This window comes from Gopherus flavomarginatus, chromosome 3, assembly GCF_025201925.1.
Source record: "Gopherus flavomarginatus isolate rGopFla2 chromosome 3, rGopFla2.mat.asm, whole genome shotgun sequence".
Taxonomy (NCBI): Eukaryota; Metazoa; Chordata; order Testudines; family Testudinidae; genus Gopherus; species Gopherus flavomarginatus.
The window spans coordinates 154,366,107-154,653,054 of record NC_066619.1 but is presented as its reverse complement, the minus strand read 5'-3'; the positions used below and the strand labels follow the sequence as shown (position 1 = coordinate 154,653,054).

General features: G+C 42.9%; 9 protein-coding genes across 18 annotated transcripts; 5 read left to right on the top strand and 4 right to left on the bottom strand.

The window, feature by feature from the left end:
- Positions 1-7,350: 7,350 nt before the first annotated feature.
- Positions 7,351-10,149, bottom strand: LOC127047921 (C-X-C motif chemokine 10-like). Its single transcript, XM_050946840.1, has 4 exons — positions 10,089-10,149; positions 9,188-9,314; positions 8,354-8,443; positions 7,351-7,606 (listed from the first exon to the last, which is right to left on the bottom strand). The coding sequence occupies exons 1-4, from the start codon at positions 10,147-10,149 to the stop codon at positions 7,570-7,572; spliced, it is 315 nt and encodes a 104-aa protein (XP_050802797.1). The 3' UTR covers positions 7,351-7,569.
- A 23,753-nt stretch (positions 10,150-33,902) lies between these two features.
- Positions 33,903-37,313, bottom strand: LOC127046233 (C-X-C motif chemokine 11-like). Its single transcript, XM_050942930.1, has 4 exons — positions 37,213-37,313; positions 36,145-36,271; positions 35,979-36,051; positions 33,903-34,351 (listed from the first exon to the last, which is right to left on the bottom strand). The coding sequence occupies exons 1-4, from the start codon at positions 37,268-37,270 to the stop codon at positions 34,328-34,330; spliced, it is 282 nt and encodes a 93-aa protein (XP_050798887.1). The 5' UTR covers positions 37,271-37,313; the 3' UTR covers positions 33,903-34,327.
- Positions 37,314-47,630: 10,317 nt separating this feature from the next.
- LOC127046231 (protein FAM47B-like) lies at positions 47,631-61,120 on the top strand. Of its 2 annotated transcripts, none has more exons than XM_050942928.1 (8): positions 47,631-47,847; positions 49,778-50,156; positions 51,577-51,734; positions 53,527-53,680; positions 54,275-54,481; positions 55,657-55,809; positions 57,447-57,524; positions 58,346-61,120. In XM_050942928.1, exons 2-8 carry the CDS (start codon positions 49,791-49,793, stop codon positions 58,475-58,477), a joined length of 1,248 nt encoding a protein of 415 aa, XP_050798885.1. In that variant the 5' UTR covers positions 47,631-47,847; positions 49,778-49,790; the 3' UTR covers positions 58,478-61,120. The 2 variants fall into 2 exon arrangements, with proteins under 2 accessions (XP_050798885.1, XP_050798884.1); XM_050942927.1 differs by having other exon boundaries at positions 53,524-53,680.
- Positions 61,121-61,826: 706 nt separating this feature from the next.
- On the bottom strand, positions 61,827-69,926 carry JCHAIN (joining chain of multimeric IgA and IgM). Its single transcript, XM_050942929.1, has 4 exons — positions 69,784-69,926; positions 64,898-65,030; positions 63,719-63,799; positions 61,827-62,750 (listed from the first exon to the last, which is right to left on the bottom strand). The coding sequence occupies exons 1-4, from the start codon at positions 69,845-69,847 to the stop codon at positions 62,549-62,551; spliced, it is 480 nt and encodes a 159-aa protein (XP_050798886.1). The 5' UTR covers positions 69,848-69,926; the 3' UTR covers positions 61,827-62,548.
- Positions 69,927-79,651: 9,725 nt separating this feature from the next.
- Positions 79,652-81,249, top strand: UTP3 (UTP3 small subunit processome component). Its single transcript, XM_050942926.1, has one exon. The coding sequence runs from the start codon at positions 79,744-79,746 to the stop codon at positions 81,181-81,183; it is 1,440 nt and encodes a 479-aa protein (XP_050798883.1). The 5' UTR covers positions 79,652-79,743; the 3' UTR covers positions 81,184-81,249.
- A 10,712-nt stretch (positions 81,250-91,961) lies between these two features.
- RUFY3 (RUN and FYVE domain containing 3) lies at positions 91,962-169,884 on the top strand. 7 transcript variants are annotated; one of them, XM_050945000.1, is made up of 19 exons: positions 91,962-92,214; positions 118,335-118,388; positions 131,747-131,920; positions 133,947-134,064; positions 136,589-136,690; positions 138,554-138,677; positions 139,656-139,717; positions 141,381-141,446; positions 141,548-141,617; positions 144,553-144,645; positions 145,082-145,165; positions 145,850-146,017; positions 147,600-147,697; positions 151,636-151,755; positions 154,440-154,563; positions 156,451-156,530; positions 160,837-160,864; positions 162,864-162,938; positions 167,080-169,884. In XM_050945000.1, the coding sequence occupies exons 1-19, from the start codon at positions 91,977-91,979 to the stop codon at positions 167,221-167,223; spliced, it is 2,022 nt and encodes a 673-aa protein (XP_050800957.1). In that variant the 5' UTR covers positions 91,962-91,976; the 3' UTR covers positions 167,224-169,884. The 7 variants fall into 7 exon arrangements, with proteins under 7 accessions (XP_050800957.1, XP_050800958.1, XP_050800961.1 ...); XM_050945002.1 differs by lacking the exon at positions 91,962-92,214 and adding an exon at positions 104,773-105,425; XM_050945001.1 differs by lacking the exon at positions 118,335-118,388.
- Positions 169,885-171,444: 1,560 nt separating this feature from the next.
- Positions 171,445-188,744, bottom strand: GRSF1 (G-rich RNA sequence binding factor 1). 2 transcript variants are annotated; one of them, XM_050945028.1, is made up of 10 exons: positions 188,436-188,744; positions 185,824-185,977; positions 183,398-183,553; positions 181,823-181,969; positions 179,419-179,554; positions 176,115-176,299; positions 175,866-175,993; positions 173,903-174,038; positions 173,453-173,536; positions 171,445-171,602 (listed from the first exon to the last, which is right to left on the bottom strand). In XM_050945028.1, exons 1-9 carry the CDS (start codon positions 188,727-188,729, stop codon positions 173,478-173,480), a joined length of 1,395 nt encoding a protein of 464 aa, XP_050800985.1. In that variant the 5' UTR covers positions 188,730-188,744; the 3' UTR covers positions 171,445-171,602; positions 173,453-173,477. The 2 variants fall into 2 exon arrangements, with proteins under 2 accessions (XP_050800985.1, XP_050800986.1); XM_050945029.1 differs by lacking the exon at positions 181,823-181,969.
- A 14,106-nt stretch (positions 188,745-202,850) lies between these two features.
- On the top strand, positions 202,851-274,976 carry MOB1B (MOB kinase activator 1B). 2 transcript variants are annotated; one of them, XM_050945078.1, is made up of 6 exons: positions 202,851-202,929; positions 247,214-247,380; positions 258,100-258,193; positions 271,420-271,553; positions 273,379-273,542; positions 274,278-274,976. In XM_050945078.1, the coding sequence occupies exons 1-6, from the start codon at positions 202,916-202,918 to the stop codon at positions 274,353-274,355; spliced, it is 651 nt and encodes a 216-aa protein (XP_050801035.1). In that variant the 5' UTR covers positions 202,851-202,915; the 3' UTR covers positions 274,356-274,976. The 2 variants fall into 2 exon arrangements, with proteins under 2 accessions (XP_050801035.1, XP_050801036.1); XM_050945079.1 differs by lacking the exon at positions 202,851-202,929 and adding an exon at positions 219,733-219,820.
- On the top strand, positions 250,841-253,576 carry LOC127047109 (uncharacterized). Its single transcript, XM_050945065.1, has 2 exons — positions 250,841-251,748; positions 252,923-253,576. The coding sequence occupies exons 1-2, from the start codon at positions 251,517-251,519 to the stop codon at positions 253,450-253,452; spliced, it is 762 nt and encodes a 253-aa protein (XP_050801022.1). The 5' UTR covers positions 250,841-251,516; the 3' UTR covers positions 253,453-253,576.
- Positions 274,977-286,948: the final 11,972 nt, after the last annotated feature.

The window sequence follows — 286,948 nt, the reverse complement described above, 5'->3', positions numbered from 1 at the left end:
TGGACCAAAATGTTCACTACAAATTCTATGCAAGTGTGAAGGCCATACTAATAGAAAACAAGTGCAGTATTTCTATTAATATTTAAAAACCCCAAAGCTGAGTCAACTCACATTTAGGATTAAGGGACTGGGTTTGAAATAATCTGACTCTGTTTTCTCTGTCCCACCCCTGATATATTTTGGGGGGCTTTAACTTTAAGAAATCCCCATGAGTTAGTTTCTCTTGTGAGATCTCCCAGACAGCTCCCTGCACACATCCCAGGTGCGGGCTGATCATTTCCTAAGAGTCACAGAAAGTGAAACCTACCTAGTGTCCCCATGAGAAAAGAGGTGTTTAAATGAAAAAAGGAACAGTCGGCAAAGACAAAAATCCCACAGGACTATTGGCTTTTGTGACTTCTCCACCTAGACTGTATACTCTCTACTTAGTTTAATTTACAAGGCAATATTTTCAGTGATACTGCACAAGGAGTGTGGTGCTTTGTAGTGTGAGTACGGGCCCTGGATTCTAGTCTTTAGCAATTGTTGTGTCTTCTGCTTTTTCACAAAATATAAATATGAAGGAACGACACAGGTTCAGTGAGGTCCAAATTGTGGTATATTAAAACTGTGTTTAAAATTGTAGGTTATAACTTTAAATTTCAGGGAGGGGGTGGTTCCCCTGGTCCTACTTCCAGGCTAGAGGGTTCTGTAATGTAGTGTGTGAACTGGGCCTAACACTTGCAGCAGTGAGTTTGCAGTCAGAAAGGCCTGTAGTAAGATAGGGTGAATTGTTCCTCGCTGCTTTAGGGAGCAGCCTGCTTTGTCTCCTTCTGTTTTGGAGTTCTTGTGTGTTATAGTTCTGAACTCTAAGATATAAAGAAGTGTTACATTTTAAGGGACCTGGCTGGAGGGCCACATCACTGGAAGAGGCACACTCCCACACAGGCGGCACAGCCACCAGCAGGAGACACACACACACCCAGTGAAGAGAGAGCTGCTACACCACACCTGGCTATAAGGAGACACCAGCTGACCCTTTCACAGGCCCCTACTCAGGAACACACTGTGAGCACATATCTAAGTCTTATTTGCATCAGTGGGAAACCAACTGATGTGATACAGCATATCTGGGGATTTCTACTCTAACTAAAATAAACGAAGAATTCCGTATTAGAGTGGCACGCCAAATAGATAACAAGCAATTAGGAAACTGAAAGGGCAGTAGAGCTTCCTGCCATTAATACAAAAGAACTGTGGTGTAAAAAAAGACATTGTGCTAGAAAATAATGACCTAAAATGGAAGAATCCTTTAGCCTCGAATGATATTCTGCATGTTGAAGGACTGAGTATTTCTTGTGTGAGAAGAGTCATCGATTCCAAGGCCAAAAGGGTCCATCTAGGCCACATCTCCGATATGGGATTATAGCAGCATAGCTACAGTGCTGTAGCTACACTGCAATAACCCCATAGTATAGATGCAGGTCACCATGACATCACTGTAGGAGCTCCACCTCTCCAAGCAGGCTGTAGCTAGGTCAACAGAAGCATTCTTCTGTCAGCCTAGCTGCACCTACACGGGGGGATAAGTCAACATAGCCATATGACTCAGATATGTGAAAAATCCGCCTCCCTGAGCAATGTAGCCATGCCGACCTAAACTTTAAGTGTAGACCAGGCCCTAGTCTGACTTTTATCATGCAGTCCATAGAACTTCCTCAAAGTAATTCCTTTTGGGCTAGAACAACTAGGAGTCCTTCTGGCACCTTAGGGACTAACAAATTTATTTAGGCATAAGCTTTCGTGAGCAAAAACTCACTTCATCAGATGCATGGAGTGGAAAATATAGGAGCAGGTATAAATACATGAAAGGATGGGAGTTGCCTTACCAAGTGTGAGGTCAGTCTAATGAGATAATTCACTTAACAGCAGAATACCAAGGGAGGAAATATAACTTTTGAAGTAGTAATGAGAGTGGCCCCTTTCAGACCATTGACAAGAATGTGTGAGTAACAGTAGGGGGAAATTAGTATTGGGGAAATTAGGTTTATGTTTTGTAATGACCCAACCACTCCCAGTCTTTATTCAGGCCTAATCTGATGGTGTGCAGTTTGCAAATTAATTCCAGTTCTGCAGTTTCACATTGAAGTCTGTTTTTGAAGTGTTTTTGTTGAAGAATTACCACTTTTCGGTGTGTTATTGAGTGCCCAGGGAGATTGAAGTGCTCTCCTACTGGTTTTTGAATGTTATGATTCCTGATGTCTGATTTGTGTCCATTTATTCTTTTGCATAGAGACTGTCCAGTTTGGCCAATGTACATGGCAGAGGGGCATTGCTGGCACATGATGGCATATATCACATTGCTAGATGTGCAGGTGAATGAGCCCCAGATGCTGTGGCTGATGTGGTTAGGTCCTATGATGGTGTTCCTTGAATAGATATGTGGACAGAGTTGGCACCGGGGTTTGTTCCAGGGTTTGGTTCCTGGGTTAATGTTTTTGTTGTGTGGTGTGTAGTTGCTGGTGAGTATTTGCTTCAGGTTGGGGGGCTGTCTGTAAGCAAGGTCTGGCCTGTCTCCCAACGTCTGTGAGAGTGAGGGATCGTCCTTCAGGAGAGGTTGTAGATCCTTGTTGATGAGCTGGAGAGGTTTTAGTTGGGGGCTGTAGGCAGTGGTGAGCTGGAACCAGTTCCCACCGGTTCGCAAGAACTGGTGGTTAAATTTAGAAGCCGGTGTAGAACTGGCTGTTAAAGGGGTGGGCAAACAACTCCGGTCCACGGGCCCATTCTGTCCCCGGCCTAAGCTCCCAGCTGGGGAGGCTCCCCTGGCCTCTCCCCCACTTCCCCTCTCCTCGCAGAGCCACAGCGTGCCGAACCACCGGCGCCAGCGCTCTGGGCAGCTCTGCGGTTCCTGCCGCTTTGAGGAGCAAAGTAAAGTGGGGGCTGCGAGCTCCAGCGGCCCGCGCCATATCCTTACACGCTGCCCTGAGCAGCATGGTAAGGGGGCCGGGCTGGGGCTGGGAGGAGGGGTTGGATAAGGCAGGGGCCAGGCAAGGAGCAGTTGGAGGGGACGGAGGTTCTGGGAGGGAGGTCAGGGGATGGGAAACGAAGGGGGTTCGGGTACGCATGAGTTCCGTGGGTCTGTCGGGGTGGTAGTGGATGGGGTCAGGGGAGTCAGGGGACAGGGAGCGGGGTGAATTAGGTAGGAGGTGGGGAGGAGTTCTGGGGCAGTTAGGGTGGGGGGTCTCAGGACGCGGTGGTCAGGGGACAAGGAGCGGGGGAGATAATGGGTTGCTTGCGGCCCTTGCAGGTTCTGAGGAAGGCAGTGGAGGGCAGGACATGAGTGGGGGTCGGATGGAGGGGTCAGACTGTTTTGGGAGGCACAGCCTTCCCTACCCGGCCCCCAGTACAATTTTGCAACCCCGATGTGCAGGGCCAGTTTTAGGAAGAGCAGGGCCCGATTCAAACAGTTTTGACAGAGGCCCGGCAGGGATTACTGAAAAAAACCACTTAATAAAACATGTGGGGCCTGTACTCACTGGGCGGCGCTCCGAGTCTTTGGCGGCACTTTGGCGGCGGGTCCTTCACTCGCTCCGGGTCTTCAGCAGCACTGAAGGAGCCGCTGCCGAAGTGCCACTGAAGACCCTGTGGGGAACCAGTTGTTAAGGTTTTGGCAGCTCATCACTGGCTGTAGGTGACGGCTAGTGGCATTCTGTTACTTTCTTTGTTGGTCCTGTCTTGTAGCAGGTGACTTCTGGGTACCCTTCTGGCTCTGTCAATCTGTTTCTTCACTTCACCGGGGGGTATTGTAGTTTTAAGAACACTTGATAGAGATCCTGTAAGTGTTTGTCTCTGTCTGAGGGATCGGAGCAAATGTGGTTGTATCTTAGAGCTTGGCTGTAGACAATGGATTGTGTGATGTGATCTGGATGAAAGCTGGAGGCATGTAGGTAAGTATAGCAGTCAGTCGGTGTCCCGTATAGGGTGGTGTTTATGTGACCATAGCTTATTAGCACTGTAACAAGAACAGAACCTAGTGAAAATGTCCCTGTAATGGTGACTGTCAGAGAGCATTTTCTAGAATGTATTGACATTGATGATACTACAGGAGCTGGTATGACAAATGTACTTCTTAAAAAGCTGGAAGATACGGGAATTGCAATAGCTGACATGAGAGATCAGGGCTACGATAATGGTGCCAACACGAGAGGAAAGAACAGAGGAGTGCAGACACAGATCTGAGAGTTAAACCCTCGAGTTTTTTTTTGTCCTATGCAGTTCTCATTCATTGAACTTGGTGGTCAGTGATGCAGCATCAGTTTCTAGTGAGGCTGCTGAATTTTTTAATGTAATTCAAAGCATCTATGCATTTTTCTCTGCATCAACTCATCGATGGCAAATTTTGAAGCAACATCTGGGAACATCCTCTCTGACACTGACCACTGAGTGCCACACAATGGAAAGTCAAGTGTAGGTGATAAAGCCTATCAAACACCAAATTGGGAAGATAGATGGTGCCATAGTTGCCATTATGGAGGATAATGCTATGACAGAAACTGTTCATGGGAGAACGGCAGAGGGAAATGGAATCACCAGAAACATATATACCTTCAAATTTCTGTGTGGCTTAGTGTTGTGGCATGACAAACTGTTTGAAATAAAGGTTGTAAGCAAGAGACTCCAAGGTGTTGACCTTGATATATCTGGAGCAATGGAACAACTGGACAAAGCAAAGTCATACCTACAGTCTTACAGGTCAGATGAGGGATTTCAAAACATTCTGAAGAGTGCACAGAAGTTGGCAAAGGAACTTCACATTGAAGCTATTTTCCCGCCCATTCAAGAATACAAGAGTCACCGAAGAAGACATTTTGATTACGAGGCACGGGATAATCCCATAAGAGACTCCAAACACCAATTCAAAGTTGAATTCTTTAACCAGGTGCTAGATTGTGCAATACAGTCGGTTGAAGAATGTTTCATGCAGCTCAAGGAACACATCAGTATATTTGGGATGTTGTATGATAATCCAAAATTCCTCACTATACCTGAAGAAGACCTACACCAGCAATGCAGGGCACTAGAGACAGTGTTGATACATGATGACATGCACAGTAGTGATGCGGGTGATTTAGGTGATGAACTGAAAGCCCTTTCAAGATACATTTCAGCAGGATCAACTCCAAAGGCTGTTCTGGAATATATGTGCACAAATAAGATGACCACCCTCTTCCCAAATGCTTTTGTTGCTCTGCACATACTTCTAACACTTCCTGTAACAGTTGCCAGTGGAGAACGCAGCTTCTCCAAGCTGAAGTTAATAAAAACATTTCTGCACTCCACAATGACGCAAGAGAGGCTGGTTGGCCTTGCAATCATCTCAATAGAGCATGAGCTGGCCGAGACTGTGGACCTTCAGCAGGCAGCAGTTCAAATCTTTGCAAGCAAAAAGGCACGGAAAGCACCACTTTGATTATTCAAACAGATACAAATGTCAGTGTTTACTATGCAGACAAGAAAATTTACATTTGCTGTTCAGGCATTTGAAAGTTAAGTGTTACTTAAAATTTTTGAACAAGGCATTTTAAGTTGTTAGTTCTCCTTTATTGGGTAGGTAGAAAAGCAGTACTATGAGAGGAGTAGAACAGGAAGAAGGCAGAATTGAGACCTTTCAAAGTTTTGGTCCAAGCGAGGGGCCATGGGGGCGGCATTTGAGCTCCCCGCCTCAGGTGCCAAAATGTTGTGGGCCCAGCCTGAAGAGCGTGCACACTACAATGAGACTTTTGCTGGGAAAAATGTCCAGTTTTGGCTAGAAAAAACTTCCAAACCTACAAGAGACTTCTTTTTTTTCCCCTCCCTTTATTGTCGACAAAGAGCCAGTGTAGACACTGCTGATCGTTTTGTCGACAGAACTGGCTTCCGCCAGTATCCCACAAGCCTGCCCTGATTGCTCTGCTCAGTGTTTTAATCTCTGCTGCCCTGCAGACATGCACCATCCCCTTTCAAAGCTCTGGGAAGTATCTGTGTGCTGCTGAGGGTGCTGGGCAGCAAGGCCAGCACTACAGATGGGGCTATTTGGGGCAGGCACAGTGATAGGTGCAGAATGCTTCATTAAAGTGTTCCCAGTTAATAGGAATTCATTGTATTAAAGGGAAAGAGCTGTCCCTGGCCAGCGGAGGGGGGATTCCAGCTGGGACTGGCAGGCCCAGTTCCCCTAAGGTGTTGGACACACACCTAGTTCCCGCTGGAATCAGTAGGAATTAGGTACCTACATACTCGGGAGGGTCTGGGCCCCTGTGCTGCTCTTCTGGAACCAGCTCCTTTCTGTCAGACCAGGGACGCACATCTCAGCCCCTTCGTGCTGCCACACCAAGGCAAAGAGCTGCCATGTAAATGGGAATCAGGCCCAGAGTCTCTTCAGGGAGGTGCCCTCCAGTGTGGAACTGGCTTTCCCACCCCACTTTGCCAAAGACCAGATATGTTGACTTGACCTTCAGGAGAAGCTGCAATGCTTATTTATTCTTCCAGGGTTTTCTTTGGGGTGACATGGAAAGGTAAGTAGATGAGTGGGGATGGGATGCAGTTCTGGTGTTAGAGGTGTAGGAGGAGGACTTGAGAAAGTGCTATTGGTTGCATATTGGTTCACTGTAGTGTGAATTAATGTACACAAGCATTGAGCTGTCTATACGTGTATTTTTATCAGATTAATATGGTAGGATATTAGCATTTATTCTCAGATGGAGTTACTCAACTGTAAATACACCTAGCACTATGAATGACATTTAAGCTGATGAATGATTATATAGTACAAACTCCTAGGCAGCTGTTACAATTTTCAGTGTCTTTTATTCACTTTAATTGGTTTATCTTTAAAAGAAGAAGTCTAACACAAGGAATGTTTGTGAATATTATATTAGTCATTTGTTATATTATGGTTTATAACGATCAGATGCATTTAAGCTATGTAATAAATGTTTATACATCAATTAAACACAGAGTGTGGTTTGCTTTAGATTATAATCCTTCAATTTTATTTATAAAGCCTACAGGCAAATGTTTCACATACCCTAGAACAACAATCATATGTGATATTATATAAACTAACATGGTACATGTACATCTAAGAATTACATTAATTTCAAACCTGCTAGAAAAAAATAACTTGGAATTCTTAGTATGTGTTACCTGAGAATATTTTTATCTCTGAGTTATGATTATAATAATATAATTACCCGTCCATGTGGCTCAAAGAATTATTTGCTAATTAGATAAGCAGAATAAATCTATTATCACTTATAGCCACCCGGAGACCCCAAAGACAAACTGGGCCTTTACTGTCACTGGTTTGCCAGTAGGATTACTGAGATTACAGAGGCCTCACTACATGTCCTGCCGTGACAGGCTGATGTTCCATCACAGTGCTGAGATGATGTCATACCCAGATGTTACCTTAATGGATGCAACGACTTTGTGTTGGGAACAACTTGCCTCAGCTGCAGCATTTGTGTTTTAAAAGCTGTAGAGCCAGGTGGAGGAAACAGACAAGTTCATTGCTCATTGGAGAGGGAGACTGAAGCGCTGTTGAAGTGATCTTTAGCTCTTCTCCTTTCCGTGAGTGCTTTGTGAAGACCTGTCAAAATAAACACAGTGGGAACTTTATCCTTTCATTAGAATGTTTCTTTCTGGATTTCACATCAGAAGAGCTTGATTTTCCTCTCACACTAGCTTTACGCTGTGCCACTCCACTGGACTTACTCTGATTTACACCAGTTTAAGTCACATCAGTATCAGGACCATCGAGTACTTGGTAGAACAGTAGGTTAAATTTAAAGGACCAGATTCTGCCACTGTTAAGCTGATTGGCACCTTACACTGTGAAAAGCTCCTTTGCTTTCTACAGGATTACTTGTGGAGTAAGGTGTTACTCGGTGAGGGTAAATGTGGCACAATCTGGTCCTAAGGGATTATGTGATTTCTCAATAGGATAGACATTCTTCCCAGCTCTTGAAATCCACCCATGGGTGAAGAGCCCCAAAATTCAGCACAAGTGAGTGTAGTGCTGAGTCTGAGACACATAGGCCATTTAAACGAACTTGTTTTTCCCTTTGAAACAATGCAGTGAATTTGACCTGCTCTTCTGCGTGAAGCAGGGGCTATTGCTGCAAGGGGGGTTCTGTATGCCCCAGATAGCTTATACTGTCTCCCAAGAAATCTGCCATTTTCTGGGGTTGCAGTGCAGGTTCATGAGGACACTGTGAGCAGTGGTTCAGGCACAGGCTGTGAGACTGCAGTGACCATCAGTTGAGCCCAAAGTTGGATCTCACTGAGACATAAGAATAAAGTGAGCTCTTAAGCCCATGACTGATAGGAAACCTACCTGTTCTTGATGAGGGCTGTCACCATCTTCTGTACCCATTTGGAATTAGGATTCAAACATATTTGCTCTCCAGTGGGATTCATTGTCGCACTGAAATGAACAAAGCAAAACAGTTATAGGGTGACCAGATGTACTGATTTTATAGGGACAGTCCTGATTTTTGGAGCTTTTTCTTAACAGGCACCTATTACCCCCGCCCCCCATCCTGATTCTTCACATTTGCTCTCTGGTCACCCCAAAGACAGAATATATTTCCACACTATGGAAAGGTCACCATTGTCTTTATTATCTGAGATCAGGGTCTGAATAGCAGGAGTCTGGCCCTCGGTGAGCTGAGTGATACGCTACATTGTCGCCATGAACTGGGAGCAAATATACAATCAAAAGACCTCAAATCAGCTAAAACATTAGAAGGATCTACCTGATGTATTTCTATGCACCCAGCAAGTGGGATCTAGGTTCCCATCTAGCCTCAGGGCCTGATTCCCTACAACCTGTGTAGTCATTGACCCCTGTGCCAAGGGAGTGCAGAAAATGCTCCTCCTCAGATCTGGGGTCAATGACTAAACAAGGCAGTGAGCCCTGGAGAATCCCACCCTCCAGGCTAGTCCTCAGTTGGTGTATTTCCATGGAAGTCTATGAACCTGTGTTGATCACACCAGCTGATGATCTGGGCATTCGTCTCTAGCCTCATTGCACTTCGCTTTACTTGTAATACGGAGATGGACATCAGAACGTGGGGTTACATTAAAGGGGGGGGAATCCCATATTTCCTGCTGTTGCAACAACAGCCCCACTGAGTGATGATAGCTGAGTGGTTAAGTCATTACTCACATGATCTCAACATGATCACAGGAAGAGCTCTTGGGAATCACTTCCATTTTTCCTAAGGCTTTTCGCTGAATGAAATCAGAACCTTTCCCTGTGCAGATGCAACGTCCTTTTCCAAAGGTCAACTGCCCTAAAAGAAATGGGTCCAGGGGAGTGACAGATTAGAACGATATTAGATACCTGAGATATCTTCAGTAAAATGTATGTAAGTTGGTAGAGGAGAGGTTGAAAACACTCTATTTCATCCTCAGGGCTGCAGAGTAATTTGTCCTGCAATGTTTCCGTGTGCATATTTACATTAGAACAATGTCACAAAATGTGCTACACTCTTTTGCCTTGATCTCATTAGTTTTGAAGTCAGAGGGCCTGATTCTGCTCTCACACGAGTCAGTGGAAAACAGGAGTCACCCTGGTGTAAAAGTGATGGGAGTGAATGAGCAGTTGAAAATAAAATCATTGTTGCTCACAAAGTGTCTGATCCAACACCCATTGAAATCCGTGGGAAAGTTCCCACTGACCTGAATGTGCTTTGGGTCAGGCCCAAACTATCTTCCTCTGGTGATTAAAACAAGACAAAATATTACAGACTGAGGCTGATTTCACACCCTTATGAACTAGGGGACAATCTGGGCACAAATTCAAGCCTGCCGAAAACTCTCATATTCATTTCCCTGCTAAATACAAGCTGATCAGTCCGAGTCCTGTGTGGACAACACACACCTTCTAGACACAAGCAGAGAGGACAGATGTTTGCGCGCTACAGCAGAACACAAACCCTGAACTGAGATCACTTTTTTCCCACAAAAGTAATTTCCAAGCATTTATACTACACAGCTTTCCAGTGACTCACGCCTCTGGCTTTCTCACTGTATTACATGTCTTTCGTGATATTGCTGCCTCTTACCTTGAATTTCAGCTGCAATCAAGAGCAGCGAACAAAGGACAACAGCCCAGGTTCCCTTCATGGTGATGAGAGTGAAGGTTCTTCTGTATTATTCTTGGATGTCTGGGAGAGATGGAGGAGTGCCTAAGAGAAAGTGTTTCCCCGTGTACATTTATAGACTAAGCCTTTTCCCTCCTTCATGCTGATTGGTCTTTATTATTGCCAAGACAGCTAAAATATCTAGAGATTATTCAAGCTGTATGGGAAAGTCCCAGCAGGTGACAGAATTGTTTTGCTTTGCCAGCTGTTCCCTTTTTAATTTAAATTCCTGATTTCTCATAAGGACTCAAACTAGGTTTCACTTTCAGTGAGTCTTAGGCCTGGTCTACACTATGTGTTTATACCGATTTTAGCAGCGTTAAACCAATTTAACGCTGCACCCGTCCACACAATGAGGCCCTTTATATTGATATAAAGAGCTCTTTAAACCGGTTTCTGTACTCCTCCCTGATGAGAGGAGTAGCACTGAAATTGGTGTTACCATATCAGATTAGGGTTACTGTGGCCGCAAATTGACGGTATTGGCCTCCGGATGGTATCCCACCGTGCACCATTGTGACCGCTCTGAACAGCAATCTGAACTCGGATGCACTGGCCAGGTAGACAGGAAAAGCCGTGCGAACTTTTGAATTTCATTTCCTGTTTGTCCAACGTGGAGCTCTGATCAGCACGGGTGGCGATGCAGTCCCAAATCCAAAAAGAGCTCCAGCATGGACCATACGGGAGATACTGGATTTGATCGCTGTATGGGGAGGCAAATCTGTTCTATCAGAGCTCTGTTCCAGAAGACGAAATGCCAAAGCATTTGAAAAAATCTCCAGACAGAGGCCACAGCAGGGACTCAGCATAGTGCTGCGTGACAAGCATAACAGAAAGCCAAAGAATCAAATGAACGCTCATGGAGGGAGGGAGGTGGTACTGAGGACTCCAGCTATCCCACAGTCCCCGCAGTCTCCGAAAAGCATTTGCATTATTGGCTGAGCTCCAAATGCCTGTAGGGTCAAACACGTTGTCCGGTGTGGTTCAGGGTATAGCTCGTCAACGGTAGCCCAGGAGAGTTGGGGGAGCAGGGAAGCAACGGGTGGGGTTGTTGCAGGGGCACTCCTAGAATGGCATGCAGCTCATCATTGCTGCGGGATCTGACACGGAGCGGCTGTGCTCTCTGGTACACTGGTTCTCTAGCACACTTGCCCCATATTCTAGGCAGGACTGCCTCTATTTTTAGATACAACATAAAGGAGGGAATGACCTCGGGGGCACTCATGACAGCAGCAGACGGTACAGAATGACAGATAACTGTCATCTCATCGCTAATTTACAATGGCATGGCAGACGGTACAGAACAACTGATAACCATCTCTGCTATCTTGCAAAGGCAAACGAATGCTGCTGTGTAGCGGAGCAGTACCGCCTCTGTCAGCAGCATCCAGTACACATATGGTGACAGTGACAAAAGGCAAAACGGGCTCCATGGTTGCCATGCTATGGCATCTGCCAGGGCAATCCAGGGAGAAAGGGCACGAAATGATTGTCTGCCGTTGCTTTCACGGAGGAAGGAATGAGTGACGACATTTACCCAGAATCACCCGCGACACTATTTTTGCACCATCATGCATTGGGATCTCAACCCAGAATTCCAAGGGGCGGGGGAGACTGCGGGAACTGTGGGATAGCTACGGGATAGCTCCCACAGTGCAACGCTCCAGAAATCAACGCTAGCGTCGGACCATGAACACACCGCCGAATTAATGTGCTTAGTGTGGCGGCGTGCACTCAACTTTATACAATCTGTTTTACAAAATCGGTTTATGTAAAATCGGAATAATCCCGTAGTGTAGACGTACCCTTGGGGAGTGATCGACAGATGCCTCTACGTGTGCAGAGAGTGGCACTGCCTTTTTGCTCTCCTAAGCAAAAATAACACAGCTGTAATTCTTGAAGTGAAAGCCACAAATAAACATTGTGTTGGGTGAGGAGTCAGGGGAAGGGAGTCAAGTTATCTCAGCTCCTGTCCCCTCATTAAGGGTGCCCTGTTTTCTCATATCTCCTAGGAATCTTGCTCGGAAACATGGTCTGAAGTTTTCACTACAAATTCCATGCAAGTGTGAAGGACTTACTAACAGGAAAAAATTGCAGTATTTCTGTTAATATTTAAAGCCCAAAGCTGAGTCAACCCACATTTGGTATTAAGGGACTGGAGTTGAGATAATCTGACTCTGTTTTCTCCGTCCCACCCCTGATATATTTTGGGGGGCTTTAACTTTAAGAAATCCCCATGGGTTAGTTTCTCCTGTGAGATCTCCCAGACAGCTCCCTGCACACATCCCAGGTGCGGGCTGATCATTTCCTAAGAGTCACAGAAAGTGAAACCTACCTAGTGTCCCCATGAGAAAAGAGGTGTTTAAATGAAAAAGGGAACAGTCGGCAAAGACAAAAATCCTACAGGACTATTGGCTTTTGTGACTTCTCCACCTAGACTATATACTCTCTACTTAGTTTAATTTACAAGGCAATATTTTCAGTGATACTGCACAAGGAGTGTGGTGCTTTGTAGTGTGAGTACGGGCCCTGGATTCTAGTCTTTAGCAATTGTTCTGTCTTCTGCTCTTTCACAACATATAAATATGAAGGAACGACACAGGTTCAGTGAGGTCCAAATTGTGGTATATTAAAACTGTGTTAAAATTGTAGGTTATAATTTTAAATTTTGGGGAGGGGGTGGTCCCCCTGGTTGTGCTTGCGGGCTAGAGCGCTCTGCAGTGAAGTGTGTGAGCTGGGCCAAACACTAGCAGCAGTGAGTTTGCAGTCAGAAAGGCCTGTGGTAAGATAGGGTGAGTTGTTCCTCCCTGCTCTCAGGAGCAGCCTGCTTTGTCTCCTTCTGTTCTGGGATTCCTGTGTATTACAGTTCTGATCTCTAAGACATAAAGAAGTGTTACATTTGAAGGGACCTGGCTGGAGGGCCACATCACTGGAAGAGGCAGACTACCACACAGGCAGAACAGCCACCAGAAGAGGCACCAGTTGACCATTTCACAGGCCCCTAATCAGGAAAACACTTTAAGCACATACCTAAGTCTTATTTGCATCAGTGAGAAACCAACTGATGTGATACAGAATATCTGGGGATTTCTACTCTAACTAAAATAAATTAAGAATTTCCGTATTAGAGTGGCATGCCAAACAGATAACAAACAATTGGGAGACTGAAAGGACAATGGAGCTTCCTGACATTAATACAAAACAACTGTGGCGTAAAAAAAGACATTGTGCTAGAAAATAATGAACTAAAATGGAAGAATCCTTTAGCCTCGAACGATATTCTGTGCGTTGAAGGGCTGAGTATTTCTTGTGTGAGAAGAGTCATCGATTCCAAGGCCAAAAGGAACCATTGTGATGATCTTGGCCATGTCTCCAATATGGGTCTATAGCAGCATAGCTACAGTGCTATAACTATACTACAATAACCCCATAGTATAGATCGGGGTCTCATACTCAAATGACCACGAGGGCCACATGAGGACTAGTGCATTGAACTGAGGGCCACATCACTGACACATCCCTCTCGCTGCCTCTGGCCCTGCCCTCAGATGTGCCACAGGGGGTTCAGGGCAGGGTGTTGAAGTGTGAGATGTGGCAGGGGGCTCAGGGCAGGGGTTGGGGTGCAGGAGGGGTGTGGGATGTGGCAGGGGGATCAGGAAAGGAGGATGGGATGCAGGAGGGGTGTGGGATGTGGCAGGGGGATCTGGGAAGGGAGATGGGGTGCAGGAGGGGTGTGGGATGTGGCAGGGGGATCAGGGAAGGGGGTTGGGGTGCAGGAGGGGTGTAGAATGTGACAGAGAGCTCATGGCAGGGGTTGGGGTACAAGAGGGGTGTGGGATGTGGCAGGGGGATCAGGGAAGGGGGTTGGGGTACAGGAGGGGTGTGGGATGTGGCAGGGGCTCAAGGCAGGGGTTGGGGTGCAGGAGGTGTGTGGGATGTGGCAGGGGGATCAGGGAAGGGAGATGGGGTGCAGGAGGGGTGTGGGATGTGGCAGGGGGCTCAGGGCAGGGGGTTGGGGTGTGGGATGTGGCAGGGGGCTCAGGGAAGGGAGTTGGGGTGTGGGATGTGGCAGGGGGCTCAGGGCAGGGGTTGGGGTGCAGGAGGGGTGTGGGATGTGGCGGGGGAACAGGGAAGGGGGTTGGGGTGCAGGAGGGGTGTAGGATGTGGCAGGGGGTTCAGGGAAGGGGGTTGGGATGCAGGAGGGATGTGGGATGTGGCAGGGGCTCAAGGCAGGGGTTGGGGTGCAGGAGGTGTGTGGGATGTGGCAGGGGGATCAGGGAAGGGAGATGGGGTACAGGAGGGGTGTGGGATGTGGCAGGGGGCTCAGGGCAGGGGGTTGGAGTGTGGGATGTGGCAGGGGGCTCAGGGCAGGGGGTAGGGGTGTGGGATGTGGCAGGGGGCTCAGGGCAGGGGGTTGGGGTGTGGGATGTGGCAGGGGGCTCAGGGAAGGGGTTTGGGGTGTGGGATGTGGCAGGGGGCTCAGAGCAGGGGGTTGGGGTGCAGGAGGGGTGTGGGATGTGGCAGGGGGATCAGGGAAGGGAGATGGGGTGCAGGAGGGGTGTGGGATGTGGCAGGGGGCTCAGGGCAGGGGGTTGGGGTGTGGGATGTGGCAGCGGGATCAGGGAAGGGGGTTGGGGTGTGGGATGTGGCAGGGGGCTCAGGGAAGGGAGTTGGGGTGTGGGATGTGGCAGGGGGCTCAGGGCAGGGGTTGGGGTGCAGGAGGGGTGTGGGATGTGGCAGGGGCTCAAGGCAGGGGTTGGGGTGCAGGAGGTGTGTGGGATGTGGCAGGGGGATCAGGGAAGGGAGATGGGGTGCAGGAGGGGTGTGGGATGTGGCAGGAGGATCTGGGAAGGGTGTTGGGGTGTGGGATGTGGCAGGGGGCTCAGGGAAGGGAGTTGGGGTGTGGGATGTGGCAGGGGGCTCAGGGCAGGGGTTGGGGTGCAGGAGGGGTGTGGGATGTGGCAGGGGGATCAGGGAAGGGGTTTGGGGTGCAGGAGGGGTGTGGGATGTGGCAGCAGGATCAGGGAAGGGGGTTGGGGTGTGGAATGTGGCAGCAGGATCAGGGAAGGGGGTTGGGGTGTGGGATGTGGCAGGGGGCTCAGGGAAGGGAGTTGGGGTGTGGGATGTGGCAGGGGGCTCAGGGCAGGGGTTGGGGTGCAGGAGGGGTGTGGGATGTGGCAGGGGGATCAGGGAAGGGGGTTGGGGTGCAGGAGGGGTGTGGGATGTGGCAGGGGGATCAGGGAAGGGGGTTGGGGTGCAGGAGGGGTGTGGGATGTGGCAGGGGCTCAAGGCAGGGGTTGGGGTGCAGGAGGTGTGTGGGATGTGGCAGGGGGATCAGGGAAGGGAGATGGGGTGCAGGAGGGGTGTGGGATGTGGCAGGGGGATCTGGGAAGGGAGATGGGGTGCAGGAGGGGTGTGGGATGTGGCAGGGGGATCAGGGAAGGGGGTTGGGGTGCAGGAGGGGTGTAGAATGTGACAGAGAGCTCATGGCAGGGGTTGGGGTACAAGAGGGGTGTGGGATGTGGCAGGGGGCTCAGGGAAGGGAGTTGGGGTGTGGGATGTGGCAGGGGGCTCAGGGCAGGGGTTGGGGTGCAGGAGGAGTGTGGGATGTGGCAGGGGGATCAGGGAAGGGGGTTGGGGTGCAGGAGGGGTGTGGGATGTGGCAGGGGGATCAGGGAAGGGGGTTGGGGTGCAGGAGGTGTGTGGAATGTGGCAGGGGGATCAGGGAAGGGAGATGGGGTGCAGGAGGGGTGTGGGATGTGGCAGGGGGATCTGGGAAGGGAGAAGGGGTGCAGGAGGGGTGTGGGATGTGGCAGGGGGATCAGGGAAGGGGGTTGGGGTGCAGGAGGGGTGTAGAATGTGACAGAGAGCTCATGGCAGGGGTTGGGGTACAAGAGGGGTGTGGGATGTGGCAGGGGGATCAGGGAAGGGGGTTGGGGTACAGGAGGGGTGTGGGATGTGGCAGGGGCTCAAGGCAGGGGTTGGGGTGCAGGAGGTGTGTGGGATGTGGCAGGGGGATCAGGGAAGGGAGATGGGGTGCAGGAGGGGTGTGGGATGTGGCAGGGGGCTCAGGGCAGGGGGTTGGGGTGTGGGATGTGGCAGGGGGCTCAGGGAAGGGAGTTGGGGTGTGGGATGTGGCAGGGGGCTCAGGGCAGGGGTTGGGGTGCAGGAGGGGTGTGGGATGTGGCGGGGGAACAGGGAAGGGGGTTGGGGTGCAGGAGGGGTGTAGGATGTGGCAGGGGGATCAGGGAAGGGGGTTGGGATGCAGGAGGGATGTGGGATGTGGCAGGGGCTCAAGGCAGGGGTTGGGGTGCAGGAGGTGTGTGGGATGTGGCAGGGGGATCAGGGAAGGGAGATGGGGTACAGGAGGGGTGTGGGATGTGGCAGGGGGCTCAGGGCAGGGGGTTGGAGTGTGGGATGTGGCAGGGGGCTCAGGGCAGGGGGTAGGGGTGTGGGATGTGGCAGGGGGCTCAGGGCAGGGGGTTGGGGTGTGGGATGTGGCAGGGGGCTCAGGGAAGGGGTTTGGGGTGTGGGATGTGGCAGGGGGCTCAGAGCAGGGGGTTGGGGTGCAGGAGGGGTGTGGGATGTGGCAGGGGGATCAGGGAAGGGAGATGGGGTGCAGGAGGGGTGTGGGATGTGGCAGGGGGCTCAGGGCAGGGGGTTGGGGTGTGGGATGTGGCAGGGGGCTCAGGGAAGGGAGTTGGGGTGTGGGATGTGGCAGGGGGCTCAGGGCAGGGGGTTGGGGTGTGGGATGTGGCAGGGGGATCAGGGAAGGGGGTTGGGGTGTGGGATATGGCAGGGGGCTCAGGGAAGGGAGTTGGGTGTGGGATGTGGCAGGGGGCTCAGGGCAGGGGGTTGGGGTGCAGGAGGGGTGTAGAATGTGACAGAGAGCTCATGGCAGGGGTTGGGGTACAAGAGGGGTGTGGGATGTGGCAGGGGGATCAGGGACGAGAGTTGGGGTGCAGGCAGGGGTTGGGCTCCAGCCCGGGGCTGCTTACCTAGAGCAGCTCCGGAGTGGCAGCGGCGTGCACCGGGGCCAGAGCAGGCTCCCTGCCTGCCTGCCCTGGCTCCCGGCCCTGCGCTGCTCCGTTCCAAGAAGCAGCTGGAACCGTGTCCCTGCAGCCCCTCGGGGAGCGGGAGGGGGCTCAGGGTTCTGTGCCTGTGCAGCTCTTGCTGCTCTTTCAAGTACCTCCCATGAAGCTCCCACTGGCCGCAGTTCCCTGTTCCCTCTGCCTCCTTCCCCCTCCCCCCCCGGACCGAAGGGGCGTGTTGCCAGCTGCTTCAGACAGAGGCGCGGGGCTCACAACGCCACAGGGGGCAATCCCACGGGTAGGTAGAGGGGTGGGGGGTGCAGGGAGCTTGGCAGGCCACACACAAGAGCCCCGTGGGCCACCACGTGTTTGAGACCCCTGGTATAGATGCAGGGTACCGTGACTTCACTGTAGGATCTCCATCTCTCCAAGCAGGCGGTAGCTAGGTCAACAGAAGCATTCTTCTGTCAGCCTAGCTGCACCTACACGGGGGGTTCAGTCAACATAGCTACATCACTCAAGTATGTGAGAAATCCACCCCCCTGAGCAATGTAGCCATGCCGACCTAAACTTTAAGTGTAGACCAGGCCCTAGTCTGACTTGTATCACACAGGCCATAGAACTTCCCCAAAATAATTCCTTTGGGGCTAGAGTATCTCTTTCAGAGAAACATCCCATCTTGATCTAAAAATTGACAGTAATGGAGAATCCACCACAGCCTTTGGTAAATTGTTTCCAGGCCCAGATTTAAAGCAGGCAACCCAGTCGACAGTCTGGGGTGCGGGAGTTGGGGGCGCTGGGCTTGGGGTGCTGTTTTTATTGTACAGATCCTAGCATGCAAATTTATCGTCTTATATGCCAGGAATAAATCACACATCAAAGTCGTGAAATGAGCTAGAAATGGAATAAAAAATAAAGGTATTTGAAATGTTAACAAATGTGCAGGTGGGGGCACTGAAGATGCTCCTCGCCTGGGTTGCCATTTGGTGTAGGGCCAGCTGGATTGATTCCATGGTTAATTACCTTCACTGTTAAAAAAAATATACTTTATTTCCAGTCTGAATTTGTCTCTCTTCAGTTTACAGCCACTGGATCGTGTTATACCCCAGCACTAAGCTTGGTATAAAGATCTGTATGAAACCCACATGTTTAGAAGACGTGAGTATGGGCTTATCTATGTGGGGAATTTAGTGGCATAATTATATTAGGATATTTATAATGCCGTAGTTGTACTGGTATAAATCCCTGTGTAGACACACTAATCCCAGAATAAGACTGCCTTTTTCCAATTTAGTTTATCCGTTTAGAAACAACTATTTTTATCAATGGCCTGGAAGAGAACATAAAATTACCACAGATAGTTTGCAAGTGACACAAAGATTGTGGGGGGGGGTGAATAATGAAGAGAACAGATCACTAATACAGAGCAAGCTGGATAACTTGATAAACATAGACAAGTAAACAATAAGCACTTCAGGATGGTCAAATGTAAAGTTAGACACCTAGGAGCAAATAATATAGGCCATACTTGCAGGATGGGGGACTCTGTTCTGGGAAGCAGTGATTCTGAAGAAGACTTTGGGCTTGTGATGGATAATTAGCTGAACATGAGCTCCGTGTACAATGCTGTGGTCAAAAGGCTAATGCAATCCTGGGATGTATAAACAGAGTAGAAGTAAGGAGGTTGTGTTACCTCTGTATTTGGCACTGGTGCGGTTGCTACTGGAATTTGTGTCCAGTTCTGGTGTCCACACATCAAGAAAGATGTTGAAAAATTGTAGAGGGTTCAGAGAAAAGTCACAAGAATGATTAAAGGATTAGAAAACATGCCTTATGGTGAGACACAAGGAGCTAAAACTATTTAACTTATCAAAGAGAAGGTTAAGCAGTGACTTGATCATAATCTATAAGCACCTACATGGGAACGGGAATTTGATAATGAGCTCTTCATTCTAGCTTATAAAGATGCAATAAGAACCAATGTCTGAAAGCTGAAGCTAAACAAATCAGGCTAGAAATAAGGTGCAAATTGTTAACAGCGAGGTTAATTAACTGCTGGGACAATTTACCAAGGGTTGTGGTGGATACTCCGTTACTGCTCTAATTCAGTCACAGCTATTGGACTTGAAGCAGGGGAGGTTTATGGCCTGTGTTATGCAAGAGGTCAGACTAGATGATCACAATGTTCCCTTCTGGCCTTGGAATATACTCATCAAATACTTGAGTCAGATGAGTCATTGTCGTGCGGTGAGTCGGTCCTTAAAGGGGATTTGGAGCTCAGCAGCACATGTGTCAGGCTTAGCTCGCCTCACAAGGTGAAGGGAATTATAGAAATGGAGGGCTGGAAAGGCTGGAAAGATCATCAGGTCCAGCTCCCTATGTTGTTTCAGGAACAGATAAACCTAGATCATCCCTGACAGGTGTTTGTCCACCTTGTTTCTAAAAGCCTCCGGTGATGGGGATTCTATAACCTTCTTCTATTCCAGGATCTGTGGCTCTAGGACAGACTGCCCTGATTGGGAACCCCTGCACTTGAAGACATCCTGGCCAGCTGGCCTCCTCCAAGCAAGCAAACATGAGAGCCAGCTAGCTTGAAAGTGGAAGCTTTAGGGTCCCTAGCAGTCTGAGTGGACCAAACTGGACAAAAACAAAACACTGAACTTTCCCACAGAGCAGAGATCCCAAGCTTTGACCCATCCTAGTGCGGGCTGAGCAGTCCTGAGTGAGGAACTCGAGTTGAAGCCAACCTGGGAAAAGCCATGAACTGATCTTTGTGATCTTATTGTTATTAAAGCCAAATTTCAGGGAAGGGGTGAGTTTGGATTTGATAGAACACGTGATGTTTTCTTATAGAGCAGGCTGGGAAGATCCGTGCTGACAACTCACACCAGAACAGCATAAGAATTTCCCTCTTTACAGATAAGATGAACAGGATGTATATCTAATACATGCACAAATAAAGCCAAGATCTTGTATTTACCTAGGCAGCTGGCCATAAACCTTTGCACACACTTTACGCAAACACTTATTTGTTTTTCCTCCAAGTTAGGGTCAAAGTGCTACCTTTCCTCAGTGGTGCCTGGGTGCATAGGCACTGACTTCATGGGCGCACCCACTGGCAGTCAGCTCCCCTGCTCCCACTCTGTGCCTCCCATCTGCCTGTGGCCCCGCTGATCAATTCCTCCCCCTCCCACATGGTGCCTCCCACCCGCCACGATCAGCTGTTTTGCAGTGAGCAGGAGGCACTGGAAAGGAGTGAGGATGGGGCACGCTCAAAGGAGGGGGCAGAACTGCGTGTGAAGAGACGGCGTGGGGGCAGAACAGGGCAATTATTGAGTGACCCATCCTGTGTCATCCAGTCCCAGCTTCTGCTAGTCAGAGGTTTGGGGACACCCAGAGCATGGGGTTGCTTCCCTGGTCATTTTGGCTAATAGCCATTGATGGACCTATCATCCATGAACCTAACCTAATTCTGTTTTGATACCAGTTATATTTTTGGCCTTCACAACATCCTCTGGCAATGAGTTCCACAGGTTGACTGTGTGTTGTGTGAAGTAGTACTTCCTTTTGTGTGTTTTAAACCTGCTGACTATTCATTTCACTGGGTTCTTATGTTATGTGAAGGGATAAATGACACTTCCTTATTCACTTTCTTGACACCACTCATGATTTTATAGATCTCTATCATATCCCCTCTTAGTTGTCTCTTTTCTCAGCTGAATAGTTCCAGTCTTTTTAATCTTGTCTCATACATGTAATCCTTTTTGTTGACCTTCTTTGTACTTCAAATTCTAATATATCTTTTTTGAGATAGGTTGACCAGAAAAGCAGGCAGTATCCACAGTTTGGACGTACCATGGATGTAGATAGTGACATTATATTTTTGGTCTGATTCTCTATCCCTTTCCTAATGGTTCCTAACATCCTGTTAGCTTTTTTTTTTCTTTTTTTTTTTTTTTTGACTGCTGCTACACATTGAGCAGATGTTTTCAGGGAACTTTCCACAGTTACTTCAAATCTCTTTCTTGAGTGGTAACAGCTACTTTTATATGTATAGTTGGGATTATGTTTTCCGATGTGCATTATTTTGCATTTACGAACATTGAATTTAATCTGCCATTTTTTTGCCCAGTCTTCCAGTTTGGTGAGATCTCTTTGTAACTCTTCATAGTCCGCTTTGGACTTAACTTCTTGAGTCATTTTGTATAGTCTGCAAACTGTGCCACCTCCTTGTTTACCCCTTTTTCCAGATCACTTCTCAATATGTTGAATGACACTGGTCCTACTGCAGATCCTTGAGGGACGCCGCTATTTACCTCTCTCCATTCTGAAAACTGACCCTTTATTCCTAACCTTTGTTTCCTAACTTTAACCTGTTACTGATCCATGAGAGAACCTCCCCTCTTCTCCCATGGCTGTTCACTTTGCTTAAGAGCCTTTGGTGCAGGGCCTTGTCAAAGGCTTTCTGAAAGTCCAGTGCATCACAGTGTCATGTCTTCCAGTGTTTCCCACCTTGCCTAAAATAGAAGTGTGTATCTGGAGTGTTTATAGACTGCTCCTTGCTGCGCACTGTGCCCAGACTGGCAGGTCCTAAGGCCTGTTGTGCTCTGGTGGAAGTGTGAATGGAAGTGGCATGTTAGAACAAGAAGGGTTAAGGACTAGGAGTAAAATCCTGGCCCCACTGAAGATAATAAGCCTACCAATGACATCCGTGGGGCTGTGATTTCACCTGGTGTTGCTCTCTGCGTTGAGTAGTGGTGGTGGTGTCCTTCAGCACCTCACTTGAAAAGTGCAGGCTAAAGAAAGGGTGGCTGGGAATGGCTTTATCTGAGGAGACACAGGCTTCCGTGCGACTCTCCTCATGAAAATGAGGCTGCACATCACCCTCTTTGGTCTCATTCCTGCTGCTACCGGGGAACAGCCCTCTGTCTGGGGAGGAAGAGCTAGGCGTCTTCCAAAGCTGAATTTTCAAACATGACCACTATTATTGAGGGCCTCCATTTTTGGATGCTCATCTTGAGACCATTTAATGGGGCTGCTTGCCTTTCAGAGGTAGTGAATGCACACACTGCCTCTTGCTTTCCGTTGGAGCTGCAGCCACTCAGCACCAGTGAACATCGAGGCTAGGTGTGAGCTGGGGAACCTAGCAAACAAGGCACCCAAAATCAATGGTCACTTGAAAATGTTGGCCTTAGTTTCTGGACACTGGTTCTCCTCATGAATTTTTTTTATTTAAACAGAGAGTGCATGCATCCAGAGCATTGGATGGGTGCACTGTAACTAACAACATTTAATACAAACTAAGCCCAGAGTATATATATTGACCTGTCCTACCATGCTGTAAAACCATGTTTGTTTTCTCCTGGGTCTCTCAATAGCTGGCCCATACTGCCTCAGCTGATGGTGCTGATGACAGAAGATTGTGGGTGTCTTTCACATGGTGCAGTGTATTTTGGGATGCCCTCCTGCATAGAGCTCTGGAAAGGAGGAAGGATAGACAACCTGGTTGCACAGGCCTTAGGTGCAGAAGGAGAGGGGAGTCTAGAGGCAGCTCACTGGATGGTAGCATAATAGAGGCTTGAGGCTGGATGAGGGCCATGGCCCTGATCCAAAGTTCTTAAAATCAGTGCGAGTCTCCCACTGCCTTCAATAAGCTTAAGACCAGGAACCAAGAGGATACAATGGAGGCAAAAGGCAAATGGAGAGGGGGCACAAGGGAAGACGTATGGATAGAAAGAGAATGAAATCAAGAATACTGAAGAGAAAGTGTTGGCAAACCACAGGAAAATGGCGTGGCAAAGAGCAAAAACACTCGAGCCTTTTGCTATGTCAGTGTATTCCCCAAATGGCCTGTCTAATTTGGTTCTTCCTATGTGAATGACCAAATTGAGAGCCTGATCCTGACAGATGCGAAGGGCCATCCAACGGCATTGACCTCAAGAACGTGAGGCTTCCAAGGGGTAACAGAAGCTCCCAAGTGTTTTCTGGGTCTGAGTGTGGTCACTGTGCTACATGAAGATACATCTCCTACATGTCTAGCCTAACAAATTCAACACTTCTAAAACCAATTCCCCCAAAATACCCTCCTGGGCTTCTATTTTCTTTTTCACTTATACTAATTGGGGTGTTTTTCTGGAAAAGAAAAAAGTAGTAAATCCCCCTAAGTTTGATGTTCTTTGCCAAACCACAGTCTGCGGCTTAAGCAGATGTTGAAGTAATAGCTGTGCCCAGGCAGCCCGAAATGATTACCAACAGAAAGAAGTCTCCTAAATCCTTTTTACTCAGGAATCGTCTCTGCTTTGCAGAGCTACTAGGAAGCAGCAAGAAAAGGCTGTTGCTCACTAATCCCAACCAGCTGCCTTGCTGGAAAAATGGTATAACGTATACATCTGTTAACAAGACTTCACTTTAATTTTCTAGGCTTCCATTTAATTTTCTAACCTTAAATCAACTGCTCTCTTCTGTATTGCAGGTCTCCATCGAGTAGTTGAGTAGTGGTGGTGGTGTCCTTCAGCACCTCACTTGAAAAGTGCAGGCTAAAGAAAGGGTGGCTGGGAATGGCTTTATCTGAGGAGACACAGGCTTCCGTGCGACTCTCCTCATGAAAATGAGGCTGCACATCACCCTCTTTGGTCTCATTCCTGCTGCTACCGGGGAACAGCCCTCTGTCTGGGGAGGAAGAGCTAGGCGTCTTCCAAAGCTGAATTTTCAAACATGACCACTATTATTGAGGGCCTCCATTTTTGGATGCTCATCTTGAGACCATTTAATGGGGCTGCTTGCCTTTCAGAGGTAGTGAATGCACACACTGCCTCTTGCTTTCCGTTGGAGCTGCAGCCACTCAGCACCAGTGAACATCGAGGCTAGGTGTGAGCTGGGGAACCTAGCAAACAAGGCACCCAAAATCAATGGTCACTTGAAAATGTTGGCCTTAGTTTCTGGACACTGGTTCTCCTCATGAATTTTTTTTATTTAAACAGAGAGTGCATGCATCCAGAGCATTGGATGGGTGCACTGTAACTAACAACATTTAATACAAACTAAGCCCAGAGTATATATATTGACCTGTCCTACCATGCTGTAAAACCATGTTTGTTTTCTCCTGGGTCTCTCAATAGCTGGCCCATACTGCCTCAGCTGATGGTGCTGATGACAGAAGATTGTGGGTGTCTTTCACATGGTGCAGTGTATTTTGGAATGCCCTCCTGCATAGAGCTCTGGAAAGGAGGAAGGATAGACAACCTGGTTGCACAGGCCTTAGGTGCAGAAGGAGAGGGGAGTCTAGAGGCAGCTCACTGGATGGTAGCATAATAGAGGCTTGAGGCTGGATGAGGGCCATGGCCCTGATCCAAAGTTCTTAAAATCAGTGTGAGTCTCCCACTGCCTTCAATAAGCTTAAGACCAGGAACCAAGAGGATACAATGGAGGCAAAAGGCAAATGGAGAGGGGGCACAAGGGAAGACGTATGGATAGAAAGAGAATGAAAACAAGAATACTGAAGAGAAAGTGTTGGCAAACCACAGGAAAATGGCGTGGCAAAGAGCAAAAACACTCGAGCCTTTTGCTATGTCAGTGTATTCCCCAAATGGCCTGTCTAATTTGGTTCTTCCTATGTGAATGACCAAATTGAGAGCCTGATCCTGACAGATGCGAAGGGCCATCCAACGGCATTGACCTCAAGAACGTGAGGCTTCCCAGGGGCTCCCAAGTGTTTTCTGGGTCTGAGTGTGGTCACTGTGCTACATGAATATACATCTCCTACATGTCTAGCCTAACAAATTCAACACTTCTAAAACCAATTCCCCCAAAATACCCTCCTGGGCTTCTATTTTCTTTTTCACTTATACTAATTGGGGTGTTTTTCTGGAAAAGAAAAAAGTAGTAAATCCCCCTAAGTTTGATGTTCTTTGCCAAACCACAGTCTGCGGCTTAAGCAGATGTTGAAGTAACAGCTGTGCCCAGGCAGCCCGAAATGATTACCAACAGAAAGAAGTCTCCTAAATCCTTTTTACTCAGGAATCGTCTCTGCTTTGCAGAGCTACTAGGAAGCAGCAAGAAAAGGCTGTTGCTCACGAATCCCAACCAGCTGCCTTGCTGGAAAAATGGTATAACGTATACATCTGTTAACAAGACTTCACTTTAATTTTCTAGGCTTCCATTTAATTTTCTAACTTTAAATCAACTGCTCTCTTCCGTATTGCAGGTCTCCATCCTCCAGTAGCGCTGTACATTGCATGAAATATTTGTCTACAGAGGTTAGAACAATTACACTGTGACACACTGGAAGCAAAACGGCACTAAAACATGGCTTTCGGCCTGATTCACCACTGTCTTGCAGCTTGTGTGGCCACTCACAATTGTTCCAACTCTGCTATCCCCTCATTTTGCACAGGTGTAGTGACTATGCAGGAAGCAAGTGTAAGCAAGCCACTGTTGGCAGGGCTGGTTCTACAGTTTTCGCAGCCCCAAGCAGCGCACTGAATTGCCGCCACAGACAGCGGGGACAGTCCGTGCGCCCTTAAGGTGGCAGGCGCCTTTCCACGGTGGCGGCAATTTGGTGGCAGCTTCTATGTTTAGCTGAAGCCGCAGCGGACAGCTAAACATAGAAGCTGCTGCCGAATTGCTGCCATCGCGGAAACGCATCTGCCACCCTAACGGCACACGGACTGCCCCCGCTGTCTGCGGCGGCAATTCGGCTGGCTGCTTGGGGCCAAAACAAAAGGGACTGCCGCCCCTTGCAGGTTGCTGCCCCAAGCACCACTGGTGCCTGGAGTTGGCCCTGACTGTTGGGTGTGTTGGGTACACCAGTGGTCCCCAGCCTTTTTCATCCAGTGGGTGCCAGATGACGAGCCATGGAGGACCATGGCGGTGGACGAGCATCTGCCAAAATGCCACCAATAAGTGGCAACATCAATAGGTGTTGCTGCCAAAATGCCACCGAGAAGCAGTGTCACCCAGAGGCGCCGCTGCCAAAATTCTGCTGAAAATCGGCAACATTTTGGCAGCGACACCCCTGGATGCTGCTGCTTGTTGGCAGCATTTTGGCAGATGCTCATCCACCGGCCAGTACATGGGTGCACTTAGACACCCCGGCAGGCGCCATGGGCCCACAGGCACCAGGTTGGGGACCCGTGGGGTACACCCTCTGCCTCATCCAGAGAATTAGTGTACTACAGCTGCCTTCTGGGTGACTTAGCCATCTGGGGTTGAATTCCCCCTGGAGTTCCTTACATAAAGGCTTTTCTTGGTAATCAGGCCCTGTGTTAGGATAGTTGTAAGATGGATAATTTATCAAACGGCCTTTGTTTAATCTTGATGTGAAAGTGACAGATTTGCTGTGTATATATATTTAGGCATCAAATGGCTGATGATTAACCAGGGCAATGCACTGGCCCCCTGCTTTGCTTTTGTTTTCTTTATATTGAAATAATATCTTCATTCTAACTACAGGAGACCCCCACCTCCCCAGTTCCTCTTTCAGTCTGAATCTTGCGGACACTCCGCTAGCTGCATAACTAAGACAGAAAGGAGATTTTCCATTTTATAAATTTGAGTCATAACCCAGTTCTAGGTGATCACTTCCTAGATCTTCTTGGGCTCAATCCTACAAGGTGCTGACCACGATCTCTGATCCAGCAAGGACTTCAGTGGACCTACTCCATGCTTTAGGTTAAGCATGTGGCTAACCAGGGAACATCATGACACCCAGGGGAAAGGGGAAGTGTGAGGGAAGATAGAGATCAGAAACCTTGATCCAATGACTGGGACCGCCTGTAAGAGGAGGATGGTGGAGTAAAATGAGATTACAGAATTTCTTTGATAAGAAAACAACAGTTTGTTTTGATTAAAAACATGTGCACTGAGAAGGCCATGGGCCAACAGGACTGAGCACTCTGGTCTCAAGCCAGCAAAACCCTGGTGACTGAGAAATAAACAGGACTTATACACATCATGGAAGGACATTGCCATTTTGAAATCCAAAAGTCCTAGCATGTCTGCAACCAGCCGAAATGTTATTCTGTCCAAGACAAGCATTGTTCACTTGGGTACCAACCATTTAAGAACATAAGAATGGCCAGACTGGGTCAGACCAATGGTCCATCTAGCCCAGTATCCTGTCTTCCAACAATGGCCAATGCCAGGTGCTTCAGAGGGAATGAACAGAACAGGTAATCATCAAGCGACCCATCCCCCGTCACCCATTCATAGCCCAGTGAAGTCAATGGAAAGAATCCTATTCACTTCACTGGGCTTTGGATTAGTATCTATATAATAGAAGGGAAAGAACTGTAAAAAAAAATATTCTGTAAATATTTGGTTGCTTACAAAAACTAACTTGGATTTGACCATATTTGCAACCATTTTGCACTGGCTCCTTATGAACGGCTGAGCTTCATTAATACAAAGATGCTGAACCTGAATATTCACTAAAAGCAAATTTCACATTGTAGATGATCGTGATATTCAGAATTTGAAATCTGCACTGTTTGATTGCATAAATCATCCAACTGAAGTATAAGCAATGCTATGACTTAGATAATCCTCACAGTGTAAATTCCAGAAACTGAATGCTAAATTTTGACAACAAACTGTTTAAAAACTGTTGTCTTAAAAAAACTGTTTTTTGAAAAAAGGAGTCTTGCTATATGTCTTTGACATTCCAAGGTGCAATGCAGATCAGCGAGGGGTTGTGACATCCGTCGTCTGCAACCTGGAGCACCTCACAATGCTTTGCTGCTGTAGCTCCCACAAACAGCCTGAAGGTCACGCTCTGAGTGTCTGTGTATAGCTGCAGCCTGCCAGCCCCAATCTGGCTTCCACTTGCAGGGTGACCCCAACACACTCTCAGTCCCAAATGTTCCCCCAAAATGTGTGTTCTGCACTGGCCAGCCTCTTCCTGGACAATTTGAATATTTTAGGTCCAGTTGCCCCGTAAGGGAACAGTATCCAACAGTTTGCTGCTTTAAAAGGAGTGACCCAAACAATTCAGCTTGAATGCAGCACCGGATTGGTTTCATTAAAGAATAAAACGAGTTTATTTAACTACAAAGAGAGATTTTAAGTGAGTAGAAGTACAAGGCATTGAAGTCAGAAATGGTTACAAGACAAATAAAGGTAAAATGATTTCTAGTAGCTAAAACTTAACCAACTAGACTAGGTTCAAGAGCAAATCCTTACCATATGCTCCCAGCAACAGGGCTCCTTGTGGATTTGTCTACACCTATGCAAAGTGGATGTAAAACACCACCAAATCAGCATGGCATCATTTCACGCGCAATTTGCACTCAGCTTGCACAGCTGTAAATGGCTACATATGGTGCAGAACAAAGGCGAATTGGGCCTTACGTCTCACTGGGTTGTTTTCAGCTCTCATTGACTTTCACTGGAGCTATAGGTATGCAGCATTTCTGGAACTCAGACTCTAGGAACGTAATCCAAGCCTTGATGCTCCAACCACATTCATCCTTAACTCGCCTCACACAAGTATGGGGCCTGATGGGCTTGTTTGTGTGCTTAAACTTAAGGACATGGCTATGGATGCATGTGCAGGATCAAAGCCTGAGTTTATTCTAGTGTCTGTGCTTGGCTCAGGGGAGGAAGGTTGAATGTGGCTATGCCATAACTTTTTTTCTTCTGACTGCTACCAGCTAAAGAAAGGGGAAGACTTCGGGGGCAGAGAGGAGGTACAGTGCTGAGTGAGAGGGTTGCCATGTGTTCCATTTTTTGTCACTTCAATTATTGACTGCAATGCAATATTGAATAACGTCCCTTTCTGGTATCTGAGACTTATCATGACACAGGGATGGCAAAATGGGATGATCTGAGACTGCAAATGCAGAGAGCAGGCATGATTTACAAGAAATAAAAATCTTTTATAACATAATCTAAACCAGTTGAGGGATTTTCCTACAGAGACTGTGGCATATTGTAAAATATAGTCCATGGCATTTTGTGACTCTGGATGCTGCTTTGAAAGTCAACAGACGTGATTTCTGGGAAGTCACTCTCTGCTTGCTGGCATTTATCCAAAACTTCAACAATCCAGCCTTCAAATCATTTAATTAAATTCCTCCCGTGCCCTTTATGAATAGTAACTATTACTCCAAAAGTCATTCTATATTGAATAGTATAACAGATAGCTGAGCCACAGAAAGCTAGTGTGTTTCCCACAGCAATGAGTTTAATCATCAGTAAGTGTAAAAGCACTCTTCCAAGGAGAAATTTTAATGTCAGCGTAATTTAGGGCAAAATTGTGCACCTCTTACTTGAATTGATGAGGAGTTACTTGCCAAACAATCCCAGACAAGTCAATGGGACTAGTCATGTAATTGCTCACCAGTGTGAGTAAATGGTCTGTCTCAACAATAGCAGGTTAGCTTTTTATATCCATTCTCCCATGGAGTAGTTTATTCTGTAATCAGTGTTGCCAACTCTCATTATTTTTACGGGGAGGCTTGTGATATTTCTTGTCTTAAAGTCTTAGCTTCTGCAGTCCTGTGATTCAATGAAAATCTCAGGCTTTGTTTAAAATGTGTCTGGCCCTTATGGATGAAGAGGAAAACCTGAAAACATGACCTGAATGTACCCTGAAGACTCAGAAACCAGAATGAAAACAAAAACCCAATGGCTCTTAAATCTCCTGATTTGCAAGTCAATCCTGTGCTGTTTTTTGAGGCTTGACTTGCAGTTTCTGAACACTTGAGGATGGCAATGCTGAAATGGTAGCTGTTGCTTTCTCCCCACCCAAAAAAAGAAAAAAATCTGTCTGCTCCTGAGGGAAAGAAGAGAGCTCTACATGCGTTCTGCTACCCTGAAAGCATGGGTCAGTGCCACTCTTCTCTGTCTACATCACCAGGCCTGAGCCAGAGGGGGTATGTAAACAGTTCTGGGAAGGGCCACAACGTGTGAGGGGATGTGAAGAATCTCCACAGCTGCAGAAGGAGCAGAAGTGTATTGGGGACAAGGAGCAGACGGACACTGGGGTTATGCGTAAAAAGTGAACATGCGTTTGGTCACGGGGACAGATACGAGAGTTGGGGGCACAAAACTAATTGATTTGCGGCTGGGCGTGCAATGGGCTAGAAAGGAACCAAAGACAAACGCAAGGTCGTCAGGAGGCTGCAACATGCCTCTGTTAAAATGTCCAAAAAAAGGCAAGTTAACAACTCTGAAAATAAAACAAGCACCTATCAATGGAAACAAAATAGCTGTAATCAAAACCAGCATCAAATAACTCCCTAAAAAACTTAATTTAAGAAAAAAAACAATTTAAAAAAACAAGCAGTCATCAAACAACAATTATTACAGCATATCGATGCAAAACTCCTTGGCCCAATAAAAAAAAAATCACTATGTAAACAGGGTGTCTTGCCATAAAACTTTGGGTTCCTCGTGCCAAGACTTCCCCGGAGCACCGTGTCGCGACGATGGAACCCGGCTTCTCCCTAGCTGGCCACTAGATTGATCCGGACTCTAAACTGGTAACTATAACATCGACTGGTGTGTGTGTGTGTGTGTGTGTGTGTGTGTGGTAATTAAAATGCATATGCTAATTGTTGTATCTTCAATAAACACAGCATTTTACCTTTTCACTTGAAAAAAATCCCATGTGCTTCTTATAAGCATAACACTTGGTCAATGAAAGAACTGGGGACCCAAAAATGAAAGTTACTTAGTAATAACAGAAATTCTTGGTGATGAATCCAGCAGGTGGAGCTGAGGGGCGCAGAATTGACTGCCATTTTGGGGTCTGAGGAGAATCTGAGAGCCCTCTGCACCCTCAGGCAGCACTTCATACAAATTTGTGACGGTTGATACAAGTCTGTGTAATTTGATTGACATTAAAGATCTACTGGCTTTGTGTCACAAGATGTTGTTAGGTCTGGGTTCTGGAGAAACAAAGTGGGCCAGAATTCGTGTGACAAGGACTTAGCTCACTCACGGCTGCTCAACATCACTACCCCTTTGGTTGATGGAGTTCAAAAATCAGAAGACAGATCAAACATAACTAATCTTTTTGGCCACGGTTGTGAGGCCCTAAGGCATTGTTCTGTCTCCAATTCAATAACTTTTGAAATCTGCATCCAATCAATTACAAAATTTCTGAGAATGTTCTAAGCATCAAAGGGGAGTAAACTGCTTTTGGTGAAAACTGGAAGGGGAAAATGGGGAACATGTGAAACCCCTGATATCTGGTTAGCAGTCTCATCAGCTTCAAACACCTCTAATTGTCTATATATTACTTAACAGCAGAAATTAACACCTTCCAGCATAATGCCGCCATCTCAATTTAGAATGTTGACATTCTGAATTGCCTATTACCAAGACTATGGACATTTCTGTGATAATATTATGAAGAGATGCATGACTCATTTTCCCCCACTCACGTCATATGCTGCCCACTGGTTGTGAAGGAGTTCCTTTTCCCCTGTGACAGGGAAATAAGGGTGTTGGTGGTAATTCACACCAACCCACCCATGTCTATTTAACTGTCAAGGTATCAAAGGAGTTGCCTCAGAGGTATAATGAAATACCAACAACTAGATAACACCTGGAGCCAAGGAAAGCTGAACATGTGAACACAGCATGAATGCAATTTGAAAGAAAGGCCTACATGTGGGCAGATGGCAATATAAGGTTGTTGCTGCTGCTGTCCAGGGCAGAGAGACAGATGAAATCCAGGGGGCTTTGGAAAAAAAGGGCAGGCAATTTTGCAAACATGGGCTTTCAATTAAGTTTTGCTTTGCCATGGTAACTTGAGGACCCTTAAATATTGTATTCCAGTTGACTGACAGATTCTGGCTTGTTTTGAAGGGCTGTCCTGCTGGCTGTGTCACTCCCCAAAGGGATGAAGTCTCTCCCAGGAGTCTGAACTCACTTGGACTGGCGGAAGAGCCATGTTTAGAAGCCAGAGGTCCCAGTGATGGCGTAGTAGAGGTATAGGGCTCACCAGTGTGAAAAGTGAAGGTCTAGGGCCTAGAACAAAGGTGATTCTCCCAGAAAGACTGTATGAAAGCTGGAGACAGAGCACACGCACACCCTGTGAATTGTGACACCTGTCTGATAGAAATAAAAGACTAGGGTACACAGACCCTGGTAGGTGGCCACCTAGAACCTGCAGCATGGGGAGAAAAGAGTGGGGACACAGAACCACTGTTATGTAGGAGGAATGGGGAGCATACAAAGTCTGGGGAGGGGGTGGGGCTGTGATAGAGCTTAACCCCCACCACTTGCAAGAGTAGCACAGGTACCCAATTAGTCCTGCCCTGCAGCTGAGGAGGTGTCAGTGCCTGGGTCCTGGCCAGAGGGAGCAGAGCTAAGCTGTAATAAGTAGACTGAAGTTGGTTGGTTTGGGCAGAGGTGGTAGGTTTCTCCAGCTGAGAGGTGTTCAGGGTCAGGATACAGAGACAACAGGGGATATGAAGGTGGTGGTGCAGGCTCCTGCAAGGGAAGCTCTGAGATACAGCTTGTAAATAGAGAAAAAAGGACTTTGGTAGCCCAGAGGGGTAGGAGACCTGTTCAGTTCTGTTGGGGCTTGTTTGTGATATCTTGGAAAAGGTCTGACCATAAGTGATGTGCCCAAAGGGCTGAGCCACAGAAGACTTGGGCCCAGAGGCAGACAGCTGGCAGGATGTGCTGGAGCCGAAGGTAGCAGCAACATCCTGCACTGATGCAAGGGTTGCTCTCCGGATGCAGGAAAACAGACTCCCTGGCACAGGATGGAAGCTAATTACAGTGAGTCCTTGAAGTGGAGGAAGAGGGGAGGATGGTACACATGGTGCTTGTGGGTGAAAATGAAGGGACAAGGAGCCAATGGTGTGCACAAAGAGTTCAGTTTACTGAAGTAACAAAGTGTGCGACTTGCTCCCCTACCTTAAAATATATCATGTTTTTTAACCCATTTTTTGTGGGGGGGCATTTTAACCCATTTTTTGGGAGTGGGGGGATCCTAACTCAGGATTTTTAAACTTTGGGGTTGGTAATATTGCTCCCATGAAAACGGTGAGCCCCTGAAGGGCAAGGGTAAATTGCAGCATGCTACTGTAGACATGCTTTGAGAATGAAATGGCAAGGCAGGGCAGGGAGAGAGGGAGAATTATTGACTGAATTCTTTGTTATACCAGATGAGTCCCCCAGCCAATGCAAACACTGGTTCATTGAAATCAGTGGTGCTAAGCTGACTTATCTCTGCTGAGGGTCTGTGCCAAAATGTGTCCAGTAATATTATTCATAGTGTGTTTGGGGGAGATATGTATATTTTTTTCTTAGAAGAAAAAAAAAGCAATGCTTGTATCCAACAAATCTATTTATTTACAAAACACTTGTACAAATTCAAGATATTAGTTCAATGTTTAAAAAAACAAATCTACAGTCTCAGAGAAAAAACAAAATGTACCTTTATGTATTTCAAAGTATGTCTTTTGAAATGTTTGTACATCTATATTTACTATTCATGACAAATTATGTCTCAATGTTACAGCCAGTATGATACAAACCAATGGAACATAAAAATCCAAAACAGAGGGTGACAATTCCTCTTAAACTCTCTTATGAAACTCATAAACCAGTACTTTGAGTTAAAGATAGGGTTAAAACTCTGACCTTGATGTTGCTGGCTTTTGTTAGTTTGCATTAAGCATATTTTTATCTAAACAGGGGTTTCCCTGGCATATTTTTTTTAAAAAGAGAATGCTCTCCCTGAATATTCATAGAATATGAATGATTAACCCAGAAGACTCAACTGGGTTTCTTTGGGATAGAGTTCTACAGTGTCTCTAAGGTAAATGCATAGTTAAGCATATCAGAGAGGATCTACTTTTTGTAATGTTTTAGCAAATCTGCTCTAGCTAAGGTCAAGTCCCTGATGACAAAAGTCCTGACAAGGCTAAACAATAGCAGATGAAATAACCAGTGTGAAGAATGACGACAGATGTTGACGCACAGGAAAATAGTTGCAAATATTTTATCTGCTGTGGGGCTGATCACACATTGTGATGTACTTGCATGGCTAGAAGCACTCCAGGGACGAGTCAGGCTGGCCGGGTGCTCGCCTCGTTGTGAGCAGGTAAATGGCGTGAGCAGTTATGTCCACTAGTAGTTTTGCACAGTCTTCCTTTCGGGTCGCTGCTATTAGTTACTTCTCTTCAAGAATTTCTGGAAGGGGGAAAAATACTATCAGTTTTCTGGTCTGGCCTCCTTCAAGGACAGTGGAAGCATGCTCCATTATTGCATCTCCATGATAGCAAAGTGCATTACAAAGGTGGGAAAATATCAATGCCTCCACTTTACAGGTGGGGAAACTGAGGCACAGAGGTTGAGCACCTTACGCTATGCCACACAGGACCAGATTCTGATACCCTTACTTATGCTGACTAGCCCCTTATTCCATGAATAGTCTGTTGAAGTTAACAGAACTACTTCTGGATTAGAGTAATACTTGCTGGGTGTAAATGTGTCAGAATATGGTTTACAGTGACTAGGTACCGGCACTGGGAATAGAACCAAGCAGTCTTGACTCTCAGGACCCCATTGTAACTAACAGAGGACACTGTTTCACGTGAAAACTTTGCTTCAGTGAACGGGAAGCAGAGTGCACCACAAAACCCACAAATGCTTGCAAGAGCAAACAGCAGACAGGCAATGCCAAACCAGAAACACACACAACTGCACGTGGGCCACAGTCATGATCAGATTTCCCTTCCCAGTCAGAAAACTTTCAAGTGCCCAGGACTGAAAGCCTCATATCTCCTATTCGGACTCCATTACAGGAGTCTGGTATACATGGTTACTGTGTTAGCCATTTGTTTCCAAAGGCCTGGCTGTCCTATAAAGGACAATTTTAGTTGAGCTATGCAGTGTCCATCTATTCATTTAACAATTCTAGGTGATCAGGTCAACTTCCTATTGGAGTTTACGGTCAGGTGCACTGGAGTTTGTTTCTGAACAGCTGTCCTGCTTTCTCAGGTGCCCTTTGGAAAGGGCCATCATTGTGTTTCTGCAGGTGCTCTAGCTTAGAGCATGCAATTATTATATAAACAAGCTTATTCCACTGCCCCATGCTGTATTGCTGTGTTTGGGCTTCACCATATCACGAAGGATTAGTTTCCTACTAGAGTATTCCTACTACTACTTATCCATCCATTTTTTTCTCCTTCTATACTTCTGTGCATAATGGAAATAATTACAGTGTATTTTGCAAAGGGTTATATTGTGCACTTGTTCTACATCAACATTATAGGTCTCTGCTAAGGGGTGACATTAAAATCCAGGCCCTTATCTTGCTGCCTCTCATGTCAAGGATAATACTTCATACAGAGAATCAGCTTCCTCATTGCATCTAATATGTAAATGAAATGCATGCAAGTTAGGCCTTTTTAAAGTTGAGTTCATAAGATCTTGTCCAGAATGAGCATCTTGATTTATTTGACTTAAAGACTCAGTACAAAGCCACAAAATGATGATTCAGTGATTTAAGAAAAGGGGTTTAAACCCAGTGTTTTCAGGACTCCTGTACACTGTGCTAAAAGGGGATGGTCTCATCCAACAGTATCTCCCAATACCAAAATGTCAGTGCTGTCAATCCCAGGATTTTGAGATCCAGGAAACTCAGCTGTTAAAGATATGTAATAGTCTGATAACAAGCGCTGAGATTTGTCTAGCAGACTAAAGGAAAAGTTTCCCTCAAATCCCAAAGTTGAATTCCCTGCAACTTACATCAAAAAAGCTGAAAGTGGAGCATTCTAGGAAAAACCAGGACAGAGGCGGCATACTTATGGCTTACCTGTATCAGGCGTGATGCTTGCTTGGATTTGCTGTTCAGACATTTTCTTTGCTTGCTCTCTTTCAGTGTGACACTGTCAGGATTAAAAATGACTTAGCATGAAATGGGAAGTGACTGAATAAATACTAAAATAACATGCGCTGCACGGTATTAATTATGCACTTACATCACTTCGATTTTCTGACAACTGCTGCTTTGCCCATATATTTCAACCTTTGCAATATGTTTTGGGTGGATTGAAGGTGCACCAGCTGTTATACAAAGACAGCGTCCTCTGCTGGATGTTGGCATTCCTACGATGACATAAAGAATACAGATATATAAATACATTGAACACAACGTTGTTTATTATGATAAAACTACTAGGTCAAATTCTCCTTTCTCTTATGCTGGTGTAACTCCACCAAAATCAGTGTAGGTTTAGCAGATGTGAGAGATGAAATAAAATAAGAGATTGGGGGGGGGAGGGAGGGGCTATTGCCTATGTCTGAATTGTATTCTGACACTCAGAGCAGAGAGAGACAGTTCTTCAAATGTATTCAGGAAATCGAATAATTGAAATCAGTGGCAATTAGGAACCTAAATACCTTTTGAGAAGCTGGGCCAGAATCAGTTGTTAAGCACTATTTAACCCTTTCATTTCCAGCAGAGGTGGCTCCAAATAACATTTCAATCACTGCCTCAGTAAATGAATAAAAGTTGGGCATGATCATGCCCGTGTGGGAGACATTTGCACAACAGCACCTGCATGGAGCTGCTGGCCTTAATCCTATACTTTCCCCTTCTATGATCATATATCATAAAATTATATCTCTGTAATGAAAAGCATCTATTTTACCATAAAATGAGTATTAATTTATACTTTGCTTGACAAATCAGATTTTTTCTGCTGGGAGAGACCACTTTCCAGAAGGGGAGGGGAGAAACCACAAAATAAGATTGTACAAAATGAGTGAATTTTCCTGCTTGTAGCTTGCTTTGCACATTGTCAGTTACACAAAGCCAACAGCTGCCTCTTATTTACTGTGTTAAGTATTTCCTGATATTGTGTCTGTGCAGCTCTTATCAGGTTTGTTCTCTCACATAACACTTGTAAGAGACTGCAAAGCGTTTAACCCAGGTTTGAGACCAGTGGTCGTTTTGAGACACATTACAGGAAAGAGGAGTGAAGAGCAATGAAAGTTTGCAGGAAAAATATAAACCTCAGGCTGTGCCACGGAAAGTGCTACTGTACCTTGCGCCAGAACTGCAGCCAGAAGAAGCAGGAGTGAGAGACGAAGAAGAAACTTCATGTTCAGCTCTGTGTAGCTGCAGCTGCTCCTCTTCCACTTGCTGCTCAGTAGGAGGCAAGTAGATGTGGTGTGGGGTTCAGAGGGAGCTTCTGGACTGCTATTTGTAGGGCATTTTCACTTAGTCTGGAAGTGTGTAGGTGGGAATTCCCACATCAGAAAACCCCAATCTATCTTTGAAGAGCTGGGTTTCCTTCCCCATAGATAAGCAAGTTTCATTTTCCCGGTTAGAAAAAATCCTTACCTATTCCTCTCAATCCAAGGACCTGATCCTTTATGATTTTATTATTTAGTTAGTTTTATATTGGCAGGCCCTGGCTCTAGGTGCCGGCTGATTTTAGGCATGCTAGTTTCCATCCAAAAAACTCTTTCCACCCCTGCCACCCTGCCCCCAGATTTACCATTTGATATGTGGTAAGAATTGCTCCTCAGCGTTAGAAATTAAAGTATATCATCGCTGGGGCTAAATGGGTGCAGACGATCATAAGAATTGCAAGACTGGGTCAGACCCATCGTCCATCTAGGCCAGTATCTTGTCTTTGACAGTGGCTGGCTCCAGATGCTTCAGAGGACAAGAAGGTGTAAGAACCCCCCAGTAGGCAGACGTGAAAAATCTTCTCCCCACACACACATACACCCCCTAGTAGGTCTCATCCTGGGATCTAATATTTGGAGAAGGGCTTAAACCCTCAAACCCAAGTTTAATATTGCTTCAGCAACATTTTTGTTGGCATTGATTATGACTCTGGATATTCTTGATATCGATATAAATGGCCAATCCCTTTCTGAACCTTGTTAAGTTCTTGGCCTCAGTGAATTTCATAGTCTAATTACTGAAGTATTTCCTCTTCTTGACTTTTAATTTCCTACCTTTTAACTTCAACTGAACCCTTGTTCTTGTGTTAGGAGACAGGGAGGATTTTTGTGTATATGTGACTCCCTCACATCTCCTATTCTCTTTCCATTTACCTTCATATCACCACCACTTCCATTGATCGCTGGAACCCCTCATGGCAGAGGATAGCTGGATGTGGCTACTGCCAGAGTTACATCTGATAAAGTGGGTTCTAGCCCATGAAAGCTGATGCCCAAATATATGTGTTAGTCTCTAAGGTGCCACAAGAACTACTGGTTGTTTTTGCTGATACAGACTAACACGGCTACTCCTCTAAAACCAGTTAGAATACTGTTAGCCAGCGGGAATTGCCCAGTGCCCTATGTTTCCTTTTATGGGACTATTAGTCACTTGGAACCCACATTAAACAAAGTATTAAAATTGTGACTAGTGTTATCAAAAGGCAGATTTCTTCCTACTGGACAAAGCCCAAACGAATTAACATTCAGTAAAGCCTAAGACCGAGGATTCAGGTTTTCCCCCATGTAATAAACTAAATTATACTTCTTTTGCTAGCTGTTAAAAACAGCTCGCAATAGAACACTCTGCAATTCTGTGGTTCATATTATGTTGTAGTGAAAGGCAGATGACAGGTCACTTTTTCCATTTAGTTAGCAGTGTTCATTGTCAGTTGCAGACACAAAACCTAGACAAACGTTTCAATGCCGTATTTAAGTAAGATGTTAAACTTTTAAGTTACTGAATGGTTTGTTCTTCTTTTCTCTTTTAGGCTACGGGAGCTTTCAGATTAGTTTTTTCATTTTAAAGGCTTCTTAGCTGGATATTATGATAGAAAGTCCTAGCTATTACTCCACCTAGGCTTTTAATATTAAGTCTCTAGGCCCAGGTACAAGGTAAGACACCTGGTTGGACATACAAGCTTCCATTTAAGTCTGGCTTGATTTTCTTACCGAAATATCGGGTCTGCCTAGCTGAGAGCCAATAACAGCCTGACAGGGGTAAGGAAACAATGCTTTATTCTGCAGAAGAAAGGAGAGACTTGTACCTTGGTACAAAAAACTCTGCCTCATACAAATTTTACAAACTTTTTATACACTTTCAGACAAAGACCCTTGTGTGTTAACACTTGATTGGTAGGTGTCAAACACCACAGTTCTGTTATCTGGTTAGGAAAAACTGGTTTGAAGCAAGTTTTCTCTGCTTTAAGGCAGAAGCAGAAAAGATAGTTCAAAATTTCAGGGTAATGTGTCCATGATGTTTCTGCTTCCCCCTACTGGCTGCTTGTAAGCTGTTAAGGGGGGCCACCAGTAACTTGCACAATTTGGTTCATCTTCTACTGATTTGGGTTCTCAAAACTTGGCTTTCCCCCTCCGGATTTGGTCCTTGAGTCTGCAGGAACAGAAGTACCCTTAAATGTTCTAAATACTTCTCTTAAAGTACGGAGATGCCTTTCTCTGACTTTAGTGAGAAACAAAGTTACCCTTTATTACTGAGTTGTCATTCTTCAGCTTCTGCTGAACAAAATCTTAAGAACCTTTAACTTCTAGTCTAGATTTTAATCCTGAATGTGCTTTTGCATCTGCTGCCTAGTTCTCTTGGCACGTGCTTGAACCTCTGAGTTTCGGCTTCAAACTCTGGGCTAGTCTACACTGGGGCCTTGTCTGTGGCATGTCTGGTAAAGACGCTCTATACCAGGGGTCGGCAACCTTTCAGAAGTGGTGTGCCGAGTCTTCATTTATTCACTCTAATTTAAGGTGTAATGTGCCAGTCATACATTTTAACATTTTTAGAAGGTCTCTTTCTATAAGTCTATAATATATAACTAAACTATTGTTGTATGTAAAGTAAATAAGGATTTTAAAATGTTTAAGAAGCTTCATTTAAAATTAAATTAAAATGCAGAGCCCCCTGGACCGGTGGCCAGGACTTAGGCAGTGTGAGTGCCACTGAAAATCACCTCGCGTGCTGCCTTCAGCACCCATGCCATAGGTTGCCTACCCCTGCTCTATACCAATGGGAGAGAGCTCTCCCGTCAGCATCATAACTCCACCTCTGTGAGAGGTGGTAACTACATTGGCGGGAGAAGCTCTCCTGCCAACAAAGGGCTGTCCACACCAATGCTTAGGTCAATGTAACTTATGTCACTCAAGGGGGATGGATTATTCACACACCTGAGTGACATAAATTATGCTGAAGTAAGTGGTAATGTAGACAATGGTTCACTTGCACTCTGCTTCTCTCTCTTTCCCCCTGCAGAAATCCCCTGCCTTCATCCTCTTGGCACTAGTTCATTTCTACTTCCCACAAAACAATTCTTATTCAGAAGTGAAAAGGGTCTTTGAACAAGACTTCTTTGCGTAAGTGGGTGAGTGGGTGGGCTTCTCTTTTTGTGGGTAGAAAAAAGGCAAACTGAAATGTGTTTTATTTATAATTGCCTAGAATGTTCTGGTTTTTTTGGATTTCAATTGCAGCACAATCTCATACTCTTTGCCTTTTGTTAAAACTAGTTCAGACAAAACTTTGGGTCACCCCAGTAGTTTCAGTTAATGCTGCTAAAAATCACAGAACATGTAAAATCAAGTAGCTTCTTGCAGAGACTGGGGAGCATGGAATGGAAAATGCCCACCTAAGCTTTTTTGAGCTGTCTGCTTTTAAAAGAAATATTACCGTCGCTTGATGGAAGAAGCACAGAATGTGAATAAAGTTAATGGTGATTCCTAGGTGAATGTACAGCTAATACAGCAGTATTATGGTTAAAGGGATTTGAAAGGCCAAAATCTGTCTTCAGATATGTGCCCAGGAAGTTAATGGAAACTACACCCATTAATCTAAGGGCAGAATTTGGCCCGTAAGTATGTCAGAGTTATCTTCTTTACTTCCATGACATGTTTATTCCAGATCACCTTTCAAAATGTGCCTTGGAAAGTTGCTTAAGGCATGTGGGTTGTTTTGGTTTTTTCCAGAGGTGCTGAGTACCCAAAGCTTCCATTTGAAGTCAGTGGGAGCTGCAGGTGCTGAGTAATTAGGCCTTCACATCCTTTTTTGAATCTCACCATCTGTGAAATAAGAGTACTTAATTAGGCCATGATCAATATCCCACTGAAGTCGCTGTGAGCCTTTCCACTGCCTTTGGATCAGGTCCATAGCTGCATCACAAGGGTGTTTGTTCAAACACTGATTGGTGAGAGTGAAGCATTTCTACAGTATGCCACCTGGGAACTTAATAACTCAGGCCCACGTGATACAAAAACATGACTCGTGTTCTGAAATGGGTCTTGCAGCACTGTAAATATTTCAATATTCATTCCTTCAAAAATATGTTTCTTAGATCAGTATTAAAATAAAATAACAGGTCACAGGGCTGTTCTTAGAAGATGTCCCCTTCACTCCTGATGCAAGCTTGCCTTTTGAAGCTCATGTCATCCACCTGCTCTGAATGACTAATAACTGCTCCGGTGTTAGGCGACCGGACTGTAAGGGAGAGTCTGGCAAAGATGTGTCAAAGTTTGTAGGTGGAACTAGGCATCATTTAGCCATAATCCATCCCTCAATGAGGTTGTTGCAATCTGTCCAAGGTAAATTCACTATCTCCATTTAGCATCTTCTTCATGAGCATAGACTTAGAACTCATGAACTGCTCGGCAAAAACACATGGAAGGGCCTTTTATGGCCCATCAATTTAGCATAAAGGGGGGAGGGATGGCTCAGTGGTTTGAGCATTGCTCTGCTAAACCTAGAGTTGTGAGTTCAATCCTTGAGGGGGCCATTTGGGGATTGGTCCTGCTTTGAGTAGGGAGTTGGACTAGATGATCTCTTGAGGTCCCTTCCAACCCTAATAATCCATGAATTTTGAACTGCACAGGTCTGTAAGGTAGTCTGGAGTAGATCCTCAACTGCTGTAAATTGTTGGAGATTTATTGTTGTCAATGGAGCAAGGACAATCTATAGCTGCTAAGGGTCTGCCCTTCTGTCTGGAAGAGAACACAGCTCTGGTGGCAGAGACAGTCCCAGAGGTGGAAGCAGTATCGTGGAAGTGAGTGAGGTCTGTTTTCTGGTCAGCTGCTATAGATTAACAACTGCACTGAGGTTAAGAAATCTGCATATTTACATTCTGAATAATGACTTTCTCAGTACATCAGGTAACAACGTGGTTCCATTAATAACCTGTGTAAATAACAAGGTGCATCCACTTTTATCTAGAATAGTCTGATTTTATTATTACTCCACATTCCAGTGGACAATTGGTGCTCCAAAGGCATTCTCTGGCATTTTACCACTGTGCAGAAACTGTAGTCATCAGAAGGGCAGCCAAATGGCAAACAATGTCTCTACTGTAATTAGCTAATTTAATACATTTGGATGTCCTGTTTTGCTGCACAGATTCTCCCTTCCTCTTCCAGGTTTCAAAATGACAAACGGTGCCTGCAAGAGTGTATTATAGAGCAGAGCAGGAAGCTAAAAAGATAAAGAAACACTAACTATAGCAGGGGTTGGCAGCCTTGGCACGCGGCTCATCAGGGTAATCCACTCACAGGCCACGGGAGCCTTTATTTTTACGTCATCTGTCTGCGGACACGCTCCCCCTTCACACACACCCCACAGCTCCCAGTGGCCGGGAACGGTGAACTGCGGCCACTGGGAGCTGCAGGAGGCTGTGCTTGCGGACGGTCAACATAAACAAAATGTCCCGCAGGCCGCCAGCAGATTACTCTGATGGGCCATGTGCCAAAGGTTGCAGATCCCTGAGCTACAGTACATACTTGCTTATACAAAACTAGCATTGTAATTATGAGCTCTAGATTAGAAACCTGCGCCAAAAGAACAATCTAGCTGTATATGAGGAAATTCCCCAGTCATTTGTTTATAGGACATAATCAGCTGCAAGATACAGCTGTGCGACCTGTACCCTTTATGGTCAGACATGACCCTAGTGCCTGCTGCCCTCCAGAATCAAGGAGCCACAGACTTGTCTCAGCAATCCCTTGAGTCTCTGTGGGAAAATCCCAGTTTCCTTATGGACCTAGCAATGTTCCACTCTTCACAACTGAAACTACAGAGCCTGACAGGGATTTCCACAGCCGCTTCTGCTTTCCTGTGTGGCCATGACCTCCGCCACACAGCTACGCTGCATGGAAAATGGACATATTACCCTTGTGAGTAAAACTTGTATGCAGGAGACAGAGCTGTTGTGCAGAGGCCTGCACTCTAAGTTGCCCAAGGTAACAAAAGTTCAACTCAGCCCATTACAAAAAATTGCTTATAAAAGTCAGCAAAAAGTTAGACAGACTGAATTTATCCAAACAAAAAGATCTACGGATGCCACCCAACGACTGTGTTAAGATCATAAGTAGTGAACAAAGGAGCATGGAATCAGAAATCAATGGACCAAAATTAGGGTGTCAGAAGTTAGATCTAAGTGGAAAACAAAATAATAAGGGTATGGGCTATTCCATCAATCACACTCTTCTTTGGCGTCCTTATGAGACTTTGCGGGGAATCATTGGGGTAGAGAAGGGTGGACTGGAAGAACGAGTGTTATCATCATGGCTGCCACCCCCACTTCCCCAGGGTCTCTAAAATCTACCATGATACCACTGGTTCTTTATCGTCCTGATCCTGAAAGGCATCCTGAACAGTCTGGGTCAGAGAAGGAGAACCAATGACAGCGCCACCTCCACTGGCTTTGGCTAAATCCCAAACAACACCTGAAATGTGAGCCATGGGATCATGCTGTCATGCCCATGTGTCATTTTCCTTCCCCACCTTATCTCTTCTTTTTCTTTCTTTCTTTCTTTCACCTTATGTTTAATAAGTGCCCAGCTTAGCTGGTCAAGACTGCATCTTTCACAACACTGCTGTGAGCCTGGGACCAGCAATGCCTTAAACACCCCAATGCTAGCACAAGTTTGCCAGGTTTCATAGATGCTGGTTGGACCGTGTGTGGTGACTGTTTCTCTAGCAGTGAGCTGGCAAGGACATTAGCTTCAGTGTTTATGTTTGTCTGATTTTGTAAGCAAGTCGTTTTTAAGTGAGGTGAAACTTGGGGGTGCACAAGATAAATCAGACTCCTGAAAGGGATACAGTAGTCTGGAAACGTTGAGAGCCACTGATCTAAATGACTGACGAATCTGTGTTTCCTTATTTAAAAACTCTCGATAGCTAAAGCAAATTAACCTTTAAGAGGTATCGTTAAACTAAAACCTCATTTAATGTTTCACATTTTTAATTGCTTTAGCTGCTCGCTTTTTCTCTAATAAAAGGTTATAAAGTTTTGGTTTTGTAATAGTAGCTGTTGCCATTGAATTGAGCAGGTGGAGACCTTTGTACCCAAAACCTCAAACCGTGTTTGACTCTTTAGTGTTATACAGTGACAGGGTCATGTTAACATCTGACTGTCTGGGCCCACTTATTCCATCATAATGAACAACTTGCTTGGCACATGGCCCACAGCTGTGAAACTAGTCCCGGAATTGATCAGAATGAGCATGAAACTGCACAGCCCTCTCCTTCACTCTAGCTGTGCCTGCTTAGCACCAACAAACCACAGAAATAACGCCTCTCCTGAGAGGAGTCGCTCTGTCAGCAAGGTCCCTCAACCCAGCTCTTCGCATTCTGTGGATGGTGCCTGGCCTGAAAGTGGAGGAAGGTTCCAAAAAGGACAGTACCTGGAGCAGACACTTTGGATGGCCTGACTGAGTTGAGAGGGAGGAACTGGAGGCTGTAGCACTAAAGCAAAAGCTTATATTTTAACAGTTTTTTTTCTCATATGCTTTATTTTCTTGTTATATGGCAGCTTTGTCACTGGAGGTTTGCAACCTCGGCGACCCTTTGGTATGAGCCTCTGCTAATCTTTGGATGAACAGGCCTTTCGAGCCAATCAGAATACCACATCATCCATGCAAGATCTTCTTTTTCTGCTACCAACTTTCCCTTCCAGCGCCATAAGCATGCATTGCCCGCTGACCTGAGCACGTCCATGGGTTGCAGATAGTGGAACGATCTTCGGATATGGAGGTTCTTTAGGATATCAGCAGAGAAACCTTTCAATTAAGCAGTGTAGCAACATGATGGCATTACTAACACCTACCTATAAAATACCACCAACATCCAAAGACAGTATTGTGACACAGTGAGCGCCGGCCACCCTGCAATCAGCCTGCAGCCAAAATTCCGGCTGCTTTCTGGCTAAAAGTGAGGTTCTACACTGAAAAAGTGGCAGCAGTTGATTCTTGGGTCCTTTGTGCAGTATTAGCCCCAAAGTTACACACTGATAACCCATTATACCATGCTTAGTCATTTTCCAACAGATTATCTATGACAGAGGTCAGCAACCTTTCAGAAGTGATGTGCTGAGTCTTCATGTATTCACTCTAATTTAAGGTTTCGCGTGCCAGTAATATATTTGAATGTTTTTAGAAGGTCTTTTTCTATAAGTCTATAAAATATAAGTAAACTATTGTTATATGTAAAGTAAGTAAGGTTTTTTAAATGTATAAGAAGCTTCATTTAAAATTAAATTAAAATGCAGAGCCCCCCCAGACCGGTGGCCAGGACCCAGGCAGTGTGAGTGCCACTGTGGTCTGAAGATCCCAGGGAAAGGAGTTCTCTGCTGCCATCTACCGGTAGTTTTGAGGAACAGACAGGATGAGCCAGACCTCGGTTGCAGGGTTGACAGTAAAGCTGGGCAGAAAATGGTTTTCATGTCCCAAGTGAGGTCCTTGGCCTAAGAATACAATAATTCAACAGAGATTTGTATGGCACAATATCCAGGAGCGTAGATGTGGGGAGGGAGGAAAGCAGGATATATCTTAGGAGTTCCAGTTACTGGTTTGTAGCCTGTTTTTATCTTCCCCTGATTCCTCTGTATTTCATGGGCGTCAGGAAGACCTGCAGAAGCCGCCTGAGAGCTGCTTGGAGGGGCTATCATCACTCACAAGCAATTACAGCCATCACCCATATGGAGTAGGCTTCAGTATCTTCTCTCAGTACCTTTTGGAGGCAGCTAAGTGTTCAGTGTTGTACAATTTCAGTGACGTTTGAGAGGGGATTTAAGTGCAAGTTAGTTAGTCCCCGGACTTTCCCAAACCATTCCTGCTGGGCACCTTCATTCCCAATTAGAAATTGTTTTTAATCATGGAAGTCACTCCTTGTTCTGACATGACACAGGGCACTGCGGGTGTCTCAGAGGACTCTGAATTCTAGCAGGTAGGAAGCTGCACTTTGCTTTGTCTTTTTCTGAAAGAAACCCCCTGCGCAGAGAGTGAGATGTCACTCGAGTCCTAAATCCTAATGTCATGACATTTCCCCCACTTTTCCATGTTGGTACCAGTATCAGTCTAGATAACTTCTGCTCCATTATTTTCCTCCCATTGGAAAATACAATTGGAGGTGACAGATGTGTACTTCTCTCGTGTCATAAAGATTCCTCCCTTAAACACATTTAGAAGGGAGAGAAACATCTGAAGTTGCTATCCTTGTTCAAAGATATTATGGCATTAGATGCTGACTGGATCCGATTGTGCTCTTGCAAAACATGTTGTTACAATGTGCTGGTGCATTACTAGAGCACATGAAGAACCATTTCTCGCTGTAAAACCCCTGATGACTTACAATTCCTCTGGACTCTGGTAATAGTTTGAGTCAGTGAAAACCTCATTTTCAATCAAGCTTGGTGGAAACAGTTGCTATATGACATGGAGCATTTCTTCAGTTGCGGGAATCAGTTGTTGCTTCTAAATTGCAGCTTCATTCAACTGATGCATGTCAACACAAAAATGAACCCCTGAATGTTAAGGAACTACTATTCAGTAGTCACCATATGCTCATCCACTCTGGTGGCGCTTTAAAGGGCCAGGGGCTCCGCGGTGCTTTACAACGTTATATCCGAATTCGTGTTGTATCGGGTCGCGTTCTATCGGGGTAGAGGTGTACTGATTTTTAGTTATTATAGGTCACATGATTGTCTAGTTTCTACATGCAAGGGGAACTGCAGTGGTCAGGAACTAGCTGGATGTGGCCTAATGCCAACTTAATACTCCCTTTGGGCTTGATTCTGTGACATTTGCTCACAAGAGTATCCCTTACTTACACAAGTAGTTCCCATTTAAGTCCATGCGTCAGTGATTGCATTTTCCCTTGAAGTCATTACCGGATCAGAAATTGTTTGTTTTATTCTTTAAATGAACATTCCCCCACTTGTGTGGAGCAACACTGAAGACAATTTAGCATAATCGTGTGAAGCAAAACATCATTGAGGGAGAACATGATTTCATTTTATAAACATTAGGGACGAATTGCTAGTCAAGTTTTTAATTATAACACTTCATGCACGAGAACCCTACTAGTGTGATGAAATCAAATTTAGCTTTTAATTCTTAAGTTGCATTTCACAATAAACTGTTCAAGAATTCTGTGTGTGTGTGTGTGTGTGTGAGAGAGAGAGAGAGAGAGAGAGAGAGCACTTGTGAGTCTATGGGATTTGGTTTCCACAACAACCAGCTCCAAACATGCCTGCAGTATGCAAGATGCACTGGGAGCTTAGCACTGGAGCTTGCCTGCCCTGAAGCAACACTGCAAGAGTCTGTATATTTAAAAATGTAGCTACACACATATTTGCACTGTCATTGAATGGGGAGCATTTTATAAATCCGATCCATGCATCAGTGACCGAGCTAGATGCCATCTTGCATGTGAGAGTTTTACCCTGAGTTGTGCAACACGTAAGGTATGTATTTTGATTTTTGCAGTTTCAGTTCACAATCAAATTGCAAATACCATGGTATTCTAGCTAAATATTTTAACATACTTCTGGAATTAAACTGTCTGATGCTCAGAGTAAATTGCATGTTTCCTGGAAACTTTTGGTTCTGCCTGAAGTGACACTGTGAAACATCTCAATCACTCCTCTAAAATTGAGAGCTGATGCTTGCCTCCCTCTTAAAATGGGGCATGAGGCCTTGCTCGGTATTAATGGTTGTGAAGTGCATTGAATTATTAACACCAGTCTGTTGAAGAGGAGAGTCTAGTAGTCAGGGTCTCCTGGTTCCCAGCCTAGTAAACCTTCCCCTAGAAGAGAGGGGAGCAGGAGGTTCCATTTTGTCTGTATACTCTCAGAAATGTCTATAGGGCCGATGCAGTCTCACTGGGGTTTGAGAGCATGCATAGTGAAGATTAGAATTTAGAAACAAGCCTCAAATTCATATGCAAATAGTGATTTTCTGGGTCTTATAACTTAGCCAAATCTGGTGGATTTTCATGGAGATAGCAAGAGACACCTCATACCACAGGACCATCTTCCTGCCAAATTGCAAGTTCTGTTCCAAACCATGGAGGCATTATGGGCAGCAATTGTAAAATCACTTACCTCATTAAAAGTTACTGGCACTTAGGTTCCTCATTGTCTAAGTCTGCTTTGAAAATGGGACCTTGGTGCTTTTGAAAAAAATTGCCCTAAAGCTTTTAAAAAAACAAAAACAAATAAACTCTAAATTGGTAAAACTACATGTTTTTCCTGATCTTGTTCTTAGAAATGACTAAATCATTTTCAGTGAAAGTTTAAAAAAAAATCAGTTTGAGGCATAAATCATGAGTGAATGATTTCTGCAGTTAGATTTTGCCAAAGTTCTGGGCAATTGAAGTTGCATAGTAATGAGCAGTAATGACAACCTGAATAGTAGAACTGGTCAGAAATTTTCCAACCAACAGTTTTCCATTTAAAAAAAATGCACATTTGACAAAATCTAAAAGCGTCATGGGAATGTGTCAATTTCTACAAAACTTTTCTTAGAATTATCACAACATTTCATTTTGACTTTATCATTTTGGTTTGACTATCACTTCAATTTTCATAATAAAGTAGAACCTCAGAGTTATAAACATGATGGGAATGGAGGTTGTTCGTAACTCTGAAATGTTCATAATTCTGAACAAAACGTTATGGTTATTCTTTCAGAAGTTTATAACTGAACATTGACTTCAAACAGCTTTGAAACTTTACTATAAGAAAAATGCTGCTTTCCCTTGAATATTGTTAGTAGTTTACATTTAACAGAGTACTATACTGTATTTGCTTTTTTTTTTGGTCTCTGCTGCTGCCTTGCATACTTCCAGTTCCGAATGAGGAGTGTGGTTGACTAGTCAGTTCATAACTCTGGTGTTCGTAACGCTGAGGTTTTAGAGTATATAATATACTATACATTAAATAAATCATAACATACAAACCATAATATATCAGTGGAAATGATAAAGTAGAAACAAAATGTTTCAACCTTATCTAAATCAAGGCTTTTGATAAAAATGAAATATTTCAGAATATTTCATCTTGCAAAAAATTCCCAGATTTGACTTTTTTTTAAACCAAATTTCAACATTTCCCCAGGATGGCAATTCCGTCATTTGGCCAGCTCTGCTTCATAGGATCACTACCAGCTTCCCCTAGAGCAGTTCTTAGGGCCAGGCTTTTCTCTGAGGTTGAGTGATGGAGCAAGCATGCCTCCTGGACAATGTGTGCCAACGTGGTGGAGTTGCATAGTGATTTGGACTTTGAATATTTAACAACACTACAAATAAGAACACCAGAGAGACTCCAGTGATGTTCATGTGCGTCATTAAAAGCCCCATTACTTCCAGCACTGCCCAGAAATGTTTGCTTTCAGGTACCAGAAGAAAATGCCGTCTAAGTACTTTCAAGAACGCAACAAACGGAAGTTCTCAGATTCCCTTAACAGCCAGCGTTGGAGATTCTTGAAAAGTGGTCTGGATGATTTCAGAAGCGGCTTCCCTCCACCGTCTGACAACATCATCAGCTGTGGCACAAAGGGGCCTGTACCGATTGTTCTGCGTAATCGAGCATCTGATGCTTCACGCATGGCCCAGCAGAAGGGAAGGAAAAAGTGCACCAAAACCCAAGTCAGTCCTTCCAAGCTCAGTCCATTGCAGAAAGCCAGGCGGGATCACATTGCACAGACAGAACACTGCCTGAGCCAGCACCCCCTAGCACTCTACCCTCACCTGGAAGAAAGCATTCCTCCTGAGGTAAAGTCCCCATCGTTGCTGCTGTTCTTCTTTCAGACAAGTGCCTTTCTGGCAAGTTTAAACACAAAAATAATTCAGTTGTCAGCTGTTCCCTTCTGAAGATTTTCTATATGACTCATCATGGCAAGATGAATGATCTTAAACATAGCAAGAGAGCTGAACTGGCGTCAGTTTTGAGTTTTGTCACATTATTTGCAGTCAGTGAACCTGTCCCCATTCATTTGTCAAAATGTAACATGAGGCAGCATTCTTTTTAAAGGGCTACTGTAGAAGTCAAGCACATGGGGCTGTATTTAGGCAGTGTGTGTAGCCAAAATTAAATTATTACCAGACATCAGATATAACCGGATATTCCATGACAGTGTCTCTGCTCAAAATTAAAGAGGTAAGAGTTTGACCAAGACACCAGAGTGAGTCCTGACCTGATCCAACTCCCATTCTTCCCCCGCCTGTCTCTCGAACAGCCCCATCTTTCTCCAGCCTCTGTCCCTGCCCATTCCCTGCTTCATGCAAAGAAGCAGCAAAGAGTAGTCAGCACACAGTTCTACCTCTGGTTTGGGGCAGGGAGCTTCTTTTACAGAGCTCAGAGAGACTCTGTACTAAGCTGCGGGCAGATAGTGAAGGTAAGTGGGAAAGTTAGCATGATCATTTGGAGAGGAAGGGACCAGGCAAAGGGACAGGGTTAGTCTTGTGTTGGGAGAGGAGTATGGGAGAGAGGAATTCATGGCAAGCATACTCCTCGTCAGGGCAGAATGCTATGAGGGAACATACTGGGGTAAGGATAAGAAACAGTAAGATCATCAAGAGAGTTTATTTAGTGTGTCAGGCAAACTCTTAGAAATTTGAGGGGTGAATGAGAAATCTTGGGTCTGATCAGTGAGACCCCAGGTCACAGCGTAGACTCAACTTCTGTCCTTGGGTTATGAAACAGAGGGACTTTTGATGAGATTAAAGGCAGTAAATTCAAAACCAATGAAAGAAAACTATTTCGCACAATCTATAAGTAGACTGTGGAACTCATTGCCACAGTATACTGTTCAGGCCAAGAGCTTAGCATGAGTCAAAGAAGGACTGGACATTTATATAGATAACTATCCAGAGATACATTAGTTAATGCTAAACAAGGTTTTGGAAGGGATGTTAAACCTTATGCTTCAGGTATGACACCAATCTCTAACTATTGGGGGATTGTATGAGTCCTTCATGGGGAGAGATTATCCCACATCTGCCAATTCAGGGGTTTCTTGCACCTTCCTCTGAGGCATCTGGTGTCTGGGACAGGTGAGTTGACAATAGGACTGATTCCATCTGTTCATCGCTATGCTGTCCAGGAGCTCTGTTTGTAATCTGTCCCCTTACGCAGTCTCCATGGGAACTGCGCTGGTGTGAATACCGTGCTCTGTTCTTGTTTGGCTCTTAGCTTTTCAAAGAGGTTGTGGGCATCCTGGATCCTGAGATGTGCTTGAATAGTGAAGGTCAATACAAGGATTGTGACCAGGACAGCCACACCCCTCAGCAAGTGCTGTATCAGCCGGAGGATGGGAAAAGTAAAGAAGCATGTCCCAGGCCATCAGCCCTGTGAGTACTGGACAGGACAGAGCGAGTAACACCAGGCCACCTGAATCCACCTTCTGCTGCTGGGCCTGGGTTCAGTTCAGTCCAATCTCTCTCTTCTGAATGTAGCTGTATTGAAAGAGAGGAATTCCCTGTTTCTAAGGCTGGGGGTACTCCATACTCTGTGCCAATTCACCTTCAGAGAGTCTTGCCTGCCACAGCATGTTTCACAGCCATGCGGAAGAACTGGGTCAGGGAGTGACTGTGGGAACCCATGTTCCCCAGATAGGTGGAGAACAAACATGGCCGACACATGACTTTTAAAGTGTCTATTTACACAGGTGATATGGTAACAATGCCAACTAGGGCCAGACACAGGTGAATTCTCTGCTGATGTACACCCCAGGGAACGCTGACAAAGTCAGTGGTGTTTCATGGGACAAAAGTCAGCACAGGAACCTGGCACATGGCGCAAAGCAAGTTTCCCCACATTACTCTCTTCTGCAAATACATCTTAATCCTGACACATAGCCCCCGGATATATCAATCCAGGTACTTTCCTGTGCAGAGAAGGACAGTTGTCACATTTCCTTTCCACATTTGTAACCTTTGTACAGTATTTTGACTGGTGTGTCCAAAAAGAGTTTGGGAGTCATCTAGACCTACATAATATAGCTTGAGGTGATCAGTGTTCTGAGAAACACCTCGTGTCTTTTACTGAAAAAATATTTCTTGGGTCAACCTTTTCAACAAAATCTGATACCAAAGGGACGGTATTTTTAGTCTTGCTTTGAGCAGGGGATTGGACTAGATGACTTCCTGAGGTCTCTTCCAACTCTGATATTCTATGGTTCTGTGATCACAAAATACCCTTACCTGCATCCTTCAGATCAGGGGTCAGCAACCTTTCAGAATTGGTGTGCCGAGTCTTCGTTTATTCACTGTAATTTAAGGTTTCGCGTGCTAGTCATACATTTTAACATTTTTAGAAGGTCTCTTTCTCTAAGTGTATAATATATAACTAAACTATTGTTGTGTGTAAAGTAAATAAGGTTTTTAAAATGTTTAAGTGGCTTCATTTAAAATTAAATTAAAATGCAGAGCCCCCCCGGATTGGTGGCCAGGACCCGGGCAGTGTGAATGCCACTGAAAATCAGCTCACGTGCCACCTTTGGCACACATGCCATAAGTTGCCTACCCCTATTTCAGATTATACCGAGTATAAACTGATGTCCTAGAATACACTAGTTAGTCTTGCCCAGAGGCCGCTATCAGGAATGTGATCACATTGTGCTGGGTGCTGTACAAAACCACAAGGAGACAGTCCAACTCCAGAAGAATTCACAGTCTAAACCAAGACAAGACATTCAGTAGTGATACAACAAGCAGGTAAGGGAGGATGAAGGTTCCAGTGACAGAACAGTGTAGTGACAGACATGTATCGTGCCAATTTGAAGCGTTGTTTGTTTTTAGCCAGATTACCTTTTTCCCTCCAGAAAAATGCAGATCTGAACATAGGCCCGGCCTTCAAACTATGGAACTTTCGATAGGAGCAGGTTAGGTGGCTTTCCTATGTTTGTGAGACCAGTTTGAACCAAGTCTTCCAGAGGTGAATGTTTAATGCATGAAATCACCGTGCTATTTTAGTCCCAACTGTACAAGTCATTTGGACCATTTGTGAGCCAAAGCAAGATAAACACAAGTTTTATGTGCCCCTCTGTAGTAGTGACAGTGCCGTGCCAGTTATTACTGGGTCTTGTTTGTGCTAACCAAAGACATTTTAGGTGTTATTTTATAACATAAATATTTTAAGCAGCAAGGAGTCCAAGGGCAAGAATCCGCAGTACACCTACCTGTCCAAGAAAGAGGTAGCAGCAAGGGAAAAGGAGGCCAGTCTGAGCTACGATCCACCCCTGGATGAGAACGTAAAGCGAGTGACTAAGGAGTTTTGTGACTGGGTGGATTCTTTGGTAAGTAAAAGAACCTGTAAAACCCAACACTCTCATTCCAGAAATGCAATGATCAAGACTGAGGCCAATGTTCTCCAGACTTGAGAACCTAAATATGACTTTGGATGCTTAGCTTCAGGCACCCAGGTCTGAAAACGTTCATCCTAATGTACAGGAACGTTTGGGGCGTAACTGAGGTCAACCAGTTGGAAAGCAAGCAAACAACAAGTGACTTATTCTGGAATACTGTCAAGTCAATTTGTTTACTCAGAGCATTTCTCTGCAGGAGTGGGACATAGTGTACTTGTCAGATTTCATGTAGCTGCTCCATTCTTGAGTCACATCCATTTATTTGATCAACATTAGTTCACCAGTTCATGGATGGTTGTTAAATCAACTTTAAATGTGCCTACAGATTACTATGACGGGCACATGTTAAACATGTAAAAATCAATCGAATCAGCAGAAACCAGATGTGGCTCAAGAGATATACCTTGGTTGTCCTAAGGAAGATGAGGTCTGGGGATATGAGTGCTGGGCTAGCAAAATCAGAATGACAGGGAGAAAAGCCACTTTTTCCCACTCTTATGCTGTGCAATTGGGTTATTACTGCAGGGAGGAGAAAAATACAAAGTGGACGAAGCCACCATTCTGAGCTTGTTTGACACTGGATATGAAACCAAGCTGGTGCTGTCTGTGCCCATCCATGTTGTGGAACTAAACAATGTGCCAGCAGAACTGAGAAAATATATGGGTGTTTCACCTCCACCAACCGCTGTCAAGAGTCCTCTTCAGAACAGCTGCCGCCCATGCCTTGCCAAGGTAAACAGGCCTAGACCTACATTTTCAGATGTTTCTACTTATTTTAGGAGCCTTAATTTTTGGGTGCCCATCTTGATACATTAAAGGGGCCTGGTTTTCAAGAAGTACTGAGCACCCGCCTTCTGAAAAACAGGTTCCTCTAAGGTGTTTGAAGCTGGGCACCAAAAATTGAGGCATTCACAATCACTGTCTGTTTTGAACATTTGTGACTCACAAAGTTTTGCTTGTATAAAGTACCTGATCCAACACCCGCTGATGTTAATTGAAAGCCTGCAGTTGAATTCAGTAAGCTTTGGATCAGGTCCAGAATTGCAGGCTCCCAGCCAATGGGCCAAATTCAGCAGTGGTGTGAGATGGTATATGTAGACCCTCTTAAACCTATGCTGGTGTAACTCACAGACTGAGGACTGGGGAGCAAGTGCAAGTTAAAACTACAGGATGACCACCTTTTAACTTAAAAAGTCTTGCCTCTCCTGTTCATGGCTTTTCTTGCTACACGCTTTCATCTTAATCACCTAAAACTTGGGCAAAACATTATCTACTAGCCCACAGACCACTTGTGTCAAACCTGAAGAGGAAGTGACATTTCTGACAATTTTAGGGGAGAGAGCAAAGTTGGGCTAGATCTAGGCTTATATCAGAAAGCAAATCACAAACGTAGCTATGGAGAGATTACTGCTTCTCCAAAATTGTTGCTAGTTTTGCTTTAAAGACTATGATGGAAAGACATTCACTAAGTCAGTGACTCCAGAGCTGTGATCCTCTGAGACATCCTTGGTCATCCACAAAATTAACAAGTCTGAGATGAGAACCAAGCAGTGGTTGCCTGCCTGGAATGAAGGGAGAGGTTCTGTGAGAGGATTGCTGTCTTGTGTGGATCCTTGCCTAATGCTGTTTGCAATACAAAGAAAAGTCAATGCGAGCTGGTAATTATTAGAGATAACCAATGAAACATTCACACTTATAGCAGGGCTAGGACTTATACTTGCTGTAGAGATCAATGGGAGACATGATCAGCTGTACTCGATCCATCTCACATTCAATGAGTGCCGGATCCCATCCATTCATAAGGACTGACATTCCACCCAGAAAAAAGCAGTGGTTCACATACACGTGGTGGGAGGAGAAGCAAATGCAAACATGACTAGAGAGTATTACCAATTATCTTTTTATAGGATCCATCCCAACCAAAATGGGAGAAGATCAGGTTTGGAGCCTGGTACCTTGAACCAAAAACATGGAGAAAACAAAGAGCAAATGAACCTTTAGAGGATCCAAACACAGCAATGGATACCGTTCAGAATTTAAGGAACCAGTTTAGTGAAAAGGTACTGTAAGCGCCCCTGGAATCTCTGTGGTATAGTTCCCAACCAAGTGAATGGGCTTACATTGTTACCGGAATACGCCTGCACACCATATATTGTCTGACGCAGTCACAGTGCGGGGAATGGTTTATATTATCCACCCTACTCCCAGTTGTGGTCCAGACATGGCAGTTAATTTAGCCCACACTAAATGGTGGCACAGCAATGCTTGTATGTGGCCTGCGATTGTAAAAGGCAGCTACACACAGACCAGCAGTTATTCTGCAGGATTTTGTTTTAATTCAAGTGATTCTTTAATGCAGGTGAGAGTGTTTTGCTTCAGTAAATAAGCAGATTAACCAGATACTTTCCAATGTGGCAAAAATTCATTCCCTGGGAGAGATCAGGCATGTGACAGGTCAGTTCAGAAAGCATTGGGTTTTGGCTGCAATATCCACCTATAAAAACAAGGGCTCAAATTCATCACAGATGTAAACAGACAACTACCCCTTACATACATTAGGGGATGTGATGAGTCGTAAAAAATCCTATGATGAAGTGCTACAGAAGGTTGAGCATTATTATCAGACTGATGGTGAACAGCAGAGGGGCTCATTCTGCAACCACTGCATTTACGTTTTGTTCTAGCAGTAGCAAACAAGTGTCAAAGTGGTACTAACATCCCCCAGACTCCCTAGATTTATGCTTAAGGAACAGTAAAGATACTCCTGGCCCACTAGAGGGCAATGCTTCCGAAGTTCAATCCAAGAGTTTAGCAATTGCTCACTGTGAAAGAGGGGACCAGATTTTTAAAGCAATGATTGTTATACAATCTTGGTTTGTTGAATTACAGTGAATAAGTGGCAGCCTCATTGTTTTCTATTTTAAAGCTATCAGAAAGCATCAGATTCTAGGACCCAGATGCAAAGGGCTTCGTTTGACTCACTCTGATGTCAGACCAGATGGGTTCTGTTAGCTTCAGACCAGGAGTACAAGAGGGTTTGAATGTCTCTGAGAATGAAGATTAGAGACAGAGGAATCCTGCAAGGAAAAATTGGTGGAGACAACCAAGGTCAATAGAATGCGTAGGTGGAGAATAAGATTTGGGTTTGTCAGTACTGTTTAAGATGATAAAGGCAAAGCCTGGGGAGAGGTAAGTTAGAAACAGATCCTGTGTTGGGAGCAGGATGGGAAATCTGCTTCATCCGAAAGCTTTACAAAATCTGTTGATCCAATGAGGCATTTCTTGAAAAAACAAGGTACCGTACAGTTCAACCACACGTTACTGGGCTCGATAGTGTTCACGTACATAGTAAGGAAGAATAATTTCCTCTTCTGCAAGAATTCCTGGGTGAGTTCTATGGCCTGTGTTATACAGGAGGTCAAATTAGGTGACCAAAATTTGATTATGATCTGTTTTAAAAAATCACACTTCAGGGTTGTGAAGTAACCAGATCTCTATAATAGCAGCAAATCAGAAATCAGTTAAGCTAATTAAGATACTTAATGGTTAATTGGTGTTTGTTGTAGTGATGAGAATGTCACAGAAATCCCCTTGTGGTTGACTCAAAGAGGGTGTAAATAAAAATAAGTTTCACAAGCTTGTTTTAAGTTTTCCCTTCCTATGAAGCTGTTCAAGTCTCTTTTGGAAATTCCCCTAGGAGGCAGAGCTCATGCAGCTCCATGGAACACACGCTTTTAAGGAATTCCTCGAAACGAAGGGCTACCGGAAGCCTGAGGTAAGTCAGTGAGAGTGTTAACAGCTGGTCAACATGATCGCAACAGCATGGGCTGTGGTGCCCTAGGCCTGTGCACTCAGGAATCAGAGCTGTGCTTGCTGTAGCTCTGTTCAGGCACCGTTGTTTCTAGCACAGGCTCCCTGGCCCACATGGACAGGGATTTTTAGTCTCAGACCCATACAAGAAGCTGGTTATACAGCCATGCTGTGCACTAGCTAAGGGTGTAATTTATAGGCCTCATCCACACAACAAGGTGTAACATATCCAGGTACCATGCTTTAGTGTGGTTTGGTTCTGCTCAAGCAAGCCAGGAACAGTGCTCTTAGCTTGGGGGCCAGATTCAAAATCCTGATGCAAGTTTATGCCACTCCACGCAGCCAGACTGCTAATATCAAGACTGCATTTGTCCTCAGGGCAGTTAACACAGCTTGGATAGATCAGTTGTCATTAAGAAAATGAACTAAAAATACACCCTGCTCAGGGAAACAGCTTAAACCCATCTGTTAATAGCTTGTTGGAACAGTGCTGCTGTCATTTGGACAGGATTGTTAAAAGGTGTAAGCATAAGGGAAGCTTGCACTTCTGTTGTTACCCGTATGGTAACCGTGCATATACAGAACATCTCATTATCGTGGGGTATCAGGCACCATTCCATCAGGTCTAAACTGCCTTCACTAAAAAAAATCTCTATGTGAACACAAATCACATTGGTTTCTTGATCCCCTGCAATTCCTTTAAAATATTTTTGTATTAAACAGTCAGCCATTTAAGTGCATTGCTAGTAATTGTGTGTGTGTGTGTGTGTGTGTGTGTTGTTTTAGTTCCTCCTGCAGATGCTGGCTGCAGGGGATGTTAATGGAGCACAAGAGCGAACTTCAAAAGGCTACAAGAAAGATTCTCTGAAGAGACCCGAGGGAATCAGAGAAGGATCTTCCTCCACAATTGTTAATTAACACAGAGTTCTGACTTTATTCACAAGAAACAGAAGCACTAGTGAAACTGCTCCTGGAAGTCCCCAAAATAGTAATCTCAAAGATAGGTTGATTGTTTCCTTCTTTAGAAATTGCTAGTCAAATATAGTTTAAAGAGATCTACTTGGATTTATGAATTCCAGACGCATGCCAGCTGTCCTGGCAGCTCAGCCATGGTACAGGCTGGCTGGGACACCTAGCTCCATACTAGAGATTTTGGCTCGACTCTACTGCACTCATTTGGTTAAGAATCATGGTCTGGTTTGTTACTTGCTAAGCACCAATGTTATGCGCAGTTCTGTGTTGTCCTTTCCCTCAAGGAGCTTGCAATCCAACAACTAGATTATTTCTTTAGGTGCATAAATGTTACCAATCTAGATGTCCCCAACAGGCATAGTGTCTCAAACCAAGTCTACACCAGAAAAGGTTTGCCTTCCGAGGAAACCCTCCTAGTGCTCTTGGCAGTGTAGCTTATACCATTCCCCAAGTGAAATAAGCTATACGGCAAAAGCACTTTTATGACACTGTCTACGCAATGGGTTCTGCTGGTATAGAAATTCATTTTAAAAGAAAAATCACCTCCTTTAACCAATGTTGTTATATCAGCAAGAGTTCTAGTGTAGACCTGGCCTCAGAGCAGCGTTTCTTCCCTGATTACTGTTTGCACCAGGCATAGGTACTGGAAGGAGGGGTGCAGGGGGTGCTGCAGCACTCCCAGGTTTTGCGCCCACCGGCCCCGCACCCCTGCTGCCTGCCATCCCAGTCACTGGCCCCTGCCACCCGTCGTCCTGGCCGCCATCCCCGCTGCCACCCGGGGGCTCTGCTGCCAACCCCAGGTCCCACTCAGCCACCCACCCCAGGTTCTGCTTGGCCACTGGCCCCATGCCCAGGGGCTCCGCTGCCGGCCCGGGGTCCCGCTCAGCCACTGGCCTCAGGGGCTGCACTGCTGGCCCCACCCGGCCACCAGCCCTGGATGCAGGGTCCCAGCCGCTAGCCCCAAAGTCCTGTCCACTGACCCCTGGATCTCAGCCATTGGTCCCTGGGTCCTGGCCACCAGCCCTGGGATCCTGGCCCCTGACCCCATGTGAGAGGTCTCAGCTGCTGTCCCGCTGCCTGGGGCTCCGCAACCGTCTCTAGCTGTGGCCTCAGCCTCAGCCCCCTTAACCCTGTCTGCGTCCCCCCTTCCTGAAACCATGGCCCTGCTCCCGGCCTCAGCTCTAGGGGGTGGTGAGGGGCACAGACAGGGATAAGAGGGGTGCAGCTCTGCAACCCCACTCCAAAAACTGTTCCAGCCCCGCTGGCACCGGAAGGAGGGGAATGTAGACATTTGTGACCAGCCTATATGTCTGCAGCTCCCAGTGGGGCACTGTAGCTCGGCATCACCTCCTGTGTTTTACAGGCACATTAGAGGGAAGCAGAGGAGGGAGAAGGAAGGAATAATTTTGTGAGGAGAAGAAAGCTGGAAGCAGGGCCGGCTTTAGGCCTATTCCACCAATTCCCCGAATCGGGCCCCACGCCTAAGGGGGCCCCACACCCAGTGAGAATCCCTTCCCCGGCTAGCGGCGCCTTTTTAATTGTTACTCACCTGGCGGCGCTCTGGGTCTTCGGCGGCACTTTAGCGGCAAGTCCTTCGCTTGCTCTGGGTCTTCGGTGGCGGGTCCTTCAGTGCCGCCGAAGACCTGGAGAGAGTGAAGGACCCACTGCCGAAGTGCCGCTGAAGACTCGGAGCACTGCCCGGTGCGTACAAGCCCCACATGTTTTTTTACATGTGGTTTGTTTGTTTTTTTTAGTCATCCCTGCCGGGGCCCCATTGAAACTGTTCAAATTGGGCCCCGCACTTCCTAAAGCCGGCCCTGGCTGGAAGAGCAGAGTAACTGGTTGAGGGGAGCTCTGGGGACAGAGCTGAATGCAGAATGTGCATTACGTTATAATCCCTTAACGTGCTTTTTCCTTCCAGATTTTTCCTGCCATCTGGCCTGGCCAGCCTTGGTTGATCTATGTTGTCCACACTTGGTTCGCTGCAGTCTGGCAGCGTCTTTGAGGAGCAGGGACCTATTCAATTAATCTTGATGTACATTTCACTCTTTACTGCAGATTGTCCAGCCAACCCTGCTTCCAGCTTTGGAATAAGTGTAGATTTCCCTTTACTGAAAAGGTCTCTAAAAAGCTAGCAAAAATCTCTTTCTTAGTCTCAAACTAGTGGGAGCAGCACCACACAGTTACAAATTAGAATGAGGACAACAAACTCACCTCCCTAGAGTATTTAGAGCAGGTGAGCATAGGACACCATCAGTTTGTTAAAAAGCCAAGCTCTGAATACTTTGTGCAGTGTCTAGGGACAAAAATGCTTGGGCGGCCCTGGGATCAGCCACACTGGCCGCTGCAGAAATCTCAGAGGTCATGGAAAGTCACGGAATCAGTGACTTCTGCAACCTCCGTGACAGACACGGAACCCTAACTATAGTCAGTTATTTAATGCAAATTCTTCTTCACTTGCAAGATTGGAAGAAAACCAGTACAGACCAGACTCTTCCTTTTAATGCCATTTAAATTTCACACACAGATAGTTGCAGAAAAATCTATTTAATTACTTCAATCTTGCTAACAAAGCTGAAATCATGGGTACATGGGTCTTGCTCTATTTTGTTGCAACATGAAATATGCCAGGGTTTCTCAAAATAGCCTAGGAATGTGCAACCAATTTTTATAACAGGGAGGAATGTATCAGCCTTCTCAGGGGTAATGCTGCACACAGTTTATGGACTTTCATACATGACTGCTTAGTGAAAACACAAGGGATGATGCACTCAAATGGGACGAACAGTGCAATGCAATATCAGCCTCTTTGATGGGCGAGAATTCCTTCTACAAACAAGAGAAAGGAATCTAACTAGGGCCCCATTCTTGCAATCAGATTCGTGCAAAACCAAAGGCTGCCAATGCACCTCTGAATGCAGAATCAGGACTTAGGCCATTTATTTATTTAAACTGAAAGAAATAATTTGTTCTCCCCAGTGTTGGATGAATTGGAGAAAATATTAATAATTGTCAGTATGGAAACACAGAGCAGTGAAATATCATTGGTAAGTAGCTCAATCTCGAATATATAGGGAAAGAATAATTTACCATTCCTGTAACACATGGTATTTTGGCACCATTTAAAAATACTCAAGAGTAGCAGCATCCTCAGTCTTCTCTAAATATGCAGGGATACACCGAGAATGTGATTTTCAAAGCCACATAAGGGATTAGGATGCCCATTACAAATGAATAGAAACTGGGTTTCCAAATCCCATAGACAGCTTTGAAAGCCCCATCCTGAATGACCTCCTTCTCAATAATGGCACTGATTTCTATTATGCTCACAGGTGGGAGTGTAACAGTATGGTCTTGTGTTACTTAAAGTTTGTGCAAAGAATTATTTTAGATCATTTAAGTGGGGTTTTCCAAAAGACCACAAACAAGGGGCCATCTCAACTGGCGCACTGATATTTTATGTGCAGGAATGCTGTCTCTCTGGGCTAAAAGTTATTGTATTAACCAAAAAGACCATGACCCTGGAGAAGCTGCTTTGGAAAACATAATCGTGGAAAGCAGAATCCAAACACTGGCGTGGCATTTGGATGTCACTGTTTCTATATATAGAGAAGAACAAATCCTGTCTTTATTACTAGGGCAAAGCTCCCACTGACTTTAATGAGAACCTCATCTGAGGCAGGACTGAATGAAGACTGTCCAAGCAAGATCCCCCACTGGTGTAAGTTAGTGTAGTTCCTTTGATTTTCAAGGCACTTACATTGATTTATACCAGCTGAGGATCTGCCTCACAGTATAGGATTTTGCCCACCATGCATAATTGGCTGAGTTATTCAGTTAGATTTATTACCACCGGGTGCTATAGAAGGAAGGCGTTACTTTTCACGTAGCTAGCATGTTAACTGTGAGGCGCTGATATTTCAGACACTGTCTTTCTTACCATGCTAATATAAATGTGTTTTGGTCTGTGGGGGCAGATGATAGTATAACAAGGCACTCTAAGAGCAGTGGTTTAATCTAATCAGCGTAGCAGGATTCTGGAGTCAAGGCTGCTTGGACGGTGTTGATCTTCCCGTCATAGAAAAACGGGAAGGTTTTGGTGTAGCATTTGTTCCTGTCATAGGTGTAGCAGGTATCGGAACTGCTGCAGCTGTTGCTCTGCTCAGCAGTCACTATCCGGTCACCCAGCTCCACTTCTGTGGGATCACATTTTTTGCAGCTGGAAGACAGATAGGATGGAATTCATGTTAGGCAGTAGTCACTGAAAGAGGCCACCACATGGGAGAGGGCTCAAGTCCTCACTGCTACTTTGGCAGTCACACGTCAGTCGGGCTTTGCTGTCTCTTTAGGCTCTGGAGCAGCTAGGGCCTATCCTGATTTAAGAGCAAATGGCCCAGTTCTCTGGCACCAGGGCCCAGCCCCCAAACCTTCAAAAATGATGAGTCAGGTCCCCAAAATGATGAGCTTGGCTAGCAGTAAATGTGAGGTTCTTTTTATTTGCTTTCTGGTTTTTGAGTGTGCACTTGGGTGACTTTTTCAAGCTTTTCTCTGCAACCACGAGGGCTAGAAATTCACTTTTGTCTTTAACGAATTCTGGGATTCTCCTGTAATCACATGACTCCAGGAGCTGGGACTTTACTTAAAAGATGAAATATTTCAAGACTTAGGATAAAATCATGAGTTAGAGCAGCAGAGAATTTGACCCAACATCTTACATTTACGTAGGGTGAATCTCACTCACATTGGATTAAGCCTCAGCAGAGGTGAGATTCCTGCCAGCTTCATCACTGTCTATGCTAGTAGTCAAGGTCTTGTTTTGCCCCATGAGCTCACATGGGTATTGGATTTTAATGTATTGGTGCTATATGCATCATGGCATTATTTTAAAAAATGACATTTTATGAAGGGATTTGTTTAGTTTCTACATCTAAATTCACCATGGTAAATCACAAATTTCCTCTCTATAGGAAGGACAGGCGTGTGGTTAAGTCACTGGTGTGGAGGTTGGGGATTCTGTTCCCAAGCTCTGTAGCAGAATTCCTGTAACCTTGGACAAGACACATAACTTCTGCCTGAATTCCCATATCTGTCTAATGGGATGTGGTGAGGATTAATTCATTGCTGTTTGGACAGTGAGATGGAAGGGCAAAGTGTTCTGAAATTAATGCAGTAAAGAATATTACTCACAGCTCAGACAGCCGGTAGACAAAGGTGGTTCTCACTGGTGAGGTGGGATCAGAGATGTTCTTTCTGCTCATCAGGGGAACTCTAAGGGCAAAAAAAAAAAGAACAGGACTGTCAAGTGACCACACATTGCTCTAACGAATTCTGCAAGCTCCATAATGTGTTATGATTATTCTGATTTATCTTGTTCTGTGTTCAGATATTTTTATCTCTTCCCCTTCCACTCCCCGTGAAGTTTCAGATACTTGATCTGTAGAACGGATAAGTGTTATACCTGGACTGAGCCTTCACTATCCTGTAGAGCGACAGGGTCTTTCTTGCATCATTGCCAGACACCACCAGGGAAAGACTGGAGAGTGTCAAAGCACTGCATCGTGTTAGGCCACTAGTGAGTGACGGAACGAGTTCCACAAGTGCTACTTGCCACAGATGATGCTTTCAGTAATGACATTGTGGCACTGATGTTCCTCCTGCCCTCTCTTGAGCTGGTGGAAACCGGGACACAACACGTATGAGACTAACTCACTTTCAGGTGGGTGGGTGGGTGGGTGACTGACTTGCTCACTTTCCTGAAGTGATCTCTTCCTGAACTCCCATGGCTCCAATGCTGCCCTCCTTACTCAGTCAAAAGATCCCTCACTCAGTGGGAGTAAAGAATGCAGAATTAGTCCCTGTGAGCAGACAATTAACTAGCTAATTGCATCATGGGAGTTCGGCATTGGCCTCTCCCAGGGACAAAATCTCAGACGTGCTGGACCAGGGGTCCACTCTGGAATGGCAATCCTATGTTCTGTGCCAGCCAGTGTCCCTAATTATCAGGAGAAAGGCTACTCTTGTCTCTGTCAGTGTATGTTACAAAGATACTGTCAATCCTTCAGAAACATTTCTGAGCTGTCTTTTGGACTGATGGACGAAGCACCATGCAGCTAGAATGCAGCAACATGTAGTGTGGCATGGGCCATTTTCCGCTAGTGTACAGCACTGTATGCTACAGGCCATTGGAGCACTAGGTGGGTGTCAATTAAATCGTCATTACTTACACTATGACATGAAAACGAGGACATAATGCAACCCTCTCATGTCCCTTAACTAATATGCTGAAGTGAGACAAAGAAAAGGAACCTGCTGTGCCGTGTCACCTCATCTTTCCCTGCTTCAAATCAAGCATTGTTTGCCACTTACATGACTCGTATGTTTCTCACCAGGACTTCTTCCTCAGGATTGTCTTTAGAAGGGACAAACTTTGAGGTCACCCTCGCACATTTACACTTGTTATCAACTAGGACATGCTCTTCCACCTCCTCATCCTCATAACCTGGGAACACAGGATGGGTTTTAAAAGGAGAGAGAAACAAGAGAAAAGAAAATTCTTGCCGGTTCCTGGAATTGACTTACTGTATTTTTCAGGCATCTTATCAACCACTCAGTAATGTACAATGTGGGTCTCCTCTAACATCTGCTCAGTCATTGCAGGCCCTCCTGCAAAACTGAATCCCCCACTGCTTAGCCCCAAAGTCAGTGTGATCTCCTTCCATCACTTACTCAAAGAGCTGGGTCTGAAAGGGTGGGGCAGTAGGGAATGAAGCCACAAATTATGCATAGCTGGAGAGGGTCTGAGAGACAAAAGGTGCAGGTTTCTGGTTAAACAGGAGTGCAGAACCTGTGCCAATACCTCAGCTTGAGCCAAGGAAGATGTTCTGCTCCACACCAGGCAACTCAAGGATTTGTCTTTTGTTCCTTATGCAGAATACAAAGGAACCACAATGCACCAAGTATGGTCCAAATAACTGTGTATCCTAAACATAAATAACATGCAAGGCCTAGCCTCATGTATACTCTAGCTTCTGAAACAGAAGACCACGAGGGCCAAAAGAGGGCTCACAAGCTATTTAAAGGGAAATCACTACCCCACTTCTATGCGCTACATCAAGTTAGCACCAACACAGAGCTCTGCCATCCCAAAACTGCCTGAAGCATGAGCAGTAACAAATCCCACCAGCTCTTCAGGGTGGTGGGGTCTGCCCAATGCTGGGCAGCTTCAGCAGCACTGTCAGAACCAGTCCTGACTTCATAGTTACTCCTCCAAAGCAGAGGGAGAACACAGTGGTCAGTGAGGAGTTCCCACTGGCAATTCTGAAACTCTTCAAATAAAGTTTGGGCATTTTTATAGCTCCTAAGTAGTGACTTTGTCTTTACACAGCCAAATTCACCCATAGCAGAAACAGATCCATAGACTTGACCCTCCAACACTCAGGGCCAATTCTCCAAAGGTAGAAACCAACTTCAGTGCAATAAAACCCCTTGGTTTGCATGTCCCGCCAGAACTGCAAACCTGTGTGCAGACTGGCGAAATACAGCTGCAGATTACTAGCTAGGTCCCAGATTGTATTTGGGCACCTCTGGAGCATTCACTGGGTTTGAAAGAGGACTCTGGCCATTGAGGCTGGAGCTACTTGGTTAGAGTCAGCCTCAGGAACCCTTCCCACTCCTAGTTTGTTTGGGATCAGGCAGGAAAATGAAAAGATTCAGATTGGCTGGGTGGGAGGGAAAGCAATTATAAAAACAAGGACCCAGCATTAACTATGGACCAGCTGGGAGGGTTTGAGCCAATGAACAGAGGTGGGTGGGATAGGGAATAAGAGTCAGACTGAGATGTGGAGAGAAAAAAGAAAGAGCTGAGCACCACCACCATCCTCCTGAGTTGGGGAGAGACTGAACCTGATTGAGTTGCTGCTTGGAGAGCTGCTAGCTGCTGCAGTATGCTAAAGGGGACTCTTCCTGACACACAGCATGGAGTTAGCAAATCTGAGACCACAGGGCAAGGTACACCAATCCGTGTCAGCCTCAGAGTGCGTGGACAAGTTTGACTGACCCCAGAGAGGAGAGGTGCAGGACAGGAGGGGTGCAGATGTGTAACTCCTACCAGGGAGCCTGACCTGGGTCTTGGTGCTTGTGCCGGGGTTGACTCCCAGCCTCCTAGGAGGAAGTTTATTGCTGTCTGTGCAAAGGCACATGGCTGGGACTTGAGACCCCTCCCCCAACTTTGGGAATCCCCCACCTCACAGACTGTGCTTCCTAGCTGAAGCAGACAGACCTCAGATGTGCTAGCTCAAAAATAGCAGAGTAGTGGCCACACCAGCGCTGCTGGCAGTTTGTATCTGGGCGGCTGGGCAGGTGGGTAGTCAGCCGGCCAGCCCCTGCTCCCCCTGGCCACACCGCTATTTTTTAGCATGCTAGCTTGAGCAGAACTAGCACGTCTGTCTGTTTGAGCTGGGAAGCAGCTGCGATGTAGATGTACCCCTTTGGTCCCACTTAAGCCGTTACTTTTTCATGGGACTGAAAAATTCTGTGGTCCCGAAGTGGCCCTATGAATATGGGAGAACTGCATTTTTTGAGTTACCAAAGAGCTGGCTTCCTGCGGGGTCTCCATTTTGCACACAAAGTTTTGCACTTGAGTGCACCTGCAAGAATGTTTTGTGCACTGTCACTGGCTAACACAAGTGACAAATTCTATGGGTGGCATGTGCATGGGATTGTACTTGGTGTGTGAGTGCAAACTTAGAGGAAGCATCTGATTTCAGATGCTAAGAGTTGCCTGGGATTCAGAGCTTCCCATTCCTGCACATTCCAAAGACTTTCCTTTCTTAACTGCCCTCTGATGCTGTTTTTAATCCTGACTGAAGCCTCTGCCAGGCCATCCCTCACTATAAATAAAGGTGCTGTTATCTAGCGGCTAGAGCACTTCCCTGGGACTCAGGAGTCCTGTGTTCTGTTCCTGGCTCTGCCACTGACCTGCTGTGTAACCTTGAGATAGTCACTTCTCTGCATGCCTCAGTTTCCCATCCCCACCCCTGTGCAATCTATTTAAGCAGTAAGCTCTTTGGGGCAGGTATTGTAGTGAGAGAAAGCACCTAGTGCAGTAGAGCCGAACTTACTTAGGGACCTGTAGGCACTAATGTAAGGCAAATAATGTAGGTAGAGTATAATTCTGCTTACACTGTACTCCTCTGATGCCACAGTACTTTCATATCCCCTTACTAAGGCCCAAAAATACAGAACTCCATAATCGTATTTGACATATAACTATGATTCAGGTTTCATGGCCCTTTTCCTTCTCTGCTCTCTGCCCCCTCCACAATCTAGTTAACTGGTGAAACAAGAATCCTTTTCTCTGAAAGAATAGACCCTTCCTGTGTCTCTGCCTCAGTGATTCTTGATCTCTTTTCAGATTTCACCTCTAGAGCCTTTTCTTCTTCCTCTCCATCTCCCTCTGCTGTTCTGTAACTGTGTTATGTATTGCGTATGTAACTGTCCTCTCCAAGGGTTTCCTCCAAAGGCCATTGAAGTCAATAGACTCCCACTGGCTTAGCCAGGCTTTGGATCAGGCCCTAATTCTGTAACTATTATTCAAACCGCATCATGTCTTCCTAAATGTTCACTAAAGACTATTATGGTACACTAAAAATAATGGGCCAGATTCATCCCTGGTGCAACTCCATTGACTTCACTTATAATAATAATAGCAAATGTAATTATGTTTAATAATTGCTCTATAATTTTTGTAAAATTTAAAACCTCTTATAAATCACAAAAGTGAAAAGACACCATCATCCCGGGCTCTTCAGCTCTATAATAATGTCTCCATGTCCCGGTGGAGCAAACAAAGACTCCTTAGGAAAAGCAAAGTTTAGCAGTGGTTAAATAGCGCATTGGGAGAGCTGCTTATGATGCCTGGAGATTGGATAAATCTATTCTGCATGTGGCTGAGTGTAAAATGGATTTTCATGAGAAATGTCACACTTAACATTGGGTTGTCATGTAAAATGCCATGATATTTGGATGTGGCATTCAATAAAATCAATAAATAATCATCTGCAGCACATTAAAGAAGCAAAAAAATTGCAAAATGGCTGCTCACATACTGCTGAATTTTAAACCGTTTCCATTATTAAAGCAAGAACAAATTCAATTAGACACAAAATGGATTCATTTAAAAACAAATGGGCCAAATTATGCTCCCAGAGAGGCGCTTAGCTCACATACACCTCACTGTGAGTTGCACACACATTAGAGGCTGTAATAATTACAGTGAGAAGAAGCAAGTTCAGCTCTCAGTTGACCTGGTGCATATTTGACAATCGACCACTGTCACCGATTCCTGTACACTTCTGCAGCCAAATTCTGCACTCAGCTACATCGCTATGAAATCAATACTTTTAAAGACGTTATAAATTAATGCAAAATGTAGCCCTTAATGTTATCAAGATTAGAGAAAATGCAGGATGTAATGGACCCTGGCGGTGTACTGTTCCAGTTAACAGCAGAATAGAATACAGAATAGAATATGACCCAAGTTACACCATTGTATAAAAAAGTCACATTAATAGTCAATATGTACTACCTGTCAACTATTTTTACTATTCTCTATGGACAAGATTCTTATCTCACTTAGACCAGCGTAACCCAGGAATATCTCCATTTAAATCAGCAGAGTTACGTGGTATAAAATTATAATGAGATCAGACTCCCCTATTTTAACAGCCAGATCCACTCAGAAAGAAGTGTTTAGAAGCCTTTAATTCTAGCTAGGCAAAGTCAGTCTTGTGAGTTTCCTAGGTAGGAGGAAGAGAAAACACATGGACTTTCAGCTCATTGATGCAGAACCTCTGATTAAAAGAGGAGTTCTCAATCTGGGGGTCGGGACCCCTCAGGGGGTTATGAGGTCTTACACGGGGGGTCATGAGCTGTCAACCTCCTCCTCAAACCCTGCTTGAGAACCATACAGCTAATACTAAGGCATTCCTGAGTAACTAGTGATCACTCTCTTAGCATTGCAATAGGGATTTTTCAAAACAGCACTCTTTAGGTGCAGAGACAGATAAAGGCCCCAAATCAAGTCTGGTAAAGACTGATTTCAGTGGGTGTTGGGTCCGGACCTAGGAGAGGGATGCTTGTCTTGCCTGCCTATTAAGATCACTGATGCCAGGTGGCTGTTCAGCCGAGCTACCCAAATGCAAGTTTATATTTAAGCATCATTTATAATGGTCTTCATTTCATTTCACACCTACCTGCCACAAGAGCAGCCCCCAAGAAAACTGCCAGGACTCCCCACAGTAACAAAGAGGTCTTCATCCTGCCTTCCCTTCTTTTGAAGAACTTGAGTTTAGAGGAGTGTCATCTGCCTATAAGGGTGTGTGCAAATGACAGAGCTATTTGTTTCCTAAAATAACAGCCCAGAGTGCTAGCTCTCTAACACTGCTGTAAGATGTGGTTGGGCGTGTTGAAACCAGACACTGCAATTGGTTTAATGCTCAAGTGAAGATTTTGGTTCTTTCAAAGATCTACTGATGGGTAGAATCATTGCAGCACTTTTAACTCGGTGTGCTGCCAAGCAAGCAGTAGGACAGCAAAGGATTCCAAAGGGCCACCAAATTATGCTGGCACTAGGGCCAGGATGGATCATGTTCATTCCTAGACCAGTGACACGTTTACAGGCAGTTACGCAGAGGGCTAGGAATGGGTGTGGGGCAGGAGTGATTCCCAGATTGACAGTGGAACGCCACTCTTGCTTCTAGTCCTGAGATGTCCTGAGAAATCTGACTTTAAAATCACATGTTCGGGCTTCTATTCTTTGTACTGTAGTAGCAGCTGGAGGATTCAGGCTCAGAGCCCCATCGCACTTGGGCACTGTGCAGGCAGGGGCAGCTCTACGTATTTTGCCGCCCCAAGCATGGCAGTCAGGGAGCCTTTGGCGGCCTTTCTGCGGGAGGTCTGCCAGTTCTGCGGACTCCGCGGCGGTTCAGCGGGTGATCTGCCGGTCCTGCAGATTCTGCAGCGGTTCTGCGGGTGATCTGCCGGTGCTGCGCCTTCAGAGTACCCGCCACCTAATTGCCGCTGAAGCCACAGGACCTCCTGCAGAAAGGCCGCCGAAGACTCCCTCACTGCCGCACACACCCACCCCCCCGGCTTGCCGCCCCAAGCACATGCTTGCTGTGCTGGTGCCTGGAGCCGCCCCTGTGTACGGATACATAAGAAGAGCCAGTCCTTGCCCAGAGAGTTTGTAATCTAAATAGACAAGATGAAGGATAAACAGAGGTGAAGTGACAGAACTGGAAATAGAACTCAGGTTTCCTGAATCCCAACTGGTGCTTTATCTGCTCCAGAGCACTGCCTCTCTGCTTAGGCAAGCTAAGAGATGAGTAGGCATTAGTAGTTGTACCTTGCCTGGCCTGTTAATGTCTGCATAGGCAGACTGGCGAACCCCTGTTCCCTTCTGATGCCTCCACAGGATACCAATGCACCTCAGTTATAGGGTGTATATCCCATGATCAACTCAGTGACGGGTGTAATTTCAATGGGTGACTTTATGACGACAGTGTCCATCTCCTCTCCTGCACCCCCATTCCACAGACTTAGGGTATGTCTACACTACCTGCCAGATCGCCGGGCAGCGATCGATCCAGTGGGGATCAGTTTATTAGTCTAGACGCGATAAATCAATCCCCGAGCGCTCTCCCATTGACTCCTGTACTCCACCGCAGCAAGAGGCGCAGATGGAGTCGATGGGGAGCAGCAGCAGACGGCTCACCGCGGTGAAGACACCACAGTAAGTCAATCTAAGTACATCGCTGAAGTTGCGTAACTTAGATCGCTCCCCCTCCCCAGTGTAGACCAGGCCTAAGTGACGTGTCCAACCTCATTTCATCCACAGGTCTCAGAGCATCTTACAAAAGAGATGGTGAAAATTATTCCCCCACCTCCACTTTACAGAGGGCAAAAATGAAGAGCAGCAAAACAAGTGAATAATAGAGCCATGAACAGAACACCGTCCAATCTCTTCACTCCCATTTTAGGCTATACCCACCTGACCTTGCTGCCCGGGAGATCTAGATTTAGTGTTTGTGAATGGAATGTGTCTTGGACATATACTGCCCTAGGTAAGATAACTACTCACATGCTCTTTTCCTTCACTGTACATCTCACTAACTGTGACCTGGATCCTGTACCTATTAGAGTCAATGGGAGTTTTGTCATTGATTGTAAGAGGGGCATGACTGAACACAGATGCATCTTGGGACACTAATACAATGCAAAGAGCATTTGTACTGGACTAACAAGTATCTTTATGGAAGGCTTCCCCAACGGGGGGGAACGGGTGGCTGTCCGTCACAAAACTTCTACAACTGCGGGAGGGATAGCTCAGTGGTTTGAGCACTAGCCTGCTAAACCTGGGGTTGTGAGTTCAGTTCTTCAGGGGGCCATTTAAGGATCTGGGGCAAAAATCTGCATGGGGATTGGTCCCACTCTGACCAGGGGGCTGGACTAGGTGACCTCCTGAGATCCCTTCCACCCCTGATATTCTATGATTCAGTTTGTCACAATTCTTTTGGCTTAGTCCCACTGTGTCTCAGATCTTTGCAGCCCCCAGTACAGTCAGTCAGTCAGTGGGGCTGCCTGTCTGTAAAAGCAGAAGTTGCCCTTCTGTCTCTTCTTCTGTATACCAAGATATCTAGAAAGCGTTTCTATCTAGATGTTATATGACACTTTCTTATGCTATCGGATGCATGCTGAGCTCCACCTTTAGCACAGGTTTAAAAATAAGCTTGAGTTAACCATGAGGGAGTTTCTGTTCGCCAACTGCTATTTGTTTCAGTCATTTGTTCCATAATCCAAAGATAGGTTTAAAAAAAAAGAAAACGAACGCAGCAGAAAGCAGAATATGCAAAGGAAGCTAATTCTGGCCAGCTCTGCCTAAGCAGGAGGGTTTAATTAAAAAAAAATCAAAGCTCAACATCCATGAATATTTTAGAACTATGTAGTCCCCGAGGACAAAATTAGGTGCTGATTTACATCCTGGGTGATCCTGTTGAGTTCAGTAGGCAGCACCCCTGGAAATCAGGCCACATATTTAGGAACCTAAAGATGGATTTAGGAGGCTAACTTTAGGCACCCTGGCAAATTACATTCTTGAGAGCCTAATTTTGACTGCATGCATACCCTCTCCCCTCCACCCCTGCACACTCAGATTGGACCCTTATTTTGGGATTAGACTCTTTCATCTGCATACCAGGCACTTTACTTTTTAAGTATTTACTAGTATCCTAACAGCTTTGCCTCTTAAGTGAGGAATGTGATTATAGGAGAGTCTCAGCTTTAATTTTTTTTTTAATTGAAGTTTCCAGCCTTCAGGGTTGCAGCAAAACTCTTTAAAACATGAGCCCTAAAGGATCATGAAGCAAAAAGGCAAATAAGATGAACCCAACCTTTACTGATTTATTTTTTTAAAAACCTCAAGATTTTGGAAGCCTGACTCACAATTTTTGAGTTCCTGGGACTGGCAGCATTGCAGTGTGGGCCATATAGGGGCTGATCTTGCTCCCACTAAAGCCAGAGAGTGAAATCCAGGCCCCTGCCCATTGACCCATCCTGATCATTGAAGTCAATAAGAGTTTTGCCATTGATGTCAATGGAGCCAGACTTCACCCCCTGGTTTGCTTCTGACTTCAGTGACAGAAGGCTCAGGCTCACAGCTTTTTTGCCAAGAGGGCCTTGGTTCTATGCAGGCTGTAAGAGGAAGTCCCCAGGCCCAAGCACAGCCGCATGGGACCCACACTGATCATGGCACTGACACGGGCATGGTGAAAGCAGGGGCTGCTCAGCAGCTGTTCCTTCACCCCACCATGAGTGTAACTGGGCAGCAGGGGGTGGGTTGGAGAGAGGTCAGAGCCTTGGGTCCATGCCCCTCGATGTGCCAGTCAGTGAGCTGGCCTGGTGCGAGAGAGGAAATAAGCAACACCTCAGTTCATGGTGCTGCCACCTCCTTCCCACTCCAAGCAGGAGGAATTTGTCGCAACTGTACCCCCTGGACGCTTGCTAACCCTTACTCAGGAAGGTGAGCATGTGAAAAAAGGATGATAACAGAAACTGTTTTGCAACCTTAACTACTAGCATCCACTATCGTTATTAGACATAAGAAGAAGATGGGAACATTTAGCTTGTGGCAAAGTGGGGTGTAAATCTACCCCATGTTAGCCTGCCATGCATTAACTGTTTGTATGGACCCCGCTGCCACGCACAGCAGTTCCTTAGTGCATGGCAGCTACCTCACTTTGAAACAGGGCTAGATCAAAATCCACAAAGGAAGTGTTAGCACATGTCAGCAGGGGCCACACAGCCAATCAGTCAGTGGCAGCTAGTGTGGGTTAGATTTACACCCCTGTTTACCAGCCATTAAATGTTTGTGTAGACAACCGCTGAGTGAAGGCTGGAGTGTCAACCTGAATTTTCAGCCTTAAATCTATATTACTGAATCTTCTTGTCTAAGTCAACTTTAATGTTAGTTTGAAAGGTCTCTTGTTTTCCCCCCTGTGGTTAAATATTTATATTAATAAGAAAAGCTGCACCTGTTCCGTGGTTTGGTTTTTAAACAAACTAGCACCTGCGCTTGTTTCACATAGAACTGTTGCTGGATATGGTATGTGTCAGCTTAACTCACCAGATCAGTGTTTCTGAGTGCATCAGACATAATTTACTATGACTCATTCTGCCATCTGACATGCCTTTCTGCATTTGTTAATGACAGAGTCACTTCAGTCAGTTTGTGTTTGATTCCCTCCCATCCTTTGAAAAGGGTGGGAGAATAGATAAGCTGCCTCTCATGACTGAGAGTGGAAACTATAAAAGGAAACATTCATGTAGACAAAAAGGAAAATAAAGATGGCTTAAAAATTTCACAGGCTAAGGGCCACATCCTTCATTGGTGTTAATCAGCATAGCTGCATAGACTTCAGTGGAGCTATGCCAGTTTACACCCACTGAAGAGCCAGTCCCAAAACAGAATTTGTTCAAACAGTGTAGCTAAAGTACCCACTGAAGGAGTCTGGGCACTGCCCATGGAACGCCACGTTAGGCCCACTGCATTACCCAGTTATGCCAAATTTTAGACACCGTTGTATTTTGTAAATTACATAATAGAAACAATGGGCCTAATCTGGCAAAACTGCTGAAGTTAGTTATTCTAGGTATTCCTCTTAGTGTATGCACAATGTACTCCAGGTGGTTGTGACCAGGATTCATCATCACTGAATTTGGCCCACTGGTTGCATCATTGGCTTTCCCAACCTGGGCCGGGTACTGATGGGGAGCGTGACATGAACATTGATCTGTGCTCCCCATTCTAGGTATTAATTTGTTCTAGTGTCTCTGCAGGTGTCCCCTGGGCAGGCTATGATCTCACAGGCTCTCATAAGCTAAGCACTGCTGGGTCTGGACAGCATTAGGATGAGACCTCCAGCACCAGAGAGGAAATATCAGTGTTGCAGAGGTAGTGTAGCAGGTGCTGGCAGAACTTGGCCCTGCGTAGGGATGGGGTGCTATCCTGATGGAGGTGCTTTCTTTCAGATGAGAGTTAAAATGGGGATTCTGATCTCTCATGACAATAAAGGTCCCATGGTATTTTCACGAAAGTAGGGATGTTTTTTGGCCAAAGTCCAGCCCACAGTTGCTTATAGGCATCCTCCTAACCAGTCTCTGCCATCTCAACTGGATGCAGTATGCTTCTCCACTCCTGTCCTACACTGCTGTGCTTGCTTTGCCAGGTGCTGTGCTGGTCCCCAGAGCATTTCAGTAAGGGGTAGAGGGTAAAATTCACCTCTGTGCATGGGTAGTATAAGGCCTATGCACCACTTACATCTCTGTTAGGTCCCCAGAATAAGGAGGCTTCCGGAAACAATCACTAATGAACCTTTTCAACCAGTGAAGGATTGTGTGCTAGCTGCTGTAAAAAAGAAGTTAAGAGCTAGAGAGGGATGGCCTTCAGGACACTGCTTCCTGACCTGCACTCGGCCCCTGTCTCCCTACATCAGCTACTCACAGGATCCTCTCTGCACCTCCTTTCATGTGGCTTCCTCCCTCCTGCAGCTCATCTGCAAGGGACCCTATCCTGCCTACTTTAAGGTTCTATGCTGCTTGCAGTAGACTTGAATATGCATTCTCTCTTTGCTATTCCCCTTCCCCAGTCTCTGTCTTCTTATCTCTGTCCCCTTTTGGATTGTGAGCACCTTGGTGAAGGACTGCCCCTTCTTGAATGTTTGGAAATCACTTAGCATGTAGTGGATGCTACCATAAAAATAAAAGCTTGATAATACTTATATATATAACATGCATGCAGTGCTGCAGGAAATCCAACATGCACAATTCTTCTCTTGCACAAGTTTTACCACTTCACTCCATTGACTTCCATGGAGGTACTCCTGACTTACACCCATGTGCAGTGAGATGCAAAGCAGGCCCATAATGTGTTAAGGCACCTTTGGCAATGGCCAGTCCTAACTTCTCCATAGCTCACAGCGTTTAGCAAAGAAAAGCAACAACATGTTAGGCGAGTTACAATTTGAGAAAATAAAAATTCCTAAGAGGTCAACTTTATGTAATAGTTGCTTCTTGTTTCCAGTAGTACGTATAGCATGCTAGGTGATGTACAAATATAAATGAAGGCACAATCCCTACCCCAAAGAACAAAATCTACTACCTGAGAGATCTAAGAAGGTGCATATACATACAGAAAAAAACATAGAAAGGAAAACTTGCATTGCAGGGAGCATTCATCATATCTATTGTAAGAAGCATTTACGTGTAAATAGGGGGTCTTTCTAAAGGGCAAGAGGTCAGGACAGTTCTTGTTTTGTCCCTCCTATAAGTCCAGATAATATTTAAAGTATTGTCTTGTCCGTCATCTGTGGTCTTCTAGAGTGTGAGACACTTTGGCAATCTGGTTACAGACAATCTGGCAGTGAGCAGTTTCAGTCAACACGCAGTCAGATGCCAGGTGCACTTCAGATCTTCCTCTTTCTGTTAGGCTAAATCCCGGGAAGCTATTGCAATGGTTGTTACCAAAAGGCAGCTAAAAAATGAGCATGTACTTTTAACACCAAAGGGGTGGGGAACTCATTTCCTCTTCAAAAATCCCCCTCCACGTGGCAGCATTCATTGCGGATCCCTGCAGGGTCACAGAGCTGCCAGCTCTAACCACAGTTGAGCATTTTTAGATCAGTCATTCTGATTAAAAAGGATTCCTTTTATAATAATGGTGTTAGTTACACTCTAGAGCAACCTGATTATGATTCCATACCTGATCTAGTTACTACTCATCCAGCACAGATGAAGTTTCATTTCAAGACATTATAAAACCTTAACTGGAGAATTAGCATTTCATAATGCTTTCTTAGAGTTTGTATCACGGATTCTGCCCTAAGGAAATACAGCTTATTATTTGTATTGTGGTAATGCTTGGGAGCCTCAGTTAGCACCCAGGACCTTGTTGTGCTAGGTGCTGTACAAACAAAGAAGAAAAAGAAAGCCCCTGCCCAAAGAGTTTACAATCTATGGAACCTTCCTTAATATGCAACTTTAGGGCCATATGTTTAAAATATGGTCTTGAATATTGTGTGTGTAACTTACGCACACACATATGTAGCTGCAGTCACTACACTGGCATTCAGTTACTTGACACATGAATGCAAAACCTGCACACTCAGTCAAATTTTAAAGCTGGGCTGAAGCCATCTGAAAATTTGACCCCTTGCCCCCTTGTCTGCCAGATGGAGAACATATATAATAGAAAAGATTAACCAGTTAGTGACGTCCCTGCATGGTGTCTAGGCTTACTGATGGCCAAATCCTGCTTGTATTACTTAAACACAAAGCGTCCTATTGATATCCCTGGATCTACTCATTTGAGTAAGGTGAGCAAGATTTGGCCCTGCCCGAGCAACACGCCCATTGTCACAGGCAAGACTCAAACCAGGGCCTTCATAGCATGAAAGCAGCTTTTATGAAGTGCCTTTGGGCCAAACTGGACCATTCCTCTGGCCAAGTCAGGAGGTAAATCACTCAAAATCCTGCTTTCCTTATCTTACAGCAGTGTCTGATTTTCAAATGAGCTGTCATCTTCTAACCAATTTTCCACCTGTATTAACTGAGCCGCAAGGTCGATGGGTGGCCCATGGCTGACCAAGAGGAATGGGAAACTCAGCTCAGATTTGAACTCTGAATTCACCATTCACAATTAGGGAGGACAAACCCAGAGAACTCTGGCTTCTGTCTACAACTTTCATTGAAGCTAAACACTAATCAAAACCTTTCCCCTGTGCTCAAAAGACCACAGGCCTTTTCTGAACTTGCAGCATGACACAACACTGTTGTACTTCAATATCACAGTGTTACATGAGCTGAATGAACCTCCTGTATGAATGACGGAATGATAACTGCAGCCAATTCATTTTCTCACCCCTATGGTTCATCCAGTGCTATTTCCCTCTGTAATTAATGCATACCAGTACTTTTCAGGAGAAAGGAGGGTAAGATAGTGGCAAAGAAACCAACTATCCAAGCATAATGAATAGCTTCATGCAGCTACAAATTGAACATATATTAGATGTGGCTGACTGCTGTGTATCTGGAATGCAGAGAGCATGTGAGTGGTGCTCTGCTGAGAGATTTGAATTTATTCCTTATTCACTTAAGCTGGCAAACACAAACAGAAGTTACAATAATGTCTTAAATATCACATATGGAAGTGGCTTTACTTCATCAGCTTGGTTTCACTAGCAATGGCAGCGGTAGCTAACACTAAGTACACTTGATTGTATCACTTGACATGTTGAAAGTACTTTGTGATGCTATGATGGAGATGCCTTAATGACAAAATAGCTGCCAATTTCTTCTACAGTACTCTACGTCATATTGATTCTACATCATTTCATTGGTTTGGTTTTTTTGGCACCATCTGTTACAATTATGTCTCACTTTTTGCTTTTCCTTAGGATATTTTAGTCTCATTATTACATCTTGAAGAAGTCTGAATTTACTCTCTCATATCCATACACATTATTGGAGTAGCATAGTGTTAGTAAAGATAGAAAACCCCCTCGGGCCAAATTTATCCCCACGGTAATCTCATTGAAGTCAGTGTTTTCCAGTTTTCCTCATTGATTGAGCCATCCTGACCAAATCTGGAAATACACAAACTCTGTTTCTAGTATGAGATCTTTGTTATTAATTATACTTAGGACTCCTACTAGGTCTGTAGCTCTCAAAGCACTACACAAAGGTGTGCAAGTCTTGTTATTTTTATTTTACAGCTGTGGCTAGCTATGACATAGAACAACAGAGTGATTTAGCCAACATCACATTGTGGCAGGGCTAGGAATAGAGTCCAGGCCTCCGGGCTCCCAGGCCTGTCCTCTAGCCACTGAACCAGCCCCTCTCCTCTCCTTTTGCTGTTGTATTTTGTTAGCAAGTTCTACAGGGACTAAATTGGCCCAACTCTGCTGAAAACAGCCCTCACCGCCCGGGTGGGCACCACGTAACATTTCCTTTTAGCTGAGCTGGCTACAGCCTGGGCCAGGCTGAGGGGCGCCCCTGGGGGCCGTGACCCCTTGTGCTGATGGAGAACCCCGCCAGCCAGCGCTGCTGGAGTCACAGGAACCACTGGGGCTTGGGGGGGGGGGGGCTGTTCGAGCCGCTCTGGGGCGCCGAGTGCCCGTCGGGGCCAGGCCCGTCTCCCCGGCGACGCTCCCCCGGGAGTAAAGGCACCACACTGTCCGCCGCTGGCTCCTGCCTGGCCAGAGCGCAGAGACCCACGAGCGGCGTAATGGCAGAAAGGCGCTTGGCCCTGTGGGAGAACGCGGGGCAACCGGAAGTGGGGAAGGAGATCGCGGCGGCACCACACTAGCGACCGGAAGAGAGGAACAGCATCACTATGGCACGCGATGCGCTACCGGAAGTGGCCCGAAGAAGGCGAATGGTGACGACGGTAATCGCTTTGGCTCAGGGCTGGAGCCGGAAGTGGGGAAGGGAATGGCGGTGGCGCACGCTGGGCCGGAGTCGGAAGTGGGGAAGGGAATGGCGGAGGCGCACGCTGGGCCGGAGCCGGAAGTGGGGAGGAGAATGGCGGTGGCGCACGCTCTCCGGTGCCGGAAGTGAGGAGGAGAAGCGCTGGGACCGCACGCACACGGGCTGCACGCAGCATGGGTAGGCCGCGCCGGGCTGCACCGCGTCGGAGGCTGCCGAAGGCGGAGGAGGATGCCGGGGAGGAGCCCGCCGGGCCTGAGCCGGGTCCGCTGGCCTCGCAGAGCTTCACGGACGAGGTGGACGATTTCCACGAGGCGCAGTTCGAGGCGGTGATGGGGGCGCTGGGGAGCGAGGAGGAGGCAGAGGAGGAGGAGAGCGAGGAGGAGGTGCTGGGCCTGCAGCTGCCGTCGGAGAGCGAGGAGGAGGAGGAGGAGGAAGATGATGGGGACCTGTCTATGCACAGTGACCTGGAGGAGCCAGTCAGGGGCTCCGACCTCCCCCACGAGCTCGCTTGGGGGCAGCGCAAGCAGGTCTATTATCAGACAGACTACAGGGCTGCTGCCGGCTCGAAGAACAAGAAGAGTCTCAAGGAGGTCGAGGCCGAGGAGCTGGAGGAGGAACAGGAGGCTCAGGCCATCCAGAAGCGTCTGGCGCAGGCCTTGGGCGAAGACGACTACGGGCTGGACCTAGTGCAGGCCTACGCTGATGAGCAGCGCAGCACCCAACTGCTGGAGACGGGGCCGAAGATCGCCAAGGATTTGAAGACACTTTCCAGAAAAGAGCAACTGAAGCTGCTGAAGCAAGAGTCACCCGAGCTGCTGCAGCTGATTCAGGACTTTGAAGCCAAGTTAACTGAGCTCAAGGATGAACTGGATCCACTCATGCACATGGTCCGGAATGGGATCATCCCGAAGGGAAAAGGTAGCCGTTACCTGCAGACCAAATATCATCTCTATTTGAATTATTGCACCAATATCAGCTTCTACTTGGTTCTGAAATCAAAGAGGATTCCAGTTCAGGGCCACCCTGTTATTGAAAGACTGGTTGCTTACAGAAATTTAATTAATGACTTGGGGATTGTGGATGAAAAATTATCATCAGAAGTCCAATGGATCCTTAATGAGCTCCACAATACTGAGAGAAATGATGTAGGAGGAAAGAAGAAACCCACAATGCTGCTTCAGAGAACTGTTAATAAAAATAAACCAAAATCTGTTCCTAAGATTTCTACTGTTGAGGCTGCTGCTAAGGAACCAAGAGATGATTCAGATTTAGATGAAGAGGCTGCCTTGAAATTTTACAGGGAGATGGAGGAGAAGATGAAACTCAAGAGGAAGAGAAGAGAAGATCAGAATGCTATGGAAGAGGGAATGGTTCTCGAGGAAGATCCAAATATAAAGAGAGGTATAACATATCAGATTGCCAAGAATAAAGGTCTTACACCCAGAAGGAAGAAAATTGATCGTAACCCAAGAGTCAAGCATCGTGAGAAATTCAGGCGTGCGAAGATTCGTAGAAAGGGCCAGGTTCGCGAGGTTCGAAAAGAAGAGCAAAGATATGGTGGTGAACTGTCTGGCATTCGTGCTGGAGTTAAGAAAAGCATAAAGCTTAAATGAGTCCCTCTGTGATTTGTGGACCTGAAGATAGTGGATGTGAACACAATAAATCATTTCTAAATAGAACATTGTGGGTTTTTAAATACTTATTAATGTAGAAAGTGTGTGTGTGTGTGTGTGTGTGTGTGTGTGTGTGTGTGTGTGTGTGTGTGTGTGTGTGTGTGTGTGTGTGTATTTTAACAGAATGTACAACCAGCCCTTTAATTGTACACCTCTCTAAAAATAACCCTGAACACTCGCTCCTGTGTACAGGAGCTATTCCCTGCATCACTGTGTCTTACTGTAACTTTCCCTGTATGGTGTCATTCTCTGAGAAGCAGAAAAGGTTGTGAAGGAAGGGAGTGAAATGCAGATGACAGGGTGGGAATCAGGTTGGGTAGGACTTTACAGAGGGTGCCAAAGGATTTGGCAATTGGGAAAAGACTTGGCAGCATCTGCAAAAAGATTCTGTGTGGAGAGGGAGTTGGGGAGTAAAATGTGTGCAGCTACCATTGCCACCTCCTTTACCTATTTTGTTGCCTGTTTCTCTGGTTCAGTAACTGATGAGCAGTACAATTAGGTGCCTGCTATGGTAGTTCCTCTAATGGCTGCTATACTTTGCTCCCACCTTTCCTGTGGTTCTTTGGAAAATTGTAGATGAGGTAAGAATAAGATGATAATCTAATTATACAAGGGAATGAATCACTAAAAAGAAAAACTTAGATCTAGTAAGCAATAATTAGCAATTCAGTGGAAAGCTGCGACCTACACAAGCTTATGTATTTTCTATACTTAGTGGGCCAGTTATTTAGTGGTTAAACATTAAACCCATTGGAAGAACAGGAGTACTTGTGGCACCTTAGAGACTAACAAATTTATTTGAGCATAAGCTTTCGTGGGCTACAGCCCTCTTCATTGGATGCATAGACAAAGTGGGCTGCAGCCCACGGAAGCTTAGGGTCAAGTAAATGTGTTAGTCTCTAAGATGCCACAAGTACTCCTCTTCTTTCTGCGAATACAGACTAACATGGCTGCTACTCTGATACCAGTTTAACCCATTGTTACCGTATTTCTTTGACCTGGGCTGTACTACCATTTTAGTAATTGGTTGTCAGCAATCTATTTGCATTGGTGCTGAGCACAGTTGAGGTGTAAGCAGAGACAAGGGCAAATTGACCAGCACCAGTTCATTTAAAATCATTAACCTTTGCTATAAACCCTGCTCTGATTTGTCCTTGTCTGTACTTATAGCTAAATCATGCTTACAGCAACTTTCAAAGTCTCCTATTTTTCCCATGCATTCTAATGGAGAACTGCATTTCCTGTGTTTTAATCTGACTGAAAGTCCTGCTGGGAAGTATCAATAAAATGACTATCATTTGAGAGACCACTCACAGTTCTGGTTATGCTAAAGTAGTGACAGGTGTTTACAGGGTCTCATTTTCAAGAGAGATTTATAATTTGTACCACTGTGAACCATATCCTGAGAGATGCTGAACATATACAAGTCCAGTTAACTTCTAGTTTTGGGTGCTCATATCTCAGGATGGCAAGTCTGGCTTGATTTTTGTCTCATGTTAGCTGTGTATGAAAGCCATTATCCAGTGATTTATGTGAAATTGGTGGATTAGTGGACATATGTCCACATTACAAAATCGCTATTGTAATTAGTAACCTTGTGACAATCTCCATGAGGAATCCAAGATTTGAAAGTGCATCCATAACTAAATCAATATTCTGACTTTTAGGCTGTGACAGGTTAACAATAATCTAAATATATGAGCAGTCCATAAACGGTATATACAGCATCACTGAAATGTGTAGCAATGATGCACAATGGTAACGTGTCAGTGATGCAAATCTGTTTTGCACACTCATTGGCATAGTCTTTGGTTATGTAATAATACTGCAGAGATGACACTTTCTCTTAAATATGTATGTTTGAGTTCAGCTCAGTCAAATTGCTTTTTCCTAGAGGAACAAGTTCAGAAGTTATGTGCCACTTACTTCTAGTGACCAGTCGTGTTTCCCTCCAGAGTAATGTACATAAGCTTTTGTGAAAGGAAAAAAAAACAACAGGTGGGAAAATAAGCGTAGCAGAAATATAGTCAGACTGGAACATATGAAAGGAGATTGCTTTCAGCTTGTGTACTAATCACGGAAATTACTGCAGAAATTGGAGCTATGCAGTGTGATTCTAAAGACAGAATTTATCTCAGTATGTGGATACACAGGAACAGATCCTTGGTAAATCCATATAACTTCATTGCCTTCAGTGGTGCTGCACGTGTTTGCACCTACGAATGGTTTGGCTGATGATTAAATGCAGCGCAGGAATACATGTTTACACCATACAAATACCATTCATATCATATAGCAGCATTCTGAGTAGAACCAGTAGTTAATTTGACCTTGGTAATGAACTAGTATTTTTGTGTTTCAGTAGTGGGTATGACAAAGAGAACTTGAGCTTGATCTGGCCACTGAGTAGTGGCACCTTAGAAGCAGGATGAGAGCCAATGCAGACTATTCCAGAGGGTCAGGGAGCACTAGTGGCTGGCAGCAGTGGGGGCGATTTTCACACCTCTGTCTTCTCTGAGATTGGGGTCCATGCTGCAGCAACATCTCAGAGAAAGAGGGAGGACTGCAGGTAGGTGTAGGAGTGAAGCAAGGGATCCTTCAGATCCTGGAATGATTATTTGTGACTCTGTGCATGTTTTCTGCTGGTACAATCCACACACAAACAGTTTACCAAATTTCCATTGAAAAGGGTCTTGTGTAAAAATAGGGTGACCAGATGTCCCAATTTTGTAGGGACAGCCCTGATATTGGGTTTTTTTTCTTATATAGGCTCCCACCCCATCCCGATTTTTCACACTTGCTGTCTGGTCACCCTATGTAAAAATCCCAAATATTAGTGGATTGGGGGTGCTGTTGAGCCAACAAGTTTCTTCAACTCTGTTTCTTATTATGAAAGATGCATTTATTACATGTTTTATAGAATGGGATTTTCCAAGATGCTCGGTGGCCTAACTGCTGCAGTTGAAATCACTGAAAATTTCACTGTTGGCCATTGACTTCAATGGAAAAAGAAATGGGCCAAACAGTGCTTTTGAAAATCTCACCGTTGAAGGTATTCTGGCTCTGAATTATGTCCTCTAACATGGCTGTACATTGTAAAACCTGTCTGTGTGTGAATGGCAAATGCTTGGGCTGTACACTCAGTCCTTGTAGCGTCACTGCCAGTGGGATTGAATAAGTTAATGTCAATAGTGTAGCAATTTGAAGTCCTTTGCTCTTGTAGCAGACACAGAAATATGTCTTTATTTAGTGTTGCTCATCTTAAGCCTTTTATGATGGGAACCCAGGTTTAGCCTTAAATATGGAGGGAGTGTAGTTAGGGTGACCAGATGTCCTGATTTTATAGGGACAGTCCTGATATTTGGGGCTTTTTTTCATATGGGCTCCTATAACCCCCCACCCCCTGTCCCGATTTTTCACACTTGCTATCTGGTCACCCTAACCTTCATAACTTACCTTTATTTACTAAGTGTGCTGGGAGCATGATAAAGCAAAAAAAAATCATTGGCATTTCACAGCTGGTATTGTTTCAGTACATTAGCTGCACTCCTGGAAAGACCTCAGTTATAGGTGACTTTTAGGATTTTTTTTTAAATAGGCCTGTGTCCTTTTTGGGGGAAAGAGTGGGGGTGGGGAATGGGGAAGGGAATATCAAAACCGCAGCCCAACTGGGTGATTATTACCAGTGTATAAAAAAAATTTGAAAACATAAATTGATCTTATTACTCAGATGGCCACTAACTGAAATGCTCATTTCCTGTAAAGATGATTTTCATATTACCATTCAAGGTAGATTTGATTTAAATCAGTAGTAGTCAGGAAGACTCGAGTTAATCATGGTTTTCTACATAAAAGTGCATTCTTGTGAAGAATATGTATTAAGGTTATAACAGCCAACAACTCAGAGATAGATGTAAGTTTAATTTGTAGAAGGTACATACTATACATTTTTAAACTGATTTATTTTGAAAACTTTACAGATTCGTTTTACAGCTATATCAGAAAATGAATGATTGTTTGGTTATTTCATTTACCAAAGGTAATTGAATCAGATATTTATGAAGTCATTGGGAGGTGAACTACCTCCAGTTCAACCAGTTAATCATTAATATTTGGAGGATTTTCTTGCCATGCTGTATTAGGAGCAGAACATCACCAGACAGACATTTAAATTGTTTTATTTAAGTAAAACAACAACATTAAGCATGCTAGATTTTTTCTTCAACAGCAAACATAATATTTTAACAAAACAAGCACATGTCCCTCACTTCTCACATTTATCTCCAGACTTCTCCTTGTCCAGATCTATTCCGCCCCCAACAATCTTCTGTTTATTGACAGCCTCTACGGAAAAGGATAAATGGACACAAATCAGATATTAGGAATGGCAATATACAAAAACCTGTAGGAGAACACTTCAACCTCCCTGGCCACACAATAGCAGATCTTAAGGTGGCCATGCTGCAGCAAAAAAACTTCAGGACCAGACTTCAAAGAGAAACTGCTGAGCTTCATTTCATCTGCAAATTTGACACCATCAGCTCAGGATTAAACAAAGACTGTGAATGTCTTGCCAGCTACAGAACCAGTTTCTCCTCTCTTGGTTTTCACACCTCAGCTGCTGGAAGAGGGCCTCATCCTCCCTGATTGAACTAACCTCGTTATCTCTAGCCTGCTTCTTGCTTGCATATATATATCTGCCCCTGGAAATTTCCACTACATGCATCCAACGAAGTGGGTATTCACCCACGAAAGCTCATGCTCCGAAACGTCTGTTAGTCTATAAGATGCTATAGGACTCTTTGCTGCTTTTTTGAAACTTTGCACTTTTAGAGAGGGTAAGGGAATTACTCAGTGTACACAAATTTGCACAGGGACAATAGAGTTGAGATCTGTTATTTCTCACCTCTAGATTTTATTTATTTATTTAAAAACATTTTTGCTCTTAACCAGAACGTTACCTCTGGAGGCACAAATCCACAGTTTGAGAACTGAACATAACAGTTTGAGAACTGCAAAACTAAGCATCTCTGATGGTATCTTCTAGACTGAGCCCTGAGTCCCATTGGGTAGATAGAAAGATTAACCTAAATCTATACAGAAGCCTGTGGAACCCCATAAAATTGGGTCCCTAATCCACGAACTATTGGAACTCATTTACAAAACTTTTCTTAAACATTACATGACTATATTCTCTCATACTATAGAATTAAAATTTATAATCCCTATTCCATGATCAGATATCTTTGAGCTATGTATCTTAATTAAAACTATGTTAGATAAAATGTTTTTTGAGGAAAACTATCAAAAAAATCTGATTTAAATAAAAAAAATCATTTCTTTTTATCCACCCTGTTACCATTCGTATCCTTAAAGGTGTAGAACATACACAGCTAACAAATTAATGTGCAAAATCTGAGGGCAAACAAAGTATGCAGAATGCTGTGTGATAATGTATAAAATTGATGGGCCTTTGACAACAAGCAGATGTATGGAAACTGATGATAATGCATTTCTCCCTTTTTCAATATCAAAAATGTCTTCGCCTCTAGAAATGGTAGGCTTATAACTTAAGCCAACATTAATTTAGCATACTAACTTTAGCTTGTACCTTTAGTCTTTCAGGAAATGTTATACCACAGTCCAGACAGTAGATGGTGCACATAATCTTGTAGACTTGAAAGTAGTGCCAACCTGTTCAACCTGAAAATTAAATCTCTTGGGATCTTATTTACAGTTTGCTAATTCAGAACCTAGACAGTCTTCATTTTTGAAAGATTAAATATTTTTAATAGGGGCTTTTAAATATATTGAATAAGGAAGGGCTACTGAGCACTACAAGGCAAGTAATGTAATTATGTCTGTAAGTGGAACTAAAAGACATTTCTAGCAGGCTACTGATGACACTGATGGTAAATGATTTTAAATACCTCATAAGAGAGGATGTGTGTGATGGGTTCAGTCACAGAGACCCCTTGGGACTGTCCTTGATGTGCTGAAATTACCTATGACTCAGGAAGGAAGCTTGGGAAGAAATTAGGGAAATGCTTTACAGTGACAAAGAGAGGCAGTGGATTTATGGATAATGTTTTCCTTATTCTAATGAAGTTCCTTGTTCACAGAAAAAACTGACACATCTAAATTATCGTTGTTACATGACGTTATACCTCTGTCACAAAGTACGTCCGCTTAATGATTGGCCTGATGCACTGCTTAGGAAGGAGTTGGAGAGGCAGAGAAAAGATTGATCAAATGGCCATGCTAGAGCCATGAAACAGCATGGAACTTCGGTAAACTAATGGCAAATTTTGCAAAGCCCTTGCCTTACTGTCTAGTCACCACCTGTTCAGCAAACAAGATTTTTAGTGAGGGGATTCATTGGGGGCAGGGGGAGGCTTTAATATGTCTTCTCATCCAGCTGTAATTTCTGTGAGTAAGCTGGACCAGATCATTTGCAAGGTATATTAATCCTTTATGTTCAGGAGTTACACACTTGAAGCTGCATGACTCACCAGAACTTTTCTTTTTAACCTTTTTACAAAAATATATATTTGAAAAACACTAAGACCTGTAATACCACCACCTAGCAAGAGGGACAGGACACCAAATATTCTGGTAACTTCAGCCAGAAAGGAGACCAGCACCTATTGTGGTTGGCTTTATTTTTGTGTGTGTGTCCTTGGCTACTGAACATATGTTCCCCATTGCTAAGACAAAGTGAGCAAGAGAAATATACAGACAGGTCTACCTAGATAGAATTAAACCTTCTAAACATCCACACCCCTCACTCACAACAACCTGTCTACTCTCTTGTTAATTATTCTATAGGCATCCAGACAGCATCAGCATTTGGATGTGTGAACAGACAATACAATGGAGGGTAGAAACCCAACAGACCATTCTAAATCAAGTGTGTAGGGAAGTAAAAGTAAACCTGCGGCTGCCTAAAATGATACAAGTGCATTGCATCTTCTCTCCTTTCTATGGAACTTCTAATAGAAACAAAATATCAGGTACACTCAGTGATGAGCTGCCAAAATATTAACAGGTTCCCTCCTCCTCACCCCATGAGGGGGTTGTGGCTGCTCCCCCGGAACTCCTGCCCCCTCCACCCCTTTTCCCTGTCCCCTGACTGCCCCCTGCTGTCCCATCCAACCCCTCCTCTCATTCCTCTTATTCCTTTACTCTTCCTATCACTGACAAAACCCATTGAAAACTCTGCCATACTGGGGTAGCAAATAATTAGTGGCAGCACTAGAAAAAAATTAGTCTCCAGGAATGAGTTGTCTTGAGGTTGCCACTTTTCCAATTTTGTCCTGTGGGAGAAAATAATATTACATTGCAAAATGACATGATGTTGCAACATGATGCAAAGAAAGATTGTAGACAGGATATTTTTCAGAACCTGTGAATTAGTGTGGCAAGATTCAAGAAAAATGAACGAAGTTGGTAAAACGTGGGAATCCTAAAATAGCACCAACATTTAATCCACCTCTGAAAATCGTAATAAAAACTCTTCATGCCCATCTTTTACAGCTAAAATTTTCTGATTAATATGTGAGCTAGTTATTTGTCTTAGATAATATAACTTTGCACTTCTGTCCAAGGATCTGAAAATGCCAAATAAAGAGCTTTGCTACGCTCCTGGAGTATATATAAACATTCCCATTTTGCAGCTAGGAAATTGAAGCATAAAGCAGACTTTCTTGTAGTTGCATGAGGATGTCTATGACACAAATAGAATGTAGATCTTCCCATATAAGAACTGATACAACAAGGTGCTGAGTGTCTTCAGCTCCCACGGAAGTCATTAGGAGTAGATGATACTCAGCACCTTGCAGGATTGAGCACTAGATTATCCTTTCCTCCTTATATATGTTAACCTTTGTTTTGGGAAGACACACTAGAGTACACATGAAAGGACAATGTTTTCTTTTAGGTTGCTGTTCAAGCAGCAAGCAGTTAGGTGATGTCCTTTTAACAGGAGAAAGGAAAGGGAAGTTGGTATTAGCTTTTTTGTCAGGTGTTGGTACTGATTAAAATTTGGGCACTGGAGAGAGAAGAAAGTAGGCACTGCAGAAAATCCTTTCTTGAGGAGAGAGGCATTTAACCTCTGCTTCAGTTTCTCCATTTGCAAAGTGGTGATGATCAAGTCTTCCCTACTTCAGAGAGGAAAACTGAAGATTTACTAATATTTGTAAAGCCCTTTGAAATCAACAGGGGTACCATGAAAGGTTATTTATTGTTATCAACAAGTGCAGGGGCAAAGGAAAGGTTATTTATTATTATTATTCCAAATAAAAGCTAGAGTTGATTGTTTGTTGCAGGCTATATAAATAGTATTCTGTTCTTAAAGTAGATTTATGTAAGTTGTACAGAAAATCTGTTGTGCAGAATAGAGCCTAGATTGCCTCTCAACAGCAAGTCCCTTTTGTATTTGTTCTTGTGGTAAGGTATGATATGTGTCTTCTGTAAACATGCAGGATCCGAATCAGCTGTATAGACTAACCAGTGAGGTTCAGTTACACCTCTACCTCGATATAACACTGTCCTCGGGAGCCAAAAAATCTTACTGCATTATAGGTGAAACCGCGTTATATCAAACTTGCTTTGATCCACCGGAGTGTGCAGCCCTGCCCCGCACTGCTTTACTGTGTTATATCCAAATTCATGTTATATTGGGTCGTGTTCTATTGGGGTAGAGGTGTACTTTAGTCAAGATGGCACACCAACTTCCATAAATCTACTTTAAGAACAAAATACTATTTATGTAGCCTACAACAAACTTATGAAATGCTGTAGAATAAAAGTTTAGTTTGGTGTGGATGTTTTGAAAAATAGAAAATACATCTTGTTAGATTATATTGGAAGCTTCTCCTTCACAAACAATCCATAATTGTGACCTACAGCTGAAGACTATTTTGTCTTTTGGAATTGCATGTTTGTATTACTCTCTGTTCTCATCTTATTTATACTAGGTACTGTTTGTCTAGTTAATTAAATGTGTAAACAATCAACTCTAGCTTTTATTTGGAATAGAGAAATTGGAAATTCAAATAACTTAGGCAGAAGTTAAACCTCCCATGTCACTGAAGTTTTGAAAGTAATTCTTAATACTTATGTAGTATGATAGATGATACAAAGGTAGAAACTTGGTCAACAATACCTCTTGCTATTAGTCCTTAAGAAAAACCAGTATTGGTAAATAATGTATGAGAAAAAATAACCTGAGGCCTAAATCTGCACAGTTTACTCATTCCTCACAAAGGGGGAAAACTCCTCATGTGACAACCTGCACAAATAGCAGTTTAGTCCCCTGGTTTGAAAACAGAGGCAGTGCTAAAGTTGTCATGTTTATAGTTCTGTTGTAATTTGAATGTTTGATACTGTTTTAGGTAGGAAATTAGTATTTATAATGTGCTTGGAAAACAAAAAGCTTTATACATGTGTGTTATATATAAGTATTATTCAGTATTGTGTATCTGTCAAGAAAAATGGAGAAGCAAAGACAAAATAGCTATCAGACATGGTGTCATATACTACAGTGATGAGGGCCATGTAAGCACATTAATATATTGACAGAGAGAAAGAGGTACAGCAAACTCAGCAGTCATTTTAGAAATGTACATATTTAGGAGGAAAACAGCATCTGATAGGTTCTGCTCTAGTAAACTAAATCAAAATAACTGTGCTGGAAATCATATCTGAAATACGAATGGAGAGCTTCTAACTATAAAATAAGATCTATGTACACTTGTTAATTCATACTACTTAGTAGGTGCAGTGCAACTTTGTTTAATAAAGCAACTTGGACAAATTGCCCCCTCCCACCCCAGACTTCCAGCATTAAATCACACAATGAAGAAGTTAAAGGCTAGAAAGGGAAAAATACAGGCCAGTGAGAAACCTAGATCTTCGCAGCACCAAGGAGTGACAAGTTTAGAGGAGGAATACAGAGGGCGTAACAACTTTTATAGAGGTGGATGAATAATGTCCAAATATATTTGTCCAAAAAATATTGTAGAATTAATTTCATGAAATAAATTAAACCAAGGGGCGAGGGAGAGAAACTGGACAGGAATGAGTGAGGGAGCAAGTGTGCGGAGGGGTCAGTGGGGCCGGGAGCCCCCCAGGAGAGACTTTCTAACGCTCTCCCACCAGTGTGTGGGGAGTTCAGACACCTGAATGTGCGGGGCAGATGGGAAGGCGAACCCCCCCTTGGAGTTGAACCCCTCAGGGGCTGGGGTGCAGAGGGGACTGTGGGGGGGAAGGGAGGCGGTTAATAGTTAACAGTCTCAGGCGCAGGGGTGGTTGTGGGGGTGAGAGGCCAACCCCTGAGAAGTGGGGTGCCATGAGGAGACGGGGGTGGGGCTGTGAAGGCTGAATTAACCCCTGAGAAGTGGGGTGCCATGAGGAGACGGGGGTGGGGCTGTGAAGGCTGAATTAACCCCTGAGAAGTGCGGTGCCATGAGGAGACGGGGGTGGGGCTGTGAAGGCTGAATTAACCCCTGCGGGGGGCGGTGCTGGGGTCTAACCCCCGCGGAAGGGAGGGTACTGTGGGTGAGGTGAGCTGGGGGCGGGTCCCGGGGGCGGGCTGGCGAGCGGCGGGCGGGGCCGGCCGTTCCGGGGCGGGGCCGGTGTCCATGGCGGAGGCGGACTCGCAGCAGCCGCTGCGCCCCCAGGTCGGCCGGGAAAGTTGCCCGGACGGAGCCGGGGCGGCGCGGCCCCCTGCCATGGAGCCGCGGGGTGGGCGCAGCCCCTCGGCCGGGGCGCTGGAGGCCGCGGACGGGGAAGCGGCGGAGGAGGAGGCGCCCCCCGAGTCTCCCCCCTATTTCCTGCTCTATCCGGGCCATCGAGGCGCCGGGCTGCCGCCGCAGAGCGTGTGGAGCCCCCCCGGCGGCGCCGCCGCCCTGCCCGTGCTGCTGCTGAGCTCCCCGGGGCCCGCCTCCGGACAGGACAGAGCCGGCACCCGTGAGTAGCCACCCCCGCCCAGCACCGCCTCCCCTCGCACCCCCGGGCCGGCACCCCGGGGGGCTGGTGCCCTGCCCGTCCCCAGCATTGCCCCTCTCTACTGCCTAGGAGTGTCCCCCCAGCTCCCTCACACAGGGATCCCCTGATCCCTCTCGCCCCCAACCCCGATTCACGGCCCCAGATTCTCTCCGCCCCAAACTGCCCTGGATTGAACTTGGGTCTTGAGGGTGGTTGTAGCTGCAGAACCTTCCTCCCCCTTCTTCCCTCGGGCTCCCTGTCAGCAAGGGGGGCTCCCAACCAGAATCCCCTTGGCCAGTGATAAACCCCTGGGGCATGGGGATGTAAGTGGCAGAGAGCGAGGTAAGAGGCAGGGGGGTTTGGGGTTCCTGCTTAAACGAAAACTAGTTTATTTGCCAAGGAAGGAGGTAACACAACTGGCCAAGGTAACTTGTATTCAGCTGCTCTCTGGTGGAAATGTTTGTACTTTTGTTTCTGAAAAATATATTGACTATAGCTATTATATAGCATGGTGGGCTGACTGCGGTACTTTGTAATCAGAAGAGGAGATAGCTGCACTTCTGGAAATTATTTTTGATTTATCACTTTGATTCATTCCATTCAAATTTGTATGAACTCTGGGGATCCGTCATTTCTGGCAGGGAAGAGTTAGCAGTATCCAGAGAGTAATGACGCCATTGGATATGGGGAAATCACACCAAAACTCCTTTGAACTTGGTGGCCGAATCTTCAGAAGAGGGTGGCATATAGTTCTTCCTCCATCATATTACTGTCATCACCCCAACAGGCAAGTGAAGTGTGTGTATCTGAGCTGAGGGCGGGAGACAGGAGGACTGTGATGCGGCCTTGAAAGTTGTGGAAGATACATTGGAAGGAGATGCTTCGGTATGCGTGCCTTCCTGAAATGCTCATTCAGAAACTCAGCTACCACATTAAAAATAATCACAAGCCTCGCTCTCCACTTCACTCCACTCTGCTTGTTCTGGGGAAGGAGCTCTCAGTCCTTCTGAAGTTTTAATTGAGTAGCTACACTGCCATCCTGGAGTATAGGATGGGTATGGGTTCTCAGGGATAGGCTGTCTTTGACTGCCCACCTCCTGCCACTGTGTCCTAAAGCAAATTGGTATTATATAGGGTGTTTTTCTCCACTTGACATGGTTATGTAACTGTGTGGGGTTATTTTGCAGTCTATTTGTGACAGGGGATAGGTTATTTGTGTATTTTAGCAAAGACTGGTTATAGGATGGAAGTGTCTAACCTGCTCTATTGCAAGCATGCAGTGTTTACAAAGAGGAGTTTAGCATACTCCAAAGTTTTCTTTTTAACATGTAGCATTTTATATAGTGCTTTTAATCTTCAAAGTGTCTTGCAAACACTAATTTTTACAACACCCTTTTGAGTGGGTCTCTATTGTGCAAATGGGGAAACTGAGCCAGGGAGCTTAATAGGTTTGCCCAAGCCTCAGGGAGTCAAAACGGGTATAAGAACTCAAGAGTCCCTAGGTCATTACCCTCCTCTCTTCCTAGGTGTTGCTCTGCAACAGCTGTTGGTAATACAGAAGTCTTTGGAAGAAGCCTAGTAAAAAACCAAACACATTTTTTATATATATGGTGCACTGCGCTTCTCTGCCTTCACGGTGATAGCTGTTTATGTGATAACCTGTGTCAAGAGTTGGATTCCTGCTCACTGACTGAGAGACTGATATAGCGACATAGTGGGAAGTAAAGCAAAGAGGAAATATAAATTATTCCCATGGTGCTGCTTGTCTGCTTCTCCTGAGTCAAACTTGCATGCAAGTCAGCATTCTTCGTCCTCGCTGTGTCTCACTTTCTGCATCACAGGCAGTAGCAACACTTGCTCATTCATTGTCTGGGCAGTAGCAGCAAACTTTTCTGCTAGGTCTCATTTCTTTGGAATTAACAATAAACCATTTTTTTTCTGGAAGGATTTATGTTTCAGTTCGGGGACTAGCCTTAGTTACCTGCAGATTCTGTGGCCTGAGAGGCTTCACAGCTTCTTAAGGTATCTCTGAGTAGCTATAAGTATTATAGTAGTGGTACAGTGCTCTGTGAGGTGGGTGTGTTTATTGATGGGGTGGTCTATAAAGATGTTGCAGAAATGCCTTGAATGGTGGGTCTGGCTTTCATAAAACAATTCACACGTGCTTTCTTATCTAGCGTGAAATAAAAGTTTTGTTTATCCTCTCCTGAGCTGGAAAAGGATGTGTGCCAAAACATTCTAAACATAAAAATCCCAAAGTCAACATTCAGGTTCCCCAGCCAGGTTTCTTCCTCCAGTGTGCTGTGCCAGCATAGGAAGCTAACTGCCCCAGCCGGTTCAGGAGGCCAGTAGTTTGCAGTGTTTGATTTACACCCTCCCCAAATTTAGAAGAGCTGTTTTTATCTTCTCCTGATTAGCCCAGACTCTGCTTTCCTCATCAAGCCTCACTTATGCTTTCAGGATTAAACAGTGTAATTAGTCCCTGTCTCTTTCCACCATTTGTTTTTAAGACCACCCAGTTGATTCCCAGGTGTCAGGACTCTCTGGTGCTCATTTGTTTCCCGAAAGGAAGTGAGAAAGGAACTGGAACAGAGAGAGGCTTCAGCATAAATATATATAAAGCAGAGGAGGAAAGAAAAGAAAAAGATGATCTTTGATAAGCTATTTGTATCAAAATCATACAATATGCAATATGAGTTTTATAGACTACAGAAACCTCCCCTAACATATATACCCCACAAAGCAGCAGGCCATTCTATCCCAAAAGACCTCAGTGTTGATAATAGGGGAGTCCATATGTGACGGTGAGCTCCAGCCTTGTTTCACTTAGACTTTTAAAATATCTCTTATTCACATTATCATGGCTTGAGGCAGCCCCTGCATCAGACAGTAATTTTATGCCATACAATCCTACACAACCAGAATTGAAACTTTTGCTTGTGTGTGTCGTTCTCCTGGGTTTCCTAACCTTTGCTACCACCATCATTTTAAAAATTAGGTTAAACTAAGGAGTAGTAAGATTACTTCTGTATTTTGCATTTACAGTGTCTTTCAGTCAAGAATCTAATAGCACTCTGTAAATCTTAATCCCTCTTGCACAGCAGTAAAGGGAGAGAAGAGATTGAAGTACAAATAATGGGAATAGTATTTTCTGGCAGTTGATGATCATGGGAGTTGAGGGATTGAGATGTATAAAGGGCCCTTTTCCCAGCAATTAATGATCAGCTAGGGTATGCCTGACATGGAGGTAATGATTGTTATAAACAAGAAAATAACTAAATTTCAGTAGAATGTACTTATGTCATGGATATGGCATTCTGTATACATTATAAGGCTCTTACTAGTAAATGACCAGTTAACAAATCATCAGAAAAACTGTACATTTAATTCTTGGTATTCATGTTATATTTAACTGTGTTCTTTCATATAGGAGTCCGTTGGTGGGAGGAAATGGTTTTTACTTTATAGTGAGATGTGTACTAATGAAGGGGGGAACTTTATACTGGTCTACAGTCAAGCTGGAAATTGAGATAGCCCGTAGCTTTGTAAATTGCATGAAGGAATGCTGTAATACACTGGTTTTCAACCTGTGGTCCATGTACCCCCGAGGGTCTGCAGGCTATGTCTAAGGAGTGCACGAAAGGTGGTCATTGTGATAGAACAGTGGTTTTCAAACTGTCACATTTCCAAAGTGGTCTGCCTCTCCATTTGAAATTTTTAGAGGTCTGCAAATGAAAAAAGGTTGAATAGAAGAGGGAAGGATGTAGATAGTGTATTTTATCAACTGAAGAAAGTGAATTGTATGCATTGAGATGAAGGGGGTTGGACTAGATGACCTCCTGAGGTTCCTTCCAACCCTGATATTCTATGATTTGAGCTGAGAATTGAGTTGCAGTTCAAGTAGACATGCGTATGCTAGCTCTGCTTGAGCTAGTGCCATGGGCAGTGGGTGAACCCCCACTTTGGGGAGACTAGCCCACTGGCTGCACCCCCTTCTGCCTGAGGCCCTGCCCCCCTCGAGTCCCAAACACACACCCCATAACAGGAGGAGCCCTAAGGCCCTCTCCCCATGACTGGAGGAGCCCCAGCCACACCTGGCCATCCTCGAGCGCCAGTCCGGTCCCAGCCACACGGGGTTGAGCCACCATCCATGCCCCAGCCATGCTGAGCTGAGCCGAGCTGAGTCATTGACCATGTCGGGTGGCATCGCCGAGGCAAGCCGCCGGACCCCCACCTGGCCAGCCCCAGCATATGGCTGAGCCACCTCGCTCCCCGGCCAGACCCTCCCACCTACTGCTGGCTTGTCGCATTACTTTCTCACTCCTGAGGATGAGGGACACAGTGAGCTGTAGCAGGCGGGCAGCAGCAGACAGTGGAGGTCTCAGGAAAGGGACAGGGCTACCACAGCCCAGGTGTTAGCCTTCCCCGGCTCATTATACCTGCCACCCATGGCTAGAGCCTAAAAATAGCTGCGTGTCCGTGAAAGCACAGGTGACCGCCTGGGCTAGCTGCTCCGAGTGCAACCCTGCCTGACCCCTGGGTACATGGTCGGGTGGATAGCCGGAGCCACTGTGGGCACACTGCTATTTTTAGGTGCTAGTCTAAGAAGAGCTGCCATGGGTACATCTACACAAACTGGGAATCAACTTCCGGCTCAATGTAGATGGCCCTAGTATGAATGGAAAACTTGAGGAGACTGGGGAAAGAGAGACTAATAAACTGTAAAGCTACTTAAGTTTAGAGTTGAAAATTCTGAAAATATGAAGTATGTTCATGATTGGTAAATGACTATTGTCTTGGTCGCTGTTTGACACTGTAGTTATCTAACCATCGTGTACACGATACACACTATGCTGCTACTTTTACAAATAAACTGAACTGAAGCATGGGCCATGTAGGCTCATTAATTACACTGGTCTACAATTTTTGAGAAGTCATCTGCTTCAGAGATAAAATGTGATATTTATTAAGTATTTTGATGTGCTGAATTCAGATATGACAATTAAAACAACTGGCTACTGTTTCTAAGATATTTAAGTTTTTACATTTTATATCTGTGTATATTGTGTAGATAGTAGAGTTTTAATCATAAATTGTAAACCTAGGTCTTTTCATCTGTTTGTGATTGCTTTACATGATGATATTTCACCTGTCCTGTTTATATAACACTTTAAAAATCAGCAAAAGGGTTTTATAAATTAAATTTATTATGAAACAAAAGGCAAAAAATGATTATGTACATAGTTTAGTCCTATTCAGTGTCTACTCGGCGCTTCTTGGCTTATCTCTTATATTCATTAAATGGAGCATCTTTTGTCACTGTCCAGCAATAGTCTGCAAGCATTGATGGGCTCCATTTGCCCTGATAGCCTGCCAGGAGATTCCACTGCTGTAGTCTGGAGCCCAGCAGCTCTGCCTTACTCTTGGGTAGTTCCAAATCCCTGACAAGGTCATTCAGTTCACCTTGTGTTATGAGCTGTGGTTCAGAGGAGGAGGATGGGAGAAAATGTGGGTCCTGTGACGTTGATAGTTCAGGACCAGAAGTTTCATTCTCTTCCTCTTCCTCGTCTGACTCAAGTGAGAATGATTCTGGTGCATCAGGAACCGGCAGTCCTTCTCCGTGGGGTACTGGGCGTATAGCTGATGGAATGTTTGGATAATGCACAGTCCACTTTTTCTTCTTTGACACACCTTTCCCAACTGGAGGCACCACACAGAAGTAACAATTGCTGGTATGATCTGTTGGCTCTCTCCAACTCATTGGCACTGCAGAAGGCATAGATTTCCTTTTCCTGTTCAACCACTGGCGAAGATATGCTGCACAAATGTTGCAGCATATGTGTGGGGCCCACCTCTTGTCCTGATCTCCAATTTTGCAGCCAGAATAAAGGCGATAGGCTTTCTTAACCATAGTGGTTATACTGCGCTTTTGTGATGCAAAAGTCACTTCACCACAAACATAGCAGAAGTTATCTGCCCTGTTCACACAAGTACGAGGCATCTCTGCTCACTTTGGCTAAACAGAAATGTGTCCCTTTGCAAAATCAAACACTGACAAATAAGAGAGCACGACACTGTATGATTTCTAGAGCTGATATAGGGCAATTTGTTCAGCAGAGTGATGTAAGCTTCGTTATGATTGCATCATCCATGACTTCTAGGAATAACAGGATGCAATTCATATCATGTATGACGCAATACCAGCTTCAGATTGCATCATTCATTGTTTTGCCTAAAAAGCAAGTACTGTCCAAACCCAGTCATAGATTTATTCATAGATCCAGTCAAAGATGTATTTTAGTCATTTCTGGTTCAAATTGAGATCCCTTCCCTTTATAACTCACTTCTCCTCCGCCATTCCCAAGTCAAGGGTCGTATATACTGACCCAACAGCATATCTTGAAAACTAGAGCCAATCAACAATTTTAAGCATCATTTTCATTCTCAGTGACCCAGAATTAGTAAAGTTGGACTACATTTATTTCAGAAGCATTTTGGCTGTAGAGCAGTGTTATAGCATAATGTTAGTAATACCAGAGCTGCAGGTCTGAACTCCATGCTTGCCATGCGCTGATAACATTGGGCCCATGGTGACAGGTGTGCTCAAAATAGCATGAAGATATTCAGAGATGCTGAAGAACAGATCTCAAGAATTTATCATACAGTATAACAATTTTATTTTGTGTAGTGACGACTTCGTCTCATGTCTTTGTCACAAACTAGATGTTTTTCCAAAACCATGTACAAGCAATGGCTCTTTCCATTGCAGCTGTGAGGTCCTCCTGCGTACAGGTCTCCCCAAGGAGTAGGCAAATGAGCAGGTGCTCCGTTGTCAGTGCTTCACTGCACTCACATATATGTGTAGTGGTTTTTTTGTTGTTTTTTTTAATTCAACAGTAACGTGGTCTGGGATACAATATGTACAAGTCAAGTGTAGTGACTTACACATATTGTATCCCAGACCACATTGCTACTTTTTTTTTTTAATTCAACAGTAGAGTGAGAGAAACAGTAAGGGCAAAGAAAGGCAACTTATGTCTTCAGCTGAAACTTGAACTGAGATGAAGACTTAAGACCGATCATGAAAGCTGTTCATGCCAACAGGAGCTGCTCTTGGATGAATGCTAGTGACACTCTTCCTCCAAGAGGCAAAGATGCAGCCAGTGCTAGACAAGCAGAGAGAACAGGTAGGAGAACAACATTTCTTTAGGAGAGGTAAGCTGCAGTAAATCTATAGAAGGTTTTTAAAGACAAAAACTAAACCTGATTGAGCTGCCTTTACTCCGCAGAATTCCTGTTAGCTTCCAGTGGGAGGCCATCTGATCATGATGGCTCTGGTGGCTTCTTCCTTCCCCTTTTTCAATTGTACTTTTAGTAACATAGGTATTCTAAATTCTGAAACACCTTTGTTGCACAAAGAGAAAAGTCTGTCTCTGTATTCATGGAAGTAATGGATTCCATCTTTTTCCTTGAGCCTAGAAAATTCTTCACTCCTGCTCTTTTGTATTTTTAACCTGCTGGACTCAAATTGCAAGAGACGTACTGCATGTGTGCCGCCTATACGGAAGGTGAAAATCCTGGCTACCTGTCTGACTGCAGCAAAGAAATGAAGGGTTGGATCCTGCCTATGCCCCCATTCAGGGTGGAGGCTGATTATCCTGCAGCATGTCACCTGTAGAGCGGGTTGGCTGGTGAATATTTTATACAGAAAAGAAAGTTGTGGGGAGTGAGTGTGTGTGTGTGTGTGTGTGTAAGATATATTAACTCTTGAACTAGGAGCGAGGAGGGTGTGCTGCCATTGTCATTGAGGTACAGCATTGAAAGCAGGAGCAGAGATATGAGGGAAATCCATTATTTTTGCCACCTGCCTTTCTATATCCCAAATTAAAAGGTAAAGGAGAAGATACTGGACACTAGGAACAGAATATCAAGGTTGTGGTTCCATCTGCAAGTGGCATAGCTGGGGAATAGGGAAAACTGGTTATCAGGATTTATTTAATTTGGAAACATAGGAGCTGCCATTTTGGATCAGACTGATGTCCTGTCTAGTCTTGTAGCCTGTGTGTGGCCATGTAGATTCATCAGAGGGGGACACAAGAAACCCTATGGTGAAAAGTATGAAGTTACTTGTCTGTAGGGGAAACTTCTTCCTGATTCCTGGCAGTTAGTGGTTGGTTTTCTAACTCTATGAACCTTGTAGACATATATGCTGTACAATTTTATCCTGTTGTTTGCAGTGTTGCCAGAGTCTTCTTTCTGAGTGGTTACAGTTAATTTAGAACCCATTATTATGTATATGAGTACTTTATCTTCATTGAATCTCATCTGTCAGTGTTGTATTTACCTAGCATTGGTCGGTTGTTTTGTAATTCCTCAGTCTTCTCCCGTCTTGAATAACCAAAATAATGTTGTCATCCCAAAACTTTGCCATTTTATTCTACACCCTTTATGGCGAGTTGGTAGGCTCTGTATGGTTATGGCTGTAAACTCAGTTTTTATTGCAAGCCTGGTTTTTGGCTTCTGAACTAAAAGTTCACACTAAGTATTGCCTTTAGAAGTCATATGTGAGGTCTGTGCGTAAGTTAGAATTTATTCCTCTACATCAGGGTTTTTCAAACAGGGGTCGCTGCTTGTGCAGGGAAAGGCCCTGACGGGCCGAGGGACATATTGGCCGCCGCTTCCAGCAACTCCCATTGGCCCAAAGCAGTGATCCGCAGCCAGTGGGGGCCGCGATCGGCCGGACCTGCGGATGGGGCAGGTAAACACACCGGCCTGGCCCGCCAGTGGCTTTCCCTCCAGGAGGGGGCGACCCCTGTTTGAGAAACCCTGCTCTACATCTGAAGTGGACAATGGATTCCTGATTTGTCACTTTAAAAGTAGAGGTTCTTACTGGAGTTTAAAAAGTTCTTTTTTGTCACTTTGTAATAAAAAAGAAAGGACAAGAAAGAAAAATATTGGCCTGACCTATTGGACTAATCTAGTTGATATAATGCATATCTAAAGTTAACATTTTAAATAGTAATGGTCGAATGAATTGGCTTGCTTTCAGCTATTTGATTTATTTAATAAAATTGAACTTAATTTTTAAATTCTTGTTTTAAATTTTTTTACAGAACCGTGTTTGTCACTTGCGTAAACCTTTGATCTGAAATTCCTAGCTTTCAAATATTTTGATAATGCCAGCATTTTTGCAGTACTTTTAACATATTATAGCTACTTGCAGCTTAATGAAGTGATACCCACTATTAGCCTCCTTCACCATTTAGTCCTATACTTTGTTTTCATAGAGTCATAGACTTTAAGGTCAGAAGGGACCATTATGATCATCTAGTCTGACGTCCTGCACAACACAGGCCACAGAATCTCATCCACCCACTCCTGTATCAAACCTCTAACCTATGTCTGAGCCATTGAAGTCCTCAAATCATGGTTTAAAGACTTGAAGGTGCAGATAATCTTTCAGCAAGTGACCCATGCCCCACACTGCAGAGGAAGGCAAAAAAAAAAAAAGAAACGGGGCCTCTGCCAATCTGCCTTGGAGGAAAATTCCTTCTCGACCCCAAATATGGCGATCAGATAAACCCTGAGCATGTGGGCAAGACTCACCAGCCAGACACCCAGGAAAGAATTCTCTGTAGTAACCCAGATCCCACCCCATCTAACAACGCATCAGGCCACTGGGCATATTTACTGTTAATAATCAAAGATCAATTAATTGCCAAAATTAGGCTATCCCATCATACCATCCCATCCATAAACTTATCAAGCTTAGTCTTGAAGCTAGATATTTCTTTTGACCCCACTACTCCCCTTTGAAAGCTGTTACAGAACTTTACTTCTCTAATGGTTAGAAACCTTTGTCTAATTTCAAGTCTAAACTTCCTGATGGCCAGTTTGTATCCATTTGTTCTTGTGTCCACATTGATACTGAACTTAGATAATTCCTCCTCCTTGACCAGTTTCTGAACCATGATTAAGTTTTACCTCTTGCCCTGTGATTGCTTTGTTTTTTAATATCAAAGTGTTTATGGAAAAACAAAAAAATATTTCTCTAATGTTCTCTAATAGCTTTTGAGACACAATGTTCGTATACAGAAGCCATGTTTGCCCCAATTTTATTGTGTGAACATGTTTGTTTTATTACTCTGTTTTTAGTTGTTTCAACCAATTTTCCAAAATTAAGGTTCTCTGGGCGGTGAATCCCAGGATGTTCACCCCTTAGTGCTATTTTAAAGATAGCAACAGTTTTTGCTCTCCAGTATAGTAGCTGATTTTTGTCATACAGCACAACATATACTTTTGGTAGCAGCTTTGCCATGCTGTTCTTTCATGTTGAATGTTGTCGATGTCAGCTTATACTTAGAATATATTTGCAAAGAAAAGGCCTAAACATTTTTTTTTTAAATAAAAGGTCAGGACTCAACCAGAACTTCCATGTATACCAATTCCAGAGAACGCTGAAAGAATTCAGAGTGGTAGCCGTGTTAGTCTGTATCGGACTAAAAGAATTCTCAGCGATTCAAAAACATGCATCGAATACCTATAAAAATAACTTGGCCAACCTTTCAAATAGAATACTCAGAGGGTCCATTTTTTGTCGAAGATAACTGGATAAAATTAGAGTTTCTAGGTCAGGTGTAGCTGAGATTGTTTTAAAAAGGTAGGATAGCTTTACAAAGGTAAAATGGATCTCTTTTTTTTTTTTTTTTTTTTTTAAAGTGGCACATTACAAGTGCCATTTAAGAACCACCATTGGTCGAAATTCAGGTTTTGTATTAAAAGAACCAACGAAGCAAAATTAGGTTTAACAAAATAAATTTACATTGCTTAATTTCGAGAGGTTTTGTTGTTCAAACATTCTGCTCTGGTATTTAAAGTATAAACATTGAAGTATTATGACATTGTATTTGAACTTGAAAACAAGACTGACTAAATAAAGAGACTGACCCATCTAGTTTCATTGTCCAGGGTGATGGTGGTGATAAAATCCAAACATTAAAACTGGAGATATTTGCTGAGGTTTTTATTCTCTTTCATCAACATGGTAAACTACTGTTAGTGTTTTTAAAGAAGAGTTGCTTTCTCTCAGAAAGCTACCTGTACTTTTTGCCATGAGTGCTGTGTGTATTATATCACTGTAACAATACACTGGAGAACTATTTATTTTACCTTAAATGGGACTGCATACATATTCTAACTAATCAGTTGTCACACTTCTGGTCAATATTGGTAAGCAACTTCTTTTCTTTGCCTGTTGTTAGAAGTAACTGCTGTAAACTATTGCTGACTTCCCCCACAGTTCCATAAATACAGTGAAAACTAACTTGGTGACTGTTTTCTGTTCCCTTTTTTGAGTCATACTTATTGGGGAACTGAATTTTGTAGTGAAGTGTCATGTGTTTCTGCCTTTCAAACTACTAACATTTCTGTGCATCCAAATATATCATTCAGGTGTTTCTGTTTAAATTTGATTTTCGAGGTTGGGGGAGGGAGGTCAGTTTTCTATGTAATACTTTTTTATTAATGTAGTTTTCAATGTAAAATGCCTCTAGGTTGCCCTTTTGAGTTGATGTGGGGGCAGTTCATTCATCTGTAACACTGCAATCATTGAGGACTAGAATTAATATAAATCTTATTTAAAATTATTAAATACCACATGAGGTTATTGTTTGGTGTTATATATACCTTAAGTGGTGGTTATGTAGATTACCGTGGTTAGGCAGTGACCTTGAGGTCACTGGTTTCTTGAGGTACCAACTTGGGTAGAAGGTGTCAGGCACAGAGCAGACTGCAATTCCTATCTCACAGGAGGCATGTTAAGGTTAAGGGCACCAGGAGTCAAATTACCTGAAAGGTACCAGGCAGGGTTACCAGTTTGTTCTTTAAAAAGTATCTTTCAATTTTTACTTCGTTCAGTGGCAACAGCTTTTATTTGGATTTATCCAAAATTGCACCAGTTCTTAATGGATAATTTTAATTTTTAGTTAGCAGTCTGGCCTTTATAATGTATAATACCACAAAAAAAGCAGAGGCTAAAATCTGAGTCAGTGGTGCACTGCAAACACTTCAGATTTGAACAAACCTTCTAGGGTTGTGTGTGTGTGTGTGTGTGTTTTTTTTTGTTTTGTTTTGTTTTTGTTTTTTTTTACTATCTCAGAGGGTAAATCCATGTAATATTTGTTTAGTTGGGAAAGTTCAGTTGAAAAGGTATTTTTTGAGAAACTTAAACTCACTGGAAGCGAGATCTCAATTATAATTTGCACACCCGATTTGATTTATATAGAAGCACCCAGGCACATGAACGGAATACAAATCTCTCTTTGTAGTCATCAAATAGACACTCCGCTCCTTTGTACTATGAGAGGAACTGATGAGAAATATGTGTATTATGTTGTGCCTGATCGCAGATTGACTAGCATAGTCTGAAAAGAGGCTGTGGATGGTGAGAGCAAGATCAGCCTAATTGCTCTCCCTGCATCAGCAGCATCTATATAGCATCCTGGGAATTGCTTGCCCTACGATCTGAGCAGCTGGTCACATGAGTCTGAATTTTCAGTTCAGTTCATTAGTCAGCCATTTTGGTCAACACCCTGCTTGCTGCGCACAACCAATCCTATTAGCACTCTGTGTCCTGGCTTCTCTGGGGGAGAAAGAGACTAGTAGTGATTCTAGCAATTCTGGATAGCTGTTCCTATAGACTTATATATTATTTTGGTTTTTCTTTTCTTAGTTTTGGTAACGAGCAAAGGAAGCTTTTTCTTTTATGCAGTGACCAGGTTTTCTGTGGTTGCTTAGGATTAATAGCATCTAGCACAGCTGAAGAAAAAGATAGTTGGGGAAGAGAGGAGGAGGAGACTGAAGAGGAGCATCATTTATACCTTGCTGTATATATGAAAAAGCTTTTGCAGTTTGTGTGATTTGAGCATATTTGTTTCTACACAGCAAGGTATTTCTTCTTATCTTCCTCAGAAGGCTTTTCCTTTTAGTTCTCTTTTGTTGTGCCAGCTGAGTCATCATGTCTGCCTTGACGCCTCAAAGCGATATGCCAACCCCCACTACAGACAAGATCACGCAGGCTGCCATGGAGACCATCTATCTTTGCAAATTCCGAGTGTCTATGGATGGAGAATGGCTCTGCCTGCGCGAGCTGGATGACATCTCACTTACCCCCGACCCAGAACCTACCCATGAAGGTATGGTCCAATTCTCTACCTTGAGAGCCCTGCAGCCATCTCATTGTTACAACTACAGAGTGTATGTGTATGGGGCAGGAGGGGCTTCACCATTCAAGGGCTTACATAATCTGGAAAACATGACCAAAATTGTATCTGCCTTAGCCAACAATTTTTATAGATAAAATTCTGACAAGATTTTGAAGTATCTTTTAAAATCAGACTTCTTTCTAGAGGGTCATTGTGGTGGTGGTGTTGGGTTTTTTAATTTAGAAACCCAAAATTGCGTCATAAGAGATGAGGATCTGTATTGTCATATCTGCACATAAAAGAAAATAACCTTAGTATTTTTGTTAATGACACATTTTATTTTGATTTCCGTATTTAAACATTGATTATAAGAAATTTGCAGATGTCTGGTAAATAGGCAGAGTTAAAAAATGGAGCACATCAACAACTTTCTGATTAATATGTGATATGAGGAGAATTTTGACAAGCCCCAAGGAATTTTGCAATACGGCTCGTATCATATGATGATACTATCAGGAATCTTGTGCCATTATTTAAGATGGCTTTGAAACCTGCAATATGGATACATAAAACACATTTCTCTCTTTAATTTTCTAAGGGAACTAATGATTCTTTGTGGTCTAGCTGTGATAAAAACAAATTTAATGTACAGGACAAGTACAGTGAACTTGGGAAACAGAAAGAACCAATGTAAAGCTTTGCAAGAATAAAAAACAAACCAAAACCCCCCCACATTCTCTTCCAAAAAATAATAGTAGTAAATAATGCATAGAAGCATTTTACTCTGCTTACTTGTGATCCAGTAGTCACTTAGTACTGAATCCTGCAAAGTGCTGAATTTCTATTGAAATGACTGACACCAATTGGCATATACCTTTCAGTATTAGGCCCCCTATTCAGTAACTATCATGATGTAAATCCATGCCAAGCCACTTGACATTGTCATTGTCAAAGAGTAACATCATCTTTCTTTGATATTTTGCTAGATGGGATTTCTTTTGTGTGGAATTGCTCTTGAAATAAAATAAGATTCTCCTTGGTTTAAAAAAAATATAATTTGAACTTCACCTGTCAAACGATTTCAGGGATAAAAATCCATTAGCTCAGATTTGCTCACAAAGGCAAAGTAATTCAGCCTGACAGTAGTAAGAGGCTTCAAAATAAGAGGCTGAAACTCCATCTTAAGTGTGTCCCACTGTGCTTAGGTGCTGCAGCACGCACATTTGAGATTCCTACAGTATCTGAAGTAATACAAACAATGGGAGATGTAAGAATGAACAGATGTACTTGACTTCGAATTTCCTTACTGTTGTTTCTCTGTATGTCAGCCTTAACCTTACTTTAATATTCTTTGAATTTGTTTCATTTTTTTCTTACGGTATTTGCTTTTCATAGAACATTCTTTGGAGTAGTGTGGGTTGGTGTGTTTAAAGTATCGCTACCTGTTTGAGCTGTTAGAGTACATTATCTTGATGCTGTTTTGGAAAACTTTGAGTATTTCTAATAGTGGAGATGGAGAAACAGGAGGTTGTTGTGGCTTTGGAAAACCTGTTCAATCAGATCTTGATTCTGTAAACTATAGGTTGTTTAAATCCAGGTCCCACTGCATATAAACCCCAAAGTTAATGATGTAGTAGAATTTGAATTATTTCAGTTTTGGCCCTCTTCTGCTTAACGAATTTCATATTGACTCAATAGTACCATTCACAGAAGATGTTGAAAATATATCCTACTTACCTAATATGATTGTGTACTAGTTCAAACCATGTAAATATCTCTAAAGACAACTTTAAGCATTAATACCAGAAGAAAAACCTTCTACCAATGTAATTACTTTGCATGCATAGTAAGTAATCTAGTTTCTAGATCTAGTTGTTATGATAGCCATCTTTTAAACATCAGAAGCTATTAGAAAATATTGTGGAACATTCCACAGACACATTTGATTTTTAAAAATCCTTTTTGAGATATGAATTAATATATCATAAAACTAGCATTACATAGATGTTTATATCTCTATGATTAAAAAAGGCTAGTTTATTTGTTGGGGGATGGACACTTTGTCTGCGCTGTCATGCCTTACTACAAATAAAGGTGGGTAGTAAATCCCACCCTGGTCCAGATACTTTAGGCTTGGCACCCTAGAACCAGGGATGTGCTTCTATCCTGGCACCAGACTGCTTCTCCAAGGCCATTTTATCTCTTTGCATCCCTTCATTGGCTCCCTCTTATCTATTGCATCAAACATAAGCTACCTGTCTTCACTTTCAAGGCCCTTTGCACTCTATCCCGACCCTGCCCATCATCTGTCATTTACTATTGAAAGGTTGCCCTCTGCCTCCCAAGGATGCCAGCATCCCTCGCTCACTTGTTAAATATTCAAACAAGCACCTTTGTGGTTTTTCCATGCTGCCCCTCACACTTTGGAGGAGCTCCCCATAAACATCCACAAACTACCTCATTATCCTCTGTCCAGGCTAATCCCCATTCTGTCACTTTGAGTACAGAAGGTTGGGGCCCGCAAGGATTCTAAAAATTAATACTTGTCACTCCAGGCTTGAATTAAACTCCCAAGGTTACAGCTTTTCTCTGACATTGGTTTGGTAAACACTGCCACCACCCAAATGCAAAAATAACCTCTTGCACCCAGGAAGGAACACCTGGGAATTCCTCCCTGTGGGGTATCCTCTAGCTCTTTCACCCACCCCACCCCCAATGTGGAAGAGCTGAGAGAGAAAACAAAGGAAATTAGCTGTGCTGTCAGCTAATCAAACAACATGCACAAACCTCCTAAGACACCAAAAATCCAATCTTATTCTTAAAAAAGGTAAATTTTATAAAAAAACAAAAAGGAAAAAAATACATCTGGAACTTAGGCTTTTGCTAGATTTTAAAAGAGCAATTCCAAAAATTAAGCACCCAAACTAGCTTTCTTGGGGGTTCATATTAAAGGTTACAAGCAACCAAAAGCATCAGGGGTTAGCACAGAGCCACAAGCCAAAATAAGAAATAAACGTGATTGTGTCTGTCTAAATATTCCCTATCCAAGTAATTTCTTCCAGGTATGGAAGATACTTTTTCATACCTGGTTCAAACCTTACACAGCGTTGTTACTTATAGCATTGCTGCTCTGTGTCCCTGCAGCCCAGAGAACAACAGACAATGGGAAAGTTTCTTCCAAATTTTTAAAAGTTCTAGCCTTCCCTTTGGTTCTTTTGGTTAGGTGCTCACTTTTTAAAAAAAACCTGGGGGACTTTTTACTTGCTTTACTTGTAAAGGGTTAGAGCTCGAAAGGCCATCATTTTATCTAGATGCAAAGAATAAAATTAGTTTTAGCCATTGTTGTTTTTTATTTTGGCAGAACAGTAGTAGGTCACTGAAAAATTGGAACATGCTTTTTAAGCAAATAACAAAAAATAATGAGAGAAGCAGCTACAGGTCTTTTTGCTGTTTTGTTTTCAATACAGTCAACCTTTTTATGGGTTAAAAAGTAGAAATCACTTGATTTTTAATGACTAATTTAGAAATGTGCATGTGAACAGATAGTATTCAAATGGAATTGAGAGTTGAGCTTTCGTGGATAATTGTAAAGTGCAAAATAGTCATGAATTTTCATAAGGATAGCTGAAGATGAGTGCATATGAGGTGGAGTGAAAGTTCTATTGAGTTTCTCCCCTCTCTCGAGAGACATGACTTCACTAGCCGGAGTTTCATGTTAGGTTAATAATTTTAGTACTGATGGGATCAGTTTGTAATTGAGAGCATGAGCAGTATGCCTCACAGCCTTATTATATGAGACTTATTTGATATGAGAGAGAATTTATTGTATCAAATACACTACTTCACTTATCTTTAAAATGCTATATTTAGAAAGCTGAATTATAGTGATTCAATTTCGTGGTAAAAGGGTACATCTTTCATGTTAATCTATTTTTTTGGCAATTTAACATCAAATCAGGATGAATCTTTTTCTTGCTTTTGGCCAGGGGTTTTAAAAGTTATTAATGCATTTTTGTTTGAAGAAGAATTTATGTAGATAGTTCAAAAATAAATGCTTTATTTAAATGTTGCCCATATATTATTACTCCATTAACATAGTGCACCATGTATTGAGCAACCTTTTTAAACTGAAAATAGTTTTTCTGTAGTTTCTTTACTAGTGTTCTTCCGTCTTTTTAAATTCAAAATAAAACAGTATCTATTACTTACTTTATCATTACAGAATCTTCAAACCAAGTAGCATGAAAGGATGGGAGTTGCCTTACCAAGTGTGAGCTCAATCTAACGAGACAACTGTCTGAAATGGGCTACTCTCATTACCACTTCAGAAGTTTTTTCTCCCTTGGTATCCTGCTGTTAATTGATTTGTTTCATTAGACTGACATTACACTTGGTAAGGCAACTTCCATCCTTTCATATATTTATGTCTGCTTCTGTATTTTCCACTCCATGCATCTGATGAAGTGTGTTCTAGCCCACGAAAGTTTATGCCCAAATAAATTTGTTAGGGCTTGTCTACACTTAGATTTTATAGTGCTCTACCTTGCTGGCTCAAAGGAGTGAAAAATCACCCCCCTGAGCACAGCAAGTCTGAGCACTTTAAAGCGCTAGTGTAGACGGGCTCCGAGCACTGGGAGCCGTGCTCCTAGCGCTCGGAGCTAATCCCCTTGTGGAGGTGGATTATCAGGAGCGCTGGGAGAGTTCTCTTCCAGCGCTCATATGTGATCACACTCGCACTTCAAAGCACTGTTGTAGCAGTGTCTGATGACACTTTCCACACGGAGTGTCCTAGTCTGTGGGGAGCTTGCTTCTGATAATGAGATTGGAGAGTTGTTTGAAGATCAGAAGAGGGAGTTCAGGGAAGAGTTATTTCAGGATGGGTTCCCCGTCAAATGTGGGTTGTAGTTGTTTGATACCCCGAAAGGGTTCCAGTGTGGGGTGGTAGGTTATAACTAGGGATGTGTGGTCAGAGGGGGTTTTATTTATGTATTGAAGCAGATTTTCCAGGATATTTGGGTTGCCTGTTCCATAGTGCAGTCTACTTCTCTGGAGCATCCTAGTTTGGTGAAGGCAGCGTTAAGGTGTGTATTCCCGACTTTGTCCTTGGACCTTATTATGTGGTATCTGAGTGCCTGGCTGTAGATAACAGATTTCTTGGTGCGTTTGGGATGGATCTGTGAAGATATGTGGTGATCTGTGGGTTTCTTTTATATATAGTTGTCTGAAGGGTTCCATTGCTGAAGCTGATAATGTTGTGCAGGAAGTCGACGCTAGGGTGTGAGTGTTCCAAAGAGAGTTGAAGTTGTTGTGGAAATCTATGAAGGAGTTTGTTGTCTGTCCAGAGGATGAAAATAACATCAATGTATCTCAGGTATATCACTGGTTTCATGGTGCATTTGTCCAGAAATTCTAATGCAAAGTGGTCGATGAAGAGGCTGGCATATTGAGGAGCCATCCTCGTATCCGTGGCTGTTCCCATGGTTTGGACAAAATGTTTGTTATTGTTTGTAAAATTGTTGTGGGTGAGGATGAAATGGATGAATTGGGTGTTACTTGGGGTGAATATCTGAGGGTTGTTCATTATCTTGTAAATATTGGAGTCAGGCAGCTATGCTATCTTTGTGAATGATGTTAGAGTATAGACAAGTGACATCCTTGATGGCAAGGATGGAGTTCTGAGGGAGGTTCTTAATGTTGCAGAGTTTATGGAGGAAGTTGGTTGTGTCTTGGAATAAGCTGGCCCTTTGTGTCATCTGTGGTTTAAGGATGGTTTCCATGGTTCCTGATAGTCCTTCAGGAAGAGTGCTGTGGCCAGATAGGAAGTGTCTGCCTGGGTTGCCTTGTTTTGTGTATTTTGGGAAGCACATATAAGGTCCCTGCGATGGGTTCATGGGGGATGAGTTTGTAGAGTTTCTCTGGGAAGCTCTACAAACTAGAATGTGAAGCAAGGAAGATGGTTTCAAAAGTCTCTGGAGAAAATGGTACAATGGCTAGGAAAGCAAACATGGTTCTTTCAGAATAATGGCTGAGGAATAAGAAAAAGATGCCTGTGTTGCTGTGCTAGGAGGAAACCTCTGATAAGATTAACTCTCATCTGTGGAGGCCAGATTACACCAGGGTCAAATAATGTCAGCAAAAATGTAGCCACAGTGCTACAATGGGAACTGTAAGTTCCCAGATCCAGGGGTTTGGCTGTGACAGATGTCTTGTTTCCTTTTGTACATTGCTACTTTTAAAGTTTAGTTTAGTACTCAGATACTAGCTTGGTTGATGCAGTGATGTTTGCTTGGAAGGAGTTTTTGTAATTGACACTTTGTGGGCAACTTTATGATCTTTAAGGCATTTTTCCTTTTTGCCCTTAATATATGTGCAGGAAAGCTTTAGATTTTTTTGTGAAATTCTCAGTTTTGTTTATACAGTCTACCCTTTCTGGCCTGTTAAGACATTTTTACTAGTGTTTTTGATTATGTAATTTCCCCCACTTTGTTTCCAATCTTTTCCTTTTGTTTTTTATGATTCCTTGCTGTGAAAATGTAACAAAACAGTTCACAGTTTATAGTACGCACAGATGTTGAATGGACAAATGTGAAATATTCATAGATAAATGCAAAGCAGTTCAGACTTCCTTCACTTTTTATTGCAAACAGGAAAATTAGGCCCACTTCTGAGAAAATTACTTAGGGTTATAGTATCTGAGATTATTTTTAAGTGGAGAAGGGACCAATTTGAGGCATAAGATACGTTTACCTAGATAACAGAAATTAATATAGTTTCATATTTTAATACAAAATAGGTATTTTTTCAGTATTGTGCATAAGTTGAAATGAGAGGACAAGTTTCACTTGATGTGAAACAACTTTTTAATTTTGCATAACTCTAAGGCTGAGCAGTCTGCTAGGCATTAGGGTATTTCCATCCTGCATATGGTTGCAAAAGGGAAAGAAAAGGAACTGAATAACACCAAATCTCTTGGATTTTTTTCAAACCCTTTATTTTTCCAACCACTCTTAGTGTGAATTCTGGTTGAAATGAACCTAGACGTGTTGTCTTCTCCAGCTTAGTCCATAGATTCCCAGATAATTTTTGTCTGCAGTATTTCTTTAATCTTGTATACATTGGTTATTGGTATTTTAAATTAATGTTTCCAGGTCAAGCATTTCATAGTAGGTAACAACAAGCTGGTTTAAAGGCCCTCAGATTCACTTTTGCTTAAATCCCGCATCATGTTCATTTCATTTTCCAACATGATGATGGGTGGTATTTGGTTTGTCCTTTTTAAACATAGCATACCTTTCTGGTTCTCCTTAAGTGTCTATTAGGGTCATAATAGATATGTACAAAATATTTATTTCCATTTAAAGCATGTTCAGAGGAATGAGAATCTGACATAACGTTTTAAGGCTGTGTAACACTTTTTTGGTGAATTTCCATGAGGACTCCAATTCCACAAATGCCAGAGCATCGTACTAAATTATGGCAAGCCATTCTCTTACATCCGCATAACAGAATGTTAGAAAATATGGTGGGCCTGAGCAGGTGAGCTATGGAAAATAGAAAGCAATAGCAAATCATTGTGGAAGTCACAGAGCCCAGTGCTCTAACATGTGGACTTAGTACAACAGTGGGAGCCTGGCTAACGGTCCTGTCACACAGTGTGCTGAGCCCCCTTGATATCTTTGAGTAAGAACTCAAGCAGAGAATGGTTATCTTGTGCCTTGCGTTAGGTTTTTAAAAACTACAATTTTGAAGTCTGCTTGATTTGAAATATATACATATATACTCGTTCATTAGCCCATTTGTTTATAAGCCAACACCTCAAGATGGTTAGGTAAAAATAACAAAAACTGTATGACTCTTTCATAAGCCGACCCTATATTTCAGGGGTTGGCAAACTTTGGCCCCCGGCTGTCAGGGTAAGCTGCTGACGGGGTGGGACGTTTTGTTTACTTGGAGCATCTGCAGGCATGGAGCCCCTCAGCTCCCTGTTGCCGCGGTTTGCCATTCCTAGCCAGTGGGAGCTGTGAGAAGTGGCATTATTTCCCTCAGCTCCCATTGGCTGGGAATGGCGAACCTCAGCCACAGGGAGCCGAGGGGCTCCATGCCTGCAGATGCTCCAAATAAACAAAACGACAATGTATTAGATGTTCAATTCAGTGATTCCATAGAGTTTTTAAAATCATCAAATTTTGGTGTAGACCCATTTATAAGCTGACCCTTGCTCTTTGATATGTCATTTTTTTGCCAAAAATATTCAGCTTCTGAACGAGTATGTATGGTAGGTATTTGTGTGCGATTCAGTGCTATAGGATTTTACTCTGCTTTTTATGAGGAGTATAATGGGATATTTAAATGAAGAAACTTAAAGGAATACCTGTCCTGGGCTTGATGCCCTGTTGCTGTCCCTTTCCTCCCATCAATCAGAAAAACATGTAAATCAAAGCAGATATTTCATTTAACTCTGGTTCTTCTCACTAAGTCAGAGGCCACATTCCCTCCCTCCGCTTCCTTAATTTGTAGTTATGTCATTCATGTAGTGGGGGGTTTTGAGGCTGTGCAGTGCTATGGAATCTCACTACATTTTCCCCCCGTGTGGTCTTTTTGACCAGTTTCTTACAACTTATGTTGTCTCTTCTTCACAGCACACAAGCCAAGGTAATGAGTGGTGGGTTTGGGAAAGTATTATGCTAAAGTGGATAGTCACAATGGGCTTGGGCCTGGGCACTGGCATCATAGTGCTCTGGACTTAAAATATTTTAAGGGGTTTCTATCTCAACCCAAGTCTGTCTTCATCATAATTTCGATTTTTAGAAAACTGTACACAGCTGTTATGTAATATTTCTCCTCACTAATTGCTTTTAAAAAATTGGTATGTTAGCAGTCAACAGAGCTGTTAGAAGCTTATTGGACACTCAGCTCCTTTGGGTTTTTTTAATCTTATTTGCTTACGAAAATGCAGCTTTTTTAATGCCCTAGTATTTTCTGCTTTAAGAATTTTTTCTAAAGGCCTCGTCTCATACAGGAGAACACATGTATGATCAAGTTCCATTATTAGCTGCACTGCTTACTATGAGTTTTGGTATATGTGACCTTTTAAGTGTAGTGTCTGCTTTAGAATCTTAAAGGAAAAAATTGCAAATTTGAATGATCACCCTCATAAAGGCAAGGGGGGGGCAAAGGATTTTTTTTTAATGGAAATATGTGCAGACCCTTCAGGAGTAGCCACCATTTCACAAGGTTCTTTGTAGCAGAAACGGAATGGTGGCACAGAGGACATCTGCCCTGTTATACACACTCATTCTGTCATTGCCTGTACATTTCCTTGCACGTTCAATCAGTGTTTATGAATACTTTTTAATCAAGGTCAAGTAGAATTTACCTAAAATCATCCTTATACACTGGACAGAACTGTCTTTACAAATCGTATTAAGTAACTAAAGGAAAATTTAAAAAATGCAGAAGATTCTTTGACACTAGTGTGAAGATATTTGGGGGGAAAATATTTCTGATGAATGCAGTACTGTGTACTGCAAAAGAGCCACTTACTACTGACTAGTAAGCAAAGTATATATATTAAATGTACACACATTATCAGAAATAATTGTTTGTGTCTGGGGGTTGCTTCAGCTCATACAGCCTTTTAGTTTTCTAATTTTTTTTAAGCAGCATGCATGCGTGTTCTGTGGCACAGTAACTTTTACCTCATACTTCTGCTGTGTATTATAAGTAGCAACACCTCTCTGATTTGGGAAATAGATGAAGACAGGCTTACTTACAAATAATTTTTTGTATTTATACAACTTGTAAAAGTCACAGTATTTTTCTCCTTAAAACACAGGCAGCATTGATACTCAGTATATTAGATGGTTTTAATATGAATTTGTCCTTAAAGCTTTTTTTCTTCCTGCACTTTTCCGAAGAAAAGAAACTTCACAGTATGCTTATTTTTATCTAATATTAAAAATCCATAACATTAGACTTTTCAAGATTTTAATTTGAACTGTGAAACTTTTTTTTTTCCCCAGTCTTGAACTGAAGTATTGATCTTTCTATACTCTGAATTAGGTTGATATACAGTAATTAAGACTTGGAACATTGATGTTGGCAAAAGCAGAATCAAAGTTGGAAATGTTGTTAAAGAGATGCCATGAAGATGAAATACTTTCATTTAAAAATGAATTTTAAGTATTTTCACTTACTACAGCTGTCCCAGCATTCACAATTTTGAGTGTTTCGCCTCTCTCTCTCTCAACAACAACAACAACAAAAAAGTTTCTGTTCTTTTTGATGTGTGAGAGACCCACACAAATAGGAGAAAACTGATAACACAGAGTTGACATAGAAACTGACCATACACAGAGTGCTGTCAAGTGAGCTGAGAAGTAAACAGGAAACAAATAAAAACACTTTGCTCTAAATTTGTTAAACTGATTTTGGGTGTTACACTTTTGTCTAAAATCTTATTACTACAAGTAACTTGGAAGTTGATTCAGTTTCTCTTAGTACCAGTTTTCTTTCACTTGCTCACTCACTCACACACTTTTTCTCATGAATTTGGTTTTATGCAGCTAATGGTCCCGTTAGCCTCAGCTGTCAGCTCAACCTATGCAGCTCCTGTGCTGCCCCCTGCTCTAAAAGTGAATAGGATCGATGCCTATGGTGGTGTGTGAAAAAATTCCCTGGAAATCTGTTTTAAAAACCTAGCTCAGGGATGTCAAATATGTGGGCCAGATTTGGCCTATGTGATGCTCGGCAAAAGGTTTCTTGCACCTTCCTTTGAAGTATCTGGTACTGGCTAATGTTGTCACACAGAATAGTAGACTAGTTTGACTTTACTGATGTGACCTGATACTGTGATTCATATGTTGGCCTTCGAGGATATATTTGTGCATTAACAGCTAAAGAAAATGGTGGAAATGTTAGAAGGTCACTGTAGGAAGGCACACTACAATATCTAACTTTTTAAAAAGTGTTAAGAAATCAAATCTGTTGTTTGTACAGTCATCAGCAGGCATGTAGACCAGATGATCATAATAGCAAAGCCTCAGGCTTGGTGGAAAATACCTTATGATGTCTTGGGGGTCCATGGGAAGAGAGAGGATGGGGGAAAGAAAGCAAATATAGAATTGGAGATTCACAAGTGTCTTGTACTATACATTTGTTAGATGTGGGGGGATGACAAAAATCAAAGCATAGAAAAAGGAAAAAGTGTATTATCAATCTGCTGATGCCTAGTGGGCGTTTTTCTTAACCATTGTATTTGGAAATTTTTTAACATTGTGGGTTTTTTCCTCATTTATTCTTTTACCATGAACATTTGCACAAAGAAGGAATGAATCTTTGTTTAATCATCTACTTCTGATGGTGATGTGTTTGTGACTCAAAACCTGTGGAATTCCTTTACGTGTATGTAAATAAGGATTATGAAATTATTAGGGGCTGGAGCTAATTCATTACCCATGCATGTAAATCCTATTAATTAACAAGAATTACTAGACCCTTTTATGATTTAAACTCCAAAACTGTATCCAATAGACATTAGGGACTCTTAAATAATTTCATTATAGAAAGTATTTCCCACAAATATTAAATTACTGAATGACACTAGCTTCAATACTTACAAAGATTCTGTCCTATGAAAATGAAATGCAGTTTCACTCTATTACTCTCAATATATGCAACAGATTTGCTTTAGAATAAGAAAACCTGGACATCTGAAAAATACAAGAATTCAGGTGTAAAACTAATTTCCAAAAAATGATTAGAATGAGCTGGTTAGTTTTAAAATATGAAGGTTGGTCAGTAAGAATGTGTTATGGAAGATTTACCTTCTGCTCAATAATTTTGGGATCTCTATCACATTTTCACTTTATTTTATATGCAGGGTATGACTGTCTTTGTTGTTCACAAATCAACACTTTCTTTGGAGGAGAAGGTTAGCTGTAGCTTTCTTGGAGGTGGGGGCGGGGCAAGTATGAGATCTTAGTGGAATGTGTACTTTGCTCAGTACCTTGCCGGAGTTTGGCATGTAAGAGAGAATTCAACCTTCCTTACCCGTCAAACACCCAATATAACTGCAAATTTGCTCTAGGAAAAACTTAATGTAAGTATGAAGCCCAGAATCATGTTGAGTATATACACTCTTGTTTGGTAACTTTGTTTTCTGGTGTTGATAACAGAATTACTGAGCATGTTAAGACAGGCTTCACCCCACCCCCCTTCCTTACATCTCTGCCAGGATCTCTATCTCCGCCTCCTTAACTATCAGCTGTCTGCAGAGACTTTTTATTATGGCGATGTCAGTGCACCCTCATTTGTGTGACACAATTTAAGCTGTGACATGATTGAAGTCATCTTGGACATATCTGCAGCAACTGGAAATCTGAGTTATGGCCCTTTCTAGCCTAATTGGTTTTACATGCATTTTATTCTTTAAAAAACCCCAAAATGCTTACCAGGGCTTTTTTCATTTGTAGGAATATTTAGGTGGTCATATGGAAAGAGGACTGAGGCAGATGCTGAAGTTGCATAAAGTTAAATATGAGAACTTCAGGACTTAGATTTGTATAGTTCTAAAATAAAAAGATATGGCTTTCTTGTTGGAGTTTTTTATTAACAAACGCTTACAGAAATATCAGCCTTCAGGCTTAAACAAACACATCTCCAAACCTAACTATGCAATAATTGCTTTCTCTTCTATAATAAAGCTTTGCTATATTACTTTGTGCAGACTAATAAATCCTCTTGAATTGCAAATCTCTTACTACTGCAAACTGAGTGATGTATTACAGAAATCTCTTTTCCGTTTTCCCTTTCTTATATCTTGATTTTGATTCTTTCCTTTAGATCATGGCTTGCATGACATTGTATCTTTCTTTTCCTTTCTTTTTGCTGTTTGCAAAGACTCTTGGGAGGATTTGACAGATTTGGTGGAGCAATTGCGTGATGATACTGAAGGTGCGTGCCACACCAACATCTTTCAGCTATTATTTCCTCTTTTAATTGGCTTTTAATGTGTTACTTTGATTCTAAGCACCAGCTGCAGTATTCTTTTGCAATGGCAATAACTGTGGCTCTGCAAATATGCTTGTCTGATTGAACTGGGTTCACAGTCTGAATATACTGGAGTAGTTGCTTTCTGGTATTGATGTGTAGTTACTACTGTTAAAGTTTTAAAGAAAACATCTTCAGTCACTATAAGCATATGTGCATGTATTTTTGAGTTTGACTTATTTACATTTTGAAAGGATATTGTGAAGACTTTTAGTTCCAAATTTGCTCTAACTTGACGTCTGTCCCATCTGGATAGTCTTGCCTTCTAAATTCTTTGTTAATTTATTTTTTTTTAAAATAATGAAAAACAAAAAGCAATTGAAATTGCTTAGTAATAAATTAGTATCTGTCATACCTCTCAAATAGCTACAGTTCCCACGTGTAAAGACTTAAAATGAAGATCTGACAATAATGGAAACTGTAAATGATATGGGATTAACCTATTTATCTTGATGAATGCTGTTTTCAGCTGTCATCTTCATGAGCAAAGAGTTGTATTACGTCACCCACTTTCTCTCTCTAATATCCTGGGACCAACATGGCTATAGCAACACTGCATATAACCATTGTAATGTAAATTTATAGAGTAGAGCAATATAAATCAAACCAGTTTAAATAATTGATTAAAATCACTTGCATTTTAATCAATTGTGGATTTAAGTCACTTGAAGTTTTGTAAAACTTGTGCTATTATATAACAATTAATTACAAATGCTTTTTAAAAATATAGTAGTAGGGTACCTTATTTGGATGTTATAAAACAGCTATCGGCAAAAAACAAAATAGTAATATTTTCTTTGTGGGTAAAATCTTTGTAACTTTAAACCAAAATTACTTCTGTATTAATTTTTTTTTAGACTTTAAATACTTTAGCACAATAATTGTGAACTCTTTTATACACACAGGCCAAGTTTTTGAAACTAGGAGCCTAAAGTTAGGCTCTTAAGCCCAAATTTAGGCACCTGAGGATGGGATTTTTAAATGTACCTAAAAGATTTAGGTGCTCAGATCCCATTCTCTTCAAACTGCAGACCTTTATAGGTAAGTATAGCCTCGTCGAAGCATTTTAGCTTTCTTGATTTATGAAGGGAGGCTCAGTATAATATATGGAGATATATCTATCTCATAGAACTGGAAAGGACCCTGAAAGGTCATCGAGTCCAGCCCCTTGCCTTCACTAGCAGGATGAAGGACTGATTTTTGCCTCACATACCTAAGTGGCCCCCTTAAGAATTGAACTCACAACCCAGGGTTTAGCAGGCCAATGCTCAAACCACTGAGCTATATTAAAAAGTAAGATTGGTTGCAAATATAGCACAGGCTGATTGCTTATCAGTGTTGTGTTTTGATTGAGTTTGCGGTGTTCTCATAGTAAGGATGTTAATGGGATCCTGGATTTGTATTTTACAGCATAGATGAGCATTTTAAGTGTGAAATCTACAATCTGAAATTCTACTAACTACTAGGAAGCTAATTAAAGAAACGTATAAAATATCTAGTTTAGCAGTTTAAGATTTAAAATGGGAAGAAAATAAAGAACTCTTTACATGTAAATAAAATCTCATTTAAATAAGAAAAATGATTTTTATAGATTGCCAAGATTTTTATCTTCCCTGATAATTTATAGTAGTGAAGGCAAGATACCAAGGCAAGCTTGATGAGAGATGGAGATTATGCCTCTTAAGTGTGTAACGATGGGTTTTTTAACTTTTTTGTTTTTGTTTGTTTTAGGAAAATATTTTATTGTAAATGACCCAAAATATCAATAGACATTACTATTACATTGACTGGTACATATATGGGTACATATCTTAATACAGAATTTACAGTATTAAGTAACCTATATTGATCATTGTTGTTTTATTAACATTTCCCTTTTTAAATAAGATTATTTAAACACAAACTCAATATGCATGTGCATATATGTGTGTATATTATACCATTGATTCTCAACCAGGAGTATGTGTACTCCTGAGGGTATGCAGAGGTCTTCCAGGGGATACATTAACTCATCTAGATATTTGCCTTGTTTTACAACAAGCTAGATAAAAAGCACTAGCGAAGTCAGTGCAAACTAAAATTTCATACAGACAATGACTTGTTTTTACTGCTCTGTATACCATACACTGAAATGTAAGTATACTATTTATACTCCAGTTGATTCATTTTATAATTATATGGTAAAATGAAAATGTAAGCAATTTTTTAGTAACAGTGTGGCTGTGACAATTTTGTATTTTTATGTCTGATTTTGTAAGCAAGTAGTTTTTAAGTGAGGTGAAACTTGGGGGTACGCAAGACAAATCAGAGTCCTCCAAGAGGTAGAGTAGTCTGGAAAGGTTGAGAACCACTGTATTATACCACTGACATACACTTTAGGGGAGGGGGGGAGTTGAACATTTTCCTGAGGAGGGGATAGGGTGGGAAGAAGAAAAATCTAATGGGATCAAAGGGGTTAATTCAGTTGTTACCCTTTCTGTATGTCTTCCTTGAATATCCTCTAGATATAGGATTACTGTGTCCATATCAAAGTATCTCAGTTATTTCAATATTTCTGTTGTATTGTTTTCATGTGTAAGGTATACTAAACTCCTTTTTTTAAAAATTTTAATGTAAGGAGTTCCAGTTAATGTAAATCCTTTCAGCTATCCGGGAAAGTCAGTTTGAGGCACAAAAACATGCACAGACTGCTTTTAATGATGTATTGTACCCTCTGTGAATAAGGCTTTCTGTTAAACTGTTGCATTTTGTTATATGCTTTTGTTTCTAACTGCGTTGTATTCCAAATACAGTTGTGCCTTCTCCTTATAATGGGAAAAGTATCACACCGTAGCTTTAAAGTTATTTAGATTTTGAAAGTATTTCCATGGAAAGGATATTCAAAGTCACCTGCAAAGGAAAAACATTGTCTATTTTTTCATCAGGATGTGAAAAAGAGAGCCCGCAGTACTGGGCCCTTTAAATCACCGCCAGCTAAGCCGGTCCAGTCTGGCACGGTGTACCAGACCAAACCCGATATAACGCAGTCTCTCCTATAAGGCAGTGAGATTTTTTTTGGCTCCCGAGGACCATGTTACATTGGAGTAGAGGTGTAGTTAAAAGCATTTTTTTCTGTAAAGTTTCAAAGCTGTATTAAGTCAATGTTCAGTTGAAAAACCACCATAATGTTTTATTCAACCTCCATTCCCAAGGTGTTCATAACTCTGAGGTTCTACTGTAAATAGAATCTCTTGGGGTCATTGCCTTGTTGTTCCATGCTAATTTGATCAATGGATTCAAAAAAGTACTATGACATGACAGTTCAATATTGCAGCAGTGTTTTGGTATTACATTGGGAATATCACTGAAAGAGCTTCTCTTGTAGCGTGACTGTCTGATTGCAAAGATATAAGTTTCTCTTTACCTGCAATAGCTTGGTAATCAGTCATTCCCAGTGATGGGAAAGTAATTTAAAAAATTTAATGAGATTTAAGTAAAATGTAGTATATTCATTCCATATAGGGGTGGCTCTTTAAAGGAACCTCACATCTTGTTCAGTGGTGAATAGAACTGGAAGAGACCTCGAGAAGTCATCTAATTCAATCTCCTGTACTCATGGCAGGACTAAGTATTATCTAGACCATCCTTGACAGGTGTTTTTCCAATCTGCTCTTAAAAATCCCCAATGATGGAGATTCCACCACCTCCCTAGACAATTTTTTCCAGCACTTAACAACTCTGACAGTTAGGAAGTTTTTCCTAATGTCCAACCTAACCTGCCCTTGCTGCAATTTAAGACCTTGTCCTATCTTCAGAGATTAAAAAGAACAATTTTTCTCCCTCCGCCTCGTAACAACCTTTTTATGTACTTGAAAACTGTTATGTCTCCTCTTAGTCTTCTCTTCTGCAGACTAAACACCCAGTTTTTTCAATCTTCCTTCATAGGTCATGTTTTCTAGACCTTTAATCATGTTCATTGCTCTTCTCTGGACTTTCTCCAAATCTTTCCTGAAATATGGTGCCCAGAACTGGACACAATACTCCAGTTGAGGCCTTATCAGCACAGAGTAGAGCGGAAGAATCACTTCTCATGTCTTGCTTACAAGACATCTGTTAATACATCCTAGAATGATGTTTGCTTTTTTTGCTACAGTGTTACACTCTTGACTCATATTTAGCTTTTGATCCACTATAACCCACAGATCCTTTTCTGCAGTACTCCTGCTTAGGCAGTCATTTCCCATTTTGTATGTGTGCAACTGATTATTCCTTTCTAAGGGGAGTACTTTGCATTCATCCTTATTGAATTTCATTCTATTTACTTCAGACCACTTCTCCAGTTTGTTTAGATCATTTTGAATTTTAATCCTATCTTCCAGAGCACTTGCAACACCTCTCAGCTTGGTATCGTCCACAGACTTTATAAGTGTACTCTGTATGCCATTACTGGCATTCACTATTTTAGATGTTCCATCGCCACCAACCTTCTTGGTGGAAACCAAAACAAAGAAGTCATTAAGCACCTCTGCCATTTCCACATTTTTTGTTATTGTCTTCCCCCTCTCATTGAGTAACGGCCCTACTCTGTCCTTGGTTTTCCTCTTGTTTCTAATGGATATGTATGTATAAAGCAGTACATCATCTGTTCAATTCCCAGCTGAGACAAACTATAAGAATCCTGTCCATCCTTGGTTTCAGAATGGATTTAAATAGTACAAGTCTGTTTTCTGTAATTAAAACATTTTACTTATTTTATGGCTCATACAGAAAATTCATGTAAAGTACTGTTTGTTAGCATTTCCCAGAAGCTAACAAAAGGAAATATTCAGAGATATTAACTCTGTTTTAATTGCAGTCACATGCAGTATCTCTTTACAATGAACAACACTTATATTTCTGCCTTTTTTTCTACACTGCATTTTTAGTATAGGCGATTATCCTGTACCTGCACTGTCAATTTTATGATTTAGCAATCTGTGCAACATACAAACCAGGTGAATTATTATATTAAAATAATAGTTTTGTAAAGGCAATCTGTAAACCTTATTCACTAAAATAACTCCTTTTATTCAAGTCTGGCCTTCTGTGAGAGTTGAATTCTTAAATTATTACTTTGAAGTTAACTAAAATATATTAAAATAAATTACAAATGGATTTTGTTTGTTGCAAATTCCTTGTTTTAAGTCCTTCCATGTTCCAGGATCAAAACCACAGTATACTTGGAGATTTTACACTTAGTGGAATAACGAACACTACAAAGAAGTTATTTTATCAGTCCATCGACTGCTTGGGCAGGGACCCAGAAGAAAAACTGACTAATGTAGCTGAATTTGACTTTTACTCTGGAGACTAGAAATAAAAACCTATTACAACAATCAATTACTTTCTTAAATAGGGTTTTCCACAGTATAAAATGAACCTTGAATGGATATTATCGTAAGACTGTTCACATGCATACCAAGGCTTCCTTTATTCCTTTCCTACCATTCAGAAAGGAAAATACAAATTTCCTAGGAACTTTCAGCAATGGAATCTTAAACTTTAGGCTTTCTTAATAGTGAAAGTTAACCATTATTTCCTCCTTTAAAATAAATCCAGACTGGTTTGTCTTAACTTAAATATTCTTCTCTCATTCTTCCCTGTATAGTAGTAGATTTTCTGAGCTTTGAGTTTTAGAAGAGAGAGGATTTTTTGTATTGTGCGCACACAATTTAACTAGGAAAAGCAAAGCTTCTGTCCCTTTCCTCTTTGGTTAAATTCTGCATTACCTTATCAAATTCCTGATCAAAACAAAAATTCTCTCCGTTCTTTGAAAACCCTTATTCCTTCTGGTGTCTAGCTGCTAGGCTTATTACATTCATGGTCTCCTGAGCTGCTTATCTGGTCAAACCACCTCATGTAACACTTTGCAGTACAGAGGAATATGCTTTATATTCAGTTCCAGATCTTTAGCAGTAGTTTTTGTCCATTCAGATCTAGGGCTTCTTTTTTTGTTGCAATAACAGTAACACTTCAGTTATTAGACCGGATCTGTTTCTCTCTAGTTCTGCTCACCTCTAATAATCATCTTAGGTATTGCCTTCATTGGTTTGTTTGATTAATTGTGGTGTCAGTTTTTATGCTGCCTTTGTCATCCAGCTTCTCATCCAATTAGTCTAGTAGACATTCTTCATGTCTTAGCCTCCAGAGAGCTTATAGAAAGTTGTAATTTATGTATGTTGGAGAATTTGCATAAATGTTAGTATGTCAATGTAGCCAACTGTAGGTGCATGTGCATGTGAGACCAGAGTTTAATAGTAGGGCCACGCATGCACCCTGTGCTTCCTTGTGCTCCCCTATCAGGGCATAAAGGTAAGATAATTGTGCGCACATGCACACCCTCGTTCCCTATTATTGCCTGTGGCAGAGAGATGGAACCTAGCGAGTGTCTGATGTGCTAGTTCCTATCTTTGGCTAAACCCTCTCAAATTTTCTGAAAACATCCAGGTCTATTCTGATTATCTTGACTTACAACTGTTGTGATGCATATTAACCTGTCTGGACTGTGTGATGACCATTAGACACTCCCTTCCTCCCAAAGTACAGACTGTCTCTGTGCAGGACTTCTTGACATGGCAGACTTGAGCTTCAAGCCCCATCGACCCTCTAAAAGATGGACGTAGCAGGTGTAGCTTCTATTTAGAAGAGTCGCATATACCAAAAGGATGTTCGGTGTGCTTGTTGTTTCTCTGCAAGGATGCATGTATCGAGATGTGAGACTGAAGCTCCATTTTCTGGAACAATCAATTAAGGGCTTGTTAAACCCTGAGGAGATGAACTCCAGAATCCTGCTAACAAGCAATCTAGCATTGTCCAGACCAGCAACACTGAAGACTAGCCTAGAAAGACGGTACTGAGAAAGGACCACTGGCAGTATGCTTCCCAGGGGTCAGCAGTGACCTAGCAGGCTTACTGAGCAGGCATGCAGTGGTCAACCATGACTGATCACTGCAGAAGTCCATCATAAAAGGTAATATTTTGTCAGTGGGGGATTCTTGCAATAGATTTGTTTGCCACAGAAGGGAACACCAAATGCTCAAACTATTGATTCAAAGAGGCATGAGGTTGGGCTCATTACTAGATGCCTTTCACCTTTGGTGGTCTTGAGGATTCATATGCCTTCCTATGATTTCCCTAGGATAATATCAAAGATCCAACTGGATTAGGCTACAGTCATTCTGATAGCATCTTACTGGCTGAAACATTCTTGGCTGTCAGACCTCTTGCAGATTCGGTTTTATAAAGCCAGAAAGGACCACTGTGATCATCTAGCCTGACCTGCAGTTCAAACAGCCTCTCATACCTCCCAACCTGTCCAGACATAGCCTCTCAGAGCCAAGATCAGATCCTGCAACCAGATCTGATGGCTTGGATATTGACTAGTTAAGCACTATTGACAGAGACTGTATTCTGGAAATTCTCATACAAAGCAGGAACCTTCCACAAGGAAGATGTACTCCTCAAAATGGAAAAGATTTTTCCATATGGGCATTGCAAAACAATATGGACACAGTAGAGGCCTGCAGTATTGAAGACCCTAGACTATATACTGCTGCTGAAACTGGTGGAACTGGAATTTAACTCTCTCAAGGTCCACCTGTCAGCAATATCAGCATGACATGCTCTGGTGTAAATCATGTGGCCTTCCCCCTCCACCCCCACCCCCGGTTAGGAGTCCTTAGCAACAGAGGCTCTAAATTGCAAGGGAACTAAGGATCATGGCCATCCTGTCCTTTATGCCCTCTGTGGGATAATAGGGAGACACAAGGTCACATCCTTGATCCTGATGGACAGTGCTATTCAAAACAAATTCTGGATATGCATGCATGAGGCTTATGCATACATACAGTGGGATGTACACTGACCTCAACATCTTGAAGAATCACAGTTACTTTCGAGTAAGTAACGGTTCTTTATTTCTGAGATCGCTAACACTTCCCTTCAATTGCAAAGCTCAAGACTGCATCGATCCATCTAAAATAGGGAAGGTCACAGACTGAAACATATTTTCAGATATGTGGCTTTGTTTTTAGGGGTTGTTCTGATAGTCTCTTAATGTTCTTAGTTGGCATTTGGATTTGTGGTCCTGGTGCTTGGATTGGAGGCTGCCATGTGTTTCTACTAAGCTTTGCTCTCTTTTGAAAATAATTTTGATGGAAGCAACAATAGTGAGGAAAAATAGTGTGTGAGGTACATTATAATAGCTGCTTTTTCCTTTTGTGTGTGTGAATTTAATACTTGTGAAAAGTGTCAGCTATGAAGCCTTCTACCCACAAAACAGGCCCAGTACAGGTAATGGCAGTGCATCTGTATCCTCCCCAGTTCATAGGTGTAGTTCAGCCCCGACATGAAGAGAACATCTCTTGGGTAAAGAAGTAATTTGGTTCCTATGCCCATTCAATTACTGTTTTGCAGTAAGTGTCAGTTCATACTTATAGCAGTGTCCACTGGGAATTAGAGTGAGATCTGCTAATCCTTAATGTTAAGAAAAAAAAAACATAACTCCATTCATTCAGAATGTTTTTATTAGGTCCGATGAGGTGTACAAACCCCACACTGGAGAGGAAGGGGCCTAGGAGGCTGCTCTGGGCCCACGTCACACCTGCAAGGCATGCACTGGCTGGTGGAGGAGCTTAAAAGGGGAGCAGAGTAGCTCACTTGCAGGAAGCCAGTGGAAGTGACCTTTGCGCTGAACTCTGCAAAAGGAGCACTGTGTGTGGCCCAGCTGCCAGAGCTCCTGTCCAATGGTGGTCTGCCCAACTTGCTGAAGGAAAAGGACTAGATATTTGCTAAGCTGAATATTTCTTTGATGTATTTTGTTTTATATATCTTTGCTGTTCCCGTTGTGTGGAACTCCAAAATGCAGGACTCAGTGACCTACCTTTGGACACTACATTGCAACCTGGAGGAGAGGGTAGGCTCAGATTCCCCTACTGACCCCTATGGGGCTGGAGGAAAAAAATCTCTTCCTGATACTAGAGACCGAGGACCAGAAGACCCCACATTCTAGAGAGTCCCATCTCTGGGAATTTGGCCAAGTGAAGCCTAACGCCCCTTGTTGGTCATCAAAACTAGCATTTGTTGGATTCTTTACATACCCCAGAAGAGATGGATGCAGCTTGTGGCCCAGCCAGAGGTCTGAGTCTCAGAAGGGGGCAGATGACTGCAGGGCTGGAGCAACTATCAAGAGTCGGGCACCAAACAGAAGAGCGCCTATAACGCCTGATCACTGGGCAGCACCTTTGGGGGAGCAGAGCCTTTCACCTAGATAACAACATGAAAAATACATTTGCTCTTTCATTAACAGGTCTGTTCCATACCCACATTCATAGAATCAATCATAGAATCATAGAATATCAGGGTTGGAAGGGACCTCAGGAGGTCATCTAGTCCAACCCCCTGCTCAAAGCAGGATCAATTCCCAACTAAATCATCCCAGCCAGGGCTTTGTCAAGCCTGATGTTAAAAACCTCCTAAGGAAGGAGTTTTCACCACCTACCTAGGTAACCCATTCCAGTGCTTCACTACTCTCTGAATGAAAAAGGTTTTCCTAATATCCAACCTAAACCTTCCCTACTGCAACTTGAGACCATTACTCCTTGTTCTGTCATCTGCTGCCACTGAGAACAGTCTAGATCCATCCTCCTTGGAACCCGCTTTCAGGTAGTTGAAAGCAGTTATCAAATCCCCCCTCATTCTTCTCTTCTGCAGACTAAACAATCCCAGTTCCCTCAGCCTCTCCTCATAAGTCATGTGCTCCAGCCTCCTAATAATTTTTGTTGCCCTCCACTGGACTCTTTCCAATTTTTCCACATCCTTCTTGTAGCATGGGGCTCAAAACTGGACACAGTACTCCAGATGAGGCATTACCAATGTCGAATAGAGGGGAATGATCACATCCCTCGATCTGCTTGCAGTGCCCCTACTTATACAGCCCAAAATGCTGTTAGCCTTCTTGGCAACAAGGGCACACTATTGACTCATATCCAGCTTCTCGTCCACTGTAACCCCTAGGTCCTTTTCTGCAGAACTGCTGCCTAGCCACTCGGTCCCTAGACTGTAGCAGTGAATGGGATTCTTCTGTCTTAAGTGCAGGACTCTCCTGGAAGTGCATAGATTACTTTGGTGTGTTGTACTAAATTCATGTTGAATTTTTGCTCTGTTTACTTTATGGACGCTTCCAGTTCCTGTGTTATCCACTGGTTAAGGAGAAAATGTGAAATATGGTTTTACCCTCCGATTTCCTCTTCCTTTTGAAGGAAATGTAGCATGAAATTTGTAATTTGCAATATTAATGATATGCATTATAAGAGAGAAAATAGTGTTTTAGACTTTGTTGCTGCTGCTTAGGGTTTTTCTATCCAGGTACTTAAATAGCTTCCATCACCATATGTAGCTGAGCAGCTGTCAGGTATTTAAGCATAGAAGTACATCATCTTGCTTCAGTTTCAAATATTTGTTTTCTTCACTTGCTTGCTGAATATGTGCATGCTTCTGTAGGGCATGTCTATACCATTCTGTATAGACACTTAGTGATCCTCAGTCATTTCTGTCACTAGGTCTACTAAAACTACTAACAAATGTGGTGAATGGGTAGATTGCATACTAAGTGGTAAAGGGTAGGTCTACACTGCAACGAAGAACTCATGGCTGGCCTGTGCCAGCTGACTCAGGCTCATGGGGCTGTTTTCATTGCGGTGTAGGCTTTGGCTGCAGCCTGGGCTCTAAGACCCTCCCACCTGGTAGAGTCCTCAAGCCTGAGCTCCAGCCTGAGCCCAGAAGTCAACACAGCAAAGAAACAGCCCTGTAGTCCAAGCCCCACAAGCCTGAATCAACTGGCAGGGCCAGTCGCGGATGTCTAGTGTCTGTGTAGACCCACCCTTTGTGCACATGGAGCTTTATAGCAGGTAGATTGTGCCGTACAAAGAATGGAATCCCTTGCCCTGGGGAGCTTTTAGTCTAAAATAATGAGAGTACAATTCAAATCATACAAACACAGTGATGGTTGATCATTACAGCTGGAAAGCTTTGCAGAAAAGATGTATTTCCAGAAATGTTTTGAAGCAGAAAAGAAGAGTGCTTAGGGACATACGTTAGTCGGTACACCCTTCCAAGTAAAAGGAACAGCATGTAAGAAGGCAGAGAGACAAAGGAGTAGTCAGTGGGTGGAAAGTAGGCAGCTGGAAGGGGGAATGTAAGAGAGCTCATCAAGGAAGTGATGTTGGCAGAAAAGGAGTTGTGAAACAAGTGATTGCTTTTCCCCTTATTAAGGCACTATCTGTGCTAATATATAATAATTGAGGGACCCAGTTACAGTAGTGAAAGTAATACTGTGGACAGGACTGAAATCCATACATGGGCCAACACTTTAGCAATCCAGATTTCCTGCGTAGTGGTATGTGGCAACTTTTCATCCTTCTCAGGGGAGAGCCCTGTCATACATAAGCTCCCTGGCTTGGTTTTTTTTTTTTTTTTTTTTTAAGATTATAGTGTGGATGGTGGTCTAAAGAGATGGGCTGAGTGACAAAAAAGATACTGTTTGAATTAGCATTTTGGATGGGCTGGAAGGAGGAGAGGAAGGTAAGGGAAGGCCTGAAAATAGGAAGTTTTAGTAGTTGAGGTGGGAAATAATTTGTCCATACTCTGGTTCTAGCAGTGAGAGGAGAATCCATCTCATAGGCGTTAAGGTCAGAAGGGACCACGTGATCATCTAGTCTGGCCTCCTGCACATTACAGGCCCCGGAACCTCACCAACCCACTCCTGTAATAGACTCCTAGCCTCTGGCTGAGTTACTGAAGTCCTCAAATCATAGCTTAAAGACTTTAAGTTACAGAAAATCCACTATTTACACTAGTTTAAACTCGCAAATGACCCATGCCCCATGCTGCAAAGGAAGGCAAAAAAAACCTCAGGATCTCTGCCAATCTGACCCAGGGGATAATTCTTTCCCCACCTCAAATATGGCAATCAGACCCTGAGCATGTGGGCAGGACCCATCAGGCAGATGCCTGGGAAAGAATTCTTTGTAGTAACTCAGAGCCCTCCCCGTCTAGTGTCCCACTGCCACCAGCTGGGGATTTTTGCTAGTGGCAGTCACCAGTGGGCCACATGCCATTGTAGGCAGTCCCATTGTACCATTTCCTCCATAAACTTACCAAACTCAGTTTTGAAGCCAGTTAGGTTTTTTGTCCCCACTGCTCCCCTTGGAAGGCTGTTCTGGAACTGTCTTTGGTTATAAAATAAAATAAAAGGCCTGAATGCGATGGGGATGGAAAGGAGGCATCCGAAATTAACTGCAGTTTGACTAGTCAGTAGTCACAAGAAGGATGCATGTTAGTAACATTGGTGTGATGGAAAGAGTTTTGAGTGGGAAGCAACTCAATTTGGGGTGTGTTGCAGTTGAATTAACAAGAAGACATCAGAGTTGGAGATGTGAGACAAGACAGAGGATGATAAATTGGTGGATCAATCCTTAAGAGGAAGAGGAGCATGTTTGCAAATATCAGTAGTGCTCAGAGAAAACAGGCTTTTTAAATTTTAAAAAATTCTCTTAAGTCTCAGCTGTGTAGTGCTTTTGATTATTCTATGTGGGCTCAAACTAGAACTTGAAGGATCAGCACAGTACCATCCCAAGGCCTTGCTGTTCATATTTTGTTTTTGTATGTACAATATTTTGCTTTTTCAAAAAGATTAATTCTCCTATATGTGTGTCACTTATAGTTTCTAAATTGAATTTAGAATTCCTTGTCTTTGAGAGAAGAGCAAATTACAAGTAAAGTACTCTTGGCATTTAATTGCCTGCCCTCCTTCTATTCGTTCTTTTCTGGATGCGACAAAGGTACAACCTTCTGCCAGATTACGTGAGTCCTTAGGGCAAGTGAGGCTGCCATGACATTTGGTAATGCATTATAAGACATTAAGTAAACTATTAATGAATGTCTTCCAACACTGTTCCTTTTAAGGTTCATTTAACTAATTAAATATCAGGGCAGCCTCAGCATGTGCCTGGTTATCTTCCTGTCTATATATAGTTTTCCAACTTTGCCAACTTGGTCAATTCCAATAGAGAGAATTTTCCTCAACAAAAGGCCTGAGTGGTGTGGCTCAGGTTAAACTGGGCCATTGCCACTTGAAAAATGTAGCCCTTAAATTCCTTAGTTTTGAAGACCAAGGAAATAGAAAGATGATACACTGTACTTAAAATAACTCTTGTTACCAAATGCTGTCTTTTGATTTCTTTTAGATCCTAATTATCTCATGGCTAATGAACGCATGAACCTGATGAATATGGCTAAACTGAGTATAAAGGGATTGATTGAATCAGCACTTAATCTGGGCAGAACACTGGACTCTGACTATGCACCTCTTCAGCAGTTCTTTGTAGTGATGGAACACTGCCTTAAACATGGCTTGAAAGGTAAGAATGTTACTGTAAATGACTACTTGACTTCTCTGTGTTGTGTATAGGGGATATGAATGCCAAGGATAGTAGTTTTCAAAATCTAACTTTTTTAATTTTACCTTCCAAATCAGACTAAATAAAAGACAGATACTATATTGCTACATTTTTCTTAAGCAATGCTCTTAAAATAATGTACCAGTTTTATAGGTAAATAATAGCACAATCCCTTTGGAATTATACATTGCATCCTATGTGATAAATTTATCAGTCATGATTGATGATGTTATGGTGAATGCCAGAGGCATTCATTCCCATCAGCTATTTATTCTAGTAATAATAATGAAAAAGTTGATCCTTAAGAAGCATAAGGACTGATGTCCTACAAAGACATGATGTAAATGAAAGTGACTTCAGAATGTCCTGTGTTATGGAGTTTTGGTATGTATATAGAGTCCTTGTAATACATAAAATAAAATGGACTGCTGCTCTAGCATATTTCTGCTTTCAAGTTAGAAACAGAAACAAACTAGTTAGGATTTTGAAAATAACCATCCAAAAGTAACCTGAGTATAAAGCAACACAGTGTTGTCTTCCCAACTCTGCAGAAAGACAGCTTCCTTGAATCGAGTGCTGTCCTTAGCTTTGGCATTAACAAATTTTGGATCAGTTTCACTGCTGCTGCTTAGAATCCTATGAATAGTTTTGAAATTGCCAGCCAAATTAATTTCATGCTGTTGCTGCTTGAGAAAGCTATGAGCAAGGGTGGAGGCAGGTGTTGGGGAGAAAATATGAAGGGGTAGAGCAGTGAGGACCCTGCCCTTGTGAAGGAGTGTTGACGGCTGAACAGGAGAGTAAAGAGACACAGTTTCCAGTAGCTGGAAGGGATGGAGTTGTTACTTACTAGCATGATGCTGATCTGACAGATGATGCCACCCCACACCCAGAAGAGAGGCCCATGACAACATCCTGGTAGAAATTCTAGCCCAGAGGCTGCTATTGGTGAAGAGGCTAGGGTGCTCACCTGTATGTTGTTCTGGCTCTCGCAGGTGGGCCCCTGGGTACCATATTTGGTACCTGCCTTTGCTTAGGAAGTGTCTGTTTCAAGCCCTGAGCAAGTGCAGTGTCCTTATACCTACTGATACAAATATCTCCTATGCGTGAAAATATAAAAAGTAATCAGTCACACACTGGGCAAGTAGTAAGTATAATTTTCTGGTTCTGAATCTATCCCTGAACCCAGCTGTTTACAGGAAGTTAAATATAAATTTCAGGAGAGCATTGTCAGTAATAATTCTGAAACCAGAACTTTCTAGAGGTCTGGACTGGAGCACCCTCCTGTAGCAGATTGTGGCATGACTGGCATACCTGCCTCAGTTTCCTTCCCCCCCCCACCTCCCCCGCCCCCAAGTTCCCAGAAATAGTCTACGGAGTCCTCCCAAGTATAAACATAGTCCTTGTGGGGTTAATTTATTACAGAAGTTCCATGAACATAAATCATAACCAAGGTCCCACAACCATAGTCCATTCAATAGACAGCTCCAGTGTCCTTCACCAAGCCTTGGCTCTCCAGCACAGCCCTTCCAGCTGGTCAGCAGCCCTGCTCTTCCCAGTGGGAACCCTCACAGACTCTGTGCTGGGAGCATCTCTTACTCCCCCAGCCCTATCATGGTTCCTCTGAGTCCAGGTCTCTGGCCCTGGAGGTGTCAGTGGGTAAGCTGCACAGCCCTTCCAGCTGACTTGCAACCCCTGCCATCAGCCCTCTCCAGGTTAGAGCCAGCAGCTTTCCTGAGAGACCCTCTCCTGAATGATTCTCACCAGGGCTTTCACTGACCTTACAGCCCCCAGGTGTCACCTTGCCCTCTTAATTTGCCAAATGGAGCCCCTGCGCTAGCATAGGAGAGCTCACCCTGCTTCATTTACTGGGCCAGACTCCCTGGGTCAGTCTCTGCTTTTAGTTCCACTTTGAACAAATTTAAGAATACATTTAAGACAGTGCAGATGCAAGAGAAACTAATCGTCTATTTATATCTTCTTGTTCTAGCCAAGAAGACTTTTCTGGGACAAAATAAGTCATTTTGGGGACCTCTGGAGCTAGTAGAGAAGCTTGTTCCTGAAGCTGGAGAGATCACAGCAAGTGTTAAAGATCTGCCGGGGCTTAAGTAAGTGAAATCCTGCATATGTCTACACTTCTTCAGTAAAACACTCGCAGCTGGCCCATGTCAGCTCTCTCTGGCTCACAGGGCTCAGGCTGCGGGGCAATAAAATTGCAGTGTCGATGTTCAGGCTGAGGCCTGGATTCCGGGACCCCGCAAGTTGGGGAGGGTCGCAGGGCCTGGGCTCCAGCCAGACTCCAAACATCAACACGGCAACTTTATAGCCCCAGAGCCTGAGCCCTGCGGGCCTGAGTCAGCTGACACTGGCCAACCGCAGGTGTTTTATTGCAGTCCCCTGATCTGTTGCTTTCCAGGCAGAATCACAGAACCATCAGGTTAGAAGGGACCGCAAGGATCATCTAGTCTAACCCCCTGCCAAGATGCAAGACAGATGGCTATCCAGCCTCTTTTTGAAAACCTCTAAATGAAACATACCCAGTTCTTTCAGCCTTTTCTTATATGGCTTCCATTCCAACCCTTTAATCATCTTCATCTTTGTCACTCGCCTCTGGATCTTTTCTATACATTGGTGACCAGAACTGGACATAGTACTCCAGCTGAGGCCTAACCAGCACTGAGTAAAGCAGTACTGACCCCTCCATGACTTGCATGCTATGTCTCTGTTAATGCAATCCAAAATTACATTTACTGCCCCCCCGCCCCCCAGCATTGCATTGTTGACTCAATACTGTATGGTTTAATTGTAAGTAAGAGATAAAAGTGAAAGCAATTAATAGGTCTTTTTCTGCAGCTTCTAACCAAAACAAGCAAAGGAATTAGTGATGGTGAGGATATTTTCTCTTTATAAAAACGCAACGGGGCTTCCTGAACAACTGAACGCTTAGTACTGGCAATAAATAAATGATGATATCTAGAGGGACCAAAAACAGGCCTTATTGAATCTCTTTCACTCTAGCTCAAGAAAAGTGGCATTAAAGAGGGAGGGATTGAAAAAAGAGGGAGATCATTAGATAAGATTTTTCTGTGATACCTTGGAACACTGGAGATACAGAGGTTGATTGACTTTTTAAAATCTTTTTCTTTTAATTTAAATAAAAGGAAGACTTGCTTGCCTTTTTGGTCACTACCAAGATGTTAGATTGCATTAGGGAGACAGAATAGTTCTGGAAATAAAGTACCTTTATATTATATAGTAACCTGAGATCCTGTGTTGAGTTTTGCCATCCCTTTTGAAAAAGAATATAGCAGAAATAGAAAATAACTACAGAAGTGCAACAAAAATGAATAGAGGCATAGGAAAACTGCCCCATGAGGAGGGACTAAGTATTAAAACCACTTAGTTCAGAGAGGAGATGAATAGGCAATGTGACAGAGGTACATAAAATAACAAATCATACAGAGTGTCTCCTGTATTCATAACTGAAGCTCTAATCCTGAAAGTTGTTCCATGTGAATAGAGCCTCGTGCCCCCTGATTTCACTGGAGTTCTATACAGAGTCTGCCTGCATGGTATAGCTTGTAGGATCAGGGTGCATTATTTACCCTTTCCTTTTATAAAGGAACAAGGAGATAAACAATAAAATTAATAGGCAACAAAATTAAAACAGATTAACCAAAGAAATCCAACCTTTGTACACATGTAAACTAGTGGCACAAAATGTTACAGAGGCCCAGAGCACTGTAACATTAAAAAAGAAAACCTACAAGGATAACAAAAATATCTTAGGTTACACTAGCTGGAATATGAAAATTAAGTCCTCCACATGCTTCGTGATACAAGCCAGTTGACTAAGTGTTGGGAGGTGAAAAATAATTTCCTTCTAATCATGCTACTGTTTATATGGGGGATTTACACCTTCCTTTGAAGCATTGGCCACGGGCTGCTCTGCAGCATGTCAGATAGGTGAGCCATTGCTCTGATCCAGCATGTCAGTTACTACATTTCTAGAATGGTGTACGTTCACTTGCTGGCCAAAATGGGCGAAGGAGGAAAGTGTGAAAGATTATCCGAACCATAAAACATTCTTGTTTGTTATGTTCAGAACTTCACCTAGCATTGAGAGAACCATATTTAATCAGTACTCCAACTTACCTCTTTAGTTCTTCAACAGGCTGAGGATTGGTTACCTGAGAGATATTTGGGCACCCACACTGTGTTAAAGTCCAGAATGAATGTGGCTGAATTGTTCTATTAACTTGCCTAGTATAACAGTTGCGTTTGACCCATTTCTATATCCATGCCCCATTACTTGATTTCTCCGAATGTTTCCGATAATCTTTGTCGAGATAAGTACTGCTAGCTCTCTGCAGAAACACCATCCAAGAGGAGTGAAAAGGAAAAATGGGAAATAGAAGAAAAAGACAAATGATTGCATGGATAAACACTGTATGTGAATGCTTGCAGTTTCATACCCAAATTTCCACCTACAGTAATTGCTGAAAGCTGCACCTTTTGAGATAATGTGTAGATTGCAGAGATTTCAAGCAGAGTAAGACGTTCAAGCTTTGTGTGAATATATGCGTTATAATATGTGGGTAATTTCTTTGTTTTGGTTCTGGGCTTTGGTAGGACGCCTGCGGGTAGAGGAAGAGCCTGGCTTCGCCTGGCCTTAATGCAGAAGAAGCTTTCAGAATACATGAAAGCTTTGATTAACAGAAAGGATCTTCTCAGGTGAGCAATTCTTTCTCTCTTGAATCTGAGAGTTTTGTTTCATTCTCTGTCCTCAAGTGATGTAGGTCCATTGCACTCAAAGGGCATTTTATAATGCTATATTATTACTCCGCAACACTGGAGTAACAGCTGTACTTGTACTTCTGGTTTGGGACAGCGGCACTGGTGAAATCTAGAGCTTGTTTTGAGGGATGGGGAACTGTTCAGCTTTCTGCTTGCAGTGCAAAAGCCGTTGTCTTCCACTGTTGTTATAACAGCATGCAAAAGATCCAGACATTTCATTTATTATAAAGAGGTACTGTAACACAGGTAACTGGAGTAAGGGGTCTGTATAGTGGGGAGGTAGTGTTGTTCAGTGGATAGGGCACAGGGCTTTTGGCAATTCACTTCACTTCTCTGTACCTCCGTTTCCCCATCCATAAAGTGCAAATTGTCACAGGGCGCGCCACTCACTGCTCATCTGGTGCCACCTTCTGGTCCCTCTGGGGATTAGCTCTCAAGGTCAATGACCCTTCTGTGGTTTGCATGCCATCCCTCCATCCATCTCTGGTCTGCAGCTCCTCTCTCTCTTCAGGAACCTCAGTGTTGTCCTCTTCTTGACTCAGCCCTCCATCTAGGTCACTCAGCGTTTCCCACTACCACCACCATTCTGGGGTACAGTCCTGCAATTCTCTGTCACTTCCACAGTGACCCAGGCAGTCTTCCCATTCTTTGCCTCTCTAGTGCAACATCCCCTGCGGCAGGTAGGACAGCCCAGGCCCACCCTCTACTCCGGTTTCCAGCCAGGGAACCCTACAACACACAGCCAAAATCTGCTCAGTCCCCAAACTTGCTGCGTACTCCCTGGGATGCTTCCTACTCATGTGGCTCACCCTTCCTTCTCCCAGGGTCTGCCAGTTTCACACTCCCTCCTCTCAGGGAGCAATGCTGGCAGCCTCCAAACACTCCTCCCTCTTCCCAGGGAGTGACTGCCCTTTCCCAGCAGCCCAGCCCCGTGTGTTGCCAGCTTCCTGGCTTTGGAGGCCCAGCCTCTTCCTTTCCAGCTGAGCCTATTTACAATCGATCCCTGCTCCCTGGCTCTTCCTCCAGGTGCAGGCTGTGGAGTTATTAGGCCTATGTGGTCACCCCATCACAGCAATAATGATACTCTGTAAAGTGCTTTGAGATCTATGGATGAAAAATGCTAAGTAGTATTGCATAATTGCATGCCTATTTTTCTTATAAGTTTTAGTATTTTTGGCTTTATGAATATTCATTTTTTAATTCCTTCAGTTATCTTGAGTGGGGGTGGAGAAGCTTGAAATTACCACTAGGGAAATGTAGGGTGATCTGTTGTCAGAAGGGAGGTTTATAACAGAGAAAAATTAGGATATGCAACTTCTTAAAAGTTTTAATATTAGTTTAGCATTCATGACTCTTTTGCTTTTAATTGGAAAAATAAATGAGTGCTACATTACATCAGTCAAAGCTGGAAATCCGAGACCTGTCTGCTGTAATTTACCGTGTGCAAGACATACCTACAGAGCTATCAAGCCTCCCTTATGTTGGGCCTTTGTCTCACATTCATGGTGTAGCAAGTTGAGAGATCCTTCTTTCTAGATCTCTCTCAGGTCAGAGCCAGCAGTATGTTGATAGAGCCATGTACAGCTGATGTATAGACTGTCCGCTAGCGGCCGGCTGTCTAACCAGGTACTCGGGGAGGGTGTTAACGCTTTATTGTTGTCTTATAAGATCACAGGGAAGGAGTGTAGTGGCTAATAGAGCCCATGCCAACTTATCTGTAAGTGCCTCTTTAAAAAACAAGTTGGAGTTTGCAGATTTTAGTCATGTAACACTTACTGTTTCTTTTGGTGCATCTTGCAGTGAATTTTACGAGCCTAATGCTCTCATAATGGAAGAGGAAGGTCACATAATTGCTGGCCTCCTAGTAGGGTTGAATGTCATTGATGCAAACTTCTGCATGAAAGGAGAAGACTTGGATTCACAGGTATTGGATATTATTAATCATAATAATACCTAGGTGTAATAAGTGTTTCTGGGATGAATTGCACTCACCAAAATTATGCTGGTCTTTGATTGTATAGTTTTAGATTATACCAATTAGTTAAACAGAGGGAATACTGTAAGTATTTGCTTCTGGGATTGTATTGGCTCCAAATGGTAACACTGGGTTTTGCAGGATAAAAAGTGTATGTGTCTTATTTGCTTTTTTTTGCTATTGGTTCCTCCTACTTAATATTTGTCTTTTGGAGGTGAACCTTTTGTTCTTGGTTTCTACATTTAGATGTAACATCTTTTGTACTTAGAAGTGCTGACAACACTTTTTCCGTGGCTACCTACTGTGCAGCAATGATCTGTCTCTACGCTGGCAGAGTGCCACTGCCTCTGTTCCCTTTGTTCGTTTTTTTTTTTTTTTTTAAATGACCAGCCTGAGAGACCATCCCTTCTGTTTCTCTTTGCTGCTGCTCCTCATTGTGATCTGCATACAGGCCACAGATAGCAGAGTGAAACTTACTACATGGCAAAGGAGGAGGAAGTGAAAACTAAGAAATGAAGCTGGAGAAGAGAACTGAAAAGAAGGGGGGAATGCTGCTCTGACCGGGGTCAGGAGTATTAGTTTTTCGAAAAGCGTATGTCAGGAAATCGTTTATAAATGTTAACAAAAGGGAAGTAAGTTAACATGCATGTCTGATTCGGCTTACATAGCTGGTGCGTATAGGAGTGTGTTGATCAAGATCTGCTGTCCTTGCCTCCTTCCAGTACTCCACTTACATTACAAAGGATAGCAACTTGACCCTCTACTGGAGCTCATCCTTCTTTTGATCAGTTCTGGGTCGATTGTTGGTATAATGGATTTATTGAGCTTATAAACACACCAATGACACTGAAATTGTGTAGCTAGAACGAGTAATATTTAGGAAGAGTTATACAGTCATATGTAAAATACTAAAATCTTCCTTTGTAGGTTGGAGTTATTGATTTTTCAATGTACTTGAAGGACACGAACAGCAGTAAGGGCAATGAAGGGTAAGTACAAAGGGAAACTTGTCCTTTTTTTTTTTTTCTGTGGGGGGAGTGGTTAATTTGGTTTTTGAGAAGTATTACAAGTTGCCCCATAATCCTGTAGTTTTAATTAAAACACTACAGTCATGCTGAATTCCATTTTTGTTCTAATTGTAGTTCTGGGATGGAATTCAGAAAGCTGACAAAGGAAAGAACAGGAAAGTATCCAGAATCTCAGGGTCCAGGAGTTGCTTTTATTGGCTTAACCAGCAATTAAATCGAACCACATTTTACAAAGCAAAAAGGCACAGCAATCAAACTTGTGGGCCATTTTCTAGAGCTCTTTCAGTTTAAGAGCTGCGTGGTTCGGGATTTTCTTTTTCCAAACAATTACATGACCAGTAAAAGTGTCTTCAATCTCTAGCATCATAGGGGGATGTATAAGAAATCCCCCACTGCGTAAATGAACCAGAATGTACTTATTGGATTAGTTTGAGTTCTTGTAACTGCATATATGCAAGTAGATGTATAACATTGTATAGGAACAGGAGATGGAAAAATACAGGACTATATAATACATACAAATATGATTTGCTGTACTTCTGAAATCCATTAACTCCTCTTCTTCATTGATCAGAAGTTCTATCATTTTCCATTCATTTGGTGTTACCTTGGTTCTTCAGAGTGAGATAGTTTACGCTTTTTGAAAATTAATTTGGTTTTTATTTAAATTTCATGCTGGAAATGCATGAAACAAAGTCTGTTTTCAGCTTTTGTTGAGTGGATCATAGGGGGATGACTTGGTTTTGTTAAGCTTGAAGGCAGTACGCAGAACAATACTGGTACTTTTGTTTGTTTGTATTTTCTCTTGCTAATCAAAATGTCTTCCATTGAGCATTCAGCTGTACAAATTATACAAACTTAGTCCTGCTAAAGGTTGTACTGACAACTTGTCTGAAGTCAAGGGCTGTAACTAATTTATATAAAGGCACAAATTACAACTGCTCTCATCTTTCAATATACGTATGTGTCACATGGAGGAATTCAAACTCAGTCCTGTAGACTCCATCACAATCCAAATAGCCTTCTTCTCAAGTACAGATAGTTCTTAGATAGCAATGTTGTCTGCACTGACCTGTCTACTCTGAGAACTTTAAAGATGAATATCCTTGACTAGAATCTGAAGTTGAGAGATGGGAGCAAAGAGAAATGTTTTCTCTTTCTCCTCTCCCCTTCATCTGCTGAATGATCCCACACTATATTCTTCTTTTGGCCCCATATAAGCATTTTGAAGTGACAGCATGCTTGTGTTACCTCTGCCTCAGACAGCCCCATTGATCATGGAACCACTTTAGGCTCCATGCTAGGAATCCCTCCCACTTCAGCGACAACCGAAACAGGTCAAGATGGAGGGGACATTCTTGGTAGGGAAGGTTGGATGAGGTAGAACTAGCTCTCCCTGGCAGTCCTGGCCTTTCCTCCCAATGGTAACAAACCTTCCTTTCTGTAAAGAACAATTGCCCCCTAGAGGCCTCAGGAAACACCACAGAACTCACTAGTATCTGAAGGATTAAAGATGAGCTGGCTATGGCCTGTGCTTTAGCCATTCCTATAGTTTCATGAGACAGTTGTTGGCAGAGAACTGTATATCAGGAAGCACTGATTATTCACTATGTCTGTTTTTCAGAGATGGTCAGATAACTGCTATTCTGGACCAGAAAAATTATGTAGAAGAACTAAATAGACACTTAAGGTAATAAGTTCTTTTCTCTTATGGTATGATCTAAGAGAAATAGAATGGTTGTTATATTTATTTTTCAAGTAACCAGTAGCTTTTTCTCTTTAATTTGACAGTGCCACTGTAAACAATCTGCAGGCAAAGGTGGATGCTTTAGAAAAATCCAACACTAAACTTACTGAAGAGGTAGGTGTAACAGAAAAGGGGTGCATCTTCATTGCCCCTTGAAATCCTGAGTTAAGGCAGAAGCAATACCTGATTCCTGATTTAAGTTATAATGTCTAATGTCTGTTAAAGGTGAACTGGAAAGTTGAAATGAAAACTGAGTTAAGCACAGGGTTGTTTTGTTTGTTGCCACTAACTAGACATTAAGGACCCTCCGGAAAAGAAAGCTCTCTTTTTTTAAATTAACTATTTAAAAAAATTTTCTTCTCTCTGAAATCTTATTGATACTTTCTGCTTATTGGAAGGCATCAGAATGTGTCCCACAATGCATTGTATGAGACATCTTGGCTTGCCACCACACAACATTTTGATTAAAAAACGAAACAGGATGGTACAAAATTATCATGGTACACATTAAATGGATTAAAAGCTGACTAACTGATAAGTCTCAAAATGTAATTGTAAATGGAGAATCATCAAGCAGGTGTGTTTCTAGTGGGGTCTCACATGAATCAATTGTAGGCCTTTCGCTATTTACGCCTCCCCTCCTTTTTTTTAAAATGACCTGGAAAATAAAGCATAAAATAATCACTGATAAGGTTTGCAGATGACCCAAAAATTGGGGGAGTAATAGATAATGAAGAGGACAGGTCACTGATACAGAGTGATCTGAATCACTTGGTAAGCTGGGCACAAGCAAACAATGTGTTTTTATGTGGTCAAATACAAAAGTATATATCTGGGACCAAAGAACGTAGACCGTGCTTACAGGACAGAGGACTCTATTTTTGGAAGCAGAGACTCTGAACAAAACGTGAGGGTCATAGTGGATAATCAAATGAACATGAGTTGCCAGTGTGACACTGTGGCCAAAAGGGTTAATATGATCCTTGCATGTGTAAACAGGGGAATCTCAAGTAGGAGTAGAGATGCTATTTTACTCCTTTGTATTTGCACTTGTGCAGCTGCTGCTGGAATAAAACGTCCAGTACCGGTGTTCACAGTTAAAGAAGAATGTTGTTCAATGAGTGAGAGTTCAAAGAAGGAGCCACAAGAATGATTAAAGGATTAGAAAACATGACTTAGACTTGAGTTCCTCAATTTATCACCATATTTAGCTTAATGAAGAGAAGGTTAAGGAGTGACTTGATCACAGTCTGTCAGTACCTAGGTGAAGTACAAATTGTGGATGATGGGCTCTTCTGCCTAACAAAATCAAAACTAGACCCATTCAGACTGGAAATAAGGTGTACATTTTTAAAGGTGAGGGTAATTTAGTCACTGGATCAATTTATCAAAGATTGTGGTAGATTTTCCATCACTAGCAACTTTTAAATCAAGATTGGATCTTTTTCTGAAAGATTCTCTCTTGTTCAAACAGGAATTATTTGGGGGACGTTCTATGGCCTGTGTTATACAGGAGGTCAGACTAGGTGCTCTCAATGGTCCATTCTGGCGTTGGAACCTGTGAATCTATGAATATCTTCAGTGAACTGGGAATTTATGAAGAAATTTTCAGAGGATATTTGTTTAAAATGTATTTATTTGGTAAATATCTGCTTCTGTATCAGCTCTTCCTTGGTGTTGTCATAGTGTACGTTGAAATGTATAGAGGACTTTTTCCTGTATCTGCTCAAAATTTGCTGAAAATAAATAAAAATATCACTGTGCAGAAGACCCCGACAGACAGGTCACTTAGGTCAGTCAATACACAATTCTAGGTATAACTTTTTTTTTCTTTTCCATTTTTGCTTTGTTGTTCACCTTTAAAGCCAGAAATGCATTCTAATTTTCCCCATTCTACTGCAGGCCTCCTGTATGACTTTGGACATCTCTTTGCCTCAGTTTCCCATGTAAAATGGGGAATAACGAGTTTGAACTCTTGTCTCTTTTGTCTGTTTAGATTAGGTGCTCTTTGGGATGTAGACTGTCTTAGCACAAAGGGGGTCTGATATTAATTAGGATCTCTAGGTGCTATGATAATAGAGATGAAAATATCTCTGGAAAAGGACCGTAATGGCCTTACATTTTTCATGTTTGCTCACTCCAGATAACTTTATATGTCTGGTTAGTGAATTGTTCCAAAGATACATATTCAGATGGTCCTGTTACAAATGTAAAAAGTTTTGCAGTCTCTTCTCTAGCATCCAGTTTCACTAGTGGATCTGACTGTCTACTCATGGGGGAGGAAAAAAAGTTTTGTTATATTGTGCAATTAAAAATTGAGTACTTTAAAAGGCAGCCTGATTATGCTTCTGTTTTTAGTTATACTGTAATAAATGGCCTTTTGTTTAAAGCCTGCAAATTTCATATGCTGCGCTCATCAAACATATTCATGTCTCCTACCAAATTAATTGCAGTACTTATCAAAGTATTTGTTTGTTTTCTGGTCACTCAGTGGAGTCTCCATACTGGTTAAAATAATAACTGACACTGTAACAACTCTGCCCACCAAAACTATTTGCTGCACATAGCTAATTACTTGTGTTGCATATCATATCAATTAATGCATTTTGCATGAATTGTACAAAAGAATTATGGTCTTCTCAAGATCTTTTTTATCCAGTTTTGTCATGTCATATGAAACCACTCAACCAACATCTTGCAATGTCATTGAGCTTTTGTTGAGTGGAGGAGGTTATATAAGTTTTGATTTACAAAGTAATTCACTCTGTGGAAAAGTTTTTTTCCAAGTTACTTTGGTTTGCTTCTGTATTAAAATGAGTAATCGGTCATGGATGTCTTTCTCCCAGGAATTCCAACATGGAGTAGGACAAAGAACCACTGCCCCAAGTGGCCAGTGAAGATCTTTCTTCTGTTACGATTCTCTTATCGCACCCATCACTGTCTTAGCTGAGTGCCTGGGCACGTTGGTATCCAAGTAGTGTAAATAGCTGTCCATCCAGCCAAGTGAAACATCAGCATCTAAGTTACAAGTCTCTGGTTTTGTTTACAGCTTGCAGTTGCGAACAACAGGATTATAACACTGCAAGAAGAGATGGAACGAGTTAAAGAAGAAAGTTCTTACCTCTTGGAAAGTAATCGTAAGGTCAGTTATGAATCTTTTGTTTTTATAGTGGGACTCTCACTTACTTGTGCCATTGGCACTGTCATTACTGAAGCCCATTTTTTTCTACAATCAAGGGGAACTCCATAGAACTGTTTCAAAGATTTTACTTGACCAGATAAAAGATGTTGGTATCCACTACAGAATCTATTTCTAGTTTTTGAAATTTTAAAGATATTTCATCAGATTTTATAAATTGTTCATACTTAAAATCCTATTATATACATCCTGCAGATGGCTAGACTGATTATACGTGATTGCATTAAATAACGCTTGTTGGCGGAGGGAAATAGTAATGTCACAAGGATGTTTCTTCTGTATTAACTTAATGAAGACTATCAATGTTTGAAAATGGCAGAAGCAAATCAACAAATATGAGGATTCTGATAGTCTGATTTGTTCTCTTTGTTAACTGTAGGTAACTAAGCAAGACAGAACTGCAGATGGACTTGCACTGAGTGAAGCACGGAAGCAGTTAAAGGAGGAGACTCAGCTACGGCTGGTAAGCTTGGTCTAAATTCAGAATTCGGTAAGGTATTATGTTTTATATAGTTATTCATTGTCTAACAATTACCTTTTGCAAAGGGTACGTGTTATGGTCCAAGATGCAAGTAAGGGTGATAGTATTCCAAAATACCTTTCTTAATAACCATTAATAACTTTGCCTAATAACTTCATTTTGTTTTAAAACAATCTACCAGAAGTAATTTTTCTGCTTCACAGCAGAATACTTACCAGATTTGGGTTAACATCACACAAAACATGCATTGAGCTTCTGTTTTTGTATTTAAGAAATTTAAATGATGTCCTTGAGCCTACAGCATGGACACCTGTCACCTATTGTTATACAGCACATGGTATAAGGGTGGGGTAAATGGTTGAAAAGGGTATTCTTGTGAAATAAGAGGTCTACAAACATTTCACTAATGAAAAATATAAATCTGGCCCAAATAATGTTTTCTGATTGGTTGCCAGTGAAGCCATATACATAGCTATAATACTTGGCTGTTATGGCATCTGTTTTCCTTTATTTAGTTTCTAAATTCTATTTATAGTGGCAATAGGATGTTTGTAGTGCAACATGATTAATAGTATGTGTTGATGGGGTGGAGGGTAGGGTGGATTATCACACATTAGTTCAGTCATGTTCTAGTCAGACTTGTTACAAAACGTGTGTGTGTTTCAGGATGTAGAAAAAGAACTAGAAGTGCAAATTGGAATGAGACAAGAGATGGAGCTGGCCATGAAGATGCTGGAAAAGGACGTTTGTGAGAAGCAGGATGCACTAGTGGCACTCAGACAGCAACTAGATGATCTTAGGGCACTAAAGCATGAACTCTCCTTCAAGCTGCAGGTAGGGAAGGAAGCCAATGAAATGAAATGGTCCCTTTGTAGATATGGCATGTAGGAACCAACTAGACTACTTTTTTTCTTATCAGAAAGTCATCTGTGAGGGAAGAAGAGGATCACTTATATACCTTTTCTTTTCCTCCCTGACCCATCCTTCCCCATCTCCTAATCTCGCTATGGATTCCATTTGATTCCTTCTACGCTCAGCCTGCATTGAGGCTAACCTTTCTAACTGAGGAAAGCTGAACTGACTTGGTCCAGAAGCAGTAGAGTCTGTAGAAAGGCAGAGCCTGTTCTTGGATCCTTCATGTAGTCGTGTGGTTTGCCAGCACTACAAGGCTGGCTCATACCTTTTTAAAATAAAAAATGCTCACCAGATGCAGGGACTTATGAGGAAAAAGCATCCCATGATATCTAAACACTTATCTGTTGAATAGTAAGACAGTAATTTTCCCCTAATACTTAGCTGTTTTGAGAGTTGTTGGGTAAGGATGTCTCAGCAGCATGCTTCCAATCATCTGATATTGTTTTTGGAGCAGCTTGCATAGCTGGTCAGTGTTCAGTAGTTCCACTTCTGTTCCCGTCTTAACATGCTGGAAACTAAGGAGATGGATCTTTTCCAATACTTATGGGAGATGGTGTGTGGGCAAACTCCTTTTCTGCTGCATTTCACTTTTATTAGTGCAAATAACTGTGTACAACCGTGTATCATCTCCTTCTGCTAGACTGGAGCACAAGTTTTAAGTATCTGTAGAAGCAAGGATGACACAGCACCATTTTCAGAATCCGTAGCCTCTGGTTTTACTTCCTAATTTCATTTGCCAATTTAGACTTGGGCTGTCCTCAGTCACAACCTATATGAGGTTTCCTTTTGTGTTCTCTACTGTAACAAACAATGTATCACTTGCTGTGGTATATAATGATAAAATGAAATCATTTGTACGAGTCACCATGAACAGAGACAGGGTTTCAAAATCGTAGTCCTTATAACTTCTGCTTCTAGAGAACCACCTGCAGTATAAGTGAAGTCAGTTCTAAAGAAAAGCTCTAATGATCGAACCTAAAAGTAAACATATAACTGTAAAACCCAGGTATTTATAAAAACAAAACCATGATAGCATCTATCGAGTAAAATCTATTATTTTAATGTAAACGGTTTCACTTGTCACTGAAATCCACTAGAACAGACTACTCAGACAAAACCAGACAGCTAATGCCCAGAGAAATAAGTATTCAACTTAATTTCAAAACCATAAATAGATTTCGCTGCCAGACAGTTGACAGTTCAGGCAACTGGCACTCTTGTGCCACACAATTGATGGCGTAGTATTGATACTACATCAATCTATGCCATGTTGTTCAGATGTGATACTTTATATATAAAATAAAATTGTTTATTTACTTCTTCAATAACCAAGACATGGGGAAATGCTTGTCCCTACTATTAATCTTTGCTTCTGATCTTTGCCCTTTGGATCACTCCTTCTTACCTGTTTTAGTATCACCAATTCCATTTCATTTTCCAATGTAGTTTATTTCATATTTACCACTGCTTACTGAAGACATTAGGTAACTTTCCATTCCAGAGTTCAGACCTGGGAGTGAAACAGAGGAGTGAATTAAACAGCCGTTTGGAGGAGAAGACAAATCAGATGGCTGCTACTATTAAACAGCTTGAACAAAGGTAAAAATTAAATTGGTTTATTGCAAAATATAAATATCTCCCTGTGGGGTGTGATATACTTTTGCAGGTGCTAAAAATGCATATTTTTATATAAATTTGTTACAGAGAGCTAAACAAATATCCCAGACACACCAAGTGCTATTTCTAAGAGTCCTTTATAGATATTTTTTTGAAACGTTAATGTTATCTGAGTTGCATTCAGTGGCCTAGGCCTGCTTTCATTGAAGTCAATGGCAAAATTCCCATTGAATAGCATGGGAGTGGAACTGGGCATTACAGCAGTGGGTCAAATCCTACTGCTCTTACTCACCTCAACAATCCCATGGAAGTAAGTAGAACTATTCAGATGAGTAGAGAGAGCAGGACTTGGCCCTATAGCAGTAATTCCGTGATAGACTGGTAGCTAGGCTCAGGAAAATCCTCCATAAATGAGAACATCCTGCTAAAATATCAATTATTGTAGATGCTTGTTTTATACACACAAACAGAGCATACGTGTATAAAAGCTAATTATTGGAATCCTTGTCAGCACTGTTGTATGTGAAGATGGAACACTGGGTAATTAATTGCCTATTGTTAATTTAAATAGGTCTGTACCGCACCACTAACACTGTACAAATGGATGATTCACAGAAGCATACAGTCTATATTAGACACAAGATGGTAGGGATGGCAGTACAGTAGTGGGGGCATGAAGGACAAGGATTACAACAGTCAGCACTGAAATAGGCTTATTGTTACATAAGACTCCAGTTCTGTTTTTAAAACTATCCTATATTAAAATTGGAACGTCCATCTCCATGAAAACTGAGACCCGTGTTTGTTTCTGGGAGGTCTGAAGTGCAAGAAAGCACAGTGAAACTAATTTGGGGGGTGGGACTGAAGAGGACTATTTCTGGCACTTGGAGCTAGCAGAAGTGGTGGATGGGAACAATATCCATTAGTGCCATGAGCACACACTCTCAAACACCTATCCTAGTGAGACAGTGCTGACAACCCACTACCAACTCTTGCGTAATTGAGATGGACTCTGATGTCAGATGTAAAACCACTCACTCCCAGAGGAGGATCTCAGGGGGTTGCATTCCTTTTTCTTTAACATCTTTGGAGCTGGCCTCTTATAGTTGCTTTCACAGAGGGTTCAGCTGGTGTGTCTTGACTTCAAATGGAACTGGTACTTATTTAGTCCAAAGTGTCTCCACCTATGCATCCATCCCCTTGTTATGATCCTAAATGATACTAGCGGGCATGAGAGGTGCATTTCCTAAAGATAAATGCTGTTTTACTTGGAAATAATAAAGACAGAAGTAAGGGGAATAGTTACGATGTTTTTATAATTATTACCTTATTCAGTAAAAGGATGATTATTGTAGTGTGTGTAACTTTTTCATAAAATTCTTCTGATGTGTTTCTATAGTCTTTTGAGTGGCTTTTTGAGGAATGTTTGCCCTTTCATAATTTATACAGACATATAATTTATATTGAATGTATGACAGTATCTGTTCAGTTAACTGATTTGAACTTTTCTCTTACTGATTTTATTTTTTTTTCCATTTGCCCCCACATCATCATTCTGACATTTTTCATATAGTGAAAAAGATTTGGTGAAACAGGCAAAAGCCTTAAATAGTGCAGCAAACAAACTGATCCATAAGCACCATTAGGCATTTTTGCAACTGGTCACCTCACAACTCTGACATTGAAACTTAGTTATAAGGGAGAAAACCTTAAGAATAGTTAAAAGCAACTATTAAAATGTTAATTGTCATTTAAAGTTGATTTGGAATTTGCTGATTTTTTTAAAACCTTTGGGCTTTCTTTTCAGAGAGAGAAAATTTGGTAGAAGCTCCCTAATTTGCCATATAAACTTTGTTAAACTACAGAGGAGTTGGTCAATAAATATACAAGGAAAGCTTGAGGAATGAGAGATTTATGACTCTGTACATACCTTTGATACGTACTGTATACAGCACAAGTCTTCAACGTGAATGGGTATTAGATGTGTGGTTCTATGCCAATATCCGATTGGCCAGTTCTGGGGAAGCCAAATTAGTTTTCTCTGTTACCCAGTTATGAAGTAGACAAAGAAAATGTGTCCCTGGAAGTAGCTGAAAGTAGTTGTGTGTATTCCCAACCATTACCCTTTTGCTTTTATTCTTTGGGTTTAACCCCATAACAAGGACAAATGGGCGTTACATCTTAATATCTTGTCACCATGAAGATCCAGTCCTCATTAACCAAGACTACTTGCAACAATTTTGCCTTAGTAACTTGCAGTGGGGAGGTAAATCAACCATAGATTCCTTTAAACTTCATGAAGACAAAATTAGTAACTAGATGTCTTAGAGTAACGTTACAGTAGAACCTCCTTATCTTTTCATTGCCTTCTACCTCTGCCATAATTCCCTCTAGAAATGTACTGCAGTTCTTCCTAACTGAAGGAAGCTGAGGAGAGACAGTTGTTTTGTTGGTCTCTCCTCTTCCTAGAAAAGGAATAGTTACACATTTTATAAAAATATTCTGCTCTTTATACTTGTGGAGTTAAAAAAAAAATGAGAGAGAGAGGAAGGAGCGGATCAAGTAGTAGGTTTTTTGCTGGCCAGTCCTTGTCTCAGAGTAGCTAGCCTATAGCAAATAAAACAAAATAGCTGCCTTTCATTGTTACACTTGTTGCATTTGCTTCTAAGTTTCTGTTGCTTGATACAAATAGGGAATTTGCTGAGAATTCTGGCAAAATAATGAAAGACCAACTAAAGCTTAGAAATGGTTCTGAATAGGAAAAATAATCATAAGCTTAACATCTCACTTCAAATTTTTTAAAATTGTAGATTAAAATATTGTAAGTTAGTGTCCTCTTCCCTATGGTCGCAAGAGGTCACCATGCTGGTCCCATAGAGGCTTTAGGGTGTAAATAATTCTATAAATACTTTGCTTCAAGAAATCACAGTTTTTTTTCCCCTGTGTTTAATAGTTTTTTGTCCTTGTGAATTGCTTGCAAAAATGCTGTCTCATGTAAATTTCCCACTCTGTCATGTAGAATAGGACTCCTTGACACGTAGTAGGAGACTTATATGACTGTCATGCATCTGGAAAAACTATTAATTCGCACTGGACATACTTAAAAATCTGTGAGGCGCAATCTTGCCCTCCAGTACACAAGTGGGTATCACCCCTTAGCTTGTAAAATTGATGGCTGCACAATGGCAGACTTTATAAGACTCCCTGGAAAACTACTAAGTATTGGAGGCTGGCTATTGAGTCACATGTTTGAAAACACAACATTAACCTTGTGACGTTTTATTCTAAATTCATTTGAATTGTCTGCAGAATAAAAGCTTTCATCAGGATATCCAAATGGCTAGTTAGGATTGTTACAACCCCCTGCCAAATTCTTCTTGTGGACAATAAACTTTCTCCTATCACAGCAATGCTATAGTAGGATTGAAGACTTAAATATCTGGCAACATGTCGAAAATTTGATCCAGAGTATAGGTTGCTGTGGTGTAAATGCCCGTGTGCTTAATCTGATGTGATAGTTGTGGAAGAGACCAGGAAAATGCACTAATTTTAAATATAGTAGATAACCTATGTTGCAAGTTCCAGTTACATGTGTAAAGCTGAAATGTAACGTACATTAAAATAAAATTTGACTTAAAATTCTGTGTACTTGAGGTTTGCTTTGAATATGGATAAAATGTTTTGTTTATCATCTAATAGCTGTAAACTGTGGTAATAGAATAAAAAACCATTGAAAATCAGAGTTTCTTCTGCCTGGTTCACCTACATTTGTCTTTCTTTAGAATATTTTCATCCTTCCCATTGTTTTACCATACAACTTGTTTTCCTTTTTTGGGTTTATTTTTGTTTTGTTTAAATTCAGTCTTCCTCCCCACCATGGCTTTTGTTTTTTATCACAAGTTCATGTGGCTCAAATCCAGATTGCGACAGGCAGAGAGAGAACGTCAGTCTGCCGAGGGGGACAACCGGCTCTTCAAGCAGGAATTTGGTGACAAGATCAACAGTCTTCAGATAGAAGTGGAACAGCTCACCAAGCAGCGGTGAAGACAGTTTTTTCTAATGTATTTATTGGGTGTGCTTTCTCTGCCAGGTCAGAAATGTCTGGGGAAAACCCATAGTAAATGGGGGAGTGTGTTTATCCTAAACACAAGCAGAGTAACCTTAGAATAGAGAAGTGCTTCGATATGTTGTGGACCAAATTTTCAAATGTGGGCATCTGAGTTGCAACTGCATTTTTAAAAAAAAATTTAACACTTTTAAAGAAAATTACAAAATACATAATCAGGAAAAATGACAAGAATAGTACAAGTCCAGTGCACCACCGAATACTAAAAGAAGAAAAATCTTGTTAGAAAAATAATCTGTGGAACACCATGGTTGGGAATTAAATATAAAAATGTTCTTCAGGCAGTTAAAAATTCATAAAGAGAGGCTGTCAGTCTGCAGTTCTGCTCTTATAATGTCATTTGTATTATAGAATATAAACATTAGAGAGAGACTAGACAGCAAACAATGTGATTACTCATAATCAGGAATGCTAGCGCTATTATCTACAGTTTCCTCTTTTTCACCAGTAAGTAAATCTACTATTTTAGGAGACTGAGACAATAAATATCTTTGGGCACCAACCTAATAGATAAACCTGTGTTTTTTTGAAATCCACAAACAGCCTTAGTTTTGGTGAGAACCAAAAAAAGACCTGAAAGTCCAGGACAGAAAACTCAGCGTGAAAAACTGTCATACTCCTCTTCCAGAGTTGTCAGTTTACTAACAGTAGGAAAATACAGACCCTTTTACCATGAAATAGAAGATGGCCTCTCATTTTGCATACACGATACATTCTCTGTCCCATGACAAGGTCACTCTGAATCATCATTGAATAAAATATATTGTCTCATACTGCCTTCTTTGACCTCTTTCCCTTTACTGAGGACCCTCACACTTCTTTTTGCCTTAAAGTATCTGCTAAAGTGAAGTGATACAAAACAAAATGTTTACAGTGGGGAGGAGAGTGTGATGGCTGAGGGGCTTTTATTAACAAATATATGTAAGCTCCCATTTGTGCGCACAAAGGACACAACTGTTCCCACAAACGCATCATTTTATGTGCCTGCATTTGAAAATTTTGCCAATAGTATAATTAGACTGCATCCAACAGGATGAAAATGCTAGTCCTTGTATCTTTGCTGCTAGCAATATTATCAGATGCAAAAGGGGCTTTAGGTCTTGTCTACACACACATGTTCCACTGATTTAACTAAATTGGTTTAGAAATTAATTCAGCTAGATCAGTGCAAGCACCTTGTGTGGACACTCTTTTATCACTGTATTTATACTGATTTCTAAGTCAATTTAGTTAATTAAGTTCAAATTCTGTTGGTAGACAAGGCCCTTGAGGTAGCTATATTGGTGGTAAACTGCTTCCTTGAACTGAATTGCCATATTAAGAAACTGTGTTTTGCTCTGATGAGTTTTCATACAATCTTACAGGTAAGACCGCTCTGACTTGTATGATATTGAGTGCATCAGTGGGCACCGATCCATGCATGTCAAGTGATTTTCACCCAGTTCTGTTCCCCGAGGTCCTGGGGGTGCTCTGGAAACTTTGGGCTGTTACTTTCATGGAGTTACATTAATGGAATTATTACCTATCTGCACTGAGGGCTCCCTTGCAGTTATTCATAGAATCATAGAATATCAGGGTTGGAAGGGACCTCAGGAGGTATCTAGTCCAACCCCCTGCTCAAAGCAGGACCAATCCCCAACTAAATCATCCCAGCCAGGGCTTTGTCAAGCCTGACCTTAAAAACCTCTAAAGAAGGAAATTCCACCACCTCCCTAGATAACCCATTCCAGTGCTTCACCAGTCTCTGAATGAAAAAGTTTTTCCTAATATCCAACCTAAACCTCCTCCACTGCAACTTGAGACCATTACTCCTTGTTCTGTCATCTAGTACCACTAAGAACAGTCTAGATCCAACTTCTTTGGAACCCCCTTTCAGGTGGTTGAAAGCAGCTATCAAATCCCCTCTCACTCTTCTCTTCTGAAGACTAAACAATCCCAGTTCCCTCAGCCTCTCCTCATAAGTCATGTGCTCCAGCCCTCCAATCATTTTTGTTGCCCATTTTTGAGCTGATGTGCTCTTGCTTAACAGTCCCTAGACTCAAACACTTGGGACATGCTGGTAGGGTACTCTCAGTGGAGAACCCTCTGCTTGAGAACTCAGTTGCTCCAACACAGCCTAATTTTAATCTTCAGCCACGGTGCAAAGCACCCTAGTGACAAAGGTTTTGTGTGAGAGGCAGGAAGGGAAGCGTCTTTAAGGATGTCCCTGGAAATTGAAGCTGTTGCTTCTGATTTCATGCTATTTTGACTCTGGCAGTTTGTGTACTGTTGTTGGCAGTATCATGTTAAAAATATGACTGTATATTTTAATTAAGGACCTGCAGACTTAGTGAACAGGTGCACATTTCATACCTCTAAACAAAATTAAGCTTGACTGGATTAGATCCGGAATTTATATTCAGACTTTATGCATTGTGGGCTTGTTAAACATACGTTGGGATAATTCATTCAGAGGTTACAGTTTTGAAAATTCTGGTAATGGAGATTTCTTTTGTGCCCTTTTATGCTAAAAACATGAATCACCTTTTTAATAGCTGTGCATATTGAGTGCTGTAGAATCAGATCACTTATCCACAATTTCCTTTTGTTATACTGTAGGGATCAGCTTGAACAAGAATTGAAACGGGAAAGAGACAGATTGTCACCAATCCACCGGGGTATCCGAGAAAACAAAATCACAGTAGCCCAAGGCAAGGGCTGCCAGAAGATGCAATTAAAAATGGTAGTGTCACTGTCACATTTAAATATGGTTTAATTTTAGCTACTGTCTTACCTTGAGCTGCTTATTACTGCACATATGCGTTGCTGCTATGCTGCAGTAGTAAAGGTATGAGGGTAGCAGTCAGGATAGGAAAAATTCATGTCAATTTTTAATTAATTCTCACACCATGAAATTGAAATGGTTCTCCTTTTTCAGCCTGAGAGGTCTTTTTAAAAGCAACAAGTTTTAGTTGTAATATAAGAGTGTATCCCTCTCTCCCAGCTGTTTGACAGAATCTTGAAATTGATTGTGCTCATCAGCACTATTTACTAAAGAAAAATGCAATATAAAAGATACTCTAATCAATACATCTCATTAAGAGTAAATCACCTTTAAAATAATTTCACATCATCGTAAGTAGGAAGTTACCATGCTGACAGTCTGAGAGAGAGTAAAACTCAAGAAATGAAGCTGGCTTTTTAATGCATAAGAGTGCAGCATTTCAAAGTTGTAAGTTCTATTCTTGAAGAAAAAATTGGTTTTCATGTTAACTAAACTTGTCTTAAAACAACTTTGAAAATCTGATCTCTCCCTGCCTTGTTGTACATCATCAGACTTGGCTGTCTCCTGAGAAGTGTCAGTAAAAGGGCAGCTCTTCCGGAGACACTAGCATAACTCTCAGATATGAAGACAGTGAAATAGTACAGGGTATTTCTGTACTCTGCATGTACACTGCAGCACTTGTTCTTTCAGGTGGCTAATCTTCGCTGGGTTTCCCCAGGAGACTTTAGTAGTACTGCTGTCTCCCTTGAGGGCTTCTTTAGTTCTTCAGTAATTTTTTTTAACCAGTAGCACTGATAACTTAAAAAATAAACAAACAAAAAGGTTAGCAATGCCTCTTAATAACTTAATTGTCAAAAGCATTGTCTCTATGAACAGCTGTTACACTACAATAACAAAAGGTGTCAGAATGAAAAATTTATTGCAGCTCGCTCTTAAAACCAGCTGCTGTTTGATCTTTCTAGACCAAAGCAAGCTATTCAGCTGCAAGGCAAAATAATTCTTTTCTCTCATTGTACATGTTACAAAATCAAACCCTGAATCAATGATTTTCTGATGCGCCCTTTTCTTCATGGGATTACCCTCCTCCATTTGTGTGTCATTGTGGAACACTCACTAGAATGGGACATGCAAGTCCTTGTCTTGGGAACAAATGGGTTTAATTTACAGAAGTATCTATTTATGTAACATCTGCTTCTTTTATTGTGTCTCGTGGTCTATGGATGGTTTTTTTTTATAGGGGTATATCATTTTAACAGCAGTTTAATGCCCTGTCCTGGCTGTAGTTCAAATTTCTAGCAACTCTCATAGGCATGGATCGTGCTGATAAAGTTCTAACACATTCCCACCATCACTAATACAGATAGCAATTTATTTTCTTAGTCGTGTTGAAAAGTAATGCTGCATTTGGTTGGGGATTTGCCTTTGTCTCACTGATATTTGTAGAGTAAATCTATAAAGTAATATTTACCCTCCCTGCTTCTGGTATACCAGTTGAGGTGGCTGGGTTATGCTTCCTCCTTCCCAGTTTAAAAAAAAAATTTGTTAGATTACCTCTCCGAAAATCTTAAACCAGCTTGGACATTTCAGTTTTTTTCTGCCCATCAAGAGGAAGGCAAACAGGTAGTGTGCTTAGATTGGTGCTCATGTACCACACTGGTCTGAGAGTCAAAGGGTAGATTTTCAAAAGCACCCATGTGGTTTAGATACAGATCCCATTGAAAGTCAGTGGGACTTGTATTCACTAAGTCATTTAAGTGGCCTCGGAAATCCTGGTCTAAATGTGCAGAGTGCAGCCAGTGAAATACTCAAAGTCTAGTAAGTATGTTTGTTTTTTTCTTTTGACAGGATGGAAAGCAGAAAATCCAGGAAGAAAATGCCAGACTGAGAGAACCTGGAAGAGGGGAAAATGCTGTTCTTCCAAACAAGTATGGACTGACAGAAACCCCCTTTCCCTTTTTTCTCACTTTCACTGTTCCTCCTCCTGTCTCTGTTCGCTGCAGTGTGAAAAGCAGGTCTGTTATGCTCTCAGCTAAAGGTATCAATTACTGTGTTGGTGAGAACATAGTTTTGTTGTGGGCTTACCCTTTCTTTCACTTAAAAGGCAGAACAAAAAAACAACCCTAAATAAAATATGTTAAAATCTTCTAAGTGAAATTTAAACTTTTCTGTTTGAAGAAGTGAAGACACTTGTAATTTGAGATTTTAAAGTTCCAGGGTGGTAAGATCTGCTCTTCTCAATTACACAGTAACCTGGGAGAGAAACAGGGTTCACTTTTAAGTGTGGGAAGTTGGTATTTGGTCCAAACAGGAGGGACTGGAAGTTTCCTGTTTTAGAGGTTGTTTTGTGTTTCTTCAGTTGCAGTCTGCCTCATATAAGGGGGTCACAATATGGTTTATTTCTCAAACTGTTGGAAAAGACTCTCTAGCACTGTCCTTCCCACTGTGCTTTTTTGAGGGGGGTGGGGCAGGGATTGTAAGGGTGTGTAACACACTCAGGCCTGGTCTGCACTACGCGTTTAAACCGATTTTAGCAGCGTTAAACCGATTTAATGCTGTACCCCTCCACACGAGGCCCTTTATATCGATAGAAATGGCTCTTTAAATCGGTTTCTGTACTCCTCCCCAACGAGAGGAGTAGCGCTAAAATCGGTATTACCATATAGGATTAGGGTTAGTGTGGCCGCAAATCGACGGCATTGGCCTCCGGGTGGTATCCCACAGTGCACCATTGTGACCACTCTGGACAGCAATCCGAACTTGTATACACTGGCCAGGTAAACAGGAGAAGCCCCGCGAACTTTTGAATTGCATTTCCTGTTTGCCCAGCGTGGAGCTCTGATCAGCACGGGTGGCCATGCAGTCCCAAATCCAAAAAGAGCTCCAGCGTGGACTGTACGGGAGATACTGGATCTGATCGCTGTATGGGAAGACAAATCTGTTCTATCATAGCTCCGTTACAGAAGACGAAATGCCAAGCATTTGAAAAAAATCTCCAGGCCATGAAGTCCACAGCACAGTGCTGCGTGACAAGCGTAACGGAAAGCCAAAGAATCAAATGGATGCTCATGGAGGGAGGGAGGGGGGACTGAGGACTCCAGCTATCCCACAGTCCCCAGCAGTCTCCGAAAAGTATTTGCATTCTTGGCTGAGCTCCCAATGCCTGTAGGGTCAAACACGTTGTCTGGGGTGGTTCAGGGTATATCTCGTCAATTTACCCCCCCTCCCCCTGAAAGAAAAGGAGAAAAAAATCATTTCTTGACTTTTTTATATGTCACCCCATGTGTACTGAATGCTGCTGGTAGACATGATGCTGCGGCAGTGAAGAGCAGTATCCGCTCCCCTCCCCTCCTCGGTGGCAGACGGTACAATATGACTGCTGTCCGTCGTCATAATCAGCCTGTGAGTGCTCTTGGCTGGCCTCAGGTGAGGCTGGCCGGGGGCGCCTGGGTGAAAATAGGAATAATTCCTGGTCATTCCCAGTAGATGGGACAGAATGGCTGGTAACTGTCCTCATCATAGCAACTGGGGACTGAGCTCCATCAGCCCCCCCCTTTCATGTGTTAAGAAAAGATTCTGTACTGCCTGGACTATCATAGCAGCGGGATGCTGGGCTTCTCTCCCCCGCACCGCTTAATGTCCTGCCTGGACTATCATAGCAGCTGGAGGCTGTCTCCCCCTCCCCCATTTTATCTCAGTAACAAGTCAGTGTTTCTTATTCCTGCATTCTTTGTTACTTCATCACACAAATGGGGGGGACACTGCTACGGTAGCCCAGGAAGGTTTGGGGAGGAGGGAAGCAACGAGGGGGGTTGCTGCAGGGACACCTCCTAGAATGCCATGCAGCTCGTCATTTCTGCGGGATCTGACACGGAGCGGCTGTGCTCTCTGGTTCTCTGATACACTGGTTCTCTAGTACACTTGCCCCATATTCTAGGCAGGACTAACTCTCTATTTTTAGATACCATAAAGGAGGGAATGACCCAGGGGGGTCATTCCCATTTTTGTTTTTGCGCCCCCAGCCGACCTCAGCCAGGGGCACCCATGACAGCAGCAGACGGTACAGAATGACAGATAACTGTCATCTCATTGCCAAATTACAATGGCACAGCAGACAGTACAGAACGACTGATAACCGTTGCTGCTGTTGTAGCGCTGGAGTATCACCTCTATCAGCGGCATCCAGTACACATACGGTGACAGTTTTAAAAAAAAAAAAAAAAAAAAAAAAAAAAAAAAAAAAAGCTGAACGGGCTCCATGGTTGCCGTGCTATGGCATCTGCCAGGGCAATCCAGGGAAAAAGGGCGTGAAATGATTGTCTGCCGTTGTTTTCCTGGAGGAAGGAATGACTGACGACATTTATCCAGAACCACCCGCGACAATGATTTTTGCCCCATCAGGCACTGGGATCTCAACCCAGAATTCCAAGGGGCGGGGGAGACTGCAGGAACTATGGGATAGCTACCCACAATGCAACGCTCCAGAAATCGACGCTAGCCTCGGACCATGGACACACACCACCAAATTAATGTGCTTAGTGTGGCCGCGTGCACTCGACTTTATACAATCTGTTTTACAAAACCGGTTTGTGTAAAATCGGAATAATCCCGTAGTGTAGACGTACCCTCAGGGACTTGTCGAGTACTGTAGTTCTCCTGTCAAAGGTTTGCAACGGCCTTTGTGCCCATTGTTTGAGGTTCTCCACTGATCCTATTTCACAGCACTCAATCAGGAAACAGATTCTGTTGCCAGGCATCAGGTGTTTTGCTCTGGAATGTGGGAGGTGATGAAGAGATTCCTGTTCCTCTCCCAGCTACCTCTGAGCCACCTGATATATAGCTGTAATTCTTTTTTCTTGGTTTGGAGAATGTAATCACTTAGGCTGACTTTTAGGCATTGGCAGGGTAGGAGCTCTGCATTTACAAATCTGAAATTGCAAGGACACGCCCCTTTGGTATTAGTGCTTCAGGAAAAAGCCCTGTTCTTGTATTCGATTTTGGTATAGTATAACGTTGAGGACCCAGAACAAGGTGTACTGGAGCCTAAAGATGGAGGGGGGGGGTTGTTTGTTTTTTTGTGTTTTTTGGGGGGAGGGGGCGGTTTCTAGAGAGAAATGGCTTCTATAATAAAATAAAATACTTACAAAAATACTAATGTAGAAATCCCATTCAGGTAAGAGTTTAGTTTTTTATATGTACTAAAGTGAATTGAACATCACAGCAGAAAATAAGCCTATGTTGTTTTGGCTGGGTTTTTGTTTATCTGGAAGATTTATTTAAAAAACAAAACAAAACAGGAGATGAGGTAAAGACTTGTGTTCAAACGGGTAGACTTTTAAATTTGTATTTCTGTAGTCGGGAACCAGGTCTATAATCAGGATTTTGTTCAAAGCGTAGTAACAGACACTTATGAACTCCTGTCTTCCCTGGTTTTGCAAGAAGAATCTAAGAGGAAGAATATTGTAAGCTTTCACGTTAGTTGAAGTTGTGGGGATGTTGAACCTTTGACTAAGGCTTCTTTTCTCCAAAATGTTAACTAGTTCTTGAAGCGAAAGATATTACCAAAAGCCATTTTACACAGTCTGACTAAAAATCCCTTTTCCTCTCATTTCTTTGTTTTTGCTCTAGGCTCTTGTGATGCTATTTCACTAGTTGTGATCATAGTCTTCCCAGACAGACATGATCTACATTTCTAACGTAAAAATAATGCCGAAGAAAACGTTTTGAGGGAGAGGGGAAAACCTTTTCGGTCTTCATATGTCATAAAGGAGGGAAACGGCATGACCCAAATTGTGTATTTTTCTTATGCAGATCATCATTAATATATATTAAATGCATGCTCGTATGGTTAAAGGTTATATTAGCATGAGTTTGGGATGAGCACCTGATACTCAGGTTGCAAAGTGTAATTAATTGATGACTTTGCCACTAATATGTAAGGGGACCATCCCACATTCATGCTGGTAGGTTTTGACACCACAGTACGTAATCATGTATTCCCGAATACGTATGTGTTTATGAATGGTTTTACATTTTGCAAGCATTTGGAGTTCAAAATAGGTGCTTTTTATAAACTTCAAGAAAAAACAACAAAAATAGTGTGGTAGTGTGTGTTTAAAAAAAACAAACAAGAAATGACTTCAGTGAGACTGGATCTGAGACTCAAGTGGTTTTCTTCTGGGAGATGTGGATAAAATGATACTACTAACTTACCATTTTCTTTTTTTATTGTAGGATACAGTCTGTCATACAAGAAGAGCAGGTTAGTATTTCTTCTGCTTACATTGAAACAGTAAAGTACGAATGTGATGAAAAGTCTTATGGAGTCACAATTTCTTCTTCAATCCATGCACCCTTAAGATCATAGAATCATAGAAGATTAGGGTTGGAAGAGACCTCAGGAGGTATCTAGTCCAACCTCCTGCTCAAAGCAGGACCAATCCCCAACTAAATTACCCCAGCCAGGGCTTTGTCAAGATATTGAGTATCAAAGTTGAGTCTTTTTTTCTACCTTCATGTAAATAATGTGCCTGGTAAAGCACAGTTAGGATCAGAGAATTGATTATGAAAATGACATTATTAGTCTCCTGTTCTGTCTGCATCAGTGACTTCAGGGTCAGTCAGGTCCTGTTTACAATGAGAAAGATGGTTTGGTTTGAAACACACCCGCGCGCACACCCAAACTCCCAGGCTTGCAGACGTGTTCTGGGCTCTGAATACCAAGCTGTGTTCTTTCTGGCTCATGCATCATTGCCAGTGCTAAAGATTCTGCAGTTGGAACTCAGCTGGCAGTGGTGTTTGTACATTGATGTCTGGGGCTAGCTCACTCGTCCATGCAGTTTTCACTCTGCAGGGATAATGTCTGTAAAAGTATTTTCTGCTGGGAAAGTAAAATATGATTTGTTAACACACTGGGAGCAGAAATATTGAATAAGATGGTGCCATTTTATAGTCACTTTTCTGATCATAAACATGCCTTAAAGCTAACAGAACAGTAGACTGTCACTGCAAATAACTTCAGCCCTGTAATGGTAGCGTTAGATCCGGGGTAGGGAACCTATGGCACGCATGCTGAAGGTGGCACATGAGCTGATTTTCAGTGGCACTCACACTGTCTGGGTCCTGGCCACCTGTCCAGGGGGCTCTGCATTTTAATTTAATTTTAAGTGAAGCTTCTTAAACATTTTTAAAACCTTATTTACTTTACTTTACTTTATAGTTTAGTTCTATATTATAGATTTATAGAAAGAGACCTTCTAAAAACGTTAAAATTTATTACTGGCACACGAAACCTTAAATTAAAGTGTCTAAATGAAGACTCGGCACACCACTTCTGAAAGGTTGCTGACCCCTGCCTTACATGTTAGGAATGAGGGATTTCTAAAAACGTTTGAATTGACAGGAAAGAAGTTAATTAAAAATGTGAAATAAATGCCACAGTGTAGCTGGGTTGTAGGATAAGCATCAGTTATAGAGACGTAGTACAAGTGTGTTTGTCATATGCATATGGATAAGTGGAAAGCAAGAGAAAGTGAAGCAAAACAAATACTACTAGGATGTGTAACTGTTGACAGAATGGAGCTGGTAAGGATTTCAGTGTTGAGCCAGATCCTCCCAGACCCCACAGCCCTGGCATTCTCAGAGTACATAGAAACAGTCAGCGCAAAGGTTGGGCAGGGAAGCTGCAGCTTGAGCACTAGCAAACTAGACTAGACAGAAGAATGGCTGCTTTACACTTTGCATGAGTTTGTGTAAGGCGTTCAGACATCTTTGCAATGAATGTGGTGCTGACTGAGTGTGTGTGTCCCTGACCCATCTGCACAGGTGCCCTCCAGCTTAGGAGGACAGGATCAATCTTCCCTAGCAGCCTTGTTGGTTTACTGCATTTAGTCCCTCCAGCACTTGGTGCCCAGAGTATGAAGCCACTGTTCAGGGAGTCAGTTACACTCTGTGAAGTGGATTCTGGATGTTGATTGGCCAGAGTTAAATACTACTTCCCAGAAGAGCACTTTGTCTTGCGGTTTTCTGAATGGTTTGAGGTCCTGTTTGTGTATGTGTATGTAACACCTGTTCTCAGTATGTGCACAAATAAATGCTTCCTGCAGGTTGCCCGCTTCCTGAGCAATCTGACTGTGTGTCACATTGACTAGGAAAAGGGAAAGCTGCATTGTGAGGGCGGAGGGGAACAGACACTAGCAATAATATTGAAATGTAGGTTGCGGGAGAAGTAATGCTGAGCAATTGTTTTCTCAATGATTTAGGAACTGCCATCTGGACCTGGAAAAGCACAGATATGCCAGCTGTGCCAAGAGGAAGGCAGTCTCACCAAAACAAAGGTAACTTCAGTTAAGGGGAGGCTTGTGTGTCTTGGCCAGCCTGGTAGCACATGTGTGCCCTCTAAGTTTATTTTCTAAAAGCTGATAAATACAAGTAGATTTCCCTTTAATTACCTGAGTACCAAGAAATACATGTTTGTCCACCTTCCCATTAGGCCAAAGCTGTTAATCAGAGAGGGATTCAGGGTCCTTCATGCCACCCGCTGTTGACACTGGAAGATGATAAATGCTGGTATGCTTCCCTCCCCCAAGAACTGCCTTAATTCACACACACACACCCCCATCCACACCTGGGACACAATCAGCCCTCTCCCCGTTTCTGCCAGAGAAAGTCAGTAGTGACCATGTGAACATGTGGCTTTCATTTCATTTTTCCACTTTCTTTCCTGCCACCTCCCTCTTGATTCTCCTTTATCTTCATGTTTTTCTCTCCTCTCTTTTTCAATAGGTCACTCTTCTTCCCTGGCCCTTTCGCCTTTCCTGAATCACAGAAATGGTGCGATACAATGGGTCCCATCTCACTTAGAGAAAATGAAACCCTAATTAAATTAACTTTCCTTTCTCAGTCCCCCAACATGCCTGCTGCTAGGGCTGCCAGGTCCTCTCTGTCATGTGGAGCCACTGAACTCTTCCCAATTGCACTGAGAGAGCTAGATAGGAAAACCCCTGTCTGTGAGGTGAGAAGGGAAAGCAGGACCCACAGAGGACCCTGCTGTCCTACTTCCTCTGGCAAGTAGGTAACATCGCTGGGAGACCCACCTAATCCCTCCTGCCTAATTGGTGTTTTTTCTGAGATTTGCTTGTGTTCCATGAAGATTTGTCCTATGTTATATAGAGCACTAGCTTATGGCTCTAAAAATTACCCCTCTTAGAAGGCAGCGTGGGTCACATTTTCATTATGGAAACTTTCAGGGAGAACTTGAAAGGCTTTAGTGTATCTGCCACGGCCTGAACTGAGGGGTTCTGTGTTTTCTATGCAACTCTTGAGTGTCACTGGCTCAAGGAATTGAGCAAGAAGCTGCTTTCTTGGCAGTGCTGGGTGTCAAGGACACCAGCCCTTATGGCAAGAGACACACAGATCCCTGAACTCCTGTGTTGGCAGGTGAGTAAAGCAGCGACTTAAAACATTTGGTGTAAACCATATCCTTCTTATTTTTGAGTACATGCTGCTAATAGTGGGGAGTTTCAAATATTTCTCTAGAAGCTTTTTAGCTTGCCTTTAGGAAGCACACCAGTTAAAAGGACTGCAAATTCCAGCACGTCTTATACCAGCTTTTTATAAATCCCCAAATATGAGAGTGGTGTGTGGTTGTAGATATGTCAGTATAACTTATGCACATACATCTATACATCCCCATACACATATATATTAGGGTTGTCAAACTATTAAAAAGATTAATCACAGTTTTAATGGCACTTAATACTAGAATACCAATTTACATTTATTATAAATATTTTTTGATGTTTTTGTAGATTTTCAAATCTGATTTCAATTACAACACAGACTACAAACTATAGAGTGCTCCCTTTGCAAATATTTGTATTAAAAATAATGTAATATAAAAAAGATGAAACAAAAGAGCAGTCTACAAGTTGAAGCATGAAGGGGTATACGAATGTTATATGGCATGTAAATACTTTGCAGCACTGGCTACAATAGTGCCATGCAAATGCCTGTTCTCACTTTCAGGTGACATTGTAAATGAAGCGGGCAACGTTATCTCCTGCATATTGTAACCAAACTTGTTGGTCTAGGTGATTGGCTGAAGTAGAACCGAGTTGATGTGTAGGTTCTAAAGTTTTCCGTTTTTATTTTTAATGTATTTTTTTGTACATAGTTCTACATTTGTAAGTTCAACTTTCACAATAAAGAGACTGCACTATGGTACTTGTATTAGATGAATTGAAAGATACTATTTTTTTACAGTGCAGATATTTGTAATAATATAAAGTGAGCACTGTACACTTTGTATTCTGTGTTGTAATTGAAATCAATGTATTTGAAATAGGGCTGTAAAGCAATTTAAAAAGTTAACTGATTAATTGCACGATTAATCAATAATACCATTTATTTAAATATTTTTGGATGCTTTCTACATTTTCAAATAGATTTCAGTTACAACACAGAATACAAAGTGTACAGTGCTGACTTTATATTTATTTATTACAAATATTTGCACGGTAAAAAACAAAAGAAAGTATTTCAATTCACTTAATACAAGTACTGTAGTGCAGTCTCTATTGTGAAAGTTGAACTTACAAATGTAGAATTATGTACAAAAAAAGTATTAAAAAATAAAACAAAGTAAAACTTTAGAACCTACACATCAACTCAGTTCTACTTCAGCCAATCACACAGAGCAACAAGTTTAGTAACAATTTGGAGGGAGATACTGCTGCTTGCTTCGTTTACAATGTCACCTGAAAGTAGCTACAACAGTGCCACGCGAACACCTGTTCTCAGTGTCGCAAGGTACGTGCCAGATGCGCTAAAGTTTCATATGTCCCTTCATGCTTCAACCACCATTCCAGAATACATGCATCCATGCTGATGACGAGTTCTGCTCAATAACAATCCAAAGCAGAGTGGACTGACACATGTCCATTTTCATCCTCTCAGCAGAAGGTTGATTTTCTTTCTTCATGGTTCAGGTTCTGTAGTTTCTGTATCCGAACGTTGCTCTTTTAAGTTTTCTGAAAGCATGCTCCACGCCTCATCCCTCTCAGATTTTTGGATGGCACTTCAGATTCTTAAACCTTGGGTCGAGTGCTAAAACTGTTTTTAGAAATCTCACATTGGTACCTTCTTTGCGTTTTGTCAAATCTGCTGTGAAAGTGTTCTTAAAACAAACATGTGCTGGGTCATCATCCGAGATTGCTATGACATGAAATATATGGCAGAATGCCGGTAAAAGGAGTTCAGTTACAAATTTAACACATTATTTTTTTTAATGAGTATCATCAGCATGGAAGCACGTCCTCTGGAAAGGTGGCCAAAGAATGAAGGGGCATATGAATATTTAGCATATCTGGCACATAAATATCTTATAGCACTGGCTGCAATACTGCCATGAGAATGCCTGTTCTCGCTTTCAGCTGACATGGTAAACAAGAAGTGGGCAGCATTAACTTCTGCATTTGGCTAAAGTAGAACTGAGTGGACTTGTAAGATCTAAAGTTTTACATTGTTTTATTTTTGAATGCAGTTTTTTTGTACATAATTCTACATTTGCAAGTTCAACTTTCATGCTAAAGAGATTGCACTACAGTACTTGTATTTTTCAATTCACCTAGTACTATTTAGTTTTTTACAGTGCAAATATTTGTAATAAAATATAAAGTGAGCACTGTACACTTTGTATTGTGTTGTAATTGAAATCAATATATATAAAAATGTAGAAAACATCCAGAAATATTTTACAATTTTCAATTGGTATTGTATTGTTTAACAATGCGATTAATCACAATTAATGTTTTTAATCGTGATTTTTTCAGTTAATCGCGTGAGTTAACTGTGATTAATTGGCAGCCCTAATTTGAAACTGTAGAAGACATCTGAAAATCTAATAAATGTAAATTGGATGCTGCTGTTTAACAGTGTGATTAAAACGGATTTTTTAAATGGAGTTAATTGTATGATTGACAGCCCTACTGTGCATGAAATTAAAAATACATGTGTAGTTCTGATGGATAAGACTTTTTCTAGTAGGGTTTCATATGTAGCTGTGTGTTCTGATTAACTAGCATTTGAATTTTTAAGTATTGATTGCTTAAACTGACTCTTCCCAAGTCACATCTGGGTACAGTTTGCAAAATTTGCTCCAGCCTGTTCTTGGAGTTTTGATTTTTACTCTCTGGGTTTAGGAACTCTGCGGAAGTAACATTCTCATCCTTTGAGGGACAAAAGGTTCTTTCCCAAAGGTTGGAGGAGGGGCCAACAGGGAGTCTCTAGTGATGGGTGAGGGATAGAAGCTTCAGGTGCCCTTTGCAGGGACAAAGTAGTCTTTTGGTCAATTGAATGTTAGCGAGAAAACCTGGTTACTTCATGTGGTGTTATTGGGCCCCTTGTGATTGGCTGGCGCCATCTCTCTCATCTCATTAACAGTAGTTTCCACTTTTCATTCCTCTTTCCCTTTTTTAGAACATTTGCAAGAACTGTGGCGGAATCTTCTGTGAGGCCTGTTCAGCTAATGAACTGCCCCTTCCATCCAGCATTAACCCAGAACGTGTTTGCAACACATGTCACAAACAGCTGATACAGCAATATTCCACAAGCCCATTGTAGGACTCCGCATGTGGGTCAGTGATGACCAGTCAAGGCGTGGTCCAGCTATGAAATCTTGTAGCTTAGGTCTCGGCTCTGAAGCTCTTCAGGCGAGTTTCTAGAGAAGAATCTCTTGTCCTTCTGCTCTTACAAGGTCAGAGAGCGGAAGTACATTATTATGTTCACATTCTCTCTCAACTGTCAATTTAAAATGCTGGTCCAAGCCTTCCTTTAGGAGAACACGCCCACTTTCAGGCATGAGCTGCTGTGCAAGGAACTGTTCAGTTTCATGTCAGAGTAGCCTTAATACATGTACCATGGCAACTACAAGAAGAGGTAAAAACGCATGTACAAAGGTTTACTTCAGTGCTTTGTTTGAAGGCAAAATGTAATGAAATGAATGATGATTGAAACAAAGAAGAAGAAGGTATTTTTCACCTGCATGTGTGGCTCTGCTTAAAACACCACTTTCGCTTTTCCCTTCTGTCCTTGGCAGTGCTAATGAACTGTGATGCTCCAGTTCAAACAGAAAAATCCCACAAAAGAACTGGGAATTGAACATGTGTGTGGTACATTGTTACTCAGTTCAGTCCTCTCTTGGGCTCCAGTTTGGTTGTGTGGAGTAACATCAACAGTTGGGAGGAAAGATTTAAAAGATTTGGGGGTTATTTTTTTGAGGCGTGTGGTGAGATGAGAACTGAATAGCAGCCACTTCACTCAGCACAGTACGCTTGAAAGTTCTCACAGCAAAATACTCAAACATTAACTACAATTTTTTTTTGTAAAACAAACACCTTTGAACTTCATAGTGGAGGTTCTCGGGACATTCTAAAGACTATAAATCTGTTTTGTCTTGACCTGATAATTAGAGGATGGATCTTGATTCCAAAATATTTAAATTTAAAAATATATATATACTGGTCTGTATTTAAACAGAATATTTAGGGGCATGTTTGCACATTCTGTCCAACATACTGTTCCTACTAATGTTGTGCATGTTAATCAGCTGTTCAAGCAGCAAATGTGTTGTTTTTTATCAAAATAGTCATAAGACTGATCATTTTGTGGTCACAAGAAGTGGTGGTTGCTAACAGGAGGCTCAAATGTGCTAATTTGAAATTCACTTTCAAATAGATTTTACGGTTCATACAAAGATAATCTGACATAGTAAGATGTCATATCTAAGGCTTCTCTGCTACCCCAAAGACACTACCTTCTTTCTGAAGTACACAGCCACTTGTACCTCTCTATGTAAGGGCTCCAGCATCCCCCTCTGCCAAAAGTGCAAAATTACAAATGCTGGTATGCATCCCACCCCAAAGAGAGGGGCTTAGGTTATTTGGCCTACTTTGTATTGGAAACCTAACTGAACCACCAAGACCACAGAATGTATTGTAATTTTAGGAAACTGACATGTATATTTATATGTATTTTGGGGGGGGGGTTGCACTAATTTTGTACAAATCTATATTTAGGGAAACCTGGTTTATTTCTCTAAAGGTGATTATATGCAAATTAAATGTTAGAACTACATTGGAAGTGTGTAGATGAGTTTAAAACACTTGATTGGGCCAGTGATGATCAGTATATAATCTAGTCTGACTCTCCTGCTGCTGACTGCAGGGAACTAGCAGGGCCTCTTTCACAGGAGCCAAGAGGACTCAGGAAAGTAAGGGGAACAGAGAGGAAAACATTACAAGATCAATTTGAAATTTTTTTCTAATATTTCCCCCTTAAAATAGTAGTTATCTTCCTGCAATTGACTATTGCAACTTCTCAGGAGGAATTAAAAAATAAAGTAGCTTTGTGTTTGGAATTCAAGTGGGAAATATGGTGCTTTCATATGTTCAACTTTCTATTTTCCAGCAAGACAGTTTAATTAGGGGCACCAGTGCAGAGTCAGGGACAGCACTTTGAGTGACTGGAAAAGATACTTGACTAATGGATATTTTATCTAAGGTGAGGTTAGTGGCTTTTGCAGGGAGAATAAATATTCAATATGCAAATACTGCACAAATCTACAGGATTTTACATCTGCTAGTGGAGTTGGTTTTGTTTTTTGCTAGTCAGAGTAGAAACTGAAATGTAAACCATTCTGAGAGCATTTGGATATTATAGTACTTAATTTTAATGTGTAAATGCTGACATTCCCTTGTGAGTGTGATTAGAAGCTCCGAGATAGTAGCTGATTCCTTGGTTGCCTTTATACCTTCTTTTGATCTTCACAAAAAGGAAGATTGCTGCTACCCTTCTTAATGACTAATGCTGCAATTCTAAAGTCTCCATTTTTAAAAGCAGGATAAAGTAACTTATAAACAGGTTCTCTAAGTTACTTAAAATCCACTGTGCTCAACAACTTAAGTTTACTTCAGCCATGAGGAGTTAGTAACATATTTGTGTACGTCTGAGATTCAGGAAGAGAACTAAAATTATCAGAATTACAATATGATTTCCAAGATGGCTCCTACATAGGTCCTCTAATGTTATCCGCAGTATTAAATGCTTCTAAATGCAGTGCTGGCCACATTACTGTACACAATGTTGAATACCACCTCTAAGGGAAATTCTTCAAGCATGTTTGCTCTGATATTGGTTGTAGGTGTTGTCATGACAGCTAAGTGGGAGGGGGAAAGTATTTTCTGGCAGTGTTGTTCCACACAAAATAAAATTGTTTAAAGAATACCTTCTCTATCACCGTTGCTTCTCATTTCTGCTTGTGGATTGTTCTTATGCACTAGGTGGAGTTGTAACCTTGTAAATGCATCACTACCTGGAAGGTGGCACTTGCATTAAAAAGCACTGTTTGCTAGCTCTGAACATTACCATTTACACAAGTGGCACCTTGTTCATCAGTTTTGTGCACTCACCTACTTAATTACCTGTTTTTACTGGCCCTGCAGCAGTATGCAGCTAATAGGGAGCTGGATTCCGTTTCTCCTGGGGGGGTTAGCAGCTGTCTGTTGAGCTCCCATGTTACTGAAGACAATGTGGATTACACACCTGTAAATGTAAGGTTATTTTGGCCTCTACCACTTATTACAGAAGGTAATCTGTGAAGGAACTCAGGAGGAGGTCGTAGAGCTGTCATGAAGGGAGCAGTTGAACCAGAGAACACTGAAATATAAATAAAGGGCCTCTTTTCCCTCCCTCCCCAAAAAAAAAAAAAAAAAAAAAAACTCAAACACTTCGTTTAGGGACTGAGTGGTTATGTTGGTAATGTAATCCTTTCTTTCCCAACTGGAGCATTCTTGTGTACACCTGCCCTTTGTCAGAACATGATATACTACCCTTAAGCAGTTTGTCCATTTGGAAAAGTTGATGCTTTGAAAGGTGAGAGATACTATAAAGAGGCATTAATGCTCTTAAGTATTATCTACTGTAAATTCAATAATAGCCTAACCAAGGGAAAAGTGGAGAAAGCCTTACTCAGAATATGGGAAGAGTACAGAACTTGCCTCACCGTATTATAAGAAAAAGGGAAGTGAAATTAGTTTCACCATCACAATAAAAGCTTAAGCTTAAAATACCTTAAGCCTTTTCCAGCTGTGTACTAAGTCTAGCTTCATGTAGCTATTGCATCATGCTATGCCTTTCAGTCTCCCAACAAGGTAACACAGGGGAGAGAAGCAGTGCTATTATACAATATACAGTCTAGAAACTACCCAGTAATAAGCAAATGTGAAACATCCTTGATTAAACATTTGGGTAGGTGCCTTTAAGTACTGTACAGAGAACAGTTACCTTTCACCCACACTGTATGTACATTGTAGAAGTTTAAGCTTAGACAATTTCAAAGTGTTTACTCCATCCTTAAGCACAATGAGAGAAGAGGTGCTAGTTTTAGATGACAAAGAAAAGCAATAGGTAAGCATTGTGGAACCATTACAAAATCTATTAAGCACATTCTTACTGTGTTTTAGACTCTCAAGGCCATGCTTTTGCATTTTCTAGGATATTTAAATTAAACAAGTGCCCAACTACCTCATAGCTTTGTAAAGTTATTGTCCAACTATTGCTGGAATCTCTAAACATAGGGTTCTTATCTACTAAGAACTGTTAAGCTGCTTATGTCAAAAATAAGCTGTGGAATGGTAATGCAACACAAGTAGGTGATATTTCAGTGTCTCTGCAACAACCTAGATCAGAACTTACTACTGCCTGTACTGTAGCAATTACTGTAATACAAGGACAATTAATGGATTCAACCTTATTTCTGTTTTAAGACAAATTCCACAGTGTAAACACCGTTTATTGTGCACTTTATTACACAAACCCATACTGAATAATTTTAGATAGACTGAATTGCCTTTGAAAAAATGTCTTGTGGTTTCTTTGCTACTGAACAAGAGCACCTGCATTCTAGCTCCAAGAATGATAAGCAAATGAGTTCTTGCTTCATCCTGAAAAGAAAAAGGAAAAAATGTTAGGGATTTGGATATCAGCTCATTTGCCAAATGCTAACCCCTTGTGTTGTTTGAGAGTTCTCTGCTGTACATAGTCTCAACAAGAATGACTACAACTCTTCAGTTGTGAGGAGCACTCAAAGCTTACCTAAATTAAGCCACCACTAAATGAGCAGCTCTTTAAAATGGTATGAGCAGGTTCTCTTGACAAGTCTGCTGAAGTGGAGGAGATCCAAGCACAGAGCTGATCCAAATCACGCTCTGCAAATTAACCCATTTTCAACCACTGTGCTCACCACCATGCACAGCAGAGGTCATAGATGGTACTAAATACTCTTGTAAGACTTCACAGGAGAGGTGTAGTGCAAATGTAGAACATTTACTGCTTCCTCAAGTAACAAAAGCAGTAGTGGAGGTTGTCTTCAAGCTATGTATGGGATAAAAGTGTCTGCTACACCTGGCAAGGAAGATTAAAGCCTTGAAACTCAGCTAGTCCCTTACCTCCAACCTAATCAATGTACCACTTGAGAGGGTTCCCATCTTCCACTGCATTTACTAAAGAGCTCAGACTAGGAAAGCGAAGGGAGGGAGAGATGGGAACCCTCTTCTATGCAGAGAATACTCAAAAATAAGTTATTTAAAAAAAAAAGCCAAAATTTTTATTCTGCAGAAGACATTTAAGGGAAGAATCTACAATTGTCTCTGACACCTATAGCCTGAGGACAAACTTCCTGCAGCAGGACAGCAGCCCCCCATGTTCATTACAGGCAACTACATTTCATCAGGTTAAATAGGCTTCAATCAGCAAAAACTTCAACTGCATGTGTTTAATCTCCACCCCTTTCTTGGTTCAGATGATCCAAGTATCATGTTCATGCTCCTGTGGAGTATCTTGCTTTCTCCCACCTCAGTGTTAGAACAAAGCTCATGATGGTTCTGTCAGGTGCCCTTTACATAGCAGGCTCCCAGTCCATGCACAGCTACAACATGGGCTTTTAAAGGATGACTGACAGAAAGCCAGCTGTTATCATGAAAAGCTTTAAAAGAGATTTTCTTAAGTAAACAAATTTTGATCCAGCTTCCTCAGAATCAAGTCTGTCAAGATTACTCCCTCAAACATTCTCTCATTTGCCTAGTTCCATCACCCATGATGTAGACGACGTGTCTCCCATGTCACTAAGTAAGTCTGTTGAACAAGTCAGCTATTTCTAATGCAATCAAGGGTTACAAGGTTTGTTTCTCATACCACTCCACTGCTGTAGAAATGGTCAATACATTTTTCAGTTACACCCAGCTCACAAAAATTGGTTTCACAACTGAGAAACTCATGAGCCTAGACTTGCATTTCACCTTCCACAGGAGTCAGAGGATTGGGGGGGGGGGGAGGCGGGGTGCCCTTTAAAACCTGAATTCCAGCACAAGGTCACTGCTTAACTGGAGAGTCTGATAAATGTCTGTTCAGCTGTAAACAGTCCGATGTACCACAGCATCCCACTCAGTTCTATCATGCTTTACTGAGTGTTTTCTAAATGAGGGCCTGATCCAACTCCATTAATGTGAAAATGTTTTCAATAGGAATTGGATGGGGTCCTTAGGTCAAAATATTCAAATCTGGGTGCCTGCGATAAGATATCTATGACAAATACTTTATAAATTTAGATGCTTAACTTTAGGTAGGGTTGTTTGAACTTTCTAGACTTAGATTTTGACTTTAAGCTACTTGTCTTCAATAGCTAACGTTGTGCATACTGGCACTGTGCTATACAAGTAAGCCTATGAAATAAGGGTCAAATTGTACATCTTTGGAAATAGCCTACCAAAGAGGGAAGGATGGTTAATATACTTACCTAGTTTGGGTTTGTGCCACTGTCACTAGCAATCTTGTTTTCTTTTTGGAGATGAATTCAGGAATAATTCAATATATCTATGCTCTGGGGAATAATTACAAAATGTTTGTTTATAAAGTTTCTGAATAATAATAATAAAGTTAAGTCTATATAGTGCATGTAACAGTCACACTGAGTAGAGTCAGACATGCATCCAACGAAGTGGGTATTCACCCATGAAGGCTCATGCTCCAATACGTCTGTTGGTCTATAAGGTGCCACAGGACTCTTTGCTGCTTGAGTAGAGTTAATCATTTCAGGCCTGAACAATTCAAGGCCTAGAAATTGAAAGGTACTCTGTACTGCATGATCAGTAGACAGCCCACGGCCTGACAAGATGTTCCAGATGACTGGCAGTACCAGGCTCAACAGCAATAATGCACAGCAGAAAAAGATGCAGGCATTACTTACGCGCGTATGACCTATCCTTGGCCATAGCAGCAACTGCATCTTCATGAGTCTCAAAATATACATCTGCTTCTCCTGTAGCTTTCCCACTGGAATTATATTCCATGGTGATTTTTGCAGGTTTCAGTGGAGCAAAAAACTAAAGAAAACAAAACCTAAGTGAAATATCAAGTATATATGGCTAGCAGTTAAGAGTCAAACAAAGGTGAGATGGAGCAACAGGGAGGAGGTAAGCTATGTAGTTTTAATTTTACAAGATTATTGCAGTGGTAATATTTCAACAAACTTTGGGAATTCCTATTTGATAAAATGTTTTACAGTTGGTTACCATTTTTTCTTCCACTTATATACAAGATTCCTTCCAGCATAAAACTCAGCTGACCATTTTGTTACAACTTGGCTTCTCGCTATAAAGGGAATACCCAAGTTGAAATAAAATGGTCAGCTGAGTTTGATGCTGTTTAGATAAATGATTGTGCTTATCTGAACCCATTTTATTCTAAAAACCCTTTAGACTAAATTTGCTAATGTGCCCCAACATGTATCACCTTGCATTGAAAAGTGTCCTGCTTGTCAGAATAAACTCCATGTCTCCCACCTCTGTTTAGATGAACTGTATTCTACTTCACTTTGAGGAAGTGCTTGCTTTTGTTTTTCCACCAGGAAAAAAACAAATCATCAGCTGTATCCATTGCATAGCCATGCTTACAGCTAAACAGGAGGACAAATGCCAGTTATATCGGACAAATCTTATCAGACCCATTCAGTTTTAAGACAAGATTTTTTGATTGATCTGTAGAGAAGTTTATTTAAGATCTGCCATGAACATGTACACAAGAGAAGTCACGCACAGTGGTTTGCCTTAAGCTATTGTAAAAATCTGTTCTTATAGTTCTAACAAAACACCTGCAAGATAGAATGGGGAGAAGAAAGCATAATAGTCTATTTTGTTTGTAATGTCTTTAACCCCAAATATTCTCCTAGTGAAGCTTCACATTCTGCTGTTCTTGTTGCTCGTGGAATTCAAATTCGTTTTACCTTTCCCCCACAGCCTTTTGCTAATAGCAGTACTAGTTCAAATAATTTAGCACAAAATCAAGGCCTGGCAGCAATTTAGAACAGATAACTTGAACAGTGCCTTCCACAATGGCACACCAACCTAGCTGAGGCCTCTAGGCTCCCTACTGCTGAAAGGTTGCCAACCCCTGGGCAAGTCTTCATTTATTCACTCTAATTTAAGGTTTTGCGTGCCAGTAATACATTAACATTTTTAGGTGGTCTCTTTCTTTAAGTCTATAATATATAACTAAGTTATTGTTGTATGTAAAGTAAATAAGGTTTTTAAAATGTTTAAGAAACTTCATTTTAAAATTAAATTAAAATGCAGAGCCCCCCAGACGGGGGCCCAGGACGCACGTAGTGAGTGTGCCACTGAAACTCAGCTCGCGTGCTGCTTTTGGCACGCGTGCCATAGGTTGCCTACCCATGACTTTAGGCTCTACTGAACCATAAATGTTAAATAAAATATGCAAGACAAAAGACTCAGCTATGGAATAACAACCTGTATTACAGCCTCAGATACCACAAGCCAAGTTACTTGTAACAGAGTTAGAGGAGTTTTTAGGATTGAAAGTTCACACTCCAAGCCAGAAATTCTATGTGCATTTACCAAAAGTTAAATTCACTGCAGTATATGGGGCACTTTAAGTATACGGATTTAAATACCTATTGAACCTGTTCGACCCACCCATCCCTTGACTTCTGTGCCCACCTGCCATCCCCGACACTGTGTCTGAATTTTGTCCTTCCAACTCTTTAAAACATCCCCCGTTTCCACATGCAATCCATCTGGAAATTAGGCAGCATTAAAATATTTATAGCACAAAAGGTTGATACTCTTCAAAGTGTAATCAGGGTTTAAATGGTCACCAATGCTGTATATTCATGTGTTCATACTGTAACGTACATTTACAATGTCTTGGGCACTAGCTTGGAAAGGCAGACCTCTCAGATGGACAAAATGCAGCGGTGATGATGAGGTACTCCCAAATTCTGAAGCATCCCGAGGCTTTTCAATCACTTCTCTATAAGATTCTTCACAAGTGAACAAAAGTAGCATTAGTACTTGCAACATTACACTTCCATAAAAACGGTTTGCATGCATGAGTATATGCCAAGATGCTTCAAAGAACAACTGCAACAAGCAAGAACTTACCATTTTCTTTTTCACTTTCACGAGCTACAGTCAGTCCTAGGGGCTGCTTCAAATCATTTTCTTCAAAGACTGATTCTGATTCTTTTATCAGTTTAGTAGTTGGATAAGTATTCGTCTTCTTCCCCCTGTACAAACCGCTATGGCTTCGAACTTCGCTCCTCCTAAATGGAAATATTTCTATATATCTAGATTTAATAGGAAAAAAGGATTACATGTGACACAGCCATAGAAAGAATACAAAACTCTCAAAGATATTCAATTACTTTCAAGTGCAGTGCTATCACAGTTCCTACTGGATGCTGCTCTGTGGAAGCTCGAAATCACGCATCACAACTTGCAGCTACCCTGAGATTCATTAAGCAGCAGAGATTACTGGACCATCATCTTAAAGCTAAGTTTTCAATTACACCTAGTAAGCCTGACTCTGCAACTTAATCTTTTAAAGCTTTAGAAACTACTTGCTGCTTTGCCAGAGTAAATCCAAAATCACCACAGTGATTTCAAGTGTTAATGGGATTCTAAAACCCTGCAGTTGACTTTATGTAGCCACTTGAATGGTCTTAACATTTGCAACACTCCTCCAGACTAGTTCAGTATTAAAAACAGCAGAATAAGTTAGGAAAGCATGAAGAAGAAAATGTCATGATCAATACATCATAAGCACAGTTCCAAAGAGCATGAGATGAACAACTTTCTTCATCTGATACAATTGCAAGCATGGTGCTCCCAATGGCATGCACTGATTTCATTAATGAAATTTACATGTAAGCTTTCAGCACAGTCTTGCCTACAATTAAAGTTTAGCTAGAAATACTGAGGTTTTGATACAAAACTGGTTGCACCATAAACAGTGTAATTGCAAAGGATCCAGAATCAAATTAATCAGGGTAAAAGATGCAAGCATAAGATGGACAAGTGTTTTATCCTAACTAAAATCTACTGTAAAATTACAGCTCTCATCCTTCAATGAACAAATGCACCAACACCGCTCAGTGTCCATCCTTCCATACTTCTTTACCTGAATAAAACCATGAAAAGGCCCCAAGCAAGCCTTTTAGCCATTCTGGATCTTTTAATCTTACAAGCTTTTAGGTACCATGCAATCCAAGGTACTAAGTCCTAGAGCAGTTAAAGGGAGTGCTGCGATCAGGAAAATGGCAATCAAATGTGCTGAGCCCCTTCAGAAGGGGTTTTAAGAGACAAGAAAAAATATTCAGGAAAATGAGGGAGCCATCAGAGAAGAGACAAACCACATTTCTATGCAACAGTCACGATGATAGAACCACAAAGAACATCATTTGGTGTGGACAAGATCTTTAGTCTACAGTCTTGTAAAAATGGAGTCTACTTCAGTGTTTAAAAGGATGGCATCGACTTAATTCAGAACCAAAATTTACATTTTGTTGCAAAAATAAGGAATAATTTGCATTTTTTTAAAATGCTTTTTAAACTTGAACTTCTGCAGCAGCATGAATTCCAGTGGATCAGCACTGTACCAGTGCAGGAAAACAACCCATCTAGTCTATTTTCAGTGGCTAAACCGAGACATGCAAGCTGCATGGACAGGGGAAAGTCACTTAGAATGTCCTCTCTCTTTTAGTAATTTAAGGTCTATTGGATGTAACACAAGGAAATATTAAAAAGGAAGAACAATTATTGAAACGTAGATTATACAAAATTAGGGATCAAGAACAGAGTGGAAGATGAGTGCCAGGAAGCCCAATCTTTAAAGAACTGAGTGAAAATGAATGGGATAACACAATTTAGATAAACAGAACGTTTCAGAAAAACAGACCAAGATGAACTGCAATATCAAGGCACACTAATAGGGCCCCATTTATATGAAAGGGGAGGGGGGGAGTTATCACAAATTAGCCTAGACCTCTAGGTAGGTTACCCTTTTATTAAGAGCCTAATTAAATCCTGATTTGGTCCTGTTCACACAGGCTGGACCAAACAGTATTTAAGTTGGCCTCAACAGTATTTAACCACAATTGCTAAATTAGTCTGTTCTTAGTTATAGCTGGGGATATAGAAAGCAATAATGTGAAGGAAATTCTAGGGGAGAGAAAGGATGAAGGATGTCAAATTAGAGGCTCTCAGTATGCCGAAACTACAAAAAAAAAAAGAAACAAAAGCAGTTACCCTGATGTGTTAATAAGGATTTTGTATGTAATGACAGAGGCAACAATCCCACATTGGTGAAGCCATGCTCAGTATACAACTAAGATCTCTTCATTACAGGTAACTGACAACAGTGCAGGAAATGCAAAGGAGAGCAAAGACGCTCGAGGTTTTAGCACGTATTATTTACAGGTGAAAATAAGGTAACACAAAACCCAGAGACAAAGATAGCTATGACAACCATCTACAAATACTAAACAGAAGGAAAATGAAATATGTTAAATATTAGGAAAGAATGTTGATAGAATATACTTGACAAGCCATGTTCTAATTAAAGGGGAAGCAGACACTTCCCCGTTTGTTAATCCTCCCTCTTGATACTGTCTGGATACCTCTGACAGGGATGACTCAGACCTCTTTAAAACACATTTCAGAGGAACATATTTTTTATTTGGCATGCACCAGATTCCACCTAACTGCAGACATCAAAAAAATTGCCTTGGAAAGACTATTCCAGCCCAGCAGATGCTTTACTCATCCTTCTGCAAATTATTCTATAATGTTCTCATTGAAATTAGATGGGCACTGTTAAAGCCAGAATCCCAGATTAGTGCAGAGTAATGGACTACATGTCCCAGACAGAGGCAGCTCCAGGCACCAGCATGCCAAGCGTGTGCCTGGGGCGGCAAGCCACAGGGGGCACTCTGCCAGTCGTGGAGAGGGCAGCAGGCAGGTTGCCTTCGGTGGCTTGCCTGCGGAGGGTCCGCTGGTCCCGTGGCTTCAGCAGACCTCCTGCAGGCAAGACACCGAAGGCAGCCTGCCTGCCGTGCCTGGGACGGCAAAATACCTAGAGTTGCCCCTGGTCCAAGCAGCTTCTTTCCACCTTCACTGTCTATGAAACATCCAATTCCCTTAAGAATTCTAAATACTACATCAAAAAATCTCACCAAGTCTCCACTCTGCGCAAAAGGTTTCAAATGACACTCACACTAGCATGTATAACTGGGGAAAAGCAAGGAGGGGGAATTAAAGAGCATACGGTCAATGAACAATTTGGAACAAAACGGTAAACAGTTATGTTTGTTCACTGTTTATATCCACAAGCTTTAAGTTATTCTGTAGCCTTAGATTAAAATCATAATGTACACAAACACTTAGTTAACCACACTGAAACACATACCGGTTCCCAATTTCCTCCTTATGCTTTAACAAGGCTTGATTTGCCATTTCTGGTGCTGCAAACTGCACAAAAGCTTCTCCCGTTTTCCTTCTTCCTCTCTGATCCATGACAAAAGTTATCTCAACTATATCCAAACCTTTTGGGGGGGGAAAAAAGCATTTTCTATGTGAGCTGTAGCACGTGCAGTTTTCCTTCTCTTGTTTTAAACAGATGAAACCGTACCTACTTCTGAACTGACAGTTCACGTTACCCTGAATAGAACTGATCAAATACTGAATGTTTTGGATTTTTTTTTAAACTTATTCCTTTTCTACCTTTTCCTTGATTTCTACATAAATTTTACTTTTATATGAGCTTTGCTCTCTGAAATGTTGGTCTGCCTGAGTTTTCAAAGGGAAAATAGGTGACTACTACAAGCTTTTAATTCTCTACATTCTTCCATTTAGGGTTGGTTGTTTAAGGACAGAGGACCTAAAGCACATGAACAAGTTATCCCTACTCTACAGCTGGCAGGTGCTCAGCTGAAAGGAACTGTCATTCTCAATTTCTAGCAGCCCACACAGAAGTCAGGGGAAGTATTCAACCATGCTTAAATTATGATTAATCATTTTTCCAATGTGCAATCCTTTCTGCCAGTCTAGAAAAGCCAGAGATACAATAATCATGTCGTCTGACAGACCCTAGAGCGTCTAAAACTCCACACTATCTCTAAGCCAAGGCTTGAAATGGACCAAGTTGGGCTGAGTTGCTCACCCGATTCTTTTTTTTTTTCCATTGGAGGGCAGTCATCTTGTTCGCCATTATATTCGTTAACTACGATATCTAGCTGTTATGACTTTAAACACATTCTGTTCATGTTTTAAAGGTGACACAGCAACATCTGCCTGAGTTTGCAGACAGCCTGAAACAGTGGCTCTGAGAATGTCACATCCATCTCAACCATGTGTTAACTAAGATACCTAGTGAGGATCATTTAAATCTCAACACTTAACTATTTCAATGCTCAAACTACATTAGAAAGGAGTGATGATATTGTGAAGAGTTGCACAATATACTGTCAGTGACATTTATTTTGGCACCATTTTATCTGTTCTGTGCCTTAACTTTTGCATCTTATTTTCATCCTAATCTTGGCTCTACAAAGTGGAAGCCAATCCTGCAGAGCCCAGAAGGGAAGCCAACTCTCTCTCCAGTCAGCCAACCCTCAGCAGCAGAGTTCTGTATTGGTTTGGTGCTGGGCATGCATCCCCAAGTCCTAATGGGTGCTGCTCCTCCCTCTTCTAGAAGCTGTCGGCAGAATTTGTAACTGCTGCGCTGTTGCCGTCCCCTCAGCCCAGATTTTGAAGCTTTTCTTCACGACTATGAGGATGCTAGAGAAGCAGATGTGGAGTTGCTGTGTATGTGTGTGTTAACAATACTGTAGGTGACCTAGTGACTGGGACAGACTGTAACTATAGTAGGGCTAGTGAAAGGTTTATTATACACCTATACTGGTTTAATTCAGCGACAGCACATCCCTGCACGCGCTGGAAAGACAGCAGGAAAAATACTGGCTTCAAGGAAACAACCTTGTGTTTCCTACAGAGCTGCAAGGCTTGTTTTACCAGGACTGGGAGCTAAAAGATCAAAGGGTTATAAACTGTTAAAAAATGACTTAGCAGCTGTGTAGGAAGGTGATCAAAAGACTGAGCAGGATGACACACTGGCTGAAGTAAAGAGGTGAACTGGTTTGTGAGTTAAGGGCAGAGACTGCCATGTAGGGGTGTGGGCAGGAAGCTTAGACCTGCCAGTATCCCCATGCAGAAGGTTGTCAGACAAGTGTGCAGTCAGTTTATTGTTTTAAGATCTTTTTCTCTAAAATGCTTCTGGTTTCCTATGCTCTGCCTGTGGCACACAGTGGTTTATTCTCCTGTGGAATGTAACATTTTGGTCTTATTTTGGCTGTTGGGTTTAGCATACCGGTGCTGGCGGCCTGTGATATACAGGAGGTCAGATGATGATCTGGTGGTCTCCTCTGGCCTTAAACTCTGTGAAACCGTTTGTTTAAGAAGGCTGTCTGGTCACAGCCCTTAGAGGGAAGAAGGTAGCAGGTTCTGAATTTAAATCGAACCTGCCAAGTTAATTATGATTAGTACCAGGGGACTGCAGCCAAAGGCTTGGTGCGAGAGTGGGAAAATTGCATGATACCACCAAGCCTGAAAAGGAGCGCACTCAGGACCAGGATGGGTTAGAGGTGCAGTTAGCCCAGAAATTGTGACAGCCAGAAGTATCAACATGTCCTGTAGACAGCATGAGATATCACATCACCATATTGCACTTCTAAATTTGAGTTGTATAAATTCTAAATAACATCTTCTGCTTAGCTGATGAGAAGATATTAGCTGAAAAGAAAGTCTTAAGTCACCTGCAAAGAACTCTGAAATGTCTGCTTCAGTACAACTGTAAGGAAGGCCTCTGAGGCGTACAACTCTATCATTAACTGCAGGGGATGATGAACTGGACTGCAGACTCTTCAATATGGCATCTACATCTTCATTGTGTATTTCAAAAACTGCAAAGAATACAAGACAAGACTAGACTGTTTATTTTCCTTTGCACCCCAACTCCTCCATAGTCACCCTGAAGAAACATTCTTTTCTTGGTTTTGGGCTGAAGCAATATGATTCTTTCAACTTTAACTGGAGTTTTTGCTTGGGTTTCCTGAGAAGTTTAAAAAATGTTTGACTTGCTATGTGATGGGGAAAGGCATCACCTTTGAACCTGGAAGCCACACAGCAACTGATAGATCTTGTAGTGTGAGAGTGGGGATGGCTGAGTGTGGTCACAGGGGCAGATGAAGACAGGAGCAGCTATGCTTGGCTGAGTGAAGGTGCAGGACTACATGAGAACATGTGCAGATATGCCTGGTGGAATGGGGAGTGGCAGTGCAGGAAACACAGGGGGACAGGGGCAGATGTGCCCTGACTGACTAGGGAGTGGGAGTGCAGGGACACATGGAAAGAGGGGCCTGACTGAATGGGAGAGGCTAAGGGTCAGCCAGAGTCTGCATGGGGGAGGCTCAGCAACCCCTTCACAACTCGTCCCGGCTCCAAAAAAAAAACACAAAATCCTGTTCCATACTTCTCCCACCCACACCTAACAACTCTCCAGGTTGACTCCCCGGCTTCTTTCCAGCAATTACTTCCCTCTCCCTTGGCTCACCCATCAGCCCTGACTCCCTCAAGCCTTAGCTTTGTTTCTGAGGGATGCAGGAAATTCTGTATGCTAGTTTAAATGAATTACTCAACGTTCTGTATTAATATACCTAGTAACGAAACTATTGGTCAGAAAACATCTCCCGAGTCTTTTTTTTGTTGTTGTCTGTATTGTTACAGACACTTGCTGACAGGTATTTTTAAATAAAATTACCAAAATAATGAATTACTCAACGTTCTGTATTAATATACCTAGTAATGAAACTATTGGTCAGAAAACATCTCCCGAGTCTTTTTTTTTGTTGTCTGTATTGTTACAGACACTTGCTGACAGGTATTTTTAAATAAAATTACCAAAATAATTGAAAATGGCATGATAATATTGTGTTATTTTGACAATAAAATATGTAGAATTCTGCAGAATTTTAATATATTGTGTGCAGAATTGTTGGGTGCAGAATTCCCTGAGGATACATAATGCACTGCAGCCATGTGAACGCCACGACACAGTAATATCTTGAGTTTTGCTCCGAAATATTCTTTGCCTGTTTTAATACACATCTACCCCGATATAACACAACCCGATAGAACATGAATTTGTATATAACATGGTAAAGCAGTGCTCAGGGGGTGGGACGGCTGCACACTCCAGCGGATCAAAGTAAGTTCGATATAACGCAGTTTCACCTATAACACGGTACGATTTTTTGGCTTCTGAGGACGGCGTTATATCGGGGTAAAGGTGTATATGTAGGTTACTTTCAAAACAGATAGATTAAACGTACCTTCCACATACCGCTGTCCCATATATTTCCAGTGCTTTTCCAAGGCATTCTGCACATCCTGTTGTGACTCTAGTTCAATCAAAGCATCTCCTCTGCGTTTGCCATCCCTGTTTAAAAGGAAGTGTATCCCCCTCTCGCCATTTCGAATCCTGCAGTCTAGAAAGTTACACACAAAAGATACAGTTAAGGAAACAGCACAATATTGATTTATTGTGTTTCTTCCTTAACATAATCTGCTGGTCCAATTGAAACTGAACATTCTGATCTTATATAAAAATTTCACCTAAATAGCACATTAGAGTGTATCAAACACAGGACAGTAAATGCCATACAGATGCCATTATGTAGAGAGAGATATAGATATCTCCACAATCACACAACTAAGATCATACACTGCCTTAATTACAACTGGTTATCAATTTAAGGCCTTGATCCTACAATCTGTTCTAAACAGGTGAACATTTATACCCAGGTGGAGTGCCATAGAAGCCGGCAGAGCTCTGCATGGATGCAAGGATCTACCCACTTGGATCAGATTGTAGCATCAAGGACTTATCTGGTTGGCAGATTTTTTATTTTTTGTGTTTGTAATTCAAATAATTTGAGTGTATTTTAAAATACAACTAAAAATAAAAGTTAAATGATTTATTTGTACTAGACCTGCCAATTAAGCACAGTTAATTCATGCGATTCACTCAATGAATTGCTATTTAAAAAAATTAATCGCAGTTTTAATTGCACTGTTAAACAACAGAATATGAATTTAAATTTATTAAATATTTTTGGATGTTTTTCTACATTTTCAAATATTGATTTCTATTAAAAACAAAGTGGACAGTGCTCACTTTTTATTTTATTACAAATATTTGCACTGTAAAAAGTTTTTTAATTCACCTCATACAAGTACTGTAGTGCAATCTCTTTATCATGAAAGTGTAACTTATAAATGTAGATTTTTTTTTTGTTCATAACTGCACTCAAAAACAAAACAATGTAAAACTTTAGGGCCTAAAGTCCACTCAGTCCTACTTCCTGTTCAGCCAATCGCTAAGACAAACAAGTCTGTTTACATTTACAGGAGATACTGCTGCCTGCTTATTTACAATGTCACCTGAAAGTGAGAACAGGCATTTGCATGGCACTTCTGTAGCCCGCACTGAAAGGTATTTACATGCCAGATATGCTAAACATTTGTATACTCCTTCATGCTTCAGCCACCATTCCAGAAGACATGATTCCATGCTGCTAATGCTCATTAAAAAAAAATAGGTTAATTAAATTTGTGACTGAACTCCTTGAAAGAGAACTGTATGTCTCCTGTTCTGTTTTACCCGCATTCTGCCATATATTTCCTGTTATAGCAGTCTCGGATGATGACACAGCACACGTTCATTTAAAAACACTTTCACAGCAGATCTGATAAAACACGAAGAAGGTACCAATCTGAGATTTCTAAAAATAGCTACAGCACTTGACCCAAAGTTTAAGAATCTCAAGTGCCTTCCAAAATTTGAGAGGGATGAAGTGTGGATCATGCTTTCAGAAGTCTTAAAAGAGCAACGCTCCGACACAGAAACTACAGAACCCGAACCACCAAAATAGAAAATCAACCTTCTGCTGGTGGCATCTGACTCAGATGATGAAAATGAACGTGCGTCTGTCTGCTCTGCTTTGGATCGTTAGCGAGCAGAACCTGTCATCAGCATGGACACACATCTTCTGGAATGGTGGTTGAAGCACAAAGGGACATATTTATGTGCCAGATGCATTAAAGATTCGTATCTTGCAACAGTGCCCTGTGAACGCCTGTTCTCACTTTCAGATGACACTTTAAACAGGAAGCAGGTAGCATTATCTCCTGCAAATTATAACCAAACTTGTTTGCCTAAGTGATTGGCTGAAGTAGGACTGACTGGACTTGTAGGCTTTGAAGTTTTACATAGTTTTATTTTTGAGTGCAGTTATTTTTTGTACATAGCTGTACATCTGTAAATTCAACTTTCATGATAAAGCGATTGCACTACAGTACTTGTATTAAGTGAATTGAAAAATACTATTTTTGTTTTTTACAGTGCAAATATTTGTAATAAAAATATAAAGTGAGTACTGTACACTCTGTAGTTATAATTGAAATCAATATTTGAAAATATATAAAACATCCAAAAATGTTTAAATCTATTCTATTAACAGCATGATTAATAGTGATTAATTTTTTAATCATAATTAATTCTTTTAGATCGCTTGACAGCCTTAATTTGTACCGTTATGAGACAGAGACTGAACACAGAATAAATAGCTCCACCATATCAAATACTTATAAATATGTAACTGAACAGTAAACACAGGATTTATGTTTTAGAGTAAGTCATTAATATTTAAAACACATTCAACCACATCACATCTCTGTACAAAACCAGATGATATACCAGCAAAAAAGCTAAGCACATCTTCAACAGTGCAAGAGTATGGCAATCCTTGGGCTCGGATAAGAAACACATCATCTTCCTCTCCTGTCTTGGATGGAGTTGGTTCATACTCTGAGAGTGGAGGATACTCATCTTGAAATGAAGAACTTGAATCCTTTGAAAAAAAGAGGAGAGAATTATTTTTAAAAATAACAGTTGCTCAACTACTTGCTTCAGTAATAGTTCCCTTCCTGTTAAAACTATTAAATGAATATTGTGCTGGCTATCACCAGAGTTCAGAGAAATAAACAGAGAAAAACATCTGACGAAGTGGGTATTCACCCACGAAAGCTCATGCTCCAAAACGTCTGTTAGTCAATAAGGTGCCACAGGACTCTCTGCAGCTTTTAGAGATAAAAACAGTCTATCAGATTACCCAGTCAAACTGCAGGATTGCTCCTAATAAAGATTTTTTTCAGTCCCAGTTGTAGTAAATGACAAACAAAAAACTATTATCTTAAAGTCTGCTTTTCAGGGTCTCTACCACAGATAATGCCCAATGATTGAGAGGTGCCTGAAATCTTTGGAAGAAAAGGGAAAATGACTTGGATTATTCATATTTTGTTACAAACTCAAACACAGACCCAGTTTGTGTGAAAAATTCATTGTTTTACTTTTTTTTTTTTTTTTTTTTAAAGATTAAACATAGGATTGAAAAGTCCACACCCTCCTCACTGAAAGGATGGAAGGAATAGTGAAATCAATGAGCTAAGCAGGTAATAAACTTAATTTTAAGTATCCTGAGCCAGTTGCCTAATGGCAACAGTATATCCAAGACTTTCCTCTGAAAACCATTTATGCTATGCTACAAATCTAGCATAACTGGGCAATTAATCATTAAAAAAAAAAGTTCATTATACAAATCTCAGTATTCAAGAAATTAGACACAATACAGGAAAAAAAACTGTATACAACAGTTCACAGTCATTTTACATACGAATAGCATTCTTGAGAAGTTACTTATACAAAAAAAAAGTCTATGGCTTCTAATTTGCTATCTTGACAAGAGAGACTAGGGGTATGTCTACATCTACAATTTTGCAGCGCTGGTTGTTACAGCTGTATTAGTACAGCTGTATAGGGCCAGCGCTGCAGAGTGGCCACACTTACAGCAACCAGCGCTGCAAGCGGTGTTAGATGTGGCCACACTGCAGCGCTGTTGGGCGGCTTCAAGGGGGGTTCGGGGAACGCGAGAGCAAACCGGGGAAGGAGACCAGCTTGCCCGCGGTTTGCTCTCGCGTTCCCCGAACCCCCGAGCAAGCAGGTCTCCTTCCCTGCGGTTTGCAGGGGGGTTCGGGGAACGCGAGAGCAAACCGGGGAAGGAGACCAGCTTCGCCGCGGTTTGCTCTCGCGTTCCCCGAACCCCCCTGCAAACCGCAGGGAAGGAGACCTGCTTGCTCGGGGGTTCGGGGAACGCGAGAGCAAACCAGGGAAGGAGACCAGCTTCGCCGCGGTTTGCTATCGCGTTCCCGGAACCACCCAGCAAACCGCAGGGAAGGAGACCTGCTTGCTCGGGAGTTCGGGGAACACGAGAGCAAACCGGGGAAGGAGACCAGCTTCGCCGCGGTTTGCTCTCGCGTTCCCCGAACCCCCCTGCAAACCGCAGGGAAGGAGACCTGCTTGCTCGGGGTTCGGGGAACGCGAGAGCAAACCGGGGAAGGAGACCAGCTTGATTACCAGAGGCTTCCTCAGGTATGCTGGGATACCTGCTTATTCCACGGAGGTCAAGAAAAGCGCTGGTAAGTGTCTACACTTGATTACAAGTGCTGGATCACCAGCGCTGGATCCTCTACACCCGAGACAAAACGGGAGTACGGCCAGCGCTGCAAACAGGGAGTTGCAGCGCTGGTGATGCCCTGCAGATGTGTACACCTCCTAAGTTGCAGCGCGCTGTAACCCCCTCACCAGCGCTGCAACTTTGTGATGTAGACAAGCCCTAGGTATTTAACACCTCAGATAAGGAACATCCTCCCCGCCTAGGCATGATGCAGAAGACAACAGAGGTGACCTTCAACACTGGGCAAGGGAGTTCTCCCAAGGTTGACAGCAGTTTCTTCTTAACCCTATAAGGGCTCCAATAAATGTATTTTTTTTACTGACCTCCTGGGTATAAACAAGCAATGGCCAATAAAGATTAAACAGGAAATACAAGAACATGAGGGGGAAAAACAGCCTCTCTCCCCTGATAATCTCCTATCACCCACAGACTGGGTGCCAGGGAGAAGACAGTGACCCCAGTCAGTGAGAGATTGCCCCTAGAGAAGAGTGAATTGATGGAAAAGGGAATGACCCCCACCCCGAGGCTAGGGATGGGAGCAGATTTAGAGAGACTTGGGCAGAGATCTGGGGGCAGGGGAGGATGAAGCAACACCCACAAGATCCGCCAGAGACTGGGGGTCAGGGTCACTGGGGGGGGCAGTTACCCTCGCTTTGGGGTCCCCCAGAGACTTTAAGACAGGACGTCAATCGGGGGAGGGGGCAGGCCAGCGGCCCCTTTGGGGTCCCCCTCCAAGGTGGGGGAGGTTCCCCGGGGAAGGGGGTACGGGCCGAGGGGAAGGTGGGGGGCGCCGTACCTGGCCGTAGCTCCGCCCCGGGTGGGCCTGGTGCAGCAGCGGGCCCTGCAAGGCCCCGAACCCGGGCCCGGCCGGGCTGGGCAGGCTGCTGGCGGCCACCGCCACTTGCAGGCCCCGGCTCTGCGCGGCCGCCGCCCCCAGCAGCAGCAGGAGCCGGCGGCGGCCCGACAGGCCGGAGGCGGAGGCCGCAGCGGGGCGCAGGGGCAGGCAGGCGGCCCCCGTGCGCTGGCAGCTGCTGCAGCTACAGCCGCGGCCCCGGAGCAGCGCGCCCAACACCCAGCGCGTCCCGGCCATGGGCGGCGGCGAGGCGAGGCGGGGGCGGAGCGGGCCAGGCACATGCGCTGCTGCGAGGACACCAGGCGGCCCGGGGAGGGCGGCTCCGGCTCCGCCTCCGCCTCCCCTTCTTAGGAGGCCCTGGGGCGGGGGCGCGGCGGGCCCCGGGCTGGTCTGCATGGGGTGCGGGGCCTGGGCTGGGCTTGGGGCTTAGCGTGTGGGGCTGCCCCGGGCGGGCTGGGTTCGCTCCTGCGGTGACACCGGGGCTGGGGGGCCACGCGGGGGTGTCGTGCCGGCTAACTCCCGGTGTGGACGCTCCGAGCCGGAAGAAGAGAGACAGACACACAAAAACCCCTGGCGAAAAGACCTCGACTAGACCGAACAAAGGCAGGGTTAGGGCTTGTCTGCACCTGGGGTTAGTCGGGAGCAGCGGCTCCCCATGACTGGGTGGAGGCTCCACCCCGAATAAGGGACCCTGGTCGCCGTTCAGCTTAGTGCGCTTTGAAAGAGGGAGGCGGTGTTACCTAGTGGGTAGAGCACTGGGCGAGACTCGGGACACCTGGATGTTGTCCCCGGCTAATCCACTGGCCTGCTGGGTGACCAAGGGGTTTCACCTCTCTGTGGCTTAGTTTAACAATAACCATCTCCTTTGTAAAGCCCATTGAACTCTACTTAAGAGAAAGGTAGTTATAATAGCTAATATATCCATCTTGCAGGTGAGTAAACTGAGGCATAGTGCACTTGGGTAGCTTTTCTAGGCTCACAGTGAGTCTAGTGGAGGTGGGAAAAGAACCCATGTCCCTGCCTTAATCATTTAACCATGTTGTCATCTCCCATTTCAATTATAGTTAGTTCCTATTTTCCCTTCTAAAACACTGTTTCCTGTTTTGAAAAGCTTGGTCACTAAGGCAAAAGAAATTATGCAACTAACAGGGTGAAGGCAGCAGGAAAAAGATTAATTGTGTCAAATTAATAAGGCCTGATCTACACTAGGAAATTAGCTCAGTATATAAATTTGTTAGTCTCTAAGGTGCCACAAGTACTCCTGTTCTTTTTGCGGATACAGACTAACATGGGTACTACTCTGAAATCGTACATTAATTTGAGGTGTGAAAAATCCACACTCCTGGCAATACAGTTAAACAGACCTCTGATGTAAACAGCAATAGGTCGACAGGAGAATTCTCCTCTTCTCAGGGAGGTAGAATTCCTATGCTAACAGGAAGAGCCCTTTCATCAATGCAGGTAGTGTCTTGATTGAAATGTTGGAGCAGCATAGCTGCACCACTGTAGCATTGTATGTGTTACTCCTGAGAGCATTCGGCACAAAAAAAATATAAATTCTGCACATAATGTTTTAAAATTCTGCAAATTTTATTTGTCATATATATGTGGAGGCTCCAGCATGGCATTAGGGAGCACAGGCCACTGGTTGCACAGAGATGGGAGATCATTGTGCAGCTTCCCCACCCCAGGACATGGACTCAGTGGTGAGGCTGCACCAAAACTAATACAGCACAAGGACTGGGCCTGCCGCAGAAACATCCCAGGGCCCTGCCCCTCTGTGCCAGGTGCATCAGGTGTGGGCAGGGAGGGGCTTAGCCTAGGGGAATCCAGTTGTGGGTTGAGAGGGTTCTGTGTGGGGCAATCTGGGTGCAGGTGGCTCAGTGGGGGAATCGGGGGGGGGGGTGTCTAGGTGTAATGGTAATGGGACTCTGCAGAGGGGTCCAGATAAAGGTGGTTGGGGCTCAGCAGGGGAGGTCTGGTGGGGGATAGAGCTCAACAGGGGGGTCTGGGTGTGGGGAGCTCAGTGGGAGGTCCAGGTGCAGAGGGAGTGGGGTTCAGTGGGGTGAGGATACAGGTGCAGCCGGTTGGGGCTTGGTAGGGTGGGGATCTGGGTATGGGTGGCTTGTTGGGGTGGTCCAGGTGCAGGGGTCCTGGGCTTGTGGGGGGGGTGAGGCTTGTCAGGAGGGTCTGGGTATGAGGGGGTCTGGATGCATGGGGGTTGGGTGGATGGGGGAGCAGCTCCCTGTACAGTGATCCATCCCCCTACAGCTGAGGAGCAATGGGTGCAGGAAGTGTGTGTGTGGGGGGAAGTTTACAGAGCTTCCTACAGCTGGGAGAAATCTGGGGATGGGTCTGACATAGTCCTGGATCCCATGCAAGGGAAGAGGAAGTCCCATCCTCCCCAGCTCAGCCGGGTCTTCCCTAGTCTTGCCCCCTGCCCCACAGTGTTTTACTTCTCTGCCAGATGCCTTGTGCACCCAGAACATACTGCTGGGGAGGGTCGTTAGACTGCTCTTGTGGCTTCCTTTTGCTTCCTCATCAAAAAGTCATTTTTCTGCAAGTAAGCAAAGAAATCTGCAGGGGATATAAATTCTGCACATGTGCAGTGGCGCAGAATTCCCTCAGGAATAAAGTGTGAACAAGCCCTAAGATACATGTGTCCTGTTGGGTTGATAAATGGGAATCTCAGGACCAATTAGGGTTAAGATGTAAATGAAGGCTTGTTCAGTTATAACATTAAACTGTGAAGTGTGGTTCAGGATTTCATGTTGAGTTATTGTAGGCTTACTCCCATTGTAATAACCACCATTACAATCTTTTAAACTTTTTATTAAAAAAAGACACCGAAGAAGAAGGATAAACAAAGTATTTGGAATGTAAAGCATTAATTTTTATTTTATTTTATTTTATTTTATTTATTCCTTATGCCCTCTCCCTTAAAGGAGTACATAGGGAAACCCACCATCGCTACACTTGAGAGTCTTTTACATGGTATTAATTGGTATTAAAGACAGTCCTAACTCCTTTTTTTATTATTATTTTTTTGGTCGGGTGGTGAGAGAAAAGGTTACTTTAGATGGCATAGAACTGCTGTTGTTGTTCCTTTAAGATGAGACAAGCATACAATAGGGGAAATAAAAGAATAATAGATATGCAGCTTCTGTTTCTGGTACTGAGTTTCACTTACATCCTCGCTGTTGGAGTAATACAGGCCCAGCTCGCTGTCTGATCAGCCACTCTGTGACTTGGGCATTGGGCTATTCAGGCTATTGCTGTTAGCTGGCCTTTCTGGTCACAGGCTCACAGCAGTGTTGAAAAAGGTGGAGTTACCTTGGCCAAATAAGTAAATTCTTATCAGTCCAAGGCAAAAAGAAATAATGAAGAAAAGAAAAAAGGGTAGGAAAGGAAAATGACACATGACGGAGGATGTGACAGCAGGACCCTAAGGCTCACATGCAAGGTTGTCAGGATTTAGCCAAAGCTGGTGATGTTCTCTGGTTTTCCCTCTCTGACCTTCTCCGGTAGGGATTCTTTCAGAATTGGAAGCGTGAAGACCCACCCTGTCGTGGTGGATCCCAGGCTTCCAGAAGATGGTGAGGGTATTGGCAGCCATGATGGTGAAGCTCATGCCTTTCGGTCTCACATGCCACTTCTTCTATCTAGTGCAACCCCAGATAAACACTGTCAAAGAAGGGGAGGCAACCTCTCCCATTAAAATTAACCAATCAAAACATTTTGGTGATTTAAACTGTAAACACTTTCTCCCATTTCTAGAATCAGAATCTAGAATCAGCTTGTTATGCCAACACATGACTTTACCAGGAGCCTTGAAGGCCCCTTATCACCATTCTTTGAAAATAAACAGCCCATTTTGTACCAATCTATTTCTCTCCTAATTTTTGCTCATAAATATAAACAATTTTATGTAATAGGATGAGTTGGACTTTTGTTACCTTGGACAACAGTCCTCTCAAATGTATTGGATTTTGGACACAAGAAGTCACATATATGGATTTGCAAAGGGGCTTCAGCCCAGCTTTTAAAGCTGAGCCTGTTGTTTTTAATGTTCAAGTTTTTACATGTGCCAGACCTAGGTTTGCATTCATAATATGTATTTGAATATGCAGACCCAGGTTTTGCATATACAAAAAATTGAGTGCAGAAACTTTGCGGGTACAATTTTAGAAGCTGCTTTTGACAGTTTGGCCTATAACATAAATCAGCGTCCAGGCCAGACAGCTTTTCTCTGCATAACCAAATCATTGATCCTCACTGACTGGCTGTGCTACATAGATCTTATTTTCATATAGAGAAATTGTTCTTGAAGATTTCTCAATTGAGTAGGGCACAAAGAGGATTCCCTTCCACAATAGGTGTATGCACATCTATTTTCACCCGTCTTGCCTTCAACGTATCTGTTCCTCCACTGATGTGAAGAATATCTATCTGGGTAGTATCCCATTCCAGAACCCATCTTGCAGCTTTCAGAGTGTCTGCAAGATTACTTTTAGGAGGCAACAGTTTGTTGGCAAAACAGGCAGCCTATAAGCAATATATGACAATGATTTCACGTGTATTATCGCCTTAATGTAACACTGATCTCTTCCAGGCATCACTGTGACTCCTGTAACAAAACATTTATATGTAAACGTGAATGTATTTATGAAGCAAAGACCCTACAGCCAGGGTAAGAAAAAGTTTCATTACATATGTCAAATGCACCTTGTATTTATTTATTCATCAGAAACCCTGGTTAAAAGCCTATCTGAAAAAGGAAAAATGTTATATCTGAACTTCCCCATCAATATCATATTTGATTAAGGATTTAGAGGATTTATATTTCTAGGAAGACAGCGTATTGTTCATTGTTAACTATGTTATTGGTAGCAAAGTTGTGTGTTAAAAATTACTTATACAAATTCTTGTTTTCTGTAGCCTGAGATGCAGAAAGAAGAAAAGTCTTGAACAAGTTATGCATCAGAACAGGTGCTACTCTTCTGGTAGGATACTCTGTGTATCACTTTACCAAAGCACAATTGCTGCCTTCAGTATAGTCATAAGTGATTTGTTTTACTTTAAATGATTCAAGGAATAGGATTTCCTTGATTTTTCTTAGGAGACTATTCTATATTCTAATAGCCTAACCTGCAAACCCTGTACATATGTAGTATCATATTTTGTGCCTACTCTGGGCTGCATTGAATGATACTGCAAAACATCCATCATTGAGACTCAGCTGCAAGAGGCCATGCAAAGGAACTCCATATCACAAACACTGTGGAGATCTCTGGAGAAAGCTTCGACGCTTTATCTCAGAGATGCATATTGTTAGCATGTGAGGAAGTAGGGGCCACACACAGCATGGTACAAGAAATCCATGGGATGTGTTGGAGGTAACAAATGACCATATTTATTATTCTAACTAATATCCAGCTGTAACTGGACATGCTCAAATTGAAGAAGTGTCCTACTTCTGGTTGGGGGTGAGGATTATGTCCCATCACACAATCTTTTGTCATTCCTGTGGTAAAAATCACTTATTCATGCTTTGCTTGTTTGTTCAGGATTTGATTTAGTACACGAAAATAACTCTAGAGGTACTGACCATGGAGTCTGTCAGATATCCACTTGTAAATATTCAGTTATCATATTAATCAGTCATCTAGGTATCCATTCCCCTGGAGACAAATACCAAACATTAATCAGGAAAACAATACACCTGCTAAAAAACCATCTTGTAGTATACTGTAGATTTCATCCAAGATGTAGTGTACAATATTCCTAGAACCTTGGCATTAATGTACTGCATTATATTAGTTGCAGAAGGGAATGTTGTGATTAAACTATACACCTTAAAAAGTACGTATTTATTATAATTTTAAGCACATTTTTGTGCTACAAGCACCAAATGAATTAATGTTTATCAGTGAATAGAACCTGGAAACTTTCATTTGGAACCAAAGCGTTTTGTCAAGTTTTAGTTTTAGGGCCCTGTCGAAGTAATTTTTTATGCTTTGTGGTATAGTAGATGTGAGGCCGTTGCTATCAGGGACTGGGACATGGGCACTCTGAGCTAGTAGTCAGAGCAGGAGACAGGAAATGGAACCAAGGGTCAGAACCAGTCAGAGACGAGGATCAGACCCAGGATCAAAATCAGAGAGTTAAACCAAGGGTTGGACTCAGCAAAAAGGAGCAGGGAACAGGGCAGGGCAGGACTGAAGTCGGGGACAAGGCTGGGAGTCAAGTAGTTGACAGCACACTATGTTGTAGCGGGAAACAAGGATCCATCTTGTTGCACAGATGATTTTCTGTCTTTTTCCAGCTTAAATAGTGTACCCGCTCCAGCTGGGCTCCAAAGCTCTTCCAATCAGGTTCCTGTGAGCAATACTTTTAGTGGAGCATAAGGCCCTCTGGTGTTGGTGTTGTGGATGTGGCGGCAGCCCAAGAACCCATTAGCGCTGGTGCTGGCCCTCTGTCTCCTCCTATCTGTTAGATTTAACATGTCTTTACTTGCTCAGCTGAGCAGTTCTATGCTTATGTAACACTGCAGTCTGCTGCTGATTCCGCATATCCCCGCTGTCTCGAATAAGCATCTCTACTGCCCTTAGGAATAGAAAAATGCTACAAGGCATAAAGAATACAGGTTATATAATCTCCCGTGACAGTTACCAAAGTAAAGCGTCTCCTATAGTATACTGCAGTAAGACTTTGAAATTTAGCTTGCTACTAAAATACAACATTTTGCAGGCAGAAGAGTGCATTTGGGTGGGAGGAGGGAATGCAAATTATTCAGGTCAAAACCAGAATAGATCTGCATTTGCGTTTTTCCCCCCAATATTTTTTGAGGCATAGGGCCTAATCTGTCCAGCCAACAAATGCAGAAATACCCTCTAGATACAGATTGTTAACAAATGTATTGAGAAAAATGCAATGTCATCTTAAATGCATTCTAATTACATCCCAATTCTCCCCAATAAACCATTTTTTAAAAAGGTGTCTTGACTACAGAGTATTAAAATATAATTATGGGTAGAGCAGGGAGACACCAACCTGACATTCTGACTTAGTTTGGAACACAGAAAAAGCCGTTCAAATTTTAAATGCATGAGTAAAGCAGGAGACTTTCAAAGTTGTAAGGCGACTTATTGAAAAAAAAACAACCTAGAACTTATCCTATGCAAATTTTAAAACTCTGTGTTAAGTTCTAACATCTTTTGGCAAAGTTTAACTTGCCTTACAGAAACCCTGAAGGTCGCCTGCCTTTCTTGTGTATTTCAATGCTAAGCTGAATTTTTTTTGTTTGTCTCAAACTATGGCCCTGATCCTACAAGTTGTTCCACATGGACAGACTCTACAGCCACTGACATGGAACTCAGGGATCCTGCAGCAGGCATCTGCTTGCACCCAGCAACTTGTGAAATAAAGGAGTGAAATCCTGGGCCTTCTAAAGCCATAGGAGTTTTGCCATTGACTTCAAGAGGGCTAAGGTTTCACCAACAGCCGATGTGTTTGGAGTGTGTTTTTTATTTTTGTTTAGACTAGAATACAAGCAGCAGCTGGGTGAGAGACTCACAAGAAAAGTAAGAGTCTCTTGCTTGGTCTAGGAGTTGTCTTGTAAGGTAGGGACAACCAAAGCACAGTCTAAACAGCCCAGAAATGTGGCCTGCAGCATTCTCCAATACTTTGACTCTGATTTTATCAATTGCTGAGCACCTCTTGAGAGGTGCTGTGCACCCTGAATTCCATCCAGAGGTTGGGCCCCTTATAATGGAATCATAGAATATCAGGGTTGGAAGGGACCTCAGGAGATCATCTAATCCAACCCCCTGCTCAAAGCAGGACCAATCCAATGGCCCCCTCAAGGACTGAACACACCACCCTGGGTTTAGCAGGCCAATGCTCAAACCACTGAGCTATCCCTCCCCCCCATAAAAGAAAAGGAGGGAAAAAAAAACAGGCAATCCCCTAGAAAAGAAGTCAGCGAACCAGACAGGGAGGGCAGCAGGGGTTACTGGGGCTCCTGCGAGAGGGCAGTGCATGGTGTGGGCCCGTTGGGTGTGGTGGGGGACCGCAGCACACTCCTGCTTGCTCTCGCAACTGTGTTTCGCCCTGCTGAGCCTTGCGTCTCCCTGGGTTTTCGGACCCCTGGGTGGTCTGCTGGAGCTGCTAAACCTCGCACGGCGGTGATCTCGGCCAGACAGCCCTACGCATGAAGGGCTGGGCACACGCCCGGGCAGCCCCAAAGAGGGAAGTTCCAATTGGTCCCTGGATCCGGGTGCACGAAAAGGAAGAGGGTCCCGATCCGCCTGAACACTGGATGCCCCCGCGGTTGGGGTTCCTGGCCCATGAACACCTGCCTCGCCTCCCCACTATTCAATCAAAGTATAACTTGCAAGCAAAATATTACGATTATTTGCACTTATTTTTATTTCAGAATGTATCTCTACCACTTTGCACACTGAACTACTGTTAATGAGAGAAGAGATTACACCTCCACCTTGCTGTGGAAAAAAAAGGTTGTTAGGGCAGGGGCTCAGGTAAGGGTAATGCTGGCAATTTCCAAGAAGTTTGAGTGCATCAGTTTGCACAAACTGGATTGGATTGTAACTGCCTTGATCTTTAATTAAGAGGTGTGGCCCTAAGCGACTGAAGGGTTTAGCCTGGTTGGATAAAGATTACATGCTAAACTAGGGTTGCTACTTGTCTTGATATTTTTAAAGCACTTGATTTCTTTCCTCGGAATTGTTGAGTGAATAGAGTAGAAATGTGAGAGCCAGCAATTGTGGGCTCTATTTCTGACAGTCACAGATTTCCTGTTTGTTGATGGGCAAATAAATAAACCTCTGCATGCCACACTTTCCGCATCTGTAAAATCGTGATAATGTTTTTTGAGTTCCTTGAATGGAAGGCTGATAGTTTCATGATTATAAGGCCAAAAGGGACCACTGCGATCATCTAGTATGTCCTCCAGTATAGGACATAGGAGTTCCCTTGATTAATTCCTAAACTAAAGCAAATCTTGGAACTAAAGCAAATCTTTCAGGGTGGAGGAAAAATGGTTCTATAGAAATGCAAAGTATTATGTTCCTTGCAAACCTAACTCATAGGACATTAATGGATTATTAAATTAAATTCCTTTTGGTGAAGGCCGGTAGGCTGCAGAATGCATAATGTTATGTTGCATGTTTGTCCTGTGACAATTTGTAAGTTAAAGTCATATATTTTCTCATATGGTAATGTTTCCTGCAGCTATAGTCTTAGCAGGGAGTGCTACATCATTATATGAAACATACCTTAAAGAGGAGCCTGAACTTGGGGTACAAACAACAGAGGTAGGATAATTTCAGTGGTTTATCTGAACCACCTAAGGTAATGAATAGTACACACACAGGTTGGAAGTCCTGGATATACACTGTGGACTGGATTGAGTGGTGGAGGTTTGGGAGAAGGGGCTTTTGCGAGACCTTGCTCTTGGGGTGGCCTGAGTTGGGGTAAATTGGGCAGGTTCTGCTGTTAGGAGGCATGCTGGTGTGTAAAGAGGCATTTGGCTTTAGTGAAGGCAAGGGGATGATGACAAAATAGTATGGGAGGGGGGCTTGGGTGTTTTGTTGGGCTGTTGGGAGAAGTGGGGAGAGGGAGACTTAGGGAATGTTGGGGGCTTTGGATAGATTTGCTATCTACTTAAATGTCTTTTTTTCACCAAAATATCTGAGTTGCATCACACTAATTAGTGGATTTTATCCTCACAGCACCCTCATGAAATAGGGAACTATTATCTTTGCAGCAGATGAGAAACTAAGGCACAGAATTATTATGAGATTTACCCAAGGACAGACATGAAATCTGTGAGTCAGTTGGGAAATGGACCCAGGTTTTCAGAATCCCAGTCCAGTGCCTTGCCTTTGTCCACTAGACTAATCTTGTTACTGGGAGATGTTAGTGCAGAATGATGGGTGTTGGGAATGGGGTGTAGTGGGGGGGCCTTCAGTTTAGAGAAATGCTAATGGGGAGGTGTTGAGGGTATATTATGAGGAAAATACTGGTAGGGGCTTTGGATGGGGCAAGCACTAATGAAGGTTTGGGGGAAGGTCTGAAATGCTGATAGGCTTGTTATGAGGGAAATGCTATTGGGGCTTTGGTGGAGACAGTTGTCCTGTTGCAGATAGATTCTTGGAGGTTAGGGAGGAGGCAATAGGGGGAGAGGTGGGAGGTATTTGGAGGAAGTGCTGGTAGAGGGGGTCCTTGATTGAGGAGAGGCTGTTGCAGGAGGTAGTGTTAGGTGAGTGAGGTACTAAAAGGGAGGCAGTAGGAGGTTTTGGGGAGTGAAGTGCTGCAGAAATAGGGTATAGTGTTTGGATGGGAGAAAGTAGGGTGCTATGGGTGGTGTTTGGAGAGGGGGTGCAGTGTATAAGGGAGGCAGTGGGGTGCTGTGGGCAGTGTTTGAGGAGGGGGTGTTGGGGCAGGGTTAGTGCCGGGGGGCACTGGTATGTGGGCTTGGGGGAAGCAGTGGTAGGTGGTTTTGGTGGGCAGTGGGGGAGGCAGTGGGGTGCTGTGCGTGGTGTTTGGAGAGGGGGTGCAGTGTATAGAGGAGGCAGTGGTAGGTGCTTTTGGTGGGAAGTGGTAGGTGGTTTTTGAGGGCGGTGTTTGGGGAGGGGGTGTTGGGGCAGGGTTAGTGCTGGAAAGGGGGGGACTGGTATGTGGTGTTGGGGGAGGCAGTGGTAAGTGGTTTTGGTGGGCAGTAAGGGAATCAGTGGTAGGTGGTTTTGGGGAGGGGATGTTGGGGCAGGGTTAGTGCTGTGAGGGGGGCACTGGTATGTGGGGTTGGGGGAGGCAGTGGTAGGTGGTTTTGGGGGGTGGCAGGGATGCTGGGGGTGGTGTTTGGGGAGGGGGTGTTGGGGCAGGGTTAGTGCCGGGGGGAGGCACTGGTATGTGGGGTTGGGAGAAGCAGTGGTAGGTGGTTTTGGTGGGCAGTGGGGGAGGCAGTGGGGTGCTGTGGGTGATGTTTGGAGAGGGGGTGCAGTGTATTGGGGAGGCAGTGGTATGTGGTTTTTGTGGGCAGTGGTAGGTGGTTTTTGGGGGTGGCAGGGATGCTGGGGGTGGTGTTTGGGGTAGGGTAATGCCGGTAGGGGGGGCACTGGTATGTGGGGTTTGGGGAAGCAGTGGTAGGTGGTTTTGGTGGTCAGTGGGGGAATCAGTGGTAGGTGGTTTGGGGGAGGGGGTGTTGGGGCAGGGTTAGTGCTGTGAGGGGGGCACTGGTATGTGGGGGTTAGGTGGTTTTGGGGGGTGGCAGGGATGCTGGGGGTGGTGTTTGGGGAGGGAGTGTTGGGGCAGGGTTAGTGCCAGGGGGAGGCACTGGTATGTGGGGGTTAGGTGGTTTTGGGGGGTGGCAGGGATGCTGGGGGTGGTGTTTGGGGAGGGAGTGTTGGGGCAGGGTTAGTGCTGTGAGGGGGGCATTGGTATGTGGGGGTAGGTGGTTTGGGGGATGGCAGGGATGCTGGGGGTGGTGTTTGGGGAGGGAGTGTTGGGGCAGGGTTAGTGCCAGGGGGAGGCACTGGTATGTGGGGGTTAGGGGAGGCAGTGGTAGGTAGTTTTTGGGGGCAGTGGTAGGTGGTTTTGGGGGGTGGCAGGGATGCTGGGGGTGGTGTTTGGGGAGGGAGTGTTGGGGCAGGGTTAGTGCCAGGGGGAGGCACTGGTATGTGGGGATTAGGTGGTTTTGGGGCTGGCAGGGATGCTGGGGGTGGTGTTTGGGGAAGGAGTGTTGGGGCAGGGTTAGTGCCAGGGGGAGGCACTGGTATGTGGGGGTTAGGTGGTTTTAGGGGGTGGCAGGGATGCTGGGGGTGGTGTTTGGGGAGGGAGTGTTGGGGCAGGGTTAGTGCTGTGAGGGGGGCACTGGTATGTGGGGGTAGGTGGTTTGGGGGATGGCAGGGATGCTGGGGGTGGTGTTTGGGGAGGGAGTGTTGGGGCAGGGTTAGTGCCAGGGGGAGGCACTGGTATGTGGGGGTTAGGGGAGGCAGTGGTAGGTAGTTTTGGGGGGCAGTGGTAGGTGGTTTTGGGGGGTGGCAGGGATGCTGGGGGTGGTGTTTGGGGAGGGAGTGTTGGGGCAGGGTTAGTGCTGTGAGGGGGGCACTGGTATGTGGGGGTTAGGTGGTTTTCGGGGGTGGCAGGGATGCTGGGGGTGGTGTTTGGGGAGGGAGTGTTGGGGCAGGGTTAGTGCCAGGGGGAGGCACTGGTATGTGGGGGTTAGGGGAGGCAGTGGTAGATAGTTTTTGGGGGCAGTGGTAGGTGGTTTTGGGGGGTGGCAGGGATGCTGGGGGTGGTGGTTGGGAAGGGAGTGTTGGGGCAGGGTTAGTGCCAGGGGGAGCACTGGTATGTGGGGGTAGGTGGTTTTTCGGGGGTGGCAGGGATGCTGGGGGTGGTGTTTGGGGAGGGAGTGTTGGGGCAGGGTTAGTGCTGTGAGGGGGGCACTGGTATGTGGGGGTAGGTGGTTTGGGGGATGGCAGGGATGCTGGGGGTGGTGTTTGGGGAGGGAGTGTTGGGGCAGGGTTAGTGCCAGGGGGAGGCACTGGTATGTGGGGGTTAGGGGAGGCAGTGGTAGGTAGTTTTTGGGGGCAGTGGTAGGTGGTTTTGGGGGTGGCAGGGATGCTGGGGGTGGTGTTTGGGGAGGGAGTGTTGGGGCAGGGTTAGTGCCAGGGGAGCACTGGTATGTGGGGGTTGGGGGAGGCAGTGGTAGGTGGTTTTGGGGGATGGCAGGGATGCTGGGGGCGTTGTTTGGGGAGGGGGTGTTGGGGCAGGGTTAGTGCCAGGGGGAGCACTGGTATGTGGGGGTTGGGGGAGGCAGTGGTAGGTAGTTTTTGGGGGCAGTGGTAGGTGGTTTTGGGGGTGGCAGGGATGCTGGGGGTGGTGTTTGGGGAGGGAGTGTTGGGGCAGGGTTAGTGCTGTGAGGGGGGCACTGGTATGTGGGGGTTAGGTGGTTTTTCGGGGGTGGCAGGGATGCTGGGGGTGGTGTTTGGGGAGGGAGTGTTGGGGCAGGGTTAGTGCCAGGGGGAGGCACTGGTATGTGGGGGTTAGGGGAGGCAGTGGTAGGTAGTTTTTGGGGGCAGTGGTAGGTGGTTTTGGGGGTGGCAGGGATGCTGGGGGTGGTGTTTGGGGAGGGAGTGTTGGGGCAGGGTTAGTGCCAGGGGAGCACTGGTATGTGGGGGTTGGGGGAGGCAGTGGTAGGTAGTTTTTGGGGGCAGTGGTAGGTGGTTTTGGGGGTGGCAGGGATGCTGGGGGTGGTGTTTGGGGAGGGAGTGTTGGGGCAGGGTTAGTGCTGTGAGGGGGGCACTGGTATGTGGGGGTTAGGTGGTTTTTCGGGGGTGGCAGGGATGCTGGGGGTGGTGTTTGGGGAAGGAGTGTTGGGGCAGGGTTAGTGCCAGGGGGAGGCACTGGTATGTGGGGGTTAGGGGAGGCAGTGGTAGGTAGTTTTTGGGGGCAGTGGTAGGTGGTTTTTGGGGGTGGCAGGGATGCTGGGGGTGGTGTTTGGGGAGGGAGTGTTGGGGCAGGGTTAGTGCCAGGGGAGGCACTGGTATGTGGGGGTTAGGGGAGGCAGTGGTAGGTAGTTTTTGGGGGCAGTGGTAGGTGGTTTGGGGGTGGCAGGGATGCTGGGGGTGGTGTTTGGGGAGGGAGTGTTGGGGCAGGGTTAGTGCCAGGGGAGGCACTGGTATGTGGGGGTTGGGGGAGGCAGTGGTAGGTAGTTTTTGGGGGCAGTGGTAGGTGGTTTTGGGGGTGGCAGGGATGCTGGGGGTGGTGTTTGGGGAGGGAGTGTTGGGGCAGGGTTAGTGCCAGGGGAGGCACTGGTATGTGGGGGTTGGGGGAGGCAGTGGTAGGTAGTTTTTGGGGGCAGTGGTAGGTGGTTTTTGGGGGTGGCAGGGATGCTGGGGGTGGTGTTTGGGGAGGGAATGCTGGGGCAGGGTTAGTGCCAGGGGAGCACTGGTATGTGGGGGTTGGGGGAGGCAGTGGTAGGTAGTTTTTGGGGGCAGTGGTAGGTGGTTTTGGGGGGTGGCAGGGATGCTGGAGGTGGTGTTTGGGGAGGGAATGCTGGGGCAGGGTTAGTGCCAGGGGAGCACTGGTATGTGGGGGTTAGGTGGTTTTGGGGGGTGGCAGGGATGCTGGGGGTGGTGTTTGGGGCAGTGGGGGGCGGCTGGGGTCAATGTCACGGTGTGAGGTGGAGCTGGGGAGGCCTGAAGCAGCGGGGATGGAGGAGCCCAAGGGCGCTGCCGAGGCAACGGGCTGCGGGGATCCCGGCCCCGCACGGCCGAGGGAGGCCCCGGCTCTCCGCGCCCCGCCCCGCGCTCTCCCCCGCCCCCCTGCGCCGGCCGCTGCCGCTGGGAGCCGAGAGCGGAGCCACTTGCTGGTCCCGCGCCGCCGCCGCCGCCTGCGCCATGAGCTTCTTGTTGTGAGTAGCGCCGGGCTCGTGCTGCCCCCGGTCCCCGCCGGGCCTGGGGTCGGGGACCCCCCGCGCCCCGTCTCTGCTGCTTTGCCCTGGAGCCCCCCCCCCCTTCTTCCCTGTGTCCCAGGCGGGCGGGGCTCGTGCACAGCGCGGGTACCCGGCCCCGGGCTCGTGCTTTAGGAAGCGGCTCAGAGGCTCCTCACCGCCACCATGAGCGGGTCCCTCTCGCAGCCCAGCTCGCTCCCTTGGCCCGGCTCTTTGCTCCCCTTCCCCTCGCCGCGCCCCTCAGTGTGCCCGGCCGACGAGAGCAGCGGGTCGAGTAGGCACAGAACAGCCGCCCCCGCCACCCGCAGCCAGGGGTTTTCTGTGTGGGTTTGCCTGAGGCCAGCAGTGATACAGCCCTTGCTGGAGAGACATGGACATCTTGGACAATAACACTGAGAAATCCCCATCCTCCTCTCTGTCCTGGCCCTGACCCAGCCGTACAAGGGGTGTGACATGTATCTTAACATCCACCCTCGCGTTTGGGGCAGTGGGGAGGAGTGGTTCTTGTGAGTCCTGGTTTTACTTTTTTTTCAAAAGGGTAGATTTCTAAAATTAGAAGTTCCTGATTACCTAGGACTGGGACCACCAGACAGCCTTGTCAATATCTCTCGGGCATGTAGAGGGCACAGTTTGTTTTCACAGAGGGAAACATGTTGGCATATTTCATTCCTAGAGCCTGTAAAATAAATAAATAAATGAAGGGAGGAGGGGGAAGTTTAAAGAAAAAAAATACAGGAAATAAATCACTGCACTCCATTAATAAAGAGAAGTGAGACTTTCTCAAATGTTACTCTGCAGAGACTATTCTGAATTTGCTCCACTGGTAATATTTGGTACAGAGATAGGCCAATGTTCCTTTAAAAAAAAAATCTGTAGAGAGAAACACTATTTAGGTACTAAGTTAGACTTTTTCTTTTCAAACTAAATAAAAATATATGAAGCAAAACCTTTTAACATAAGGTATTTTGGCTGATGTGTTAATGTAACACATTGGGAATTAAAAAACAACAAAGAGTCCTGTGGCACCTTATATACTAACAAATGTATTGGAGCATAAGCTTTTGTGGGTGAATAACCACTTCATCAGACACATGTAATTAAAAGTTAATTAAGGATTCAGATACTCCTTGTGGAAATGACTACCTTTCATCTGCTGTAAATATAGCAAGCCAGGTAGGTAAGAAGATGCTGACTAGATGGATGATAATGAGAAGGCAATTGTTTACTGCAAGGATACAAAGATCCTATAGGAATTAGTGACAAATCAGACACATGCAATACCTTGCTATTCAGCTTCATAGACTAGAGTGGAACTAAATTATCCTTGTTTCTCCCCTTGGGAATGGAAAGAAGGTACTTAAGACAATTAATGTAAACCAGTTCAGTGACCTATTAATTAAACTGAGATGCACTCCAAAGAAGGAAGGAGGGGTGGAATTACACAGCTGAAAAAGATACCATTTAATAGTTAAACTTCATTTAGGCCCCAGTTTACAAAATCTACTGGTGCTTAAAATTAAGCGCATACATAAGTCTTCGCTGGACTAGTGGCATGGTATATGAAAGTTGGTAAAGGCTTATATTGATAACTGTTAGATGCCATATGGTTGGCCTAATTCTAAAGAGCATGGGAGGAGATGCTTTCTTCTTGGGAACTGGAGTAGTAGTGACTCTCTCATCATGGAGAGACACTATTCTCTCTGTCATTAAGATTGATACTAGCTTTCTTTTATAAATCTAGTCATTACATTAGTTAAGCTTGCCAAAACCAACCCAATTCACCTGAAATTGCAGATGCAGTATCTTAGTCAAGGCTAGAATCGGTAGATACCTACCAGCTGAATGACCAAACTTGCCAGACAGTGGTAGATACAAAAGATTTTTGGGTGGCCTTGGCACTGTCCTCGTTAGAAGCTTAGTTGTGCCCCTCCTCCACCATCCCAAGCTGCTGGGGAAGAGCAAGAGTGACACCAGAATGTTGTCCTTGGATTCTGGTGTGTGTCTGTGAGTGGGGGGTTAGTTTCATAATCCATGGCCTCTGGCTAATTGGTGTCAGTAAAATGTGAAGCTCCACCTTTGGCTGCTGAAAGACAAAGATACACTTCTATCTCTTCTCCTTTTCTAGAGCCTCCTGGCTTCTGGAATGGGGTGAAGCAGGTCTCTTCTATACCATTTTCCCCTAGCCTCCATTGGTCAGGATCAACTTCTTGTATGAATAACTTCAGTGACTGTTTCTGTTGCTGCTCAGCAAAGCTAGGAACAGCAGCAAAGGTACTGGAGCTGTCTGCAGACTGAAGGGGACAGCACTGCCTTTGCTTATAACTGAAAGAGTTTCTTTCAAATCTTAAGGTCTATAAACTTAAAAGTTTTTTTAAAGTTCAAATTCAGCAGAAATGTATGCCTGTTCTCTTCCCCACCTAGCTTTCACCTTCCTACTGGCAAGTAGATATCTCAAGCATTTTAGATACACCTGTACCTCGATATAACGCTTGGGTGCCAAAGAATCTTACTGGGTTATAGATGAAACCGCATATCAAACTTGCTTTGATCCACTGGCGTGTGCAGCCCCCCCCCCACCCCGTACTGCTTTACCATGTTCTCTTGCGTCACGTTACAACGCGGTAGAGGTGTATTTCAAGCATTTTCCTAAAAAAGATTAGTTATGTCTCCTCAATTCCCCCTCCACCCCCCGGAATTATCTTTTATTATTCTGGTTACACCCATCAAAAACAAAATCTTATATAACACATGAACGTGTTTACATATTCAATATCTCACTCACTTTTTAGGCTGCAAAATAAACACACATTTTTAGACATAGCTTCAGGAGAAGGCTTAATAGCTGCTGCAGGTAACAAAGTCTTTTTCCCTCCTTCCCCCCCTTTCTCCAGTCCAATCATATAGTGCTCTCTTTTAATTTTCCAACTGGGTACACATTTTTATATTTATCTGGTGCAGTTTTATTATGAAGTTTTTATAAAGATGCTTCTGTTAGGTGTACCATATGATGATGTACCAATCCTCTATACAAGTGCAGGTCGTATCTTCAGTAAATGCTGTAATTCTCCAATTTGCCACTGAAGCGCAAGATAAAATCCCACGTTCTTTGTCAACTGGGTTTCCAAATAACACAGCATCCGATGAAGTGGGTATTCACCCACGAAAGCTCATGCTCCAAAACATCTGTTAGTCTATAAGGTGCCACAGGATTCTTTGCTGCTTTCACAGCAGTTATGTTCATATGGGATCCAATCATGATGAGCACCTCCTGCAATGTGGAGAATATTCTCAGTGTCCATTTCTCAGACCCATGATTATTCCATTATTTTGATAGGGTCAGTGAGTGGTCAGCATGGAGTAAATTTGCCTCATTCTTACCTAGCTATGTAGGAAGAATTCAAGGTGACATTTTCAACTTGAAAATAGTTTTTTTTTTAAATAAAAGTGTACCTATTCTTATCAAAATAATATCTAATTTTATCATTGAGAGAAGTTAATGAATTTTAAAGAAGTTTTATTTACTGCTTGTATTTGACAGCAGTGTTGCATGTTGTCACTGTTTTCTCAGTATAATCAGTATTTTCCGTGTTGAAAAGATCCTTGTAAACATCTGTAGGGGAGCAAAAAGAGAGCTACAGAATGTACTCTTTAGCAGGTCATGCTATCAAAAGCTGGGTAAAAAATAAAGTTTGACAGATTCCTTTCAAAAAGAAGTTACAGCAGAGTTTCAGAAATGATACTCTGCATCTCCAAGGAAGAAATTAAAGATAGTTCTGTAGGCGTACCATCTGGCAACTTGCTACTGCTATCCTGAATTACTAAAACTGCCTTAGCAAAAAAGCTAAATAAAAAATGATTTTTAATAAAAATCCCTGACATAATTCAGGATCCTAAACTATTTATTATCTAACTATTGTGTACCCTTAAGATTATGTAACCCCCCCCATCTCTAAGGCCAATATACAGTTTCATATTTTTTATTAAAATGAGCAGTCAGAATTGACAAGTGCAGATTTCTGGTGAAAAAGAGTTGTAGGGAACAATTTCAGGGAGTGAAGAGGGATAAGCTTATAATTGTTGGGATGTATGCATTATTTATTGGTAACATTTCTGTGAGCAATCTCCCAATAAATATCAGTGTGAATGTGACCTGTAAACAAAGGGAAAAAATGTGTTTCTGATGATATCGTTTTTTGTTTCTTCATGAGGTATAAATAAGACCTGACTTTTTTGTTTTTAAATCTACTAAATTCAGGCTTCCTTTATAGATATGGAGGCCAAAAAGGGAATGTGTCTCTACTCTTCTCCCACCTTCCTTCCTTCACTGCTTCTTGTATGTCCACTTCAAAATCAGAACTATAAAAATCATAAACACATTTCATTGCAGATAAATTACAGAATACATATACTTTAGACTGACAAGTACTGTCTTTTGTGCCTCCTCTAGCCCACTCAATGTTCTTGAAGAACTGTCTGGCTATTCTCTCCTTTTCTCAGCTTTGCCAGAAGTCAAGCCAGTCTATTGTTCTTCTCCCTAATAATCTCTCTCTCTCTTTCCTCCTCCCACTTTAGTGTCCTCGTTGCTGCAATTAGGGTGACCAGATGTCCCAATTTTATAGAGACAGTCCCGATCTTTGGGTCTTTTCCTTATATAAGCTCCTGTTACCCCCTAGCCTTTGTCCCAATTTTTCACATTTGCTGTCTGGTCACCCTAGCTGTAATGGGGGAAGAATTTCCACTACTTTATCTGTCCTTAACCTCTATTGCTGAGGAATCCTTCCCAGTGATGCTTCTTGTAAGATTCCTAAGGTACTGCAGAATGAAACTGATGTGATTCTGGTCAGTTACATGAGCGCTCATAGGATTCCCAATAACAGTTGTGAAAACCCACCGTCTGTTCAGTTTACACTCTGCTACAGTTTGGGAGCCCTCAGAGCTACAGTAAAGGCATTGGAACTCACTGTGTGCAGACTCTGAAGGACACCTATGTTGATTACACTCTGTTTGTGTTTGGAAGGTTTTCTTTGCAACTATAAGATGCTAAAAACTTCCTTTTTTAAAAAACTGAAACTCATGAGAGTTTAGGTTTTGCTGAAGCTAATGAAACTTAGCTGGGAAAGCATCTTATTCACTGTCATGGTATAATTCCCCACTCTGAACCTTAGTGTCCAAAAGATGGGGTACTAGCATGAATTCCTCTAAGCTTAATTACCAGCTTAAAACCTGTAGCGCTGCCACCAACCAGGAATTCCAGTGCCTGGTACACTCTAGTCCCCCCAAAACCTTGCCTAGGGACCCCCAAGACCCAGTCCCTCTGGATCTTAACTCAAGGAAAGTAAACCCTTTCCCTCACCGTTCCCTCTCCCAGGCTTCCCCTCCCCGGGTTACCCTGGAAGATCACTGTGATTCAAACTCCTTGAATCTTAAAACAGAGGAAAATTCACCTTTCCCCCTTCCTTCTCTCTCCACCTCCCAGACTCTCCCTGAGAGAGAAAGTAATCCTAACACAGAGAGAAATTAACCTTTCTCTCCCCCTTCCCTCCTTTCTCCCCACCAGTTCCCTGGTGGATCCAGACCCCGTCCCCTGGGGTCTCACACCAGAATAAAAAAGCAATCAGGTTCTTAAACAAGAAACTTTTAATTAAAGAAGGAAAAAACAGTAAAAATTATCTTTGTAAATTTAAAATGGAATAGGTACAGGGTCTTTCAGCTATAGACACTGGGAACACCCTCCCAGCCTAAGTATACAAGTACAAATTAAAATCTTTTCAGCAAAATACCAATTTGAACTCCTTTCAGCCAAATACACACTTGAACTCCTTCCAATCAAATACACATTTGCAAATAAAGAAAACAACCATAGGCCTAACTTGCTTTATTTACCTAGTACTCACTATTCTGAACTTATGAGAGCCTGTATCGGAGAGATTGGAGAGAAACCTGGTTGCACGTCTGGTTCCTCTGAGCCCCCAGAGTGAACAACAACCAAAATCTAACAGCACACACAAAAACTTCCCTCCCTCAAGATTTGAAAGTATCCTGTCCCTTGATTGGTCCTCTGGTCACGTGACAGCCTGGCTCACTGATCTTGTTAACCCTTTACAGGCAAAAGAAGTATGAAGTACTTCTGTTCCATTAACTCTTAAGTATCAGTTTATAACGCTCACCATATGCAAGGGAAATTTCGAAGCCCTGGTGGCAGCAGTGCCAGGTCTCAAGTAAACCTTACTTACTGTGAAAGTAAAGTGTCACAACTGGTTCCATATGCCACAGCCTCATCCAAAGAGTCCTGATGATAAACCCTCTTGAGGCTATGGTATCTGGAACCAGTTTGTGACACTTAGTTTCACAATAAGGATTTTTAGTAATTTTAAAGATAATTGGATTATGTGTTTTACCAAAAATCTGTATAACATTATGTAAACAAAGTATTTTCAAATGCTGTAGCTAAAATTCTGAGTACTTCTCTTCAGCTCCTATTTTCAAAGGGTGAGGGTCCAAGGATTTGCTCCCATGCCGGCAGCTCCGGTCTTTCACTTTGTATTCCTTTGTGATCCCTTCTTTGAAAGCCGTTGGAAACCCTAATGCTGAACACAGTACTAAAACCTAAATGAAAACCCCCATTTTCCTAGTTGCCCCATCTTTAATATAATTTATTTTGCAATTATCAGACTGTCTTGACAATGTCTTTTAAAATGCTTTTTGCTATATTTTTCCCTTTTGTAATCCCTTGGGAACTCAGAAAAGTTCTAGAAAACTTTTCTTCTGTATTACACATACACTGCCTTATCATAGGGTTGCTCCCAAGCCCTGGGCTACTGGGACAGACTTTCTCCTTCATCAGTGCTACTACCCCTACCCTATTCATTGAACCAAAATAAGATCTGAAATACCTCCTGATGTGGTGAACCCCATATGCTCTTACAAAGAATTGTAGGGCCTCCCCCCCCACAAATAGATTTGTGCCTACCTTCTCCCTCAGATTATTGTTGGTGGGCTGTGGAGCCAAAGCTGTGTGGTACGCTCATTTGAACTCCCAGCTGCAAGATGAAATAGTACTACTCTGGGAGTGGTAGAATTATGGGGATGACTTTAAAGCTCCATGATATTAGTGATGTTGCAATGAATTTTAAAGTCCAGAGATCACATCTGAAAAACTTCTGCACATAAAATTTAATTTTCTGAAATACATAAATGAAAGACTGAATGGATGCTGCTGTTGGCCTTTGTTTTTTATTTATGCTAGTGGATAAAGAAGCATTAGTTTAAAAAAACAAAAAGACATTGACAAAGAAATGCATAGTTCATTGTGGAGACTTCTTATATGTTCACCACCACAATTTTAACTACCGCATCTTAATTACTTCCTAAATGTGTGCTTTTATGCAAAAATTGTTTCATATTTATAATTTCCCCTTGATGTTTATTTTTCTGAGCCTATACTACTAGCTATTATGGTTTTAAAATGAAAATAAGAACAGAACCCTGACCACTTTCAAAGGCAAGATTTCTGTGTGCAACGTTGTTTATTTTGATCCTGTAATAATATTTCTTTTGAAAGGATATTGTAAGCATTTTTCATAAGACTGTACTGAGTCCTTGAACTGAGAACTGTACCATTCTACAGGAGGTTGTGGTAACAAGACACCAGGGGCACAGGTTTTTGTCCCCTATTTGCAAAGAGATGAAGATGGGTATTGGAAGTAATTGTATATTAACTGTTGTTGCAAATGTTACTTTTTAAAAGCTTCATAAACATGGGGATATTCTGGTACATTGACATAAATCAGATATATTCATGAAACTGCTTGCCTATATTAGCAAATCTTGACAATTCCATTACATGTTTAGACCTTCTCCTTATCCTCCTTTGGCACTAGACTATTGTTGTTTCCGTTAGTACTTAACTTGCAACCTCAGTGCTCAACTTTTACTCTAAAGGAAATAAATAAATTTAAATTTAACTAGGAAAATAAAATCTCTCTTGATTTTATTTTAAAAAGGAAAAACTAGAAGGCTATTTTTAATTAATTTGGTCTATCTTAGCTCTGCAGTAGTATACAATAGGAAACACTGTGGTACTGTAGATATTAAGAGGACTCTTTACCAGCAAATAAAATAAACTGCAACATATGCCTTGGCATGTCTTATTGCTTAATTAACCAAAATGTTCCTACTAAATCTGGGGAACAGTGAGCTTGCTGAAAAAATGAGATGTAACTGTATGAGAAGCTTTACTGTCAGAGGATTAGAGCAAGGAAGGTCATCAGTCATATTGACTCAGTTGTTGCAGAATCCCTTTTGGGCAATGAGTGAATATTCCTTTGCCACATCCTACAGACCATCTTTTATTTTCTTCCCATTACATTTAAATTGAGTGGGATTGCATGAATCCAATATTTAGCTTTGCCTTCTCATGGGTTTTTTTTACATAGCCATCTAGAAGCATCTTGTAGAATCATCAGTTGGCTTGATATTGCCTACTCTGTACCTGATTTTGCTCTTGTGGCAATAACACATAACTGGCAACAGTTGCTCTAGATCAGTGGTTCTTAACCTGGAGTTCATGCATCCCCTGGGGTTTCAAGCTGCCCTTTCTGGGGGTGCGAGACATGCCAGAATTTTTTAGAAGGTAAATCATCAAAAACACAAATTAAGCACAGGCACGTAAGTACAACTACTTTGTTTACTCAAACTTATGTATTTATTAACATTATACATTTTTTGACGATTACTGTAATATACTATCAAACTCTGTCTTTTGTTCTGTAGTTGTGATATATGTAGGGTTAAAGAACTGACCTACTTCAGCGATTTTTGACAAGGGGTATGAGGACCTATTTTGAGAACCAAATGGGTGCAGGCTGCAGTAAAGGTTAAGAACCACTGCTCTAGATCATCTGTTTCATGACACTGCTAGCGCCTTTGGAGGAGGACTACTAGAATGCATTTGTATCATCATGCTGAGTATTATCCTTTGCTCTGGGGAACATATAAGTCAGCAGAGACTGAGCTATCAAAAGATAGCTGAAAAAATCTAAAAACTCCTTTGAAAGTGTGGATGAGAGTTCTTTTGTTCCTTCTTACTTTTCTCACTGACTCCAGTGGGAACTCTTCCTGAGTAAACGCTTTGTATGACTCATCTTTTCACGGAGAAATACATTGAACGTTAAAAATGAGATTACTTCTATAGAGAGATACTCTGAAGTATTATAGTAACATGCAGTGGTTCTGACTGAATTTTCTCAAACTGTGTGTGTCCAGCCATTTTGAGTATGGACCAGTTTAAATATAACTGATTACAAGATGGATTGTCTATTCATTTCATTTCTCTACAGGAGATGCTCTTCATATGACCTGCTTTTTCATTAATAGATTCCAATGCCAAAAGGGAGCATTGTGATCATTTAGCCTGGCCTCCTGTATAAACATACCATGGAACTTCCCCCAAAATAATGACTAGAGCACATCTTCTAGAGAAACATTCAATCTTGACTTAAAAATTGTTGGTGATGGAGAATCCACCATGACCCCTTGATAAGTTGTTCCAATGATTAGTGTCAGTTAAAAATTTATCCCTTATTTCCAGTCTGAATTTGTCTAGCTTCAACTTCCAGTAATTGGCTCATGTTATACCTTTCTCTGCTGGATTGACAAGCCCATTTTTCAGCATAACTGTCTTGCTGCATTCACTTTCCCAAGACTGGCCCAGCAGCACTCCCATGTTGACACATCAGGAGTGTCCAGAACACATTGAGGTCTGTGCAGGGACTCTGGAAATGGGAACGGAAGTGTGGTAGAAGGGAAGAAGAGCTAGAGGATGAGGATCTAGAAACACCTGGTGGATGCTTCAAGCCCCACTTCAGAGAAACTTGACCTTACTTCTCTCCACCCCACTCCCTTTAGATTTTTTTTTCTGAACTCCCCACTCTGTCTACAAAGTAGCACTGCAGTCTCCTAGTACCACAGAGCTGCTATTAGTTTTGCTGGAGGGGCAGGAGTAGCTCCTGTTGCTAAGGTGTTCAGAACATCATCCTGATACTAGTGCATCATTCTATTCTTGTGAATATGATCATTAATTTGCAGATTAGAATTCTCCTAAATTGTTAGCAGTCTCACAGTTCCACTCTCACATATTACATCATTTCTACCAGAAATTATATTTTAAATGACTGGAAGTATTGCATCCAGTAGTGGGTTGAGTCTCCAGTTCTACAGCTCTCAGCTTTGTTACACATTTCAGTAGTGCTCTGTTAAATTGGTGGCTTTTCTTTCCATCTAAATGTGTAAATTTACTCAGCAGTTCCTCATTTTTTCATTGTACAAAATCATTGTCTCAAATGCACAAAGACAAAACCCCCATTCTTTTGTAATTAATGAATGTAAAAGTATTTTTTTCCCCTGAGACTGTCTCTCTAAATCTTTATAAGCAGTAAATTTTTCGATTCAGAAGTGAATGGCTTCCATTCTCTTCTCCCATTCTCTCTCCACCTGCCTGCAGGAAAAAATACAGACATTAAGAGCCTTTTGGTCTATTAAACCTTGATCTTAAATACATTGACTTATATCACATCAGTATAACTTCAGATATCTAGAAGGCTGTAGGCATTCTTCCCTTCCCCCACACAAAATAAAATCTCTTGTTTCCTCTTGAAGTATTTCTGGTTCCAAATTTCCCTCTGTCTTTTGTGTGAAGACATTTACTACAGTCCGCAGCTGCCATTTAGCATCAGTCCATTTATATACTTACTGTGATCCTTCCCATCTTGGTTCTCTTTACTCTAAGCAGTATAGCTTCGTCCCCTCTCTGAGTTATTTTTGTTGCCCTTCATTGCACCTTTTTGAATATGGCAGTATCCCTACAGGGATCATTATCTGTGTCCTGGGGATACAGTCCTATTAAATCTAGGAATTTTCCACTTTTGGTGGCAAAGTTGACTGAATTACAGATACACTTTCAAAATCCCTGAACTTCTTGTCCTTATTACAAGTCTAATTGTTCTGTTTACAACAGGGAGAGACAATTATTCTTAAATAGTCAAGTAATTAGCTGCAGTAGAGACATGCTCTTGCTAATAGTTAAGAGGGATTCCTTTTGAAGAGGATTTGGGCCCGAAGCACATTCTGGTGGGCTCCCTTTGTTAAATTTAATACAAATAACCCAAATTTGTTCTCACTACTTCTGATTATAGTTAGACTTCTACCAACTTGCACTCTTCAGCTGTTGTTTTACTTCAAAGCCTCATTTATAGTCTTCTATTGTCAAATGCAGTGGTAATACTTTCAGGGTTTCAGAACTTTCCATTCAAGACCCAGAAATGAAATTGGTAGTTAGTACGCTTGTATCCTTTCTCAGCACATTTTATGGCTACACAAAGATCTTATTAAACTTAAAAAAATATAAACTTTCAAATTCATCTGTTTCCACACATGAATTTAAAGTAACTTCCGGTACACTTCCTGTCCTTGATTCTGCTGGCTTATTTTCTGATGGTTTTACAATCATTTTCCTATATATTTATTTTTAAATGTTATTCTTTTCTCTGTTGCAGCATGTGTGTCAAGCAGGGGAATCTGAATAAGTAAAGAGGAAACTGACCATATACAAAAAGTGCTGTCAAAAGCACAAAGTAAAACAGAAAAAAGAGAAATAGATATATTTTTCTTAGTCTCTTTTCTGTTATCTTGTGAGTTGTAATGATCGTAGGTAACACTAGTTCAGGCATTTGTATTTTCATTTTAACTATATGATACTTCTTTGCAGGAGTCAAGCAATTTTAGCTGACATTACCAGGTTTCATATCATGTTATAACTATATGTTGCATTAAATATTGAAGATTATGTAGTGAAGCTTTTGTGGTGGTGTAGTATATTATAATATAGATTTTGTAGAATCTCTGATAAGTGATTCATGATCACCTCCTATGCCTTAAGTCTTTATGTCGTGCTTTGATTTAGGGCTAGTCTACCCTAGAAGCGCTGTACCTGTGCAGCTGCACTGCTGTAGCGCGTCTGGTGAAGACACTTCATGCCAACGGGAGAGCTCTCTCCTGTTGGCATAATAAAACCACTTCCATGAGAGTTGGTAGCTATGTCGGCAGGAGAAGCTCTCCTGCAAACATAGCGCTGTCTACACCGGTGCTTAGGTGTAACTTGCGTCGCTTGGAAGGGTGTCTTATTCACACCCCCTGCGTCACATAAGCTATACCGTCATAAGTGGTAGTGTGTACAAGCCCTTAATCTCTTGCCTCTGATTATTTTAGTCTTTATTTTATTTCCTTAAGTGAACACTATGTACCATTAATCAACTCAGAAGTGTAATCTAAGGCCTGGTTTACACCTAATAATTAGCTTGACCTAGCTACATTGCTCAGGGCTGTGAAAAATGTCATGCCCCGGGTAATGTAGTTAGGTCGACCTAACCCCCTATTGTAGACACAGCTAGGTTGACAGAAGAATTTGTCCATTGACCTACCTACCACCTTTCGGAGAGATGGATTTACTACACTGACAGAAAAAAACTTTCCAGCAATGTAGGATGTATCTACGCTACGGTGCTACAGAGGCATAACTGTGCTGTTGTAACATAGACATACTTAAGTGTATACCTTTAGGTTTCTACATGATGTTTGCACTACTTTTTCTGGTTTTCCATGTTTTTATCATCAGCCAGTTTTATTTACCTTATAGAGAGAGGTAGAATTACAAACACGTATTTAATAGCGTGACCCTTTGTGAACTGCATCTCTTTTTTGCAAATCTCTTACCTATTTCTTATTGATATCTTAAAAAAATAATAATAAAGCTTTGAACCCTATTCTAAACCAGAGGTAGGCAACCTATGGCACACGTGCCAAAGGTGGCACGCGAGCTGATTTTCAGTGGCACTCACACTGCCCATGTCCTGGCCACCGGTCCTGAGGGCTCTGCACTTTAATTTTAAACTAAGCTTCTTAAACCTTTTTACTTTTTTACCTTTTTTTAAAACCTTATTTACTTTACATACAACAATAGTTTAATTATATATTATAGACTTATAGAAAGAGACTTTCTAAAAATGCTAAAATATTTGACTGGCACATGAAACCTTAAATTAGAGTGAATAAATGAAGACTCGGCACACCACTTCTGGAAGTTTGCCGACCCCTGTTCTAAACTACCTAGATAGCATGCTAACAAGAGAAACTCTGTCCCTGCAGGTCAGCCGTTTGTGTGTCTGGTTGGATTTGCCTTAGCCATTCACAGAGTGTTTTTCCAAAAAGTGCTGATCAGTTACAGTTGTTTTTTGTGCACTAACAATATCAAATCAGTTCCGTATATTCAGTTTTGTTTGCTGTTTCTAATTTGCTTTTTAATTCATTAACTTCAAGAATTTGTGTACAGTTTGGGTTCTGAAAATCCATGCTTCCTGCCCCCTATTATGTTGTATCTAAATAGATTTGAAGGATATTAATATCACAAAGAGATTATTTAGGCTTCAAAGGAATGTAACTAGAAATAATGACATGACATTAAGAATAGTTTGGCTTGAAATTTCTTATTGATGAGATCTGTATAATTATAGAATAGTATTTCAATGGAAGAGGTAGAAACCTGTTGTATGAAACATTTTCACCTTGACTGGATAACAAAAGTGTGTGTGGGGGGGGGGGTAGAGTATTGTAGTGAACACTACAGCACTGAGAAGTCAAAAATGGGAAAGTCTTGTTAATCATCTAGCCTAGACCTATATGAGTGTGTAAATGACATACAAACATTATTCCTTTCTTAATGTTTCTCATATCTATTGTGTAGCTGCAGTCAGATTTGGTATCAAAAGTGGGCTTGGTGTTTTGGGTGGTTTTTTTTTTAATTTCTTTTGGAATCTACATAACTTTATCATCAGTAATGGTGATTTATAATATTCATGTCTGATCTCTTGTGGACACTGGACATATGTGTTGTGTTGTCTGTCTTATTTGTACCCATTTGTCCTTCATCCCATGGCCCCACCACATTACTGCTTTCTTTGAAACACTCCACTGTCTCACTCTTACCATTTCATGAAGTGCAAATTCCTCATCCTCTCAGATCCCTACATGTCTGTGCACATACTTGTATCTCTCCATCTTCCTGATTGCCTGTCCCTCTTGTCACTTCACCCATGCTACTCTTGTATGGAATGCCTTTCAAAACGTTTGGCAAGGGTCCTCCCTCTCTACACTTGAATCTCTTCAGAACAAACTTCTTCTACAAGACTTTTCTGTCAAGACTTCTGAAAACATATTGACATTATAATCCCACAAGCAGTCTAGACCTTCTTTCTACACTTTTTCTGTTCTGCATGTTTAACCTGTATGTGACCAATCTAACAGAACTGCTGTCTAATATTTAGACTGTATAATCTGCAGAACAGAGACTGTGTTTTCTTCCATGTTCTGTACAGTACCGAGCATGTTGTTGGTATTAGTTAACATTATAAAAATACCGTTCTGTTTCAGGGCTCTACTTTTACTGACAACTAATCTTAGTCTGCCATTGCGTAAATTGCATGGCATTTGGCTATTCTTGCTGCAAGATGCACTTGGAATCTTTCTCCGTGGCATATGGACCTTTTCTGATGGTCTGATATTTGCAACTGTATTGTGCTCTGCTTCTGTAAAGGGGAATGCACTTTACATTCAAGTACAGTAGAAATATTAAAGTATTCCAATTTCTTTTTTAAGGCCCAATTTTAAGTTTAGGGAAAGATGGGCTTCACAGAAATCTGAATGATTTATTGCTTAACGTTCCTTGGCTGATTCGTTTAGCATATTCAGACATTACTGAGTGATTCCCAGAATCCTCTGCTATGTTTGCGTGCCCAGATACTTGTGGTGGAAAAACTTGACTATGTTTAAACTTTTAATTTTTGAAACCATTTCAGTGAAATGAGGGAGGAACCTTGTTCTGAATATTTTAATACGTACAGGTTGTCAAGGAAGCAAAGATCATCCAACTCTTTCCCTCTAAGTAATTTTGAAAATAAAACTGGGTGAAAATTTAACTCTTGTCTTGAATATGCCCTGTGACTATTTTAAAAGCAAGTTAATGCTAGTGAAAAGACCTCTGCAAACATAGAAAGTGGAAAAAGTAATACTAGGGAGAAAGTAGTCCCATTAATTATAAGTAGAATTAAATTAGTGACTCAGACAGTTGAGATGTTGAACTCCTTCTTTACATCTGTCCAAGAAAAATATCAAAGTTTGAATAGTAGATTAGGAAGGCCATGTCTGTTCATATATTTAAAAATAAAAAAGTTACTATCAATTTTAGAGTAGGTAAATGAATACTTGAAAAATATGAGCCTACACAAGTGGTCCAATGTATTTTATACATCCTAGGATATTAAGGAAATTGTCCAACGAATTTGTTGGACCACTGACAATTCTATTTGAAAAATCATGGAAACCTTCAAGAAAGCGAAGTACTGATTTTTTAAAATTGTTTTCAAATCCGCAAAGACTGATCCTGGCAGTTTAACTTCTTGCAAGTCTAATTTCACTTGGTATTTTTCCTCATTTCACTACAGATAGAAAAGTCACTGGACATCTAGAGAGTAGTGAAATCATGAACAGGAAACATGAAGTTTGTAATTAAGAAATTATGCCAGACAAGCTTGATTTGCTTTTTATAATAGACTTAGTGGAAGGGAATGCAATAGATATATTTAGACTCTAGACGGAATTTGGAACTGTCTCACAGGTTTAATTGAAAAATTAATTTAAACTGTCTTTGAAAAAGTTATTCCAAGTCATTTTAGAAACTGAAAGTCCGTAAAGAAAAAGTAATGACAAACAGCAATTCATTGAGTTGGGGCAAGAGGTGTCTAGTGAGCTAGAGAAGGGTCAGTGGGAGGAGTGGTCTGTCTTAATATTTTCAAGTGTTCCCCCTCTTCCAGAGCATACATGAATTTCATCAACATGCTTGTAGATTGGGAGGAATTGCACACATCAGTAAGTATAGCGAAGTAATGAAAAGGGACTTAGATGTAAGTGTACTAGATCAAATTGAATTAGAAAGATATGTAGTAACATTTCCCGAATAGCTTCTTGTGAGGGACTTTGTCAAAGACTTCTTGAAAGGCCAGATAAACTGGCAATTGGTTCTCCCATATTTGCTATTTCTGCACCTATTGTAATGCGTTCAGTGGTGAACACTAATATCTTTCTGGTAACGTCAAACTGAAGGGAATTGAGAGAAGAGGCTGGAGATATTGACTTATGAGGAAAGTACAAAAGAGCAAAATACCTATAGCCTGGAAGATAACTACAGGGATGTAGGAAATATTGCATCCTTTATATGTGTGTCGACTTAAACATCAAAGATGGTTAGAGACTCAGTCTGATATATAAGGGTATTACTAAGAGTAAGAGTCCGCAGTTACGAGAGAAACTTCCTGACAATGAGATTTATTTAGCTGTGGAATAACACAACTAGGGAAACTGTGGAAGCCTCATGACTTGGAACTTCTCAGTTTGGCTCAGACTGGCCAAAACCCTAGGAAATTTACTGTAAGGAACAATCCTGTACTAGCAGGGAGATGGACTAGGTGACAGGTTTCTTCTGTTTCTAACTACTCTGAATCTATAAGGTATTATTCACTTTCTAGTGTGAAGTAATAGAGGTACTGTAAGAAATTTGTTTCCTGTAACCAGTGAAAAGTATTTCCCCCCACCCCTCTTGCTCTGGATGCGTTTAGAGATTAAACTTGTACTTGTGCAACCAGTTGTTTGATTCAACCTAGAGCACTTGCTGCTCAACACAGAGCAACAAACACTGAAAATTTGAACTGTTGTCTTCTTCCCTTCCTTCAGAATACAGGGAAATACCGTAAGCTTGTTTTATTTGTATATGACAGTTTGAATTGTAGATCAGTTTGTTTTGGGTGAGAAGGGCAGCATAAATCCTACTTTCTGTAACTGCAAGAGCCAAAGCCTGTGGGAAGCTTGAATTGCTTTGGCTGCTAGAGCAGTTTCAGGGGCCCCTTGCTCTCTTCCTGACATGGCACCCAGCCAACTCTTTGACGTCTTGGTCTATTGTAGTTCTTCAATGTGTGTTGTGACAAAAGGAAACTTCATCTCCAGGTTGTGATTGATTTATCTCCTGTCTCTCTTTTTAATCTGTGACAACTGCAGCACCAGGAAGCAATTGACTAAGTGCTCTGCCGCTGCAATATTTGCTGTGTAGAGACCTGCACTGTTGAAAGGCTTTGCTCACTATTGACTGCTGCTGTTGAAGGCCGCTTGTGGCCCACAGGCTGCCCCTTGCCTGTTAGGCTTTGTATAGTTTGTGTTAATTAATGAACAGGCTATTGCTGGTTTCCTTTTAAAGCTGTAGCTAGTCTGTTGCTATCAAGTAATAAATTAAAGTCTATGAAACTGAATAGCCACTTGTTTCATCTTAATGTACAATGATGAAATATATGGTACCTTTTAAAAAATAGCCATAATAACCATTTGATCAGTAATGTTATAATATTCTTGTAGGGGAGGCCATGAGGAGAAAGCTGTGGAAGACTCTAAGGGAGATAAATAAGTAATATGGCCATTTTTTCACCCCCCCCCTTCCTCTATAACACCCACCCCCTTCATTTCTGCTTGTCTGGGTGATCTAAGTAAGACTGTAGCCGTTTTCATTGTAACCTGCTGTCTTTTTGCCTTTTTGATCCCAGCTCCTCCCTGTTGAATCATCCTGTCAGCTTCACTTTCTCTGAGCTCCTCCTTCTTCAGTGCTGCTGTTTGTGCTACTGCGGACAAAGCTTTATAAAGTTAAGCCACTGTCACAACCAGTAGGCTCTTCCGGGAGTCAGTTCAGCCGTGTTTTACAGTGTGTAGAACTTGGTACAGTAGTATCCAGTAATTCCAGCTCTGACTTGCATTGCTCTCTGAAGGTTCCCCAGAGGTCAAAAGTGCATGAAATGATCACATGTAAAGACATGGATGCGTTTATTTCAGGGTGTAAGCATATCCAAACTTTGCCTATTTCCTGGTTTAGAAGCCACACTTTGTTTGCATTGCACTGTGAAGAAATGCTGCAGCAAACCCTGTAAATTCCTATTCATACCACAACTCTATCTAGGTACTTGTGACCTCCTATTACCATAGTAACTGTGAATATCACAAATATTGATGACAGTGTTCTGAGAAGTAAGGGAAGTGTAATCCTCCTTTTGCAGGTTAGAAAACAGACACAGAGACTAAGGCTAAATCTACACTACAGCCTGGGGGTCTGAGTCTCCTGCTCGTGTACACGTTCACACTAGCTCTCAGTGAGCAAGCACAAACATAAATAGCAGTGTAGCCATGGTAGCAGCATTAGCTGTGTCAAGTACATACCTTGCTAAGTTTGTAGTGCACTGCTGTTTATACTTGGGCTAGCTCATTGAGAGCTAGCATGGGTATGTGCACATGAGCAAGGGAAATCACACCCCTAGCTTGTAGTGTAAATATAGCCTAAGTGACTTGCTGCATAGGAAGCATATGGCCAAGCCAGGAGTTGAACCTGGATCTCCTAAATCCCAGTTCCTTAACCACAAAGCCATCCTTCTGCCCTGTTTTAAGATAAGATGTTCAGTAACCCAGTATTAAAGACAACACCTGCTCCTTCTTTCTATGTAACACAGTCTTGTTCTTTCTCACATTTGAATGTTCATTAAATTTCTGCTAGGTGAATTCTAGACTTGGGGTTTGCTTTACATCAGAAAAACACAGCCAAAGTCTAGAATTCACCTAGCAGAAATTTAAGAAGCGCTTCCGTAACAAATAACATCTGTTACTTTGCCAGTGTTGCCAACCCCAAGTGTTCAAAAAATCATAATTGGCTTAAAAATTATAAATGCAGGGTTCTTTTTTATTTGCCTCAAAATTTTTGAGGCTTTAGAGTTGACACATTCACGTTTTTCTTAGCAATTATGATGGCTAGAAACTAACTTCTTTCGTTGAAATTTGAGGTTTTCAGAATCACATGACTTTGAGGAGTTGGGGCTTTAAGAAAAACATCAGAAGACTTGCAATAAAATTGCAAGCGTTGGCAGCATTTTTGCTCACTTCGAAGTGTACGTAGGAGTTGAACAGGCTGGAACTGGGAAGCAGGAGTTGCTGAATATACACACACACTCTGAGTATCCTGACCAGCCTTTTTTTTCAGGTTGCATAATATAACATTCCTCCTTGACCTAGGTCTTGGGCACCAAGCCAGAAAGAAAGATGTGGTCATGCATTGTCTTCAGTTTAAAGTGGGCAATAGCAGGCGCTCAAACCAGGAAATGAAGCTCCCTTCCTGGCACAGTGGGGTCAAACAGCAGAATCTCCAGGAAGCATTTCAAATGAGAATTTGGAAAGCTGTCTTATTTTGAAGTGTGCAGGAGCTGTGAATGAAATACAGTGTGATTGAGTATCGGGGGTAGCCATGTTAGTCCGTATCCACAAAAACAACAAGGAGTCCATTGGCATCTTAAACACTAACAGATTTATTTGGACATAAGCTTTCGTGGGTAAAAAAGTCACTTCTTCAGATGCATGGAGTGAAAGTTACAGATGCAGGCAGTGTTATTGAGTTTGTCTGAAAATGTTTGGAAGCCAAATGAGTATTTTCACTGTAGTATCACATAGTTATTGTAAAGGATTAGCCAGAAGGCTCATTGAATAACACTACTACAACAGGGTGGACCCATCTATGGGGAAAATCTTAATTCTTGTTGTGTGGGTTGCAAAATTTGACAAGTCCTAGGGAAATAGTTGGGAATGAGGAAGAGGTGCAAGCTGGTGCAAGTCTTCCGTAACCTCAACAACTGGTTGAAGCCTTGGTGACAGTAGATGTGCACCTCACATGAAAGGGTAAAAGGCATTCCTGAATGACGAGATTGTTGAAAACTCTGGTTGCTGCTGTCTCTAGTTAAGAATACTATGTTATTAGCCTTGAGAAGAGGAACAGCACATCTTCCGTCCCCCAAACAATAACTTGTTTGAAGTTTAGAGCTGCGACATTTTACCTTAGATACAATGGTTACGTTTATACCAGATATTAGCAGCTACGGGAAATGGCAGCTTTTCAAGACATTTATCAAAGGGCTTGCAGTTGCCATTTTATTTTATGGCAGGTGAAACAATAAATAGCAACTAGACTGTATCCAGAGGTGTGTGTGTAATAGGAAGGATGCTGGATACAAGGGATTAAAAATTAATACCAGACTTTTGCCAGTTGCAGTTTAGAATAAAAAAGCATTTACCCTTGAATTACATTAATGTAAAAACAACAAACAGTGGTGAATGGAAGGGATGTCTAGGTGAACTTGTTCGTAACTTGCATAGTTTGGCATTCTGTTCATTTCCACAGATGTTCCCCTTCTCAAGCCACTTCTCCAAAATATTGGGATGTGTTTTTGACAGCTTTATGTCATAAATCAAAAGTTTCCATTGGCTGTTTTTTCTTGGCATATATCTTACATCTGTTTGTTTCATCAGTTTAATGCCACTGCTTGATGGGAAACAGAAGGAAGTAAAACTGACACTTCGTACTGAGTCTGGAAGCAGAATAAAACGATCATGCATGTGCGCTATTTTTTCTAAATATTTAAGGAGAGTAATAAGAGAATACAGTAGGCTATTCATTTGTCATCTTTATAAAGCTGGATTCAAATACTAATTGGGTTATAGGTGAAAATGACTTGGGATTTTGCAACCCGGGTCCAAATGTATATTGCTATTCTGAAAACTGCTGTACAGTTTGATGCAACTGGGAGTGTCCCTTCATTAGAAAGTCCAGGCCTGGAATAGCAAAGGGGCTATCCCAGAGTCTATTTTAGTGATCAGAATATGGGAGGTGGGAATTCGGAGTTATTTTCTAGGCTTTGCTGCTTTAATCTATGTGTGATATTGGCAGGATCACTTAACCTCCCTCTGAAATGGGACTGATGTATACTTTCCTCATGGTGTGGTATAAACTTCTCTGCTTTTGGTGGAAATGTGCTCTGTTAGCGAGGAACATTTATTAATATTGCTCAGGATGGAGATTTAGTGGCAGATGTCTGAGGAACCCCGCATGTTGTCTGAGTAGGAAGGCTTTCCAAGTGAGAGCTATCAAAATTTATGCAGAATCTAAGCATTTACTACACCTATCTCTTTTTTTCGTGGTCACCACACGAAATAGAATTTTCTGACCCTGAGAGTTATGGTGAAAACCTTCCGAACATGAACTGAGTGTATGTAAACCAGTACTGTGCTAACTTCATGCATCTACAGACAAACACTTTTTAGTGCCTTAAAAAACAGAGGCTGGGTAGATTAGCGCAGGTCCTACCTCCTCCCTGAGCAGCCTGGAAACTCTTAGGTTAGGAAGCAGGACTACAGAGAGAGAGAATACCCCTTCTGCAGTGTTGTCGATACTTGTTTTGTCATGTCTTGCAATATTTGATGTTTTACATAAAAACCCAGCACATAAAGAGAGGAGATTATGGAAGAATCCCATCTTTCTTTTTTTTTAAATAAAGCATGTTTCTAGACTTCATGGTTGGAGAAAAAAGCTTGAAAATGTGATCTGTGTGTACACTGAAGGCTCAAATAACAAACAGCAAATGAAGAGCCCAAAATATATTATACACCTCTACCTCAATATAACGCTGTCCTCGGGAGCCAAAAAATCTTACCGTGTTACAGGTGAAACCGCATTATATCGAACTTGATTTGATCCGCCGGAGCGCGCAGCCCCACCCTCCCTGAGCGCTGCTTTACCGTGTTATATCCAAATTAGTGTTATATCGGTTGGTGTTATATTGGGGTAGTGTATTTGTAAAATCTCATGAGTTTTTTTTTAACTTGACTCATCCATTTTGAATGCTTGGGGTTGGCAATACTGCTTCCAGCAGCCAAAAGGGAAGGAGGATAGGCTTCAAATTAGTCAGACACTTTGTATTTAGAGAAAAGATGTAGCCTCTGGCTATTCTTTGTTCATCCATTTTTCATGTCTTGCACATTGTTCATTTGGTCTGTGCATATGGTCAACCCGCCTTATCAGTTCTTAATTTTCAAGGATGGTTCTTCAGCAAACTAATCACAAACTACTTTTTTTAGACTGCTTTGGATTATATCGGGAACTTCTCCAACTACAGACAGACCTTGCCCTTGAAACTGTGATAATCCAGAAACAAATGAAACAACAAAACTGCTGTTGCCTTTTGCACCATATGCTCACTGAGTGGTCTGCTTCCCGCTGTCCAGTTTCTGTTTGGTAAAACTGGGGGCAGATTTTACACTGAATATTCATCTTGACATCTGAGACTTGTAGTAGACTGTCTTGATTGCCTTCAGTCAGTGCACTGACCCAGGACATTGAGAACAGACTGAGTGGCTGTTGAGGTGTTGTAGTTGATAGTAATGTATGGTGAATGTCGGAGACTTGTGCAAGGACTATGTCGTGTTACTCATGTGACTTTGTCCTCGCGAAATGTTAAATGAATCTTCTTTTGAATCCACATGATTTAAATTGCTGACTTAATGCGTGGTGAGATTGTTACATGTGGAATCAGTGAATCAAACAGCACTTGCTGCCAAGCTTGCCATTGCAATAAAAATAATTTATTTGGGATCTGGATCCACAAGCAGTGTAGTAAGTATAGTACAGGGGTCACATGCTTTCATCAGTCTCTCTTTTTGCTCACAAGGTAGGCAGCATCATTTTATCCCAACTGGCATTTCTGAGTGACTCACAGAGCCAGTCCCAACTTGTGTGTGGTACTACAAATCTAGAGGGGGCAAAAATGTGCGTTACTGTCCATGTCTGAGGTGAACAGGTGCGCGCGCTCTCTCTCGGGCCTAGCCAAGGATTGAGGAGGTCATTCTTCTGTAGAACTGCTGTATGGTCCTTTACGAACACAATGAGTCTAAGAAGGCCTTGAGACTCCAAGTGATGTCCAGTTTCCAGAAACTCTAAATCCTTCCCCCTCTGCTCTCTTTTCCCAGTCAGACCATAACAGAACTAGAGCCCTGCTTTTGGTAAGAAGCTACATACGGAATTAAAAATAATACTAGCCTACAGAAAGATTTGGGGTGAAATGTTGCTCTTCTCACACTTGCTCCATTGAAATGAAATGTAGGCATCACTTCCATGTTTTGTGGCTTAATTTTCTCTGTTATTTATAAATAATAGTTTTACCCCAAAAAGGGGTTGGTAGGAAAATTACATGTTACAATTCATGTGTGTGTATGTACGTGCCCCATCATTTAATGTATGTGGGTGGGTTGTTAGGTGTGCACAGGTGGCTCTGCCCGACTCCCAGTTGTCCCCCTAGTCTTTGGGGAGTGGGATTGTCCCCGCCACTCTCCAGAGTTGCCCAAGATTCTTAGAGGGGTGAGGGAAACAGCTGAATCACCTTCCCCTCTCCTAAGATTTTTGTTAAATGCTGCTGCCTCTTCAGATACTGATGCTCCCACTAGCCTCTTCCCATTGTGCTGTAGGAATCTACCTGATTGGGGGCGGGGCTTCAGCATGCAGAGAGGAAGTGAAAGAAGATCAATTGCAGGACCTCTAAAATGCATTCAAAACTTTTAAAAATGTATATTTTAGGTCACATTTTGCCATTTGATGTTCCTTTTTAACAACTATTTATTCAGGAAGTTTTAGCAATTTACAAATCACTGCCATGTAAATATCAGAAACAATAGCTTTGTTTAGAGAGAGATTGTGCATTAATAAAATCAGATCTCTCTATTTAACAAAGTAAACAGGGGTTCTCAAACTTGGGGTTGAGATTATGATGTCGGGTTCGTGAGCTGTCAGCCTCTGCCTAGCCTCCAGCATTTATAATAGTGTTAAATATAAAAAAAGTGTTTTTAATGTATAATGGGGAGTCATACCCAGAGGCTTGCTGTGTGAAAGAGGTCACCAATATAAAAGTTTGAGAGACATATTAGAGTGAGCCTCTTTACATCATCCAGGATGTGTTGTTTCTGTGGATTTTATCAAATTGAGTGAAACTACTGATTCTACTTGTATCGTCTATTTAATGTTAATATTAAAGAAAACTGGACAGAGATGCTGTGTTTTTGCAGACAAGTATACTTTGAATATTGAATAAATGGTGACCAAATAGCTAAGCATCTAATTGGCTTCTGTTATGCTGGGTATGTAATGGATGTGTTGTTTTTTCCAAAAAACAACAGCCTCACATAGTTTTTGGAACCATTTCTGTAGTTTTGGACTATTTCTCTTTCTAGTGAAAGGCTACTGCTAGTCTGGTGGCTACTAGCCAATCAGAGATTAATTCTTCATTTCTTTGAGTGTAATTCTTTCTGCTAGGAAGTTTGCCAGAGGATCTTTCAGTAACAGATATCCAACAATTTGTAATATTTGGTTATGAATTGCTTCGTGATACTCTCTAATGGCTAGACACGTCTACCATATATGCATAAAATTACCACTGTCACCACAGTATCTCCAACATTTATCTTTATTAACTCTCTGTTTTTAACCTTACTGCCATGGGGTGCCATTTAAACCGTGTCTTTAAAGAAATTTTATTTTATCGTGCTACAGACTGAGGTTGCTGGTCCTCCTTTTCATATCAAAGTTCATTTCTCTGGGGTAATTTCTCTGTCCATAATCTTTTCCCACTGTGTTATAATATGGATATTTCTTTTAAGAAAGTTGCCTCCAAAGATTGATATAAATTAGTTATACTTTTTTTGTTTCTTCATCAACTAGAAACCATTGCTTATATTAAAGTTTGTATTCTGTATAAAACAGGTTTTCCGGGAAGCTGAGAAAAATGCCTAACTTGAAAGTATTTGTGCCATAGGAGAAGTGGGCCAGTTAAGGTTAGCTTGGATTTCTAAATAAACTAGAAAAGCTTCTTTGGTGAACAACTGGTCAACCATATGTATTCCATGGCTCTCCCAAACTTTAAATTCTGTGGTTCCAGATTTGGATAAAAATCTGGATGATTTGCAATGATTGTTACTAGGGAGAGAAAGTAATTTATCTCTAGTTCTGTTTCAAACCCACAGAGTAGCCTTTGCTAGAGGATGTATATACATTTCTGGCAGTTGTGATTTTTTATATATATTTATTTTTTTAATCTGTGGTAACCTAGCAATATTTACACTGCCATCATTTTTTGTTCAATAAAGATATAGTGTTTGACTAGATTAGTGCACCCACAGTCTACTATTGCTTTGAGTTGTCTGGCTGGGTACTACTATAATATTTGGAACAGCTTAGTCCATCCTGTTTAATGTTCCTGTTCACTTTTATTAAAAGTTATTGGTAAGTAAACCCACACATCAAATATTATCTGTGTAACTTAAGTACATCTGGATTATTGGATACCTAGTCATACTGAACATAGTTGAAGAACTTTTCATGACCCATTGTTGGGGACAGCATGTTAGAAACATGCACCTGAGGACTTTGTGGTAGCTAGCTCCAAGGTGACTGCCATAAGAAGCAAGTGATTGCTGCTTCACCGTGTCCTTTTTTCTTTTTAAAAATTTGTCTCAAGAAATACTGCGTGACGGCTAACCAGAGGAATGAATGATTTGTAAAGTTAGACAATGGTTCTAACTTCTTGCATTGAATTGCTACATCCAGATTAAAATGGCCAGATGGAACAATTTAATTTAGCATGTAGGAGCACAGCTAAAAAATTAAGATTTCTGTCTTTGCAAGCAGAATAAAGTGGCTTATAATGAACTAAATGGAAGCTGAAAACACCTGGCTCACTTACCTTTTCTCTTCAGAGTAGAAATGTTGACACACATCAGTGCTATGAATAAAAATGTTTAAGTTAAATTCCTAAGTATAGATTTGAGCATGTAAAGTTTTTCTTTCCTGCTGTCCTTCAAATATACCTTCATTGCCATGGAAACAACACATCCAAATGCCAAACCTATTGATTTATTTTTTAAAAGATATTAAAATATTTACCCCATGCTGATATGTTAGTTATTGCGAGACAGGCTAACATAAGTTATTTTGGTGCACTGGAAATAAATGACATTACTGTCACAGCTAACCACCATGGCAGATGAAATCTCCATCTCTTTTGCAACAAGTAGAAAGAGGTACTGTACCTTCAAAGACTGTCTAGATTAGTAAAGTAGATGGAGTTTTAAAACATGTTAGCTAGCCCATTATGGTTAACATGTTTTTAAACGCCACTTAGCAGCTCAGGTAGAAACGGTTTAACACTAGGGTTAAAAACACATTGAGTAAAGCATGTTGTCTAGTATGTGTTAAAATATCACTTATTTACTTCATCTAGACAGGACCTAACATTTTCTCCAATATTGAAGTGTTCGTTTGGCTATTTTTGGCAAAGCTGTATAATTTGAAGCCCAGCATGCTTCATGTTTGATAGTCTAAAGTGGTTAATTATCTGGAGTTTAGTTCTGCCTGTCTAGTGTTTTTGTGCATCGCTTTAAAAAGAAGCACAGTATGAGTAATGGGACTGGGAGCCAGGAACTTGAGTTCTAATTTGTATTTAGCACAAAATTCCTCTTTGGAGTTGGGCAAATCACTTGGGTATGTGCAGTACCCTGCAGTAAAACACCCACAGCTGGCCTGGGGCAGCTGATTTGGGCTTACGGGGCTCCAGCTGTGGGGCTGTAAAATAGCAGTATAGACATTTGGGCTGAGGCTGGAGCCCGGGCTCTGAGACCCTGTGAGGAGGAGGAGCCCGGGCTCCAGCCAAGCCCAAATGTCTGCATTGCAGTTTTGTATTCCTGCAGCCTGAGCCCTGTGAGCTTGAGTCAGCTGACCTTGGCCAGGCTAGTGTAGACATCCCCTTAATCTCACTACTTCAATTTTTCCATCTGTAAAATGGAGATAATGATGCTTACTTCAAAGGTATGTTGTAAAGATTAATGAATGTTTATAAAGTCCTTTGAAGATGAAAAGCCGAAGTTCTAAGTATTATTTCAAAACCAAGCTGTCCAAGCCCCAGGTACATGTTCTGTGAACTGTCTGAATTATGCTTATTCAGACTGTGTCTAACTGTCACAAATATTTGCTTAGAAAGCTATTTTGAGGGACTCACTTTAATTGTACTGCAGTAATCTCTCTTGAGAGTTTTTTTTCCTGAGTTCTGCAGCTGGCCTTGTTGAAGTTGGTATGTCTGACACTGCATCTCTGGGGAGAAAAGTAAAGATTACGTTGTCCTCGCAGCAAATCATATACACAAATCAAAAACACACAAGTACCCATAGTGACACTAGAGAAAGTGATATCACTTAGTCCATGGACTGGATCTGGCCTGCTTAAAGTATGCTGATGGTTGCTACAATAGAATCAGATTCTGCAGATTTAAAAAAAAAAAATTTTAGAGTAAGTTTCTGGTCCTTATGATTTCAAAGAAAACTTTCTGAAGATGGAGCGTGTAAACGTGTGCTGTCGGGGTTCGCTCCTCTCTGGGGCTGCTAGGAGCCCGGCCGCCTCACTACCTGGGGCAACAAACGACAGCTCAGGGCTCAGGCCCTCAGGCAGGGGCTGAGCAAACAGTTCAGTCTATTAAGCCCAGGCCCTAGGTCAGGGCGGGGCACAAACAATAGTTCAGGGGCTCAGACCCTCGGGCAGGGGCTGAGCAAACAGTTCAGTAATTTAAGCCTGGGCCCTAGGTCAGGGCAGGGCAACAAACAACAATTCAGGGCTCAAACCCTCAGGCAGGGCTGAGCAAACAGTTCAGTATATTAAGCTTGGGCTCCTGGGCCTGAGTGTCAGGGCGAGGGGGAGACTGCCACCCGTGAGTGGGGTGGCAGAGGGGACGCAGGCCCTCCCACTCCTCTGCATCCCAGCCTGGAGCCCTAACAGCAACAGTCAGCCTGCTACTGTGTCAGTGGGGATCCTGGCCGCAACACACTGACATTGGCTCTGGGTGTGCTGTAGCCAGACTAGAGTCGGCTGCCTCCAGGCTACTTCCAATCTCCCTCTCTACTGGTACCTCTATCTCTGCAGCGTCTTCCGCGGTGTCCCACACCATGGGCTCCTCAGGATACTGAGCGAGGGGTAAACTGGGCAGCTCCTCGGGGTCCCTTTGTACAGGCCAGCCTAGGGGCTCTTCCAGCGCCTGGTCAGCATCCAGGCTCCGCGGGTACAGCCAGTCCTCGGGTCGGTCGCGGGTGGCAGGAGTCTCCCCAGTGGGAGCTAAGGCACCAGCGTGTGGTCTCTCCGGTGGCCAGGCGGTTTCTGAGCCCTGGGGCTGGGCTTTTATACTTCCTGCCCTGTGCCTTGACCTTTGGAGCGTGGGCACAGGCTCCTGTGGCTCTGCCCACTTTGGCATCTGTAAGGGCTTGTCCCTCTCGGGGGCGGCTGGGAGCCAGGCCGCCTCACTACAAAGCTCCTTGAGGATTAAAGCACAACGAACCACAGCTACTTTATTCCAGAGACTAAGCACCTCATAGGGGTTTAACATGCTTTAATTTCTGTGCATTGACTTCACAGCTTTACTTGGTTCGCCTTAACTTTCTTGAGTCTCTCCCATGTAAATATACCCTAAGGATGCATCTTTACTACAGAGTTAACCCTGGTGATGAGAACCCAGGCTGGAACATGCTGGTTAGACTACACTGGGTGCGAACCATACTTGAGTTACAAGGCCCACTCTGGTGCTGTACTCATTCATGAGTGGCACTAGGACTTCTGGAACTTTGGGATGTATTCCATGGTGGTTCTTTGAGTGCTTGCTCATGTCCATTTCACATTAGGTGTGTGTGCTCACCACATGCACTGGTGCTGGAAGTTTTTCTCTCAGCGGTATCGGTAGGGGAGTGGCTCCGGCACCCTTTGGAGTGGTGCCCACGTGGCGTGGTAAAAGGGGTGCCACCGGCTGCCCTTACCCTCAGTTCCTTCCTGCCATCAGTGATGGTGCACAGAATGTTCGCTGCTCTTATTATCGTTGCTTAGGCTTCATTTGTACGAACTAGAGTTCTTGTAAAGTTAGTGTACGTAGTTAGTAGTTGAGTTAGTTAGCCCTTAGCAGTCGTTAGAGTTTTGTTAGTCCCATTGGGATCTTAGCCAGGGGACAGGGCATGCCTCGCTCCCCAGGCTTTAAGCCCTGTGATCACTGCAACCGGCCCTCCTTGGCCACTACAACTTTAATATGTGGCAAGCCATGGCCAAGTTCGAGAATGCCCTCTTGGAAGGTTCCCGTAAAGAATTCCAGGGAATCTTGGACGAGGGCACAGCTTCTGCCAGGGTGGCCCTTCAAGCGGCGTCTGATGCGACAGACTTCGCCGGCCACACCATGGTGTCCGCCATCTCCATGCAGCAAACTTCCTGGCTGCTCCTCTCCCGGTTGTCCTCCAAGGCTCAGCAGTTGATTCAGGACCTCCCCTTTGATGGCCAGGCCCTGTTTGTGGAGCAGATAGACAACAAATTACGTGGGCTGAAGGACTCCAGAACCACCCTAAAAACCCTGGGGCTCTACTTTCCGGGCTCTGCACATAAGCGGTTCAAACTGCAACTACCCCAGGGGCAAGAGAGCCAGCCCCGGCTGGACACGCCTCACAAAAAGCCCGATGGCTATAGACGGTGCAAAAGCCACCTGCCCCCACCCTCTGCCCAGTCGGGCTAGACCCGCTCCAAGCAAGGAGCTAAAAATTCATTTTGAGGTATGTGTGAGGGCGACCTACCAATTTTTTGTAACCGCCTTTCCTTTTTCCTCTCAGCATGGTCGGCGATAACTTTGGACCGCTGGGTCCTCAGTACGGTGGCACATGGTTACACACTCCAATTTATTTCCACCCTTCCTCCCACCTCCCCTTCCCATTCCCCTTCAGGCACCTTTCTCGTAAGAGTCTTCTTGAGCAGGAGGTTATGGGGCTCTTACGGCTGGTGGCAGTGGAGGAGTTCCCGCCTCCTTACCAGAACAAGGATTTCTGTTCCTGGTATTTTCTGAATCCCAAAGGCCAAGGGTGGTCTGCGTCCCATCCTGAACCTGTGAGACCTCAACAGATACCTAAAGAAGGTAAAGTTTCCCATAGTCTCCCTGGCCTCCATTATCCCCTCCCTGGATCTGAGAGACTGGTATGCCGCCCTTGACCTGAAGTACGCATACTTTCACGTAGCGATCTTCTCAGGACGCGGACGCTTTCTCCATTTTACACTGGGTTCGGCCCACTACCAGTTTGCAGTCCTTCTGTTCGGCCTGCTTACAGCGCCAAAGGTGTTTACAAAGTGCACGGCGGTAGTCACCAGACGTTGGGGTTTCCAAATTTACCCATACCTCGACAATTGGCTGGTCAAAGGCAGCTCCAGGGCTCAGGTCCAACATGATGTCGCTGTACTACAAGCCACTTGCCGCTCCTTGGAACTGCTGGTCACCCACAAAAAGTCCATGTTAGTTCCAGTTCAAAAGATAGAATTCATCTGGGCCGTTCTCGACTTGACGTGGGCGAGAGAGTTCCTGCCATTAAACAGGTTTCAGGCCCTGACGGACCTCATCATGGAAGTGTCCACATTTCCCCTGTCAACAGCGAGAGTGTACCTGCACCTGCTCGGCCACATGACAGCTTGCACATACGTGGTCTGCCATGCCAGGCTCTACATGCAGCCCCTGCAACAATGGCTGTCATCAACCTATTCCCAATCCAGGGACCACTTGGAGAAGATTGTCACCATTTCCCCAGCGGGTCTCACCTCGCTGTAGTGCGGGACTGATCACAAGAAGGTCCTGGAAGGAATTTAATTCAACAGGCCTGCTCCATCTCTCGAGCTACTGTTGGATGCTTCGGACCTCGGTTGAGGGGCGTACCTTGGACATCTCCGGACCCAGGGGATGTGAACCCTGGAGGAGGCAATGTTACACATAAATGTCAGGGAGTTCAGAGTGGTCCGGCTGGCTGCGGGGTCTTCCTGCCACACCTATCGGGCAGAGTGGTGAGAATCCTGACGAAGAACACAGCCTTGATATTTTATATCAACAGGCAAGGAAGAGTATGCTTGTTGGCTCTCTGCCAAGAGGCTCTCCGTCTCTGGGACTTCTGCATCAGCCCCAGCATCCATCTGGAAGCTGGTCCCCTCCCCGGCATCAGGAACGCCATACCAGATCACCTCAGCAGGGACTTCTCTCACCATGAGTGGTCGCTCTACCCACAGGTGGCCTGCATGATCTTCCAGAGGTGGGGTATTCCCCAATAGATCTATTTGCCACCAGGCGAAACAGAAAGTGCTATTGGTTTTGCTCCCGGCGGGGCCTGAGCAAATGCTCCCTCTCCAATGCCTTCCCCTGTCATGGTCCAGGGTCTGATGTACGCATCTCTCTGATCCCTCTGGTCAGCCGGGTCCTAGTAAAGATCAAGAGGAACAAGGCACAGGTTATTGTGACCACCTCTTCATGGCCTTGCCAGCACTGGTTCGGCATGTTCATGAACATGGTGGTGGCCTCTCCCTGTCCCCTTCCCTACTGTCCAGACCCACTGTCACAGGATCACAGTTTGCTCCTACACCCCAACCTCAAGTCTCTACACCTCTTGGTGTGCATGTTCCATGGTTGAACCCAGAGGAGCAACCTGCTCAGAGGAGGTCCAGCAGGTCCTCCTGGGAAGTAGGAAGCCATGCATTTCCCACTGGGCATTGGAACGCAGCATTTCTTCCTCATGTACTTCAGTGCGGTCCATCTTGGACTACTTACTACAGCTCAGGAACCAGGGTCTGGAACATTCTTCCATCAGAGTGCACCTTGTGACCATCTCTGCGTTTCACCAGCCGATCGAAGGTCAGATGGTCTTTTCTCGTGACATGACTTTCAGGTTCCTGAGGGGCCTTGAGAGGCTTTACGTGCAGGTACAGGCTCTTGTCCCGCAGAGGGACCTTAACCTGGTCCTCTCCAGGCTCACCAGCCTGCCTTTCCCGCTGCTGGGCTCCTGCTCCCCTTCCTACTCTCCTACTTGTCCTGGAAGGTCACTTTCCTGGTGGTGGCGACATTGATGAGATGAGTCTCCGAGATAAAGGCCTTGACCTTGGAACTGCCTTACACAGTGTTTTATAAGGACAAGGTCCAGCTGTGGCCCCACCCAGCCTTCCTGCCAAAGGTGGTATCTTGCTTCTACATGAGCCAGGACATATTCCTGCCTGTGTTCTGTCCCAAGCTGCACAAGACCAGTGAGGAGAGGCATCTGCACGTGCTGGACATCTGGAGGACCTTGGCTTTTTATTTGGCGCGTGCCAAGCCTTTCCAAAAATCGATCCAGCTCTTCATCGCTACAGCAAATAGGATGAAGGGCCTTTCGGTTTCTTCGCAGAGGATTTCCAACTGGATCACCTCTTGCATAAAGACCTGTTACGAGCTAGCAAAGGTCCTGCCACCGCCGATCGTCAGGGCGCATTCGACTAGAGTGCAAGCATCTTCGGCAGCCTTCCTGGCGCACATCCCAATCCAGGACATCTGTAGAGCCACGACGTGGTCCTCGGTCCACATGTTCACGTCTCATTATGCCATTACTCAGCAGTCCAGAGGTGATGCTGTGTTCGGCAGAGATGTACTACAGTCTGCACAGCCGTGAACTCCTACCTGCCTCCACGGGAACTGCTTGGAGTCACCTAATGTGGAATGGACATGAGCAAGCACTCAAAGAAGAAAAGACAGTTACCTGTTCTGCAACGGGTGTTCTTCAAGATGTGTTGCTCATATCCATTCCACGACCTGCCTGCCTTCCTTCCCCACTGTCGGAATTTCTGGCAAGAAAGAACTGAGGGTGCGGAGAGCTGGCAGCACTCCTCATATCGCACCATGCGGGCACCACTCCAGTGGGTGCCAGAGCTGGTCCCCTATGGATACTGCTGAGGGAGAAATTTTCGGCACCAGTGCACATGGTGAGCACGCACATCTAATTTGGAATGGACATGAGCAACACCTCTTGAAGAACACCAGTTACGGAACAGGTAACTGTCTTTTCTTAATGCTGCAGTAAGCCGAGCTGCTCTTATTCTTTCCAGTGAATTGTGGGAGATCTTATCTTCCTTTTGGGCACATTTGAGGAATTGTGGGAAGGCACTGGAGGACTACTAGCACTTAAGTGGTTTAGTATGTGTCCTCACTGCAAAGAGGGCAAGTTACTACCCTGAGTGTAAGTGGCACTTGGGTTTCAGCCTATGCCACAGTATGGGCCAGACAGCCTGTAAAGGCACTACCACACCCACGTCAGAGGGCTCTGTGTGTGTGTGTGTGTGTGTGAATGGGAGTTGAGCAGAAGAGGTAACATCCAAGCAAGACCATGAGTTAACTCTGCAGTGAAAATGCCTTTGAAGTATTAGTTATTGCATAAGGCCCAAAGATTATCCTCAACCTCTGTGCAAACCTCCTTGGGTGTACTGCAAGTTATGAGTAGATGGCCCAGACTCTTAAGACCCAACCCATGGAACATAATTAAAATATAATTGGGCATTTTCACTGAATGAGTCTGACAATCCTTTCCTAGAGTTTTTCCTTAGAAGTGAGATGTTTTAGGTAGGCATTCTTTTTGGTTGTCCTTTTCCAGTGTTAATTAAGGATAGCAAGAACTTAGGTTACATACTTAGTACTTGGATCTTGATAGCCTTAACTCCATCAGATATTGAATCTAGATTACCTCGGTAGGCTATCCAAGTGGTTTAATGGGTTAGACATTTGATGTTTGCAAGAACCCTGAGAATATTGCTTTTCAGATATGTAGAATCATATTTCTAGGAGGAAAAGGGTGTAGGCTCTAGCACTCAGAATTCCCCATCAGTAGATGATTTAGTAGAGTTGCATCTGTGGAAAGTTAGCCCTTGACCACAGGAATGTTGTGATGATTTTGCCAAGCAATAAAGTGGGTGAGACTCTTAGACAGTGGGAAGAACTTGTTTGGCTGAGGGGTGTGGGCTGCCTGGTGACTTTTTGGCTAGTGAGTCAGTTGCCTAACATTCCACTAGACATATTGCCTGGCTCAGTCATAGATAAATCTACTTCTGGAGGCTGAATCTCTGCAGTTATTTCCAAATATAGAACAGGTTGAGAAATGTTTCTAGAAATGTTTGAGGTGGGAATCAAGTGAACTAAATGTACTTAAAACCTCAAGAATGTGTAGAAATTTAGGTCAACTGAGAAGAAACTCATTAAGTTGACTGTGACAAATATTGGGGAGGACATGATACTTGGATGTGTTTCTCATTCTTTGATGCAGTTAATATGGTTACTGAACAATTATCTGCCTATTTAAAGAAAAATGGAAGTTTTAGCATTATATTTACATGAGAAATTTCTTTTCCTTTTATTTCTCTTTTGTCCATGAGTAAATGTCATGCCCCTGAGTTTGACAGTTTAGGGCAGGGGACGGCAACCTTTCAGAAGTGCTGTGCCGAGTCTTCATTTATTCACTCTGATTTAAGGTTTCGCGTGCCAGTAATACATTTTAACTTTTTTAGACTGTCTCTTTCTATAAGTCTATAATATATAGCTAAACTCTTGTTATATGTGAAGTAAATAAGGTTTTTAAAATGTTTAAGACACTTCATTTAAAATTAAATTAAAGTGCAGAGCCCCCTGGACCAGTGACCAGGACCCGAACAGTGTGAATGCCACTGAAAATCAGCTCAAGTACCGCCTTCGGCACACATGCCATAGGTTACCTACCCCTGGTTTAGGGAATGAAACAGGCAAGGGGGAGTTTCACATACTGGCTCACAATGAAATAATCTTAAACCTTAAATTGGGACACAGAAGAAACTGGCTTTATTTTTATATAATACTTGGTTAGCACAATGATGATAAATCTATCATTTCGGTGGCCACCAAACAAAACACTCTGTAGTCATATACTTGGTTATTTGTGTCTACGGATTTAGGGAAGCTGACATGAGACAATAAGAGTTTTTATAATCTCATTTCACACAAACCAATTTATAACAAATAGAAGGAGTTAAGTGGATTTTTCGCTGCCTCCTGTTGCTCAGTTTTGGAAAGCAATATAGTGTGGGCAAGCAAAGACTAAGGTGGTGGATTTTACCATCTATTTTGACACTGCTTAATTTCATAGAGGAAGAGAAGTTATTGTCAAAGTTAGACTCAGTTTGTCAGACCACTCTGTTTTATTAGCACAGCGCTCTGCTAATAACACCCAGATAATGTGAGCACCATGCAAGACACAAACTATCTTATTTATACAGATAAAAGGGCGAGCTCTTAACAAGATAACAAAGGAAGCAGAATCTGATAAGTTTACCTGGGCTAGGCATGCATATCTTATTTCCTTACTAACTATTACCAATCTTCTGTTAATGTTTTGCCATTAGCACCCTTGTTTATGCCTAATGTTTCTTTTCCTGGCACCTGTAGTTCAACATTTCTTATTTCTGCTTAAAGGTACATACAACATTTCTTTAATCCATTCTTATTTTTACAATATAATTCATTCTACTTTCACATTACTAAGCGTGGCAAACGTGTGGGGGGTATAATTGAGTAATGCGATGAAATTAAGAAAAGGCTGTATTAGTGTAATTAGGAGAACGTCAGGACAGTTAAGTAGTCAAAACTGTGTCAGTAGTGACATTTGAAACCAGACTGGACAAAGCGCAAGAAAACATCTGGCATTGAACAAACTTGTCCTGGAGGGGGGTTGGCATAGAGATGCTGTACTGGGTTCTTGCAGCTCTAAACTCTACTGTATGTGCAGTATGAGACGTCATGAATCAATTGAAAGACTTGTGTGCTTAATCTCCCAATTGCATGGGAATGATAAACGGGCCTCAACGTTATAAATATTTCTGTAGCGTTTTGTGACCACTGTCCTGGATTTTCCTTCCTCTCTTTACCTCATGGCTTTGAATCTTTACCTTTTCTCCCTCCCTGCAAATACTACATTACACCATCTCTTGCCATCTGGAAATAATTGGATTGTGTAGTGGCACAGAGATTGTGGGTTGGAATGGGAGAATGGCAGTGCGAAGTCTGTAACTCAGGGAATTGATTGTATTTAGTCACATGGGCATAAGGACCATGTTTATCAGTGTGGTTTTAGACCAGCTTGGTAGGCAGGGGAAGAAACCAAGATGTGATTGTGTGTATTTGAAGGTTGAGGGTGCATATTTGGGGCTAATGTGGGGATTGGTTAATCTTTTTTTTTTTTCGAGTCTACAATTCTGTACTTCTTTTCATTTAAAGAGACACCCGACCAACATAGCAGTTTACTGACTCAACCTGCTACCTACTGAATTGCCAAAATGTCCTACTTTTCCATTTTTTAAAGAAGGTTTCCCATCCAATGATTGAACAGGCCTGAGCCTGTGTAACTTAGCTGTTGAACTCTCATTCTGAACTATGTATGGCTGCAGTCCCTTTTTAGGATTCCGCCACACCCACCTACCCACCATCTTATAACTACACTTGCTCTTTTCTTGTCCCGGAAGCCTCACCTATGCTTTGTACTTATTCTATGATTATGTAAAAGCAAACAGTTCATCTGTCCTCTTTATCAAATATTGAATTTCTTTGTTTCTTTGTCTGTTCCCTTCCCCTCCAGCACAAAGATGAAGTGGGACATTGAAGAATTTTATATACCTTTTGGACAGCTAGCTTCTTTGCTTCTAAATCTGCCTGCCAAGATCCACTCTTTGTATCTTAAATTACAAACCAGAGTTGTTTACATCCCACAGAGATCCATCTGTCACATAGTCTATATAATAGGGTGTACATTCTGCCTCAAGCACCAGATTAGTCACAGCAGTTACGGTTTTTCAGTATTAATCATTTATATTGGTAAAACAGCCAGGGTTGCAGACCAGGGTGGGTGAAGGCACCCTGCAAAGAGCAGATGAGTAGTCTTGCTCTCCCCACCCTTTTTTGCTGTTGTTTCTTGATGCTTTATGATGCAGAAAGAAGACCTGAAAGGATGGTGGTTTGTTTGTTTTTGTTGGTTTGTTTGTCTTTCAAAAGGCTTTGGTTTGGTTTTCATTAGAAATATCAGAATTTGGCTTCCTTGTCCATACTGGAGAAATAGTGGGCTGATTGGCAGCATGCGCCTGAAACCTGAGTGACTGAGAGGGGAAATATTTGGGCACTGTTTAACACTTAACACCTATTTTAATCATCTCTTGTATTTTGGATCCATCACTGTGGCTGTTACTATCAGGTTATCCTGTCCACTTGAGCTCCTACAGAAGCAATTGCCAGGAGCTTTTTGGGATGTTTTGCTTGCCACTCCCCTTGTTGTTATGTTGACTGTACAGCTTGTGAGAGATCCATGTACTGTGGGGAGCATCAGCTTCCTCTTCTTTCCTGAGAGCACTCGATTATCAGGCCTTTTTGGTGCCTTTTCCATCTCTGTTGCATTAGTTTGAACCCAATTTGGTTGGCAATAAATGAGGGTGGAGGGGTGCCCCAGCAGTGGTTTCTCCTCCTCCTCTCTGCCCATGAACAGCAGTTATCTTATTTGAGATGTGATTCTCATACCTTTACGCTCTAGGTGAAACACAAATATTATTGAATGCCTTTTAGAAGTGGTCTATGTCAGAGCCACCTGTTTCCTGTTCCTACTCTGTGACTCTTAATTGCAGTAGCAGCCAGCTGTTACTACAAAAGTGTCCAATACCTGCTGCAGTTTGAGACTCCCCTGCCACATCTGCTTATCCCTCCAGAACCTACCACAGTGCTTCCCAAGCTAGCAAATAAGGTCATTAGCGGGGTACGGAAAAGCTCTAGGACTCCAGAGACAGCCGCATTAATAGGCTTCTGTTGCCTTTCATGCCCAAGGGATGGCTCTGTTAGCAGTGCTTGATCCTCTTCACAGTCTCCCTCTGTATGTCCCCAACTTCCCTACACTCTCTAAACTTTGGATTGCTCAGTTCAGGAGGGCCCCAGGGGTTTAGCTTCTCTCACCAGTTTTGTACCCTGAGCCTTTCAAACAAGATGTTCATGTACCTCAACAGCCTCTTTGATTGAAAGACTTGGGTGTTCTCATCTTTCCTCTTGATCCAATCACATTTGGGGTTATTCCGTATTTTCCATTTCATGTTTACAGGTTCCCATCCATACTTCTTCACTCTCCCTTAGAGAATTCTCCCCCTCTTCTGAGACCCAGTTATCTATTTTCATCATTTCACAGGAAACAGGATTCCTCATCATTCTCTTTTGAGCCTAATGGTGAGAAAAAGAAAGTCAAACAGAACAATTACAAGCCCGATATCCCCTCTTACAAATCTAGGCACCAGTGGAACTCCTGCAAGCTAGCACCAAAACCTCCATCCAAAGAGGGGGAGCCCTTAAAACATTCTGATTCAGATGAAACAGGCAACCTCTGCAGTGATAATGACTGGATATTTTAATCAAGCTGATCCACTCGACCTTGGCCATCACAGAGCCATCCATGTCTTTCCTGAATCCAGACAAGAAAAATTTAATTAGTAGGGCATTTCTGTAGTGATACAAAGTACCCCATTACAAAGGCCATAAGTTATTCTTGGTACCAAAGATGGATTCCTTCTTTCTGCACTGAAGCCAGGGCTACTCCCAATCTAGGAAGTTAGTTTCTAGTGGGTGGAGCATATGTTCTTATGTATTTTTTTTTAACTATTAAAACTGAAAGTTCTTGCAAACTTGGCTTTAGATACTCCTCCATGGGTTTTAGAGCTGCTGTGGTATGCATGCTTACTGTGTGAACAGTTCTTTTATAACCTTCTATAGGCTTACACCCTTATAAAACTCTGTTTGACTCAAGTGCAAACCCGGATCCGTCCTCCTCCTCCCAGAATACATTTAAAATCCATTAATCGCACAAATGTGTTGAGTTGGCCAGCATGGTTATATTGTGCCCAAATACAGTTCCATGGTAATTGTATATATTTTTAATCTACATAATTTTGTTATTTAAAAAGGGCTTTTCCAGAAAAGAGACATATATGCCCCATGTGCTATCCCTATCCTTGGTAATTCAGGGCTTGTCTACATCACAAAGTTGCAGCGCTGGTGAGGGGGTTACAGCGCTGCAACTTAGGAGGTGTACACATCTGCAGGGCATCACCAGCGCTGCAACTCCCTGTTTGCAGCGCTGGCCGTACTCCCGTTTTGTCTCGGGTGTAGAGGATCCAGCGCTGGTGATCCAGCGCTGGTAATCAAGTGTAGACACTTACCAGCGCTTTTCTTGACCTCCGTGGAATAAGCAGGTATCCCAGCATACCTGAGGAAGCCTCTGGTAATCAAGCTGGTCTCCTTCCCCGGTTTGCTCTCGCGTTCCCCGAACCCCGAGCAAGCAGGTCTCCTTCCCTGCGGTTTGCAGGGTGGTTCGGGGAACGCGATAGCAAACCGCGGCGAAGCTGGTCTCCTTCCCCGGTTTGCTCTCGCATTCCCCGAACCCCGAGCAAGCAGGTCTCCTTCCCTGCGGTTTGCTGGGTGGTTCCGGGAACGCGAGAGCAAACCGCGGCGAAGCTGGTCTCCTTCCCCGGTTTGCTCTCGCGTTCCCCGAACCCCGAGCAAGCAGGACTCCTTCCCTGCGGTTTGCAGGGTGGTTCGGGGAACGCGAGAGCAAACCGCTGCGAAGCTGGTCTCCTTCCCCGGTTTGCTCTCACGTTCCCCGAACCCCGAGCAAGCAGGTCTCCTTCCCTGCGGTTTGCAGGGTGGTTCGGGGAACGCGAGAGCAAACCGCGGCGAAGCTGGTTTACTTCCCCGGTTTGCTCTCACGTTCCCCGAACCCCCCTTGAAGCCGCCCAACAGCGCTGCAGTGTGGCCACATCTAACACCACTTGCAGCGCTGGTTGCTGTAAGTGTGGCCACTCTGCAGCGCTGGCCCTATACAGCTGTACTAATACAGCTGTAACAACCAGCGCTGCAAAACTGTAGATGTAGACATACCCTCAGTTCTTGTCCTGATGAAGGTCTGGATAAAATCTTCCTAGTGGGCCTTCAGACAATAAGGATAATAATTATTCTTTTCCATTTGGGAATTCCAAAAAGGCTGGTAATCTCCAACAGATCAGGAGAAACTACCTATCCCAGAATCTCATCATCAGCTTGCTCAAGTTAAGTCATCAGGAAACGTTATTGTAACATTGTTCCACAAGATAATTCCAAGAGAAGAAGAACATAAGAATGGCTGTTGTGGATCAGACCAGTGGTCCATCTAGCCCACTATCCTGTCTTCTGACAATGGCCACTGCCTGGTACATCGGAGGGAATAAACAGAACAGGGCAATTATCAAATGATCCGTCCCCTGTCGTCCAGATTCAGCTACTGGCAGTCAGAGGTTAAGGACACCCAGAGCATCAGTTTGCATCTCTCACCATCTTGGCTAATAGCCATTGGTAGACCTATCCTCCATGAATTTATATAATTATTTTATAAACACAGCTCAAAGGAAGAACTTTAAGCAGTTACTCCCAAACTAGGAACTTGGGTAGGGACAGCCCAACAGTCAACAGCAAAATAGCTGACACTTTACTGTGAGAAACCAAAATTACAGGAAAGGAAACTAGTTTTACCTTCAGGAATTTTTAATTAATCATAAAGCAGCAAGAAAGGGCAATAATACATTTTTTTGCAAGCCACCTTTAATGTTAAAAGTTGGAGAGTGACAAAAATATTTAAATGTCTTAGTTTTATGAATCTCAGATTATTTTTAAAAAGTTGTCACTTGTGGGGATTTTAAGGTAGAAAATTGTATCTTTACAGAAAAGAAAAGCAGAGTGGTGCCACACTGTTCAGGGCTTAGAAGCCCAAGTCACATTCAGTGTAAATGTTCCAATATCCCAGGGCTCTTCTCTTATTTTAAGAGGCTTCCCGTTCAACAGAATTTAAGCAACTGATTAATAAACTCCAATTTCAGTAACTTGCTTCTTCCCCTTCCCTTGTTGAGATTTAGCTGCTAAAAGACCTAATGACACTGTTGGCAATTTATCATATGCTTGCTACATAACAGCATTAAGTCCCTGTAATTCCTCACTCATGAAACTCGTTAAAAATGTATCTTCATTGCACTCTTTCATGTGTATGTCTCTTCTTAATACTTACTATTTGTAGAAACAAGCGTGTGATCTTTCATGTTTGTTTGTTTTTCTGTGATGCTGCAGAGTGGGGAAGTGGGGAAAATACAAAGGAAAAGAGACAGTTTATTTACAATGCTTTAGGTGAAAATGTAGCCAAACAAACATTGTTCCAAGCATGAGCCCTGCCTTGGCAATGGGCTGTCTCATGTTTTTGTGACTCCTGTACCACGCAAACACCTGCATAACAATAGTTTGCACTATTAGAAAATTTTGAAAGCCATACCCCTTAACAGATGGTACACTGAAAAATTAGAAGGGCTTTTTTTTTTTACAAGAGAAAAATATTGGGTGGTGTTTGCTTTGGACGCTCCATAGTGTCTGGATTTAATTTATTCACCCCCCACGTTCCCGGTCTGGTCACTAGAAACAAAAAGAATGTTAACTTCCCTTTCCAACAGAAATCTGCTCTAAATTCACTTAGAAATCATTTATGGTTCCACATATTGGCTGTTCCTATGAAATCCACTTCTGCAAATGTTTGGAGCCTCACACTTTGGTGCATTTTTCTAACATTTTGGAAATTAATATGCAATGCTGGCTCATTACCCTTCTTTAAAACTGAAGTAACTACATTTCCTCTAATTCTATCCAAAATTTCTTTCTTAGGCTTGTTTGTTCAGCAGCACATGCACACCAAGTTGAAAGTTTTTAAAAAGCCGTTTGTAGTTATCCAAGCACAAACATTAAATAGTCTGGATTTGTATGAAACTGAAAAAGCAAGAATTTTTGATCTAGAATTTTTTTCGACTGTTATAAAAATTTCCAGCCAAATATAACTTCTAGTCTGAAAGAATATGTGAAAACCCTTCATGAAATCCATAAAGAAATGTTCTGAGAAATATATGGAAATAGGGGTTGGAAGTAGAAGTGTCAGCTCAGCTAGAACTATAGCACTGCAGTAGCAATTCGGTGGCTAAGTATATATACTTTAATAGTGATCCAAACAATAGTAATTCTTTATAAAGTGTAGTTGGAGCTGCTGTGTGAGATTTACCATCTGTGACCAGGGTCCCAGTGGGGGCCAGCTATGGTCACTCAGCTAGGGTGAACTGCAAAGAATGGGTCAGACAATCCCCATAAAGCTGGTGGTTATTCCAATACTTAGATTTACCAAGGCAGCATAAAACAGCTTCTTTACCACCTCACTGGTTATTCAGAAGTCCAAACAACACAGTTCCCTAAAAGTGATCCAGCCTCAGGCCTCCATCCAGGTACCTAAGTCAAATATGATGATTTCTGAAAATCTTATTTCATCATATAAAAGAAAAGTTTCTACCAATCCCAAAGAATCGGACACATTACCTCCCAGGTTAATGAATGTTTCAGATCTTACCCAAATACATGCTACAGCCAATTCTTATTAACTAAACTAAAATTTATTAAAAAACAACACAGAGCATATGGGTAAAAGATAATATACATACAGTCATGAGTTCAATTCATTGAGGTTCAGATTCATAGCAGAGATGGTGAGCTTCGTAGTTGCAGAGTTCTTTCAGAAATAGTTCATAGGTTATAGTCTAATGTCCAAATATCATATTCAGAGCTTATCATCATAACTGGGACCTCAGTCTTGCAAATCAAACTTCCTCTGATGAAGCCTAAGCAGATCTGAGATGACAGAATCAGGGCCCAAGGATCTTTTATACAATTTCATGTCTTTTGACAAGTTGGGAGTTTAAAAGGTAATTAGCGTGACTTTGAAGGAGATCCATCATGGGTAATTAGCTATAGAATTAACATAAGGCAATTTGCATGTTCCTCCACCATTTGCAGCTTATTTGCTATACATTTCAAAGAGAGATGAATACGGAGATCTCCTGTGTTTACAATTCATTTAGATGATGTTCTTTTGACCTCTGATTTATCAGAATACAGCATAGACAGGGACTGTTGATTACATTGTCTGAGGACCCTACTCATACATATGTAAGAACACAAAACCACAAACATTATCTCGCCACATGTCTTTTGAGGGTTGTTTATTTTGCAGGATGTTTAACCCTTTCTAGCCATGCGTCACACTATCTTTTTAGGGAAGGCAAATATTTGCATGTAAATAGGTTGACAGCAGATTAATATGACCATTGCGCTGTTTTTAATCATCTGAGAACCCTTCATAAATAACAGCCACTTCAGTGGGATGTACTATATTTTCAGTGAGCCCTATGCAGTGAAACTACAGCTGGTCCTGAACAGGCTGATTTTGGCTTTTAAATGTATTTTTCCCAGAGTTGTTCAATGTTATCCTTTTTCCACAGTGAAAGAAAGTATTTTAAATGTAATGGTTTTACTATCTCTCCATTCTTCCTTGTCACTCCCCCACCCCCAAGCTGTCTCCTCAGTAGAGCTAGGCAAAAAAATTTCAGCAAAAAATGCATTTTTCGGTGTCTGAAACTGTTTGCTTAATTGGGGGAATAGCGTCAGGGGAAAATGTCAATGTTTCAATTTGACTTTTTACTTTGAAATGACATTTCAATTTTGAATCTGGCCAGTTTAAAACAACACACACAAAATGTAAAAAACACCCCAGAAGGCTGAAATCAAAACAAAAAACTTTAAAAAAAAAATTTGATTGGACTGAAATGTTTTGGGTGACTCAAAGTGAATATAAAAACTGAAAAAATTTCCTTTCGCGTCAACTTAAAACATTTCAGATTTTTTCAAAATCAAATTTTTACAAGTCTTCTGATTCAGTGAAAAACAAACATTGGTTCAAATCAAACTGGAATTTTTTTCAGTTTTTCTTGTTTGGCTCCTGAACCGAAAAATCTAGTATTTGCTCAGCTCTACTCATTTAATCTTTGGGAGGTGGGAGAGAATTTCTTTTTGTGGCTTTAAAATGTGGTCATCTTGATTCTGGTAAGGTGCTTTTTAATATTTTGGCTTTGACCCAGCTTGCAATGAGATGGATAGTAGGATGGGTTTCCCCTTTTTCCAACTGGCTCAGAAATAATATTAATAGATGAGAATACAGTGAAATAGGAAGTAATCTGAGTTCCGAGCAATTGTTTAACAAATATGAGTCAGTTTTGTAATTTGTAGCTCTTTATTTTTGTAAACATCCTGCTTGATCTAAATAAAAATTGGGGGTAGGGGAGATGTTCACACTCGGTATTATTTTCACCCCTCTTAGCCAGAAGGCCAAGAAGCTAACTGATTCTTAACTTCTCTGCTCCTTGCTCCTCCCCTGAAGTCCTACAAGTTCTTTTAAATCTTTTTTTTTCTTCTTCCCTTCACAGTGGTAGTCGCTCTTCTAAAACCTTTAAACCAAAGAAAAACATTCCGGAGGGATCTCACCAGTATGAGCTGTTAAAACATGCAGAAGCCACGCTTGGAAGTGGTAATCTCCGGATGGCCGTTATGCTGCCAGAGGGTGAAGATTTAAATGAATGGGTCGCAGTTAATAGTAAGTTGACTGACCTTTTTTACATGAGTTGGGCAGTGATGTGTCTGATAATGGATAAGGACAACTGCATAGCTGTCTCTTGTGCAGTGTGTGGTTTTTAATGCACTGGTCAGTCTGTATTGTACTGTAATTGAAAGAGTAGAACCGTGGTGTCTATTAGCATTCACAGCAGCTAAGTGGCTCATGGTAAAAACCCCTCTGTTCCATGTCGTGAAATTATGGGTTTTTCCAAAACAAATTGCTTCTCTTTGTGGTTAAAATCTAAATGCTCGTTCATAAATCAGATGAGCAGTGAAGGGGAAACACCAACACTGTTTCTAGCAAATAACTAAGTATCAACTGAGGCCATGTCTACATCTAAAATTTTGCAGCGCTGGTTGTTACAGCTGTATTAGTACAGCTGTATAGGGCCAGCGCTGCAGAGTGGCCACACTTACAGCAACCAGCGCTGCAAGTGGTGTTAGATGTGGCCACACTGCAGCGCTGTTGGGCGGCTTCAAGGGAGGTTCGGGGAACGCGAGAGCAAACCGCGGCGAAGCTGGTCTCCTTTCCCGGTTTGCTCTCTCGTTCCCCGAACCCCCGAACAAGCAGGTCTCCTTCCCTGCGGTTTGCTGGGTGGTTCGGGGAACGCGAGAGCAAACCCGGGAAAGGAGACCAGCTTCGCCGCGGTTTGCTCTCGCGTTCCCCGAACAAGCAGGTCTCCTTCCCTGCGGTTTGCAGGGTGGTTCCGGGAAACGCGAGAGCAAACCGCGGCGAAGCTGGTCTCCTTTCCCGGTTTGCTCTCGCGTTCCCGGAACCACCCAGCAAACCTCAGGGAAGGAGACCTGCTTGCTCGGGGTTCGGGGAACGCGAGAGCAAACCGCGGCGAAGCTGGTCTCCTTTCCCGGTTTGCTCTCGCGTTCCCGGAACCACCCAGCAAACCTCAGGGAAGGAGACCTGCTTGCTCGGGGTTCGGGGAACGCGAGAGCAAACCGCGGCGAAGCTGGTCTCCTTTCCCGGTTTGCTCTTGCGTTCCCGGAACCACCCAGCAAACCTCAGGGAAGGAGACCTGCTTGCTCCGGGTTCGGGGAACGCGAGAGCAAACCGGGGAAGGAGACCAGCTTGATTACCAGAGGCTTCCTCAGGTATGCTGGGATACCTGCTTATTCCACGGAGGTCAAGAAAAGCGCTGGTAAGTGTCTATATTTGATTACCAGCGCTGGATCCTCTACACCCGAGACAAAACGGGAGTACGGCCAGCGCTGCAAACAGGGAGTTGCAGCGCTGGTGGTGCCCTGCAGATGTGTACACCTCCTAAGTTGCAGCGCTGTAACTCCCTCACCAGCGCTGCAACTTTCTGATGTAGACAAGCCCTTAGAGTGTTTTACTCCTTCAGATTCCAGCTAGTGGTGTGTTTCTCAACTATACATGCTTCTCCACACTGAGTTTCAAACATTTGCTTGGATGAATACTACTCAGGGTCAAGTCTGAATGAATGTGAAGATTATAAACGTGTATATATAGAATGTCTTTCGTCTGCCCTCAGCAAATTCTAAGCTTTTTCTTTCCATTTCCAAAGCTAATCTCTTCCTTTTGTTCCTCCCAAGGCGTTAGCCTGTGTTCTGGTAACTTCCTGACTTGGTTACTATAACTTTGTCCTCGCTGTTTCTCCTATCACTTTCTTCCCATCCAATTTATGCAAAAGAGATGTCCAAATTATCATGCTTTCTGCCTGCTCTAACCATGTTTCCCCTTCTTCTTTCTCCCCCTCTGAATATTTACACTGGCTTTCTCTCTTCTGTAGTAAGTTCAAGGTTCTCCTCACTTACAAAGCTCTCTTGAGTACCATCCCTGCCTACAACTCCCATCCTTTATATTTTGCACATGCCTCTCCTTATCATTCATTTTATCTCCTTTGTACTGCCTTTCCTGGTGTCCCATCATCTTGGAACAAACACTCAGGGAGCCAGCCCCCTACATTTCATGGAGAGTTTTGGCTGTAAAAACCGGATGCCCCATGTAATTTTGATATTCTACCTGTTGTGCGTTCAGACTGTAGAATCTTCAAGGCAGGAACTTGGTGGTTTGGTGTGCTTCCCCTGTTGCACAATGTCGTATACATTGATGTGCAGTATAAATAGTACCTTGGATGAATGTATATTTTAAACAGTGTGTTTCCTTTCCACATTTTATGCTGCTTGGACAGTAAAGCAATACTGCCCACCTTGACCTTCTAGTTCCCATGCAGCCACACGATGCTATGGTATGAGTTTCCAACATTACAAGGGAATATTTAAATCATCGAAATAAGTCTTTTACAAAATTTAGCATTAATCAATTTTTTTTAATCTAAAAAGCAAACTAATTTTTCTGACTAAACATTACCAAGGATGCTTCATATACCAATTATACTACTCCTGCTTTCGGTAGCTCTCCAGTTTGCCACCATCAAAGCTATTAAAAATGGCCTGTAAAGGACAAACATTGGGTTTGTTACCTTTGTAGGATATATAAAGAAGGCCTAATGTTGTGTGCCCTCCCTAGTGGAAGGGTATGTTCTCCTCATGCTGCAGGCACAGCTGTACAAGTAAAGCCATGTGCCTCCGTCTGAGGGAGCAGAGAGGGCAATGTTTCAAAACTGCTGGGCAGAGAACAATGGAGGAGAAAAATGGAACTTAGGAATTGCCCTGCCAGATCAGACTGGTGCTGTGTCTCAGCTGATGTCATGTCTCGTGCCCGTGGCCAATATTTGGTAATTCAGAAGAAAATGGTAGGATCCCTGAATTGGGTAATTAAGGAGTTACTTGCCCGTATAAGTTTCTTCCTTATCCCGACCAGTGGGTGGGATGGTTGGCTGATGCATGAGGGTTTATGTATCGTTGAATGTAATTGTAGATTTCCTTCTTATCCATATAAATGCCTAACCCTTTCTGAATCTTGCCAGATCTTGACCACTCTGATAGTTTGTGGCAATGGGTTACGTAAGTGTGTCAAATAGTTGATCCATTTTACAAAATAGTTTTATTATGGGAACTTCCAATGAAGTTGAAAGGCAAAAAAACTAAAATATTTTTAAATTATTGGGTTAAACATCCTACATGTGCAATAAACATGTGAGCTTCAGAACCCCCTTATGAGAAACCTGCTATTCTCTTTTTTCCAGAGAAGGAAGAAATCGAGGTACAAAATTTTAAATGTCTTCCCCAAAGACACCAGTGACAGATGTGGAAATAAAACCCACAAACCTTGGTTCTTTAGTTGTTTTAATCAGCAGATAACACACACTTCCATAACTGTAAGAACTGCTTTTAAAAAAAAAAAACACTACAGCCTTCAGCTCTGTGACTGAAAAGGGGAAATTAACAGGCTAAGGCACTGCATTACATATGTCAAAAAGGGATGGCCCACATTATGCTTGTTTGTCACATGCTGATGAATTTGGAGGTTAGGAGATGTGCTTCATGCCCTTTTGAAACTCAGGGCTTGGCTACACTAGAGAGTTGCAGCGCTGGTGAGGGGGTTACAGCACTGCAACTTAGGATGTGGCCACACTTGCAAAGCACGGCCAGCGCTGCAACTCCCTGGTTGCAGCGCTGGCTGTACACCCGGTCGAGCCTTGGGTGTAGGGATTCCAGCGCTGGTAATCCAGCGCTGGTCAGTAAGTGTGGACACCCACCAGCGCTTTTATTGACCTCCAGGGTATAAGGAGGTATCCCAGCATACCTTAGAAGCCTCTCTGGTAATCATGCACACTCCACTGCCCTGGGCTCAGCTGACCCCTCCTTTAAATGCCCCGGGAATTTTAAAAATCCCCTTCCTGTTTGCTCAGCCAGGTGTGGAGTGCAATCAATCATTCAATCAATCAGCGACCATGCCTCCACGCCCCAAACTAGCCCCAGCATGGAACAATTCCGAGCTGCAGGACCTCATCAGTGTTTGGGGTGAGGAAGCTGTGCAAGCACAGCTGCGCTCCAGAAGGAGAAATTATGATACCTATGGGCAGATATCGCAGTCCTTGCTGAGAAGGGGCCATGAACGGGACGCGTTGCAGTGCAGGGTCAAAATAAAAGAGCTGAGGAGTGCTTACTGCAAAGCCCGTGAGGGAAATCACCGCTCAGGAGCTGCCCCCACAACCTGCCGTTTTTACAAGGAGCTGGATGCCATACTTGGGTGTGACCCCACTGCCAATCCAAGGACCACGATGGAGAGTTCAGAGAGAAGTGGGGGAGGGTGTAGAGGAAGCCGACAGTGAGGCTACTGGGGTGGAGGGAGACACCCTGGAGTCCCAGGAGGCATGCAGCCAGGAGCTCTTCTCAAGCCAGGAGGAGGCTAGCCAGTCGCAGCAGCTGGAAGTTGCTGATGAGGAAGAAACTGAGGAGCGTGCTCGGGGTAAGCAGATTTTTATGTTTTGGGAGAGGAGGGTTTGGGTTATGGCTGCCAGCATGCATGCCTAAACGTGGAATAGCCCATTGATTTGCTCTATCACGTCTCTGTAATCTGCCTCGGTAATCTCTTGAAAAGTTGCAGCCAGAGCGTGCACAATGTGCTTTCTCAAGTTTATCGGGAGAGCCACCGTGGTCCTTGTCCCGGTCAGGCTAACTCGTCCGATCCACTGTGCAGCGAGGGGTGGGGGGACCATGGCTGCACACAGGCAAGCTGCATAGGGGCCAGGGTGGAATCCACATTGCTGTAGAAGACCCTCCCTCTCTTCCCAGGTAACATGCAGCAGTGATATATCTGGCAGTAGGAAACCCTGTTGAGAATTTAGGGATACTTGAGTGCAGGGCGCCAGGTTCATGTTCCCCCTCCAGCCCCGCGGTGCGTTCCGGTCTCCACACCCTCTTCCCAGCAGGCAGCCAGCCACGCGGTGCGCTCTGGTCTCCCTCCCCCCACCTCCCAGCAGGCATCCAGCCCCGCGGTGCGCTCCGGTCTCCCCAGCCCCTTCCCAGCACGTAGCTAGCCCCGCGGTGCGCTCCGGTCTTCCCCCCGCCCCAGCAGGCATCCAGCCCCGCGGTGCGCTCCGGTCTCCCCTCCCCCTTCCCAGCAGGCAGCCAGCCCCGCGGTGCGCTCCGGTCTTCCCACTCCCCCTTCCCAGCACGTAGCTAGCCCCGCGGTGTGCTCCGGTCTTCCCCCACCCTCCTCCCAGCAGGCAGCCAGCCCCGCGATGCGCTCCGGTGTTCCCCCACCCTTCCCAGCAGGCAGCCAGCACAGCTGTGCCTTCCCCCCCCCTCACCAGCAGGCCGGCAGTTACGTGGACCCCCCCTCCCCCCGCCAGCAGCTCGCCACTTTCCTGTTCACTACTGTCCCCTGTTCAGGACACCAGCTACCTCCTGTACCCAGTGCAGATAAACCCCAGTGACCCATTGGTCAATTCCCCCTCCCAGGTGCACTCGGGGCAGAAACACTCATCCCATTGCTCGCCATGACTTAGCTTCCCTGGCCTCTCTGTGTTATGTGAGGTATGTGGGAAGGATGCTACAAAAAGTCTAAAAATTCCTTCACTGTGTGATAATAAACAATGTAGCCTCTGTGTATTACATGTTTCTATCTATGTTTTTTTTAGTGACCTTGACTAATGCAGCCGGATCACCGGCCTCACGTCGCTTGCAGAACTTGAGAAGAAATCCCAGAAAATCAAAAGAAGAATTGATCAAAGCAGTTATGATTCACTACAACAGAGAAAGTAGGAAGACGCAGGAATGGAGAGAGAAAATGTATGACTGGAGGCAAACAGAAAGCAGGAGAAAGGAATTGGCTATCAAAAAAACCTCAAAGCAGATGATAAGCCTCCTGGCTCACCAAACTGACTCTTTCGAGTCTCTCGTAGCCATGCAGGCAGATCTGTGCCGTGGTAACCCACACCCCTCCCAAAGCTCTCTTTCTTGTTCCCCAGTATTTGCACGAAACACCTTTCTCCAGCAGCCAGTTTCTTATTACCCCCAGCTGCCCCCAACACCTGTACGATCACCTACCAGCCCTGATAACTATAATTCTTACCCTGTGCACTCCACCCCCATTACCCTGCAGCATAGTAATCCTGAAGTGCAGCAGACATTGAACAGTAATCAAAACAGGACATATTCAAACCTCTGAATGTACAGTCCACCACCCTAACCCCCCTGGCCTTTTATGTACTGTACTTTGAATAAAGGATTTTATGGCTTTTACAATACGTTTTATTATTGCAGGAAGTGGTAAATATTGTACCCCAAGGTAGAACAAGGCACAGCAAAGGCACCAAACATTACTGTTGGCTCTCAGCATCAAATTGCTCCCTTAAAGCATCCCTAATCCTTGAAGCCCTTTCCTGGGCCTCCCCAGTAGCCCTGCTCTCTGGCTGTGCAAATTCATCCTCTAGGCGTCGAACCTCGGAGGTCCATTCCTCACTGAATCTTTCACCCTTCCCTTCACAAATATTATGGAGGGTACAGCACGCGGATATAACAGCGGAGATACTGCTTTCCCCCAAATCTAGCTTCCCATAAAGACACCTCTAGCGGGCTTTCAAACGGCCAAAAGCACACTCCACAGTCATTCTGCACCGGCTCAGCCTGTAGTTGAACTGGTCCTTGCTCCTGTCAAGCTTCCCTGTATACGGTTTCATGAGCCATGGCATTAAGGGGTAAGCGGGGTCTCCAAGGATCACAGTGGGCATTTCGACGTCCCCTACTGTGATCTTGCGGTTTGGGAAAAAAGTCCCGGCCCTAAGCCTCCTGAACAGGGAACTGTTCCGAAAGATGCATGCATCGTGCACCTTTCCAGGCCATCCTGAGTAAACGTCAGTGAGACGCCCACGGTGATCCACAAGCGCTTGCAGAACCACGGAGAAATACCTCTTGCGATTAACGTACTCTGATGCCAGGTGGGGTGGTAACAGAATAGGAATATGCGTCCCATCTATTGCCCCTCCACAGTTAGGGAAACCCATTTCTGCAAAGCCATCCACAATGTCCTGCACGTTCCCCAGAGTCACAGTTCTTCTTAACAGGGTGCGATTAATGGCTGTGCAAACTTGCATCAGCACCATTCCAACGGTGGACTTTCCCACTCCAAACTGGTTCGCCACCGATCGGTAGCAGTCTGGAGTTGCCAGCTTGCAGATTGCAATTGCCACCCGCTTCTCCACTGGCAGGGCAGCTCTCGATCTCGTGTCCCTGCGCCGCAGGGTAGGGGCAAGCTCAGCACACAGTGACATGAAAGTGGCTTTTCTCATCCGAAAGTTCTGCAGCCACTGCTCGTCATCCCAGGCTTGCAGGACGATGTGATCCCACCACTGAGTGCTGGTTTCCCGAGCCCAAAGGCGCCGTTCCACAGTGCTGAGCACGTCTGTTACTGCCACAAGCAATTGAGTGTCTTCAGCGTCAGGCGTTTCAATATCATCGTCTGACTCCTCACTGTCACTTTGCAGCTGAAGGAGTAGCTCCACTGCCATGCGTGATGTGCTGGCAACATTCATCAGCAAGGTCCTCAGCAGCTCAGGCTCCATTTGTAACAAAAATCTCAGAAATCGCGCTGCAGAATCACAATGCCGCCAAACTGCTCGGAATGTGTAGCAAAGCACCACGGGGCGTTGGAACAGGAAGCGGAAAGACCCGCACAATGCACCACTCCCAACAGCTCTGCAAGTGCTGTAAATGTGGCCACACTGCAGCGCTGGTAGCTGTCAGTGTGGCCACACTGCAGCGCTGGCCCTACACAGCTGTACGAACACAGCTGTAACTACCAGCACTGCAAAACTGTAAGTGTAGCCATACCCTCAGAGTGTGGGCTTCAAAGCAATAACAGTCACACTGTCAAAGCTGTTGTGGTTTTGGGCATGTCTGCATTTAAGGAGACATCGAGGTTAGTGGGATTTTGGGGGATTGAGAATTGGAAACCTAATTAACAGCTCTTGAAGAATGGAAAGTTAAAAATTGGCTGAAATATACACAATCTACTTGTAGTTCTTTTGATATTAAAATTTCCTGTTAAGATTTTAATAATTTACAGTGTGTTTTTTTTTTTTTTTTAACAAGTGTTAACAACCCTTCCTTTCCATGACTACCTCCCCCTTCTCTTTCCCCTTCCCCATCCCCGAATGATGTCTTGCCATTTGCTGCTACTGCTGCTCCAAAGACCGTGCACTAAACACACGATCCACCAGTCTTGAGCTGATTTGCTCCTGGGTGATTGTGCTTGCACAATGCAGTTTATAGCCTGTGTTTACTACATCAGCTGAAAAGTGGGATGAACTAAAACAACTGGCAGGAATTTACTGGGCATGCTCTGCATATAGTCTATGAAGTAACTTTCCTTAAGTGTCATTTATGGAGCTTAAAGGATCTCGCATGTCCTCTCCCCTACTTCAGATACTTACATTGACAATCCTTGAGTTCTGAGTGTGGATCCCTTTTCCATGAGGGGATTGCCCGAAAGAATTCCCTTTAGAGCAAGTTCAGACCTTTCACTGGGGGTTTGCTACTGAGCAGGGCAAGTTATTTTCTTAGTGCCCTGCCTGAAGCTAGGGTGACAAGGTGTCCTGAGTTTATAGGGACAGTCCCAATTTTGGAGTCTTTTTCTTATATAGGTTCCTATTACCCTCGACTCCCTGTCCCGATTTTTCACATTTGCTGTCTGGTCACCCTGCCCCAGGCTCAACCCCAGCCTTGGATAACAGGTTCAGTGAGACTGAAATGGCTGAGCATGATGTTTCATGTAAACACTGCAAGACCCACAGTGCTCCCTAGCGGTCTGCAGATTGTGCTTGTGAGAGTGCTGCATTTTGTAACTGATAGCTCTGTAAATGTCACCTTCTAATGAAGGCTATCAATACAAAAATGTCTGTCTGAGTGCTCCAAAGATGAGCCAATAGAATATCAGCTACTTGTGCATTGGGAGCGAAGAGCCTTATTCTTAGCTGAACACTCATTTAAATGGCATTTAAGGACATGATTTGTTTGTCAAGCTCACTGAATTGGGGCATTAATTGAGTATTTTGGGGATCCATCTCAGCATGACATAGGCATAGAAGCGGCCCTAATTTGGTTTCACATACCTTGCCCCAACTAAGATAAATAGTGGAAGGTTTTAAGTCTGTTAGGGCTTGTCTACACTGCCACTTACAACGCTGAAACTTTCCTCACTCTGGGGGGTGAAAAAACACCCCCCTGAGTGATGCAAGTTTCAGCGCTGTAAAGTGGCAGTGTAGATAGTGCTACAGTGCTGGGAGCCACGTTCCCAACGCTGGGAGCAGTTCCCCTCACGGAGGGGGTGGGTGGGTTATTTTTTGTCTACACAGCACTTTAACCTAAAGGTACATCTACACAGCAAGCAGCAACCCATTGCAGAGCCCAGGTCTACAGACTCAGGCTTGCACTAAAACTCTAAAAAGGCTGCATAGATGTTTGGGCTTGGGCTCTGAGGCCTACCCCCCATAGCTGGGCATCAGAGCCTGAGCTCCAGCCATAGCTCGAATGTCTACAGTGATGCCAAAGTGCAAACCTCAGGAGGCTGAGACTGTAGACCCAGGCTCTGAGACATGCTGCCTCGGGCTGCTGTTTCCTGTGTAGAAGTATCCTTAGTGCTTTTCTTGAGTCTGCAGACAGACGGAAACAAAACTAACTGTGCATCTGTTCACATTGTCAAAACTAGCCATGCAGCCAAAAGGGCTAGAAACTTCATTTAGCAGTGACAAAATGAAATAATAGATTTTGTAATTTGTGGCTGTATCTGTCTAAATTTCACATCCTTTTTTTGGTTTGTTTTTTGTGAGTAAAATATCATAGACCATCTTTTCTTGTGGATTTGTATTACTTGAGCTCACCAGCAGAGACTATAACAGTAGCTGGATTCTTCCTGGGTGGAAGGCAGATGGGAATAATTGCGGAAAGACAGATGGAACCTTTATCCCCATGAAGTGTTATGCATAGAACCGGAAGTATTTAATGCTTACCAATCACAGATTTGTTCCATGTGATTGATTCCCCTGCTTTAATTTTGCCTGTAATTTACATTGAACTGAGACAAAATATGCTCCCAAAGCATTCCTTTGGGTGGCATTGGAGCAACATAGAGACTGCCAGCTGAAATCAGGATCAGTCAATAGGGGGAAAAAGTAGGCTTATTTTTATAAATTGATTACAGAAGCCAAGCCTTTCAAAAACAAGAGCTTAAAGTTAGACTCCTAAATAAGAGGCCTGATTTTTAAAAAGCACTGAGCACCCAGCACCTCCTACTGAAATGGGAGCTGCTGAGTGCCCAGCAATTTTGGGGGAAAAAATGTTTAGGCTCTATTTTAAAAAATGTTAGCCTAGATAGATTATATATGGTAACTGTTTTCCTTCATTGCGAAAGGTGCAATATTATTAAATATTTCAGACAGCACTCTCCCAGAATGTGTAATAAGCATTCCCCCAAAATAAACAAAAGCTTAATGAAATGCACTGCTATATGAAATGCAATGTTTTTAAATACATTAAAAGGCTAAAACATAAATTCTTAATAGTTGGCTCATAACCAGCAGAACAGAAATCATTGTATGGCAATGGACTTTAATATAACATTTATACGCAATTGTCTATTTTGTCTGTGCCTCACATTTCCATTGTAATATTTACAAAGCAATTAACAATGAGGAAGCTTCATCACAGAACTCTATACACCTGTTCAGCAGTGGGCATTTTGTAATTAGAACTGCATGAAGTTTGCACTGTTGGTAGACTGTTACCAGACTGCTAACTGACCTGTTCACATTCTTTGCAGCCGTGGACTTCTTCAACCAGATCAATATGCTTTATGGTACTATTACAGACTTCTGTACAGAAGAGAGCTGCCCAGTGATGTCAGCTGGCCCAAAGTAAGAATACTTGTTCTATATCACTGAGAGAGTACAACTTTTGAGATCAATCTCTATTTGCAAACGTGTGATAATGCTCAGTTCCTCTTGCATTAAAGGTGACTTACAAAGATGGAGAAAATATTGTGCCCTCTCTTGTTGCTTTATGATATAAAAACAAGACCTGACACTATACGGGGACAGGGGGGACACTGAGGTTCTCCCCCGCCCCTAATCTTAGAACTATCATGAATGTCCAATTTGATCTTTCCCAGTGAGTTCTCTAACAAAAAAAAGTCTCTGTAAGGCAGACTGGTATCCATTTAATCCCCTAAATGACGGGTTGGGGATACGGAAAGCTTTTTTTTTTTTTCTTTCATTTTATTCTTTTCATTTTTCATTTTAGTTAACTAGATATTACAAAAATAATCAACCACAGCTTTAAACAGTCTGACTGGAAATCCCTCCCTCTCTCAATTGCTGAAGTTTGAGTTACTTGATACATATCATCTTGTACTTCTGCTAGTTCTGCAGCTGTCCAGTGTCTTCCAGAGTGGAAAATACCTAAAATTCTAATGTAAAATAAACTTGGAAACAAACCTTCTGTGTATTGAAAAGAGCTTGATATTACTCACAAATATTTTATAAAAAAGTGTGCGTGTGCATCGTCCCTCTCTGTCTGCTTTTACTTCCATATGCAGCATGAACTCTGAATTTGTAATGTGTTGTTAAGGAATACAGTGAAACTATTCATCTGCGATACTTTTTATCTGATTAGAAGCAAGCATGCTGTGTTTACTTCGTGGGCTTAAGTTAGTGATAAAGATTTGGAAGAGGGCTTGTCTACCCACGCAACCAGCCTCGTGTGGTGCAATTATACCAATATAAAAGTGCCTTCTACTAGCAGAGTTTATTCCCCTTTCCATATGAAAATAAGGCCTGGTCTAGACAACAAAGTTAGGTTGACATAAGCTGCCTTGCATCAATCTGGTTGCACATGTGTCTACACTTACATTTGTTTCCCGCTGATGTAAGTGCTCTGTTACAGCCAGGCAGTATTAGCACCTCCCCGAGTGGCACTGGGTCATCATTGTACTGAGGTTGACACAGTGTGAGTGTAGGCACCGCATTACCTGTGTCAACCTGAACAAATCTCCAGCAGCTGTCCCACAATTCTCGACAGAGACTGCTCTGGTCACAGTTGTGAACTCCACTGTCCAGGGTTCACTGAGACTGGAAGGCCGCCCTCTCTTTTAAAGCCCTGTACATTTTTGAAATGTCTTTTCCTGATTGTCCAGTTTGGTGAGCATGCCTACCAGCTCTCCATTGTTGTGTGCAACTGCCCAGTTGACATGCTGGCTACACTCTCCAGACATGCTCTGGCCTGGAGATAATTCTCTCTCCTTGGTCTGTGTGGAGAAGATGCTGTAGAAGTGTGGGCATCTACAAGTAGAAGTGGTACGACAGGGATCAGCAGCAGTGCTGCGTGAAAGCAAAGAAGCTGTGGCAGGCATATCAGAAGGCCAGGGAGGTCAACAGTCGATCTGGTGCTGAGCTGCAGACCTGCCACTTTTACAAATTGCTGCATGTCATTCTTGATGGAGACCCCAATACCACCCTGTGGACTACTCTGGATACCTCTGAGGAGCTCAAGTCATTGGCCCCTGCTGTGAATAGTGAGGAAGAGAGGAGAAGAAAGAGCAGGAGGATGGGGGACATGTGACCTGGGGCTCCAGTTACGACACAAACCAGGGCCTGTTTGAGGCTCCACTATAGTCCAGTCAGTCCCAGCAGCTGAGCATGGGCAAGCCCGATGCAGTGGAAGGAACCTTCTGTAAGTGTTTTAAAGTATTTCCCATTACAATGACGTGCCCCCAGCCTAACAAGACACACCTATTGACTTTTCATTAATTTACTCATACCAGAAGAGGTAGTGGTACAACAAGAAGACGTAGAGTTATCTGCTTTTCGTTCCCCTGTAGAATTAGGCAGGAAGGCCATGCAGCGCAGTTTGTTTGTGTGTACCAGGATGTCTCCTGAATCCTTCTGAGATCTTGATAAAACTTCCATGGCACTATTCTGCAATCCTCTCCCAAAGGTTTCTAGGGATGGCAGCCTTATTTCTTCCTCTAGGTAGGACTTTCCCATGCCAGTCAGCAATAACTTTGGTAGGCATCGTTGCAGGAAACAGGCTAGCAGCATACTGGCCTGGGTGGCTTCGGGACACCAATAGCAGCTGTGCTCTCCATGCCTTTGTTACCCTAAGAAGTGAGATATCAGCTAAAATCGCCGCCTGTGGAAAACAGTGCCAGTATTCAATACCGTTGCCCTTTACCCATAGTTCCATGCAACGAAGCAATTCTCTCCTCATTTCCCTTCTCCCTGGTGGGACGTACTCACTATGACTGGTGCTGTGAGTGGTGCCAGTCATAAGCATTCTGAAGCAGAAGTGTCAATAAGCATGTCTTATTTAAAACTCACGGGGAGCGAGGGAAGGGAGTTCTGAATCTTAACTTTGGCTTTCCATTGTCACTATATTGACAATGGTATCTCTGGATGTTTTTCTGTAGCTGCTGCTGTTGCAGCCTTGAGGGTTTTCCCCTCCACACCTGCGGAACACCCAAGCCAGAGAAGGAGGAGAAAGAAGAGGACTTGAGATGACATGCCCAGTGAGATCCAGGACATAATGGGGCTTCTCTGGCAGCAAACACAGATGCTGCAGACTCTTGGGGCCTACAGGTTCAACAATCATGGGCTCGCCTCCCTTTGCAGTCCATGGAAAACTCCATTACAGCACCTCCCTATATCCCCCTCAATGTTCCACATGGCATCGGGCCACATCCTGAACCCTTCCACTCCTCCCTACAGGAATGTTAAGGAGAACCATAGCTTCACATCCACTGACATGTGAAAACCATGGTTGCGGTGTGTAGCTAAAATGGACCTGAATGTTTTTTCCACTTAAGTTCTGTTCCATACATTTATTAAGGCTTTAATGCAATTGCCTTTAATTTGCACAGAATTTATTTTACAATATTTGCCTTACTCAATAAAATTGTATTGTTTGGAAAATAATTAATCTTTTACTTCCCAGCATATGCTACAGAATGCCTAATGGTAGTGACAGCACCCACTTGCTGTATGGTCTGACACAACTCACTGGATCAGTAACAAACAGTGTAATAGTGAGAAATGTACAGCGAGCACCACAAAATAAATAGGTGCATTGACACTGTTATATTCATAAATGTACACCAAGTACAGTACTCCACAATTCCTAACAAGCCCCAAGACAGCAGGGCCCAGGTAGAGCACAGTGGATCACAACTCATTACTGTGGTTCTCTGTCAGTGTTTTTTTAAAGCCTCCCAGAGCCATATAGCTCCATGTTGAGCTCTTCTAATAGCCCTTGTGTCTGGCTGTTCAAACTCAGCAGACAGCCGCTCTACCTCTGCTCCTCATCCTGGCAGCAACATTTCCTCCTTTGCTTCAAAGATACTATGCAGGACACAGCAGGCTGCTATAACCATTGGGATATTTTTCTCACTAAGATCCAATCTTGTGAGTAAACAACACTAGCTTCCCTTCAGTCTGCCAAAAGTACATTCAACTGTCATTCTTAACCTGCCGAGCTGGTAGCTGAATCTTTCTTTGGTGCTGTCAAGGTGGCTGGTGTATGGCTTCATGAGCCAGGAGAGCAAAGGATAGACTGGTCTCCCAAGATCACTGTTGGCATTTCAACATCGCCTGTGGTGATCCACTGGTCGGGAAAGTAGGTCCCTGCTTATAGCTTTCTGAACATTCCTGTGTTCTTAAGATGCGAGTGTCATGCACCTTCCCTGACCAGCCCACTTTGGTTTTGGTGAAGCATCCCTGGAGGTCCAGCAGTTAAAAACTAGCCCTTTCTGTAGATGTACACTGTGGCAAGGTGGTCTGGTGCTAGATGGGGATATGCGTGCTATCTTCACTCGACTGCGGTTTTGGAACCCTGCTGCTGCAAATCCATCCACCTAAGTCCTGCACGTTGCCAAGAGTCACAGTCCTGCAGGAGGCGATTAATGGCCCTGCACGCTTACATGACATCAGCCCCCAGAGGGGATTTTCCAATTCCAAAATGATTTTCCACTGACCGGTAACAGTCAGGCATTGTACGTTTCCACAGTGCAATCGCCACTCACTTCTCCATTGTCAATGCAGCTCTCGTTCTGGTGTCCCTGTGCTGGAGGGCTGGGGCAAGCTTAGCCCACAGATCCAGGAATTTGGCATTGCACATCCAAATGTTCTGCAGCCACCACTCATCATCTCAAACCTGCAATACAATGCAATCCCACCAATCAGGGCTCATTACTCTGGCTCAGAAGCAGTGCTCCACCATCTGCAGTACTCCTTGAACAGCACCAACAATCTTGAATTGGTTCTCGCTGTGTCTCACAGCCTCTGCCTTCTACGAAATTGTCATGTTCTCTGCTGATTTGGTTCTTCTTGCAGCTCTGCAAATACCTGAGGATCAGGCATCCTGTGCTTGCAATTTTCAACTCAATAGTGCAGGCTCCATGCTTCCGTCAGAGATGTCAGACAGCGAGAAGGGCCATGCAGGCTTGTGGGATTTTTTAAAAAGGTGGGAAAATTATGGGATATAGATGACCTTATGGGACGGAGAAAGTTGCTTGCCTGGACGGTGACCCGTTGCTCCCAGGTCACCCCTGCGTGACTCATTTCTGTCTGACAGTGCATTGCCAAATCTTCCCAAAAGGCAGTGCGCTGAACGGTGGGACCAAGCACCTACATCCCACCACAATGGAATACCCGCACCGCACAGAACGTCAACGCGCGCAGTGCTGACACATGGAACCAAGTATGCATGTGCACAAGTGGTATACTAACTGCATCAGTTTTATGCCGATGTAACTTGTGTTGACAAAAGTTTGCTATGTAGACATGGCCTAAGATATGCCAGTATAAGGTGCCTTTATTCAAGTATAATTGCATCTACACTAGGACTTTTACCAGTAAAGTATTGTGGTTAAAAATCCCACCTCTAATCAAAAGTGATATGATAAAAGTCAAAACTATGTAGGCCATGTCTTGAAGTTTTTTCCTTCAGGTGGGTCACGGTCAGAGCTGCTATTTCTAATAAATAAATAAAATAACCTGAAGGATGTGAGATCTGCCTCTAACGTTTTGTGAATGTTATATGTCTCTGATTGTTAGCGTGTTGCTTGTCATGTTTCCAAAGGGTGGAGGATGTACTCTAGCATGTTGGAATTATTAATAATGTTAGAAATTATTAATATTAATGTGGGAGACCACTGGACACTAGTATAACCATAAATTCCTTGATTAAGTCCAAAGGCCGGATGGTATTTTATACAATTACTCTATATGTGCCTTATGGCCTAAAATAAGCAGTCACTGCACCCAATACCATAACAAAGGGCTGCTCTACGAACACAGTAAGGTTGACATAAGGCAGCGTACTTCGACCTGATTGTCACTGTCTACACTACAGCCTTCCTCCTGCTGATTAAGTGCCCTACTACACCAACATAATAACTGCACCTCCACGAGGGGTCCAGGCCTTACGTCAGTGTGGTTAGGGCAACACAGTGTCTGTGTAGACACTGCATTATTTACATCAGCTGTTGGCACTTTTGTCAATTTCGTGGCTAGAGCCCAGCTGTCTCCCGCCAGCAATTCCCAGAAATGGGGGTGTCCCATCAGCTTGGTCTACCCACACTTTCAGTAAGACAGATACGCATGTAGGCTCCTGAGTTAAGAGCCCTTTGCTATTATTGTGCTTTGTTCCTATTGATGAGATTAAGTAATACTTTGTTTTGGAAAGGCTGTTTTATGTCCCTGTTCTCCCACTGGTCATAGCTCGCGAAGGGAAGAATAGTGGGGCTCGCTGCAGAATCACAGGTCGTATACAGGACCCAATCCGAGAGTGGGAAAATTGCAGGATTCCATCCCAGAACAGGTGAAGGCAAGCGATCTTAACTTTTAAGAGGGTTGCACTTAGGAAGACAGACAGTAGTCAAAGGTACAATTAGCTCTGAGCTGTGACAATGAAACAGGAGTATTGACAAAAATAAATAAAGCAGAAGTAGATCTTCATGGACCATGAGTCTCATAAGCTGAAGTGAGCTAATTTGAGAAACTTTTGCCAGGCACCTTTTTGTTGGGGGAACGGAGGGGAAGATGGAGAAAGGTGGGGGAGAGAGACAGTGTGTGGGGGGGGAAGGAAGGAAAGTTCTTAGAATTTAAAATGGGGATGATACTTACCGATACTGTAAAGCACTCTGAGATCATCAGATGTGAAGCATGATATATGCTAAGTATGTATTACTACTGCTACTGATATTTATTATTTAATTTGGTTTATATGCAACCTTCTAGTTAATCACTACAAAAATACATATGTTAACTTCCTGTGTCCTGCTGTCTGGTTGCAAAATCCTTCTAGAAAAACTGAAAAGTGCAGGATATATAGATTTTTGCCATAAATTTTTGACAAGATGGGTGTAGCACTATTTTGTTATATTAAAAGGGAAACAAATATCTGATTAGTGATGCACAAAAAATGTAGCATATAAATGGTTCATTGTTGCAAATCACTGAGACATCCTGTCAGTTTTCAAAGCAAAATCTGAAAGGTTTGTTTTCAGAAGCTTATGAAATATGTAACCAGACTGAAGATCCACTGTTGTGTGAAAATAACCTTCCCTCTAGCATGGGCATGGAGTCTTGTGCATCTGCTGAACATTATTAGGGTTTAGTCTTTGCAAATCCAAAGATAAATATTTGAGGTAACCCCCTGGAAGTGACAGATTGGGCTAAAGCACTTTTTTGACATGCGGAATCCTACCTTGTGTTCTGGGCAAGCCTTAAACGCAAGCAACTTCTGGGCTTCTGTATCTGGGGTCTCTGCAGCTCACACTCACTACCTCTTTCCAGCAGCTATCTTGGGCCTTGGCTACTCTTGCAGGTTAGCGCGCCTTAAGTCAGCTCCGGGCACCCTAACTCTTGAGGTGTCCACACTGGCATGGCACTTAGAGTGCCCGGACTCTGCAGCTGGAGCCCTCCTGGTAATCCACCTCCACAGGAAGCATAAAGCTTGCTGAAACGCCCGGGTGTCAGTGTGGACGACATGTTGCATTACTGCACTGTGACTGGCCTCCGGATATGTCCCATAATCCCTTGAAGTCAAGTGGCCACTCTTGTCAGTGTTTTGAACTCGGCTGCAGGCATGGGGATATCCCCTTTCAAATCTCTGTTTCTAACAGCCAGCATGCTTATCTGCTCTGGAACAAAGCAAACCATTACTGTGGAATGCTGCTGCCGAGGCAGGCTGTGTGTGGGGAAGAGGGGGCGGGGGCTGATGGAGTTCCCCCTGCTGCTGTCTGAACTTCCAAGACAGCATACTGACACACTCCGCCCCCCAAAACACACCGTCTCTCCCCCCACATTCACACTCCCTGTGATAGCTACCACAATGCACTGCTCTCTGTGACGTTGCAAGAGCGGCTGCTGTGGCCACGTTTACAGCTGACAGTGTAAACACACGGCAGCACTTTCCCTGCTGCTGTCTCTGAGAGCTGGTTTAACTCCTGGCACTCTACATCTGCAAGTGTCGGAAGGGACCGTTAAGTACAGGAAGTTTATTTCCTAGGGTTCTTTGCATACCTCCCTGGCCTGCGATCTTGCTTGGAGATGGGGAGCTGCTTGCAGGTGTAAGACTGGAATGATTTCTATTATTAGCCAAGGGTCAATTTATGTTCTTCACATCTACATACCATGTACTATGGGCTCAGTCCTGTTCCTGTGGCTCCAGGTCTTCACTGGAGGTTTTACCAGACTAGCCCTTTACAAGCATATTAGGTACCTTGAGCAACGGGCAATCAATTAACTCGGGTAAAAATTCTAGTGTAGACATGCCCGTTGAGTCAGTAGCAGGAGCAGTCCTTATGTTCTGCCTTCCACTACCCAGTCGTCCATTTTATGGCTTGTTGTCAGAAAAATAAAAACAGGGAAAGAAAATAGTAAGTTTCACTGGCTCATGTCTTAAAATAGTGTTTCCTGTTCATACCCATATTCTTTCCTTTACCCAACCAAAACGAGCTACACCTGCTTTTCAGTTGTCAGTCCTCATTACTATTTTTGCCACATCAACTGTCATGTAACCATAAACCGAACAAGCACATTGCAAAGTTATTAGTCTGTATAAAATTTATTGTTAAAGTACTATGTTTACAAGGTACTAGGAAGGAGGGAAAATTGAATTCTTGCTTCAGTTTCCCCTTTTGTCATTGGTTTTCATGCCTGCCAATAAGTACACACTGGAAAAAACATGAAGGCCAAAATTTTCGCATCTGGATGTCTAGGGTTAGACTTCCAAGTCCAAATTTTGGTATCTTCATAAAAGTGGCCTGTTTTTTGCTGAGCGAGCACTTGAAAGATCCCTTTCACTTCAGTTGGATTTATGGGTGCTCAGCACTTCTGTGTTCAGGCACCTAAACAAAAGAGGCCTGACTTTTAGAAGTGAAGAGTATCCACAAATCCCAATTTTGGCCTAAGCTTATAACTTACTTAAATATGAAATTTCTGTTCCTCTGCTGAGAGAACAGTTATATATCTTCATTTGAATCTGTCTCTTTAAATAGCTCCTCTCTCTCAGCAGTGTGCCAACCTACTTACCTTTTTCTGGCCTCTTCTTTTGCTGCAGTGTCCCTTCGCAAAACTGAACACAGTATTTTAAACTGTCAAATTAATATCTCTTCACTGGGATTTAAAGATGTTACATATAAAGTTCCTATGTATATTATAATACCCTTAAAAATCTTAATCCTAGCCTCCTAGCATGGGTGCTTTGCTTAGCGAAAGTGATAGTTTTGTTCTACAGCTTTCTCAAAGGTATTTTTATTGGAAAGAAAAAGTGTACGTGCATTTATAAATGTGAAAATATGCCTACGCACTAAAGATAACAAGACCAACACTTATATATATATATAAGAATTCTATGGAGGAGGCGTTGGTCTTGTTATCTTTAGTGCATAGGTATATTTTCACATTTTAGGTAGAATCATTAGCATATGTGAATAGAAAGAACAATTAACTAATCTATCTCAATCCTGGTAAATCCTAACAATGTCATTTGGGGCTGTTTGATCCTACAGTTAGTCACTGTAAATGTTATATTTCCTACTCTACCCACTAAATATCATTTTGTCTCTATTTTAACATAATCCATGAGCATTACAGAGGGGTTGGGGGTTTTCTCTCTTTTTTTCAAACAAGAGCAATCCAACCATAAGGTTGAGTTTTAGTTGATGGCAATGGCATGGTGTGTTTGTTTTACTACTAGAGATGTAGGTGCTTCCTCACTCATTTGAGTCAATGTGTGAGTCTAGTTTTAATCTTCCATAACTGCCCTAATGTGGCTGCTCTAGATTTTGGGAACCCTCTACAGAAGTTTCAGTCCCAGAATAATGTTTTCATTAATACATTTAATCATGCAGAAAACACTGATTTTTATCAGCTTTGTGACCCCTAAAAGTACCAAATGTAATACTGCACCCAGTATTCTCACTGGTACCCACACTTTATTGCTGCTATAGATTAAACCTTCTCAAAGTTTTACTCCAGTTTCTTTTATGAAGCCAGACGTGGGGATTGCCAGAGTATTTGAAGATTATCTCTACATATTTCCACTTATAGTATGTGTTGTGGCAGAGAGTATATCTTTACTGTTTCTTTGAAGTCATACCGCTTCATACTCCGAGGTTGTCAAGTCATACAAGCTAAGCAGGGTCAATCCATGCACAAAAGACCTCAGAGGAACAAGGTGATGCATCAAGAAATGGTGTGGGTCACAGTATGACAGACTGACGGTATCCTATGTTATCCTGAATGAACTTCATTGAATTAAGTTAAACCTTTCTGAATTAGGGTTGCTATCTTTGGAGTACATTATATTACAAATGCAAATGTTTATGTATTGTGAGATTAGCGTGGAAGTGCTTTAGCAGGAAGATGAGATTAATGCAATTTCTGGAAGGTATGAGAAAGTTCAAAGGACTTTTTGGGACAATACCCATGGATTAGATTTCCTAGAAGGTAGCTGGGGAATGCAAGTGACACACTTCGAATCCATCCTTTTGAATGTATGCCTGGGGGAAAAAACTATTGTTTACTAATTGCCAGCTCCTGAAATGAAAGGGTAAACACATCATGGTTGTGCCTGTTCTGAGCTGAAGCTGTGATGAGCTGGTAACTTCCCCAGGTCTCCCCTAGGGCTGGGGTTGCTTAAGGTCTACTCTGCGAGAATCAATGTTTGGACTGGGCAGTTCTTGGTAAACTCATTTACATGCAAGTAGACTTTTTGATTGCTTTTAATATGTTTTCTCTCTATGCTAGAACCTAAGAACGGCCATACTGGGTGAGACCAATAGTTCATCTAGCCCAGTATCCTGTCTTGCGACAGCACCAATGCCAGATGCTTCAGAGGGAATGAACAGAACAGGGCAATATCTAGCCAATCTCAGCTTCTGGCAGTCAGAGGCAAGGGACACTCAGGCCATGTCTACATCTAAAATTTTGCAGCGCTGGTTGTTACAGCTGTATTAGTACAGCTGTATAGGGCCAGCGCTGCAGAGTGGCCACACTTACAGCAACCAGCGCTGCAAGTGGTGTTAGATGTGGCCACACTGCAGCGCTGTTGGGCGGCTTCAAGGGAGGTTCGGGGAACGCGAGAGCAAACCGCGGCGAAGCTGGTCTCCTTTCCCGGTTTGCTCTCTCGTTCCCCGAACCCCCGAACAAGCAGGTCTCCTTCCCTGCGGTTTGCTGGGTGGTTCGGGGAACGCGAGAGCAAACCGGGAAAGGAGACCAGCTTCGCCGCGGTTTGCTCTCGCGTTCCCCGAACAAGCAGGTCTCCTTCCCTGCGGTTTGCAGGGTGGTTCCGGGAAACGCGAGAGCAAACCGTGGCGAAGCTGGTCTCCTTTCCCGGTTTGCTCTCTCGTTCCCCGAACCCCCGAACAAGCAGGTCTCCTTCCCTGCGGTTTGCTGGGTGGTTCGGGGAACGCGAGAGCAAACCCGGGAAAGGAGACCAGCTTCGCCGCGGTTTGCTCTCGCGTTCCCCGAACAAGCAGGTCTCCTTCCCTGCGGTTTGCAGGGTGGTTCCGGGAAACGCGAGAGCAAACCGCGGCGAAGCTGGTCTCCTTTCCCGGTTTGCTCTCTCGTTCCCCGAACCCCCGAACAAGCAGGTCTCCTTCCCTGCAGTTTGCTGGGTGGTTCGGGGAACGCGAGAGCAAACCCGGGAAAGGAGACCAGCTTCGCCGCGGTTTGCTCTCGCGTTCCCCGAACAAGCAGGTCTCCTTCCCTGCGGTTTGCAGGGTGGTTCCGGGAAACGCGAGAGCAAACCGCGGCGAAGCTGGTCTCCTTTCCCGGTTTGCTCTCGCGTTCCCGGAACCACCCAGCAAACCTCAGGGAAGGAGACCTGCTTGCTCGGGGTTCGGGGAACGGGAGAGCAAACCGGGGAAGGAGACCAGCTTGATTACCAGAGGCTTCCTCAGGTATGCTGGGATACCTGCTTATTCCACGGAGGTCAAGAAAAGCGCTGGTAAGTGTCTATATTTGATTACCAGCGCTGGATCACCAGCGCTGGATCCTCTACACCCGAGACAAAACGGGAGTACGGCCAGCGCTGCAAACAGGGAGTTGCAGCGCTGGTGGTGCCCTGCAGATGTGTACACCTCCTAAGTTGCAGCGCTGTAACTCCCTCACCAGCGCTGCAACTTTCTGATGTAGACAAGCCCTCAGAGCCTGAGGTTGCTTCCCTGACCCTCTTGGCTAAAAGCCATTGGTGGATCTATTCTCCATGAACTTATCTAATTCTTTCTTGAACCCAGTTACAGTATAGTTTTGGCCTGCACAACGTCCACTGGCAGTGAGTTCACAGGTCGACTGCGTTGTATGAAGAAATACTTCCTTTTGCTTTAAACTTGCTGCCTATTAATTTCATTGGTTCTTGTGTTATGTGAAGGAGTAAGTAATACTTCCTTATTCATTTTCTCCATACCATTCATGATATTTTAGACCTCTATCATATCTCCCCAGTCATCTGTTTTCCAAGCTGAAAAGTCTGTCTTTTTAATCTCTCTTTGTATGGAAGCTGTTCCATACCCTTAATCATTTTTCTTGCCCTTCTTTGTATCTTTTCCAATTCTAATATATCTTTTTTGAGATGGGGAGACAAGAACAGCACACGGTATTCAAAATGTGGGCGTACCATGGATTTATATAGAGGCATTATGATATTGATGTCTTCTTATCTATCCCTTTCCTAATGGTTCCTAACATTCTGTTAGCTTTTTGGACTGCTGTTGTACATTGACCAGATGTTTTCAAAGAACTATCCATGATTTGATAAACCAAGAGAGATGTGTAAATAAATGTGTTTAGTCTTGTTTACTGCCGTAATTGATCTCTCTTCTAAAAAATATTGTGAAAAGATTCTCCTAGTTGCTGATTTAACTGACAAAACACCTTAAATTGTTTAAAACAGGCACTGTCTAATTAAATTATGTCTACAATTTTGCCCTTGTGTAAAACATATATTTTAAACATATTTTACAAAGCTGTATGACCAACAAAATTGTTCTCATAATTTTAATTCTGGAGGAAACATTTTTAAACAATCATTCCTGCTGTTTGCCACTCAAACATCCCGGCATTCTGCTATTGTGTTAAGAATAGAAAACGAAAGTGACTAGGCTATTTTCAGTCCAAGCTGAAAAAAATGAAGAGTAAACTTAAGCTCTTTAAAAGTTAATAAGATTTATTAAAGTTCTTTCAGTTCTCATAATTTAAGATCAGATTTGTAGGATAGGTAACGATGTTTTCTCTGAAAGCACATGGTTTTAAACTGGCAGTATCATTCTCTTTTGTATTAGAGGAGTATAATATAATATAATATATAGAGGGGTGTGTGTGTGTATAATATATATAAAATAGCTCATTGGTTCCTTTGGGAGAACTTTAGCACTGCAGCACTTAGCAGTCCTTTTCATCCTGGGTTGGCAGTATGTACACTCCCTTGGTGATAGGGAAGGACCGGGAGTGAATGTCTCTAAAAGCATTATAAAAATCAAGTTCAATCCTTAAACAGAAACAAAAAAAACCTTTCCAAGGCTTTTGTATGAATGACTCAGTTGTGTGTTCAAGAGATGTCTTTCCTTTCTGTTCCAATCCAGATACGAGTATCACTGGGCAGATGGGACAAACATAAAGAAACCAATCAAGTGTTCAGCACCAAAGTACATTGATTATCTGATGACTTGGGTCCAGGATCAACTGGATGATGAAACACTATTTCCATCCAAAATAGGTAAAAATTAACAGTGAAATCAGCATCCTGTTGTACAGGACTATTAAGATCTCTTAGCATTGAAAAGCATGTGTAGCTTTGTGTCTGAATTTACAGGAAGGAAAAAATATTGATTCAACCCCAAAGGAATTCAGCAATAAATAAAAAATAGTGAGCTGTTGAATATTGAGTTGTTTCTTAAATGATTAGTGACTGCTGTAGGACAGTTAAAGAACAATTTATTAGTACACTGAAAGGTACTTGCATCTGTTAAACAGGTACAATTTGTTTGCCTGGCTATCAGACATGATACATAATAGAGCAATCCTTAATAAAAACCGGTTAAAATTCAGGATGTAGAAAAAGGGTGTTTCTATTTAATAAGCAACTGTATTTTCATTGAGTCTTCAGCTTTTTCCTTTTAAAAAGCAGGGTGTTGCTCCTAGAGAAATAGGAGAGGAGGAAAAGTCATTTCAACCCCTGTACCGTATCCTCAGTATCTTTTTGCAGAATATTGTGTTTTCCCAACTACCAAAATAAGTTTCTGTGCAGGAAAGAAGCATAGCCCCAAGGAGGCATTCCCCTACTGGGTCAGCATTGCACCCTTGATTGTGAATACAGAACTTATTGTTTACAAATACATTGAGAAATGTTTTATGTTTTGAAGAGGCTTCTTTAAATGCATGGCACTATTAAGCAAGCAGCTAATGACAGCCCATTTTAAAAAAATGGACCATCTGTCAAAATCAAGTGGCTTTTGCTTTTACTTGTTCATGGTTTTAGTCAGGTGCAATGAACCTATAACAGGTTTTGTTTTTCTCTTCCCAGCTATCCCCTGCTTAGTAGGTGGCAACGTAGAACCTGTTAGCAAGATGGCATTTGCTTTAGTGCTTCAGTTGAGAGCTGTTGGGCACAGCGAGTAGGGGAGAGAAAAGCTGCTTTTATTATTATTAACAGTAACGTTAAGGGTGTTTTTTAATTATTTAATATTGATCTTACTGTAGTGCACAGAGGGCTCGGGTCTCCATTTTGTTTGGCCCTGTTCAAGTATATATGAAGATTTTTTTTTTAATAGGATGGGGGACTATATTTTAGAAAGCAGTGACTCAGAAAATGACTAACAGGGTCATAGGGGATAACGAAGTGAACATGCACTGCCACTGTGATGCAGTAGCTTAAGAGAGCAAATGCAATCCTTAGACATATAAGCAAGGAAATACTGAGTAGGAGTAAGGAGGTGTTTTTACCCCAGTATAAGGGATTAGTGAGACCACTACTGACATACTCTGTCCAGTTCTAGTGTCCACAGTGTAAAGGGTATGTTGATAAATTGGAAAGGGTTCAGAAAAGAGCTACAAGATTGATTTGAAGTCTGTCGTACGGTGAGACGCAAAAGAAGTTCAGTCTATTTAGTTCATCCAAGAGAAGGTTGAGAGGTAACTTGATCATAGTTATGTACCTATATGGGGAGAAGATTTCTGATAGTAGAGGACACTTTAATCTTGCAGACTAAGGCATAACAAGTGGTTGGAAGTTGAAGCTAGACAAATTCAAACTAGAAATTAGGTGCAGTTTTTTTGACAGCAAGGCTAACCATTGGCACCATTTACACAGAGACGTGGGGGATTTTCCATCTTTTGGAGTTTTAAAAGCAAGAATGGGATCTCTTTCTTCAACATATGCTCTGACTCAGATAGGAGTTATGGGCTTGATGTAGGAATCACTGGGTGAAATCCCTGGCCTGTGTTATGTGCTAAGTGATCATAATAGTCCCTGTGGCTTTAAAATCTATGAAGACACAGTCTTGTTGCCCCAAGGAGCTTACTCTACATTTGTTTCTTTTTAGGTGTTCCTTTCCCAAAGAACTTCATGTCAGTGGCAAAGACCATTCTAAAACGTCTCTTTAGAGTTTATGCTCACATTTACCACCAGCACTTTGATCCAGTGATCCAGCTGCAAGAAGAGGCACATCTTAACACATCCTTCAAGCACTTTATTTTTTTTGTTCAGGTAAATTAGCATAAGAATGCGATGGTAATGGTTGCCTTCTGCTCTGAAGACAGCATATATTAAAATGTCGATGTATAAAAATACCATTCTTTCTGAGTTTTCTAGGAGTTGGTATAGAAGCAGGTGTTTTTACATAATTGGGCAGCTCGAAGCCCAAGATGCTACCTTATTGGTAATGCAGTGTATAATTCGTGCTGTAAGTATGAACAGATTACAAGAGCGAATTATGACATGTTTCCACAAGACAGACAAGTACCAAAGAAAACCTTAATTCACAGCCAGTAGGAGAAGAAAACTGAATCAAGCTGCAGAGTGCATTTACTGGCTGCAACTGTTTTTCCATCAAGGAAGTGGCTGGCCCTTTAGAAGTTATAAAAGGGGAAAACTGTCTGAGCTGCATTGTTGGATGGCTTTAATGCAGAACAGGGTCTGAGAAGGGTGTTTACTCAATGTGAAGTAAAATCTTTTTTTTGGAATATGAATCTACCAGGCACTTTATTGAGCACGCTCATTCATTTCACATAGGCTGCTGAATAGCCTTCTGATGATTGTAACCATATTTAGTCATTAGTGACCTAGATTGGATTTGAACCGGCTATATAGATGTTGAAAATGGCTAACAGGTAAGCCTGACCGATTGCAAACTGCAGGGTAACTTTATAACTAAATGTAAAGCTAGTACTAACACTGCATTGTCTGTTCAAGTAAAATGTTGTTTCCCTGCCCCTTCTACAGGAATTCAACCTTATTGACAGAAGAGAACTGGCTCCACTTCAAGAACTGATTGAAAAACTGACCTCTAAGGATAGATAAAAGGAAGTGGATTTGTGGAAGTAGCAAGCGTGTGGTATTTCTGGGGTTTTTGTTTGTTTGTTTTGTTCTGTTTTGAAAACAAAACAAAACCTTGTTCTGTTCTTACAGGCAGCCAAGATCCATTCTTTGTGCTTTTATTAGGGGAAATCTTTGTCTTTTAGTGACATGCAGTAAATGGCTTTTTTTTCTCATTGTGGATTTTTAGTAGATTTTGAGTGTTTAAAAAGGAAATATGCTTGTTGGGGGATTTGACACTGCTGATGGATGGGTTCTCTTTTGTGTCAATTGTAGCCCATTCTCATGAAGTCCCTAAAAGACTTACATTCTCTAAGTGCCTTGGCAGACTCGCTTCTGAGGTGCAAAGCACACACAATACTGAACATTGCTGGAAACAGAAAATATAACCTACCCAGGACACTTACTGATGCTTGGTTTAGAATATATATGCTTAAAGTACAAAAGCCATAACTTACTTAAAGCAGTGATCTCCAGCTTTTAATACAAAGTATCACCATTTTTTAAAGAGATGAATATAAAGCTTCTCAAAACTAGGTATTTCTAAAAAACCAAAAAAAAAAAAAAAATTATAGTGATGGTGACACTTCACATCATGTCCTAGTCCCAGACCTAAATGATAAAGATTTTAAAACCACGGATGACCCAGGATAGCAGAGGGTTGGCTTTCCATTCCCTGCAGTTTTGCACTGATTGTTACATATATTTATTTTGTTAATATAAAAATCAACTCAAGCCAGCCTAATGTACTGTAAGGTACATTACTTCCTTTAATAAAGTTTCCTAGCATTTCCCAAAGGAGCCAATCAATTTGCAAAAGTATCTTCAGTGAGAAGGAAAGATCTATTTATTCATCATCAAAAATGACACATAGGTAATATTAAGAAAAACCTTGTTTTAAATCCACTAGAGTGATGCCATTTAAACATGAACAGTAAAAAGCTAACTCAAGATTAGCGCTCAGATTCTCAAGCTTTTTCATAAGAAAACATCTCTTTGTAGAAAGATTGTCTTGTGGACCACTTTCCATTTGCAATCAGAAGGTCCACAGCCCATCTCATTCATAATTGTATGAGGTCTCTGTGGTAACTACAGCAATTGTTTACATGGGGAAAGTTATATTAAGTAATACACCGCTACCTCCATATAATGCCACCCGATATAACATGAATTTGGACAGTGCTCCGGGGGGGCGGGGCTGCGCACTCCAGTGGATCAAAGCAAGTTCAATATAACACGGTTTCACCTATAACGCGGTTAGATTTTTTGGCTCCCAAGGACAGCTTTATATCAAGGTAGAGGTGTATTTGTATATTTTTTGCTGTTTTTAGCATGGGAAGTACTTTTTTTCTTTTTGAGAAAACAATCACACAATCTCCTTTTTCTTTTACTTCATCTCTCCCTCTGCTTCTGGTTCTGTTTCTCTCAAACTGGAAACTGGGAGAACCAGTAGCATGTGACAAGACGTTTCCATTGACCACCTGAAAGTGGTTCACAGACTACTATTTGGACATTTCTGTGCTATAGTTATGTGAAACTCAAGGAGTTTCCATCTCAGAAATTTGTATGGAATGTATCTTTGCTTTCAATCTGTGTATCTTTCTCTCTGTCAAATTTTGGCTTCAAATACATTTGTCTTACACATTTGTAATGTGCCATCCCCATAGTATCATCAGTATCTAGGTGCCAAATCTCAAAATGAAAAAGTAGCCAGTTTTCACCTGCTTTTGCATCATAACTTAGCAGAACCACAGATTTTACATGATTTTGATGCAAAGACGTAAATTGAACCATGATACTGACCTCCTGTGTAAAGCACTTTGAGAGCTAAAGATGAAAAGCACTGTAAAAGAACTAGCTATTATTATTATGCACTACCATGGTTCTTGAACCTTGATGATCTTTAGATTTTTACAATTTGTGACAGAACAATAGAAGTGTTGCAGGATATCCTGAAACCATGCGAACATTTCACACACCTCTGCTTGACACACATTTTTGACTTTGATAGTTCGGAGTGGGTAATTTCGTATGGAAAAACACAATTACACATGCAAAGAGCCTGCAAAATTTGTAACTGGCCATTTGTGCTTACAGATGTAACTGGTATTTGCATAAACAAATACACACTTAATTTTGGAAGTCAGGCCTACATTCTTGAAATAGGAAACTCCATTGCTGTATTATTACTTATTTACTGAGCAAAATCATCTGAGGCTTGAAAAAACCTGTTTTACCTAAACATATATCCTCCAGTTGGGCAAAAGATTTCTAATGTAGCAAAAGCTGATATTAGCTGACTTTTTGTTTGCTTCACTGATTACTAATATCGTAACCTTATTTGTTACTTGAATTGAGCATAGCTCTGGGAATCCAGCTATGGACTAGCAGACTGCCTTGATGGTCTGTTCATTGCATCTCCTTTATAGAAAGACCAAGTTTTAGATAGCTTTATCTGAGCTTCCCTTACTAATTTGTAAGCCGTGCTCACATTGTATCTTACAACTGATTAGTATGGCAGCAATAGTTTGTAGCAGTGAAGTTAAAATTTAACATTCGGACATTGTTCTTTCAGCTTCATCAAAATGTTTCTTTAAGATATACAAATCCCTTGCATGTCTGTTAGCTGATCTACGTCTTGGATTTATAGGTCAAATTAGAGCACAGGGCTTTATCGACCTTAAAGACAAGCTACCAAGGGGTGGGGGAAGCAATTGGGTTTGTCTTTTTTTCCTTCTTTGTGATATATCTAGGTCTGAAAGATGTTCCCAAAAAATGGGGTGAAAAGGAGAAGCTGCTGCCATTCTTTTGCTCTCTTATATTAGAAATGTCAGGTCTCGGCTTTGTTTTTTCCGGTAGCCTCCATGAAAAACTGGAGTGGGAGCTTTCTGAGCCCACAGTTAAAGGGTCAAGATGTTTGAATCTTTCACACAGATTGATTTTCTTTCAAGTATTTGAACAAAAAATAGGTTTAAAAAGTCAGACTAAAATCCCCTCCCCTCTCAATTGCTGATGTTCCAGTCTCTCATGTGAAAAAACCAAATAGAATCCTTTACCTGCTTTTGGGAAGATCTTTGAGATCTTCCTACATCAGAAAGGAGTAAAAAGGGTACGAACACCATTTGTTTTCCTATAACTGGAATATTCACACCCAACGTTTTACTAACTCACTGTTCCTAGAGTTTGTAGGCTCTGGGCCAGTACTACTAGGAAGAGCATAGCAATGTGTAATTTACTTCAGGAGTCCACAGCAAGGGCAGCTTGAATGTGCTTCAGACAGCAGTGCATACACTAGCTGGCTGTACATCTGAATGCACTCCCTAGTATCAAAACATGCCCACTCTGGACTGCGGAGTACAGTCTTGTGCAAGAACCAGTCCCCCCACCTCTCATTCAAGTGTTGGAGAAAAAGGTTCCCTGTGTCCTGCCCCACCCCCACCCCAGCAAACTATGCTGTGCACATAAAAGGGGCTGGTTTTGGTCTCCTATGTTAAGTAAGATCACAGGGAACTCGATACTTATCTGGGCTGAGCTGCACAAGTCGATGCCTGAGTATTGGTCTTAATACTTTATTTCCTTGCTTTTGGGGGGATGGGATGGGATGGGATAGACAACTGATCCAGATACTAAATCCAGTTTCAGAACTCTAGCTATAATTACCTGTAGATCTGTTATGGTCCGAGGGTCTTTTTAGTTCCTGGATAATTATTCAACAGACTAAATGGTGCTGGCATCCATCTGACTGTTCAGAAGGCAGAGTCATCTCCCTAAAACCTACACTGAACAAACTGTTCTGATGCACTTCAGATATGAAGAAAACTAAATTTTTAAATTGCTCTTGTGGCTGTGGCCTTTCATGCTTCGCTTCAGTCTGAAGAACATTTTATAGCTGAAATTTGGGGGCTTGTAATGGAAATACACTGACAGGCTTTTAATCGTATGGAGGCGTAAATTGTGCTGCTTTTAATAGCTAACGGCATCTGCATCGTTAATTTTCATTTCCACTGAAAACTGCTTTGCTGAGCTTACTGTAATCAGTATTGGTTTACAGGCTAGTGTGGGTGTTTAGTGTGCAGATTATGTTTCTGGCAAGAGGAAAAAGATTTTAATAGGTAATAATTGGAGATATACCAATCTCCTGGAACTGGAAGGGACCTTGAAAGGTCATTGAGTCCAGTCCCCCGCCTTCACTAGCAGGACCAGTTTTTGCCCCAGATCCCTAAGTGGCCCCCTCAAGGATTGAACTCACAACCATGGGTTTAGCAGGCCAATGCTCAAACCACTGAGCTGTCCCTCCCCCCTTTTGACCATTGGTGATCTTCTCGCATCTCTAGAAGGCACTAGACATTGGCCTGGTCTACACTACAAAGTTATGTTGACAAAAGACATCATATGTTGACCTCGTTGTGCAAATGTCTCCACTTAAATGTGGCTCCTGATGACATAAGTGCCCTGCTATGCTAATTTAATAACAGCCCCTCCCCGAGCTATGACGTAGAGCTATGGTTGATGAGTGGTCGATGCATTGCCATTGGAGACACAACATTATTTACGTTGACTCTTACTGTCCTCCAGCAGCTGCCCCACACTGATCACTCTGGTCACTATTGTGAATTCCGCTGCTCAGGTGGCACAGAGGCCAGAAGGGTCTCTCCCCCACTCCAACCTTTTAAAGCCCTATTAATTTTCGAAATTCCTTTTTCTGGCTTGGCGAGCACCTAGCAGCTCTCCATTGTTCAGTGCAACTGCTCAGCTGATGATGCTGCCTACATGCTCCGGATGTGCTCCTGCCTGGAATACACAGGAGGTGTTGGATCTCCTGGGCCTTCAAGGACATGAGGCTGTGCAGGCAGAGCTCCGAACTAGCAGTAGAAATGTGGACATCTATGAGCAGATTGCTCAGGGGATGCAGGAGAAGGGATACATCAGGGACCAGCAGCAGTGCCACATGAAAGTCAAGGAGCTGTGGCAGGCATACCAGAAGGCCATCAACAATCAATCCATTGCCAAGCCATAGACCTGCCACATTTACAAATTGCTGCATGCTGTATGTGGTGGAGAAACCACCCTCCTCTCTGAAAGCACCATGGATACCTCTGAGGAGCTTGAGTCACAGACCCCCGCCATGAACAGCAAGGAGGAGGTGGTGGACGAGGAAGAGGAGGAGAAGTATGGGGGAGAGATGCTGGTGGGGATCCAGCTGCACAGCAAGCCAGGACCTGTTTTTGACTCCAGCACAGTCCAGCCAGTCCCACCAGTTGAGCACAGGAGAGCCTGATGCAGGGGAAGAAAGCTCAGATATGTGTGTAGTTTAATTTTCAATAACAGAGATGCCCTCACCTCAAAGTGGCAGGGCACATCTTTTGAGTTATCATTAATTTACTTGTGCTAGAAGAGGGTGTGGTACAACCAAGAGAGGCAGAGTTGCCCTAGAGTTCGTTTATGTGCGCTGGGATGTCCCTTGAATCCTCTGTGGAGAGCTCAATGGAACTTTCATGGAGGAACTCTGCAATCCTCTGCCAGTGGTTTCTAGGGATGGCTGCCTTATTTCTACTTTCCCACGCCAGTCAGCGATAACTTTAGCTGGCACCATTGCAGTACACAGGCTAGCAGCATACAGGCCTGGGCAGCTTCTGGACACCAGCAGCAGCTCTGTTCTCTCTGCTTCTGTTACCCTCAAGTGAGATATCAGCTATGAAAATGGTGCCGGTATTCAGTGCCCTGTACTACTAGAATCATAGAATATCAGGATTGGAAGAGACCTCAGGAGGTCATCTAGTCCAACCCCCTGCTCAAAGCAGGACCAATCCCCAACTAATCATCCCAGCCAGGGCTTTCTCAAGCCTGACCTTAAAAACCTCTAAGGAAGGAGATTCCACCACCTCCCTAGGTAACCCATTCCAGTGCTTCACCACCCTCCTAGTGAAAAAGTTTTTCCTAATATCCAGCCTAAACATCCCCCACTGCAACTTGAGACCATTACTCCTCGTTCTGTCATCTGCTACCACTGAGAACAGTCTAGATCCATCCTCTTTGGAATCCCCTTTCAGGTAGTTGAAAGCAGCTATCAAATCCCTCCTCAATTCTTCTCTTCTCTTCAATTCTTCTCTTCACATCTGCATTATGATGCAATCCCATCAGTCAGTGCTTGTTTCTTGGGCCCAGAAGCAGTGCTCCACGATGTGCAGCTGCTCCATGAATGCCAACAAGAACCTTGAATTGGTTCTTGGTGTCCCACTGCAATCTGTCATCCAAGGAATCATCATGTTCCCCGTATCTCTTCTTGTGGTTCTGCAGTTACTTCAGGATAGTGCACCCTGTGCTTGCAATACTCATTAAAATAGTGCAGAGGTGTGCAGATCCATGCTTTTGTCAGAGATGGCAGACAGCAAGGAGAACCACACGGGTTTGTGGGATTTTGAAAAAAAGTCTCCAAAATTATGGGATACAGATGGCGCTATGGGATGGAGACCATTGCAAACTGGAAAGTTGACCCCATGCTTCCAGTTACCCTGCCCAACTCATTTCTGCCCCATCAAACATTGTCAAAACTTCCTAAAAAAGTGCACTGGATGATGGTGAGTTGCACAGTGGGATACTTATCCATGGTGCACCACAATCTGCGTCGATACAAGTGCTCCTGGTGAGTACATGCTCTGCTGACACAACGAGCCCCGTATGCACTCACACAAGTGATTTACTAACTGCAGCAGCTGTATGCTGATGTAAGTTTGTAATGTAGACATGGCCCTAGTCAATGCTTTGCTGTATATCTAAATGAGAACGGTGTTAACCAGAAAGCCCCTTAAAAAAACAGTTTACTTGTGATTATTTGGATTAGCATTCTCTATTGAGAGTCTGCAGGCACGGTAAATATTTTTTTTTAAATGTATGGAGCACTAAAAGGTGTTTTTATATGATCTAATCAGAAATAGATTAGAAAGCTTAAAGTACTGAAGAATCCAAAACTTAAAAGCAGGGATTTGCAGACCGTAGCTGAGCAGTAGCTGTATTTATTTTGACAGTCTGCCTCCTCACTTTGGATATTTGATCTCAATTTTAAAACAGCAGCTATAAAAATTCAGGACACTCTCTTCTGCAGTTCATACTCTAATATATTAGAAATTAATATCTAGAATTCTAGTCTTACATGGGCATCTTATTCTTCTGCTGTGTTTGTTACTTGGCATCTAAAAGGTCATTAATTCTGTCACTGTTCATCTAGATAATTTTGGCTCTTAAAACTACATCTTTGAATAGGGAAGACAAACCTTTTAAAGACATGAGTAGTGTACATGAAGTGTGGACTGTGAAAAATAGTTGGTGGAAACCTTTAACACTAACTTCTAGATATGTAATAAAAGCCTGGAGATCACTGTCGGAAATAAAGCTGTTTGAATATACTTTAATTATACTAATCTTTGAAGATAGCATCTAAGATACTAAAGCAGTGCATGGGATAGAGTATCCCTTTTTGTATTATACTTGCAGCTTTTAATTTTCAAATATTTTAGCAAAAGACTTGGGACCAGAATTGAGTGTGTTTACACTTGTAGAGCATGGGCACATCAAAATATTAAGCAAAATTCATCTTGGTTTTTAAACTCAGCTGGACTCTAGTAAACTTGGTAACAACAATATCTTTTAAAAAATGTAACAAACCACAACACTTATCTAGATCCATGTTATAAAGGGATACTCTGTTAGCTATTTCATTGTTTTGATATTAAACAGTGGCACGTTAGGTGTTGTTGGCACTCGGAGCAGAACCATGCAAGCCACACCTGATCTGATTATGCTCCCAGTATAGGTTAAGGCTTTACAGTTTAATAAAGTTTTAAACAGGTTTTGCTATTTTTCAGCTACCAGCGTGTTTGACCATATTGGTGATTTGTGTGGTAACTTCAGGAAGTAATGTACCTTGAGATGAGATCACGGTTGGCATACTGTACTACTTCTGTTCTGCTATCTTATGCCAGAGGTGAATTTGGTCCAGGGAATTTACACAATTAGGATAGTAGATAAATTCTAATCACGGACATTTTTAAGTCTTTCATAGTCAAGTCGGGGGTTCAAGTTAACTGCACAAGTGGAGACGATGTGCCACATCTGACTTGCTGGTAGCTGAATTGATGCCCAACATCATAGAGGGGGAGAAAGAAGAAAAGTTTTAAAAGGGAGCAAATAGCCTGTTTGCAAGCGTCTCTAGTTTCTTTTACTGCTTACTATGCAATGTAGAACTTTTGCATTTACCTGGATAGAAAACAGAGAGGTACTGTCGTCTATTTAATATTTTGGAACTGAACACTCTCTCTGAAACTCACGTCACAGGTATAAGATGCCTATTTGCTGCTATTGACTTTCTTTACCTTCCAGATTCCTCCTTTTTCTTTCTTAGCCCCCTTTCCCTGAATCACTACACAAAGTTGTATTAAAAATATTTCATTGTGAGTGTTTTTTGTGTCACCCGACACTGGAGTGCTATATTACTGTATGTAAAACAACAGTTTTCAGCTGGACTGTTAAAGGGAAAGCATGACTATAGAGCTGCCCGTTTCTTCCACTAGAAAATTCCCACCGTTTATTTAGAGCCTTGTTTTCTTGATTGGTAACTTCATTGGAGTTTTCCAGACTGAATCACTAGCACCTCTAGTGCTGAGGTTTTAAAACTGTGTAAAAGTTTTGATGTTTTATCTTGTTAGTTGATAACTAACATGGACATTCAGAGTGTTACACACCTTGTTTTCTCCTTATTTTAAAATATAATTTCCTCTTAACGACTGAAGACTGCAAAATGACTAAATTTCAAAAAGCTCATTTTTGTTCTAAGAACTGTCCTTCAATTGTTCTTCATTGTTTACTGTATTTTTAGGGGAAATTAATTTTTATAGCTATTAAACTGTACTCATTATTTTTGTACATGTGCAACTAGGGACATTTTGGGACACAAATCTTGAAGGGAACACTTAATTCTTTGCTGTTTTGATTCTTCCTGTATGCTGGAGTTGTATTGCTAAATACTACCACTGGAAGCAATATCTTGATGTGCAATGGTGGTGAGAAAAGAATGCAAAAAAAGTGAATGAGGTTTGAATAAAAATTAATTGCTGGAGGCAAAAGGATATTGCAAAAGCAACACTGTAACCTTCATATTCACTTCTTTATACATCTTAAAGCAGCTGGAAGAAAAAAATAGGTGTAAAATATTAAATGCAACATGGGAATCCGTACTGTAAGCTAACCGTGCCAATATTGCTTCAGTTTGTAGGCTTTATTGATTGGTATTTTAGTTTTAGATCAAAACAGCTTTTGATTAGAAAGAAAAAGTTGAATGTCTGAAAATCTGCAACATGTTTATTTGAGAGATGTAAATAATGTATACAGATTGCTGTATGTGATGGGATGAAAAATATTTAAATTCTAGGTTTTTTCAGTAAGAAACTGAATGCTGTTTATAAGAAGAAAAATAAATAGCTATGTTTGACCATGATTGTCTTTTTTCTTCCCAGACATGTTTTAACTTATATTTCTGATTTGTAGATAGAACTCAGTTAGTTCTATAGCTGTATATTGTACACACATGAACGTTCCACCTCCAAATTAGATTTTTGTAATTACTCCACTTGAATTTGTGAATATTTGTATTACAGGCAGACCCAATAGCAATAAAAGAACCTGATGTCCTCTCCTTTCCTTATTTTGTGGTTTGAAATGGTAACTTAGAAAAAGTGGGAGAAACCTGGAATGCAAATTGGACTCAGCACTGTACCACTCACCCATTATCTGAAGTGTTGGCATCTCTACTGGGGTCATTATGAAAACTTTGTTACATAGATTATTTTATACAGATTGTCATTTAAATCATAGCCATGCTTTTTATACCAATTAGAACAATACACATTCCCAAGAGGTATTCAGTTTGTGCGCTAAGATGAGATTTAAGATTTTACTTCTCATAACACCTCTACTTCATGCAAGCCACAGCGCCTCTCCTCTGCCCCCAGCTAAGCGTGACAGGAGCCATATGTCTTGGGTTCCAAAGCCTAGTGGCATCCTTCCCCTTGCAGTACTCCATCCTCCTGGCCACTCCCCTCTTCCCTACCCACCCATGTAATCCCAACTAACAAGAATGTGTCCCTTCCTCTGCCCTTTGTATTGGCTATTTACATTGTAAACTCTTCGAGGTAGGGATTGCCTTTTACTGTGTATGCATGCTGTCTAGCACAACGGAGCCCCCTTCTCCTGTGGGGCCTCTAGGCACTACCATACTACAAATAATAAATATTTCTCAAATTAGAGTTAATTTTAAAAGAATCAGAATAACAAATCACAGACACTAAAAATTAAATGAGAAAATGACAAATCAGCCCATATATTAACAAGTATTGGTATTGTACAAAAAAGTTGGTCACCTTAAGTGGCTAGGCAAATACATTCTTATGTAGTTCCTTTTGTACACCTGGGTTTATATAACATTCTCAAGAAACACTTTCAGAAGGAGTTGAATATTTTCATGACTAACCGCCTGCATGCGACTCATGGGTTCTAGGATTTGTCTTGATGAAGCATGAGTGGTAACTGTATGACTGCCCCTTAGAGACATCCTTGATCATTCCGTGCTTTGAGGCCATTGTTACACTGTCTCCAGTGGCTCACAATCATGAGTGCCTACCTCATGGCAGACTGCCAAAAGCAGGGCAGACACTCCAAACTGGTGATATGTTCTATAATTAGATTTCCCCAAGACAGTAACAAATATGAACTATTAAAGTCTAACAATAATTTTATAATGGAGTCACAGACAGTCCCCTTAGATACTCCAGTGTGTCTTGCCACCCAGGCAAGATGGACTATGTGATAAGTGGTCATTTACACATACAAAATCACAAATATTCCCGGTTACTCCCACTCCCAAGAGACCAGTTACGCACCCAGATTGAGTTGCATTCTAGATCTCACACCCAAGACAATGCTTGTAGCCAATTCTACAGTAAACTAACTAAAGGTTTATTAGCTAAGAAAAAGAAATAAAAGTTATTGAGAGGTTAAAGCAGGTAAAAATATGTACAGGTGAATTACAGTTTCTAATCCTAGATGGTAGCAGAGATATAAATCTGCCAGTTTCCCAAAAGTCTCTCAGGGCTACCCAGAATAATTCTGGGGAATCTCCATCTTCTCATTCAGTTATTCTGCCCTGTTAGGCCTGATCTACACTAGGGGCGGGGGGTCGATGTAAGATACGCAACTTCAGCTATGGGAATACTGCAGTTGAAGTTGATGTATCTTATTTCAACTTACCTTCCGTCCTCATGGCGCGGGATCCACAGCCGTGGCTCCCCGTTGACTCCACTGCCGCTCACTTTGGTGGAGTTCCAGAGTCGACGGGGAGAGAGTTCAGGGATCAATATATTGCATCTAAATGAGACATGATATATCGATCCCCGATAAATCGATCACTACCCGCCGATCTGGTGGGTAGTCTGGACATACCCTTAGAATCCAAACAGCCCAGAGATGAAGGATTTTCCTTTATATCCATATTTATAGCTATCACAATGTTTTTTTCTTTGGTGGTGAGAGACAGGTTCTTTAGAGTCTTTGAATGCTCCACACTGACCACTCACTTTGAAGTGACCTTTCTGATAAGAGTACAGTAACTTCTCCCTTAACATTGTAGTTATGTTCCTGAAAAATGCAACGTTAAGTGAAACAACATTAAATGAATCCAATTTTCCCATAAGATTTAATGTAAATATGGGGGGTTAGGTTCCAAGGAAATTTTTTGGGGGCAGACAAAAGACATTATATACTGTACTGTACTGCGGTTTGGAAGTTCCCCAGGCTTACCCCACACAGGCACAAGGATGCTAGGAAGTACCTTTGCAGCATCAGCTGCAGGCAAGGACACTAGGAAGTACCTTTGCAGCAGCAGCAGCAGCTTCTCCGGAGAAGAACAGGTGCCAACTTTGCCAGGGGATGCTCCAGGCCCGCCTCTTCCTGTCCCTGCTCCACTCTAGGCCCACCTCTTCCTACCCCCACTCCACCTCCTCTCCAGAGCAGTCGCATCCCCGCTCCTTCACCCCACTCCCAAAGTCCTAAGGGCTGCCAAACAGCTGCGCTTCCCTGCTCCTGTCCCTCCCTCCCTCCCAGAAAGTCCTAGGCGCCACCAAACTGCTGTTTGGCAGCAGCGAAATGCTGGGAGGGAGGGGGACGAGATGGAGAAGAGGAACTTGTGCAATGCTCCCTTCTAAAGTTGCTGGACAAAGCAGGCAGCCAAATGACCTTATAAGGGAGCATTGTACAACTTTAAATGAGCATGTTCCTAACTAAGCAGTGATGGAACGTTAAGCAGGAGGATATTAAGTGAGGTGTTACTGTACTTCATTTCCATTACACAAGGTTTCTATCACGTTTGGAGGGTTATTTTAGATATTGGGGGTCATATACCATGCAAAATATTAACAAGGTTCAGATAAGTGAAAATACGGCATTAAAAATCTCATTAATTTTATGAAGTTTAAGTGCCAAACACATTCACACACATTTAACCGCCTCTTTTGATCTGCTAACACACAAGT

Bases quoted from the DNA above. Each gene is read 5' to 3' on its own strand.
- LOC127047921 (XM_050946840.1), bottom strand. From the start codon at position 10,149: ATGAAGGGAACCTGGGCTGTTGTCCTTTGTTCGCTGCTCTTGATTGCA. The intron at 9,315-10,088 runs GTAAGAGGCAGC...CATTTCTTTTAG, and splicing joins GATTGCAGCTGAAATTCAAG to GGCAGTTGACCTTTGGAAAA. The intron at 7,607-8,353 runs GTAGGTTTCCTA...TTATTTTGACAG, and splicing joins ACAGCCCTCATCAAGAACAG to GTCTTCACAAAGCACTCACG.
- LOC127046233 (XM_050942930.1), bottom strand. From the start codon at position 37,270: ATGAAGTTTCTTCTTCGTCTCTCACTCCTGCTTCTTCTGGCTGCAGTT. The intron at 36,052-36,144 runs GTAAGTGCATAA...TAATCCTGACAG, and splicing joins TGTCAGAAAATCGAAGTGAT to TGTCACACTGAAAGAGAGCA. The intron at 34,352-35,978 runs GTAAGCCATAAG...TCCCCCTTCCAG, and splicing joins AAGCATCACGCCTGATACAG to AAATTCTTGAAGAGAAGTAA.
- LOC127046231 (XM_050942927.1), top strand. From the start codon at position 49,791: ATGCCGTCTAAGTACTTTCAAGAACGCAACAAACGGAAGTTCTCAGAT. The intron at 50,157-51,576 runs GTAAAGTCCCCA...TTTGGCTCTTAG, and splicing joins AAGAAAGCATTCCTCCTGAG to CTTTTCAAAGAGGTTGTGGG. The intron at 55,810-57,446 runs GTACTGTAAGCG...AAATTCCCCTAG, and splicing joins GGAACCAGTTTAGTGAAAAG to GAGGCAGAGCTCATGCAGCT.
- JCHAIN (XM_050942929.1), bottom strand. From the start codon at position 69,847: ATGAAGACCTCTTTGTTACTGTGGGGAGTCCTGGCAGTTTTCTTGGGG. The intron at 65,031-69,783 runs GTAGGTGTGAAA...CTGTGTTCCCAG, and splicing joins GGGGGCTGCTCTTGTGGCAG to GTTATGAGGATGAGGAGGTG. The intron at 62,751-63,718 runs GTGAGTAATATT...TCTGTCTTCCAG, and splicing joins GTCTACCGGCTGTCTGAGCT to CTGCAAAAAATGTGATCCCA.
- UTP3 (XM_050942926.1), top strand. From the start codon at position 79,744: ATGGGTAGGCCGCGCCGGGCTGCACCGCGTCGGAGGCTGCCGAAGGCG.
- RUFY3 (XM_050945000.1), top strand. From the start codon at position 91,977: ATGGAGCCGCGGGGTGGGCGCAGCCCCTCGGCCGGGGCGCTGGAGGCC. The intron at 139,718-141,380 runs GTAAGTACAAAG...TCTGTTTTTCAG, and splicing joins AGCAGTAAGGGCAATGAAGG to AGATGGTCAGATAACTGCTA. The intron at 144,646-145,081 runs GTCAGTTATGAA...TGTTAACTGTAG, and splicing joins TCTTGGAAAGTAATCGTAAG to GTAACTAAGCAAGACAGAAC.
- GRSF1 (XM_050945028.1), bottom strand. From the start codon at position 188,729: ATGGCCGGGACGCGCTGGGTGTTGGGCGCGCTGCTCCGGGGCCGCGGC. The intron at 183,554-185,823 runs GTATATCATCTG...GTAACTTTCTAG, and splicing joins TGTGCTTAGCTTTTTTGCTG to ACTGCAGGATTCGAAATGGC. The intron at 176,300-179,418 runs GTATGTGTTTCA...TATTAAATCTAG, and splicing joins AAGGAGGAAATTGGGAACCG to ATATATAGAAATATTTCCAT.
- MOB1B (XM_050945078.1), top strand. The intron at 247,381-258,099 runs GTAAGTTGACTG...CATTCTTTGCAG, and splicing joins TGAATGGGTCGCAGTTAATA to CCGTGGACTTCTTCAACCAG. The intron at 273,543-274,277 runs GTAAATTAGCAT...CCCCTTCTACAG, and splicing joins ACTTTATTTTTTTTGTTCAG to GAATTCAACCTTATTGACAG.
- LOC127047109 (XM_050945065.1), top strand. From the start codon at position 251,517: ATGCCATACTTGGGTGTGACCCCACTGCCAATCCAAGGACCACGATGG. The intron at 251,749-252,922 runs GTAAGCAGATTT...TGTTTTTTTTAG, and splicing joins AACTGAGGAGCGTGCTCGGG to TGACCTTGACTAATGCAGCC.